The 238,400-nt window shown below is 43.4% G+C and overlaps 1 protein-coding gene across 2 annotated transcripts; it reads left to right on the top strand.

The window, feature by feature from the left end:
• The first annotated feature begins 301 nt into the window (after positions 1-301).
• TMEM178B (transmembrane protein 178B) lies at positions 302-234,229 on the top strand. 2 transcript variants are annotated; one of them, XR_010069044.1, is made up of 5 exons: positions 302-2,519; positions 62,177-62,290; positions 202,247-202,384; positions 220,806-222,651; positions 229,105-234,229. XR_010069044.1 is itself a non-coding variant. In XM_063319888.1 (4 exons), the coding sequence occupies exons 1-4, from the start codon at positions 2,138-2,140 to the stop codon at positions 221,054-221,056; spliced, it is 885 nt and encodes a 294-aa protein (XP_063175958.1). In that variant the 5' UTR covers positions 302-2,137; the 3' UTR covers positions 221,057-234,229. The 2 variants fall into 2 exon arrangements, 1 of the variants encoding a protein (XP_063175958.1); XM_063319888.1 differs by having other exon boundaries at positions 220,806-234,229.
• Positions 234,230-238,400: the final 4,171 nt, after the last annotated feature.

The raw sequence follows: 238,400 nt of genomic DNA, 5'->3' as shown, positions 1-238,400 counted from the left end.
GATCCCAGATGCTTTTTGATGCAAGATCCCTTTCTTTTTGATGCAAGGGAAATGGCTGTGCTTATTTCCTTTTTAAATAGTGCAGTTCAGAGTCTGGAGGCCTCAGTTTTCTGAATCGCACAGGTCTTGAATCCAGGGTTTTTTCCAAGCTCATGCTCTGTGTTACATAGGAGGTTGGGATTTTTTTTGGTGCAGTAAGAAACAGCTCTGCTTGTCTTGGATTTGGTTGACACAATGTAAGGGCTTGTGACCAAGATTGAGGAGGATCCAGTTAAATCCAGGTTTTACATTTTCCCCTCTTAAGAAAGTAAGGCTTCGACATTTCCTGCCTGGGAAGTGGTGCAGTTTATCTTTAAGGAGGCTAGAGAAATAAGAAATGAGTCTCACGTTGCATGGGTGACATCACTGGCTTTTGGCTCAGCGCTCTGTATTCTCTGTCTGTAGGCTTTAGCCAAGGCTGCAGGGCTCGGTGTTTGAACAAGGAAAGATTCCCAGGTGTACAGAAGATTGGATTCGCTCTTATTTGGGTTAAAAACGGTGAAATGAGATTTCTAAAGCTTGGGGACTCCAGCTCGCCTTCTGTTGCACTTGATCTCTACAAAATGGGTGAGTTATTCCCATTAGAGAGAAAGGGAGTGGAAATTTAAGGAGAAAGAAAAATATGTCTGAATATATAACTGCTGATGCTGGGGATACGATTCGTATGAAGCTGCTGAGCTAAAAATCTCAGCTCCGACGTGGAGATCGGCCCATATGGCAGAGAAATGGTGCAGACCGAAAGCTGTTGACAACTGTTAGGGGCTGCTTTCCTCTCCCCGCGTAAGGTGTGTGTAACCTCCCCCCCACCCCCATCCTCATCCCCACCCCCCGGTTTGTTTTGGTTTGATTTACCCCGACCTCCCTCCCCTCCCCATTCCTTAGCTTCCTTTCAGCCAGCCGTAGCCCTGCCTGCCCGCCTTCATCTTGCAGATGGCTAACGTGCCGCCGTGTTAGGCAAACTGTGCACAACACATCCCAGCGCCGGGGACGAAGGAAGCCTTTTTTCATATACCAGCGGAAAGGGGGTGGTGGTGGTGGTGGAAAAAAACCCCACGATGCCGGGGCCGAGGACTGCTTCCAGTGCTGCCTAGCGGGAGGCGGGCGGTCGCGGCAGGTCCCCCCGCCGCCTCTCCCGGCCCGGGAGCGGGGAGGGTCGGCGCCGCGCTCGCCGGGAGGGAGGAGAACCGAGGCGCTGCCGGGGCGCTCCGGGGAAGGGGCCGTGGCGTTAACGCTGCCTGGATGACAGCGCAGACGACAAAAGCAGGCGAGTGAATGGCAAGGCTGGCAGAGAGAAGCCGAGGTGTTTCCGAAGCCAAGATGTCAGTGACTGTCAGCGAAGACTGCTAAGCGAGAGAGAGACCTGTGCATGCCTGCGGTTCCAGATCCAGCCGAGGAGGTTGTGTTTTAGCCACGATTTAAAACAGCAGCGGCAGCAGCAACAACAGATTGCTCCCCCCTCCTGCTCCCTCCCCTTCGACCCCGCTTTAAACCCAAGCAAACGACCGACCGTCCAGACGATGATGCTCTCGCTGAGCCGCTGACAAAAGAAAAGGCAAGTCACTCGTTCCTGCAACCCGGATACCCGGCTGCTTGCAAGCGGGAGATCTCTAGCTGTTGAACTTTTCTGTCCTGTGATGATGCTGTGGTGAGCCTGCTGATCTGAAAGCCATCTCTTCTGGGTTTCCGAGCTGGCCAGATTGAAAGAGATTAATGGACTGATCAAACAGCTGTAGCTTTCAGCTTCAGGGGGGATATAACCCATCAGCCCTTGTCGCTCGGTGCTCGTGGTGGAGGGGAGCAGGACATCTTTAGTAGGTGGGTTGCTGGCTTCGAGGTGGAAGGCTGTGTTTCTCCTCGCCAGGTCTCTTCCACAGAGGAGCAGAGGCAGATGAGACTCCAGGACTGCCTCCAGGGCAGAACTTTGTAGCGCTCTCAGCATCCCTCTGCAGCGTGGATGTGAGCCACGGGAGTTGGGATGTTTGAGGCAGTCTCTGCCAAGTGACACCTAGCAGCTGCTCCGGAGGTTTTTTGCGTGGTCTCACGCTCAAGGGCTTTGCCTGTTGTGAAGATGTCCATGGTGTTTCTGTGAAGCTGAGGTATGGCTGCTGGAAGGTTACTGTTGTATGCTGGCCTCTCTTTAGCTCTCTGTGCCCTGGGCATGCTGGCTGTGGCAATCTGCTCTGACCATTGGTACGAAACTGATGCCAGGAAGCACAGAGAGAGGTGCAAGAGCATCACCACTAAGAGAAATGATCCTGGCTTCATTTATAATTCCAACAACAACCTGCCTCTCAGGGCCAGCAGGTCTAGGTTGGACCGCTGGGAAGGGAAACTCCTCTTGGCAAGAAACAGGAGGCAGATCTTTGCTATGAGCGCAGTCGATGAGTGCAACAGACAGTACAACTCGACCAACATGGGGCTCTGGAGGAAATGCCACCGACAAGGATTTGACCAAGAGCTGGAGGAGCTGATTGCCAAAGGTAAGGGCTGTTTTTTACCATGTAAATGTGCCAGGCCCTCCTGAGCTGAGCAGAGGCTGAGCAGAGCCATTTGGGCTCACAGATGGGAGCTGGCATCTCTAGCCAAGTACCTCTCCTTGCAATGGGTGAACTGGCCTGGCTGGGCATCGCTTCCTGAAGTACTGCCAGGGCAGTTTCCCATGGGGTCTCTACTGAGGCGTGGGGTTTGGGAGCAAGAAAGGCAGTGGGGGTGAGAGCAGACACACCCCAGAATGTCTCTCATATCTCTGTCTCTCAAAGCTTAATATAGTCTGCCCATCACCATGGTATCAGATTAGTTTCCACATACAAATAAAAAGTATTAATAAAGCAGGTGCTGTTTTTTTTTTTTTAAATTTTGTTTGACCCTGTTGACTCAAGCAAAGTACATACTATTTTATTGGAGGTTACATATGTCTGTATTTCATCATTCCCCTACCAAATACACCATCAGTCCTGAAATACACCATTTGCAGTGCTCACATGTAGGCTTTTTCTATCCTCAAATGGAGAGTAAACAAAGAGAAATGCTAAAGAGCAGCAGGAAGCCCAGCTTGCTGTTTACACTGAGCTATGTTTTGGAATATTTTCAATATCTACAAAACATTACATGAATTTATTAAGAGTGTTAGAAAGGCATAATTTTCTCTTGGGGTGCAGATGCATCTGTTTGCCTGTAGCATTTTTGTGCTATGTATTTTCTTGTCTTTTGGTCCTTCTTCTTTATTTCCCCCCAAGGTACAAGGTTCAAGGTGATGGTCAGTTTGCCTTGAATTTTTCTTTGATCCAAAGTATAGGAAGGGGAGATATGCATACAACCCAGCCTAAACATCTGGTCTACCAAAGATGTATGTTTTTGCAGGATGGTGAGGGTTTCAGTAAAGGATGACAGCATCTTTGCTATCCACAGCATGGTTATTCCATACAACAAAATAACATTTCCCTGCCATGGTTCTTCTGTTGCATTCAGATGATTCCCCAGTGGTTTATTTCCGTCACGGTGAAATCATTGTCTCTTACACCGTGCAATCTTTAAAAATATTTGTTTTCTAAGTGTGTTCTCTGTCCCAAACTCCCTTGATAGCCTGCGTTAATTCCCTCTTCAGACATTGCAAACAGAATTATTGCTTAAAGCTAATTATTCATGAGGGATATACTCTCACATGTGTTTGCCAATGTATACATTTTGTTCTGGATGTTTTCAAAGTGAGCAGGAGAGGTGAGTAGCACAGTATAGCCTTGCACTGAGACAGTAAAAACAGGTGGTGTAGCAGGGAACCTTGATCACTAGTTGGGATCCTGTCTGTGTTGTTAGTGACCCTTAATGCCTAGTTGCTGTTTAACGACCTATATGAAATTAATTGGTTGCTTCAGTTCCACTTTTAATGGACAAGTCAACATGTCTAAAGCCTGTCAGCATCCCAGCACCCTGCTGCTGCCTTCAGTGCTGAAGGAGGGAATCCTCTTCATCTGGGTGAGGGCATGGATGTGCTGGGCTGGCTGGGGATGGCTGGATTGCTCTGCCACGTGTGCTTGCTGTGCTTGGGGCATAAACAAAGAAATTCAACCTTGACAGCGGACAAACATGTCACCAGAGCTCACCTTTGGCAAATGGAGTTTAAGTTATTAGAGAGCTTTTTCATGTTGAAATAAGTGAGACTCGTCCCTCTTTCACCGCCTGCCTTGTCCTGGGCTCAGGAACATCTGTTTCTTCTGCCAGAAACTGCTGAAATTGTCTGGCACTGGGTTATGTGTAAGGGCAGCTCTGCTGATTGTTAACCGTAGAGAAAGTGTGGCAACTCAAGCTGAGGTGGTTAAATGCAGGAGAAGATAGTCTTTGAAAGATCCGGCTGTAATTTATGTGTGACCGTGTGTGTGTATGAGTGTGTGAATGAGTATGAGTGTGGTGAACTAACTCTAAATATACAGCGTTCAGCTGGTAGCAAGGGATTCCCGGGCTCAGGTACAGCGTGCGTTCCAGCACACATATTCCTGGACATATGTGTCTGCAGATGGCCAGATAGCCACTTCGCAGAGTCGCTGCCACAAGGTCAGAAGTGCAAATTGTGCACATAAGGGAGGTATGTGCAAATATCAGTGTGTGTCATCCTTGCCTTCTTTAAAGGCTTTTGGTACACATTTAACAAACTTCATTGTACATCGAGAGAAATGTTAAAGGAGGGAGACTTGTATTACTGAATACCAATGTTATAGTTCATTTTATGGTCTTTTTGGAGTGAGGATCGTCTTATACTATAACCCTCAGCCATGGTGAAGAGTCATACACGTTAGCACTAATGCTATAGAGGTGTGTTCCTTTGGCACCTCCAGATCAAAACATAGAAAAGCAAGTATAATGGCAATTTGATAAAATAAAGTGTTTGACTTGCTCAGAGATAAAACTGGAGATATTATAGGATTGCTTGTCCACTTTATGTTTTGTTAGATCAAAAAGAACTAATGGATTTAACTCTCCCCTTACCAAAAAGTAATGTAAAATACTCATCTATCAAAAACCGTTGTATGCTGGAATCACTGAATTAGAAGGAGCCAGCTTTACATGGATAGTCAACTAGTGTCCCTGTTGCCACCGAAAGACAGCTGCTAGACTTGTTTCTTTACAATCCTCAGCTATATTATGAAAGTGGCATAAGTATGTTTGCTATTGCTATCTGATGTTGAGAACAGCTATGAGTTCAAAATCATGCAGGTGTTCTAGGTTCATCCCGCCAGCACCACCTTGCTTTTCTAGTTTTTCTTCCGTGGCAGACACTCATCTGGAGTTAGAGGTTGCAGGGGTGGGTGCCTGGGCAAAGCATGCCCTGTGCAGATGTAAAGAGCTGCAGAAGTTCTCTACCTGTAGTAATTAAATACCCTGATTTGGGGACATATTCCTGCACAGACGAAATCTCTCTCTGTATAAAATGAGAGCTCCAGGGCAAATACCATATAAAAGAGGATGTTATTGGTACATAGGCCTTTTACTCTCCTTCCTCTGCCAGCTGTTAATTTAATCTAACACACCTCTTCCGGAGCTGGATAAACTAATGTAGGTTCTGGCCCCAAATATTGCGTGTAATGCTATATGTAATTGAATGTAAATGCTATTAAGGGTTGGTGGTTGGTGCTTTATTTTTTCCTTTTTTTTTTCAGCTGGACAGGATCTAAGTGATCCATTTATTTTGAGACAGATCCTACATCTTTCCCTAGGCAAAAATTCCAGTATTGAGAATGGTAGGTTTGTCTGTCAAAGGATAACAAAAAATAGTCATTAAGAGCCTAACTAGCTTTGCAAATACCCTCCAGTTATTCTGCTTATGAACTCTGCTGAAATTAATACAAGCCGTAAGCAATTGGCTTGTGGCAGGATCAGGCCCTGTGGTACTTGGCAGTGGTGTGATGACAGTGGTTTTAAAAAACAGGTCTGTTTCTGAAGAAGCTGGGTCACTTCTGTGCTTCTATTCTGTATTTATTAGTTTTACTTTCTGGCAAATAAATCAAAACCTTTTTGTTGGATTTTGATAGAAAAACTGGAGAACTGTTACTTCAGATTTCTCATGAATAGATATAATAGACACTAATACATATATAAATTAGTTGGACCTATTTATATTTCTTCTATTCCTTTTTTTATATTCCCATAGAATCCAGGTGCATATTTCAAAATAATACAATTAGATAAATTGGCAATAAATTAAAACAGATTTTCACAAGTTAGCATACTCAGGGAGAGCCAGGCAGACATGAGACCAAAGACCTGAAGAATATTCTAAAACTGCATCAAAATTAGGCAATTAATTTTTTCTTTTTGTCATAATGAATGAAAAAAAATAAAACCAGAAACAACATAAATTACAGTCAATAAAGAAATTATTGGAGTTGAACATACCCAGTCTTGCTAACTTTTACTCGCCTGAATAATCTTTTTTCTTGTGAATGGGCTACGTAGAGTCAGGGCACTCTTGTAAAGAAGGACCAGCCAAAAAGAAGGCTTGCAAAGCTGGTCCTCTGATTCTGCTTTTGCATCTGATCAAGTCTTTTAGCATCTTGGGACCAGAGTTTCACGCCTGATCCCTAAAGCCTTGCACAGTCAGGAGACGCTGGCTCTGGGTTTGTTCAGCACAATACTCTAAGCTTCTTCTGATTGTCATGTGTCTGTTCAGCCTCCTCAGCGAATTAGACCCGCTGCTTAATACCCTGTTAAATGTAGCGTTCCCTGTATCCTGTTAGATCCACTGTTTGCTGGTTTACCACTGAGTTTCTAGCAAAAGCAGCATGCCCTCACCCAACCAAAAAATCCCAGTGAACTAACCACCTCCACTACTAAAATGCTTAAGCAGAGATTTGAAATGCAGGTAAGTGTCCATTCATGGCCAGGAGAAGGCAGAGTTTCTGTCCTGCTTTGGCAACCACCTGCTCGCAACTCCTTGTGTATGACTTGTAGTGATCCTGAAAAAAACTGGAAGCCACAAAGTCTGTCTGCATCCTATGGCAGCGTTGCTCAGATGCTTTCCTGCACTAGTCGGGAAGAAAGCAAGAAAGGGAAAAAAAGGAATTACATCATTTAATTATAAAGGTACAATAAAGTAGATGAAGAAGTTGCACAATAACCAGAGACTGTTCCATTTAGACAATTACTACTCGGAGGACCTTTCATCTCGCTTTTGGAAGGCTGCCAGTTAAACCTGTCTGGATGGGTCTCTGCTGCCTGCTGTTGGAATCCAATTGTATTTAAAAAAAATAATCACAATGACCTTGTTATTTCAGTACCCTTTTTACCTTCCCTCTTCCCCCAAGATCTGTGGAAGTCATAGTAAATCCTATTTTTAAAACATTTTATTGCGAGTATACTTAGCCCATTGAAAAAAAAAAAGGCAAGTAATTCCTGTGCAGCCTACCTCCGCCCCAAATAATATGCAAGATTTCTGGGATGAAAGCGTTCTCTGTTTTGGTTTGTCAGATGCACAGTACAACTGAGGAAGAAAGGCTTAACAGGACTACTCCAGCCGTCACTAGGGATTATTTATACACAGTTGGAAAAGCCTGAAGAGAGGCTATTTGCAGCTATCTCTAGGAGTAGAAAGATTTATTCCCGTAAAAGGACTTGCAATACCTTTCGTTGCTGTAGATTTTACTTCTAAAATGCAATGGTTTTGCCAGGTTTTTGCTATGGTTTTGCCAGGACAGCCGTTTTTTTCATGTATCCTTCATACATTAAAGAATCCAAATGCTTTGTTTAAAATGTGTTTGAAATCCCAACTGTTCTCCATTATAAAAAGGACTTTATTGAAGTCTCAATTCTGATCCTAGTGAAGTCAATAGTAATGTTTTATTGAACGTGGTGATGCAGCAAGTTCAGGCCTTTAGTATTTCCTTTGAGGTTAAAATTGTCCCTGGATAGAAAGGCCAATGCGAGGTCTGTGCTCCCTTCTGTCACAGCAGAGTTCTGCTGGAGATCTCCAGTGAAATTTAAGCAGTAGACAGGCTTTCAGTTGAATCTTAGGCTAACAAGGTATTTAGCCTTCACCGTTTTCGATGCCATAATTATCTGTCGATGTAGATTGGAAGTCAAATAACTGCATGTTTCGAAGATACAGCAAAGACATCCTCTCGTTCAGACATTTTCCAGTCATTCGATGGATGAAATCACTGGTGTTCCATGCATGTGAGTTCCAGGAGGATTTGGCCCATCATATTTTAAATAAGCAATTTTAATATTTTAATTGCATTAAACTTAAATAGCAGTTCATTAAAGAGTATCTTTACCACGAGTAATGAGAATCTGACACGTTCCTCTGACACATCTGAGATAATTAGTTTGATAATATATATCTGCTAAAAATACTAAGAACATATATGTAATTTAACAGAGCTGCAACTGGTTTTAATCATGCTGTTTTAAAGGGCAAATTTCAATCAAGCTGTTGGCTTTCAAGCAAAATTGCCGTTGAAGACAAATGGAAATTTTGCCTGAGTCAAAATGACGGGATCATGCCCTTCGCAAGAGAAACTGATATTTGCAGAGCTGCCTGCAGGACTGCATGTTTAATTCCTGTTCATTTAATTGAGCATCCAAATCCTTTTGAGAAATCTCAGCATTTTTATCCTTTCTGCCTATGGCCGAAAAACTTTTTTAAAAGTGAGGAGGAAAGATTTAATATGAGTGCAGATGTGTTCTGTTTACTGTAAAAAATATGAAGGATTATTTCACTTAAATAGAGGTGAAATGATCTGAACTATTTTGTCATCTCCAGCAATAAAAATCCATATTAATATTGCTTTTTCTCATTGAAGAAGTCTTTCTGTGCACTCAGAATAACATCGAGAGTGGAATGAGTTCATTAACTATTGCAGAGCCAGTAAATGAGGAAGAAGAATTTATGTTCTGTAGGTTCTGCAAAAATAATGACAATCATTTATATTGTAAGTTACTTAATGGCTCATTGCTAACAAAATGTTGCTGGAACCCTTGAGTACGTATTCACCTCTTTAAGATCAAAAGAAAGAAATGAGATGGTGTTTCTTAGTTTTTAAAGATATAAATAAATAAAGAATGTGGATTCTGGAATCCAGAATCCACTTAAAAGAAAAGAATATAAACTAAACTAACATATTTTCTCTGCAGGAGAGAAATCAGACTATAAAATGGAAATTTCCCCATTTTCTTTCTCATAAAGCCTAATTCTTCCACAAATAAATATTCAGAACTGCCCAGATGAGCCTGCTGAAATCATAATCCTTTGTAGATAATTACCAAAATAGATGGAAGAAAGGTAGCGCTGCAGTTAGGGCAGGGCTTACAAAGCCAGAATTCAGTCCAAGGTCTGCCATAGTCTTTCTTCATGACCTGAGGCAAGTGACTTAATCCCTTGTACCTCAGCTCAGTAGCAGTATAATAGGGATTTCGTTCATTATTATTAATATCAGTTAGAGTTCTACCGTAGGATTTATGAGCCTTAATCATGGATCAGAAATCATGGATCAGAAAAATGTCCCTGTCCTTTTGACATGTTGCTGCACTTTAAATGTTGGAGAGTAATGCAGCCTTATGAGAGAGTACAAGGTGACGACAAAGTAATTATGTTCAGCGTGACTGATAGTGGTTTTAAAACACCAACAGGCTCACGACATTGCTGTAAGCACCACGAAATGCGGGATTCCTAAAAGAGTTGTAAAGAAAGGTAATGAATAAGAGGTGCAGATGTTTACAAGACGGTCTTCCAAATATTGAGGGATAGCACCAGAAGAATCATGGGTCATGTCAGCTTGAAAAATTAATAAGTAGGTGATGGGGATCGACCTCTTTGGTTGACTGCAGGAGGAAGTTGACATTTCCTTAATGAAGACAAGTAGATTACAATAATGAGATAGATATTGGGACAGCAGTCTAGAGCTGCTAAGAGAAATGACGTGGTCAGAGTGATGTGTTAGGAAAATTATATTTCTAGCAGCATCCTGAATGGATACACGGAGGGCAGGATCACATTTGTAAAGGTCAGAAAAAGAAATATTGTAGTAATAAAGGCATGAGATAATGAGCGCCTGGATGGAGAAAGAATATGCAAACCTTAGACAATCCCCGGCTTCTGTGGATGTAGTGAGAGACATGAGATGAAGGTGTTGCTCCAGTTGTTGACCAGAACAACAAGGAAAGTAATAGTGTTTGCTGTGATGAGCAAGAGAGGAATCACTGAAGGATGCAAATAGTAAAGACAGGAGAAGAACATTAGGAACTTTGTTTTAGTTATGGTAAGCCCTATGTATGTCTATGAAGGAGTATCAGAGACTGTGGGTGTGGAGCTAGGGAGACAAGTTTGTTTGAGAGGAGTGAATCCACAGATTGCTGCATGGAGATGGTAGTGGGATCTATGTTTGTGACGGAAATTACCAAGGAGTAAAATACAGAAAGAGAAAAGCCCTATGAATTTATGTCAGAGCTGGGAGAAGAAAAATGTCTTCTGGAGGGCGTGCAAAAGGAGCAGATTCAAAGGTGGTGCAAGAGAAGTGAGTAATGTCACGGTAGCTGAAGAAAGACACTATTTCAGGTTAAAACAGCACAGGAGACTACTGAAGGTAGCTGACATGCTGCAGCAGATGAGAACAGAGTAGTCACACTGTGCTGAAATTTGCCTAGTACGTTAAGTAAAGAATTTTGCAGCTGCAGTTGCAAGGGAGAGGAAGCTGCACTGAACCGGTAGGGGGGACTCCAGGTGGCATTTGTACCTGGCGTATTCAGAGAGGTTGATGATGAAAGGGAGGAGAAAAAAAAGACACAGTATTTAGAGAGGAAAATAAATGTTTTAAGATGAAAGAATGTTTTAAGATGAGAGTATTTTAAGAGAAAAGAGCTTGAATGGTACTTGCATTATGAGAGTAAAGAGACAGAGGGGCGTGAGAGGTCAAGGAGAAGAGAGAATGAGAGGACAAGGACAGCCATAAGGAAGGTCAGGATATAGGGTAAGACTGGCTTGGCAACAAATGGAAGCAATGAAGGAAGAGAGCTGCATAGGACTTTTTCATCTGTGGGAGAAGAATGAGGAAGGAGTTGTAGGAGGGGAAGAGGAAACAGAAGGCAAAGCTACTGGAAGAGGAAGATCATAGTTTGTCATTTTTCTCATGGAAGAACTGGGTAAAATCCTGTGTAACGGCTTAAGTGGGGGCTGGAGGAGGTGGGAGGGTCTGAAGAATAAGCCAAATGTGGCAAAGAGGTGACTATGACTGAATCTGAGATTTAACTGAGCTGAGCTGGAGTAGTAAGTCTAGGAAATGAGCAGAACTGAATGGAGGAACAATGCGTTTACAGTGGAGAAAGTCAGCCAGACAGTGGGATTCCGGTCAGAGATGCTCTGCTGTGTGAGACATAGCAGAGTGCAACTGCTATGGGTCTGTTGGGATTTGGGATGGCAGGGCAGGAGCAGGTAGGGAAATGCAGGGGAAAAGGTCTATGAATGAAAGAGTGCAGCATGGATAACATCAGCATGCAGAGAAAGGAACGAAATGATGAAGACAGTGATAAAGGACTGACAGCTCACAAGAAGTCCTTAATACTGATGATCTGAGGTGACAGAAAGGCCAAGCAAGTTTAGCACGAAGGTGGTGGCTGATGGTTGTTGCAGAAAGAGACCAGGGGATGGTCCAAGCAGTGGAACAGGAGGATGGGGGGAGAGTGCAGTATGAAGTTCTGTCTTTTCGGTGACTGACAGTGTCAAACGGGGTTGTAAACTGAATGGAGGAGACACTAAAACATAAAGCTTAAGGGGCAGAGAGGTCACTACCCCAGATTCTCTTCTGTAATTTGCTTAGGTGGTTCCCCTTGAGATAGTATCTGAATACTGTACTTCTTGATCTTTAACCATAAAGGACTTCTGAAGAGTGGAATTATCCCGGTTTTACACAGAGGACAGTTGCCCAACAATGCAAACATCGTTCAGGACAAACGTTCACGTTGGAAAGAAATTTCTCATTGTTAGTCCCTAATTGCATGAGCTGGTGTTTTGTGTTAAATTTCATCCCTTTTCTATTCACCAGTCCTCAAGATTACCCAGTTCTGCTCATATGATATTCCATAATGGTTAAAGAGAGAGGGAGGAATGTTATAGTGATCAGAGAGACAAAGGAGCCAGCTAACAGGAACAGGGCAAATGGAAAAACTCAAATAGCTTAATGGGCTCAAATTGGGAAGTTGGATAATTTCCATCTCAGACTTCTGAATTACGTGGTATGTGACATTGCTAGTCCAGTAAAAAGGATTTTCAATAAATCTATCTTAATTAGGATGGTACATTAGGAATGAAAAGTAGCAAATCTATATTTAAAGAAAAGAGAAAAAGTTGTCTGGGCCACAGCGGACCTTTTAGCTTGATCATAATAATACCAAGCAGAGTTTGAAGTAAGTTCTAAAGGAAAGATTAATTAAATGCACGGGGGGAAATGAAATAAACATTCAATGTATGTTTTTCTTTTTGAAGTGTGCCAAACTACCCTGGTATATTTTGCTAGGAAGCTAAATGGGTTTTGACACAAGGAAATGCCTTAAACGTAAGTTATCGGGATTTTGGTAAAGGATTTTATATTCCGTCCCTAAGGAAATGGTTTGTTACAACATTAAGGTAATTAGTACACAATTCACAGTGTGTTTAAGGAACTGGCCAAGGGAAGGCAACAAGTGCTGAGAGAGGGTGTATCAAGATGAAGGTCAGCAGTAGAGTTCCTGAAGCAGGGGACCAACCTTATTTAATAATGATGTCATTAATGATATTGTCTGTAAGGGGAGATGGTAGCTCTCATTGAGCTGGGCACAAAGCAGTGAACTTAAGACATTTGCTGCTGCCACAATGATGAGGCATTGCCAAGAGAAAGGCGGCCTGCAATATTATATATGAAGAACTGGGTAATGTTGAGAACTGGGTGATAGGAAAGATGTGAAATTTCTTTTCAATGTGAACGTTTGGTCCTGGAGGACATGTTTACATTGTTGGGCAAATAAATACCCTCTGTGTTTCACGCTGGAAATCTGGTCCCCCAGACATCCAAGCTGTGGGAAGGTTGGGGCTCAGATGGCTTCCTCCATGTCCAGGTACTGCGGCAAGTTCCCTTTCAAGGTTGGAAAGGTGCATACCTGAATTTCACCCTACGTGCAGTCGGGATGTGATCACAGAGTGCACCTCAGTGGGGACAAGGACAAAGGGGCTCATGAGGGTGCACCTATCTTCAAGTGCAGGCAGAGAGTGGCAGAGCCACGACCAGGAGAAAGTCAGATGTGATTGAAGAACAGGGCTGGCCAGATATTTCAACTAGGGAAATGTTAAAGTTGTGGGCAAGGTATTAATCAAGGCTTCTCTGTTATAATCCTTGCTATTCTTGTCAGCCGCCTCTGAGAAAGATGAACTCAAGCTGAAGCAGGTCCAGGGTGGGGTTACAAGTGTGAGGAGACCAATGGAAAATCTATTTTATAAATATAATTGTTGTCCAGAGGAAATGGAGTTAGACACAGGAGAGAAGGAAGGTGTGTATAAGCTAAGGACAACATTATCAGGGAAAACTGTTTGTGTGAGGGCCATGAATATATGTAGGCTGGAAGCTGTGCTGAAGTGGGGCTCTGGAAAGAGTGATGAGGGCACAGCACTTCTAACAGGTTTTAAGGGTGAAGATGGATATATATAGGAAGAGGAGATTATATGATATACTTGCCTGCTATGCAAGAAAAATTAATACGGTCCTTTCTAGTGCTGTGTCCTTGTGAAACATGCCATAGGACTGTGAAGGATTAATTTATTATTACTATTAATTCCTCTTTTTTTTCTCCCAAGGAAGAGCATATTCAGCTCTGTATCAAGCAGGACCTGATGGAAGGAGTGTTTGTCACTGAGCTGCCTGATACCAGCCATGGGTGTCTGGTGAGAGGGAAGGGACCTAAGACAAATCCAGCTGCATCATCCCAGCTGCTTTCTCTCTTTCACCTAGATCTGAGCAGCATTTTGTTTCCTCCCTGTGACACCCCACACATCCAGGAAGGACTAGGGATGAGGACAGTGTCCACTTAACGCACATTTTGCATACCTTTCCTTTAGATAATGCAGTTAATAGGATCTTTGTTTCCTGGCTTCCTCATCTGCTTTCATTTCGTATTGCCTTAGCGTAACGACAGCAAAGGCCTGTTAAATTCTCAACTATTTGTATTCATAAGCCAGGAGAACGCAGAGCCTTCAACTTCTACATTAAAATAGTTTATATAAAATAAAAGAGAATTTCCATACTATATTTAAACATTTGGGATGGCTGGCAGCAACGGAATTAAACTCTTATTTGCACATATTTAAATTACTATGAGATGTGTATTTCAGTTCACAAAATGTTCAGCCATTTGGCTGGTGGTGCTGGGTGAGTTTCCTTATAGCGGGAAGGGTTTTGCTACAGGATCCACCAGCTTATGAGGGCTAAAGGCACCCACTCCTGGGCTTTGCTATGTGTGCAGCAGCAGACCACATTTCTCTCAAGAATTTTGGGGAAAGGTCTTACAGGGAACTGCAAGGCTCCACAGCAGTAAAGGCAGGAAAGCATCATCTGGCATAGCCTATTAGGCTATAATTCAGCTCCCAGAAAAGGTGGAAGTAGGGCTCCATCAATCAGTATGGAGCAAGATGAGCTGGGATGTTCTGTCTGTCTGGATGTTCGGGGTACCTTGCCTGAGACTCCAAGTACCAAAGCTGTCTTCTGGAAGAAGATTCCTGGAAGAAACTGTTACCCAGCTCTGCCCCTGAGCACCTGGAGAAAGAGGGTTGTATCTAAGGTGGATCAGAGAAGGCATTTTTGTTTTCTACTTTTGAGGAATGACCACAGCTGTAGGAAAAGCAGCCTCCGTTCTGCTCCGGGTGAACTGGAAAAGGCAGTGGCAGGGATCAAGAGAGGGAGACTGGAGGTTGTTGGTGCTTCTGTGAGCACGTCACATACATGGGAGCAGCTGGACGTGAGGTCCTCTGCCTGTGCACTGTGTGACTGCGAGACAGCTGCTTTGTAGGAGCTGTATATCTGTGGCAGAGGGATGCTATGCTAAGCCACTATGCCCTGCTAAGGGTTTGTGACAAAGGCAGAGATACATGGTTTTCTGTGCTCATTTATGTAGACTTGAGTCATCTGTCCTTTTTCTATGAAATAATCTTTCATATCAAAAAGAGGAATCCTTTCTACCTGGTGTCCTGAGGAGCCTCCAGTTTTCAAATGCTATTCCTTGTGATTCATTGATCCTAGTGGGAAACTGGGAGAGATAGCCACAGGCTCCCAGAGGTAACATCAGCTTTGTGGGGACAGGAGCATGACAACACTGTCTCACACTGACCATTCCATAAGGTCCTGTTCCCCAGTAATGAAGTGGCTGCAGAAGGGGCTTGTGCAGCATCTTGGCCTCTGGATTTTGAAACTTCTGCTTGGGGAAAGCATGGGGACTTGTTTCAAACATGGGAAGAGGTTTTTAAACAGGAGATTTCAGGGGACAAAGTGGGGCAACTTGTTTAAGTGCCTTTGAGGGAAGGAGGGAGAGACTACTTGAATGGTTGGAAGGAGGAGAGGTGTATGTCAGCATAAGCGATGGCACTATGGGGATGGCTTCTGCCTTCCACCCAGCCTTTCCCTCTTATCCCTGCAGTTAGGAACCCTGTCCCTGCATTCCGTGCCACACCACACCACCACCGCACATCTTTCCCCATCTTGTTCATCAGTTACTGTTAGCATCCCGCCTGTGACACAGCAACTAATTGCATTGTCAATGCCTTCCAATGAAGAAGAAGCAGCAGGAGCAGATGAACTCTTCAGCACCAAAGTCTTCTTTTCCTGTGCTTGTCTTTCAGTACAAAGAGAGAGGAAGGTGAGAGAAGCACGATTTCTCTTAGCAGAAAGTTGCTCGCAGTGCTGAGGCTTGGGCAAGTCTTCAGGCCCAAGTTCCGCTTTGCCTGCTGCCAGCCTTGCTTCAAACCAAGGGGTTGTGGCGTCCATTTGGTAGTGTTGCCGTACTTCAGCCAGGGTGTAGTTTTTGGCTGGTGGCATTAGGATGACTGGAAGGATGTGCCTTCTTTAAAGATTCTCCTCCCTTTGAATGTAGTTCATGGCATATTAGGAGGTCTTGGACCTGCATTTTGAGGTGACCTGCACTTGATCGTTGTGGTGAGATGGTACAATTGTATCTGTCATCTAGAAAATTAAGTTATTTGAATATTCATCTTGGGCACGTGAGTTAGGCATTCAAATACCTCTTCTGAGGACTAAGACTTTTCAGGCTGCTTGAGATAATGTTTCAGTGCTTGTCTTCAGCGTCCTTGTTTTGAAGTGAGATCCAACTGTCCAGCTCTCAAAGGGCACAAATTGTCCCATTTCTACCAGGTAGGGCTGGTAGGTCCTTTGTCCTAACATTTAAGGATCCAATACAAGCACTTCTCCATGCATTTCAACACTTTCTTTCCAGAGTTTCAGTCTGTGCTAATTGACCTGCGCCCCTCTTCCAGAGCAGGAGCACATAATTCTGCATAGCGCTGGAAGAGGCCACAGAAACTTTCTGGTAGATTTGGTGGAGCCTGGTTGGTGAACGGGTGGGAGTCCTTGAGCTCGTCTCACACATCTTGGACCCCGTCGATGTGACAGTGTATTAACCAAGGCCATCAGAGTCTGCAGACTGAGTTGCCTATATGGTGCAATTTCATAGCCGTAGCATTTATCACAGAACCTACCCCTTAAGGCAGGTCAGTGCTCCTGAGTTTAAGCTTTCATTTGAGAAAGTTTTGCTATCCATCACAGCGATGACAATGACCTTCAAAGTTGACACCACAGTTTTGGCATCTGGTGCACAGATACTTGAAGCAGAAAGTGGAGGGCACATGTAAAAAACTGGATGTGGATGGAGGAAATAGGCCAGGAGTCCTCTCTATAGTCATTAACAGTTTCTTTTACTGTTAGGCTGTTCCTTTTCAAAGGCTAATATCAATTATTTTTCCTTTGTTTCTAAGGGCCTGGGAGCTGAGAAGTGACTCCTCTGACATTTCAGTATATTGCTGTAAAGAATAAGGAGAAAGTTTTCACATGAAGCATATAAAAGCCAGAGTTTACCCATCGTAGATGCCAACCCGGTTTCAAGGGATTTAAGAAGGCATATTGTCTGCTATGCTGTTTGTTTGATATTTTTCTACTGATATATTGTCTTTGTAGCTTTTTCATCTGCTAATTGATGTATGGCTGTATACACTGGTCTTTCAGCTGTGCTTGAGTTTTATGTTAGACACAGTACTTTGTTTATTCATGATTGTTACGGTCCTATTTAAAGGTTTAGGAAGGTAAGACTGAGGCACGTTTGTAGCTCTCATGGTTTTAGAGGTAACTTTATTGAAATGAAAGAAGGGAAAGCAGAGATACAGTGAGTACCTGAGCACTCAGCCAGCCTGAAAAAAATGGCTTGGCAAGATGATCGCTGGACTCTGCCGTTCTTCTCACTGGAGCATTGTGTTTCAAGCCAGAAGATGACAATTGAAATTCAGTGATGAAGGGGAGGATGGTGTGGGAATGAAACCACTGAGACTGAAAGCTTTGAGCTGTGGAGAAAATAAAATGGAGACAAAATTAGAAGAGAATCACACAAAGAGTGAAGGGGAAGAGAGAAGGAGAATGGAAGCGCCAGTGAGCAGACAGCAGTGGCTACAAGGGGAGCAGGTCTTTTGTTGAGTATGAAGGCCAGGATTTGGTCTTGAACAAATATTGAAATGATAGCGGGTACATAAAGACCATTTTTTCCCTTTGACTATTAGCAAACTGTTGTACTGACAGTAGGTTGGTGGAAGGTGAGGGGAGACCCTGGACTCCGGTCATGCCTGTGAACCAGACTCGCTGTGAGATTTTTCTGCCAAGGATGCACTTTGGACCTTACTGTAGGATGGGCAGGACAACTGTGACCAACCATGTGAATCTTGAAAGGGTAGTTTCACCTGCCACTTACGTCTGTGCAGAGCCTCCCTGGGGGCAAGTCTTCCAGCAGAGCACTTTTGATCAAGTTTTCCTCCAGAAACTGAAGCAGGAGCCAGAGTCCTTTGGAAAGCCCTGCATATAAATATCTTGTTTAGTTAGTCTAATAAAGGTATTACTAACAGTGCTGCTTGGAGGATTTATTGGGGGATTTCACTAAGACAGTGTTAGCAGTGGAATTATAGTCATTCTCTGGTAAGACCTTGTCAATGCGAGAGAAAATAACGTTGATCCAATCAGAGATATTTTACAGGATCAATGTAATATTCCTTTGCATAATCACAACTGAAGGATTATGGGCCTGTGCTGGGAGTGACGAAGGATCACTTGACAGATCACAGCCTCATTTGTTCTCATTGTTTTAACTGGTGAAGTACAGACAGTTTTTAAAAGTGTGCATATATACCCCTGTATCTTAAATAAATCAGGGCTTCTTCAGGCCACAGGCATTATTTGCAGTCTATTACTTTTGAACAATATTTTGGGCTACATACATTTTTCATAGCTGAGCCATACTGAAGCATCTTGGTATGACCTTGAGACAATTCCCTCTGAAATCCAGGAAGGCAATGTACATGAAATGGGAGAGGAGGCCCCGAGGTGGGCAGGGAGGAGGAGAAGACAAATCCATATACAGTGCGAGCCTTATAACACTGTAAGGGACCCTGAGTAAGTTTGCGTAATTGAGCTTTTGGATAACGCAGCAATTCCTCCAAGGGAATATGAGCCTTGCAGATGACAGTGAATTCACAAGGCTCAAGAGCATACTGTGGTATGCTGGGAATAATTTATAATACAACAAGACCTCCTTATTGGTTACGCTACTGTCTTTGCATTTTTCAGGATCCCAGTACTGCTGTATTGCTTTAGTGACAGCTTTGTCACGTTTGTGGAGGCCCTAAATCCCTCCACTGGCTGCACTTACCTAGATACCCCCCCAGCTTTAGCGAGGCTTCTTCTGCCAAGGAAGAGGAGCAGTATGTTTGATGGCTTCACTGCATTTGACTGACTGGTTCCTTTGGGTTTGCGCGTACGTCTCAGTGAACGATGGAAAGGGAAAGCAGTGGCTGAGGCACCGAGCAATGGCTCGGCTCACTGATAATATCAAGGGCCATTCAAACTCCAATCTTGTGGTTTCAGATGACTTCAACTGCAGGGCTGCAAAAGGTATTTGGGGAAGAAAAACCAGCTATTACGAGTGACATTTAAAATTAGATGGGACACAGCTCTCGTGAAAATACAGCAGGCATCAGCTTGTTTCCATCAGGGGCGAGGACAGATAGCCGAACAGGCCCCTTCTGACATCATGGGCAGAGTACAGCCTGTATGAAAGCATACAGTTTGCTAGGAGGCTGTGACTAGCATGAGGCGTGTGTACAGAGGAGTATGTGAGAGGATGCAAGAGCCTGTTGGATTTAACCACTTCAAACAAGCTCAGTCTGGGAGCAAGATGTCCAGGAGATCGTGGTCCCCATGGCTTTCCCTTGCAGCAAGAAGCAAGGGAAGGTGGGGAGGAGGCAGAGCCAAGGTTACCTGAACTCTCAGAAATGCAGACAGGTCATAGCTTCCAGGCAGCATCAACGCCTGCCAAAGTCACTTGGTCTCCCTCGCCCTTGGAGGCCTCATGTTTGGCAATGCAGGTATTCTATAGCCATCGCTGTGGGACAATTTACTGGAGGAAGACTGGCTTGACGGGTCCCCTTTGCACTGCCCGATGCCTCCTGTGCTCCACGGCACGCGGACTGTGACCTCCTGCAATGCTGCGCCTGTGTGGGCTCTTGCTGCCCACGGGAGAACTGCTCCTGCTTTGCTGATGACCGTTTCCATAGGACCTGCGTAACCCTGCCTAGCGTGTAAGCCCTGGGACGTTACCCTGGGTCTGGTACTGTGAGTGGCACCAACACAATAGAATCATTAAGTGCCATGCCAGGATCATAAAGTCAGAGTAATCATGGTGCCTTTTTTTTTAGCTTGCTACCTGGAATAATCAGCGATGAGATTGCTTCTTCAAAATGCAGCGCTGAGAAGTAATCTGTTAGAGTAATCATTTACTGTATCAGCTCTGGCCACCACAGCCCTCAGACATATTTATATCCTTGCAATTCAGGGCTGCCTGGCAGTGGTTCTGTTGGTGAGTCTGTAGAAAATCCATATTAAAAAAAGGTTAGGCGTTCTGACTTAAACCGAGAAAAACATGAAAAATCAGAGTAAATCCATGCTGATAGCCTGTTCTTCATTGCATAAGTTCAGGATGGACCCTTGTCTGGGATTTTCAGTCTTTACTCTCAGCATCCTGGCTCTGGTGAGCCTCCTCAGATCGTGGATACTTCTGGACTGTGCATACTTCCATGTTACTGGATCCATAGGCATATGATGAGCATGCTGGTGTAATTTGCATTTTAAAGTAGCCTTAAATAAGCTCTCATGTCTGCAGCTGGGCTTTGAGAGGATCATGTTCCCTGGAGTTAGCCCAGGGCAATGTGCTGAAGATCACACATAGCTTTTACTCTGTTCTTGCTCGAGCAAAACTGCTTTTAAGTCCAGGGGAGCAAAGTCAGTCTTGCTGAAGTTGGAAGCAAGCATGTCTTTGACTTCAGTGGGACACAGATTTTGCCCAGCATTAATTTTTGCTTGTGAAAAGACTTGAGGAAAAAGTAGAGAAAGGCCTTCTAGAGCAAACCTCCCAGGGGCTTACTAATCACTCTGTCTTGCAGAGGTTCACTACCATGTGAGTCCCCTGAAATATTTCCTTGAGTTGAGCAAGAGTTTTGCCTAGAGAAAATGACCTACATACAAGGCAAGTGCCACGTTACACTTGCAGTTAACGTTTTATTTGTTGGTATAATAAAAGCATGTCAACAATTCAGTCTTGCCAAATTCCACTTGCCTATTTGGCTGGGATATGTATTTTTTCCTGAGGAGGGAATGAAATGATGTTCATTTGTTTCTTTACTAGGCTCCTGGCAAGGAGGAAGATTTTGTGCCAGGGCTGATAAATTTTCAAGTGAATTTTTAAGGTTGTTATTCTGAGCCACTGCCCAAAAAAGTCCAAGGAAAAATCATCTCAGACTTGATATATCAATTCATATAACTACCTTCACTAAAGAAAATGTTGGGCCTTTCCTTGAATAGTCCAATATACCTCTAACTTCGCTGTCTCTGCAGAACTCATTTCTTCTGTGAAAGCTGCAAATGTAAACGTTCCCTTTCAAACAGTGTCACCCACAAATAAATAACGCAGATCTTCCTTGATGCGCGTCGTGTCGACCAAATCATTTCCATCGCCTGATGCTTGTTACTTTTTCATTTTTCCCAGAGGGATTTGCAATCATTACGAGTCACTTTCCATTTTGACTTGTAGTCTAAGCAATTGAATACGAGTGCAAGGCTTCGGTATGAGAACCGCTCACTGCAGTTAAGTGCGACCCCCATTAATAAACAGGTAAAGTCAGGCCTTTTGATTGTAATCTCTTTGAGGGGCTGATCTGCCAGGCTGTTACACAGGCTGGAGAAGCGTACCATGATGTTCACGTCACTGAAATTTTTATACCATCCTGTCACGGTAGGGTCTAAACGTAGACGTGCACATCTCCACAAGGAAATACAGCTCAGAGACTGTCTGCAATAGATACACCATGTATTATTAATTGCCCAGTTGAAGTATCTATAGTAGTATTTGTACTGTATGTACAATGTAATGTATGCCCTCTGCAGCTCTATTACCCCCCTCCAACCCTTTCAAAAACTTCATTTGAATATTATTATTTATTTTAAGCTGCCTGGTGACGCCCAGGCTTGAGGAGCTGAATTTGTGCTGTAGACATGGAAAGTTCGACACTTCCGTGCACACGGTCCTTGCCATTATGCGGGCTTATTCAGCAGAATGGCCGATGCGGGCAGAAGATGTGTAAATCAGCAAGTGCTGCAAGAAGAGCACTTAATTGAAGCTTTATCAAGTGCCTGCAGAGCTGACCTCCGAGCAGTAGCTGAACCACAGTTGGGATGGGAGCGAGCCAGCAGCTTTCACTGATGACTAAGCCCGTGTGCTGGGAAAGGATTTGCTTACAAAACTCGCCTGCTTTACCCATGGGTGGCAGCGCACTGCATAGCTAGGGGTGACTTAAGTCATTCTGCTTAACTCACTTAAATTGTTCCTTTCAGCACAGATGCGTAGCTCTAAGTACACTTTAATGACTCTACAGTTGGGTATGGGGGTTTTAAGTTAAAGGCAGGCTGCTGACTGTCGGGGTCAGCGTGGGGCTAACAGCATGGGGGGGATGTCAGACCGTAGGGTGACACGATGGCACGTTCAGGCCTGTGAAGTTTTGTCTTGCTGGTCTGGCATTGGAAGAGTAGATTTGGACTGCTCCTATCCCTTCTGCATGAGCATCTCCCTGCCCTGCACGTCTGCAACCGCATATACAGAGAGAGTGTTTACTGAGAAACGGATCCCACCAAACGTACTGAAGAAGAAAAAGCCCTGAAGGTTGAAAGCAAAAGGAGAAAGAGCTGTGTAGCATTTCACAAAGCTGAAACTGATGAAGGACCAAATTAATTCAGAGATAAAATCTAAACAATCCTAACAGGTAATTGAGAATTTATTGGCAATGTTATACTACGTCTGCAAAAACCCATGGTGCTATATATGAGAAAGAAGACCATATTGTTAAAAACTACAATAACTTCACTATGAGGGGAAGCAGAAGTAGTAGGAAGTAAAAATTGTGAATGTGCCTGTTCATACATGCAGGAAGAAGAAAGGGCAACAGACTGAAATATCTGGAAATCAGAAACTAGGAATGGCAAAAACTAGATAGGAAAAGAAGTGCAACGCTATGACTAGCTGAGTTAATACGGGAAACAAAGCTATCAAAAAGCGGAAACTTCAAATAAATTATTATTATATACTCTGCAATAGCAAAGCATACTAACGATAGAAATGCTAACAATAGGATTTGTCTTCTGCCAAATGGAAATGATTAAAAAAAAAAGTGGAAATCAAGTCTATGTTTAATAATTATTTGTATTCTTCTTTGGGAAGAAAGCTAGATGAGTTATTCTTGCCATATGATGACAATAAAATACTTTCTTTTCCAGCAGTAATTTAGACTGGCAGAGCACAGTTAATAAAGTCAGTCATTTTAACTTAATAGATCTGAATAATTTGATACCAAGCATTTTAAAAGAGCTGGCTAAGGAAATTTCCAGACTTAATTCACATAAATGGTGATTTTTCAGAATTTGTCAGGATACTGGTGAAATATCAAAGATGGAGGAGAAAGCTGGTATTATTCAAACTCTTGAAAAGTGTAAATATAGCAATACTGGGAAAAGTAATGTAGCAGCTAATGTAATTAGTTAATAAATTAATAAAGAATCAAATGCAGATATGCTAACTAATGCTAATCAACATGAATTTATAACAATAGATGTCACTAAACTAATTTTTGTTGATAAAGGTGCTAGTGTTGATTGAATAGTCCTTCTCTTTTAGGCAGTTGACTCGGTATCAGATGACATTTTGATTAATAAGCTACAGAAACCAACATGATGCACATTCTACGGATTAAAAAGCTGTCTAAATTATAGACTTTAAAATGAAATTGTCTACAGACATAAAACAGATTTCACAGGATGTTAACAGTTAACAGCTTTTTGCATTAGGGTAGTTACCGTTTTTATTAAAGAACTAGAAAAAAAACCATGACAAAGTGATCCATAAGGTATGCTAACAATAGTTTGGGGAGTGATAAATAACAATGAAAACCAGGTAACCCTGTGGAAATGGTTTGGATCTCTTTGTGAGGTGGACAGAAACAACGTGTACTTTAGGTACATGCGTTTGGGACAGTGAAATGGCATATAGATATGGTTGATCTTGCCTAGCATCTGTACCAGAAGCAAATGATGTACCTTAGCTGTGCCTCAGACGAAGTCTTGGGATACAGTTGGCCCAGACATCATCCCTGCATAGCACCCCACGGGGCAACAAAGGCTTCGTAAGGCCAATGATATTGGTTTTACACCAATGTAAGTTCTGTGGCTTGTCCATTTTTGGCCCTCACACACAGGGTTGAGGTATCAGAGAGGGTTCAGGGCAGAAGTGACGGTGCCGTCGAGGAGGGCGCGCTGTGTAACGCAAGGCTTAAGGAGCTCAGTCAGCCAAGCTTAATGAAGAGAAGATTGAGGGGTGGCTTTATCATAGGCTGTAAAACCTGCGAATGGAAAGGCAACCTGCTCAGAGAGGACTCTGTATCTAGCAGGCAGATGCTGGGTTCAACGCAAGTGGAAGGCTGGGGTTAAACCAGCTGAATTCAAACAAGATATAAGGCCAAACATTTTAGCTGGGAAGGTATTAACCCCGTGAACAGCTTGCTCTCAGAGGTGGCAAATTCTCCATTGAAAACACTTTGAATACGTAGATTATATCTTCCGAACAGAAATGAATTCAGGACAGTCCCATGGCCTGTAGTCTACTGGATATCTGAGTGAATAATCACAGAGTTGCCTTCTGAGCTCGTAATTTGTGATTTAACATTACACAGAAGTTGCGGCACTGGAAAATGAGAGCCTGACACCAAGAACTCGTATTTTATGTGTCAGCCAAGGGGTTTTCTGGCTTTCCTGAATGTAGATCAAAACTTGTAGTATTTTATGTGTGTCAGTACGCAGAGCCATAAACACATCCACTTCAAAGCACACATCCTTGCCGCACTTTGGGTAACTGGGTGGATCTGGTGGCATAGCAATGCAATAACCCAGGAACATTCTTAACGTAGGGCCATATTCTGCTGCTCTTCCGAGATCAAGCCAAGAGGATTTTATCAAGTTCAGCAGCATTTTACTGTAGCGTAACTCAGACCTGAGTTTACCCTGGCAAGTCAGCGCTGTCAGTTGTCCCACAAGAAGGGATGTGGTGGGTGATGACAGGAGCAGGCAATAAAAGAGGGAGAGAATATATGGAAAAGATAGAGAGGAAGGACAGATGGAGGAAAACCGTCAGGAGCATGACAGAGGCTAGAAGGCAGAAAAATGGGAAGCTTCATTTTAAGCCATATTTTTGCGTACGTAAGAAAAAAAGGGGGAGAAGTATTTATTGCACAAAAAAAGGGAGATTTGGGAGGGGGAAACTAGAAGAGCAAGAGCATCTAAAGAAAGGGTGGGGAGAGAGAAAAGGAGAGGAAACAGAAACATGTTTGTTAGTCTTTGTGACCTTCCGTTACACTTACTGAATTATTTATTCTGATATTTGCTGGTATCTTCCTGCCAGCCATTTAGTGTCACGATATAAATAAGAGCAGAACCCCGTTACTGCTGTTCCTGGAGGGATTTTGATGTTGAACGGCAATGGTGCACCTCCCCCCACCACCCTGCCATTAGGCGATTATGAATTATATGCCGAGTGCCTCTAATAACTAAAGGGAAAGGGCTGCTCAGCACATTTGGAATGTAAATCTCATTTTTTTCTCTTTTGTAGGTCATGAAATGCAGCCCTCTTCTAAACCCCTGTGCTCAGATCACAAGCTCCCGCTGCACACAAATTCCTCTGCCTGTCCTCTGCAAGGGTGACATTTCACCCAAAGCTGAACCCCTCAGCATCCTGCGGGCTTGAGATAAGATTGTTATTATTATTATTTTAAACAGAGACATGCTGCATCATGTCACTTAAAAATTCCTACATAGATGTTATACCATATGGGAACGCAGGCTATTGAAAAAAACAGAGATCGATGCTGTATTTCAATTAAAAAGCAAGAACTTAATTTATGTTTTTCCCTAGCCTGCAGATAGTCACAGGATGCAATTTTCAGGGAATCAGCACTTACTAGCCAAAACTTCCGAAGTGGTCACTGCCCAGCCCCTCTCAACTAACTCATATAACTGCATTTTCAGAAGAAGCCCTTTTGGCCTCCTTGTTTAGTTCCTGAGTTCCTACATCTCCTGCCCTCGGCACCTCCTTGGCAGAAGCGGGTTCTGGGCAATTGCAGGAGGAGCTGATGGCCTCTGGAGAAGATGGCGTCATGGCTGTGCTCTGCTGCAAGAAGCGAAAGAAAGGGAAGAATCCCTTCATTTTAAAACATAGATGAGCTGAACTTTTTGCTTTATGCTTGGGGGCATTCAGTTATAATTCAGGTCATGGATGGTCAGTTTTTGTTTCTTAGTATACTGTCATTATGGGACACGTGGTTCAGACCTTGCTTAAGTTAAAATCACTTGGTGTTTGTTTTGCTTTTGGGATAGGCAGTTTCTGTCTCTGGGGAGAAATTCACTTTTTACACCACTTAAATGTCTCTGGAACCCTTAAAACAGAGCTCTGGGAGTGACATGGTGCTGAGGCCTTGGTGCTGGCCAATTTCACCTTATCATGTTCACTCAGAATATTTCCATCCCAGCAGAGTCACATTGCTGACAGCCCCGCACAAGCTCCTCGCTTGCAGATTAAGTTTTCTCGGCAAGCCACCCTGCTACTTCAGTTATCACCACTGGAGAACGGATGTCCTAAGGGACTCAGAACGGACTATGCCGTCTCTTACCCATGGGGTTTAATTTGACCTTGATCGCATCACCGGTGACCAAAAGTTATTACCATAAGTGGCTTACGTGAAATGTATTGGTCTCAGTCAATTATAAGCAGACAGTTGTCTGCATTACCAAACCACTATCACAAATGGTGCTTTTTTGGGAAGTCTTAAGCAGAGCCAGGGTCAGTACGGCTGGACTGAAACCTCAGCAAAAGTGCAAGGAGAACAGGCTTTAAGTTTTGTGCTTATTCACTTTCAAGAGAATGAAAATAACACAAGCCGTAAAATAGCCGTAAGAGGTACTTCAGGCCTGCATAAATTAGAGCAGTCTCTGGGGCTGCTCTGACTTACACATGGGACGGTCCCGCTCCCCAGACAGCCTCCATCTTCAGGAGATACAAAGGTGGCGGCATAAAGCCTTTCCGGCAGCTGAGGCAGGGCAGAGGCTGCCAGCCCAGGGTGTGCTCAGCACATGGTTTTTACCTAGCGTGCCGATGCGACAACGTGCTCAGCCTTGGTCTAGGCAGGGTATCACACTGTGGACAAACAGGGATGCTGTCTGCCAGATCTTTCTGAGCCACAGAGCACCATCAGATGTGATATGACTACCCAGAGGTACTTGGCTTTGTTGGGGTACAGATGGGGTGAGATGCCGAGCCAGAGCCGTGGCCCAGGAGGAGGGAGAGCAGTTGGGCCGTTTTGCTTGAAGCTACAGGCAGCAGATTTCCAAGCTGGGGAAGGCTTGCAAGAACTGATCTGGAAAGTCAAAATAGCGCATTTTTTCTCAGAACCAAACCACCAAAAGTAGACATTCAGTTTGAATCAGCTGAAAGCCCCTGCTTTATTAACTGAGATATTTCATTTTGATTTTTCTTTATTTATTCATTTATCTTGGTAAGCACGTGTTGTCCGCTGCCTGCTGCTAAATCCTCAAAGCCTCCCCTCTTCCACCACTCTCCTTTCCCCAAGCCCTGCCAGTTGTACTGGGCTTGAAATGTCTCTGTGCACAGCTATAGGAAAGTGCCTTCTTGGAGCCGGACCCGTTGCCGTTAGTTAATCATGTCTTTATAGCTCTCCTTACAGTGGGGGAAAGCTTTGCTCCATGCCCGCACCCTGGTTGCTTCTGCAGCTGGGCGTAGTCCTGCCGGTCGAGGGTACGAATTGGATGCTGACGTCTGGTAACCCCTGTAGAAATGCCTCCTGCCCAATGCCCTGAATGCTCTTCATTGGGGTGATCTGGGGTGCAAAATGCCTCGCGTGTCTCCTTGTGCAGGAATGCCGACCAGAGGCCAACGGGGCTCTGCTGCTTTTGCTAACTGGGTTTTCACAGTGAGCCCGTCTTTGTCGTAGCTGAACATGGGTTGCACGGAGGTGTTTGTGTCCCCTGACCGGGGGACTGTGCAGCAAGGGAGGTGATAGGAGGTAGTGAGGCTTACTCAAAGGGATTCCCCAAAACAAGCAGGAAACGTGGGCAGGAGTATCTTGACAGACCTCAGTGGAGCTGCAGCACGGCATAGGTATATCGGGGGAGCCTGCAGGAGCCGCAGCCCTCTGTTAGCATCTCCTGATGCAGCATGTGGCCTGCGTGGCGCTGGCGTGAGGTGCCAGGTGGGAACTGTCAAGGTGCAGCTCATCCAGGCAGACGGGGCTTGAGAGAGCTGAAGCAGACGGTGCTTCCAATAAATAGGAAGGGCACCACCAACCTGGAGGAGTACAGGTTGCCAGGGACGGTGCTGCCAGCTTACAGTAAGCTCTGCTGATGGGGAAAATACGCAGCTTCCCCCTACCAAAAAGCAGAACCAAACCCACAACAAATTCACCTCAAAAGCGTTGAAGTTGAGCTTCAGCATGAGATTTCTACCAAGGGTCCCAACAGAAGGCCTAGTTCCCAGTTAAGGAGTATGTATCTAATTTTGGGTTGACTAATGCGGTAAGGAAAAAGACTGCCTCAAAGCGTAAAATCTAAACAGCGAAAGAATTATTGAAATATTCTGTTTTCCTTCTTTTTCCGAGAAACTCAGGATGCCTTGTCCACAATTGCACAAAAATCTGAGCTGTAGCTGGAAATGTGTCCAAATATCTTGACTCCTAGTATTATGCCTTAGCTATAAAAGCATCCTTCCTTCCTAAATAGCTCAAGTAATAGTCTACCCAGGGAATGCAGAGAAATGTAGACTCTTGTCTCCAGTATTATAAATCTGAGTAGAGCCTCAGGTCAATGTAATCAGACACATGAAAAAAAAAAAGGTGACGTCTCTGTGACGTGGTTGAATTACTGGCATTGCAGAGCTGGTCAAACATTTTTTTTGTTAAGAGGTAAGCTTAGCAATTTGAGGGACTATCAAAGGCTCTTGTGAATTTTTGTCAAGTGTAGTGACAAAATAGTCACTATGGTGTTAGAAGGTAAGGACGGGTCGAGGGAAACAAAGAGCAGAAAAAGCATTTTTTTTTCAGGACAAAAAATATCGTTGGGGAAATAATGACAATTTTTAGTATTCTTAAAATAGACTTTCATTTTTTAGGGATATTTCTCAAGGAAAATTGATCTAGCTAAAAGTATTAGGAGTCAGAGCATTTCATTATGGTTTGACCGAAACATTCTGGGTTGACCTAAAATGAAATTTTTTGTCTTAACATTTCACTGAAAAGCTTTAAAAATTTTATTCGGCTTGATTCAAATTTAATTTTTCCTGATTTTTCCATTTAGCCAACTGTATCTGATGGATCATTCTTTACTAAAAGAGCATCTTTACTTTTGCTAGCTTGATCTTGCACACCTAATTTGACATTTAATATTTTCTTGGTTGACAGTTTCTAGTTTATATTTTTGAATGTGAAAAAGGCAAGAATGATTTGAAAATTAAATGCATAAAATTTTCATAATGTGTAACTTTATTATGGGCCTGTAAATATTTCATCCTTCTCTGGTTCCTCTGAAACATCCTCCAGCCCATTGACTGTAGCCATGGGTCAGGTAAACATCTTGACCTCTATTTACTCAACTTAAAAACCCTATAAATAACCTTTATTGGTTTTTGTCATCTGCAGCTATACGGAGTGTCACAGCTAAGAATGTCATTGCACAAACCTGACAATTATCTTTTTTTTTCTTTTGCTTTCTTTTTTTCTTACATAGTTTATAAAGTGCAAAGACAAGAAAAGTCAAAAGGAAGGTCTTCATTCAAATAAAGGTAAAATCCTGCTGCAGACAGAAAAGTGACTTTGGAGAAAAATGACATCACCAGACTCCGTATTTATTCTCTTCAGTGGCATCCAGATCAAATTTACTTGGTTTTCAAGGTGATGTTTCTAACCAGCCAGCCCTTAGACTCAAATTGGGATCTGAAAGTCAAGCTGTGTCCTTTCTGACTCATGCATAATCATCCTTAATAAAGTTTCTACAGACAGGATTTAGCTGTCAAGTTGGTGTTTATCATGCACAAGACAAAAAAAGATTAATCCAAGCCATTCATCCATAGCTAGGCTTACTCTTCATCATTAATTGGTTAAATGCATGCTATCTGTAAAGCAAGCCAGAACAGGATGATATAAAGAGCAGATCTGATGGAGTTGTTTTTATGTAGTGCTTTCCTCCACCACAAATGCACTTCATTTTAGACAAATATTTCCCAGACAGACCCACTTAGCATCACGCCTGTGATACTAAGCCTGGGAGAAATCCCTTTTGCCTTTCTCCCCCCACCTTTGTGCCCCTGTGCCAGCTTCCAAAGCAAAATGGGTTTGTGGGATCAAAGGAGGGGGGAAAGAGAGGAATTTGTGGGACTCTGCTCTGCAAAGTGATCAGCTGGCAAACCAAAGATGCGGTCAGATTTTGGGGTTTCTGGCCCCGGAGCTTTCCTTGTTGAGCATAGGTACTACATGGGTTCAGTACATGACACTGAACGCCCTCCTGAGCTCCTTGACATTTTTGTATTTAATGTACGCGTGTGACAGCCTGACATGGGCTGTGACAGAAACTGCCAGCGATCTGTGCAGCACGCTGCCATCTTCCATCTCTTCAGGGTGAGGTAAGGACGCAGTTTGAGCTTGCTTTGAGATCTCACCTCTTTTTAATGAGTGTTAAGTCTTGTTATTTTAATCCACTTGCCACATACTTAGCATGCTGAGCAGTCAGGCGAGGAGGAGGGAGCCAGGCTGATGCAGGGTAAGCGGGGTATCTCTCTGCTTGGGAGGGCTCTGGTCCTTCCCGTTAACCATACCTACTTTCCTCATTTCTGATGATGAATGTTAAAGGGAAGAGTGGATGTCACCTGGCTTTTATCCTGTCACCAGGGTAACCGTAAGAAAGCGGAGGAAGCGTATTCTTCAGTTTGAAGGAGAAGTGATCCCCATTAGGTAGAGAGGGGAGCAGATCACACTTACAGGAAGCATTGCTTTGCTTTGCTTTGCAATAGCACACTAGAGCAGGACAGTGGTGGCTGGTCTCTATTCCCTGATATGCTGCTGGACCACTTTAGGAAGCAACTTCACCCTCCTGAGCGCCTCAGCCTACTCATGTGTTATCGGTGAGGGAGATGAGATACCTCCTTTGCACAGCACTTTGAAATCTGTTAGTAGAGAGTGCAGTATTAAAGGAAGGAGTATTACTGCCACGACGCTGTTAGAGTTACTCAGTTTCTCTCTGGAGAAAGATGAGATTTTGTTGGCTTCTCAAACAGACATGTGGCTGGGTTTTATCTCAGTAGAAATAGCTGGTGGCTGTTGCCTTCAAACACCTACTCACCTACTAGCCGCTCAGTCTGGGGCTCCTCCATGTTGCGTCAGTAGCGTTTGAAATGCAGAGGGTGTCCCTTTGGAAGCTGCCAGGGCTTCCTTTGGATCATGTTTGTGAGTGACACAAGATCGTGCTCCTAATGGCCTGACGCAGTCTGACGCCCTGCGGCGTGACAGTCTGGGGCTCAGCAGCCTTTCTTCTCTGCCTCCATGCTGCTATTCTTTCTGTGCCTTTGATCCAGCTCTTCTCTGCTCCCTTCCTTTCTGTCCTTTTCCCTAGTCCCTTTTTGTTATTTTTATGCTTGTCCTTTTAAGTTAGCTTGTTATTTAACCCAGCCTTCATCCCCTGCCCTCTGCATTGACCCCGTGCCTTCCCATGCAAATTATACAGTGTAACTCATAAGATTCCCTATCTTTGAAGAGCCAGAGATGGCCAGCACATGGCAGTCCTGGCCTCCCACAGCAGGAGCACACAGGTCACTGGTTTCTCAGGGGGCCTTAGGACAGTCAGTGGCCAGCAGTCGGTCCAGGGTCAGAGAGGAGACTTACACCTCACCAAGGCAAGGTTAGGAGGGTTTTAAACAGGGCTGGGGTGATTGTTTGTCCCATGTATGACTTGGGTGATCTTTGAGTCCCCCGATCCAGTGCTGTTTCCTCACTGTCTTCTGAATCCGTCCATCTGTGTGCAAGACTTTGTAGCTGTGATCCTGTGACTGGAGGATCAGCAGCTTCCTTCACTGTGGGAATGCAGCTATACACAATCCGAGGCCGTATAGGTTGTATATAGTGATGGATGCTGGTCCACAGTGGTCTCAGGACTGTGTGACTGTGGGATTTGGTGGTCCTTTGCCGTCCCAGGAGTAATGTCTGTGCACACAGAAACTAGACAAGGATTTAGCCAAAACAAGTTTTTCTTTGGGGCCAAAATGCCACGGGGACTTTGGAAAATGTGCTGAAGCCTTCTTTTCTGATTATTATTGTGTATTCTGATGATCCTCCAGTTGAGACTTTCTGAGCCTCTCAGCTCTGTATCTGTCTACTAATGGAAAAAGCAAGATATGAAAATAACCTGGAACTCATGTCACTTCAGAAAGAAGCAGAAGCCTGGAGATCACTCTGAGACTTGGGATAGGATATTACATGTTAATTTGCAAAGCAGCATGTTTGCAGAAAAGCGACGATATGGTTTTGCACTGCATATATGGAAGCACTGTATTGCAGCTCAAGGTGGTAATAGATTTACTCTATACAGTTCTGATGTGTTCACACCTAAAACCATCACATCCAGCTTTGCACAAAACTCTACTGGCAGCATCTCAACAAATTGAAAGGAGTTCAAAGAAGAACAACAAAAATTATCAGGATGGCTTCAGGACTGATTTAGGTGGAAAGATTAGAAGTGCTAAATGTGGCTAAGAGATGAAGGTGGGGATGTGCTAACAGACTACAAATATTTGGGGGGTGTTAATGCTAAAAGGAGAATTACTTTGTGTGATTCAAAGGGGTATATCATGAGAAATGACACACAATGAAGTGACAAATTAGTCTGAAAACTACCATGAACTTTCTGCTGTTGAAATTTCTAGTACTAGCTTTCTGTTTGGGTTTTCTTGGCAGTGAAGGGTCAACAAAGGTAGGTAACAGGCGCTGGAGGCCAAATATCGGAGGCTATACTGCATGGCGTCAGCCTCCCCAGAAGAGAGGTGAACTGGACATTACCCGTTCACCTGGCTGAGGCAACTTCCATCTATCACACATTTTGTCTCTTCTGCACTGTCGGTTTCTCTTCCATATATTCTGCCACACACAAAAAGGCCAAAGTACAGGTTGACTATAGAGATGGATCAATACTAGATACTTTTACAAGAATGAACTTTATGGAAAGTTATAGAAGCAATACTAATCTGCTTCATTAGTACGACCAAAGGAGCGCTCTAATGACACAAACCATGTAGGGGCTTGTCATCCCTTTCACATTTGTGAACTCTTGGCTTGATAGAACAAGATGATCAAGAAATATTAAAAATATCATCTTTGGGAATGCACCATTCATTCAACCTGTCCTCTTATAACCCAACACAACTAATTTGCATATTACATTATTGCTACATGGTTATGACTTCCATATTATGTTCCCAGTGAGCATGCACATTTCGGGAATCTTGTTAATGTAACCCAATATTGCAAATGTTTTATCTAAATATCTAGTCTAAACACATTACAATCTGGTGAGTTAACCCATCGTGTTCCTTGGCACACAATTAAGGACAAGGGTCTTCCTCCTTCTTAAAGGTGAAACTCTTCCATTGTGCCACTTCACAAATCTCTTCATTGCCTGAGGCCCAGCTCCTCTCTACCTGCAGGGCAGCCTCCATCAACAGTGCCCAGGCGCTCAGGGGCGAGAGCTGCCCATCCCAGCACCCAAGCGTGCCTGCCATCGTGCCCCTTGCAGCTCTGCTTCCTAAACCCCCCATCCTGCTTCCTCAACCCTACATCCCGCTTCCTAAACCCCACATCCTGCTTCCTGAACCCCGCATCCCCCGGGCTTCTGTTTCATCATGGAGAAGGGCTGAAACATCTGCCTTGTCTGATGTCTTAATAAAAGCTCCTTTCAATTTAGGTTTCTTCCCTAAGTAAACTTCACATGGCTTTCATTTTGTTCATCTGAAGCAGCATGGCAGACTGTTTACATCTGAAGACAGCAGGTCTGGATCAGATCTTTGGTCCTTGCTTCCTAAATATTTCTGGACTCCAGATGACCGGAGGGTGCTTTCAGTGGGCATGAAACATGCCTGGGCGCTGCGGCAGGGCTGTGGATTCGGGCAAGGAGAAGAAGTCGAGGACATGAGCAGGAGGATGCCTCAGCTGGCTGCGGGTGCCGTGGTTTCTGGAGAAGGGAGGCAAGAGAGAGACAGAAGCATTGCTGCAGGGGTGGAAGTTTTGGGTGCTTTTCTCTTGCTCTCTGCTTGACAATTCATTTATTTCAGCGGCTGTTTACTATTGGAGGAGGAAGATACATAAGGCCCCTAGATGTTAATTGCTTCTGCCAAGCAAACGTTGTAAATAATCCTGAGAAAATTTATGGGAGGATTTGTTTGCCTTTTATCAGTTTGAAGTTTTCTTGAGGGAAAAGGAAACACCACATTTCACTCAAGCCCTACCATCGCAGGGCCGGATTCTGACTGCTGGATGCCAGCGGTGCCGTTTGCAGTGGCTGCCATCCCTCAGCCCAGTGACCCCTGCTGTGGGCAGCCACCGAGGCAGTGGGGGGAAGCACCGCTCTGGATACAGCTCCTCCACATCTCTGTGGGGAGAACAGGCCCCACACAGCACATGGGGCTAATGGTGGTGCTGGCCTAGGGCACTAACAGGCCTTAACAGCCCTAACTGGCCCCACCTGGGGCCTCTCTGTCCCCACACCTGGGGGCCATTTCAGCTCTGCCCTTTGCTGAGCTCTGTTGGGTGGTGGTCTCCCGTCTTCTCTCTGGGGGTGTTTCTCTTGTTCTGGCTTATTTCTTGTTGTGCTGATAGAACTTGCTACCAGGTCCCCCATGTTCAGCCTGGTAGGGCTGTGCCTCTCACGAGTTTTTGCCTGCCATTTGAACAAGGTGTGTGCTGGGCTGGGCCCTGTGGTGCATGTAGGGCCTGTTTTTGTGCACCTGGCTTCCCCTGTGGCTGCTGGGGGCTGGTGCTGGGCTGTCTCTGTGGGCTGAGGACCAGGGTGCTGTGGTCCCCACAGGCTGAACCAACAGTGCAGGTTTCAGCGATGTCCTGGACTGGGCACAGGTCTCCTTGCGGGCAGGTTCTGTGAAGGCAAGCAGCAGCTGGCTGAGACCCCGTGGTGGTGAGGGGAGAGCGAGGCAGGAGCACGAGAGGCCATGCTGCTTGTTTGCTCTGGAGCGTGGCTCTGTGGGTGCAGATGTGGCACCTCCCTCAGGTGGGGATCTCCCCTGGTCTGGGAGGTGGCATGGGACCTGCAGGTGCTGCAGGGATCTCCCTGGTGTCTGCTTGGCTTGTGCAGCTCTCGGCTGTGCAGCCTGAGAAAATGAAAACACCATGTTAGCTTGGGGATGACATGGCATCTCTTTCTCCCCTTGGCCTGGGGAGACTTTGCAATTATTTTGTGGCATCGCCCCTTAAGAGAAGCTGTGGGGGTTTCTCAGGTGAGCCACCTAATGTGGTGACGCCCACATGAGAGGTGCTGGCTGATGCACTAGCGCAGGCTTGGCTTGTAAAGCAGCTGTGTGTGATCCCGGTAAGGAAAATGGCTGCCTGTGAGGGAGGCACCACACTGACCCCCTGCCTGGTGGGTGCCTGAGGCTGGGCAGGGACGGCAGAGGGGTTGTCCTCAGGCAGGCTGCCTCTTAAACTTTTTTATTCTCAGTCTGGGGAGGCTATAGCATGGGGCCTCCATCTGCCCGACTGCCCCCACTGAAGCTGGCCCAGCGCTGGCAGGCCATGGTGGCTCCAAGCTTGTGGGCCTGGGGGGACCAGGGCCCAGCATAGCTAGGCCAGTGGAGCTGCTAAACGAGCAGTGTGGGGAACATGCTTCATGTTCGTCTGGTCTACGTTTACTTATAAGTAACTGGAAACAGATTTAAACAAGGAAGGACTTTATCAACGCTTTCCCAAGAAAGGTCTTTGTTCAGGGGCCAAATGGACTGGGAAAAGTGGCTTCAATTGAATTAATGGGACTAATCGTGTTCTTTAGGTATGTGTTGTTTTTCCAGTTCGGGTGTTTTGAATGCGAGGTGGGCTGGTGGGGAGTTAAAAGTTCTCTGCATCCTTGTTTAGGTCTTTAACCCAGCATATACTTCTGTGTGCAATTTAACACCTTTGCGTAGTTTCCTTTACCACACTGACACTGCTTGCTGGGGCAGCTGCTCGCGCAGGTACCTGTACACCAGCACAGAGCCTAGGACTGGCCAGTCACAGGAGTGACTGCTTTGCTGCAATATGTGTAATTATTCAGCTCGTGACTCGGTCAGCAGTATTGTATGTGTCAGCATGCAATTCTTCGCTGCCCTGAAGTAATAGTCTTCGACCAATGGTCCAGGGACTATTTCTAAGGGTTTGTGAAAGGTAATGAGAAAAGCGAGGCTATTGTCATTAGGCTTAAATTCATTATCCGGGGATCCATACCTCTATTTGAGATGCTTTATAGGCCCATGAGTTTAAATAGGTGGAAAACCATGGCTCTAACAGCTTTCTTACCTTCTGATGGTTCTTATATAGTGCAATAGCAACACTTTTTTTTCCCCCAGAGTAACAAATAGCAAGAGGACTAGGTCACACATCTGTGGAGCAAACTATCGCTAGGAAGCTATAATGGTAGCTGCCTAATTGAATTGACATTTTATGCATTGTAAGTGAAAATATTAAATGAACCCTATTATAATATGTATCGCATTGTGGGAGATTTTGGGGGATAACTGCTGCTTTGTGCCAAATATTGCTGAGAGGAATATTCTAAATGGGACAGGTATTAGAAAGGCCATCTCTTAAATGCAGGATTTATGGTTAAGGTCTATGTTTTAATGCTTTTGTTCATATCTCTGAATTTTATTCTGTGCATTACTTGACATCATCGACTTCAAATGTGCAAAAAAGTCAATCTATCTCTAAAAAAAAATAATTGAGATTTAAAACCAATACATGGCTGACAATTATTGGCTTAATTTTTATTTTCTTCTCGTTATTGATCAATAACCAGATATTCAGGGTGTGTTTTCGGCTGTCCTCCCTGAGTACAACTGCTAGCTTCCTGGAGGTGAGCCTTTTAAAAGTCAAAATATTATGGGAAGTAGTGGTAAAATATAAAAGGCTGGCTACTGCTTTGCAGTTGGAGCATAATACAGAATTTGATGCTACTCTTTGTAAGTGCTATAGTCTTGCCAAAAAAGATCGTTTTGCCTGGGATATGCTGTTGAAGTTGAGGTTGGTGGGACCGTCATCCACCTTATGTGAGGTTTTTTCAGAAAAGGATCTAATTGTTTACTCTGAAGAATTGGAATAACCTGCTTTTACAGTTAATATTTGTGTAATAATCTTGCATATCCAGAACATACGAGGCCTGGGCACCTTTTCAGCTTTATTTTGGGTGTTTATCTTAAATGGTATATAGGCCCTGTGATGGCAGATTGCACAGGGGTATTTTTATTAGGAAAATGCAGTAATTTGAATAGCTGTAAAATTTGTCTAGACAGAAGGAGAGAGAGACTAAAATAGCACAGTGGAACATGGGCAGGAAGGAACAAAAGGCAAGTGTGTGTGTTGGGGGGAGTACACGTGGCTGCTTGTACATTCAGGGCAAATCATCAGGAACGTGTTACCACTGGTAAAGGAAAGTCTTGAGAACAGACGGAGTCCCAGGGGTGAGAGCTGTCTGAAAAATGAGAAGACAGTTGTGGAAAGATAGTCTCAGTCTTTTTAGGTAGTACACAGTAGGCTCATTTTCTTTTGTCTTTCCTCTATGGCATTTCAGTGACATCTTCATGTAATCTTTAAAGTAAATTTTCAATGAGGTTTCCATAGAAGTATATAGCCATGGAAGGTAGCAGAAAAAAAACCACCAAAACAACACGCAAAACCATGGAAGACTTAAATGATTTGGTGAAGAAAGGTGTTTTTTCTTGAAGGCAATGATCCCAGGGTCTGATTCACCACTGCCCTACGCTTGTTGGCAAGAGGTGCTTCACAGATGTAATGCCAGAGTCCTCATGGGGGGCCCCTTGCTCTTTCAAGCCCGGGCTCTGTAAAGCTCTTATTGCTGGTGGGCAGAGTCCTGTCTGGGAATAGTTCCTTTCAGTGAAAAATACAAACCTGTGGGAGAACGGATATTAAACTGACAGGGTTTTAAAATTGTAGTGTAGAAGAGGGCAAAGCATCAGAGTACCCCAGAACTGTTGATAGTTACTGTCTGGCTGCACAAATATTTCACTCTGCTATCAGAATAATACTGGGTGGTAATCAAAGAACAGTAAAAACTGGGACACTGGGATGATTGGTTTAGGAGTTAAACTATTTTCAAAGTTAAATCAGTAGGGCCAGATTTCAGAGCTTCTATTCATGTTCAGTAGTAGCCCCATTAAAGTCACCTTCTTTCTCCTGACTTTACACACAATTAAAAGGGTTACTTCTGAGAGCCAGATTAATGGCTTGTACCTTGGCACAAAAAATGGAGGGAAAGACATCATCAAGCTCTCCATGGCTCTAATAAGAGGAAAGTTTAGAGAAACACATAGAGGAAATGTTAATAATGAACTGGAATGTAAAATTTTAGTTCAATACAAGACAGAATCAAGTGTGCTGATAAGCTGTGGAATTGGATTCTGAGATAAATGGTAAACCCTGGTTGCCTGAAGCTCTTAATTTGTCTGAGAAACTGCTTAAAGCTGTCTTCTGTAATGTAATTTCATGTATTTATCTCAAGCTCCTGAAGTGAGTGCAGCATCAAGAAGGGAGCAGAGGAGCACATGGCCCGTGTTAGTGTAACGCCAACGCCTGATGCAGAGTTTCTGCACGCTTTGTGATATTGGAAAAAAGGCAACAGCTTCCTGGTAAATGTGCATTTTTCGAATCTTGGCGTTCTCTAGAGAAGATGAACTAAATTGCCATCTTCTAAATTTCAGAAAATCATGCTTAAATTGGAAGGTTTTTTAATATTACTACTAGAGCAGAAGGATATGTGGAAAACTCATTTATAGCTTGAAGGCTTGCATACTTCATTGGGTGTGGGCAAAGAAAGGGAGTTTCAAAGCACATCCTCAAGTGAGAGATTCTGTGTTTGCAACCCTAAATCACATGGCATCGTTTGTTTCCTGGGAGGGTGATTCCTGTAACCACCCAACTGTTAGCTGCAAGTGTGCAATTAAAAATGTATGCTGTGTTTGTCAGCTGTTTAAACTGTTCAAGCTGGTTACATAAGGTGAGGAAATTCATTACATAAGTTACACCATGAATTGCAAATTGTTTACTTAGTTGTGACAGTCATAGCTTAAGATATTTGTAGGCCAAGAGTTAGTCAGTGAAGACATTTATGAATCACTGTGAATAATGAATAAATTTCAGATTTTTTTTTTTTGCAGCCTGCTAACAGACAATTAACAAAGGAAAAAAGGACAAAACTTGTCAAAGTTGTATTTAAATTATTCAGTCTGCTCAGGATTAATGACTTAAACTGGGTAGCAGGGTTTGTACTACTGACTAAATTTGGCAGTTTGTATCTTGTTGTCGAACTCCTGAGTCATCTAGACTTTTGAATGGTTTTCTGTATAACTGTATAATTATAGTGAGAAAAAGAGTAAGTACATTAATAAGGCTTAATGAAAACATGTTTATGCATATGTACTCGTGTATACAAATGCAAGTACCAAAACTTCTATGCTCTCCTGGTTGAGCATCAGAGACAGCAGTACTCTGCAGTGCAAATTATCTGTAAACTTTGTTTCAAGTCTTTTTTTTCTACATTGGTACAACATTTCAAACTTGGTGATGTGTTAGCAATTGTTCTGAGAAATAAGCAAAAAAACCTGTTGGTGTCTGAATTTTCTTAGTTAACCTCCAAGCTTTCCAATAGAATAGCTTGTTCCAGTTGTGGAACAAAACCGAGCTACATTAGCACTGGGTGGTTTGCCTGTAACACTGGAATTTCTGCTGGTATGATTTTTTCAGAAGAAATCTTGCCTGTATTGCAATAATAATGTCAAAACTTTATTTAAATACAGACTACCCCTTGAGTCTGTGTTCTAGGGGATTTTGTTAATTCCAGTGAAGTCTTACGCTACGGGCTGAGAAGCTTTTGTCAGGTGTGGGTGGTGGGAGCCACCTGCTACAATGGCAAGGGTCTCTGTCCTTTTTTCCTGAGATGTGGGTGACTTGGCTAGCTAAACCGTAATTCTGTGATCCTGTGGGGAAAATGTGGCGTCTCGCTCTGTCCTTCCTTCCCCTCCATCCTGGCCCATGAGAACTCATTAGAGGTGGCTGAAGGTCACTTAGTGCTGACAGCCTGTGGTCTGGCTCAGCTGCTGAGTTAGTTGAAGGTTATCAGTTCATGGATGCCCGGATCTTCCCTCTCTTCTCTTGGCTGAAGCTTTTGGGATGATTGACAAAGGCAGGGGTGCTGTTGGCCAAAGTATGTTTTCTTACAAGAAAAGTAACTCTTCTGGGGCTGGAATGGCTCACAGCAAGTTGGCTGTTTGTCAGCAGAGCAGCATGAAGTTGTCTTAATATAAAATGGCCTCTAGCTCTGTCTCTGATCACCTGTTTGATGTAGTTTTCAAGTAGTTTGGTACCTTACAGGTTCTTTGCGGTGATTAACGAATGTTTATCATTCTGGAGATCTTCCAGGGGAAAACATCTAATAAGTACACAGGAGTGTTATTGAAATGCACTTCACTGCATAGTAGGAAAAGATGTTTTTAATTGTTTCTATAATTGCTGGGCATCTTTTCAGGAATGTGAGTTGCATGTGCACCACACACAGAGCATCTAAGTTTTTAACTGCTCTTCACGTTTAACTGAGATTGCTGGTGACTGGCTACCCAGCCTCGTAGGGGAATGTCTTCAGAACCTGCGCCATGTAAAAACTTCTGGTGTTGGCGTGTGTGTGACCCATACCTGCTTTGAAAGGTGGAAGTGGCCGGTGCTTCATTCTGCATTCAGAGCCAATGAACAAAGGCAATGGAAATATTGAGAAAGGTCTACATGGGAGAAATGAGTGTGGGGGCAAAAAAAAAAAAGAAAGAGGTTGGCTTTAATGATCAAGGTGTGTGAATCCTGCTTCCTAAGATGATATAGTCATTCAGAGACTAAGTATAAACCCGAGCAGCTCCTATCCTGCTAAATACCTGTTGCTTGCCAGGGAAATAAAGCAGATCTGCACAGAACTCAGATCTTGACTGTTACCTGGGGTGCTTTGGGCATGGAGAGGACATAGTCTGAGTCAGGTCCTTAGTGTTACCCAGATTTCACCTGTGCTATCCACCTATCAAACACAAGGAAGTAATTTTAAACACAACTGTTTCCACTCCAAAAGTCAGTCCTTACTCTAGTGTTACCTTACTAGAAGTACCTATGTTAAATGTAAGGGGGAAGGGAACATTTAACTAGTGAAATATATTGATTTTTTTTTTTTACCCTGGTACTTTCTAATCATACCAATGAATTCAGTTCCCCTCAAAATAAAATAGTTTGCAGGTTTTCTGTTTCCACTGAGATTGTTCCCACCAATCTTGACTAACCTTTTTTTTTTTTTTTTTTAGAAAGGTAAGAGAAAACTCAGTTTCCCCTAATATTGGCATTCCTTCTCTCCTGCTTTGTAGTATTTTGTCTAGCTTTCATCATGATAGAAACAAATCTGTAAAACAAAACAACAACAAAATTAAACTAAGGCAGATACATGAAGCAGGAATCACTGTTCCAGATCTATAGTAGAGTGAAAGAAGATGCAGTTTGTTAGCAGTCAAACTAATTTCAGAATCACTTTTTACAAGTAGAGAGTTCTTCAAATAATGTAGTGTTGTCATAGCGTCAGAATACACAGTAGAGTATTAAAATGTTTAGATACTCATGTGTGTTTTCCCTCTTCACTTCCAAGAAATCAAGATCATTCCTGCTGTCGTCTTCTGACATCTCCGTGTAGGACTAGAGAGAGTTGCTGAATCGGAGTAGTCCTCTGCTATTGCAAGCAACTGCTCTGTATAATCCCAGCCATAGACATCTTAAGCTACATGTGAAAAAGTAGAATTCCTGCCCTTCCTTCGTGGCTCACACCAAACCATAGCACTGCACCTATGTGGGTTTTTTTGCTTTGGCCTCATTCTTAACCTTCTGTCTCTTCATAGTTGATAGTCTTGCCCTATTGATGTGAGTCTTCTCCTTTGCGGCTCTTGCCATCGGAATCTGCTTTTTCTGCCTCGTTGGCTTTCTACCTCCTCTCAAAACACATCAGAAAATGTACCCTTTGTCTGTCCCTTAACACCTTTCTGTACCTGCCGTTACTTATTTGCCTCTACAAAAGGGTATTTTGGGCTTTAGCACGGAGAGCATGCTATAGCCAAGTGAAGTCATGTTTTGCTGCAGCTGCTGGAGTTGTGCTGCCTTTGCCCTTAAAGAGCAGCAATGGATGCATTTTAGGTATTAAGTGGTCCAGTCCTTTCAGGCATAACTCCTGTGCTAATTAAGATGCTATATTAACAAATCTCATGAACCTGTTTCCTGTGTCTGTAGTTGATGCACTTGTTGACATCCCATATTTGGATTGCGTTGTAGTGACATTGACTACTTTGAAATCAGGGTAGACCACTTTTTTTGACTTTGGTTACCACAGTGGGACTTGCAGCCAGTACGGAGAAATTCCGGTGGTGGCAATCCTGTGTACCTGACCTAACATGTGTGAGTCAAAGGCAAAATACACAGATGATGTCTGGGCACAAGTCACAAAGGCTAGAATAGTTCCTGAACTGTTTACCCAGACACTAGCTTCAGTTTAGACTACTGATTTGAGTGTTTTGAGAGACCTGAGAGAATTTGCATGAGAGTCTCTGGGGCAGTCAGAATTCTCTCATATGTAATTTTCTCCTTCTTGATGCTCCTTCACTGTTGTCACAACTAGCTCACTGCTTAACTGCCCCCAGCTGCAGCCCACTGGCATGGATCAAAAAACTGGGTTATTTATAAGCTGAGAAAAATATAAGCATCACTCTATCTCAAATTGATATTTGACAAGGAAGCGAGCTGAAAAAGACCCAATAGTGCTGCTTGTAAACGTATGAAAGAAATAGGCAGCCACCTTGACAAGAGATTTGACTTCTTGCCAGGGAGACACAGGGAAAGAAACCAGGACAAGCTGCGTCCACTTACCTGAACATCACTCATCCATGGTTAGTTGTGTGATAGTGTTGTAATATAACATTTCGGTTGCCCGTGGTCTGTGAGCTGTCCTATTCGGAGCTTTAATGCTCAGAGGATGGGATTTTTGTTTTGCCTTTATAGTTGGTGGTTACTTAAATACAGAGAGTTCTGCTTGGGAAAGAATGCTAGTTGTGCCAGAGACTATCTATTGGAAATGGAGTGTAATGCAGAAGGGGGAACCCGTAGTGGTACTGTATTTTTCCGCTCTCCTTAGAACAAAACCCTTTGATCTGCAGATGAAGCAACTAGCACAATAGTTCGTGTTGATTGATATCGCTCAATCATCAAACAATCCACTCGGCTTCTGCAAAGAATATTAGTTCAGCAGCACTGGCAGAGTGTCGATGGAAGTTAATTTTAATGGTAATTTGGAGCCTGGCTTATTTCTCTTCTTTTTAAAAGGCTTTTATACATGAAATAAATTTTTATTGCTAATTCATTTCATAATCATCTGGTGTGGGTTCATGCTAAATAGTGCCATTCACACTAAACTTCCTTTTCTGGACTAGGGAGAAGCTATTGCCCTCACCTAAATACTCATGGCTTGTGATTGATTGTAGTTCAGAGAGATGAACTGCAGGGCTAAGGAACCAAAGGTTAAACCGATGAAGGGGATATTTGTTTTTAATCTTGCAACAAGCTGCACTTCCTCTGGTTGGGTAATTTGTGACAGGAGACTGGGTTTGCTGACCAAGACACACTATGGAGTCTCTGGCAGGACAATACGCAAACTTTTCCTAGTTCTTTCCTTCTGACTGATGAGAGCAGCATAGCCCTAACCCTAATGAAAGATACTCTCAAAACCTGCCGTTGTGCTGTCTTTTATGTGATGTGGCAGAGCAGTACAGCTCATGTGTGAATATCTCCTCTCCCTGCCTAGGGAGGTTGCATCCCTGATGCAACACAGCTGTTGCAGGAATCTCACCATTCCTGCAAGTATGAGGGTATCCATTTTTTACAAGGCACTCTAGTGATTTTTCCCTGTCCTTTCTAACAGTAGGCTGAGGATCCAGCAGGCACCAACATTCTCTAGATAGAAAGAAGTAACAGACTATATCTAGCATAGATTAAAAAAAAAATATAAATTTCTCCTTCTAAAAAAATCTTCTGTTAAGAGTATCTGTGGTGACAGGAGTCTGCTCTTTTCCTATTAGCTGAAAGATGCCAGTCTCACTTCTATCGTGCACAAAGGCCACGTGGCATTACTCAAATTCATTTTATGGTATTAGGAGTAATAGTTGAGAGGAAATGATGCTCAGCTTGATGCCTGGGGCGGCATATTTAGGTCTCCAGTACTGCAGCGTCAGTGGTGAGAAGTTGCAGAGCCATCTACTGCTGAAATGCTTCAAGTGTTATGCTACTACCATGGGTCATGTGCAATCATTCGCAGTAACCTCCCTTAGTGATTTTGTACTTCATGGCATGCAATCAGGCCTATGGAATGATCAAAACCTCAGACTTCATTTATCTTAATCAGACAAAAGGCATCTGATGTCAGTTTTAAGATTAAATCAGAGGTGCATGTTGGGGCTTAAGGAACACTGCAGAGGCAATTTGCAGCTTACATGACCATTTACTACTTCCCCATTTCTTACTTCCTCTTGGGGTACAGGATCCCGAGTCTTCTAAACAACCGGGGCTATTTCAAACTCTGTTTTCTGCCCTGGTATAATATGAATAGTAAAATTACAGGCATGTCCTCAAGGAAGAACTCTTGTGGGTGGGTGAGATGTATAGTTGAGCATAATGAGGCCACGTGGGTAGGTGAGATGTATGGTTGAGCACAATGAGACTGTTCCACCTGGTTATGTCTTTTCTTGGACCTTGAATATTAGTAATACAAATAGCTATTTTCTTTCACTGATTTTTAAGTACGTCTCCCCACCCCAGTACAAAATCAGCTTATTAGATGTGGCACTGGAAACATTCAGAAGCACTGCAGAGCGCCTGGCCTCATGGGGACCTGATCCAAGACTGAGGCTCCTAGGCATTGCCACAGCACTGCTGAAATATGGCAAATGTCACCAAGTCTGTAGGAAACCTAAACAGACAACAAAAGTATTTTCTCTTGCTCCCTCCTTTTGATGACAACCTCAGTGTTCTTAAATATTATAGTCTATTTGACATGGGGTGCTGCATATTTTTCTTTAAAGTCACTTCTTGTCATGCAATTTCATCGCCAAATCTATCTTCCATAGCAGAAAGGCTGTGGAGGAATGGGTGAATACTGTTATTTCTCACTCCTTAAGGTAACTTGGTTATTTTCCTGTAGAAAAGACGTTTGCTGGAAGGTGGGAAACACTACCTAGAAATTTCTGTTTTCTACCTGCTGAGGGATTCTCTGCTGCTGGGCCACTCGCTCACTCATTTTGGACAGATAATTATTAAACCTCTGGGATTCTGTATTGCTGAGGTGTCTTTTCTTTAATGTAATTCATTATGAAGTGCTGACATCCAGTCTCACCACTGTGCATGCTCCTGGCAAAGGCTTGTCTTTTGTGTGGATGAAGTCACGTTCATGTAAGTTCAAGCTGTTCATTTTCTGGTATCCCAGGACTGGAGTATTTTACCAAAACTGTGTCCCTGTACTGAGAATGGTTACCCCTGTATCCTGCATCTGCTGTGGATATCTTTAGAAAAGCTGTTTAATCCTTAAGGTGTAAAATCCACCACGCTTGCAAATGAGTTATACAAAGATGTAGGATGATGTAGGATTTCAGAAATTGGGCTATTTTGTCCTTTATTCCTCTCCCCTTTTCTTCTAGAGCTCTGAGCTGCTAGCTCTTTTTTATTTTTTTTTCCTGTTGCACCATTGCGTAGCTACAAACAAAGTGCTGTAACCCACCCTGTTAACTAGGTAAGCTTGGGTGCTCTGTTCTCTAGGCATGATCATGCTAATCAGTTGCCAGAGGAGATGATGCTAGTGTTTGTTTCTTTAGCTGATTCCAGCAAGGAAAAACAAGTCTATTGTATGACAATTCGGGGCATTGACTGTTCTGCCAGTGAGTCTGGCCCTTGTCTACCCTCACTGCGTTTGTACTGCAGTATGGGACTAGCTTTTTGCTTCTCCTTCCTAAATCCCCTTGTCCTGGGAGTGCTTCCCTGAATCTCAGCCATGTACCTGCCACCTTAATCTCTTGTTCCCTTTGAGGTAGGCTGTACTTAGAAATATTTTTGCTGAAAGTGATTTGAATGTAGTTTGCTCACTGAGCCTGTGTTGCAGTCTCTTCCTAGTGCTGCATTTGGCTCTTACCCTGATGGGTGGAATCTCTGGGCAAGATCAGCTTGCAGCTATATCTCTTCACTGTGATTTTTGTCACAACTGTTGTAATTAAACCTGATATTGAAGAACCCTAGGGGATAAGAATAAAGCTAATGGCATATTTTCTTAAAGGTTTGGATGTTTTCCAAAGAATGTATTTTCCATTAAGTTGACATGTTCTCTTCATACTCTTCATCAGAGTGGTTGATGGTCCAGTGGAGGCATGTTAAGAATCACCCTGGATCTTCTTCACCTGATCCTGCAGTCAGTGAACTGAAGCCTCATGCTTTTGGAGGCTGAGAGGCTGAACAGAGTGCCTAACAAAATAAGGGGAAAGAAAATTAGGGGGGTAGGTTAGCATCTGCCCAATCCTTCTCCTAAACCATGTTGTAATTTAATGTAGGAAGAATTCCATATTGTAATAAGATATTGGTCCCTAACTTGGGACAACCAGTGATTACCTGTTATCCATGTTTTTATTGCCTTAATTTTTAATTGGGATGTGGGGGGGCATGCAATAGAGATCTGTCTCTTAAATAACTTAATTTATAGTTAATAGAATGATGGATTAAAGTCTGCATTTAGACCTATTGCAAAGGGGATTGGTTGTACTGTCCACAAGTTAATGTACAAAGGTAGGAAACAGAAGGCCTGACATTTTTGGGGGGATAGTATGTAACTTAATGCTGGTCAGCAGTACTGTCTTTATTAAATGCTTTTAGATATTATTAAGAAATATACTGTGCAAGGTATTGTTAGAGGAGTAATTAGGATAGAAAGCAAAGCATTAATAGAATGTAAAGGTCTATAATAATACTTGGATTTAGAATTAATTGTACAGATAAAAATACGAGTCCAGAAGCACATAGGGTTCTGAATCATAGAGTTGTTAATTTCTAAAACCAAGCATTATAATTCAAGACTTATCTTTACATTTTAAACAAAATAAGCAACTAGATGGGGAGGGAAGATACAAAACAGGAACAGCAGAAGTCTTCCAGGGCACAGATTCGATTCACTGTATTTGTACATCTTTCTGCCTCAAGAGCTCTGTCCCATTGGGTGTTATAAATGCTACCGAGACACAGGCATTTATTACAGCTCGGTCTAGGAGTAAAGAGTAAAAGAATATAAATCCTGAGCTGACAGTGTCTGAGTAAATGCCTGTTTCCATAGTTCCTTCCCTCTAAATGTGACGCAATGATTAAAACTGGTGAAATTCCAATGTGGAATTAAAGGGCTATTCTGTACCTTGTAAGTGGTACTGGAAGTGCTTTCTTCTCTGGTCTCATGTATGGTGATGGGTCTTTTGCGATATGGTTGACCCCTTCTCTGTCAGAATGAAGATCATAAAGCAGGTTCTTGAATTGTAAAGGGCTGAATAACACTTAGGGCTATAAGCCCCAGTGGGATTCTGCTGGCCTTTCAGGCATAGGGGTGCTGGGACAGGATGGCTAGTGACAAATCTCTTCAGAGCTGTGACACTTACTTTTTAGGTAATGGTTGTTGCTGCTGTCAATATTTTTATTAACTAATGGCACTCCGTACGTTTTGAGTCATGTCTTTCAAGCTACAAATCCTTCTTGACAAGCAGCAGAAATATTTAGTCCAGCTTGCCTTGGCTAGAACATCTTACATTGCAGTGAGTGGGAAATTTTCATGCTGTGACCCTCTAATTTGATTTGACATTTCAGACAGGAAGATGCAAGAAGTGCTAGATTAGTTTTACCAAATGACAAGAGGATGTTATAGGCAAGAAAACATCATGCCACAACACCCTCCAAAAGCAAAGCAACATCTACCTCTCCCTGCAAAAAACCCCAAACCCAACAGCAGCAGCAAAAGCCCAGTCTGCACTTGACCCAGCAGTAGACATGTGTCTACTGGATGAGAAATTCTCATCCCACAACAGTCTTTCTGCATTTAAATATGCACCAGCTCTGTGTCTAAGCTAGGGTCGCATGGTTTTACAACCTGTAACTTTCTTTGGCATGTAAAAAAGTAATAGATGCTATTAGGGCTACTTAGTCTTCTCTACTCTGTTTTGCTGCCTTGTTACATAAACTGGGCTGGCTTCTGCCATTTTTTTATTTCTGCATTAAATGGCACATCTTATACATGTCTTGAAAGAAAAGGAATGACATGAATCTTGGCTAATGTGCTTGGAGACTGCATGCCGTTGGGATTTGGCTAGAGCAATTTAATTCCCAGTTGAAGACCATGCTGGGAATAGGTATGCTCATTTACTAACATTCCTGTAGCTGGCAGCTGTTGGTGTACCCCGGTCCTCCCAGTTTTTTATTGGGAATAAGCAAAGGAAAGGTTGTGGCTGGAGATAAGTTGGTCCCTTCTCAGGTTCTGGCCCCCTGTATCCTCATATAAGGGCATTTATCCTTTCAATATTTTCAGCCACTCTAAAAGACGTGTTGCTCATTTGGTGCAGAGTGCCTGCAGTGATGTTGAGATTCTTGCCCTAATTTGTTGACTTAAGTACATTTGAGTACAGCCAGAACTTGATGCTAGCACCAAAAGATGAATTATTGTAGCATTTGAGAAGAGGTACTCAATGTCTAAGCCTTCTGGACACAAGAGCGTATGATGGTATTGCAAAACTCATCACTGGATAAGTAACAGCACAGTCCAGTCAATTGGAAAAATATTTTTTGATCACATCCGCCAACCTCTACTATTTCAAATACATCTTCAAGAATCATTTCCTTCTGTAAGGGAGAAACCACTTATGATTTCAGACAGCTGCAGAGAGATTAACAATATCTGTGGTTCATAGGTTTTAGAATGACCAAATTGTGCTTTAGCTCATCTCAGATTTCACAGTACAGTTGTCTGATCTTCTTACCACCTTCTTTATCTTCTTCTCCCTTTCCCTCTAGTTCTGTCTTTCAATTTGTTTGACTATTCAAGGACTACTTTTTAAATATCTACGCAACATTTAATTTCTTAAGCCCTTTATTTGATTCAGGCCTTCATGTATGATAGTAAGTCCAGTTACAAAAGTGCAGCAAATGGCCTTGCAAGGAAAGGGCAGTCAGCTGTGAAATCTTTTGTCCCTCTGAATGCATACTCCTTTACAAAGGAAGATAGAGCATCCTTGTAATTTAGTGATGGCAACTCACCAGTTAATGAATAACTTGAACAAGGACAATCCAGGGAATGACTTTACAGGGAAAGAGCATGGTCAAACATGAAACTACTTACTTTGGAGAGCCATTATACATACTATCTTTACAATTTAGTGGTTTCTACTTGCCTGTAAACAGTCCCAAGGTTTATTTCAAGGTAGTTTTAGTAGCTTTTGTCCATCGGGCTGTGTGATCTGAGTTGGTAGAGTTTCAGTTGGTAGAGTTTATGGGGCAAGAGATATTATGAACTTGCAGGAGAAACTCTGCTCACTTAGGGATGATCTTGTCTGTTAGCTTTACACCGCACATACATTTAATAACAGCAGCATACCTTTATCTGGGAAATACTTCTTTGTGTATGAAGCGATGTCTTGAAAATGCCTTTCTTCCAACCACACTACCCTAACGCTTATTTGAAATAACTAGAATGGGGACAGCATAAAAAAAGGCTAGTGAATCTTAGGGAATCTAGAAGATAAGGATGTACTTATTAAGAAAAGAATCTTTCCTCCGAAGAGAGAATAAGTCCAAAGTCTTCTGTTTACATAGTTTTGAAGTCTCAATAGAGTCCTTGGTGGATGGCAATAGTCTGTCTTATCAGCAAAGGAGGTTACGGGCTCAGTGCACAGTAGATTGAGAGAACAGTTTATGGGCATAGCAGGGTGCACCCTTTCTGGTCTATCTATGCTATAGTCTTCTCATGGCAAAAAAAAACCAAAACCCCAGCCTTGCTGACAAGCTGATGCTGAATTCCTTCCTCACTTATTTCTTTGGTAGGCAAGTTGCCTGCTGGCAGTTTTTTTTGGAACTGTAATCCTTTCAAATCCTGTGGTATCTCACAGTTACTTTTTGTTTAAAGTGTGCAAAAAGGATCCATGCTAATGGTGTTTTACTTGCCAAAACGTAAGGCAAGCCAGTTGACCTCTCACATGTAACCCATGTGAGTTAAGAAACCACATCTTAACTTCATCATATAAGCAAAATGCTTTTTGACTGTGTGCCAGCCCTTAAGATAGGGGAAAAAAATAGTTATTCTTCTAAAAATTGGTCTCCTTACTTTGATTCCTGTGAATCCCTAATCTATGACCCCTGCCAAGAACTTAATCCTTCTCTCTCCTTTTTCCTCACAACAACTTATGTTCAAGTGAAAGTTGTGAAACTCTTGTGTCCCCCCCCTTTCCCCCTGCCCCAAGTTCAGTTGAGGGGCAAAACCTACATGAAAGTAGCGTCATATAGATATGTTGCATAGCCCACATAACATCACTTAAATGAAAGGACTTAAGAGACTGCTGTAGGTGCTGGGTGAGGCTGAGCCTGTAAGTGGGACCTTCGGGGACGTGAGTCTGTGTTAGGTCTCAGCTTAAGTTCCTTAATGTGGGATGCAAAGCATCGGAATGATTCTCTGTCATGTTGTGATTTCTGCTGTTTAAACACGAGGTTGAAGTGCTACCAGAACTTGAAGTGCTACAAGAAAGCTAAGTGCTTTCTCCAGCTCAGCAATTTGTGGAGCTCGCTGTAAACTAACAGTATGGAGACGTGGAGGAGGGCTTATGTTCCTCTCACTTTAAGAAGTAAAGAGGAGTAAATGTGTATAGAAAGGCACATTTACATTGTAAAGCAGCATATAAAATAGTTTTCAAATGTACAGAGACAGGTATTCTTAGACTTCACTTCATGCGATTACAGATCCTCTGAGGAATTAGTGATATCGATGGACCCATCCTTATTTTCTTGGCAATCTGGGACCCTGCTTCCCAGACATCTCTTTGAAATAGATTTCAAAGCTGCTTCAATAAATACCAAGCTTCATGGGAATATTTTACTATGAGAATAAGAAGATATAAGTTCATATAAAATAAACCTGTCCATGGCACAGCCTTTGCTGTGCCTCTTTCTTTGGCTTGACAGCAGTGCTGAGATAATGCTTTGTTCCATGAGCTATTGGGTCATCAGTGAGTTTTTACTGGTAATTGCTGTCTCAGTGACTTTTTATTGATCATTTAATTTCTGCCTCCAAACAAGTAGGAGCAAATATTTTTCAGCCCTTTTAACCTCCTTAACTTTTCATTCGTGCTCTGTTTCCCCCTCCCCTGTGGCCAGCCCAATGCAAATAGGTGGACAAAAAGATTAATAGAAGCAAGGAGATGCCTTCCTCCTCTCAAGTGCCCTGTGGCTTGGAGACTGTTATTAATAGCTGAAGTAAAAATGTGTTTCATAACCATCTTCTTGCTCCAGCTTCCTTGCCAGCCCCCTTTCCTTGGTCCCTGGAGCGAAAGTGTGAGCTCATCGCTTTCCAATGCAAATTCAGCTTTTGGTCTCATACTTGGATTCTTTTCTTACCATGGGTGGAATATTTATCTTCTGCCAGCTGGTCGCTTTAAGCAAGCTGCTATTTGCTGGGATATCCAGAGAGCATGTGGGAAACAGGCCTGGCAAAAGCTGTTCAGCCACTTTCATTTCTCCTCTACTCTGAAAATGTTGCTGTCTGCTCAGTGCATGCACACGTCTGCACCTCTATCTTTACTCTCACAGGAGTTGAAAAGGAAACTTAGGTATTTCGGTGTAGAAACAGACGTTAAAATTGAAATGTAGGCGTTTTGGTCTGAAATACTTGGAAGTCCCTGTGTGGAATGTGGTCACCATACAGCCCACAGATGACAAAGCTGTTGTGTGCATCTGGAGATCCATAAGCTGCATGGATTGTTTCCATTTCATGTGCACTTTGTATCTGATTTTCTTCCATATCCTTAGAGGCCTAATGGATCAGCACTGAAAGTGAGCTGGCAGGTTTTCATCCCAGATGACCTGGGAAGAATGGGAATGGCATACTGTCATCTATTACTCCATTTCTGTATGGATAGTACAGTATAGTACAGTATGTGGATCCTTTCAGCCATCCCCCCTGCTATGTTTTCACTGGGTTTTTACAAGACTTCTTCACCAGCTGAGCATTGTCTAACAAGTTTTACTAAGCTATAGAGGCTCTGAGAGAACCTTTATTTGGAAATCAAGTGAGATGAACTGTAAAAGAAAAATGGGAGGAAAAAAGAGCTGGAAGGTTCTGCTTGTCAGTCTGAAAAAACCTTTGCTTACTTTCCTAATGAAAATCTTTAAGCTGTATGTTCTGTTAATGTATTTGCTGGGTATGTGCCATTTCAGGGATGAAGTAATATTTATCTTATGAATGCCTCATCCTTTCAGTGTCTGCCAACTTGGGGAATACAAGCAAGCTTCAGGTAAAACAGAGAATGCTGTTATCTTCTGAGTGTTTTGCTGAAGTTCTGTGTTCATTATATCTTCTGGTGGTCAGTAAAGGCATCTACATGTAAAGAGTAAAATTAGGTGATATTGTAGATTTCTGGCTGTTGAAATATCCCTTTGCCACTGGCAGCCTCTCAGGTTTTCTACATTTTAACCAGCAGGGAATATCTAGGTGCCTAGTGTGCTTATAAGTACATCTATAGTTAAGTACAGTTAGCAAATTGTTATTTATTTTCAGGCAGAAAATTGGTGCTGAAGCAAAGAGCTTGCGAGGGAGCAGAACCACTTGTGAAACTTGATTCAATATGACTGATGGTTTCAGTTGGAAAAAACACTATGAAATTAAGAAAAATATCAGTGCTTTAGAATTTTCAGAATACATTTTTTCAGACTTTCAATTGAAATACATTTTTAAAAATTTTCTTTAAAGGTGTATAAATAAGTTACAGATGAATAAAGGTTTGTGGCTGTATAAAACTTCTCAGTTCTTCTGAAATTCTGCTTTGTTTATTTTTTTTTTTCTTGGTTGTGTCAGTGTCATCGTGTTGTTTGTGGGCCCCCCCCCGATTTTTCAAGTTGATCTTTGAACCCAAAACACAGACTATTTGCCCAGCTGTATTTGAGCGTTGCTGGTGTGAGTGTATCAGTGATGACTGCAGCTCTGCACCTCGGACCTGACTGCAGACTTGTGTTTGTGCTGTGGTGGCTGCTCCATATGCTTCTCTAGTCTTGGAGGTCAACCATCTAGGTAGATAAGGCATCCTTCCAGGTGGCCTTCCTAGACCTGTGGGCACCCGGAGCTGAATTTTCTTTGGCAGCCCTTACTAGGATGATTCTAACAGCAGAGATGCAGCATAGGTTAGATCTACATTTGTGAAGTGTGGTACAATGGTGGTGGATTTGTAAGAAACAATTGGTGCTTAGGACCGAATGTTCACTTTGTGTGTGTTTTCAGGGAGGGGATATTACTTCAGACTGGCTCTGCTCTTGCACCATTAGTTGAATTTCCATTAGCTCATCTTCCAATTTAGTTTTATTTATGAAGAATCTAGTTGGCATAGTCTTCCAGCACACTGTGTTATGAATCAAAGCATGGAAACTAGAGATGATCAGGAGGTCATTTTCAAAAGTGCACTCCTGATACATGCTAAGTGTTACCTCTGAGACACATTCATTGTCTCTCCCAATATGTGACCCTTGGGTCTGTCTGTGAATGGGGAAGGGGACTGTATCACATCCCTCTCTCTGACTTTTACACGAACCTGCAAATGGTGAATAGAAGCTGATAGTGCACCTCTCACCACTTGTAGAGGTAGCAGCTAGGGGCTAGCAACTTAGTCTTAAACCCAAAAGACTCAAACACCAACCTCTCAACTGAAAGGGCGGCATCAAACTAATTTCCTCGCAGCCCACAGCCAGCAACAACCAGTACCAGAAGTTGTTTCACTTTATCTAGGACAAATATCAACAAGTCCGACTGGCAGCCCAAGCTGAACCTCAGTTGAGGATGATGCCAGAGCCAGCCAGGAACAAATATGATCTCCTGTTCTAAAAATTTGGCCCATGCTGTGTCTGAAAATCTATCTTGAGCTTCACTAATTAGAACATTGGCTTCTATTTATGCATATAAGTTAATGAATATTCAGCAGACATGTTGATTAAGGTGATGTTATTTGCATATTCTTCTTGGACTTTTTTTTTTAAAGCCTTTACCCTTAGGTATTCTAGTATTCAAGATATTCATGTAGCACCAAGGGAAATTCTGATTAGGTATTAGGGGAAAAAAATTCATCATGAAGGTGGTCAAACGTTGGAACAGGTGCTCAAAAATGTTGTGCACCTCCGTTCTTGGAGGTATTTAAAATTTGACTGGACAAGGCCCTGAGCAATGTGAACTATCTTTGAATTTAAGTTTGAAGCTGTTCCCCCTTTAAGCAGGGGATTGGGCCAGTTGACATCTAGAGGTCCCTTCTAACATAAATGATTCTACAGTTAATGCACAAGAATAATGTTCCTTCATTTTTGGCATTAATGTATTTATAGATGGGCACAAATATGTAACCAGTACTTTCATGGTTAGTATTACTCCAGAGGTAATGAAATAATCCAGTTAAGTGTGTTGCAATACTTTCTAATACAGTCTTTGCCTTCATTAAGAAGATAGTTACTCATCATGAGTTCATTAACTAATCAGCATATCTGATTGCAATTCTGTCATAGCAGCTGGTCAAGGCAGAGCCTAATTTCTCCTCCTACCTTCCTCCAGGATTTAGTTTGACCAGTTAATGCATGCTGAAACTGCAACAACAACCTTGCCTATATTAAGGTACCTCCAGATGAGCTCTGATGATTCATGAGAGATGAATTGAGAGACTGAGGGTAGCACATACAGCTGAAAGCAATAATTCTTGAGTCCAGCCTGGTTTGGAGGCTGCATAAAATGCCAGCACAACAGTGAACTTTTCCAAGGGAGACAAGACTTCTAAGACATTAACAGATATATATGCCACATGCAATTGCTTTGTGTAACCTGATTCTAGCCCTAACTATGATTTTAGCCTCTGGAAACCTTACTTATGCTAACAAAAAATTGTAAACTTTCTATGCTCTGCAGATTTTCTGAAGGTAATGTGAGACAATTAGAGGCTAAATGACCAGTCTACATCTTCTTTCTGCTTGGTATGGATATAGTTACCCAATGAGGGAACAGTAACCAAACCATGGGATTAAGGCAATCTCTCCTATAGAAGGCAGTTTCTCATAATGAATAGCAAATATATGTTGCGAGTGCAGTTTGCAAGCCAGAGGCTAAGATTCCTTTTACTAGGAAATGTTTGTGTAGTAATTCTCAAATAGATTTGTAAAAATTAGAGCTAGCACAAAGGGTGAATTTTGTGGAATAAATTGCTTGCTATGAACAGTTCATCCAGAGGTATCTAAAACACGGAAGAATGAAAAGCTGCCTGGAGGTAGCAAAGGCTTAGAACATCCACGTCAGTCTTTTCAGGGAAGCTCATCATATCAAAAGCCTTGGCAGGAAATGTAATAAAACAAATACTAGCTGTACAGCTGGATCCTTCTTAGATACTACAGTAGAAGAATGGGTACCACCTGGTTTCAGATCTCTGCATATTCCAGAAAGCAAGGCGACTGTCATGTCGGTGCTAGCTTGCTGTGAACTCTGTGATGGCCATGCCACAGTTCATCCAGAGCAAGTGAGCTGCTAGTTCCCTGCATCTGTCTGAGATTCCTGATTGTTCTTACCCAAGGATTGCTGCAAAGAGTCTTACAGTGGGAGAAATTCTTATGCGTAGTTGTGAGCTCTCCAGCTACCAAAGGTAACTTGTTCACAGGCATTGGGCTAATCTGTACTTGAACCTTAAGGATGGTTCCACAACCTGCAGTCCTGAAAGTTGTGGTGGAGGGAAAATGTGAAATCTTGTAGCCCTCATTGGCAGAAGAGGAGTATAGTCAGATAACCTGTGCAAGTAACTCCCCTGTGTACCATCTTGGGCTGGATCTGAAGTGACATTACTGACGTTTACCTGACTGCTCTCACAGATTACCAGTTTCATGAACCACCACCTGAAGGACTACTTCCTGTTGCCAGTTGTCAGATGAGTTGGTCTGTATTATGCAGAAGACTAAACTATATGATCACAGTGACAGTGTAAGTAAGTTCTTGAAACTTGACAACCACCTTTGCAGAAGTCAAGCTGACCTCACAGGGCAAATGCTGCTGGGCACTTCAGAGATCCACGTTTTAGGACTAATGCGACCAATACCCTGGTGGCATTTTGAATTTTCCTTCTATTTCTTAAATTAACCATGGGTAAAGACTGTTTCTTGGAGTGGTTTGAAAGTTTGAAATATTATGATGTTTCAAAGGTGGAGGGAGGGGTTTGATGATGAAGAAAGACACTGGCCCCAAAGTTCTGAAAGAAGTTGTCTGTTTACCCACCAGACAAATGCAGTATGACCTTCCTTTTAATTTATCTCAACACTGTTCAGCCTAGAGGCGGGAGAACGGTTCAGATACCAAACACCCTGGGGCTTCCACTAGGGTAGTATTTACAGCCCTAGTAATGCAGTGGGAGCCAAGTTTCACTAGCAGCTGAACTAACATCAGTTTATTGGGATAGTTTTGAAAATTGAATAGAAAAGGATCGCACAATGTTTCAGGTGATACTCCTGCTGTAGCACAGTTTAAGGATTTTGCTTGTAATAGAGAGAAGAGGAAATATTACATGATAATAAAGTAACATTATGGGGCGATGCTGAACAGATATGGGAGGGAACTGAGCAGGTAAGGGGATCAGTAAGAGGACTGGCGTATTTGATGCTGTGAATACTTAGCTGCTCTGGTTGAAGCTATCTCTAGTTTCCTTATCTCAATTCTATTTGGCATCTGAACTTTGCTGGAACCGGGGATTGCCAACCATAGAGTTACAGCTGCCAAATCCCCTCTGAGCATCTGTGCTTATGTGAGGATGGAATGGCAGAGTTTTCCTCTGCATGGTTCTAGCTGCCGCTTCCTGCTGATCCCTTTCCTAGCACTCTGTTTGGAGATGTCAGCCACTTTTCTTTAGGATTTTCAGCAAACATTTCCCCTTTGATTGGAGGAAGATGGGATGTACTGCATCTGTCAGTGGAGCAGCTTTGTGGTTGTTTTGTGTTTCTTGTGGCCAGCTATAACACTTGCTATGGCAGCTGTGTAGATGAAAAAACCCACTCACTGGTTTGCTCTATAAATAGTATTCCCAGTTATTTGAGCAAAGTGCAGAGCTCAGCTGCAGTTGCATTTGGTCTAAGTTAGTGTTGAAGGCTGGAGATGCTCCATAAATTGCAGTTATCCTATTGAGGGATGGAAAGGAAAGTGTTATATTTTTTTTTCTTTTTTATTCTTGCTTCCCCTCCCACCTGAAAGACTGGAGTAAGCATAGCTATTAATTCATCTGAAGGTAAGGATTTCTTATGGTTTTTCTGAGAGGACATTCCAGGAGAGCAGTACTTCTGATACTTGCTGCAGTCACTGTCTCTGTCTTCCCAGGGACCTCCAGGAACCGGATGTTTGGGGATCATGAGCCTAGTTCTCTTCCATATGGGACAAGTAGGGAGACATCAAGAAGTATGAAATTGTCACTGCTATAAACTCATCCTTTTCCTAATTTGTATTGGCAGGTCCAGGCAAATGAAAGCCTTTTTCTAAGTTTCAAAAGCTAGTTCTCACCTCTAGTTAGATATATGCTGATGCTATTGCATTAACTCAGCAGGGTCACTCTTCTGTACCTGTGAGAGCAAGTTTAGATAAATGGCTCATGTTTAAATGCCAAGCAATCACAAACTTTGTCAGTTTGGGATATGAAAAGCTAGATGTTCCCAGTAAGATTCCAACTGCCTCTCGTATCAGCAGTGGCCATGCAGATAAGGATGGCCACGTACTCTCTCCAGCGCTTGCTGCTGTTCTAGTGTCTGAAGTAATTGAAGTGCGGGAAGCTAGTAGAAGACAGCACTGAAACATTCTGAACTACATTCTCTTGAGTGTATTAAATTCAGCATTCACAGGAGAGTTTAATAGCCTAAAGCCAAAAGGGCCCATTAGCTCATGTGGGCTGACCTCTGGTATATCACAGACCATTACATTTCACCCATTTATCCCTTTATTGAGCCCAGTAACTTGGATTAGACTAAAGTATTTTGAGTCCTGTAACAAAAAATTAATTTGGCTTACCCATTCTAGCAGTGAAACTATACTTAATGCTTCAGAGATGGGTGAAAATCCAGGAGCAGCATACCTGTCTGTCTGACCTGGGGGTCTATTTCCCTGTTTAAGACAAGTAGTGGGGACAGTTTCCAGGTACAAGTGAAATCTCCGTACTCTGCTCAGCCCTGTTGAGCGCACACAGTGGCCAGCCCTGATATTTCATAGAGTCATAGAATCATTTAGGTTGGAAAAGACCCTTGGGGTCATAGAGTCCAACCATCAGCTCCGCTCTACAAAATTTTCCCTTACACCCTATCCCTTAACACCACATCTAAATGAGTCTTAAACACATTCGGGGATGGTGACTCCACCACCTCCCTGGGCAGCCTATTCCAGTGTCTAACCGCTCTTTCTGTGAAGAATTTTTTCCTAATGTCCAGCCTAAACCTACCCTGCTGCAGCGTGAACCCATTCCCTCTTGTTCTATCGCTGATTACCTGTGAGAAGAGACCAGCACCAGCCTCTCTACAATGTCCTTTCAAGTAGTTGTAGAGAGTGATGAGGTCTCCCCTCAGCCTCCTCTTCCTCAAACTAAACAGTCCCAGCTCCTTCAATCGCTCCTCATAAGATTTATTCTCCAGGCCCTTCACCAGCTTTGTTGCCCTCCTCTGCACTCGCTCCAGCACCTCGATATCTCTCTCATATTGAGGTGCCCAGAACTGGACACAATACTCAAGGTGTGGCCTCACCAGTGCTGAGTACAGGGGGACGATCACCTCCCTACTTCTGCTGGTCACACTATTTCTAATACAAGCCAGGATGCCATTGGCCCTCTTGGCCACCTGGGCACACTGCTGGCTCATGTTCAGCTGCTTGTCAATTAGAACCCCCAGGTCCTTTTCTGCCAGGCAGCTCTCCAGCCACACTGCCCCAAGCCTGTAGCGATGCATGGGGTTGTTTTGGCCCCAGTGCAGGACCCGGCACTTGGCCTTGTTGAAGCACATTCCATTAGTATTGGCCCATTGGTGCAATCTATCCAAGTCTCAGAGGCAAGCAGGGGAAAAGGAATATGTATCTCACCATGTACACTGAAGAGCACTTTACCTTCTGGTCCCTACAAACTCTTGTTTGGAGTCATGATGTTTATTGGCTAATAGCATGTTACTTAGAGGTGGGAACAGTGTTGAAATACATTGTGTGGCTGGAAAGGAGATCATCATGGAATTTACAATTAAAAATCTGCCAGTACTTCAGCTACCATTGAAACCATTGCCACTGCAGTTGTACTCTTAGTTCTAGACAGTCTTTAAACATGTACTTAAGTCTCATTAAAGCAATGAGGATGTAAGCATAAGCCCAAAATTATATATATGGTGAAGTGGTGACCTGAATTCAGACCATAATCTCTCTTTCTGCTTTAGGCTTTGGTGATATAAGATTGCGAACAGCTCACTGCATTACTATTAACAGTATTTGCAGTAAGAATAAAAAGTTTGATGGACCTTGCTAGTAATTAGCCTCTTTGATGTAAGAGGAGGCGCTTTCTACTGATTATTTTAAGAAGTTATAGCAAATGGAACAGGTTTTTTCTTCCTTCATTCTGAATGCTTTTATTTTGAATCTTGGCTCTGTGTCTTTGTCTGCTATTTTATATAAATCTTTTCTCTGGGCAGGTATCTGATACCTTAGAGATTATTTTCTGACAAATAAGCATTTCCCATTTTCTTGCTAATGCTTCTGATCCATGAAGGCAGCTGAAAAAAGGGGATAGAAAAGCCTGTAAGACAACAGGGTTGTGATTTGGGGCTTTTTTTAAAGCTCTTTGCACACTAGCTGTCTTTTTTTAAGTACTATTCTTGGTTTGAAACTTTAATTCTGGGCGTACATTTGGTGCCCAGATGGTGCAGACTCACACAGAAGCCCATCACGCTGTCAGGGCAGGCGGATACATATGTAAATATTTTGCCTTTTTCCCCTATAATATTTGGCTTTGTCTAATCTAATTGCTGTCAAAGGCAGAATGTGAAGAATGCTTAAGAGGAGCAAACAATGAGGACCTCAAATGTTTGTATTGCGCTAACTTTGGAAGATGCTAGTAGACTGTGATGTAACTAATAATTTTGTTTCATGGGGTTTTTTATTCATGCTGTGAATTCATGGTGTATCATCTAAGTTCATGCCAAGTAATATTTTACAACCTGAGGTAGAAAATTGTATTTCTAGTGGCATAAAAGCATATTTAACCCCTTATAGCTGTAGATATAAGGCTAATGGCTCTGGCTTTTCAGTTCAGGCTGATAGTAAGTGTTCTCTACCTGCCTCTTGGTGTATAGCACTCGTTCTTATTTATATAATTCATTGCTTCATTTAATTTATTCTATTGAGTGCCTGTCTTAATGTATTTTTAATACATAAAAGCATTTCCAGCATAGCTGCTTCTCTCACCAGTGGTAGCTAGTAGCAAACAGTGTGGCCAACCACATAAAGGATGCTTATTTAGTTATTAAAGGCCTGATCCAAAATACCATAATATTAATAGAAAAATGACTTTCATGGGCTTTGAATCTGACTGCTTAGCGAGAAGGTCTAATAAAGCCAGTGTTAGCTGAGGATGCTGGCAAAAGGGATGTTGGAAACTTTACTGTTATTCATCAATGCAAGAATGGTTGCACTATCACAGGTTTCTTCTGATCAGATGCAAAATTTGGCTAGGCTATAATTCATGGAAAGCATCAGGCTATGCCAGACCGGTTCCTCTAAGGACACTAACTATGCAAAGGGATCCCAGGAGATCAAGGCCTGGAGGTGTGCTGATTGTAGAGGAAGGAAAGTTGGCCGTTAAAGGAGAATGTAGTAATGTAACCAGAAGACAAACAGAAGCAGCACGTGGTGCTTTTTTCCATGGAACATAGATGAGATCCTACCTACAGGGGAAAAAAATGGCTCATTTCAGCCATTTGCGTTGCCATCTGAGGCTCATTATTCAGGGGTGCCAATAAATTTTTTTTCTGAGCCTGCTATGAAAGTGTCTGGGTACCTTCAAGGGACATACCATAGCCTGTCACGTATCCTTCTACTTGTCTTGCTTTTTGGCTGTGAGGTGGAAGGGGCTCAGGAAAACTGTTCACTGGGTCTATATATATTATTTTTCCTGTGCTGTTTTTATTACTGAAGGAAAGATCAAAGATGTTTCCTTTGTGTATCTCCTGGAGTATGGGAGATATGTTACTGCATGATAAGCTAAGATGTGAATTTACAGTTTCTACACAGTAAGTGCTGGTATGCCTGCTTCTAGCTCATGGTTCAGAGAAAAGAAATGAAAGAAGGGATGATTTGCCACATATATATCTGATGGTGAAGGCAGATACTCTGGCAGCTACTGCAGGGCCTTTGGTGTATCGTAAGTTTGGATGCGAGCTTACTCTACAGGTAGCTTGTGCCTGTCATGGGCTAAAGATAGCATTGGTTGTCACAGTAGACTGATGGTACAGATTGCTTTGCTCCTAGCCTTTGCTTTTTGTTGTCAAGCCCATCTAGCCTACAGCTGGGAGGACGCGTGGCATTCATTTAACAGCACTTTCTCTTCTGTATTTTGCCCTTCCCAGGAGCAATTGAGCGGTGCACGTACATCAAGTACCACTACTCCTCAGCGACCATTCCCAAGAACCTCACCTACAACATCACGAAGACAATCCGTCAGGATGAGTGGCATGCCTTGCGTAAGTGTTGCTGGCTTTCTTCTACGTTGTCCTCATGTGTGGACTAAGTGTACTTCACTGATAACAGAGAACGAGAACGAAGGCTCTGACTGACAAGCCGCTCAGAGCCCTCTTCTCACATACAGTTTGCCTTTGCAGCAGGCTGATCGATTTATGCTTAAGACCTACATCTCTGTTTGCTGCTGACTAGAAATTCTGCTGAGGCATGAAAAAGTGGCAGTGGGGAAGAGGCATTCATATGCAGAAATTAATATTGAGTTAAATACAAAAATTAATACCAAAATCAATGCCCTATTTTTTAATTCAGTAGAATGTTTATACGTGAGCATATTCTCATGCAGTTCATGCTGCTGCTGAGTTTCCTGCTTCCAGCAGAATTCATTGCTGGCTTTTATTGTAGAATACGTCCTGCTGCCTGCAGCTCCTGGGTGAGTGTGGCATCACTCTCCTTTGAAGATCTCGAAAGAGAAATGCTGCACCCTTTAAGGCACAGGGAAGGAGCTTAGCCCTTAGTGATAATTGTAGCCAGTGGTCACTAACTTGTAATATTTGCTGAAGCAACAAGATCTGACAGGGATGGAATTGCCTTGAGATGTATTGGCTGGCCTTAAAGCTTTTCTCCTTCTCATCTTGGAGATGGAAAAGGGGTTTCACTGATAAAATGGAAGAGGTAGGATTTCACAAGGAAGGATGCCACCGCAAGTTGCTCTTGTTACTATACAGTCATGGGGACTGATGAATGTTTGGAGCTCCTCTGTCTCAGACAGAGGAGCTATTAACAGGAAGCTGTTAACAGCTCCTTGAAGATGGCAGGGGTTGAGGGATGCTGATTCTGATTGAAAACCTTGAAAAGTGGTAGTGAGCAGCTACTGTCCAGCCTGTGTCAGTTTGAGAATTGCATAAGACCTCTGGTGTTGCAAAGGTGCCTCAGTCCCTGTTTCACTCCTCCTTATGTGACTATTGCTTTGGGAGGGTCCTTTAAAGCTCTGGGGAGGAGAAAGTGTAATGCTATAGTCTATTTCCTGCATTGGTAAGATCAGGCCTGGTTTGAGACTCATTGGTGCTTATAGATCTGCCTTGTCAAATCTGGTAAAGCATTAAGAAAGTTCTACAGGGTCTTGCTAAACTCCTAGGTTTTTTGGTTTTGGCTTTTTTTTTTTTTTTATGAAATGTGTCTGGATAAATACATATTTTTATTGTGACATGAAGAAAAGGAATATTGAACTTATGCCTCTCAGAAGGTTGTAAAAGGCTGGATTTGCAGAATACTGTGGTGTGCTCATTTGTTCCTGTAATCAGAAGATCAGGCAGTTCGGTTTCCTTCAGGTTTTCTGCTACCACCTGTCATTTCTGCTGGTGCCAGTTCTATGTTAATGTTGTTTATCTGGCCAAAAAGAAGTGCACCCACCACCCAAGACATCTTCTGTTAGGGTTCATAGGGCAGTAGGAAGGGTCTTTGGTGTATGCTTTTGACTGTGTATGTATGCTTTTGCCACTGCTGCGAGCAACAATGACTTTTCTGCATCTATCCACTGGGAATCTCACTAATTAATGTAGGAGTCGTTGTCTTAAAGAAGTTCATCTTTATTTTAGGAATGGCTCAGGTAAAGGGTTATTTGTAAGCTGTATTTGTATTTTTTTCAGCTTAAATATAATTACTAACATGGCTGGCCATGTTAGTCCCTCGGTGTGTGCATCCTTTGGTGGGATCAGCAAGTTCCTGAGCTTGGTGTGTTGGCAGCTGACAGGAGCCTTCAGAAAGGCATTCATCAGTCTCCAAAGTGTCAGTCTAGACAAGCTGTACTCACACATCTACATATCTGATTTGGTCCAAGGCACTTTCAGGGCGAGGCTGTTTGTTCCCTCCCTGGGGAGGGTACACCAAGTGTGTGGGTGTGCATGCATATTTCTGACCCAGATTTTCTTGCTAGTTCATGAGTCAGGTAAGTGTAGGTAGATGTAGATAGAGCTGAAACTTGAATCTCCCTATCTAAAGACAGGAAAGGAAATAAATAGTTTGATGAATCTCTCTCTTCTCCAGAGCAGTTAGGTGCAATGGTGAGTGGTTGATACATGTGAGTTAGCCACTGGAGGATCTGGAGGTCACTGCATTTAAGAAGGAACTGAACCTATATGACTATTTTCTGTGTAGGAACAGCGACCTTGCTGTAAAACATCTGTTTTAAAAAAACAAGGGCAATAGTAATCTCTTCAAATCATGTTTTGGTTGTGAGAGATGTTCTCCCTTTAGAAAACATTTGCAATGGAGTAATCAAAAAGTGGGTAAGACTCTAAGTCCCTTCAGAAAGTCTCTGTAATTTTAGTCTCAGCCTTAGCAGTTGGCTTGGTTCTGTAGTTCTGGACTAGCTTCATCCAAGGCACAGTTACTTCAGCCTGCCACTGCTCATCCTGAAGCAGAACAGCATTTCCAATTCAACCTGGCCATTATTTTCCTCTGAACAATTCTCTATACAGAATTTCCCTTTCACTGAGTGTTATGGCAAACAGTGAAAGAGCAGGGCGCAGGCCTATTGTTCCTTATGCTCTTGTCATGGGTAATTGCTCAGTTCTGTAGCATAAGATGGAAGAAAGAAAAAAAAAAACCATTATGTCCTGATGAAACACTGAGGCAAAATGTCATCCTGGACAATTTCAGAGGAACTAGAAAGGTGAAGCCAGGCTGTCTGATCACCCTAGTAAAGAAAATGCCGTTTCCAGGCTGAAGCCACTGCTGTGCTTTGACATATCTGTATTTCAGTGGTGGTTATTTTCCTTCCCTGGTGCATGGGCGGCAAACTGTGGGCCTGGTGAGGAAGTCTGTTGCTTTGCCTGCATACGGGGTTGGGGGAGCAGAAGAGAGAGGGCTCCAGCTGTGCCCAGCAGACTGGTGGGCAGGACTGATGCTCCAGCAGTTTCTCTTGAATTGCAGGAGTGGATGAGGGGCAATTAATTTGAGGCTGAGGACCCCATGGCACCAGTCAGCACAGAAAGCAGATATTCCTCTAGCTGCACTGTCGGTGATGTTAGAGGAACCCAAGGGAGCAGGTGGACTTGGAGGAATGGTTGGAGCTGACTTTATAAGTTTTGATTTTATCTTTTTTTTTATTCTGTTTGACATTTTCAAGATGGAACCTTTGCTCCAAATTGATTGCCTATGGCAGCATGAGCTGGGGAAATTAGGACTTCACTTCCCTGCAATCACTTCCTCTCAACTATCTCTGGTTAAATGGGGATGGAGGGGAGGGAGGGAAAGATGACTGTAGTATTGCCAGCTCTCACCTGTCAGGAGATAAATGTTCATCTGATTAGACAAAACGAGTACCTATATGAGCTGGGAGGGGAAGGGAGAAGGGAAGGAAAGCTGTGTCAAACAACTTTGAGCATGAGTAACTGGCTCTTTATGGAAGATGCCAGTGTAATGTGATGTGATTGAGTCAGTATTAGGCATTTGTTATGTTGCATTTTGGCCCCAGTCTTGGGCACAGAAACTTGGTCCATATTTCTGGCTTCTGAAATACTCTAGCACCATCGCTGATGCTTTTAGAAATGGAGGTATATACTAGAACAAAAATAAAAAAAAATCTGAACAGTTCTGTATTTATTCACATATTCAGTTCCATGAGTTTCATGCTATTCTCATAGGTTCACTTTCAGTGTGCTACAAATTTGTGTTCACAAAACATGGGGAAAATTATCATGGCAGGGGTTTGAGCTGTGGAATACGGTACAGGGCATTATGAGGGGTAAGAGGCATTTTCAGGTAATGGAATGAGCACTTTAACTGGACACTTGTACTTTAAGAAAGTTGTCCATAAAAAGGAGGTTGTGTTGGTGCTAAACTTTTTTTTTGCTCTTGTCCTAAAAACTTCAGGACACCATTATCTGGTATATTATGGCAAAGAAGGTGAAAGGCTGTGTTTGCTTTGAAAATGGTAGTACCACCAAGGCAATGAGGGGATGTGATATATTCAGTTTGGCATCTTCCAGGAACCAACAGTGCTGTTCTCTAAAGCCAATATGAGGGGTAAAGCACTGAAAGTCCTGGGAGTATTTAGTCTACTGGCTTACTCCCGGAGCAAACTAGAAACCTGTTGGGTTGATTTATACCATTAGAAGGACTGTAGGAAAATCATTCCATTGTTGTTTATTTGCTGTTTGTTTTCAAATAGGCTATAGACAACCCAGGCTCTAAATTGATCTTCTGCTTCAGTCTAAGAAACAACTGTTTTGTGAAAAAGGGTAACCACAGCATAGAAGATGGATGCAGAGAGAAATGTCTAAGTATGCTTAAACCAGCTATCTGCATGTCATTGTCTTGCTGGGAGAGTTAGGATTAGAAATTTATTTTGAGGAAGCCAAATAGTGCAAAAGAGGGAGGAAGATGCAGATAAGATGAGAGGGGATTGTCTTCATTCTTTCTTAGAGCCAGTCTAGCATGATGATGTTTTATTTTTGCCTCTAGCTGCTTTTGTTTAGACCTTATGCTTCCTTGCTCATTTTTACCTTTGAACATACTTGTATTTGCCAAGGGACTTCTTTGTGTATCCATTTGTTGAATGATTTCAACAAGAACAACTGTGTAGGTATTATGGGATTGTGGGTTAGCCTGCTGTGGGCTTAGGCCTGCCTGGAACCCCACAGGGCTAACGCCTGTGGGTCACTCTGCAGTCTTCCTTGCTGAGGTCTTGGCAAGGGAAAGGTTAGAGGGGGCTTTTCCAGGGCCACCTTCCCTCCAGGGCAGGGGAAGAAAGTATTGTGGCTTTAAAGCACTGCAGACAAGCAAATTGCTGATGTGTTTTCTTGAAGCGTGAGGCTTCTTTTTCTCTCAGAATAAGTTAAACCACTGCCTCTTCCCTTTTTCCTACCTTGGTAGCTGAAATGGGACAAATGCTGCATGGCGCCCAGAGCCTTTGTATGGCAGAGCTCCCAGTGCCTTGTGTTGTATCGCATGAAAGTGTCTGCATCAGAAAAGAGATGAAAAATTCTTCCTTCTCTCCAAAAGCTTTTATTTTGCTGACTCACAGAGCCTATCATGCGAGGTAGATAGCTAGGTCTTTCAGTCTGTTATTTTTTTCCTTCCTCCCTATATATCACAAACCTGAATTTGTACTTTGGATTAAATGCGGCCACAAAAGAGGGCATTTCTGTTTGTCTGTTCTTCTCCAGCTTGCCATTGCCGCCTAGGCCTGTCTTCCACAGAAGCCGTGTTTTGTGTCCAGGAACATGGAGAGTGCTGCATCTGGGCAGAAAGTGGCTGGAATTGCTATGGAAACTGATCTCTTCCTGCACGGCTTAGAAATTGTGTCACCAGACTGCTTTAGAGAGAACCAGTTCACAAATAGGTAGCTGATGCTTCCTGAGAAGTGTTTAGAATTTCCTGCTTTTTTTTGGAAATGCTCCTTGTCTGGCCCTGTGGGATCTCCTTTGCCTGTCTCCTACACCCCCACTTCTGCTGCAGGACCACAGGATATGGGCTATGAATTTAGAGCATTGGCATGGGGAGCTGCATTGTCAGGAGAAAAGGAACCATAATGCTTTGTGTTAATTGGAATGATAACGTTTGTCTGTGCTGTTGAAAATTGCAATAATCCTGTGTTTGTGGTGGTCTGAAACCCATTTGCGTAAAAAATGAATTGTAAAGTCAAAAGTAATAGCCTGGCACATTCTAAGAGGAGCAAGTATTGGAGGAAATGAAGGATTTGTACAGGATGTGGAAAGTGGTTATATTTTTATTCATATAGCATCTATGCTGAAAGCTGAGTGGATTTTATCAGCCTTAATGGTCCAAACTTTACAGGAGATTGAGGCTTCCTTGTTTAGGCCTACAAAGCACTCAAATATCTCCTTATAACCAGTAAAACTACGGGGGGGAGCTGGAAAAAATCTTTTGTGGAGGTCAGTTATGGTTCTGATGGCAGTGGCAACAATTAGCACTCTGGAAAAGACTTTCTACAGGCTTCCCAAGCCTTATCACTCTATGGAACAAGATGTTGAGACTTTCATAGAAGCTCTGTTGATAGCTTGGCAATGCATTAGTAACACTAGTAGGCTCACGGGCTTGACCCCGTCTGCTTTTATACACAACAATAAATATTTCATTGTTGTATCTGTATTAAGTGCTGACCCGAGAGAATTTTTGGTCTTGGTTTTTTTTCCTGGGTGCTACTGAAAGCAATGTTTGAAATAAGCAGGCAGCAACCCACTTTTCTTGCTCCTTTCTTCCACTCTCTCTCCCCCATACTCCCTCGGGTTTCCTTCCCTTCTTATCTTCCTCTACAAGGAAATGCTGTTTCATTTTTAATTAGCTACCTTGACCCCCAGATGGAGGTACACCCTGAAGTATGACACTGTCCTGCTGGTCAGTGCCATTTGGCTGACAATATGATGTCATTTCTTAAAGCATTGGTTATTAAAGCAGACGGGGCAGGCAACCTGGAGGTTAGTCAGGCAGCAGGTGCTCACATGCCTGGAGGTCTAGTTGTTGGATATCCATCATATTCATCACTCCTATAGCTAATGACCAGGTGGTAGTGACAGACCTGCTCATTTCCCTCTCTCTCTGCTGTAGGGTTTTCTTCGTATCCTGCTATTTCAAGCTAAGATATAAAAATGTGGGTTTTTTGGCATAAAAATATAAGACCTATTTTGAAATCTGTAACGGATTTTATTTTGCTAGGCTTCATCTTAGGATGTGCTAATATAGCTGTGACCTTAATTACCTACACTAGTGAATAGCTTTCCCAACTGCATACTACTACTTATTTCCCATAGTACCTTTGCTTGTTAGACAGAAGAGCAGGGCAGTAGTAAGGGAGGATGTCAGCAGACCTCCCAGTCCTGAGCTAACAAGGGGTGTCTGAGTAGGAAACATGGTCAAGATTTGGGAAAGAAGGAAATGAGGACAGAGAAAGGAGTGAAACTTTGTGCTGGTGAGTTGGGAGAGGTAAAACGAGGGATTATTGGACACTGAGACTGGGATAATGGCTGGAGTGGTCAACTGGAACAACTTGGAAGGGAAGGTGCAAAAATGGCCAAGCGCTCTGTTTTTGTGTGTTGGAGAAGGGCAGGGAACAAACAGGGAAGGATCCCCTCCAAAGCCCTGTTCAAAGTGCACAAGTCAGGAGTCTTACTGTACATCTACCACTAACACACCTGTGAAACACTGGCGGAGGGGAGGCATCATCCTGCTCCCTCAGCTGGCAGCTTCTTCTACCAGCTCACATAACAGGGGGCTCAGAGGTGAATCAGAAGGGTTCTGCTGACGAACCACTTGCCACCCTTCTGAATTGGTAAGAAACCCCACAGTGGAATTCCTGCTTTTGCAGTTTGTTGTTTGTTTTAAAGTTAAGAACTTTAAATAAAATCAGATGAGCATTTTTAAGGTTGCAAACACAAGCATGTAAAGTTAGGAGATGACGCAGTTCAGGCTGCATACTTGGCCTTAATTTATCTCCTTCGAGCACACTCATTATCAAGTCTTTAATTACTGTAATCATATACTGTGTTTTCCACAGGACTCCTGCCTTGTGCCACACATTTGGGATATTCTGTTTCCATTCAATGATGTCTTCAATGTTTGGTTTCTTTTTCATTGCTTAATGTATGGTTGCTGGCCTCTTTATTGCAGAACACACAGCTCCTGATCCAAAGACGGAGTTAGCTGCTTCATGAGCTTTGTCACATTTCTAATTACTGTACTGACGCATGTAAAGATAAATATGTTAATATCTAATAACCTTTTGAGGTGGGCTGTAACTTCCATTTTAGGCCTGGCAATCAAAGTTAACTGTTTTGGGTTTTTTGGGGTGTCCAGTTGGAGATGATGAAGACTTGGGTTTTACAGTACTTAGCATTAAATACCCTTTGTATGTTCAGAGCACAGCTCTCATTGACTTTCAGAGCAACTATAAGTGCTTCACACCCTGTGAATCAGACTTCAAATGGTCACCCAACTCTCATTGGGTCAGAGTAAATGAGGAAAACATGGCTAGGGACCACCTCTAAAGAGATTTCTTAGACTAATTGACTTAACACCAAGGACTTCTGGGGTACATGTAGAAGGCAGCGCTTGTGTGAGCGGGAGGAGGAAGGTATATGTCAACTGACTGATCTCAGCACTTACTGCTCTTAGCAGCTTAGTGTTGCATGTGTTCTCACCTTTCACACTGACCCTTTCAAAGGGTCACATTCTTGTATTTCTGAACTTTGTTATGCTTGACTCGGCAGCCTTCATAATGTTTTGATATTTTTTTTGGTTTGCTTTTGGTTTTTTGTTATATTTATTAGTGCAGGGACTTGCATTCACCTTGGCTTAGGCAATGTTTTACGTTGTTTCTTACTGTTATATTGGAAAAAAGAAGACATGTTTTTATCTTCATAATTAAAAAGAATTTTAGGTATTTACAGGGCTGTTCTAAGTGCAGAAAAATTGAGAGCAAATCCCCTCCAGCCTTACTGGTGATTTTTTGCAAAGGAGTTTTAAAGACATTTTGCCTGTTGCAGTGTGAAGATGTTGACAGGTAAAACATACCATTGCTAATCATTTCCAGTCATTCAGCCAGTCAAAATATAGCTTTATTAATATGCATACGGAGCTCTCTGTTTCCCTTCTCTCCCTCTTGAGAGACACAGAGGGGGAGAGATGGGCGTTTTTCTATGTCTCTTGGCTAATCAAGAATGATGCCTTGTGCATTCTTAAGGTGAGAACACAGGAAAGAACAAACAGGATGATCTAATGGGTCTCTTCCATCTGACTTCTGTAATTTTTGATTTATATACCAATTTAATGCCTGGTTTATGATGATTTATATCCCAGTTTATTTATACCCCAATCCGATGCCCCACCCCACACTGTTAGCAAGATGAAAGCCATGCAGTTAAATATTTCAAGGTGATTACATGCCACACACAGGGTTAGTAATGAGAAGTAAGTGCTTCCTTGCTTCAGTGCAAGAAGAAAGACTTAAGTGGAACATTTTGGAAATGAAATTATTGTGATTTGTTCACAAAGCCATGCACCATCCACAAGGGAACATCACAGCAGCCAGCATGAGATAGATGCCAAGAAACTTTGAATCAAACAGCCTGGCTTTGACCCTGACAGAAGCTGCAGGCTGAAACATGTGGGTGATTTTTATATGTTGATAGCTACTAGGCAGTGGTTGCCATTTTAATTACTGTTTAGCGGTGATGCTCTTTTTACATTGAATTACAGAATAAACCTGATCGTCATGTACAACCAGGACATCCTCCTACTTGCTCCTCTGAAAAGGTCTAAAATGTGTGAATATTAATGTGTGAAAACTATAATACAGCTTTACATCCCCAGATTTTTATATTGTTAACTGGGCCGTGATGGTTTTGGCCATGTTGTCCCATCTGAATGTATCCATCCAGTTCTTGCCCCGGAAGACTGGATGAAGCTGAAGGATTTGTCTTAAGGCCCATCCCAAGACTCCTTAATTGGCTGGGTGAATCACAGTTTAGCTGTTCAATTATTCCCTGCCCACCTCCAGGAACTGATTGCACAGTTGGTGAGGGAATAGGAAATCAGGAATATAAATCAACTGCGGGTATCTCCTGTGGGACTTCAGAGTTCAGTCTTGCAAATCTCATCTGGCTGCTCTGGATGTAGGTTATATTTAATGGAGCTAGGGCCTGCGTGTCCCTCTGCATCACTGGAATTATGACAGCTAATTTGAGTCTATCTGCTGCTGGTCTGTGCAACTGATCAATATCTCTTTCATAAATACAAACTCTTTCTCATCTGTGCCTCCATCAGCTTTGTCTTTTCTGGCTTGCCCTTTGCATCCCTGTTTCTTTTGGATTTTTTAACCCCAAATTTGATTCTCAACTAGATATTCCGAGAGAAGGAAATCAATGGAAGAATATCACTTACTGACCTAAGAGGGCTTCTTTGCCATACACAACTAAGGCTGTAAATAATTCAGTAGGGTCCCTGTCTTTTCTTTCCTCCCATAAGATTGGGTTTATTAAAATTTTATGGGAGGGGACGTGGAGGTGGCTGAGTTACTGGTTTTATCTGATACAATCTTTAGCTTGGTACTAGCTGCTCTTCATTAATCACGATAGGCACATACTAAATCAGTCTTCCTTGTAGAATCCATTCTGCAGCATGTTATAATTTTTGAGCATGATGTAATGCCATTCCTTATAACTCACTCTCATGCCTGATTGTGTTGCCGTGGGAAGAAAAGTGTTAAATGCCAAGGCAAGGCTTAATATTTTTTTTCTAGTATCAGGAGGAAGTCAGTAGTGGCATGAATCCATATACACAATGATCCTAATCAGAAGGGACCAATAGGCTGGGACTAAGAGTTTAGTTCTGCTTATATTTATACCAGAATAATAATTCTACTGAAACAAGAGTAGATGTTCTAAGACAAAAATAATGTGAAATCAGCATCTGGATGCAAAATCCTCAATAGATTTCAGGAAAAGAAAAGTGTTCCTTGAGATTTCAGATTTTTTGACATTTTAAAGAAAATGAACAGATTCCACAATTACACTTTCCTGTTAATGCTGCTGCTGACAGTGGGCAGTGCACCTTCCATCCTAGTGTCTTGAAACACTTGGCCGATGGTTTTCACTCAATATCCTTCTGACTTAAACAGGGTGCCAAAGGAGGAATACAACCCAAGCACACCCATTTCACATGCAGAAAAAGAGTTACAGAGAAGTTAATTGACCTGCTAAATGTCTCACAGAGAGTGAGTGAAAGAGCCAGAAAGAGAACTCAGGTCTTTGGATTCTCACTGCTGTAAGTGCTAGACAATGCTGCCTCCTGTAGTGCCAGAGATTAGGCAGCATATCTCCCGAAAAGACCATTGCAAAACCCTATATCAAGGATAATGGGTTTTCTAAAGATATTAAAAAAAAAAAAAAAAAAAAAATTTTCAAGTGAAAGCTAACTGGCCAAACCCAGGATCCATTATATACATTAGTGGTGATTTTCTCTTAGAAATAATGGCAAAAGAACCTTAAAAGGCTGGTAGTGAATTAAGGGATACAAAGTAGGGATTCCTCAGCACCTGATGAAAACCAGGTCCTCAGAGACATCTGAGGGTGAGCAACTAGAATCAATAATAGTTTCAAAAATTATCTCCATTAGAGTATGTGTAGGTGCTGTGGATTTTCTGCCACATATGAATTGGACTCTAAACCAGTGTCCTCACTGATTGTCATGACAACTGATACGCACGGCAAGAATGACATACTGGTACTCAGAGTTTTACCTGCAAGTAATCTTAACTGTCATCTTATTTGAAAAGTGATCAAATGAGTACATTTTGAGAGAGAATAATTATCAGCCCTATTACAGAGCCAAAAAATCATCTGGAAGAAGACACGCACACCAAGTGGAAAACTATAGGCAAATAATTTTGAAATGGCCTTCCCGATGTGATCTGGGGGGAACCTGTGCTGTATGATGAATGCCCCTTGGCCAGCAGAGTGGCCACAGCCAGCTCTGCAACTCATCCTAAAATGGCATGGGTGAGGAACTGATTAATTGACAGCTATAGTCCTGCACCATGATTACTAGCTGTCAGCCATCCGCTGCCAGGGTATAGTAAAGCTACCTGTGATTTGTTCCAACATAAACCTAGGTTGAACTGGTCTTTGGCTCATTTCAGGAATATCTTCATCCCTCATGGAACTTGGCATATCAGGACCTATGTGTTGACTATTTCTGATGTATTTTATTGCTGTTTAGGTCTTTGCATGAAAGCAGGATTTTTATTCAGTAAATAAGCCTTGTCTCTGACACTTAACCCTTTACTGGAGCACTAGCTGTCTGTACTGACTTCAGTTGAAGAAGTGGAAAAGTCTGTGGTGACATCATTTCCAGGGAGGATCAGATTTTTCATGTGGAAGGAGCTGAGAATTTTTTTTTAAAGAATCAGACAATTCACACAAAAGCCTTTTGTAACAAGGAACAGGGCAGAGAAATGCAAAAACTACTTGGTATGCCAATAAAGTTAGCTTTTCAGAGTAGTCCTCCCAAAGATTTCTAGGAGGAGTCAGTGGCTCTCTGAAGAGCTGAATTGACAGCTCTGCTAGGTGAAGCTTTTTGAGGGACCAAGGATAGTACAGGCAGGAGCACTTTGAAAATCTGTGATACATGGATGGTTTAGATCACTTGATGTATCTCTCTGGCTGCTAGTTCATTGGATTCTCTGATTAACGGTTCTGGCTTTGGCTTTCCATGGGAATGCATCCCCTACACAAGTAAGAGAGCAGAGTTCCAGAAGTAAATGAATCCCCATTTTATGGCAGTCAGATGACACCAAGTGCAATTTAAGGATATTCTTTTTTTTATCACTGTTGGGGGAGATTCAGTATTTTACTAGCCAGAAAAGAGAGGCCATTTGTCATCAGTTTGTTGGATTAATGATGAGTGTTTTGCTGTCCTTTTCTCACAGAGCAGAAGAGTTGATCTGTTGCTGTACAAAATCAATGCTTAGAGAAGGCATAGTAGATACTGTTGTAGGGGCTAAGACCCTGTAGTAAGGTCTGGGAGGCCCTAAACCTGGTGGTGTAGTCCCCAGGAGAGGTCCATTAGCTGAAAGGGTTCCACCTGAGTGGGGGAGCAGGCAGCAATGGCCTATAATAATTGCAAACTTGTCTATGAAGTTGGCAGAAGGAGCTTCAGTCAAAGAGGATATAGGTAGGATGCTGGCACGGCCCCAAGTTATCCGCAGAGGGCTCTTGGTGGAGCTGGGGGGAAAGTAATTTGGAGTAGAAAGCCACCTGCTTTGCAGCTACCTTCATTTTGATGTTGATAGAAAGGGAAAGACATCTAATGGGTGAGTGTTCAGGGGCGTGGTTGGCAGCTGGAAGAACTTTGCTGCTTTCCAAGTCTTTTATTCCTTCATTGTAGGCGGGAGCAGAGAAAACACTCCCAGGTACAGCAGCAGGACTCTTACAGCCTTGGAGGGTGCTGAATGAGAAGAACTCTTTGTATGACTGGTACGCTGTGGTTGTGTGTTTGTATTTTTTTTTTTTTCTTCTGAGGACACAGTTGGATGAGCTTTTAGTGGTGCCTTTAAGAATATGAATAAGCAAGCCAAGGTGATGTAAACCTTGGGGGTTTACAGATGTAAATACCTGGGGAGAAGCTAAAAGAGAGAACAGAGAATAATGGAAAAGCTGCTGGGGGAAATAAAAAATGTGATGCCTAGATGCTCTTCTGCTTATAGAGAGAACCTCTCTGTTTATTATGCATCAGTATGGATGCATTAGATTCACGTGAAAATCAAACAAATTCCTGACATCGCTGGCACTGCTGAGACAATAACCAGAAGCTGTTGATTTTCCTTTTGCAGCAAAGTCTGATAGTGAATGGAACTGGCATGAGTTTGCCATCACTCACTCATTACTTTTTAAAATTTACTTCTCATTCTGTATGTGTCAAGCTCTTGGCACAACCCTGATAAGCAACAGAAAGGTTAAGCAAACAAAGCGAGCCTTTCCACAGATCGATATAGATCAATCTCTTCATTTTGACTGAATGACAAAACGAAAACAGCAATTAAAAGTATGTTTGACGCCGATAGCGTGGGCAGCTCCCAAAACCAAAGTACCAAGGGACACACAGGCAAACTCTTGCCTGCATGTTATTTATACTGACCCCATCAGAAGGATGATGTTACAGAATCACAGAATGGTAGGGGTTGGAAGGGACCTCTGGAGATCATCTAGTCCAACCCCCTGCCAGAGCAGGGTCACCTAGAGCAGGTTGCACAAGAACGCGTCCAGGCGGGTTTTGAATGTCTCCAGAGAAGGAGACTCCACCACCTCTCTGGGCAGCCTTTTCCAGTGCTCTGCCACCCTCAGGGTAAAGTTGTTCCTCCTCATGTTTAAGTGGAACTTCCTATGCTCAAGTTGGTGCCCGTTACCTCTTGTCCTGTCCCTGGGCACCACTGAAAAGAGCCTGGCCCCATCCTCCTGACACCCACCCTTTAAGTATTTATAAGTGTTGATAAGGTCCCCCCTCAGTCGTCTTTTTTCCAGACTGGAGAGACCCAAATCCTTCAGCCTTTCTTCATAAGAGAGGTGTTCCAGTCCCCTAATCATCTTGGTAGCCCTTTGCTGTACCCTCTCCAGCAGTTCCCTGTCCTTCTTGAACCGGGGAGCCCAGAACTGGACACAGTACTCCAGGTGCGGCCTCACCAAGGCAGAGTAGAGGGGGAGGATGACCTCCCTGGACCTGCTTGCCACACTCTTCTTGTTAGCACAGGTATGAGGATCACACAGCAGGTAGATACGCTTTAAGGCATGTACATGGAGGACCCTGGCCAAAGTATTTCACTAGGGCTAGATTTGTTATTTTCCTGTTTACCAGTGGTCCACAACACTGGCTGCAGTGCCATACAGCTTTGGGCATATGTATTTCCTAGACCACAGCATCCAGGGCAGAGCTGCAGGTGACACGAGGGTGGGACTATACTTTGGTGTTAGTCGGTATCTGTAGTGTCAGTTGGTACCAGATCACATGTACCTGTTGGAGCAAGTCCAGAGAAGGGCCATGAAGATGATGAGAGGGCTGGAGCAGCTCTCCTATGAAGACAGGCTGAGAGAGTTGGGGTTCTTCAGCCTGGAGAAGAGAAGGGTCTGGGGAGACCTTATAGCAGCCTTCCACTACCTAAAGGGGGCCTACAGGAAAGATGGGGAGGGACTCTTTATCAGGGAGTGGAGTGGTAGAATGAGAGGTAATGGTTTTAAACTGAAGGAGGGGAGATTGAGATTAGATATTGGGAAGAAATTCTTTACTGTCAGGATGGTGAGGCACTGGAACAGGTTGCCCAGAAAAGCTGTGGATGCCCCATGCCTGGAAGTGTTCAAGGCCAGGTTGGATGTGGCTTTGAGCAACCTGGTCTAGTGGGAGGTGTCCCTGCCCATGGCAGGGGGGTTGGAACTAGATGATCTTTAAGGTCTCTTCCAACCCAAACCGTTCTATGATCACATGTAGCTGTCCAGTAATACAACACATCTGGTGCACTGACTTCCATAAAAGTCTCAAAGTGGGATGATTAGCTCATTTAGGTGTCATTTGATCATTCAATCAGCCATGTGGGGCATAGCCATGCCAGTGCACTGAACCCCAACAAACCTTACACGTATAGCTCAAAGGCAGCATGACTAGACAGTGTGTGAGATTCACTGGACTCTGTTTCCTGACCGAATGCTGCATACTGAAAGGCTTGCTCACTGTTGCATTCAAGTATCAAAACATAGGTTTTGGTGAAGTAGTTTTAAAAGGTCTATCAGTACACAGTATGGTCAAGAAAATAGTTGTACTGATAGGATCACTGGCTACTTAGAGCACCAAGTTATAAAAACACTATTGTAGGTACTAGTCCGTGGAGCTGGTGTGTATACCCATCTTATACCACCTGTATGTGAATGTCTAGGATGGATAAACAACAGGCGGCACAGGAGAGTAAACAGCGTAAGTGGAATATTACTGCTAGAAAATAGCAGTAGCTGATGCTTGACTCTTCCTTTTATGAAGGAGTGGAAAACTGATTTTTCAGTTGTCCTGAACTCAATGTGTTGTTTTGTTTTTCTTGCTGCAATGCTACCATCATAAATAAAAGTGAATGAGATGCAGTTGGATGTGACCGTTCTGGTGGGCCTCTGGTGTGAATGAACAGACAGCAGGAACAGAACATTGGCTCCTGTGTTAAGATGAGTTTTCTCTTTATTTGGGGTTATGTGCATGTGTGTGAAGGCTGAAATAATGTATTGCTTGTGAAAGCAAGAGACTTGACAGCACCGGCTAAGCCCAGGCATACTGCAGGCAAGTACTGGGCACTTTTCCCAGTTACAGCCACACCGGTGTGCTTAATCACAGTGTATAAAGTGTTGTTCTAGCAAGAGTTAATCCCTTGTTGGTGTGGTGCACTCTCTTGTCTTCAGACAGCTTTGCTGCTGTGTATCGAGCCTTCCCTTGCAGTGTTGCCCTGCTTTTCCCAAAACGTAGCACTATCGCAGCAGCAGCCATGCAGCCCTGCTCCTGGGGCTGCCACTCGCGTCAGAACATGTGTTGCTTCAGTGTCGTGCTCTCCTGGAGGAAGTTAGAACCTCTAGACTTGTACCTATTTGTAGGGTTCAACTCATGGCCCCAGTCTTCAGTCCTGTTTGGCTTTACCTAGCTGCTAGTTTTGGGGCAGGCAGCCTGTGTATGCTGATTATACAGCTATCTAGGAAGCACTTTGGCCCCTGATGCAAGTGTGTCTTAACTGGGCCTGACAGACATGGCCCCGAGAACTTGTTGCACCAGTAAATTTCACACCCTCTGGTCATCTCTTATTCAGCTGTGAAGTGGGAGAAACAGCGTTAAGCATGGAATCAGTGATTTTGGGCTTTCTGTAAGCTGAAGGTGCTCAAGATGCCTGAGGAGTCGGTGAAGGTGCTGCTGTGTCACAACCGAAGTGGTGCAGAGAGGGGCCATGGGCCTGTCGGCAGCCCCTGGGAGGGGAAGGCTGAGCCTCAAGAGCATCCCTGCACTCCCCTTTTCCCTGGCGGTGCCCCCGCATGGGTCCTTCTCGGGGTTGTACCAAGCCAAAAGCCTGTGCCAGGGAGATGTACTGCTGCTGAGGGGAGTAGAACAAAAGAGCTGTGAAAAGGGAGGTCTAAAAGCTTATGGAGCAACATCACGTGGAAACCACAGGAGGTGGAAATTTTTCACTGTAGCATTAAGTGAGACAAAATTCCAGCACCTCATGTAAACAATAACAAGCCCTGAGTTGATGAAGCCGCCCTCCTGTGAAGCCTTAGCCATCGCAGCTGTCCTGCTCTGCCAGAGCTGCTTCGTGGCTGCTCAGAAACAATTACCTCTTCTCCCTCTTTAGGGAAATGACAAGGGCTGGGCTGGGGGAAAAGCGCCAGCAAGCACTGAAGGGAAGAGAGAATAGAGAAAATTTAATGTTGAATGTATTCATCACTATCTATTCTAAGGTCAGTTGTTGTCGCTTTTTTTTGTATTAAACGAGGTGTTATTTTTAGATTTCCAAATCCATACATGGAAATTATTCTCAAGTGTTCCAGCTTTCATCCTGTATAAAAAAAAAAAAAAAAAAAACAAACAAAAAACCAAACCCAAAACAACCAAACACCCAACAACCCAATCTCTACTTGATAGCACATTTATTACATTATTTTTGTGTTATTTCTTTTATCCTTTATTCCTGCTCCAAAAAAATTGTCCCTTCTTGCTCCCCTGCCTTGGCTGATATTACTGGAGATGCAGCAAGAGAGAGCTATTTAATGTTTTCACTTGTTGATTTACTGTTCTGTTAGAGTTATGGGGGAAGTGCTGGTGGGTTAAGAAGGGGGCTTAGCTGGCAGCCCACCCACTTTCTTGTGGTTTTTCGTCAAAGAAGGGTCTGACAAAGAGGAGTTCTTCCGTTGCAGATTTGCTGAGTTCAAAGCAAGTGCCCTACAGATACGACTCTGTGATTAATCCTCAGAACTGGCACATAAACCTTATGCTATGCCACTGCTACTAATGTTAATGGGAGTCAGGCAGCTTACTCCTAGTGCACTGCTTTAAAGAGTAATAATTTACCTAGAAAAGTCCTGAGGCAAGAGAAGTGATAGACATTTATTAATGCTTTTGTAAATCCTTTTGTCTAGGGTCCTGGTATTGCTTTCCATCCATTTCTAAGCCACGACACTTTGGTTAGCCCTGGGCCTTGAAATGGGAAGGCAGGATGGTCTTTTTTCCATGTGCTTGAACTCTTTGGTGCTAAGAACAGGTGCGTATGCTAGAATTCCAGGCTATGTTTACAAAGGAGAGGCAAAAACCTCATAAGCATGTTTTACACCCACTGTCACACAAGCAAAATTAGTGGCTGTAGACAAAAATGTGACCTTTAGGCAGCCGTGGGAAAGCACGTGGAGAAAGCTGCCCTGTTAGCTGTGACAGAAAGCAGTCCTTTATCTGGATCATGATTTTCACATCAATGAGATATTTACTTATAAAAGCATGTGCTTTTTCAGAAGGACATGAACTGGGGTACCTTATTTTGAGATGTCTGACATGAAGTATGCTTGAAGGTGCCTGATGGTCAGTGGGAAAGGGCTCGGCATTCCTCATAACCTGAATAAGATTGTCAGTATCTGTCTATGGTTATGTGCATCAGTACCTCCTAGTATAGGCAGTTGCCCAACAAGGGTGTCCCTTTGGCACATTTGGTTGTATTTGTTATTTCTGCGTGCGTTAGACCTGAGATTTCCAGTGATGATGATGCTTTCTCACTGGAGGAGCAAACTTTGTCTAGGAACCAAGTCATGGAGAAAAGGCTGTGTGCAAAATTGTGCCATGGTACTGGTGCTACGTCTGAAGTTTCCTCTGCACATACAGTGGATGTTGGTGTTCCAAAACCAGGAGAACTATAATTCTGGGACAAATTACCATACTGTGTTGATTTCTAAAAGCACTTGGACCGCTTGGGATCCCAAATAACCCTGAAAGTCACAGGCAAATCTTGAAAATCCCATATTTTGTTCCTAGAGTAGATGAAGCAGCACAAAGACTGATGGATGCAAACTGTCTTGGTGATCCTAGTATGAATTGGCTTTGGGAGACACGTGGCAAATAGCAGCTGAAGTTAAAGGACCTCCTGAATACCAGGTTTCTCTCATGAGATGAGTAGTCATAATTACCGCTACATCTGTAGCTTGTATTGCAAAACTTGGGATTCCTTCAGACATGCTATTTGAAATAATGATCTCAGCATGAGCTTGAGTATTGATCTGGGGGAGTGGGTCATTCATTAGGCAGAATTCCCTTTACCTCCCACCTTCCAATAAACATGTTGAATTATGTTTCTTTTCCTTTCCTGTTTTTTTTTCTTCCTTCCCAAATGCATCCGTTTTATTATCTTTCTCACTTTAAATTATCTAGTATCCATAGGCATATCCCTGTTGTTTCTGTATGTAACCACGAGGTGATTTCCCAGATGATTTCTCTCTTTGCCTGATGTGGTTTTTTTTTGTTTGTGTTTTTTTGTTTTTTTGTTTTTTTTTTTGTAGCAATGAGGCTGGTTCCAGGTACCCTGTGATAAGAGAATTTTTAGTTATTTGAACAATGGTTTCTCAGATATTTGGGTTCATTTCCCTGCCTCTGCCTGTGGTGACAGTCAAAGGACAGAGCAGAGATTGAGTTTCCTTTGATCTGAGAGAGGTGAGTAGTGGCAAGCTGACTTCTTGCCAGGATGAGTGGGTGAAGAGCTCTAGATAATTCTCAGTACGAACCATTTAAAGTACCATCTAGAGCTGGGCAAGCAACGTTCTACTACAAGCACATCATCTCTTCTTCATTTGCTTGCTGACATAGCTCACAGAGGGATATGGGGGACAACCTGGAGTATGGTAGGGGCCATTAGTGGAGCTGGCAGAGGGCTTGGGAGCAACATTTGGTGGCAGCAGTTGCCGCTGGAGTGTGTGGCTGCTACTCCAGGTAAGAGCCTGCCTGGTATCAGCGCTTAGCGAATGTAGAACTAACAGACCTTAATATTTCCTACTGGGCTATGCAATATACTTTTGTTCTCTTTCCCCATTTTCATTCCTGAAACAGCCTCTTTCAGACCACCATGATTACTGGCCCAGCCCTGTTTCAGATTTTTAAGTGGGTTAGTAATGTGAAACTCTGGTTTAGCTCCAAAAGGAACATGATTATACTGCTGGCAAAGTCTCCCGTTCAGGCAACATAGGCTTTAGTGTCTTGTTGAGTTCACATGGATGTTTTGCATGCCCTTGCAAGATGTTTGATAGTGTCATCATCAAGTCACACCTAGTTTCATTTTTATGAGAGCACATTCGAGAAATCTCAGATAATCCAGAATTTTTAGAAAAAAATGATTGCTTATTTTCAGAACTCCCTGTAGACCGAACATAGGAAAAACAACTTGTCTTTCAAGAGAAGACTGAGGATTGTAATTACATAAAATAGCATATACTTGCAATGAGTTAAACTTTCAAATTTATGTGTTTAAAAAGAAACCATACTCATACGTTGTCCTGTCTCCAAACTGTAGCGTGAACTCAGAGTTTGAATTTTTCCATTATTGGCTTCTAATCCATAGCAATTAAAGAAACAAACCAATTCCTCTATAACTCCCTAATGGGATTTAGAAGTTGCCATGCAAAAGTTGCAACAGCCAGATTGTAAAATACTTCCTTTAAAAAGTCATTGTGAATCCTTCCTATAATAGTCAATATGGTTATTAAATTCTCATACTGCTTCCGTCAGCCCTGTTTCTGTGCTTTCATTGGCTTCGTCATCTCTCTGACGTTCGCATGTTGGATATTTATTCATTGCATATGGGTATTTTTTTTACTGAACGTGTTGCCCTAAGGGAGACAGAGTCAGCAATTTGCTACTGTTATGTGGATGAAACATGTCTGTATGTTTCATCTTTACTCTGTTTCCTTTATGACCTCTCTCCATGTACGTTTCCTCTGTAGAAGGTCAGACTAGCACCTTGCTAATAAGACTTGCAGCATGCGGGTTGGGGTGTTTTCCAGGAGACGCTGCCAGTGCATTTGTCCAGCGTGAGCCCCTGATGTCTCTGGGACGCAGCAGGAGCTACATGGTGGTGGCCATGGCTGGGCAGGAAGGGACTTGTCCGCGCCTGAATTGAGAGGTGACTTGGGCTTCTGCTTTCTTACCAGCCAAGCTCCAGAGTGCACCTGTGACAGGTTTGTTCTTCAACAGTTTGATTACAAGATAGGTTTTTGAGCAAGATCTAACGTTGCACACAACATAATGTCAGCATCCTGCCCCTGTCCCCATACGTTCAGCCTCAGGATCCTGCAGGCAGCAGTTACTCTGCACGTGCCTCCTGCCCGGGGCGGCCCAGGTCCTTCACGTGCTGCTTTGGCAGCTCTCAGGCTCTGACTGCACGGCTCTATCTTTAGAGCTGCAGAAAGTCCAGTACCGCAGTGTCACAACATCCTAGGGAGCGGGTGGTAGAGCAAGCCGTGATTTGAATTTGAATTTCTTGCAAATTATTTCTTGGGTAGGAAAATTTGTCTGAGTTCGTGAACCTCAGTTTTAGAGGCCCATTAACTGTAGAGAGAGCTTTTGACACGTGCAAAGTCTAACAATGAGGAGGTTATCTGCACGATGGAATTGCTCTTTATAATTTTTTGATGTCATTTCCTTAACCTTGTGCTAGTTTTATCACAGGGATACCTTTTGTTACATTCTAGTTACAAAAGAGAAGAAAATAACTAGTTATTATTCTAGTTGAATCACTTACAGAATAAAATTCAGACGCAGCTGTCACACAGTTCTAGTATCTGAGGAAAATCAGCATTACGAACTGAATGTTATTAGCATATTTATTATTAACAGTGCACAGAATTTATTTATTAACAGTAATGCACAGATAATTTATTCTTTATGTGGTTGCACTTCTGTCTTGATGTAGTTAATATTGAAAAAAGCTTGTATTTTTCAGTTTACGTTAAAAATATTGATGATAAAGATTGAGTTAGTTTGCTGTTACTGTGTGTCACCTCACACTCCCTTAGGGACAAATTTAAGGCTTCCCTTTCTTAATATCCTTTAAGTATGTGGCAAGGTGGATGTTCTCAGATAGTATTGATAATTGCTGTTTATTATTGCAAATTTCAAAATTGCTGCAGTAAATGTTTGATGTAAAATTTAAATCAACTTGTAAATGCTGAGATCAACAAATAACTTTTCACCTTCATATTTTCAGTGACAAACATACACTCCCTACTGCAAAACAAATAGCATGCACTGCTCTTTATAAATTTACATCACAAAAGCAAATTATTTTCATGATCACTGTGGATTTTATTCACTGCTGGGATTAAGACATAATGGCACAAGGCACACAAATACCTTGGGTTCCAGCTGTGGCCGCTCACAAATAAACAAGACTATTTCAGGCAGTAGCAGAACCAAACTTGATGGGTGAACGTGCTGATGCAGTATGTCTTTGGGAAGCCCTCAGCAGCAGCGAGCCAATGGACCTCTGGTTGGAAAAAAAATCCACGTGTTTCTCTCTCTGGGGAAAGAAGCAGCTGCCGCCCTCCTCTGGGATTGCATCCTGCTCGGTCCTAAATATTCTGATAGGTTTGGCTGGCATTGCGGATGCTCAGGATGTGGCATGATTCCCTTAATCATTGATTAAGAATATCTTGGTGGCGTCGTTCAGCAAATGCTGCACTGGGCTTTTCTCATGTGATTTCTTGCAAATTATTTCTTGGGCAGGATCATTTGTCTGAGTTTGTGAACCTCAGTTTTAGAGGCCCATTAACTGTAGAGAGAGCTTTTGACACGTGCAAAGTCTAACAATGAGGAGGTTATCTGCATGACGGAGTTACTTTTTATAATCTTTTGATGTCATTTCCTTAACTCTCTTGATGTGACTCTCTAGAAAGCTTTGTTTCCCAACTTATGGCCCCCCTTCAAGAGGAATCAGAACAAGACACATCATGCATCATCCAAAGGGTGCAAGAGAGATTTCTGTGGCTGATCTAACTTTGTGGTTTATTCCCCACTCTGCAGTCTTAACTGACTTTTTAACATCTGGAAAGAGGAGGAATGCTCTCTGCTCTGTTAGAAAGAACATTGACCATTTGAGAGAGGCTGTCTCTGTCCCAGAGATTTCATTCACGGGGGATGGTGAAAAGAAAGCCCACGTCAGGGAGTCAGGAGGATTTTGAGAGCCGTTCTCAGTCCTCTGCTGAGCTCATGTGTAAGTTCTAGTTTTCTGGGACCACAGTGTATTTGGATCTTTTAAAACATGCTTTTAAGTCTCTCTTTCTAATCATTTGCTGCAGTTGTCATAGTAGACATTCAGCCTTGGAGAATGCAGGAAAACCAGAAGTGAGTTGGCCCATTTTATGTAAAGTCACATTTGCCACAGGGAGCTGGAGTTATGCTGTGGATGGAAGGAGAGATGGGGCAGTACATGTACACATTTGTGCCTGTTAGCTACAGCCCTGCAGGGGACAGCTGGAAGTTTTCTTGGCTGGTCCATTATGCTGGAGGAGGAAAGGAATTGATATTTACTAGACTTTGCACTGGGGAGCTTCTCAGCTGATTGCTGTTAATTTAATTATTGGAATTTTTGTTAACCCTTTGGTAAATGAAGACAGATCTTGTTTTATGTTAAAAATCCATGAAGAATACATAAGCATAAGAAACAACAACTCTTAGCCAGGGAGTGCCCAAGGGATTAATCTGTAGTCAGGGGTTTCTTCAGGACACTTGATTTAAACAGACTGCTTGCACAAAATATCAAAGGTGTTTTATTTGGAATTAGTTAAGTGGCTGGAGATAAATTTAGCAGTATAGCTCAGTTCAAGTTCAGAAGTGTGTGTGTGGGTTGTGTGTTCTTAAAAGCAGTCTGGCTGAGGCACTTATGTTCAGGCAGAAATTTTTAGCTATAGTCTCAGTGGTTCTGGGTAGAGAGTGATGCTGCCTCTGTCCCCGTGACAGAATGACAGGAATCTTATTGTGTCTGAATAAACTCTTCTGCAGTTTCCAGCGATCTCCTTACGTTGTAGTTGTCTAGCTTTTCCTATTCTATAAATATTCTACAGGACTACTTCCCCGTTTCTTTTTTTTTTTTTTTTTTTTTGTTCATTCTTCAATAGACCCTTTTCATCCTACAGGTATTTGGATATGATTTCTCACAGGGCAGTAAAAGCAGAACTGTACTGACATCTAAGGATGTTCTCTTGGGTTTTTCTCCTCACAGTTCACATCCCATTTCATCTCCAGAGGAGAGTTTTTTGTCTTTCCCACTGAACTTACCTAAACTAGTCCATGCAGAAAGAGGCTGCCTTTCCTCATGCATTTCTGCTCTATTGTGTCCTCTTGAGTCCTAAATATCCTCTAGTTTGAGAGTTAACTGTCATACCAACAAGATTCTTGGTGTTTGGTATTTTCTTGTTTCAAGCAAGAACTTAAATGCTCCAACAACTTTCCCTTCCACATGATGTGATCGCCTGAGTTGAAGCGTAGCTAATAAATTTGCCCTCCGAAGAGCACTGAAGTCTTCAGTTTTCATTCCTTGATAGAATTTGTCTCTCTTCAGTTATTCTTGCAAACTGTCTCCCGTGTATCTGTAGCACACACATACACATGCTATATATGTATGGGACTGAGCGCAAACCCATCATGTTGTCTAGATGTCCCAGTTGTGCAAGAGGTGAATATAAATAAACATTTGGTTGTTATGCAGTTACTAATGCTAAGTTTGGGTACTGTTGTCTGCACTGAAAAACTGTGGAAGTCAATACAACTGGATATTCTGAGAGTTTGACAGTATCTGTAACTTTTGTCACATGTATGTTGACATCTTGCACATATTCTCTATGCCTTCTCAAGGTTTAGTGCCCTTAAACGAGTGTCTTAACATTGATATACAAATGCTGTCAGTGAGAATACAACATCCCTGAGTTACTGTGTGCTCAGACAGAAAGAGCAAGGGCCTCAGTGTTGAGAGACAGGTGCTCTCCCTTCTCATTCCGTGAGCTCCCCAGCCATTTCACACAGCTACCTATGCAGTGGGTACCTCGTAGCAGTCTCAGAAGAGAGGCCAAGGGCTGAATCAGTCAAGAGACTGTGCTGGTCTCAGTCTGGCAGGTAAGCTCCCTCCTGGTCACAGCTGAGACGAGTTCTTGTTCTTTTTAACTGCGCTTGCAAGCTGCCACTCCGAGCTGTTTCTGCTGTGTGAATAAACTGAGGATTTCAGTACGGCAAATTTTCACCCACGCTAAACTTCACAAACATCAGTTACTCAACAATGTTCTTTGGCATCATCCTGTACGTTTTGCAGGTATTTATGCTGCTAGAAGAGGTTATCTTCTTTTAGCTGGCTCATCGATGAATATATAGTATATTACTTATAAGGAGAGAGAGGCACCGGGCTTTGGATAACTTTGCTTGAGATCAACCCCTGAAACAGGATTCCGAAGAGGGTTCCTGAGCCTTCTCCTGAAATGCCGAGAGCAGGCTTGAGCTGAACTTGGATATATATAATTTTGAGGTTTTGCCCTCTTTATCAGCAGATTGCAGGAGGGAAGAGTGGCTTTTCTTTACACAGTGTTTTTGAGCAACTTGGGAAATAGAACTAGTAATAAAACTGTGTCACCTGAGTGGCATATATGAGGCACCCCTCATATATGTGTATATGAAAGATGTCTTGTGAAAATCAGATTTTATTTTTTTTTTTCACATACCTTGTTTTTTTAATCCTCTTAAAATACAGTTTGGCTGGTGAAAACAGGCTTGGGCATGTGTACGCCATGCGTATTGGATTTGGCCTGTGAGTACTTGTACGTAGGATACTAAAAGGGCTGCAGTTTTTGAGTCCTTTAAATTATGAGGAGTCAGCAGTACTGAAGGAACTACTTAAGAGGTAAAAGTGTCGTGGCATGAAGCCGTCATCCATCTTCTCACTTGTTTGTAACTAGAAAGCATCTTATCTATCTGAAAGTGTTCTGGTTAGTACTGTTAAAAAAGACGTGCAAGGGACTACATTAAAAAAGATAATTATGCGTCTCCTTCAAGCCTATTCATTGTAAACTGTTTCTGGGCCTTTATAATAACATGAGACGCCCTTCTGGCTTTTCACCAGTCTCTGAAAACTGACACAGCTCACCAAACGTGGGGAGGAGGAGAGCAGCACGGTGCGGTCTCGTGCTGCTCTGTAATCCCTACCTCACTCCCTGCGAGCTTGCTGAGGCCCAGGTTGTCTCGCGGGAGGTAGGAAGTTGCCTTGCGTTTTCGTCGTTGTACAGATGAGGATGTTTGTTACTGACGTGATCTTTGTAAAGAAGGTGCCTCAATTTTTGACACACATACTCTTTGATGGAGGATGCCAGTTTCTGGTATGCGAACACTTCTCTTTTAGTTTCTTTATTGCCAGGGGATTTTATTTTATTTTTTTGCCAGATAGGCTTTTTTGAATACAGAGATAAATTCTTTCCCACTGCGACTTTAATGCTTCCTGCTGTGATTTCACAGACAAACCTAATTTACAGTTGTTGAATGTCAGTACGTACTTATAAAAGATACACAGAGAAAGAATGAGTGTGGAAATTATAGATGAGCAGAGTGGTATTTTTGTGTTGAACCAGATGTGTTTTGAGGATTGATGGCAGTGAATGTCTTCTAATGAAAGCTTGTCTCTGTTGTCAACTGCAAACTAAGGATGCTAGTAATGTCTGGGAATTCTGGATCCTAGATGACCATACTATTTCTTCTGGGTTTTTTAAGGTGTGTACACCAGAAATAGCAGTAGGATGTCTTCTTGTTTTGTATGTACACCTGTATTGTACAAAAAAGCCCAACAACTCAGAAACTACAGACAGGTTTGGAATTAAATGGGATGGGTGGAAGACTGGTACTTCTCCCATCTTCCTGGTGGGGGTTGAGCCTCAAGATACATCATCAGCTCATAAATTAATGAAAAGCTTTTACAATGTGGTGCCTCTTTAAAGATTTGACATGCAAATATAGTTCACAGGAATGAGATGTCCATTGCACAGTTAATCAGAGCAAATACCTTTGCTAGCAGCTGAGCACAGAAAACTGGCATCACTGAATCTGCACAAACTACAGTGCCTTCTTGGCTGAGGTGAGTGTGGGGAAGTATTTGCTTCAATGACTGTTTTTGACCTATTTGGGGAGTAAATAGGACTTATGCCTCTAGAGCTTTCAATCTGGCAACTTTCAGTAGCGCTACATTAACAAGGAGAAGAAAATAATAATAAACAAATAGACTTGAATAGAAAAACTCTTACGCCATAGCTTTAAAAATGCCATATTTAGGCTGATTTTGTGGGAAATGCACCTCTGAGATTACCTTTTTTTAATCAAACTCTTACTATTCATAAAAATATGATACCAGGTTTTTGTTCCTCCATTCCACACAGGTCATTGGCAATGAGATAGGGTATGAAGAGCTGTAAAGAGGGAATCTGTAGACAGAAAAGTATCCGTGGAAAGAACATCAGCGTTCCTTACCTGCTCTGGTTTTCCTATTGAATTTACTTAATATTTTACTTAATAATCCAACTGCAAAAATGTTTAAACCCAACCTTTGTTCTGAAATACAAGGTGGGTGGTTTTTGCTTTTTGCAAAATGACACGAAGGAGAGTTACCAGAAAGAGATTAGCTAATAGTTACTTTGATGTGCAAGGCAGAATACTGTTCAGTTTACTCATTTTTGTGTTAGCATAGTAGAAAAAAAGCTTGTTTGCATGAATAAAACAAGTGGGTAGTATAACACCATGTACAAGAGAAAACATGAACTGGAGCTACTTGTTTAAATGAATCAAGTTATCACTGCTCCAAGTATGATTAATAAGCGTGATTGGAGAATGTTTTTTCATTATAGGTCCTGACAAAAAAAAATTAATGCTTGTTTTGAGAGGAGAATGCTGGCATTTCCCAACAATTCTTTTATAGCGTACAGGCAAAAACTTTTTGGGTCTTGATCTTTTGTAACTACTAACTGCCAAAACCTCCCAAACTGCAGACAAATGCTGAGAAGTCTTTAGTATTTATTTTTCCAAGAAAAACTGTTTTTTTCTTTTTTTTTTTTTTCCCAAGGAAAGTGAATGCTTCCACATCGCTTTTTGTCAAAATCTAATTATCTATTTAAAAAGATGTTTCAACAGAAAAATTTTGACAACCTCTGATGAGTAATGTTAAGTTAAAAGGCTCCCATTTTAAAACATAATAATTTTTGACAGTACTTTCCAGCAAGCTGTACTGGCACGTATAAACAACCAGATGCTTTACCAAGCTAAGAGAGGCTGCATGGATTTTGTTTAGGACTAGTATTTTTATCTTTTCCTGAGATTTGGTTTTAAGGTGGTCCAGATAATCCAACACCAGTTTGAATCCTGTGTACGTTGTGTGATGGGGCATGGTGCAGGATCCCCCAAGCAATACCAATGTGACTTAATTGTGTGTGGTACAGCACTGTGAAAATCCCAGTGGATGCATCTTCTTGCACCTTGAAGCAGCAGAACTGTCTCCCAGTGGCACCGTGCATGCACTAAAGAGCCCGCTAACCACCCAGACCTGAGATAGCCTGTGTCCCGCTGCCTTCGATATCTCTGTGGGATGCTCCTCAGCATTTCTGTTTCTGGGTTTAATGTGGAGATTCCACTGGGGTCTCTCCCTCCCTGGGATGGATTTACCCTTGTCTTCTCCTTCTGTTAGGCTGCTTCTAGATTGCCATATATGAGGCCTGTCAGAGCCCTTAGATCCCTCTTCTAGGACACCTCCTTGCCTTTCCCCAGGGGAATATAGCAAGCTATACCTCCCACTGAGCTTTCCTACACATATGCTAATAAGACGCTATTAGTGACACTACCTTCCCCAGAGAATTGGATGAAATAACGGTTTTGGGAAGCAGGGGCTCCTGGCTTCTCCCCGGGCGCTGACATTGCTCTTCCAGTGGCTCACCAGCTCAGTTGCTATCTCTGACTGAGTTGTCTGTAATGTTAAAATTGAAATGATAACATCTCCCTACCTGACAGTCTGGAAGTGAGAAGTGGTTGTAAGGATTAGTTACCTAAGGGCTATAGCGTGCCAAAACATTATTAATAATGCAAAGCAAGAAATGTTCTGAAACAGAAATAAAATTCTTGATTTTTGCTTCAAATGAGAGATTTACCAGAATGCTGTAAAGACCCTGCTTTCCAGTCAGGCGGATTAGCAGACGTCTTGTGGTATTACAGAAGTACATGAAATAGGGGGAGAGTGGCAGGCCTTGAAGCGTCTCCTGTGTCTAGGTCACTCGGCACTGTTCAGCACATTAGTGAACTGAGAGAAGATGACTCCTGCCCATCAGATGCACCTGCCAAAAGCTTCCCAGGTTGTTTTCTTAATTTAGCATGTCAAGGTTTGGCTCAGATAATTACTTATATCCTCCACTTCTCCTAGAAGAGCCAGTGGAACCATGAGAGAGGAAAAGACTTGTCTCTCTGTGTTGGTATAGGGGTGAGCAGAGATAAGAGGAGGGAAGGACGGCAAAGGACAGAAGAAGGCAATGAGTATGTGGAGTGAGAGAGAGGGGAAAGGAGAGTGCAAAAAAGAGAGACGGAAAGACAGAGTCAGTAGCACAAGCTAAAAATAATCAGTGAAGAGAGTGAAAATTGGTTGCTAAGGATGGAATGTCAAAGTGCAGAAGAAGGCAAGGGAGAGTGAGTCAGGAAATAAAGAGGAGAGGAAGAAAATTAGTTTATTATCTTTTTTATCTGACAGTACTGAAAGTGGTGTAAAACTTGCCTGATAGAGAGCTAGCAATTACCCTGTTCCATGCAAGCCTCTGCTTAAAAAGTGGTAAGGAAATGAATCTGATTTTTGATCAAAGAGAGACAGCCCTCTGCTCTGCCATCGCTTGTGTACTGGAGCAGTTCCTGCTTCTCTGCTGGTTCTCCACTCTCCAAGCTGAGGTGCTAGCATGGCCATCCTCTAAATGCTAGTATTATGCAATGCCTAGGGGGGCGTCTCATCCATGCTGAAAGGGGTGATGTGGCAAGCACCGGAAACAGTCCTAGGAAGCACCTAGGAGTGGGCTGCTTGATGAATTGTTTTTATTCGTTAACAAAGCCCAAAACCCTACATGCTGCACATCACATCTCTGTTTACACAGCGTCTGTGAGGCTTAAGGGATTGGGTTCATGCCTCTAAGCTACTTCTTCACTGTAGGACAGTGACACCTGTGGAGGCTTGGGGGATTTCTCTGGACAAAATCTCATTTTACTCTGATGCTCTGCTACAGTCCCATTCCCTTTCACACTCATTAACACTCTCTGCAAGAGGTAACATGCACTTCCATGTCCCTGCTGTAGGTATTGCAGTCACCTGTGGTCCTTGTGTTTGCTGCTGCTGTAAGCAGGTGATGCAGTGCCAGGGACCAGCTCCCCTCCTAACAAAGCCCCTTGTGGATTGGAACAGTGCCACACACAAACTTCAACCAGGAAAAAACAGAGAAGATGAGTTTGTAGTCTGACAGGGTTTAGGGTAGCCTTAGAAGCTGCTCTGGGGTTATTGGATCTCTTTCACCCCAGAAGCCACTTCCACTGGAGCTCATTGTTTCCCTGGCACGTTCCTTACAATGGCACTAGAAAAGGTTGGTTCCTCTGCCAATCTGTCATGGTTTAGGCTAGTCTGGCACTGGGGAGTTGGCCCTCGGCTCCTTCATTTCTCTGCCATGGCTCCAGCAAACCACTGCAGCAATCTGGGCGTTCCAGAAGAGGGTCCCTCTTCCTCATTTTTCAGTGGGATAGGTTTTGACCTTTGACGACTGGAGATAGTGGTGTGGTAGAAACACAAGGTCAGCTGCTGATTCCATCTTTTTATTTCATTTTCAAGGATGAAGAACTTTCATCTCTAAATCTTGAGTTTACGTCCAGCCCAGAGGTAATGGGTGTCAATCACTACGGCTTGATAATCTGGACAGATATCGTTGCTATCAGATCCACTGCATTTTAAACAATGCTGATAACGTACCTTGCTGACATTCAGGATAGAAACTAGGGAACCAGGAGCATAAAAAAGAACAACCTTCGTAGAAATAAGCAGGAAGGAGAGGCAGTGTGCAGGCTTGATTTAGTCTCGAGTTCCAGATTTCGTCACTGATGCCTGATGAGGTGGCTGTGTATAAGCCATGTAACTGCAGCATTTCAGCTGTTATCTGTAAAACTGGGATAAATATTGCTTCCCTGACTGATGTTATAAATTATAAGGTGCTTAAACACTATGTAAATGAACGTCCTGTAAATAATGCAGATGTGTAGATGAGCATAACTGGGGGAAGATGAGTAGAATGAAAACAAGTTCAACCTGAAGCAGAATTCCAGTCGGCTGAGTGGATATATATGGGATTCCATAAACTGTACTTATTTTCTGAGTAGAGCAGTCAGTTCGACATAAATCTCTAACACTAAATAATTTTAAGTATTTATCTAGTTGGTTCAGTTTAATTTTCTGATGTTTGAGTTATTATTTAGGAAATATGTCTCTAAGATTATGCCTTAGGTTCAAAACCTATATTTTGATCTAGGCCTGCCTCTAAATTGTAGGGACTAAATTCTGCTGTCAGGCACATAAGCACAGATCTCTGGGATGCTGGTGAGAACTGGTGCCGCAGAGCTAAATTTTCTACTTAGTATATTTTTCATAGCAGCAGACTTTTAAAAATAACATTTAAAAAGACTGTTGTTTTTTTGTTGAATATAAACAGTACTCAGTGATAATGCACTCATTTCTGCTGAGTGAACTCAAAGAGTGAAGAACTTGAATACTCCATAGTTTTCAGGACTGCACCGACTTGAAGCTACAGCTCTGCTTGTGAAGTGCATGTGTGGTGTGACGAGCCTTGTCCTGTGTTGAAGGGGGAGCTGTATGATCTCAAAGCCTGACAGGACTTGGCAAAAAAGCTGCAGTTGTTCAACGTCTTACAGCAGAGAGAACCTGCTGTAAGCCTGCGAGAGATAAACATGGTCTATCATGTAGATGCAGTACATGAAGTGTGACAGTGGGGAGCATGCTCTGTGAAAGCTTCCAGTGGTACACTGACATCCAAGTTTTGCTGCTTTCAGGTTTCACTGCAGGACTTGCCATTTCATTGAAAACTTCCCTAAAGGGAAGCTGGAAAAATCTAGCTATGAGTATAAAAGCAGAAGCAAATGTTTAACCATAGGCAGTCCTATATGAATGTGGTCTGACTATAATCTACGAACCACACCCAAATAGTCTTGATAGTGTTGGTTTAGGTATGATGGTCTCAGGATATAATTGCATCAAGTCTTGTAGGAAGAGGTAATGTTTACCCCTTGGAGAACGGGTTGCGTGTCTGACTGCATCTTGGTTTTTCCATTTCTATCAGTTGCTTTGACAAAAAACCTTTTCCATTAAAATTTCCATTGCTCTTCTACTGCCAGAGGCACTTCAGGAAGACCAAGGAACAGCAAGGATCAGTAATACTTATGTATGGACATAGCAGAAACCAAACTGGAATTATGTTGGCATCTAAGGCTTTGGAAGAACAGGGAAATAGCGCTGTGCTTGCCAACTGTTCAAAGGAAAAAAAAACAACAAACCAAGCAATAGAGGCAGGAGCACTGCTTTTTTTCCCTGCAAGCAATGCAATCTTGAAAGAACAAAAATAAAAGAGTCAGTTTAATCCCAGTGGTAAATTGCTAGCATATTCTTCAGTCTGATTTCTTACATATATTGGTATAATATGCAGTGGTGGTAAAAATTTCAGCACTTCAGACTGAATTTTGGATTATGGCTGGACAGCCGGAGAGAAAAGCTCTAAATAGCGGCTTTATGGGCACTAGTGAAATTCTGGCTCTTGAGTGTAAAAGGAGCTTTGAAACACCTGTATAACTAACTGAAATAGCTAATATGAAGTGGAGTCAGATTTTTTGGCATGAAAATTAAGATTTCACTTTGCTTTTTATTTTTGGATTTGTGTATTTTCTCATATTTGTGAAACTTTCTCAAGGGACATAAGTAATGTTTCCATCCTTTGCCGTTATGCCGCAGGGTATGGGTGGGATAGTTATGCATTATATGAGCATATAAGTTTTTTCCATAGTTCTTTGTTTCCAATAGGTGTAAAATTAACCTGGCTTTAGCGCATTATTGAAACACCTGCACAGTGTTGGATAACGTTTTCTCTGCCCTGGGAATTGTTTTTGGTGGTTTGTTTTTTTTTTTTTTCAGTTAGCAGATGCTCCATTTGCTTATTTTGAATCTGTAAAACACAACACGAGGTAGGACCTACATAAACAGAGAAAATTACTCTTTCAATGTTTCTTGGCAGCAGTTGTGGATTAGATACACATGGACATCCCCTCACAGATGCAGAGGTGATATTAAACTGAGAAGTCATGTGATCCAATTAAACACGTATGTCAACTGGCTTCTGTTCAGTAATTTATTTTTCTGATTGTATTCCAGTATTTTTAAAAAAATAAATCTGACACTAAATAAGAAAAAAAAATTAGCCTGGCCAGAGTAGTGTTTCCTCTCTTACAATGAGCTTATATATATATTTTTTCCCCTTCAGGGTTACTAACATGGCCTAAAATGGTCAATGCGTGGTCTTTGATCCTTTGGACATAACGATATGAAATGGTGCAAGTCAGATAACTTGCAGCCGTGCACAGCTTGAGGCAAGAGTTTTGTGCCACTGGGAAGGGAAGTCACCCTCTTTTCCCAGTGGGACAAACTCTCTCCTACAGCTTTCAAAAGGTCTGAGATAAGAGTTAACATATTTTTAGATATAGGAAAGCTATTTTTAAGTTTTTTTTTTTTTTTGCAGTTTTAATGGCTCCCTCTGAGCCCTCTGTGGTTGGGGTTGTCGTAACTAAGGCACCTGGTGCTTAAGCTGAAAAAATGAGTAACACAGTCCTAGCAGCACTTTAAAAATCTCTTTGTATTGTTCCAGAAAGACCTTTTTAACATGTAACATATAGGGAATATATGTTAGTATAAAGTTTTGGAAGTAGGCTATGAAGTCTACTTGATACAGTAAAGAGACACTGTGCAGTTCGTGGTTTTGTCACTTGAGAAGTGCTGTGATGTGCGTATTTCTACTAGTAGTGTGCTGTCTCCTGTCTACTTGTTTCTACCTCTCTACCATCTCCTTAGTGGTGCCAGTGCAAAACTGTTGGTGTCTGTAGAGTGGACTAGATCAGGATGCTGATCCCCTTTCATAATGCTTATTTTTCTTCTGAATCAGTTTCCCAGCCCAGATTATTACAGAGGCCCGCAGCCCATGGGATGTGCAATGGGGCAGTGGTGTGAGACCAGGGGGAAGTGGCTTTGCAACATCAAGGCAGGGCTGCTTGTGCACGCTGGCCTCTGAATCAGTATAGTTCTGCCATATCTGAATGCTGTTTTTCACTGGGATAGATAATGAGATGAACAAGGGAGAAGGTATAAAGACCCATACAGAATGTGACAGTTTTAAATTAAATGAAATTTTGAGCCCACATGATGGAACCACTTTCAGTAAAGGATTACAGCCACTTATTCCCACTGAACCACTACATTTACTTTCATCCCTACTGGCCAGTAGGACACAAAAAAATTCAGTTTAGCCTTCTGTGTACCCTCTGCTAGGCAAACAATAAATTCATTTAATCTTTTCCTTGAGGCTATGTCTGTTCCACACTTTTCTTTGTGTCTGTTCAAGATGAAGGGACATATGTACTTGAGGTGTTTTACAGTCCATATCCTCCAACCTTCACAAGGGCCAAAGTCACAAAGCCTGCTAGGGCACGGCACTACCCTCACTCCTCATGTCCTTTCTCTGTGACATGAGTGAAAGGCTGGTTAAGGCTGCAAAAGAGGAACACCATCCTGTAGGTCTCCCACATGGCCAGGTTGTTGGTAGCTAATTTGTGTCTTGCGGGTCACCAGGAGACTTGGTCTGTGAGTCTGAGCTGTGTTTAGGGCAAACTTCTCGCAAAACCTGTAGATATTCCATACTGGTTGTTTTCTGTAGGGAGTCATCTGAACTATTTTTCTCTGGTGAGGGGCACTGAAATAAGCTTCACCTGACTTAACTTCACAGTGTTCTCACAGTGAAAAGTACAGTGCAGTCTATACGACCTTTTGTAGAGTCAAGTAGGCTCACTCTTCCCATCCCTAAAGCTTGCTTGGAGCCATGTTTGTGCTGAGCATGGACCAAAAAAAAGAAGCAGCTTCTTAGGAAAGATTATGTAGGCATATGCAAGAAGAGGAGGAAATGTGGGGACATAGTTCATGTTCTTTGTCGTTTTCTGGAGAATCAGTAGCCTAGTCCCAGATAACTGAAGAAAACTTTTTCTGTTTTTCAGGCTTTGCCATCTACCTTCACTGATCACAGAACTTCAGTTAATGTTACCTTCACTCTCCTGCAGGGAGGTCTGCTGATCCACAAAGGAGATGAGGCTAGAAGGGCTAGTGCTGAAGGGGAAGATGTATTTTCTCAGAAGCAGAAATAGACATCGTGCAGGCAGTAAAGGTCTGTGAGGCTCTCATCTTAGGCGCAGCAATGAGCTCTATTTGCTAGTTGTGAGATCCGGAATGCAGGTTTCTGTATGAAGGTGAAATGGAATCTCTAGGGACATGTTAATTTGGGATTTAGTACCATTTTAGTTAGCTTAAAACAACAGAGCATAACGAAAGCATATGTGCAAGCTTGGTTCCTGTGCACCCATTCATCCAGCGTTGAGCTTGAAGAGGAAAAGTAGTTCTAGAAAATCTTTGGATCTCCACTGTATCCTAAGAATACCTTTTGCTGAATGAAATTTAATAAGATGTAGAAGGCTGCCTCCTTATGCTTTTGCATAGCTCCCTTTCTGTGTACTGATGAGACATTTATAGGCAAAGTCTTTGTTCCCTATTTGCTGCTGGTTTATATTAACTCTCTGGATCTTCAGAATCTCAGATAAGGAAGGTGCTGGTCTTAAAAAGTTTCTGCACAGTATGGGTGCAGTTCTAGGGCTTTGGATTTTGCACGTGCTCCTGGGCTGTAATCAAAGAAGATTAGAGATGGCTTTAATGCAGTGCCACACTGCAGTACAAAGTCCATTTTATGGTAGATGGGCAGTGAGCAGAGCGTTGCTTACTTTCTGGGGTAAATACTGCCTTCCCTATGCTGCCGGGTATTTCCGCCTCATGTTCCTACCTGAATTTGTGTCACTGGACCTGGTCTGTCTGGGATCTCTGTGTGAGCTGGAAGGCTACATTTGTTTGGGTGTATGCCTGATGAGCTGTCTGAATACGGGGGACGAGACCTTTTTGAAACCAGCCATCTCCACAGCCTGGTGCCACTGCTTATGGCAATGTCAGTGGGTTCACCCACACTGGCATTTTGCTCAAGGTCCTTGGTATTACTTCTTAGGCCCCAGCACAACTGCAATGGGATGAGCTCCATTTTGACGTTTGTTTATTAAGCTTTAGACTGGCATTTTATCTAGCGTGAGTCATCCAAAAGTACCACGAGATGGCACTGCACTAGCTCTGCTGCAGGCAATGAGAAAAAACCACGCTGTGCTGGCTAGAGAGAAGGTGCTCCCTTCCCCTAGCACTTTATTTCTTCTAAGGCTGCCCCAACAACTTACAGGCAGTGTCTTCTCAACAGATGTTTTGTCTTGGAAAATTGTTTGCAGTCCCCTTTTGAAGGGGCTTTGTGCTCTTTTCTTCATGTGCGTGTGACCCTTTAATGATGACTTGTGTTGTTCTCTCCTTCCCTGCCCCTTTTTACCTGGCATCTTTAATTGTTCCCTGTCTTTTCCAGTTTCACACAGAATCACAGAATGGTTAGGATTGGAAGGGACCTTAAAGATCATCTATTTCCAACTCCCTGCCATGGGCAGGGACACCTCCCACTAGACCAGGCTGCTGAAAGCCTCGTCCAGCCCGGCCTTGAACACTTCCAGGGATGGGGCATTGACAACTTCCCTGGGCAACCTGTTCCAGTGCCTCACCACTCTTAAAGAATTTCTTCCTGATATCCAATTTAAATCTACCCTCTTTCAGTTTGAGGCCGTTACCCTGTGTCCTGTCATGACACTCCCTGACAAAGAGTCCCTCCCCATCTTTCCTGTAGGCCCCCTTTAGGTGCTGGGAGGCCGCTATAAGTTCTCTGCGGAGCCTTCTCTTCTTCAGGCTGAGCAACCCCAACTCTCTCAGCCTGTCCTCATAGCATAGCTGCTCCAGCCCTCTCATCATCTTCGTGGCCCTCCGCTGGACTCGTTCCAGCAGGTCCATGTCCTTCTTGTGATGAGGGCTCCAGAGCTGGACTCAGTACTCCAGGTGGGGTCTCACGAGAGCAGAGTAGGGGGGCAGAATCGCCTCCCTCGACCTGCTCGCCAATTGATTTCACTTTACAGTCCCCTTAGCAGGAACAATAACAAGGAGTCCCAAAGTGGTTTTTGAGATGTGTTCCTTTGCTTGACAGCACAGGGATTCAGTCTTTGCTCTATTCCCAGGCAAAGCTGACTTTGCCAGTGGAACAAACTGGGGACAATGCCCATTGCTGAATACAACTTTGGAGCACTGCAAGTGTAACAGCAGAGCAGGGAGATGACCAAGTGGTACCTGCCTGCTCTGCCATGTGTGTGTCCTGCCATGCCATCTGTTAGCATTACCCAGGGCTAATCTGTTAAATTTTCAGGCCATCTCATGGTATGACTGTATTGGTTCTGGGAAATGTAGGTCTCTTGATTTTTAGTATAGGTCAACTTATTTTTGCTGTTCTGAAACAAGTTTAAAGCCGAGAACTGACCTCCTGGTTCCTAAGGAACAAAAAGTTGAATTTGAGCTCGCTATACCCCTTTGTGAGATTAACTGGATTTTCTTCATTTCCTGCAAAGGATGCAAAGGTTGGGGTGCAAATATTAGATGCTCAGGGGCATCCAGAAAACTAGTACTGAAACTGTGAATCCTGTTTGGTCTTGTGCTCAATCCTGTAAGAGAAGTATCCCTTTAAGGGGTATGCCACCCATATTAAAAAATGACCTGCACACACTCCACAGATATTCACTGGTAAATGCACTGACACAGGGAGTAGGACTGCCACACTCATACTCTAAATTCAGTTGATAAGTCCCCTTCTCTGTTCTCCCCTTTTTCCGTCTCTCCGTCTCTTTATGGTTCTTTTGTCTTTCCACACTGTTTTAAGTCTTCTTGCTTCTTCTTTGGTTTTCTTCTCCTCTTTCACTACTTTTTTCTCCCTTCCTGGAGATGGTCCCCCCTGGGCTGTGAGCAGTGGGAGCATCTCCCAAACTGGCTCACTCTGCAAGCAGCTGCTTTCTCTCATTTTTCCACCCCTTTTCCCATTTTGGGGAATAGCAGCATGGACAGAAATCCGCACCTTCAGCTGGGGGTAGCAGACAGGGCTGAAGCTGTCATGTGTATGCGCTAGAGGAGAGCCAGGTGGAACAGGCTGCGGTGAAAGGGAAGGTACAGATGTCATTTTTCACCACTGATCTTTTGCTTCAAGGAAGGGAAGGAAGAGAGTTAAATCCCTTCTTCTTCACTTAACCTCTCTCTACTCACCCAACTTTGGGCAGGCAGGTTCCAGGTAACTGAGCTCGTACATTGTTAATAGTCACCGTGTCCACAGGCCGCAACCCCAGCCTGTGCTTTTGTTTCCTGTACTGTGATTTTTATTTTTTTTAAGCCACTGCATTGTGCTTCCCTTTGGGGACCAACAGAGTGTTTCTGTTGCACTTTGTGACCTGGGGTTATGATCTCCTGGCCATAGGAGGTCTTTTTCTTTCTCAGTGGAGCCAACTGCAGGAAACAGGCACATGAACTGATTGGGAAAGGGTTTTGCTGGCTTAGAAATGGGTTGTGGGCCCTCCCAAGCATGTACCTTCCAGACCTGCTGAGAGCCTTCTAAACCCATTGCACTCCTCTTCCAACTTCTATCTGTTTTAAATAAAGGTAGGGGAAAGTAGGAACTTCTTCCAGTTTATATGAACTCCTAGAATTAAATTGGGTATTTTTTATTTGTTTTCCAGGCATTCCAGGCACTCCAAGGAGTGTGGATTTTGCAGAGTAGCAGTGTAGCTGACCTTGTAATCTTTCTCTTGGATTTTTCACCCACTGTGCCTTTGCACCGTCAAGTTGGCCTCTGCATCCCTTAGCAAAACAATGTGTGGCAAAGAAGCCCTGATAACAGCTCATTGTGCTGGAAAAAGAAGTGCAACCTTCCTAAGATTAGTGGCTTTAGCTGAGGAGAGAATGGCCTGCCAAACAGTGAAGGAAAATTTGAGATGAACATACTACATGGTTCTCTTTGCCTGATTCCGTAGATGTAATTTCACCATCAATGCGAATGTTTTTCTCTTGGGTACATGAGAGTAGCGATAGTTAGCACTTATGTTGCCAAGGCAGTTTGCAAACATTAATTAAAAAGTCCCAATGAGGAAGAGAAGCAAAAACTGTCTTTTGGAGCTAAGGAAACTGAGTCACATATAGTTCAGACATTTTGCACAATCTCGTAAAACAGATCAATTGTAGAGCTAGGAGAAGCAGCGATTAAAAGCTAATGTGACTGCAGGGCTGATGCCAGCTCCTCTGTGACCATGACAAGATGAGAGTTGATACCTAGCTCCCAGCTCTGGAGTATGGCACTTGGTATTTTCTCTCTTGCAACACAAAAAACTTGGAGGAGCTTCTGGAAAAGCTGGCTATCTTTCTGCCCCTTCTTGTTTTTTTTCATTTCTCACAGCAAGCTCTGTCTGCCTACATATTTGTTTCTCAAGGAGGGATTGCTTCACAGCACTATTTGGCCAGGCTTGATCAGAGCAGCTAATAGCTGTTTTCTAATAGGTTCCTTGTAGTCCAGCTGCAGTTTATTGGCATTATTCTGTTTTAGTATGTTGCCCATTTATCTCCTGCACTCTGTAGTCCCCATGGTGGAGATGCCTCCTGTTTGGCACTATTTCATGATTTGTTACTTCTTGAGCCCAGTGGTTGGAGTGTACGTGATGATCTGTGCTTGGCGTCAGTCCCACCGGGCACCATGGGGTACTTTGCAGAAGCAGCGCTTCCCTCAAAACTAGAGTGTTATGAAATCCATATTGAACTGGGCTGTCCAGAGTCAGCCTGTCCAGAGCTGACCCAGGGCAGAGGACAAGTAGGCAGCTGTGAGATGGCAGCTAGCTTGGTTTTCTGGAGAAATGGCGAGGAGCTCTTCCATCCAGCCCTTGCCTCTGCTTTGCAATGCCTTTTAGGAGCTCCTCCTGGCCCTGCATTTCCAGTGACAGCTCCTAGCCCTCTCTGTCACCAGGCTGGTCCCCTCCTCCTGGCAGTCTGCTCCACCAGCCCCAAAGCAGAGCAGCCTCTTTGCTCCAAGAAGCCACCCTGCAAGCAGGGTCCAGGCTGCCAGGGAAGGGACAGGGGGAGTTGGGAGGGCATGACAACTGCTGTGAGATGTCACATCTCCTAATTGCAAAAAATCACAACCCCCATCTCTGCTCCTGCCCCACTCCTGGCGTGGGGGGAGCAGAAATCCTTGCTCTGTGGGGACCCTGCCCCTCCTGATCTTGCCCTTTCTCTGCCCTGTATCATGCAAGAGTGGAACTGATGGCAGCGCTGCCCTTCCCTCCTCTTAAGCCCTTTGTAGCAGCTGGCAAAGGTGGTGGTGGGGGGAGAGTTGGAGGAGGAGACTTGATTGCAGAAGTAGGTTGGAAGTGACAGTTTAGGGGTCTCAGATTAGACTACGGGAAATGCTGTATCTCAGAGGACTGGGGATAGGAGGAGAGGGCCAAAGAGGAAGAGCAGACCGTGTACGAATAAAGAGGTTCCCTAAAGCTCCTTTCTTCTCTCTTGGCCCCTGCCTAGATCCACCATCTCCTGAGAGCCTTCAACTCACTGCCAGGCCTCTTCGTCCCTCTGGCATCCACTGCTTCTCACTCCCCAAAGGAGCAGAACCTGCTTTGTTGCTGCTCAAAATTTTAATTTTACCTACAAAGCCAAGAACCTTTGAACAAGCTCTGGCCTGATGTATATCCAACCATTGTTCTTTCTATTCTGTGTTGTGCATCCATGGTTCATATCACAGAGCTGCAGTTTTTAGACAGTTGTACTCATGGATTTGCTTCCTCTTCTAACTTCTGAGCCATGTGTAAGGTCTCTGGTAGGGAAAGCAAGGTCATTAGCAAACTGCTGTTTAGAAAAGATAAAGTTTATTTAAACCTCCGCCTTGCAAGTGCCTAAGGTTGTAATGCCAGGTATGCATAACAGGTTGAAACCAAAAAGCTTCCTTCAATTGGTTGAGGTCTGAGAAAGTGTGTTTCCTCCATCACAGACAAAATGCAGGCATTCAGAAGGAAACAAATATTAAAAATTTGAAAAGTAGTAATGGCTGAAATCCCATTCATTGGCATAGATACTCCCTGTTGGTCAAATTTTGCAGCAGAAAATGTAGTATCTGTTGTCTTTGGTGATACTAGCTTTTTGGCTTCTCTCTGTCTGATTTTTCCTGATGCCGGCAATTTTGAGGTAAAGAGTCAATGGATGATACCATCTCTTTCCTGTGCAGTGCTACTTTTTCACTATCATACTAACCTTTTGGGACAACTGGCAATTCACGTAAATTAGAAGAGTGTTCAAGCTGTGATAGTTTGGAGCGGTTGTTAAAAATATGAGAAATGTAAGTTCTGATCTTCTCTAAGGACACAGGTGCGTGTGCAGAGTTCAGCCTGTATCAGGACCAAGTACGTGATCTGGTGGGCCAGCAGCATATTAGCTGCTTTATATAACTGAAAGGAGAATGATGCAGAATCTTTAAAAATGGCTTGATTTCCTTCAAATGCTATATAACTCTGGTATTAGAAAGTACGTTAATAAGCAAGCAACCTCCTTCGCACATCTGAATCCAAATATAACCAGAAACGCCCAAATCCCCAAACTTTTAAATAGCCTGACTAAAATCCCTTCCACTAATCACTCCTTCAATTTTCCTGGCTTTAGACTTGTGATAAATAATATTTCAGTTTCTCAAGACAGTATAACATCTTCCAGAAAATATAAAGACTTCACATATAAGACACCAGCAGGAAGGTACCTTGTAAAATGCAAATGCCTAAAAAAAAAAATAATCTTCTCGTAGTTCATAGAGCAATAAAAAAAAGCTCAAACCCAAGCTGGTTGTCCCTTTACAGGTCACTTTCAGGGTTGCTGGGCTGTGATGAAAGGTATTTCTTCCCACTTGATAAGAATAATGTGTTTATTGCATGGGCAGAATGCAATTTATGAGCTCCTTAGCTATTTATTTCCTGGGGCTTGAATTGGGTTGTAGGAGATCAGTGACCTGGCTATCATCTTGTTCTCTGGTTTCACACCCTTGTTTTTTTTTTTTTTTTAAAATGAAGTCACTGAACTTCCTGGCTGTGAAGAAAATTATGAAAATGAGTTAGCAGCGTCCACCTGAGTCTGCAGGCAGCCTGAAACCATAGCTTGTGGACATGTTGGGAGCTGTCTTGGTAGCATGCAAGTCTGGTGCCTGGCTAGTATAATTTCAGTGGTAACATCACGAATTGCAGCACTGCTGATCAGCTTCTGGTGCGGTAAAGGGATGAACATATTACAAACAGATGCTTTTTTGTCATTGTCATTTTTTTCCTCTGCGATGAGGAGTAGAAGTTGTTTATTTCAACTGGCGTATCAGGATCACCTGGCACCTCAGGGAGGAATTTTCCTACACCCAGGCCAGTTTTAAATATTCCTTAATTTTGGTCCCATCTGTGGAACTCTCCCAAGAGAAGCCTGGCAGAACATGTATGAAAGCAGTTTCAACAACTGCAGGATTTGTGGCTGACGTTTTGCTTTGTCGTCTCAAGTACATTAGTACTTAGTCCCAAGTTAGATTAGTATTGTACTTTGTGAGTGAACTTTAGAAAATATCACTGCTTGTATGTCCCAAGTTCCGCCCTTGATATCCATGTTTTATAGATGAATAAATACTTGTCTTTTAGCAATGTTAACTGTTGCTTAAGTCAAAATATCTTTGTTGTATGATTTTCCAAGATTTTAAATATTTTATAAAGCGTTTAGTTTATTTTTTTGTTGGTACGTAAATAAAGAGACAGTGGTGCTTTAAAAAAATATTAAATAGTAACTCGATTTAAGAAACGAGTCTTTCAGTCTAAACTGGTAATTTTTGGAAGTGACTTTGATGTACCTGTAATGGCTTTGAAATTTTCACAAGAAAAAATCTGTTAGTGAAAGCGTATTTTATAAAAGATCCATTAGTCCAGCATCTTTCTCTTGGTCAAAAGAAAGGATTTGCTGGTGATAATGGCTCTCAAAAATATATGCCTTGTCTTTCTTACATCAGGTTCTGTTTTAGAGAATTATGTTAGGTTTTCAGATACTGGCAATTTCCTGAATGTTTTGCTGTTCCTCATCCTTGAAAAGTGCCTGTTACACTAGAAAGTGTCAGAATCCATAGATTCTATTTATTGCCTTTTATAAAGTGCTTATCACTGTGATATTTGGGGACTGTACATGGATTAAAAAACAGCAAGGAAACTATCTTGGAGGAGTTGGTGTGACTTGTTATGCTGGGCATGTTATAATGTAAAGCCCTGCATACCTGGGATGAGGAATGGACACAGGTAATCCAAAAAATTATTTGGAGGAAGATGTAAAATATAGCTACTTAAATGAGCAACCGAGGACCGTGACCAAACCAGAGCTAGGGTGATATCCATGCTGTGACTTGTAGCTGTACCCTCACGTCTTAATTCCCTCTGCGCCCACTTCAGATGTCCCTGGCGGGTATCCCCACCCGTTTCGTAGAGGTGGGCACAGCAATGCTGGATCCTCTTCCCTGCTGTGACACTTCTCCTTCGAGTGAAGGAAGTACCAGTATCGTCTGCAACATGGAGAAAAAGGGTTTGTTTTATTGTTTAGGGGAGTAACTGCCTGGTTGGCCCAGGCTGTGCCACGTTTCTTCTACTGTATGCTGGCCAATGCTGTCCATGGGATGCCCAGAGCTGAGAGCAGTGGTAGTTGCACACCTTCAAGCTGGTGGCTATTCTAGGTGGCTATCGCTCACCTCAACTTGGGGTATGGTTTCAGTGGTTTCTTTGCAGGTTTGGAGGCTGTAGCATTTTCTGTTTCTAATAAGCAGAAGTGTACCTTCTGCTGCGTGAAGTTCAACAAGACCAGGTGCAAGGTCCTCCATCTGGGTTGGGGCAATCCCAAGCACCGATACAGGCTGGGCAGCAACTGGCTTGAGAGGAGCCCTGAAGAAAAGGACTTGGGGGTGCTGGTGGACGAGAGGCTCAACATGAGTCGTCAGTGTGCACTAGCAGCCCAGAAAGCCAATCGTATCCTGGGCTGTATTGGGAGAAGCGTGTCCAGCAGGTTGAGGGAGGTGATTCTCCCCCTCTACTCCACTCTCGTGAGACCCCACCTGGAGTACTGTGTCCAGTTCTGGAGTCCCTACTACAAGAATAATATGGACATGCTGGAACATGTCCAGAGAAGGGCCTTGAGGATGATCAGAGGGCTGGAGCACCTCTCCTATGAGGACAGGCTGAGAGAGTTGGGGTTGTTCAGTCTGGAGAAAAGAAGGCTCCAAGGAGACCTTATAGTGGCCTACCAGTATCTTAAGGGGGCCTACAAGAAAGCTGGTGAGGGACTTTTTAGGATGTTGGGTAATGGTAGGACTAGAGGGAATGGATTAAAACTAGAGATGGGTCGATTCAGATTGGACGTTAGGAAGAAGTTCTTCACCATGAGGGTGGTGAGACACTGGCACAGGTTGCCCAGAGAGATGGTGGAAGCCCCATCCCTGGAATTTTTTCAGGCCAGGCTGGATGGGGCTCTGAGCAACCTGATCTAGTGGGAGGTGTCCCTGCCCATGGCAGGGGGTTGGAACTAGATGATCTTTAAGGTCCCTTCCAACCCTAACAATTCTATGATTCTGTGAATCAGGAGAGGATGTCCTGGGGAATAGGTGGGCAGTGGTTACACTGGTGATCATCTCCCCATGTGGCCCCTTCACTGAGATGAAGTCCCAGTGCTGGGACGTGGTGCAGAGTTGGAAGGTCTGCAGCCCACGCCAGGACTGGAGCACAGGGTCAGCAGCCCAAGGCACAACTTCAGCTTTTGAACCCAGAGCAAGGTACTCCCCTCTGCTGGCTGGCTCATGCAAAGGCTTTATGGACAGGCACTGGCTTTCCAGTCACGAAAACTGCCCATGCCACAGCACCCTGCAGTCTTTTATGGGCATTTGACTGTTAGCTTTTTTTTTGGGGGGGGGGGAAATGATCAAAAGATGGCCAAGTGAGCAAAATAAGTTTAATAGCTTCATATATGAATGGAAATTCCTGATTTTTTTTTTTCATTTTTTTTCATTTTCGTTCACTTTATAAATTCAAAGTTTTTCTTTTTCCCCAAGAAATCTTGAAGAAAACTTCACTCCTAAATGAAAAGTTAATTTTAAAATTTCGTTTACGTCTACTTTTGGAATGACTTCAAATGTTGATGTTATAGTTACCATTAGAATTAAAATGTTAACTTCACCTAGTTTTAACAAAAAAACCTTGCTTTGGTGTACATTTGCAACTTTGTAATGTGGGGGTGTCACATGTTTACCCTTCATAGAGCTGAATCTAGCACTTGAAATTCCTTCCAGTTTAATATCTCTGAGATGAAAATAGTGATGGCACTGAAGTTATCTGGATGGATAGTTAAGATCCTAAATATTAGATCTCTTTAGTTCACACTGTCCTATTTTATTCCCACTGTAGAACAGTAGCCCAGCATGCTGTAGAAATACCAGCAGTGAAACAGTTAAGAAAAAAAATAATCTAGTACAGTGGAAGGGTTCCCTGAAATAATGTCTACTTGACATAGTTTCTGACCTTATGCCTTTGCTTTCCCTCTTTCCACCCCCGTCCTCCTCCTTGGTCCAGTTTTTCATTAAAATGTAGGAAGTGGATCAATGGACTGAGGGCAGGAGGCTGCGTAGGTCCCATGGTCCTGGGTGGAATTGACTGTGATGATGAAGTGGACGCTCATTTTGTATTAAAGGCTGATGCTAATCCCTCTTCCCCATTAAGAAACTGCCACCAAAGAGCAAACTTATTTCCTTGTGTTTTGACAGAAGATGAACAATTGCATTTGCAGAAGCAATTTGGGAGAGCGTAAAAGCTGTCAGCATAACTAGAGGTGTCTTTCAGTGTGCGTGTTTGCACGTGTAAGCTTTGTGTTTTGAAGGTAGCAGCTTTTTCCTGGCCATGTATGTCCATGTGGTCTGCTGTACGTGAAAGGATGGGCACGTACAGGGCTGCAGGAGCGCCTGCAAGTTGCTAGCCAGACTCCCTTTTTTGGTGGTTCTAGATGTGAGAGGTTTCTCACTGGCTGACAGCACATTCATCTTCTTCAGGGAAAACAGCTCGGGGATAGACTCTGATCCTTTGCTGCCTTGTGCCACATGTGGTCATCTGCATCACTGCAAGAGACTTCAAAGTGCCACCATTTTGATCTGGTAGCGTGCTGCAGTCACCGCGTGCCCATGCGAACGGCTGCGCACAGTGCCGGGAGACAGTCTGGTTTTCTTTTTAAACAAACTGCTTTAGCATTTTGTTATACAAGAAAAAGCTCCACAAGACTCCATGAGAAATCATACATGAAAAAGAGAGTTGGGACATGGCTCCAGTGGTAAGCGTTGCTCTGCAGCCTACAGAGCTGCTGAGTAATGCAGATTACTCCACCCCGCCACCCCCCTGCTTCAACAGTCAATAAGAGCTACTGTGGGCTGGGGCCAGCGGTTCAACTTGGTCTCCCTTTTGTCGCATGGTCCTTGCAGTGGTACAGGGCTTCTTTGTTGTGTGGTCTGAGAGGCCAGAGGTGGTCCTTTCTCCATGTCATTGCTGCTGTTGTTGTAGTTGTTTCGTGCATTCACTTGTCATAGGGAAGTTCTCAGCGAGTGGTTGTGCACAAGGGAAGGCACACGTGTGCTTGCACGATACGTAAAGGCATATGGGGAACTGCAGGCATGTTTTGAGGTGCCTGAGTGTCCAAGGCAAGCTTGGACTGGAGCTGGCATATTTGTTGGCAGCAGACAGGGCTAGGGGGTACGATTGCTCAGGGCTAAACAAGTGGAAGACGAAGGATGCAGTCCTGTTATGCAGCTCTGGGAGTCAGGGGACTTGGATTCCAACTCCTAATCCTGCCACCATCCTCTGCGACTGTAACTCGGTAACACAACATCTTTGTGCCTCAGTTGTCATGTTGATAAAAAGGGACTGCAGCTTTTTGCTGTATCGTGCTTAGAGGGCAAATTCTTCTTACTGTTTGCAAATGATTTTGGAATCGCAGGCTGAAAGCTATTATGTAAATAAGAAATATATTATTATGTTTTGTTGCAAAAGAAAAAAATTGTTTTTAATTGTGCATTGTTTGAGCAATCGGTTTCTTGCAGGAATACAAATAAAGATCACAGCTTTCCACAATATTTGAAAGAGGCAGTTGGTAGCAGCATGACAGAAAAATATCGTAGAAAATTCAAGCACAGTCATCTCCACAGAAAATACTTCAGGTTTTGCCCTTTTACCTTTCCTTTTCAATGCTGAGATTCTTCCCCACATGCCCTACAGATAGTGTCCCTATGATGCTGTTGTCTGCAGCCACACCTGCCTGGAGAGATGCCTGCCTTCCCAATACCCAAATCTTCATTTCCTCACATCAGTGGCTGTATATTAAGGAGTGGGTGGTAGGGGAAAGGATATTATTTGACAGCTAATACTGTAAATGCTGTCTAATATGGTTTGTATATGGGAACAGTAATAGCTACTGCTTCTGTGGTTTTGTTGCTGCGGGGAAAATGCAATAAATAGGAATTTCAGAGGAAGATCTGGCGATGAAGAAAGGTCCTGGGATTTCATTTGTTCCTATTGTGCTACCACTGTTAAATCTCCCTTCTCCTCTTACTGGAATAAAATATAGACCTAAACAGATCCTGCCATGCTATAGATGTACTACACAAAGGCAGTATACATACCTGTTCCCATTAAAATTCATCTGTATGATCCTCTGTGGAAAACAATGATGATGTGTTTCATAATAACTTGCATTTCAAGATCTCAAAGCACTCTCCAAAGACTAATTGCTCATCTTCATGGTGCCCTGTGGTAAGTTAGCATTATTGTTCTCCTTTAATAGGTAAAGAAGGTGGGGTGCTCCATAACCACGTCATAAGCAAGTGGCAGAGCTGGGAAGAATACACACTTCTGACCTTGCTTGTTTTATCCACTAGGCTGTACTTTTTCCTTGCAACCTCAGCAGTGCCTGCCACTGCACATCATTTATTGGCTCCCTTCCTCAAAGCTCCATGTTTCCCTCCTTTGCTCTTCCCTTTTGTCAAGGCATCCAAGCATGTCAAAGACTGCAGAGCACGTATTAAGGAACAAGACTGTAAGAGAATAAGATGTAGCTTCTTAAAATAAAGGAATGCGTTTAATGCGTGCCCTGGCAGGTAGAAGAACAAAACAATATAGTACTTTCCTTCCTCTGCATCTGTAGGCTGTGTTCCTAGAGACCCTTGGAGGAAGCTGCTGCCTGACTTCCTGAACTGTTCAGATGCAGTATGTGGTAACAGGATGTAAACCAAGTATTTTATTATAACTCCTCTTCCAGAATCACTGAGGAATATTTGATTAGCCAGAAACTTGTATGATGTGGCCTGGAGATGTCGTGGGTGCACTCATAAACTGGTCAGTTGCCTTTTCTCTGCCTGTCCATTGCTGCATGTCTAAAGGTAGGCGGAAAGGACAAGTGGTGTTTCTCAGCTGGTTAAGAGCACTGTGTGCTTATCATGCACTGTCTCATTTTCCCCAGGGATACTTGTGTTTTTGGGCAGTGTCAAGATGCTTCTACATACTTTTCAGTGAAGCATTTTTGAAGAGGGAAGGTGAGGAAGCAAAGGGCTGTTCCTTAAGCACTGTTCTGAGTCAGGCAGGGCTTAAGAGGCATTTTTCTTAGGTGAGACTGTCATGGGTTGGCCTGTTACTACCGGAGTGAACTGTGGTATTTGCACATTTAAGGACAGTTCACATCACAAATCAGACTCTGTAAGGTTTTCTGCCAGAACATAATCTTCCTCTTCTCAGTCCTGAATGTTACCTATCTACTCTTTAGTCTCTTAACATGATTTACATCATATCCTCAATCCTGAGTCTCTGCATAATCTGGTAAGCACAACATCTCTCTGATTGCCTTCTCCACTTTTTTAATTCAGCCAGCCATTCTGAAAATCTAACAAACATTTCAGTTTGATCAAATGCATGCGTTTTAATGAACAATCTTTCCCTTTAGCTGAGGTTTTCCTGAAGACCACCTGCATTACCTGGGTGATGGTATCCTGCTCCTTCTATGGCTAGCTGAAGTTTGGCCCTTTAGGATTCTATTCCTAGTAGGATGGAAAGCCAGTAGAGTAAATAAGAGGAGTCTTGGAATAACCTAGTTTCTCTTTAAGATAACTAAACCAAATTCTGTTTCTCTGACTAAAATGAAACAAATTACAGTAGGAGTTTTTGAAGCTTATCAGAAGTCCCCACAGTCCCCCTTCTGATGAGCTCCATGTCCAAGGAGGCCCATCCACTGCCTCCACTCAGGGTTTCTCTTGTGAGGGCTTCTGCTGCTTTCTGTCTTCAGTACACCATCTGCACACTAGGTCATCCTCTGACTTGCAACATTTGAACCTGGGAAACCTTTCAGTAGAGACAGCTGTGATCTGGCCAGTCTCCTGCTCTTGCTGATGCAGTCCCTTCTGTTGTTTCTTGGTTTAATTTCATTCTATGAAAAGGCTTGACTGCCTCTGCTGACAAGTCTGAAAGATTGCAACCATTGCTTTTCGCATTGTGGATGATCATTTTCAGACTGCACCCGCTCCACCCTTGGATCATTTTCTCCTTCCCATGGTTGAACTGGAGAGTGTCTAATTCAGCCCAGCAGCGCTGAGTCCACCTGCATAAGGCTCTGCAGCTGCATCCCTTATGCCTACTCCAAATTTTTGTTCATCCTACTGCATAACTTATCTCAGTGAATGACTATAGACTATAGATGCAGAAGGGTTAATAAGATGCAGTCTTAGTCTGTGCATACATGAGACACTGAGGCCCAGATGGTGTGCTTAATTACTCTGGTCAGCTCTGGCACCATCCTGCTCCAGAGGGAATTAAATGAGGAATGGTGTGTCAGAGACTGTTCCTTTCCAATCTCCCCAGAGCACTTCAGTGGTACAAGCTCCACAACACATTAGGCCTAGTTTAAAAATCCCCAAAACAAAGTGTCTTTGGGGTGGTGGCTACCCTTGAGGTCCCCAGCTGGGCTTTTACATATTCCGCATGCCATCGGGGCTGCACTGGGAGTACCTCATTACAAGTGACTCCAGGACACTGTTTTCTTTGCAGAAGCGGTCAAATTCTGATCATGAGCATGGCTATAAAGCTTGCAGCTCGTAGAGCCTCAAATGCATGATGAGAGCTTGCTCTAAGAGTTTTATTGTTAATCCAGTGCCCCCACTACTTGCTATCACATGCATGGAAACACACTATCTTGGTGGCTTGCTTTGCAACGTACCTGCACCCAGACAGAACTTAACAGGGCTGATCCCCTTTTGCTGTCAGGAGGGAAAGCCCAAACCACATCTAGGGGATGTGCAGTCTCTATTTTGGCTTCTTGTGTGTGTCTCTGCAGAGCAAGGTTGAACATCAGAGGAATGCAGATGGCCCCATGGCAGGGACGTGAGCTGACCCCAGATGGTGCAGCTCAGCCTTTCCCAAGGAGTTATGTCCTGGCCGCAGTGTTTGAGTCCCCAGTTGGACCCGATCTTGCCTGCAGCGCCAGGTCTGGTAACCAGCTATTAGGAGGAAGCTGGCTGTTCTTGTTCACTTAGCAGAGCGGTGGCCGACACGCATATGCCTTGATGTACTTGCCACGTTCTCTCTTCTCATAACCACCAGCAGTTTTAAGTGATAGAAAGACTAGGGAATGAACATTTTTAGCAGGGACCGATGCAGTTAGAGTTGCGCTTAAGGCTATCAAGGTGCTTTAAATTTTAAAGTTCTGTTTTCAGACTGGGAGGCATTCTGCATTTGGCAAAGACTTGTCATACTCAGTTTCTGGTCTGAAATAAAGCTTTTTCATTTCTCTTTTTTTTTTTTTTTTTTCTGTTCCATCTTTTCAAATAAGAGCAAAGTTAATTTAGTTATTCCTAAGAAAAATAAATAGGGGAGGAATGTCTTTTAGGTGGTGGTGGTGGTTTTCTGAAGCTGTTTTTCAGCAGTAATGGCACGTGTTTGAAAGTTGTGATTTAGGGTGGAAATGTTCCTCACTGAAGAGTGATGTGTGGCCTTTTTCCAAAGGAAATTGGGTTTGATTTGACCACACTATTAGCACTGAAAATCACATACTGAGCCTGCACTGTAAAGTGTTTTTGCTGGGCTTAAGTGTGCATGTCAGGAACGAGGTACTGTTCGTGAGTGAATAATTTCACTCTGCAGTCAACTGGGTAGGCCTCAAAAGGGCTTTAAAAGCCCAGGCTGATTTTCACATGGCTTGAAAAACTTAAGGTAAGAAAAGCGTGTCCTATAGTGCCTGCTACTCCACCAGTCAAAATGCCTCTGTTGCCTGGGGAAATGCACTCAGCTCTAGAAGTTGAGAGGGCATGAATCCTATTTCGAGGTCTGTGCTTCATAATTTTCTGTGCTTCACAACTCCTATTTAGTGTGTCTGGCTGGGGCCGAGCCGGCTGGAATTTGAGAGCTGTGGTTCGTTATGGAAATAGTTGCCACTGGGGAACAGCCTATGGCTCTGATCCAACAGCGAATGATTTTTATTTGACCAGTTTAAGGGGTTTTGAAAATCCCACGCTGAAGGTGTGTAGCAGAGGTTTTAGTAGGCACATTAACATAGCCCCTGAGGATGGCTGTGCTCCACAAAAGTGGAGTGACTGAGGTCAGGTGCAGACTGAAGTCCCCGATCTCCTTGGAAGTGCCACTAACGAGCCTGCACACACTTTTCAAACAAAATTTCATGAGAGAGAGCACCTTTCTGGTGGTGTTTAGCAAATTAGTTTCTGTATTTTTGGGAGCTCTGTATCCCTGTGGATTTAACATTATCTCGTTTGATAGTCTCCTTTCTTACATAGCAAGCAGATAAAAACACTGTAAGAAAGTAAATGGAAAAGCATGTATTGCATTTGAGTTTTAATGTGTAAGTCATCTTGAGTCATGCACATGATCGTACCTCTGGTTTGAGTGCTGCTGCTTGGCAGTGGGCACACACCGCCCTGGGGGTGTCACGGTTTGCTACGAGGACATGAGAGGGAGATGCTTTTCAACGGGATTGCATGAGTTGTTTGGCACTGGACCTTGGGCAAGTAGCAGGGAAGGGGGACACATGTATTGCTTCAGGCACGGGTTTCTGGCTTTGTCCTCTGCAGGTTAGTCAGCTGGATCCACCCGCACCCTGAGCGGAACAGGCAGTGTGGCCTCGAGAGGCACGTAGAAGCGGACAGCCTCCTTCCCCGGCAGACGGAGCCTGGGGGCACTTTGCAGGCAGCCCTGGAAGGCGATAATCATGAGAGGGATAATGGCTTGTTTCGGGTTAATAGATCCTGACAGCCTAATTTCCCCTGGTGAAAATAAAAGGGAATAAATCTTACAAATACTGTAAAATCAATAGCTAACAGTGAAGGGGCTGACAACAAGACCCTATATCCACAGCACATTTTTTTTGGCGAATTGTTCATTTCACATTTCAAGCGGATGGGTTCCCTGTGACTTTGCAAGAGCCAGGTAATCCTCCATTCTCCTTTCTGTCATACCCATCTCTTCAGTGCTTGTGTTTTACTCGCTTGCCTTTGAGTAAGGAGTCCGAAGCCTTGAGCCTGTTGGAGGAGAATGCTGCCTTACCCAGGGAAGACGCACAGCGCTCTTGCTTCTCAGGGGACCTTGGAGCCTGCTTTTACCTCTTCTCATTGGCATGCATGGCTAACCTGGTTGCAGGTCTTCATCTGTAAACAGTTAGATAACTGTATCCTGACCCTCCTAAATAACCCAGCCACAGGAGCCTTTGCTCACCACTCTGTGGCTGTGTTCCCCAGAGGAAGACTGCAACCTCTGTTGTGTTAGTGACCTGAAATATTGACAGAGTTACCAGTGCACTACTTTGCCTTGCCAAGGTCAGAGTTTAAGATTCGTGCACTGAGCAACCAGAAGCTTCCCCAGATAAATCTCCGAGTCCACTGAGAACAGCCTGCAGTAAGTGTGGATTGGCAGCATTACAGAAATAGAAGATCAGGAAATAGGAAGTAGTTTAATGCTTATTACATATGCCTAAATTAATGCCAAGGAGAGCACTGCTGTGCTGGCACTCAGCTGCGAGTTGTTGGACAGGGGTGAAGCAGGGAATGGGATTCTCCTGTTGATACACTCAGTGAGTGGTGGGAGCTTGCTGAGAAGGGCTGCTGGATCCTTGCTGACACACACTTTGCAGACAGAGGCACAAAGTCCTCCTACACAGAGTAAGCTTGAGGGGGGACCTCAAGCTCCAGGCTTGAAGAGCTCCTGGCTCCTTGAGCCAGCGTGAGCATGGACTGAGTAGTCCCACCAAAAGAATGTGCATGCAAGCCTAAGGAAGAAGGCTTGGGCTGGAGTGTTTTCTTGCCATTGGTTTCCCTGTGAATGAAGGTCAGTGAGAGGAATGGTCTTTCTTCAGTACTCTTGTGGACCCCATTTTAAAGCCAGGGTGGAAGAACTACATGTTTCACAGTTTTTAAATACCAAAGATTATTTAGGCTGGGAAAAACTGTGGTAAAAAGCTACTGTCCTCTCAGAGAAAAGAATAACACAACCAGGATTTCAGAGAAGCCTGTGTGAGTGGTTTGTCCCACCTCTCAGATATAGGGCTTTGGCTTTTTTCTGTCAAGGTATTTACCTTTGAGCTTTTGCTTAAAGTAATGTCCTTCACTGAAAGGAAAGAGAATTCCTACTTTCTTTGTTTCCTGGATGCGGCATTCTTGAACAGAGGCAAGTGAACTTTATTCCTCAGCCTGTCCCAGCTTCCCACTTATTCCTCCCTGCTGAGGGACACTCGGGAGACAAGCTGCGTTTCCTATGTCAGGGCACCGTCCAGGTGAGGGCACGCTCCTGGGTCTCAAACTCCTACCTCTGAAACAGGCTTCCGCTGTGATGTTCAACTTGTTATCTCTTGGCCACGATTTTTCTTCTGTCAAATGGCTCCTTCCTTCTGGTTCCCTTTTCTGTCTCTTCGTCATGTAGTTTTCAGGCTCACTCTCCTCACCCTCTGTGTGTAAGCACGGTGCCCGTTCAGTGATGTCCTTTCCTTTGCTGGCAGTTTAGTTATTACATGTAGAGCAAAAGTGGTGCTCAGAGAAGTCTATGAGGGTTTCTTCACTGCTGATTGAGGTTCCCTTTGAGATTTTCTCCCCATCCCCTGAGGCATGTTCTGTTATCCCCTTTCTCCCTCTGTGCATTTGCCATTTATAGTGCTGATGACCTGGTGCAACACCTTTTCCTCTCTTCTGTTACTATCCAGGGGCTGTGGGGAGACACTTTGTATAAAGTAACTTAAACTGAAGTGTGTTTTTAAGAAGCAGACATCTTACTCCTGTTACTATATCATGCAAGAAGTGGCTAAAATTTCTTGCAGAAAGGTCTGGTCATCCTGCTGCTTGATGTGGGCTCTTTCTCCCCTCAAAACGAGTGAGAATCTCCATCCTCTCACACAGAATTCTGTTCATTTCAAGCAATACCAAATGCAGAACAACATCAATGAATGTATGCACGGAAGCCTAATTTAAATCATACAGGTAGTTATGTTTCCTTGTAACACCTTTTTGTGGAAAAATCATCAAACTCATGCATTAGAGTTCTAACTCTCCATTGTGAAAGGTAAACAAAAATCAACATGCTGCAGGCAGTCCACGTTTACAGAGAACAGGCTGATACCAGGCTGGGCAGAGAATCCCCTAGTGACTCCTATTCATAGTACATATTTTCTTCTGCCAGAGTAACTAATGAAATAATCATAATATTTAACAATAATGATGATAATAGCTGGTTCACGTGTAGTTTTTTTCAGTCAAAGATTACATTGCTCCCCTCTTACGGTGGTATTTGCATTTGGATGACAGAGATAAGCCCAGGACAGTAAAATACTTTTCAAAATCATCCAGCAAATAATTAATGCTAACCCTGGGAAAAGGGATCACTAGTGGTGTACTTCAGTGGTTGCAGAGATGGTTTCATAGAGGAAGGGTCTACTGGATGGGAAAATGAATCTATGGTCACGAAGGCAGAGAAGGACTCGGGGTCCTCAGGAGAGCTGGAGCCTCTTTGTGCCACGCAGGCCATGGGAAATTTATCCTTGTGCCAAGCAATTTTTAATGTCAGTGGAAGTAGTAGAAGGAAAAATAGAGGCCTGCAAATGGAAGTGCACTTGACTTCCCATGTTGCTGTGAGATACATGCATGTGAACACTGGGTGTGCAGCTGGTGTAGTCCATGGGTTGTGTCCCACGAAGGAAGCCTTCATGGACACATCAGGCCCTGAGAAATGGAGAGACAACTGAGGTAGGTGCTTTTGGAAAATGTGTCTTGTAGCACTGAACTCTCCCTCCTGCTTTGGGACCCTGTACCCCAGACACAGCAGGCTGGCATGTCAGGAGGGGGCTGGTAAATTGCAGCTTGTATAAGGGATCACGAGGCAGAAGAGAGACCATGACTACGCTGCAAACGTATGGGATGCAGGTGCTGTGAGGGGACAGCTTAGCGGGGGGGAATGGGAGAGTGCGAGTCTCTCACTTGCTGTGTGAAACTTGGCAGATGCATTGAAGTCATTTGTCTTGAGTCACTCGGTGGGTCAGTTGCACAGCCAGAAATAGAATCCAGGTCTCCTAAATGCCGGGGCCACCACCATATCTCCAAAACCATGTTGCCTCTACAAAGTTATTTCATAAGGTTGCAAAGTGCCAAGGGATCTTGCGCTTGTCTACCCAGCCAGCTTTTCAACGTGGCCAGGCAGGTGCTCTTTGATCATGCATAGTCAAAATCTGTGACAAGTCAATTTTGCACAAGAGTTAAAAATGAGTTTCTCATATGGTGAGGATCTTTTGCTACTGTAGGCAGAGGCAGGACTATGATGCTAGAGATAAAGTGAGTTAGCTCTTTACACTGCAGCTTTCAAGGTGACCTTCACATTAAAAAAAAACCCACCTTGAATGTAAATCAGGAAGTCTTACGTATTTACTTGTTTATGATTTAGGAAATGCAGTTTAAATATGTGGTTCTTTGCAGACACCTAAGAGAAAACCTCTAGGCAGCTTCTGCATGCATTCTGGCTCATACACTATGCCGCATAACGATGTAAAACCATGCAGACCTGGCTGGTGTGGAAATCAAGCCTGGGAGGATTTGTAAAACAAGCTCCTGAGCCAAAGTCCTCTGAAGTAAATCCTCTGAAGTTTCAATCAGACCCTGCATGTATTTTTCCCTCTCCTCACTCCAGCATTGGGTTATAACTGCAGCTGTGACTGGAGTCTCACCATGGATCTCCAATGATTTATTCAGGCTACCTGCTAACCATATTCCTCATCCAACATAGAAGAGCTTTTCTCTGGCATGACACTTTTGTGTACAGTATCTTTCCTTTTTAGGCCTTCCATACATTCTCAAGGAAACCTAATGCAGCCAAGTGCTGGGTATGGCATGAATAATCATGGTTGCAATTTAAAGGGTCTTGTAGCTTTGCCATATCAATAAGAGTGCAACAGTGAAGAGTGGGCACCATGGTACCTTGAACTCAGCAGGCAGAGCAATATGGAAAGTGCTGAATTTTCTTTCAGCAGTGAAAATTGTGCTCAGCAACCTTTCCACATCAGCTGTGGGTTTTCAGTGATGCTTGGTGTCGACCACATCCTTTGCAAGGTGGCAGAGACTGAGCACAGCCTGCAGGCAAGCTGCAGTGTCTGAACTCTCCTGTCATGCCACAGCCACATCTGGAGCTGATAGTGACAGGGCAAAAGGTGGCCTTTTCAATGCTGCCCTGCTGCATCGTGTGCACCAATGAAATACTAGTCATTCAAAGATTTTGAATTGGGATGACTTATATGCTATTTCTAAACTCCCCCAGGACCTGAGAGGGGGGAGTGAAATGCATTTTGTATGTGGGCAATTCTGTTATTTTTTTTCTAAAAGAAGGATAAACTTGACGCTGCAATCAAAACAAAAAACATAAAGAAATCCTAAAGTGCCAAGAGAAGCTGAAACAATGCTTCTGGGATGGGACATTTGTTCTGGTGCTGTCAGGCCAGCGCACTCCCCTGAGTGGGAGCTCATGTATCATTGGCTTTTGCTGACTTGAAACGTTTTTTACATTTTAAATGAATATTTGTCTCTATTTGGCATGTATTGACTATTTAATACTTAAACATGCTTAATAAATCCTGACATGAACCACTGTCATATGAATGTGGGACTTCCCCTAGTCTCAGCAAGGGCAGGCATCAGCAGTAAAAAGATAAAAAACCCAAAGTACGGATGGTGTCAGTATAAAAAATGGCATTCCCTGTCTCAGTAAACATGTCACGGGTTTGTCTCCGCACTGGCAGCAGCAGGGCAAAGGCTCCTCTGGGAATGCAGTGCTGCGCTGAGCTCTGGTGTCAGAGGGCTGGTTACAGCCCGACGCCATCCTCTTGACTACAGCAGTGAGGAGGGCCAGGCAGCGACGGACCCCTCTCCCTTGGTCCCTCTCTCTGTGGATGTAGGGTGCCGTCTCTGCCGGGGCAGTGCCTCCTCTGCAGGGATGTGGTAGAAGGTGCCCATGATACGGCCCCTGGCATGGCAGTTTTCATCACTTCACAGTTAGTGTCCTCACAGATTTCACTTCTTGGCCTGACACTCTCAGTGGTTCCTTCAGACTATCTCTGAGCTGTTATTTAACCCTTGCTGTCAGGAGCTGGCTGTCTGCTCTGGCTCTGTTTGGGTAGAGCTCTTTCTGAAGACAAATTCCTCGAGGCCTCGTGTCCCTGCTGCTGCAGCTGCAGATTCTGCTGGTGCAGATGCTTCCAGCATGAATTTCCTAGCCTCTCACTTACCCTGCAAACACGGGCTGTCCTGGGAACTGTTTTTTTGCAGAAGATCCCTCTCAGTACAGATCCACTAGATGCCCTGAGAAGATCCCTACAGCTTTTCTCCTGCTGTCTGCTGGTGTTTGTCCGAGTGCTCACACTGGCAATAAATGGAAATTCAGTTCAACAGCTGCATGATCTAAAAAAAAATGTGCTTCTGTGCTAAAGCAGTCCTGAGAAGGATTAATGGTAATCAAACAAAAACATATTCTGTAGGAGCATTCTGCATTTAATAAGTTATTTCTGTATCATGCAAATTTACTCATTGGGGCATGAAAGATTCTCAAATTTAGTGAACGTACCAGAAAACTCCTCTTTATGAATCAAGACAATGAAATAGCTTTATATCAGGAAACATCTCTGAGTTGTACAGCCACAGTGTATCCTAATGCCCGCTCATCACCTTTGTTCTCCACCTGTGCTTTCCAATGTACTCAGTGGATTCAAGTGTTTAGTTGTGCTTCTTAGCAGTCAAGATGTGCAGTTGGTGGTTTGGAATGGCCACTTTCAGGCCTCTGGAGTGCAGACAAAAACTCAATATAAAAGGAACAAGATTTGATCCCATACATCTAAAATTGGGGTTGGGAACTCTTCATAGTGGTTTGCAGTGGCTGCTTTGGCAGTGTTAAAACTGTCTGGTAGAGCGTAAGCAGATGTCAATTCCCAACTTGTTCCTGTTTCCTTTGGGAGTAAACTTGGGCAGATGGGAATGACAAGGCTGCAGTGATTTCCTCACTTAGGTGGACCACAGGACTTTGGGGTGTGCTGCAAAATACACCTTCCCTGCAGTGACATTGAAGCCAAAGAAAACTAATTCAGATGAAGTTTTCTACCTTTTTTTTTTTTTCTACTAGGAAGTATTTTAGGAGCAATATGTGTCCTTGCTCAAATCCAGTGATGAGTATTTTCCACCTGGTGAATGTTTTCACTTATGAAATCTATTGCTCCTCTTGGCTATTCGGTGGAGCCTAATGAGCCCTATCCTGAGAGCTATTTAGCTATGTTCTGACGCTGGGAACACCGACAGTCGGACTAGAGACCGTGCATTTCTGCATGCTGAGCCATGTGCTAAAGCACTGTGCTGCAAAATATACATCATGTCTTCTGTGCAGATACACAGTGAGCATACATAAAAGAGAAGGTGGGGAGAAGCCCACAGGATAATAATCAAGTGTTTATCAGCCAAAACTGAAGAAGCCTTGAGGATTACCTAAGAGCAGGGAGTGAGAGACTGCTCCCTGCTATGGGAGAAACTGCAGTAGCGATAATGAAAGTGTTATTGGTTGCTAATGTTTCAGACTATTCGGAGTGACAAGGAAACTTCTACCAGTTTTGAAGTCCATATGCCTGAATACAAACCTAAAATCTCAAAGTCCTTGGAGGCTTTGGAGGAAAAGTTTAGATTATGAATTTGAAGTTACATTTTACAGATTCAAATCCCTGTGGATTTGGAAGAGTCTGAAACTTGGACTGAAACTTCTGGCTTTGAAGCTTCCTTACACATTTGCAAAGCTTTTTTCATTTTTTTTTTTTTTTCCCTCCTACCCTCCCCATGATCCATCAGTAGTTCCTTTTCTTTCCTATGTTTCTCCAGCAGGTTTTGCTGCATGCTTTGCACTATATTTGGTGTAAATCAGAATAGCATCCTGGACTACGATAGGTTTGAGAAGAGCTATGGAGAAGTACTTGACTTTTTAAAAGTATGTTAAGAAGGAGCTTATAAGACCGTTTCCTTACTGTGTAGCTACAGGGGGAAAACAGAAGTTATGAAGGTAATTGACAGTGGTACTGGCTAGCTCCAACGCTTAGTCAGAATCACTATTATTACAGCCCAGATGAAGTATTGTGGCAAAATATACTTGTGACGATGCGTGTATGTGAATTAAAGGTAAAGGAGCACTGATACTGGACGGTGGGAACAAACGGTGTATAGGTCCATCTTCATTCTTTACTGAGATCTATTTCAATATGTGAATTTGACCTAAGTGTGTTAGAAGGCTCTGACACAAATTCATACAACACATGAACTTTGATCATGTGCAGAAGCCAGTATAGATGTCTTTTTACCCCCATTCCACACCACAGCTTATTATTTGGTTTGCCACAGCTATTACCATCTTCTGAAGCGTCAGGCAGCAGCAGGGTTCAAGACTCAAAGACCCAGTGACCTGACCAGAGATGTCTTTCATTCCTGTGCTAATAACTGAGAACAGAGTGATAGCTTGATTTTATTTATCACAGGTCTTAATTTTCCTGATTGTTCCTACTTCTGTCAGTAATTTTCTTTTCACATGCTATCTTTGGTTCATCGTTTTTTCTACAGTCTTGAACCCTGGTTGAAAGACCGCAATACCTGGGAGGATGCTGTTTAACGCCTTGCTATTCAAATGGCTGTTTTGGCTGACTGTTATGGAGATTTGTTATAACCTAAAATGTCAGGAATCGAAACATGCCATGTTTTGATAATATTCAGACTCTAAAATGCTCGTTCCTTAAATACACACTGCATGTGGTTATGGTACTTTTTAAGGATACTCTTAAAAATACTTCGTTATTTTTTGAATTGGTCTGGGAATTGTACTACTACTGATTTATGAGCAGAAGTAGTTGAGTGGTAGCAAAAAGTATTCAGAAATAATTTGTCAAATTTTATTTTGGTTCATATTTATTCCTCTTCCATGTGTTACACGGTCCTTTTTTCCTTGTAAGTATGACTTTGCTACCTGTTGACAATTTTTTTTTTATGTTGAAAGACAATGCAATCTGTCAGTAGACAGACTTGTAGAATGAGAGACTTCTTACTCTCTTCAGTCACTGTCTTTAAAACACTTCTTGGTTATTCTTAATGATTACGTTCACCTCATTCAAAGAACTGAGGCCGCTTCATGGGAATAAAGTGATCAAATAAACATAACAATTGTCCAGGAAAGGCATTTAATAGGTCAGATTTGTTGGCACTAAACCTTCACTCATCAGTATTGACTAGGAAACATATTTTTAGGAGTTTGTTCACAACAAAACAAAAAAAAACCTACAACAGAGTATCAACCTCTACATAAAGTATTTACTTTCAGTAATTCACATAACTCTACAAGAGTCTAATCCAGCATCCATTGGAGGTAATATGAATTTCTAGTGACGTGAGAGGTCATTGCTTAACGCTGTTAGTGATTTCAGTGGGGTTTTTTTGGTATTTTTCTCCTATTTGAGCTTTCTGAAAAACCTGTTCTGGACTCTCTGTGTCTTGTATTAAATAGGTGATAGACCAGTTGTGGTGCTTTTTGTTATATTGACAGACTTTGTAAGCCCTAGTAGTCTTATAAAGAATAGAATTTTATATTTTTAGCTTGTGCCATAAAAAATTGCCTTTTTTTTGCTAAAGGTGCTGATCTCTCCATCTGTCTGATAGGTGATAACTGAGATATCTGGGTAGCCACATACTGAAGTTGTAATGTCATGTGGGCTGCAATTGCCACACAGCTGGTTTTCAACTCAAACCTGCCAGGAATGGGGAACCTTTGGTGTGCACGCTGATGGGCGACTCACATGCCAAGTGTCTGGCAGGGAAGGGCTGCACGTGTACACAGAGGTAAAAATGGCAAAAGATGGGTTTTTACTGTTCTTCCTCACTTGGACTTTGTGGTGGCCTCTTTCATGGTTGAACATGTGGTGTGCTAAAACAAAACCAACACTCCTCCCCGGCGGACATGTGGGGCTGTGCAGTGGCCAGCAGACCACCGTTTCCCGAGCAGGGGTTTCAGCCCTGAATTGAAGGCTCCCCAGATGTCCAGTGTTGTTCATGTCAGGGACTGGTGCTGAGTGAGGGAGGAGGTGAAGGGATTGGTAGCAACAGCTTCAGCAACATCAGCAAACGTAGTGAGGTGGGAGGGCTCTGCAAAGCTTAACTGCTAAATTAGTGCGAGTTGGTTGTTTTTACAGGCCCGAGTCTTAACGGTCTGTCCCACCTGCCTTTGCTCAGTTTCCACAGGCTGAGCTGATGTGATTTTAAATGCTTTCCTCTGCATAGATTTCTGTACTGTCCCTTTCTTTGACTCCTCTGGCCCATATCAATTCCAAGTCTCCTAGGCCTTCAGGGCCAGTTCTGGTCCTCACAAAATATACCATGTAAACCCATCTTTTCCCGAATCTTCAGCTTTATGATTGCTTCAGCTGATGGCTTATTGCTCTGGGACATTTGAAATACTTAATATGCTGTCTGAGGGCTTCCAAGTCAGTTACCCTTCAGCTCACACATCACAAGGCATGTGACAAAATCAATAAAATACTAAAAACATTTCTCTGCTTCAGTTTTCTCATTCCTTTGGCATGTTCCTTGTGATGTCGAAACCTCTACAACTGCAACTCTGTAAATCACTTGGGTAAACAGTTTTTGACAAAACAATGAGATAGAAGGAACAAACAGACCTAAAACCAAGAACCAGAAACTTCAGAGGGCTGATCGACCAAGAAACTTGGCTATACCACATGAATCAGCTAAAAATACGCTCTTTAGGTGAACCTGAGTAATTATAATATGAAAACCACCCCTCTAGAAGTTAGGATACCTGCCTCTGCTTGAGGGCACTCACCCACTGAGTTATGCAGTAAAATTAAGAGACACTGTACCATTAAATGAAGACAAAGACATTTTACACCAATCAGCCTCAAGATAAGGAATTGTGAGCACCAATAAAAAGTTGATAAACAATGAATATGTTAATTATGCAAATTTACAATGTATAAAGGAATGAGTATTTCAGTGCTGTGTGTGCTAGCTTTGAGGAAATACCCTCTAACACCGAAATCTGCACAGAACTGCTAATAAACAGCTAATACTGTTTATAGTGTTATTGGCTTGCACACTGGGTAAACGATCCCACGAGTTTTGGGACAACATTTGTGTTTTGGATTCTCCTGTAAGACCAGGATCCTTTCTTATTTTCTCTTCATGGCCACTCCTCTGCTGTGGAGTATCTGTGGCATCTTCTGTTTTTCTTTTAAGTAGGTGATGAGCAAAATTTGCCTTTAAAACTTGCTGTCCCACTTGACAATAACATCTTGGCCAGCATGGTTGACTGATCATATTGCCTCATCAGCTTGCTTGCTGTTTAATTACCAGCTTATCAAAGTGGATGTTTTTTCCTGATCTGACTGTCGTTTTGGCTTAAAAGTGTTTCTTCTAGCAGAAAATTATCAAGGTTTAATGGTTCTTTTTCAGTCCAATCCTGCCAGCCTTACAATTTTGTTTAAAGACAGAGATCTAAGAATAAAAGAGGTAAGCAAGCCTCTTGCACAAAAGCTGTTTGCAGTTTGAAAGCCAGTCTCCAATATCAAGCAGAGCTCTGAGACAGAGGAAGCAGATCGTTGCTGTTGCTGTTAATAAAATAAGGAAACAATTCAGAGAGGCCATACCAGTCTGAATGGGTCTGGAGGCCTAGGCGAAGTGGTATGTGAGAGATTTGCTTCCTTTTCTATTTTATGGTCAACTACAGGGTTTGGGTTTTTTTTAGGATAGTGACATATCAGTATGCCTTCCAGCATTATTCTCCTGCCCTGTTTTATTGGAATTTTAGTTGGTCATCACTAATGGAATTAAGCACTGGTCCTTTGGAGTAATCCAACTGGGCATGCAGTGCTTAATGTGAAGGCATGTAACAGGAGAAATAAATTGCCTAATTGCAGCTGATGGCTGCCAGAGTGCTTCAAGTACCCCAAGCCCAGTGTGTGTTCATGTGCATCTCTCCTTTCTTCGGGGAGAGCTGGCTTCATTCATCACCTCCTTTGTATCTGATGAAAGGAAGAGATTCTCAAAGAACAAACACCTCAAACAGGCCATGAGATTTGAGGCAATATTATTGCTTCAAGGCCTTCTTTGGGCCATGAGGAGTCAAAAAATAACAGTGAGCAGGGTTAGTAGAACAGCTAACCTTTGTTCTACATTTTCAGGAGCAAAAAGAAGGTCATTGCCCTTAGCCGTATCTTCTATTCCTAGCCAGTGTTTTTGTTAACTCTTAACGTTTTCAGTGTGCATTTGCCACAGCAGCAGTGTCCTCTCAATGCTTTTTTTTTTTTTTTTGAATCCAGTGAAATAAAAAGGAGAGAAAAAAGATGTTTTAATTTCTAGCCAGAGGGGAAAGTGTTATCTCTAAGATGAGCTTGGAGAAAGTAAAAATGTGAAATGAGCTAGCTTTGTAGGGGTGCTGGCTACTTATAAATTACTCTTTTTGCGTCTGGTGCTCTCTGACACATAAAGAGCTTTACCCTAGAAGTGTGCACGTCCATCTAGTAGCGAGAGAATACTAAGCTGCCAGGAGCTGATGTTAAAGGGAAGCGTCCTCTGCTCCTCCTTGGGCTGCGACTGTGTAAGGAGTAAACAGAGAATCTCTCTTTCTGGTACCCTACATTCCCTTCATCTCTTCCCCTCTTTTGTGGTGGCTTTAGTGTGGGCTTCACATCCCCAGACAGAGTCCTGTGTTTGTCTTCAGAATGAGGACAGAACAGGCAACAGAAATGCACATTTCCGCCTCCCACTAGAGCACCTCTATTCTTAACTAGAAGGTAAAAGATGAGAAGCTAGTTTGGTGTTCAGACCTGATTTCATTATTGGGTGGTAGAATCGACACCAGTTGACTGCACCGTTTTCTGTTTGCGTACTTTACTTATTTATTTGCTGTGACATGGAGCTCAATCTGTTGTGAAACTAACTCCTTTCTCACAGTTGACCAAAAAGTCATTAAAATGGAACAACTTTCATTTTGCTTTCATTTTGTGTTGAGATGATTTGGATTCTTTCTGGTGACCTCAGATGAAAGGCTTACTGTCCCATTAGCACTCACCTGACCTGCGCAGTCACTCTTTCTTACGTCATCTTCGTGGCTAAAGGTTTTCTTCTTGTGAGGTCATGATGTGGACGGTTACAGGGAAAATGTCTGCTGTGTACAACAGAGAAAAAAAGCAAGTAAAAAAAATGGAAAGATTAGAAACTGAAAAAAATGGGCGTGAACAGGAAAGCCTGGGAGCAGGTTTCAGGTATTCCAGATCCTTGTGTGACTTAAAACAGGGTTTTGCTATGGACTTCTCATTGTAAGAATAAGCATCAATATTCAAATGTCTTCAAAAATAAAGGGCTTAATAGTCACAAAGGACATGTATTTTGAGTTCCAGGGACTGAATTCTTTACACTTTACCTTGCAGGACACTTTCATACCTATTAAGTTCAGGGAAATGTGTGTATAAAATGCTCTTAAATCAGCATTCCCTGTTCCTCCACTGCAGGCATTTTACACCTGCTTGATACTCACAATGTGTGGGTGCAAATCACTATACAAGGCAATCAAGCCCTGTACCGCTTGAGAATTACTTCAGTAATTCACAGTTTATTTCAGTTGCATTCATGGAAGTGTACAGATTTTTACTTAACACCTTAAGATCCTCTAATCAGAGTGTGCAACTCCCTGGATGAATTGTCTGACTTTAACCTCTAGAAGCTGTGAGTTCACATCCTTCTTTGGGGTTGTCTTTCAGTCAGAATATGCCACAAAGTCGGTTTTCCTCTGTGTGAAATGAAGGACTAAATCCCCCCCCCCACTGTTATTCTTATCAGCCCAAAACATGCTGCATAGGACTACAGCATTTCAATGGCTCTTTGTACTGAGGAAGAAAAACTTATGAAGTCAAGTCTGATTTTCCAGAAATGGTGCATGCATGAAGAGAGCTTTACTCCGTTTGAAGGAAGGGGACATACTTTGAACTCTCTATCCCTTTGCTTGCAGAGCACTCATCCCCTCGTATTGCTGTCCCCCTATGCTTCTGTGCAGACCGTTTAAGCAGCTGTTGTGCTGAACTCCATGAAATGAGAGTATTTGCCAGCATATCTGCAGCAGCCCAGGAGATGCTGAGCAGCAGCGTGTGTCTAGCGTGCAATTGGCAGAAAGGAAGCAGTTAATTAGCCTTTTTTTATGCCAATGTCAATATGTTTCTATTACAATCATGGGTCCGTGTTGGTACCCTCGGGTGGCTAATTTACATGAAATTTCTTGTGTGCGTTGAGCTTTAAACAACATCCTGGGTAGCCTAGTGAAAAAGGTTGTCGATGGCTTTTATACAAAAGATTGGAAATTCAGCCCCTGTTGGGACTTTGCTTTCAGCAACAGCACAAAAATATTAATACCTGTCTTTCTCTCCCTGTTAATAAACAAATCCTTATCGCTGTTTTTCCCCCCTAAACAAAAGAAATGGTCCAAAGCATTCCAGACATACAAAGCCAAGATGTGCTATTTATAAAAAAAGCCAAGGCAGATAAAGAATGATTTATGATACTCATAGAGTACCTTTCAGGCGGCTAGGTCACATGACATTTTGCAAGCTGATTGTATACACTGTGTGTGTTGTGAGATAAATGAAAATTGTAACTTTTTCCAGAAGTAAGTAAAAGTAAGGCACATTACCACACCAAAAGTTTAACAAATCCGCACACTAATTTCAAGGAGGCAGGGAACAACTGAACATCAGGAAAGATAAATGTTCTGTAGTTGCGTGGGTCTTGAAGCAGCACTAAAGCCTTTACTCCAGTGAGCAGTGGTATGTTATGTTAGTAATGACGAATGTCTCGCACTTTGGGTGTACCCTGTGCTGAGCTTTGGCTACCCAGAAGTCAGGGGATCTGCACCGATTTATGCTGACCCGAGCATCTGGTCAATTCTGCATTAAGTTTATTCAGACTAAATGAATTCCTGAAAAAACACAACCTATAGCTGTTTTGGTAGGACTGGGAAAGTTTTCTTGGAGAGGATTCCCTTGCTATCCTTACTGCTCTTCCTGTTTATTACACAACTTTCCTAGAAATGAATGACACTACTTTAACCCTTTCCTGTGGTGCCTCACCTCACTGATCTTCCTGTCAAGATGTGATCCCAGCTGAAAGAAGCAGCAGTTCCTGTTGTAAGGAAAATTGTCATTGAATGTTTCCACTTGAAACACGGTAAGCCTCTTTCACTGTGGGCCCTCCACTCTGAATGTGGTGGTTAGAAATCCAAAGATGATGGATGGACCTGCCATCACTTCTCCATGTTTCAGTTTTCTTCTGGCATTGGAGAAGTGCCAGCCTCTGCCCTGACTGCTCTTCTTTCACTGTGAATTAAGGATCTCATATCACTGGTTGTGTTACAGCTCCTGCTGCTCTGCACCCCCGCCCTTTGCAGATCCTCCTGTTTCCTGACCCTGTGAGCTTCCCCAGAGCATGACTTGCCTTTGGAAAGGTGTCTTCAAATTGTGCCTCTGCTTCTGCATCACTGTGTTGCTGTTCTCCAGGACCAGGACCTTTTATAGCCACAGAAGACTGTAGGATCTTCAACATTTCTGTCCAAGGGTAATCCATAAGCAGCATGTAGGGGGTGCATCCTCCCTCTGTGCCTACTTTGTGTGAGATGACAGTATAGGAAGCCTCTTATCTTCCTGAAATCGGACGGATTAAAGTCATCAGTGCTTGCAGGACCCTTGTTCAGTTCCTGCTGTGAGCCAGACATGAGGTTTTCACATGCAGGTTGCTGCATCCTGCATTTCATTGATGCTGGTTAGCAATGCCTGCTGTGCACAGTGTGACTTAACCCACCCATTCTTCACGCTTGGACACAGTAAGGCTGGATGGTTTTTTTCCAAAGATGCATGGCAGTCAATTGCAGAAAGAAAAGAAGGACCTGAGAATCCAGACTCTGTTCCTGCAATTGCTGGACTGACTGATGGTTGGTGAGATGTGAGGTAGTTCAGGGAGCATCAATGTTTGATGGTTGGTTTCTGGTCAAGTAACCCAGCTAAAGAACTTAGTTTACCACATGAGCTACAATAAAAAGCAATGAGACATGAGTTGAGCATCTTTCACAGACCTTAAGTGTGCTTCATTCAAATCCTTGGTGTTCTAGTGAACAATGTGAATGCATCTATTTCCATACAGTAACTGAATGTGCTGCTAGAAATGATGAAGATGCAAAAGACAAGTAGAGGCTTATAAGGATCCTGTGATCATTAATATTCACTTAGTCCAGAGAAACAGCTGATATGTCTGCTTTTTTTGTAAGGTATTTGAAAGATGTGTCTTTCTTTTGTCTTAAGATATGTAATCCTGAAAGAATTAAAGGTGACAGATGATCAGTTGAGCTATTGATCTGTTGATTGATCAAGCTATCACGTGAATGCTTATATGACCTCATAAATAAAGTGTATGAACTTCTGCTAAAGTATTACAAGTGAAATAATATTAATAATCTTTGTTCCCATTCCACAGACTGTGCATGTACATGCATATGTATCTTGTAGTATATTTGAGTATATTGCAGCAGCTAAACACATGAATTGCAATTCTGTAGAGAGTAGGGCAGTTACACACGTGTGTTTTGTGTTCAGGTCTGAACATGGGGAGACCTGCATTTTTAACAAATATGTGAGTGATGGCTATAGTGTGTAAAAGTTGTATCTCTGAGTCTTCTCCTGCTAGTCAGTGGTCTAATTGCCCAGGTGCAGTGCAGTTATCTTGGAGGTTACAGGGGGTTCCCTTCAGTTGCTACTGTCAGTAGCATGGAAAAAAACCCCAAACTTGAGCAGAGGATAGAAAAGTTGAAATGGCCTCAAACTTAACGAGGAGTCTTTGATGTGTACAATGACCTGATATAGCTAATAATAAATAAGCAGGTTCATTTTACATGCGCTTAAGCTTCTTCTAATTATGTGGCTGGATAACTATGCACAACTAGTCGTCACAGTCAAATGTTGACATCATGGATACCTGAACTTTAATAGCCAGATATGTCTGATGAGATGGGATGTAATCCTTATAGCGGCAAAAGGATGTAGGCTACGTTTTTCCTGATTTCATTACTTTGGTATTCAGTTGACCCTAAGATATACAAAATTTTAAAATCCAGATTGGTTCTCAATCTTGTCCCCTGCCAGCAAGGAGAGGGCAGTGAAGAGGACGAATGGCTGGGAGACAGGAAGGCAAAGCTGCCTGTTGCGGAGGTGGACTGCAAGATCGTGTGGGTTTAATATGTTGGTAGAAGACTTGCAGTGTTAGAGGAAGAAAGGTCTTTGATGTGTTTTCTTCCTTCTGCAAGCCTATGTTGAAAAACCTGGGAAAAATGCTATTTATTTTAGTTATAAAGAAGATAATACACCTTAGAGGAATCCGCATTTCATGCTGTATGGTTTTATCACTACTACCAGCAGCCTGGGTAGGAGGAATGGACCCAAAGGGGCTGTGGAGGTGGAAGAAAAAATTAACCATAGTGACCATCTGTCTTTGATCTGAGAGGAAGGACCCAGGGCCACTTTGGAGTGGTTAAAATAAGCAGTGGTAGGATCTCTGTAGTCATGATTGTCTAAAACACGTAAGTGAGGCAAGTTTTATAGGGAGAGAACATCTTTTATTAGATCAACTGGTATAGCTGGAAAAAACCAAACAGTTTTTTCAGGCTGAAAGCTTGTCTCTCTGTTTCTTCCAGCTATATCAGTTGGTCTAACAAAAGATATTATCTCTCTCCGTAAACCTTGCTTCAAGAATGGCCCTGTACACTCCTGCAACCTCTCACAGGGCAACATGACCTTGATGAACGAGGTGCACTTCGCCTCCCTTTCATCCCACAGTGCAGCAAGTCCTGTCCTCAGACTGTGCGTTGGTCCGAAGGTGACCAAACAGCATCGAGCGCCCTGACACAAGTCTGGGTTTGTGCCAGGTTCTCAACAGACTTGCTTTGAAAAGGGAGGCTAGTGGCTTGACAGGTCGCTAGTGTGGCGTATGGTTTCTGTAGTACCCAGTTGCCTAATGGTTAATACGAGATTCTTCAGTTGTGAAACCAGGTATCCATCATCTCTGTTGGGAGAGACCTGGAATACGTTCTCCATTTCTGTCCAGCTAGTAGGAGAAATCACAGACGGTGACCGTAGTTAGCCTGTCTCCTCTGGATTAGTCCATGAAGCCCTCCCGGGTGTTGTGGCCCTCTCCATGAAGTATGATGATGACTTGCAATGGCACTTCCCAGCTTCTGGAGCTGAAAGGTGGCAGCCCAGGTTTATGAAAGGGTTTATGAACAACAAGTTAAGTAGGGAAAAGCTTCTCCTGCACTTTTGTGTAGATGTCACAGACTTTCTAAAGGAGCTAATAGGAACAGTCTCTGATAAAGTAAAGTAGTTCTCAAAGGAAATTCAGTCATCTGTTTGGGGAGTGCCTTTGATACATCATCTAGTAAGCTCTGGCAGAAACTTTTGACCTTAGATTTCTCACAGTCAGTTTCTGGATCTCCAAATAGTTTATTTCTTGAACTATGTCTTAGACCGAATCCCACAAAAACGTCGTACAATTTCAGGCTAAATAGCAGCTGACTGCTCTCAAAATGAGGGCAGAATTTCCCTGCAAACAGGGGAGTTAAAAGGGTTTGATCACAGTAAAAATCATGGGGCTGCTAGTACACCATAGAGCTGTTCCAGCAAATAATTTGTCTCTGTATTTAAAGGTAATAATAAAACAAATGTACTTACTTTATTACTTAAAATAACCTTAGAAGATTTAAATTGAAGATTAAAATAATAGTTTTCATTCGTCAGTATTCATATGGTTTGACCACAATGCAGTTTTTTCCGTTAATGAGGTGATAGTGATTTTCATTTTTGCCTATATAGTCATTTTCTACTCAGTTTCAATTTTAGGTTTTATGCAGCATCACAGAGATGCAATCGCCAGAGCAGATTGTTAGTTTATATTTAAAATGCCTTCCACTGTTATGTTTCTTTTTTTAATTAACATATAACCCCATGGAAACAATTCTTTTGGGCTTGAGCATTGTAAAAGTCCTTCAGAAATGAAATTGCAGAAGTGTGACTTCCAGTATTCTATTAATTTGGGAAATCATTTGTTTCCTAATAAGTTCCAGAACTGTCAGTAGATAAAACCCAACAGTCATGATGCTGCAAGTCAAAAGGAAACCTTAAGGTTTTTATAGAAGAAAAAAAACCTTAAGGTTTCCTTTTTACATTGAAAATTTACAAAGCATCCATTTGAATTTACTTAACAAAACATTTTACTTTTCTTAAATGCATTAAAAATGTTCTGTGTAGTTTTGAGCCAATTGCACAAATACTTGAGAAGCCACTGCTGCTTGCAACTAAGCATCACTGGGAGCAGACTGGAATTAATGGTCCAATTTGAGAGCTTAGAAGTGACTAATAACCTTCACCTTTGTTTGACCCCAAATATTTCTAGCCATTGGGAACACAACTTTATGGATGAACTCTAGGCCACATGTATATATTTCAGAATTCATTAGTGACTTATATACATATTGTGGTATTGAGTGTAGCATAACAGACGTGTACTGCTGACGCCCAAACTATCCCAATTTATACTGAGGCACAGGTTGTTGCTTATTCCTCTCATCTAGGGAAAAAGTTGCATGTTAGACAAATAAGTGATATAATCTGATGATCAGGATTGAATTGGCTTTCAGGAGTGGTGAATATGTGGAAGAAATGTCTCTTGTGTATAGTAATAAGTGCAGGATGAAAACCTAGTTGCCTTTTCTCTTCTATTGGAATAAATTAAAAAATAGCTGCATGAAAATCACGGGAGCCTCACGCTTATTATGTTAATGCAAGATGAAGATAAAATTCATCGTTTTGTGCAAAGAAATTTACATTTAGCCAATATGATGTACTAAAAGGAGTTTTAAAGAAAGAAGGACCATTTTTCTGCTGCAAGAAGGACAATTTTGGTTCTACCATACATGATCCTGTGGGATTTTTGAGGGTAAACATCTTGCTGAGGCATTTCAGTTTTAATGGCAGGCGGCTAAAATGACATAGACCTGCTGATCCATGTTCAAATTTAAAATAGCCGTTAACTGTCTACTTTTTGCTAGAAATCTCCAGAATTAATGTGTTTTACATGTGCAGATAAAGACCTGAGGTCAAGACGCTGTTAAAAGGACCAGGTACATTTATGAAAAAGTATAGGCATTGATAATTTGGGAACAATCAAGGCTGAACGATTTACAAACAGGAGGTGTGAACAGTCAGGTATATGGCTGTGGATGATGAAATCTGCTTGAGAAAAGCTGCCCTAGCAGCAAAAAATGCTAGAAAGGTATACCAATTTATCCCTGTGTGAAAGAGGTGCCAAAAACGTTCATCTGTTGCACAAAATTTTGGATGGGACTGGGTAAAAAAGGGCTTGCTTTGATGGCAAATTCTATTTTGGTCTAAACCATGGTCATTTGGTTTTTGTCTCCAGAAAATACGTACTTTCTTACAAGAACATATCTATGTTTACAAATCATTAGACAAAATCAAGAATACATAGACAAGCATTTAATTCAAAAATAAAATATCTTAAGTTTTATTTTTTCATGAAAGTTTGCATTACTAATAGAAGTTTTTGATGAAAAGAATGTATTTTTTTTTGCAATTAAAAGTGTTCATAGGAAAAAACCCAAGCAAACCATGTTCCAGCCTTCTGCAGTGTTGTAGTGCTTGGGGGCTTAAGAACTCAGTGAGGAGCTTTGCCTTGATCTGAGCGAATGTGCCTATGGGACACCACGGTTTTGGGAGCTTTTGGAGGCTTGGTGTATGGGGGGGCTGCCAGGCTGTGTCAGTAGACTGAGTGCATATGGTGCTGAGCTATGAAAAAGTTAACATCTTGTCAGGATGCCATTTCAAACTTTCTGCATCGCTGACACTCTAGTCTAGGCAGCGCTGTCTGGGGAAATGAGCATAAATCTGTTGATTCCCACCTGGATTTCAGCATGGTAACCAAGACACTGAAATAACAAAGAGATGAGATGCTATGCTCTTTGTCTCTTTTTCTGTCTTCCTCCTTAGTTTTCTTCATAGAAGAGAGTTGGTAGGACTAACTAACAGTGTCAGGTCAGGATGTGGGGATTTTATATGGTCGCTGCAACCATCTCGCTATCAAGGGGCTTGGTTTGAAGCCTTCCTGTCTCAGCTCATCCACAAGGTTAAAAGTCTGGAATCAGACCCAACTAACAGACTTATTTTCAAAGCTCAAGATACAGAGGCTGTTGGTACTGACAGTGAATGTTCTGTGTTTGGTCCTTGGAGTCCTCAAGGATGTGGCTGGATATATGGAGCTCATGTTCCCCTCTTCCTCCCACAGGTGTTCAGGATCAAGACTGTGAAAGGACTGCTTGGGAGGCAGAGAAGGGCTGGTTGGAAGACCAGGCTTCATTTCCCAAGGTCTTGGGGTTGAACTTCAGCCAAGGGAATGTTCTCTGTATCAATTAGATTGTTAAGATTACTGGTTATGAATATTATCCCTTGAGTTTGTGCAAAAATTTTGCCATTCCTTTGTTGAGCTTGCAGTCGAGACCAGTAGGGAGGACAAGGTGCACATTACAGATGCAATCATGACAAATCTCTTTGTGCTACGGTTGGAATTTAGATACGTTTCTGTGTCTTGTAGGGGTGCACGGAGTATGTTTTCTGCATGTACGCTTGTCTGACGGTCTGCAGCATGCCTGCAAGAGATGCAGCGTGAGTCTTGCAGACCTGGGAAGAAACTCAGAGTTTCATGCCTGATTTGATGTGTTTCCAGTTTCTGCCAGCACTCTGTTGTGAACTATGACAGTGCTGTGCAGAAACCCCATCACACGTTGGGCCTGTCCACTCCTATACCCACCACTTTCTGCCTTTCAGCATGCTGATGGCTGCCTGGCACACTACCTAGGTAAAGGGAGTCCTCCTGTAACCTGTGACATTCGTACCAAGTTTAGAAATTCCAACTGTAGACTTGCTTGCTGGTGTGAGCCTACTTCTTAAACAAAGTAGGTTGATATGGTTACAGGCAACTCCAACCTGCTGAGAGTAGTAAGTCATTGCTATTTATAGGCAGATGTAATAAGGGTTGGTAGGCCTGGATCTTACTAAGTTTTTACATGCCTATAGACATTTAGGTCCATTCCCCTCAGTTCTCTCACCAGAACCATTAAGGAGCAACCAGGGCTGACGAGGAATTACCCTTCTATTAGAAGTCAGCCATGCTGACCAAGGGCATGGACACAAGCCACGTTGGTAAAGCCTTCCCAGACTACCTTTGGTTTGAGGATGAAGGAAGTAGCCTTGCAAACTGCTGAACATCTCTGCAGAGAGGCTCAGCACTCTCATCTTCCATTCGTGGCTCTGAGAAGACTCAAGTGTTTTCAGGCGGTACTCAGCAGCTCGCAGAATTAGGCACCAAAGAGGGCTGTCTGTCAATCTGGTCCTGTCCTCAAGAAACAAAATTGTTTAAAAAGAATACAGTGTGTCTGATTCTTCTTGTTTCCATTTGTAGATATAAATACATATATGTTCCAATGATTTTATGAGCCTGATTGTGAGTGGCAGCTGAGAAACACTCAAATGCCTGGATTGTAATGCAGTTACCTCATCAGGAGAGTGGAAGATGAAGTAATGAAGCCTGTTAAAAGGGAATATCTCTGCTGCTTGTTTTGCTTCATAAATATTCATGAACACCCCCCCTCTCCTTTCTTTGCCCTTTGACTGGTTCTATTAACTGGGAGCCATTAGCCGTGGATGAGGCTTGAACCTCATAAAACATTTTGTGGTCATCAGATGCATTATTGGAGGAATTTTCAGACACAGATACTCTTGACATTCACATCTGTTCCATCTAATTATTCCCAAATTGAAATTGTAAGCCCCTCTTTGTGACAATGCAGTATATTTCTGTGGAGTTGATTGCGTTACCAGAAGCAGGGGTTTGCAACTTCAGCCAGGGAACAAGTGAGACACTGATGAAATATCAGTTTTTCTTTGCAGGATTCCTAGTGATGTCAAATCAATTTGAGAGAGCATATATGATGTATGTACGAGCCTATGTAATGTATAAAAAGACATTATTTTTATGTGACTATTTCACTGAGGAGGTCAGAAGGCAGTAGTAGAGAGCTTATTCATTGCTTTGAATAAGGGATGAATACCCCTTAGTCATTCATTTGGGTAGTAGGAAGTATTCCTCTGTCAGGAGCGAGTATGCCATGGGGCAGGTCTAGGTTTTGAAGTTGCTTCGTGCTTGGAGGTGTGCCAGGCAGTGCACTCTTCACTCCCTTCGTGCAGCCGGGGAGCTGTGTCAGAGGAGACTGCACCAGTGTTCAGGTCTCCATGTTTTGGGTGGCCAGGCAGTCGTGAGTAAAATGGGGACACAGGCATAAGCAGTTTAGCTGTTTGGATCTTAAGTGGAAAAAGCAGTCGTTTGGATCACAAGTTCTGTTTTTTCCCTTTTCTCCTCTGTCCCACTATCTCCCGCCTCCCCGCTTCGGTATTTTTTTTAGCTCCTTTTTTATTTTGGCGTGTCTCCATGGCTTGATAAGTAATACCTGCTGTAAAGATTGCGTTTGTGAGGTAAATACCTGTCCAGCATGAACCAGATGAAATCAGCAGCTCGTTTCACAAAGTATGCTAGGTGTCTAGTAAATGCTAACAAATTTGATCTGCTCTTGACTAAAGAAGAAATGCTAAACCGGAGGTGAATGTTTTCTTAAATGGCAGGTTATTTTATTGTGCTCTTACTTTCTCTGCATCCATTCTTTGCTTTACCCACAGACTGTGGGACAGATCACCAAAATGTATCCCATAATGGTGAGAATAGGTGGAAACTGATGTTGTTCTTTGTTATAGCAGATTGGCTTTGGGGATTTAAGGATGAAGCAATAAAATGACCAGCTGCTTGCCTGAAAGGAAGATCCAGCCCATGTCTCATTAAAAAAAATAATAATAAAATAGTTTGTTTATTTATTGCAATTATTTACAGACTGCTGATTCACTGCCACATTTTAATTTTTATTCTCCACGCGCACACATGCACACACACACCACTGCAAATATGTTGCAGAAAAGCTGCAAATTACAGGATGCCTAATTAGAAAGCTTTGAGGAAAAAATGACAAAGAATCTTTCACCATGGAGACAGAAGTTGCTTGCTGGTTTATAGCCAGCTAAACAATGCCGGAGACTCTGATAAGTTATTCCTGGGGAGAGTAGGAGTTAGCCTGTACAAAAAGCAGGGAGCTGGTATGCAGTGGGTCACGGAGGAGCAGAGCTCTCTTCTCTTAGAGAGTAACCAGAGACAAGGATACGTGAATACAGAGTGGTAAATACACTGGCTAGATCTTAGATTTGTTTTATAATCTAATATAGTGCCTGATTCAGACCTCTGAAGACAGCAGAAGACCACGCTTTGCTTTCAGTAACTGTTGTTAGGTCACAAGAGAAACCAATCTGTGGTTTCTCTGTAGACCTGGTCATCAGAGATTATCTGGAGACACCAGATCTGAATCTAGATTACAACAGTACTAGATTTTTACAGTGCTTAGGAGGATTTTTTTAACCTCAGCTGCAAATTCCAAATGTTTGTTCTCAATCTGTTTTCTCTCAGCCCCGTGGAACTGGCCAGAAAAAGGATATTTGGTTCAGGGCTATTTTTACATGCGAGATGTTTGTCACTAGCAGAAAATTTAGCGTGATAGGCAGCCTCTGCGTAAGACAGTCTGGAGACAAGAATAGTAGAAAACGCTGCAGATGAAGACTGAGGTACATTGACAGTGATCTATTATTGCGTGTAGAAAAATTGCACGGTGCATGACTGGATAGAGCATGTAACATAAGCTTCTGCATCCGTTCCGGAGATATGCCATTCTGAAGGTTTCAGACTTCTGCTTTTAGCAGAAGGGGTTCCAAATTCTTCCACATTTCTTGCATTTCAAGAGCTACTTAGCGACTCCTGTTCACAGCTTTGTGAGCTGTAGGCATGCATGTTGCCGTCACCATGGGATGTCACGCGTGACAACATTGCACCCAACGCAGCATCACAGCAGCGCTGCACACAAGGTGTCAGATCCGCCACAGTACTGTGCGAGACACTCTGCTTTCCTCAGAGACAAGGGAGGGAGGGAGACTTTTACTAACATTTTGATTTTGACTGTGTTCAAGCTAGGGACAAATCTGATCAACCAAGACCTGCCTTGCTGCAAAAATCCCTAAAGCAACCTAACCAAAAAAATCAAATGTTGCTGAGAACCTACCTGAATTACCAAGAAAGGGAGTAAATTTGTCAGGTCTGAAAACCTGACAAAACCCCTACTGGGAAAACATTTGGGGTCTAAATTTATACTTTCCTGCTCAGAGTACACATCCGCCTCTTTAGAAGTAGGTTTTGATTTGCATTTGGAAGTGATCATCAAGCTTTAACTGAGTGAGACCAGAAGTAACTGAGGGTTAGGTAAAAGGGTTCTTATGAGAACTAGATGAAATTTAGGTTCTGTTTCAAAGAGGGGACGTGTATCAGGTTAGCTGAAGGAATAGGTTGACTGTCTTTTCCAAAGAACTGAAACAGTCCAGGATATTTTGCCATTCTGAATTGCTGAACAAGCATCATTAACATACAAAAGAACAGCTTTGATAATACCTACACTCACTTTTCACTTCAAGCACTTGTACCCCTGGATTGCTTGACCCTAGCAACTGTAGAGAAAATTTTACTCAGTATATCAATAAGCCTCAGAGAAATATTTTGTCATTAAAAGAGCCACAAATATTTTAGCTGATGTAAGTGAAAACTAGGGCAGTGATGTTCCTTGATCACTGGGACCTCCTCATGAAAATGTGAGACAAACATGGTAGAACTGGGATACACATATTTGCTGACATGTGTCATGCAGGGAAGAAAAGGCACCTTCTTCCAACATACCTAGACTAAGCTTCAGTTGACTTTGGTTCTGGCTTTTGGTGCAGAGCTGCCATTTTGTCTGGTCATCAAAGGGAAACAGTTGGCAGAATTAGCTCAGAACTTCTCAGCAGCATATGCAAAATGGGATGTTTTCATTCCCAGAAATCTGAAATTATATCTGTGTGCACTAGTGAGTTTTCCTAAGTTTTGGAGCTTTTGGATGTTCAAAAGTTGAAGTCTGTACAAAGCTGTGTGAAGTGTACTGGCTGAGACTCCTAGGAGCGTCCTTGCATTCATGTGCCACCGTCATTTCATATACCTGTATTCAGTGGTCCATACCTGGTTCCTAGCACACCTTTCACTGACTTTATACATCTTGGAGCAGGCAGCATGGAATAAGTGATCAAAAACCTTGACCTTGGAATGAAAACTCCCCAGCTAGGGGACTAAGAAAGGCTAAATAAACCAAAGCCCCAGTTAGTGGTGGTGGTCTCTAGGATGGCATCCTAAGCACAGGAGGGGATGCATTGCATTTGGCAAGGATGCCACATTAGACAAAGGGCAGCATGTACATGCTGAGATGGAAGATAAAAACAAAGGGTAAATGGGGGTTTAGATACCAAAAATTTTCAAATATAACTACAGTCTAAAAGTTGTGAGGAAAAATTGGTGGACTGCTCCTGTGTAATTAGGCTGCCCTATGAACAGCGGTCCTGAACACCCATATTTACAAAACAGTAGTGGGTGACAGAGCTCTGCTAGTGCTGTTTGGTCAAGAAGTCCCTCTGGGATAAGTGGTCCAACCATTCAAAGCAATGGCAACAGCGATCTGCCAAGGTGATTATGATACGGGCTTTCTTTTCGGCAGCCTTTCCTTTCCCGATAAACCCTTCAGGTGCTGGTAAGACAAAGACAGAACCTATTCCAGCTGTGTGGGCAAGAGGCTGCTCCCTCCTAGGGTCAAACCCAAGCTCACCCTAGGAATGGGAGGACATTGTCAGAGGAGAGTCTCTAGGCTGAAATTTGTTCCCCTCCAAGGTCCCAACAGATTAAAAATCTGCTGTGTGTTTGTCCACGTTCCTGGCTGGGCATGCAGTATTCTGTAGCAGGAAAGCACTTGAGCCAGGTAATTAAACATGTCAGCTCTTTATCCAGGAGAGTATTATATTAAATTATGTACAGTAAATATTTTTGGAAGGTGGAATTCTAAAGAGAACTTATTGATTTATGGCAAAGGGCCAAGCTGCTGATGGGTTTGGCAGACGTGTTCAGCATCCAGGGCGAGCCATGGTACGGTGTGTGCTTGGGAGGCACAGGGGGGAGTCTGCTCTGTGCTCTGCGACTCTCCCTCCTTTGTGCAAGTGCACAGAAAAATTGTGAGCGCCCCTCGGCTTTTCATACGCCTGTTGAATCGATAATGGCGTTGCAGAAATGCTTGATCAGCGCTACTGTCTCAGCTGTTCTTGTAAATGGCAACATTAGCAGGACTACCCGGCCATAGCAAGCAAGGGTGGCAGTGAGGGGAGGGTGGAGAAAAATGTCAGCAATATGGATGGCCTTGCCAATGCTGTCAAGGGCTGGAGGCGATAAACGGGCAGGTGGAGATGTCATTTCAGCTCCCCAGGGAGACCAGGGTCAGACGTTCATAATATCTCTTTATTCCGGGGAGAAACGCTGTATAGAAGACAGAGGTGGTATACTTCTGTATGTTGCTCTCTGTCAGGGCTGATGGGCGCACCTGGCCTTTTGACGTTTGTGGGTTCCCAGTCCTCCTCAGAGGTGCTTTGCATCTCTGTGTATGGTCGGATGAGCCTGTCGGTCATCTACGATATAAGTAGGAAGTAATCTAGAAGAAGTCATGCTGCACTAGCTGAGAATGGGTTAGATAATCTGAAGAGATTTCTTATTTGTAATACCCTTCTTTTACTCCCTGGGGATTGTTTGCATGTGTATGTTTTAGCAAAAGGCACAGAATTCTTGCATGGCATTGTAGGAATGCCATGTATGCCTGCATGTGGCTGTGGTGCACGCAGCATAATGGTGCTAACTCACCTTACAGCTGTGTGATCACAACAGGGTGTACTACAGATGTGTGTGTGTGGAGGGGTTAGGCAGGAGCGCAGAGGTATTATTGTATAAGCATGTGGAACATTTACCGTATTTACTGGCTGTTAGGGTAGGATATATGGATGTGATTCGTGCATGTGAGGATATGTCCAAGCCTGCGCTTGTAGATGTTTGAGTTATAAGTAAGAATTTAGCTTGTAATATATACATATGTACACTATGCATTGCATACATGTGGGTCTTCCTGCGTTCCTATACTTTTCAAAGATAAACGCTTAGGTGGGGTAACCTGACATATATTGTGGAGTTGAAAAAATATTACTATGCATACAGGTGCATTTATGTTGTAAAATATAGAGACATTTGGGAATATTTTCCTAAGATTGTTAGGACTGATGGGAAGTTCTTAATGTTTGTGATAGTTTCTCAAAGGAAGAGAAAAATCCAGTGTAGTACAGTGTATGGCATTATGTTATCCACAGGGAGCCATCAGTTTGTTATTTAAAGATGGCTCTTCATTTTGCAGCGGAAGGTCATTTCACGTCTAAATGATGGAAGCCCATTTCACCTATAAAGATTTTAATCTAAAGTGCCCAGTGCTTCTCCTCAGCTGGAAAAGAGCTATCATTGGATCTTTCTGTGGCTATCATAAGAAAAAAATGAACCAGGGCAAACGGAGGGCCTTCTATGCTTTGTGGATATCATGTGTATCCAAGGGGACTCTTTTCCACTTTGAAATGTTCAGAGACTTGGTGCAAAGAAATGTCCAGGTGTTTTGGGGACATTTTTTAATTTTTCCAAAACTAAGGCGAAGTTTCACAAAGACACTTTTGAAGAGATTTGTCAATGTTTCCTGCTTGCGTTTGAAAAAATAAGCAACATCAGACAAGGCTGGAAAGGTAATGCATGCAAATTTGGAACATGTTTTCACTTACTTAAACAAATGGTGTCTGAATAGGCAATTCATCCAAAGTTGGATGCTCAAATACCAGTTTGCAGCAGCAAAGGAACATGCATGAAAATGCTGCAGTTTGGGGCATAACAGGAAATTTTCATCTCATGAAGTTTGAGCCGTTGCCTTGAAAAGCATGTCCCTTCCTCCCATCTCATAGCATAATAATGTATGGTTTACCGAGTATCTTTTCCCAAAATAATTGCTGAAATACTTTCTGCAGTTTGACTGAACATTCTTGGACACTGCCAAACAACCCAGATAAGATTTGCTTTTCCACTCTTCCTCTTCCATAGCACAGTAGGCGAGTGAGTCTCGAGGTCGTATTTAATCTGCTGACTTTACTGGAGTTGTGCCACGTTAGGCCAGCTGTGAAAATTTGGCCCTGGGTCACTAATGAGAGCTCTGTCACTGGAGCTCCAACCTTGCAGTGGTCTTATTGACACTGCTGGCACTTCTCTAATGCAAAAAAAAGCGTAAGAAAAATTTTGGTTATGATGCAGTTAAACTCTCTTTAATTTGGAAGTGATTATAATCAGTGGAGAAAATCCTGTTAATTAGGCAATTATATACTCCACTTCTCTTCCAGCCTCCCTCTTTCTTCATTCTCCACCTTGTTTTCTACTTTGGAAATCAGAGGAACAGACATATTAATCTTGGCTTCTAATTCTAAATTCATCTCCTGGGTCAACTTCATTTCAGTCAGCTCACCTCTCCCTTCAACAGGAGGATGATTTAAAACCTCCACCATACCATTGTGATTATTTAAAAGCGAAAGGTGACACTGTGTGTGTTTGTGTGTGTTCCTGTCTTTCAGTACACCCTCTCAGGACATCTCAAGTGTCTTTTACAATAAAACCTGCCGAGATGAGTTGACATCTGTTTCTATTGCAGCTTGAGGATGGCTATGAGTGAAGGCTTTACTGACCAAACATCCAAGGCTTTCCTGTTCTTGAGGTTATTAACTGGTATGCTAGATGTCAGTCAAAATTCACACACATGAAAAGGCATACCTCAGTGTAGCATACACACACGTAGCTGTATAGTGGGGGAGTAAGATCCTGTCAGCTTGTCACAATCCTTCTTATCCTTCATGTCCCCTTTCACCCCACCTTGTTTTTGTTTGATATTGGTTATCTTAGGAAACAAAGCTGTTTTACTTTCTCTAGGAGCATCACTGCCCTTACCAAAACCTGAAAATGCATGCAAGCTCTGGGGTCATCTTGTCTTTAATGCTGTAAAGGTATCCCTGGGGCTTCATGCAGTGACCTCTGGCATAAGGAAATACTGTCTATTTTAAAGCTTTTCAAAAATGTTCTCGCAGTCTCTGCCGTGATGGTTGCTTGTGAAGCAGAGACCAGACGGGTAATCAAAATCAGTAGTTATGCATGCTTGTTAGAGAAACAGGCCATCAAGACAGTACTTAAGGGGAGATTAAAGTATATCATCAATATAAATAGATATGTGCAAGGTTGGAAAGGGAGAAGGGAGGGGAGTGAGGAGAGTCTGCAATAGCTCAGCATTAAGGTTGTCAACCCTTTCCCATGCCAGAAGTGGGATGACGCACAGAAGTGGAACAGGAGTGGGTCGGCTGAGTGGAGACGGAGAGGAAGCAAGGGGGAGGCAGGTGGAAGCTAAGGAAGACTACGTGGGACCTGTGGAAGTGGAGTGGGAGTGGTTTTGACATGTGAAAACAAGTTTTGGAGCGGGTGTAACGAGTGGGAACAGAGCAAGAGTGGGTAGGGCCCACAGACGCTTAAAGACCACATTTGTATTTCTGACAGCTTTCCTCTCTTTTTGGTGTGGGAGAGCAGTGCCCTCTCTGGAGCACATCTGGAGGATGGGGAGAAGCAGCTGGCGGCATCTCCCAGCCTGGAAAGGGAAGAAGACAGGAGACATTTCAGAAACATTTAAATACTTTGCTCTCCAGCAAAGAACCAGACACCGGGATGCCATCAGCTACCACGCTTCTTGGCAGCAGAGCCTCACAGCATCATGTGTGGTGACAGCATTAAAAATGTTTGTTTCGCAATTTTTAGTCTCCTGCTGCCTGGAGGTGGTTCCCTGTCATGTGGACGGGTGACTGTGAGTTGGCCCGAGGCTCTCCTGACTCCCAGCGGCAGCTTCTGTTGCCCACCCCAGCAAGGGAAGCAAGGATCAATGGCGGGACAGAAAACAGCTCATCCTTGGAGCCAGGGCAGACCTAGCTATATCTTCTGACTCCAGCCTTCTCCATAGCACCAGCTGAAAATTGGCAAGAGACTTTGGTAAGGACTAAGAGGGCTGGTGAGTTTATAAAAGGCAAAGTGGAAATGCGCGGGAAGGGGCAGAGGAGCAAAGGCGCAATTTAGCCACCACCTTCTTGCCCAGGACTCTTAGGTAAAGCAAGATGTTGAACAGCACAGAGTGATGTGTTTTGGATGTAGGACTCCTGTTGTTCCCTTATATTTATATTCATGGGTGCCCTGTGGTGACAGAGGTCTTCAGAAAACACTGAGCTGTTTGTCTGTTTATCTTTATGTATCTATAAGTAAAGCTTGTTGTCAAACCCACAGAAATCAGAAAAAGAACTGGGACAATTTTTAGCTCCAGATAAAATATTCAGTGAACACGGGTCATTTCTGTTTGCAAACTGATTCTGATTATGGCGAATGCATTCTTTCTGAGTGTTATCCAAGCAGTGGGTGACTTTTCGCTCAGTGAAGGTTGTGGCTATCTGCTGCATGACTGACTCGTCTCTGGAATAGGTTTTCCAGTAGCGCTTTTGCTCTTTGACCAGATGTCTGAAATATTTTCAGTAGAAGAAATGCAACGGGAGAATAGAGAATAATAAATTTCTATTGTCAATTTGGACAATGCCCGTTAAGCCTTTAATGTCCAATAAGAGATATTTAAATAACAAGACAACAAAGAACAATGCAGCACTTATAAATGGCTCGGCGGTGCGCCCTCTGCTTTCATTCATAAATCCAGTGCGGGTGCTGCTTGGGCAGCCCTTCCACAGTGTATCGCAAGGCACGCGTGTCCCGGCAGCCACGCTGGAGCCTGATGTCCCGACCTGGGTTTCTCTTGGCGTGCCTCTCACAAACATCCCGACTTGCATGCAATATGGCCGATCGGGCTGTCGGGAGAGACACATGAAAATAAAACAGATTTCTCTCTGCTGTTTTATGAAGAAAAACAAGTGTGATAGGTTAGCCCCCGCCCAAATGCACCAAAAATAATAATAAAAAAAAAATGGAAAAGAGGATGGCAGTGGAAAGGGAGGGGAAGGAAGACAGCACGTTTTCTTGCTTTCCAGAAAGCACGGGCTAATTTTGACCCCTGGTTGAATTCGTCTGTGCTGGAGCCCACAAGAGAAGAATGCTTTTGCTGGCCTGCTGTTGCCATGGAGACCAGCAGAGACAAGAGAGGCAAACGACTGCCGGAGTCGACAACTTCTGAATTAAAAACAGGGTATTCCTGCCCTTCACACTCCTATAACCCAATTGCTGGTTTCTGCTCTTCACAGGCTGTAGGTGTAGTAGCTTTGATGGAAAGGGGGAGGCTGCTCTTTCCTTATCCCGTGGAATGATTATTTCCACACCTTTCACAACCCAACAAAACAAATACAGCTTTTTTTGTCTCACACTTGGTCCAAAAAAAAAAAAAAAGGAAAAAAGACAGAAAAAAAGACAGTGTGAAATTGTTCTTCCCACCCCCAAAACTCTCCACCCCCCTGGAGACTAAAAGGAAGTATCATCGGTTTAATTCAAACTATCACTTTCAGCTCCAGTGGGTGTGTGGAGGTGGGTGAAAGCTGAATTTCTAATTTCTGTCTCTGCCATCAAAAATGAGCGTGTGGATCAGGAGCTGACAAAGTCTGTTACCTGCCTCTTCCTGTCGGGTGAGCTTGGGGGAAGAGGAGAGAGGGAGGCGGAACACTCTGGAGACATTCAAAACCTGCCCGGACGCGTTCCTGTGCAACCTGCTCTAAGATGACCCTGCTCTGGCAGGGGGGTTGGACTAGATGATCTCCAGAGGTCCCTTCCAACCCTATGATTCTATGATTCTATCCTTTATATCTTCCTCAACTTCATTCTATATTTCCAATTATTCTAGAGAAGTTCTTGATGTTCAGTTTGTTTTGTTCTTTTTAAAACCACATGTATTTTACATGTATGCCTCTCTTGCCTTGTGCTTTTAGGGTTAGGAGGAACTAGGAGTTGCGAAAACAACAGGCAAAAGGACAAAGTGACCTTTCAGTGGCCTGTAAAAATGATGCTTTCTTTTTCCATTTAGGTTTCTATACTGTTAGACCTTTCCATAGTTACTCTTTTGCTACAGGATATCCCAGGTTGGTCCTTGGGATATCCTTGAATGGCAGGGCTGGGGACTGAGACTCAGTTACTGACTTGTGACCAGGCTCCCCCCGCACATCGTGCTTTGACATCATTTCATCGGCATGCAGCATCCCTTCGGAAAGACTTTTTAGTCTCAGCCTTCCTGAAGCTGTGCTCTGCCGAGAACCAGGCTGAGACTTCCCCCCTAAAACTTCAGCCAAATGCTCACCTCCAAACCCTGCTTCTCCTGTTTTGATCCCCACACCTACACATCTCTGAATGGGTATTTCAGGTAGCTGATTGGTAGCATACAGAGTAAATGCTGCATTAATACACATCATTTTAATCACCCTGTAGGCCCTGGCTCTAAAAGACCAAGAAGACAAGAAAATTGTTGTGAAAGGAAGTGAAATATAGAAGGTCAGAAACAGAAATCTTCAAAGTTTTGTTTTGTCCTGTTTTCCCAGGTCCTCAAATGGCTTTAATTTTCCTCTTTCACTGTTTCTGATGGGACTAGCTCCAGTCCTATCAAAATACCACATTTGGGTTCTGGAAAGATTTCCCTAATCTGTTTGAGATCTTTGCTTTTACATTCCCTAGCCCGCTTTTTCCTATCCACCCCCAGGAATCCCAATCCTAACTTTCCCTCTGTGGGAGTCGTTGGTGGGGAGATAATCAGGACTGGTGACATTTGGTGTCTAATCCTCCCCAAGGCCTTCCTCTGAGCTTCACTGTCCGGTAGCGGTTGAGAACATTTGTTATCCCCCAGGCTTGGGGCCCAAGCAGGAAATAAGTATTTTTAAGAGACAGAGATGCGTTTGTTATTGACATCTGTTCTTGTTTTAATGAGAATTAGAAAGAAGGAGGATGGGTTTCAGATGGAATTAAGCTTCCCTTTTCTCCAGCAGGAGACTCCATTACAAGTCCTTCCAAAGATGTTGCTGAGTCTTCAGTAAAGGAGAAGGAAATCATTTACACACTGACGAAAATCCCAAGAGCAGTTAAGCACTGCTCCCCTCGCCACCCTGCTCTCCTGCCTCCCCTTCTGCCCAGGTTGGCAGAGTGAAATGAACAGTTTTCTTTTCTGGTGAATCATAGCTATAATTTCCCCACCTTGACTCACCCATTGCTTTGAAATGCAGATCTTTCTCTGGCTTCTTCACAGAGGTCCTTCTATAACTGTTTCTCTGTAATAAAGTCTGACTGAGGAGCAAGATTGATGTCCAACGTGATAATTCAATCACCGGCCTTTGATGATCTATTAAATCAGGCTGTGATGTCTTCTGATCTGCCTTTTGCTGGAAAGAGCCCTTGCAGCAGTGGAATTGCTTGCTGCCTCCATTAGTTTGTAAATAACCTGGACATTTGGAGGTCAGTTTGGCGTGACGCTCTCTGGCTCAGCAGGTGGCCCGCACCATTGAGCCCATTTGATTTTTGATTTTTGAAGGCTTTAAGTCAGGAAGAATAATCGATAGAAGATTTAAAAAAAAAAAAAAAAAAAAAAAAAGTAAAAAGTTGCCCCTTCATTTGCCTCCCGTGCTCTGTTGCTCCTGTTCCTTTCCTTCCCTTCCCTTCACATCTCTGCTCTCACCTTTTGCGAGGATAGGGTGTGTTTTTTTAAAAAAACTGTCATCCGAAGATAGGCTACTAGCTTGTACTCATAACTGTGAGATAAATGCCTTTGGGTAGCATTTTTGGAACAGATACCTTCCCAGTGCTGATGAGCTTGACAGCAAGGAACGCACTGTGCTGATTTTTCCACTTCCCGAGAGATAAATTCCACCTTTACTTCAGCGTCATTTCTGCTTCTCTCTTCCACTTCTGAGAGAAGTTTGGGCTTTGCATGTTGGCGGGTGTTTTTTTGGGGTCTGTCAGCATGGATGGAGCAGTCTGGGAAGGCTCCTGTTGCCCCTTGTGAATTCAGTGACTGGGAGAGCCCAGTCTTGCCTCTGTTGCTGCAAGGTGCGGGGTGAACATGTAGAAAGATGTTTCCTGGCTTGCTGGTTATCCATGGTTTGGAAGTTAGAGGCAGCCTGAACCCAGAAAGGTTATTACGTGAGGCACAGTGCTGTGTGCGTGAAGCTGCGTTACATCCAGGGCCATAGCACCTCCTCTAAGAGTGCAATCGCTTGGATGTCTCTGGGTTGCTCTTGGACTTGGGGGAAGTGGGGAAGGGAGTGACGGCAGGGGGGCAATCCTGCACGGAGCTGTTGTGGATCCAGCTGGTTTTAGAAGCTCCAGCCGCCCCAGCCCCACCTGGGCTCTACATGCAGCTGATGCTGGAGGCATGGAGAAGTTCCATCCTCTACCTGGTTCAAAGATTCTGGGCACTGGGAATGCTATGAACCATGATGGACATACACCCCACCCCAGAGGCTCTGTGGCAAGCAATCTAGTCCAGGAGGGTTAACCTTCATCTGGAGTTAATAAACCTATTTGGACTTAAGCTGGGTCCATACAGAGACCCCAGGACGTTTCTGTATCACATTCCTCACTGGTTTAGCAAGACTAATTTTGTGTTATCTGGGATAACCCAACCTCTCTCCCCTATTACTCCTGATAGCGGAACATTGACTGTAGTTCAGCTTGCATGAGGGATCGTAGAGGTGGAATGGCCTCGTCACCAATTAGGGATGAAAGGTGTCTCTTCTTTGGCAAGTACATCACGACAGTGTTTAGTTCTCATTCAATTAGCTAGAGAACAGAGGTGATATCACTGATATCCTACCGTGTGGTAGACAGATGAAAGACCCCATTGCAAATATAATAAATCTGCCAGGCAATTTCACTTGCAGTAACTGCTTCTGTGCTCCACTCCTAGGTCTTGAGGAGAAGTTGCCATTCATATTGGGTAAGGATGTGTGTTTGTGAGAAGTATTTGATGTTCTTTTGGGATGAGAATGAAATTATCAAACTCACGGTGCTCAGTTAAAGTGTGAATTCAGGTTCCCAGAGGACAGTGTCCTGACTCACAGGGCCATCTCTTTTCTGTAAAATAGCTGTTCACAAAAATTCCCCACTAAAATCTTTCAGTCTTCAAAGAAATATAGTTCTCAACTTGTATTGAAACATTTAACTTGTCAAGTAAATAGGTTGTATTGAATGGAAAATAGTTTGATGCTGTTTTTTAGTGGTTGTGTTGTGCCATGAGAAATAGCTTCCTTTCTAGTAGTGACGCCTCCTGCAATACTACTAAAAATATGGAAACCCCCATGATATTAATCCTGAAGGTCTGAAAGTGGCTGCACTGTAAAAGGAAAATGGCAAGCTTGTAGGATTCTACACGTGGTCTGAAAAGCCTTTTGCCTATACAATATGGGGTTTATTTAATCTTTTTGAACAAAACACTGATAAGATGAATTTCTTTAAAACTAAGCATTTTGGATTTGCATCAGTGTAAATAGGACAGAATTTGCTCTGCTATTTCTACCCCCCTCTGTCTTTAGCTATGTTGCCGATTAGGGCTAATTACAAGGGACTGACTCACCACTCCATTACAGCTCAGGTTTATGCCACTGTAGCTACCATTTAAATGAATCAGGCTGTGTGGCTGCATCAGCCCTGCCCTTGTTCTCCTCCCTCCTACCTGGCTCCTTTTTTCTTCATTTTCAGACTCCACGTGCCCTCCTTCACTCTTTCCACACAACTCACGTGCCCCATTCAGGTCTCTACCCAGGGTCTTCCCTGTTTGGCTGCCTTTTGCGAAGGCCTTTTCCCTGCTAGCGCTGCCTACCACACTTTGCAGGAATTTAGCATTTCGCTGCTTCGTCTGGGTTGCAGTCGTTTTTCATTTGACATTATTTTTGCAGGGCTATCATAAAGATCATTTGTCAGACTCTAGGAGAGAGCTGTGCAGGCAATAGGGTGGAAATTACCCAGCTTGGGTCAGTCCCTACCGAGCCCCTGTCGCAGGGCAAGAGAGAGAGGTTTCACAGTGGGAAGTTGAAAACCTTTTTTATTTCACACGCAGTCCTTCCGCATATTTTCAAAGAGCCTTGCCTTGCATAGCATACTCTCATGTTTCCTTTTGATATTCTCACTTCCCGCCTCATATTTTATTCTACCTTCACATCAAGGCCGTATGTGGTGCCAGCTCATTCTGAGCTGTCATTATGGTAGCTGGAGAGCTGACACCACAGGCCAGTATTTGTTGTTTTGATCATGGATTTTGGGTTACAGAGGTACGTTAGCAGTATTGGGTGCTAGGTCTGCTGCTAGTCTGTGAGATGTGGTTTCTTAAGGAAGCTTCTCAGGCGTGCTCAGGCTGTCTTCAGGACAGCTGAAGAAAGGGGCAGGACATACTGCCTCTTTACCTCCTTGTCTCTTTGGGGCTAATTTTTAGGGCTGCAAGATGCATGTGCAAACTGGGGCTGCTCATGGTTGCTTTGGCAATGTCAGAACAGGAAAATACTATATTTCAGCTACATAAATGAAAGGCAGGAGAAGAGCAGGGACATGCAGCATAAAAGTGACTTTGTGTCACCTATCTACCAGCTTAGAAAGCACACAGTATGATGTTCTCATCCAAACACTCAAATTGGAGTGGAAATGGTACTTAGCCTCGTGTGAAACATGTTCTGTTGTGGTCCTCTGGAGCTGGACTACAGCAGGACTTGTTATTCATCTTGGACTATGTGTAATTCATAACATGGACCACTTCTCGGCTACTGTACTACAGGTCTTCTCAGTCTGCTTCACAACTGTAAACTACATTATAATGTAAAGAGAGCGGCTTGTGGACTCCTCCTTCCAATTTGCCATCTTGCACAAGCTCCCCAATTGCTGAAGAGCACATTATTTCCTTGTGAGAGCAGCAGCAGCAGCAACTGCCTACCAAAGAAAAAAGTAATTTTAAGGGAGAATGCAATGCATTCTTAGGTGGGGGGTATGAGCACTCTGAACAGGCAGGCCTTTGCAAACAAAGAGCTGATGCTCAGCAAGACACGCACGGTTTGTGGCACGTCTCTGGGGAACCTGTGTGCTGGAGTTTGCCACCCAGTACAGTAGTGTCACAGCTGGAATTCAGTCTTTTTGGGAGACTTACTCAAAAGCCAGGAATAGAAGCGATATTCACTCTAGCACTGAGAAGTGGAGCACTGCCGTAGAAAGGGAGTCCCCAGGCCAGAGATAGAAATGCTGCGGCTGCTATTCTTAACCACTTGAACTCAGCAAGATCCAAGGGCCAGGCTTCAAGAGAAATCTCTACATCGAAGGGCCTGATTCTCTTTTGAATAGGTCTGGCCTGCAAAAGAACTAACTGTTTTGAAGTGGATACAGCTAAAATAGTCAGGGGAACAGTACTGAAAGCTTAGTCTACTAATTGCACCAATGTATCTATGCTAACTGTATACCGAAAACTCCCCGATATCTTGTTTAGCATGAATTCCAGGTACGGAAAGCCACAGACCATATTACAGTTTTCACTCGCAAAAGCGAACCAGCTCTAGACCCAGCTTGGGTGTCTGTGGCCAAGCTTGTTGGTCTGTCCTGCTCAGTACCTGCTACCCAGGATGAGACAGTGCTTAGAGATGCACAGACCCAGCGAAACAGGAAGCTTGTTGGTGGATATCCCACCCCTGGGCAGAACTTCCCAGAGCAGCCAGGCTGGAAGAGTTGCCTAAAAAGAGCATAGCGAGTCTTGCTAAGGCAGTTAGGACTGGCCTTGTCCTGCAGGGTGAGCTTCTGTGCCTAAAGGTTTCTTGGCTGATCCACCAGCAGAGACATGTTCTACAACGAAAGAAGGATTTTCTACTCAACTAACAGGGCAATTAAAACCTTGTTTTGAGCTATGCATGTAACAAATGGGTGCTGAGCACACACACAGATTCAGCTTTGCTCTGGATGCAGAACAGTGTGTTTGCACGATGGTTACCCCTCCTGGTAAGCTAGTTGGATCTATATAGAGCTAGACAGAGCCAACCCGTGTTTCTGCGCCATTGTCCAGTATGTTTACAAGCCAAGTGGTCTACTTGCAAGTAATTAAGTGGAGCATGTCTTTCTAATGCTTTGTCACTAGAAAGGACTGGAGCTGGAACTCCTTCCCAGTTATATGGCCTAGTTAGGGCATTTCCATAGGGTTGGACCCTCTTGTAAGCAGGAAGCTCTCAGTCTCACTGTGTAGAGGGGAACCTCACATTCATGCATTCAGAGGAGGGAATTCCTGTTCTTTGCAAAAAAAATAACTATGGCATGTATATGCATCATATATATCTATTTAGCAACTGAAAAATTGCTGATTTGGAGCTTAGTCTCTTGCAGTTGTGTACAAGAATAATTTCAGTTCGCATTTTAGGCAGTTTACAAAGTTGAGGACCAACCACTTATACACTGGCTTTTTGCCTGCTGCAAGTCGCTGTAACTAACGAGATTATCATTTTGTGGTAGAATGTATTTACAGAACTGGAAAACAAAGGTAGTTGTAAATGAGTTAACGTTTTAAGAGAGCTAGGACATGCTGGATCTTTTCAGTATTATCTAAAGAAAATCACAAATTTGGTCTTGTGGAGTTTGGTTCACCCTAATAGGACACAGCAGGATAACTTAAATGAGACTTCTGAGAGCAGTTTCACAATCAGAGGCTTCCATCTCTGAAGACCTAAACTGGAACGATAAAAGCAGTTGTTTTAATGCCCCCACAGGGTGTGATGCCGTTATGCTAATTTGCACCACAATGCCAAAGACTCTGCTTTAATAACAATAATGTCTTAGTTAGACCAGTGGCTTAGTAACTGCCTTTTAAGATGCAGTGGATGAATCAGGGATTTGGGAGCAAGTAAAGCAAATTAACTTTGTCAGCTTATCCTTGAGTGGAGAGTGCCACTTCTCTTTGCACTCACAGACAACTTCAGAGGTGGAGGAACTTGGAAGACGAGAAATAGTCAAAATGGAAAATTGAGTGCTACTTACATGTGCTTTACAGACTCCTCTTGTCATGCCTGTCAGTGACAGGACTGATTTATTCCCTCCTCTGTTTAACTCCAGGCAAAATAATCATCACTGTAGTCATGATGTGTCAATGCCATCGTCTTTATTTTTCATCATTCTTGGCAAAGAGACCATTGTCACTGACACCAACATCTTTCTGTTTTCCTCCTGCTTCTCCCAACACATTGTGGTCAGAAGGCAGAACATGGTGTCTGGGAGACAGAGGAATTTAAGCCAAAGGTCGCGGAGGCTATTCCTACCACTCTGCTTCCAAGAGCACCGAGTCCCAGTGGCAATCACAGCAGGGATGATGGTGGCACTGGTAAAAATAAAGGCATTTTTTACTTTGTTGAGGCTGATGGTAACATTTCTGGTGTCAAATGTAACAAATTGCTTTTTTGTGTGTTGTCATCAGTTTTTTTCCCATTATACACTCCACAAGACATGGGTAGGTGTACCCAGTATTTCCACTGCCAACCACTGTTCCTCCAGCTGCAAGTGATCACTAAAGTCTCTCCAAATACTTCTGAAGAGGAAAGGGGCCAGCAAGTCTTTGTAACCAAGCAGCTGGGATAAAGTTGAGTTGCTGGCTTGCTTACACCTCATATTTTAGGCACAAGGGACATAACCAAAAGGGAAGGCCACCAAGCGCAGTTTAGAGCTATAAGGAGTTGCCCTGATTATGTTAAAGCTGTAGACACATTCAGAGAAGTTCTTGGCAAGTCTCTCCCTCAGCTGTGCACAGCCATTTTGTTGGGCCAAACTGTGGATTGAATGCCCCTGGAGTCCAGTTGTCCTTTAACACTCCCTGGTTGCGTCATGAGCCTTTCCTTTCCTGTCTGGTTTGTTTCAGGCTTTTTGTAATGATCACTTGTCATATTGTGCATCAGTTGATCTCAGTTCTTTTGCAAATAGGCAGATGCCAACAACACTAAAGTGCAAATTGCATGGGCTAGCATTTCTGCCGGTACTTTTAGCAATGTGACCACGGACTGAATGGTATGGACAGGGAGATAGCCCATAAACTTCGGTGTTGGCATCTCCAGTTGAGGGTACAAGCACATTGGCAAGGCAAAGGTTATAATGATGGTATCTGAGAGTCACAGGAAAAAGGCCTGGATCAGATCTCTGCTGGCCAGGCAAGCCATCGCTCTGCACGGAGGCAGGACCAGCCACACTCACACCCGCTCTGCCAGGTGTTTGCATGACTTGCTCTGCCCCGGGAGCCCTGCAGTCAGCCTAGATGGTCTGTTTCCATGGTAAGCCCCAACTGGAGACCGTTTCACTAAGGTCTAACCCGCATCTTGCTCACCACAATCAATTCAAACTTATTTCTTGTCCTGTTCCCTATGAACAAGGAGGTTTATTGCCTGCCTTTCTGCAGTCACCTTTCCCGTGTCTGAAGACTGCTGTATCTCCTTTCAGCTTTCTGGAGACTAAACACTCTGAATTCCCTTCAAACTCTGACCCCTTTGGTCATGTTTTCCAGACGTTTGATCACTGCTGTTGCTTTCCTGTGTTACCTGTGATGTGCAGATGGTGGACTTTTATCTCTGAGACTGTCAGCATAGCACTTTTCACCAGCATTATCTCATTTGAAATAAAAAACACGAGTAAAGCACCACTCTGACCCACAGCATCTGTACGCTTCTGTTGAAGGAGTGAGGGTCATTACTGTCACCTAATGAATATTGGTTTTAACCCAGATTGCATCAGTCCTTCCTTGCTATGCATTGCTCACCGTTTTAATCATCAGAACTGGAGATAAACAAGGTCTCAAGTGAATAAGCTTCTTGGCTCTGTTCTTATGGACTCCTGGGAGATGATGATTTATCTTCCATATGATATTGAGGACTGGCATCTGTGAAAGATGAAATGACATGAACAACAAAAGGACAGATTTGTCATTGCATAGTTACCTCTTCCTATGTAAGTGCATTCGGGAATACTGAGCCGGGTGGTTGAAATTAAAGAAAGGAGATTAATCTTAGTAGTAGGACTACTAGGTGTATAAAGCTAGTCAGTTAAAAAAAGGGCATGAAGGCTTTGAAACCATAATCCAGACTAAAACACTGAGGATTCAGACTTCAGCTAGGCTGCTGGTCTTGTCTTTTGCCTCCTTGGCAAATGTTTCCTGTTATTTGAGGTTGTGACCCCATAGTTTAATGCAAACAGCAGTGTTAATAAAAGGTTCTCAAATGTTTCTTTGCAGAGAGTAAGCCTTTGCTGGAATTTGTCTGAGTGTGACCTATGGCTGGCAGTCCCTTGTCAGCCATATGGTACAGTTAGGAACTGTTGTTATTTTGGAACTACCTAGAGAAAAGCTACATGAAAGCTACATGTTTTAGGACAAGAGAGTAGCGTTAGGGTAAATGCTGCAGTAGGAATTCACTTAGAATTCGGGCTGCTTTCACAAAATGTTGCTTTTATGCAAAAGCGTGCTGTGCCGTGCTGTGTGCATGTGTGGAACCAGGGAGCAGGAGCTTGACTCATGGAGAGACAGAAACAGAGGAGGAAATGAGGGAATCGGCACTCGGTGCCAGTTGTATTTTTGCTGCAACCTTCTGTTTTACAGTCAGAGGATTTTACACTAGGTGGGAAGGTGGTTGACACAGGCACAAAATAGCCACCGATGGGGAGAAAAAGAGAAGCTGAAAGGAAGAGAGAAAAGAAGAAAGATTGTTGTTTCCCATTGTGGAAAGGGGGAATGATAAACTTACTTTCTTACAAAAGGGATTCAGTCTGTGAAACTGTTCAGTTGCAGGACAGATTTTATTCCTTACATGCATGGATGGTTTCTGTCCTCTCATTAACCCGGTCCAAATGTTCCAGATGGCCATAGTCAGCGCCCCATATTTCGGTTCCTTCACTACATCCAGAGGCAGCTGAGGGTTAACATTTCCTCTAGAAAATAATGCCCTTTTCCTACGTCCGCTCTTTGTCTCTCAAAAGGCTCTGAATGACAAGTTCTGCAGAGTGGTCCCATGCCAGCAGAGAGCTCAGCAGTACTGGGATTTGCAGGTAATGAAAGTGCGTCAGAGAGAAAGCACCACGACAAACAGGAGTCAGGTTAAAGTACCTGAATGCTTCTGGCCTTCCTTCAGTCGTCCAGTGTTAGTGCCACCGACATGCCAGTACTGTACTATAGCCGTACTTGGCTCTTCACAGAGGTACCAGAAAAGCCCCTGCTCTGAGGGGTGTGCAGCCTGAGCCCCATGGCAGTGTCTCTGAGGTCGAGTGCCCGTTGGAGGTTGCATGGAGGAGACAAAGCCACCAGGTGAAACAGTGCATGTCCTGGAGCTCCTCTTTGTGTCACATTGCTGTGTTCACCCATGATCTGAGGAGGGGGAGGAGGAGGAGTCCAAGAAGGAATGAGGGACAGCGGTGTTGTTGTAGGAGTCCTCTCCATCCTGTCTTGACCTCAGCAGCCTTTGGCTCTCCCATTGCAATTCCCTCCAGTGCTTCTGGTGATGGGAGGTCACGCAGCCCAGGGTAATAAACTGGTGTGCTTGTCTCAGCCTCTCACCATTTTACAGCCAGTAATGCATTTGTAATGAAGTGCCAGTAGGTTCCACTAACTACTGCAGAGAGGCGAAACTGCTTATCTGCGGTTTTGTAGGTCTCGCTCAGCGAGAGCTTCTATGGCTCAGTTTGCGAGGGGCTGCTCTTCTGGGATCAGAAGGGCCTGGGCTCTGTCCTCAGTGACTTTTTGCAGTTTTGTGTGGCCGGTATGTGTAGTGTTGGTGATTACGGTGACATCCCAGGAAGCTATAGGTTGTTTGGAAGGGGTACTCTGTGCTCACACAGCGTTTTTTACAGCCTGTAAACGTCCTCCTTATCTGACGTAAACTCAGCGCTTGTTCTCGTGGGTTCAGCTGCGGTTTGTGAAGAGGTGAGATCTGTGAACGTCCCAGTTCAAAAGGCACTACAGCAGCAAGCGCAGGAGTCACATGCTGCGAGCCCAGCCATAGTATCTGTGTTGTTGCTCTGACAAGTTTGCTTACCTTGTCTGCCGGTCTGGGAGCAAACAGAAGTGGCTTAGAGGCGGAGTCCCCTGGGTGAGCTGCCTAGTTTCAATCTGGTCATTTTTTATGTTTGGAAGAGCCAGCGGATCAATGCAGGGTACGTGAGGTCAGGCTTCTCCATCATGGGGAGTCTGAGGACCTCTGGTTTCCTGGATTTGCACACCCATATGTCGTAGCTGTCTCCCCTGACCTTCACCTTCCAAGAAAAACTTTTATTCTCGTCCTGACAGATGCCAGGATGGGAAAAACATTATTCTCTCTAATTTTATTTCTATTTTCTTTATCTCTTTCACCCCTTCTCTTCCCCCAGGTTAAAAAGAGAAAAGACATTTGAGACATCTAGTAACTAATTTGCGTGGGGCGTTCTGTTTTTTAACATCCCTCCCTATTTCCTGCCTTGATTATGTATTACTCAAGTGGTGTTTTCTGTTACTTAATAGCTATGTCTTGAAAGACCTCACAGAAGCCTTACTCATTTCTTTAACTGGGAAATAAATTTAAGTAACCCACCAAATTATTTTTGAAACAAATAACATGATATTTTAGAATAAAATGTTTACTAGCTCTTTCTCTCTTGTGTCTTCTCTCTCCTCTGCAGTTTATAAATTCCTGATACAATCTCTTCTTTCCTAACTTTTTGCAGGCACGTAAGAGAGCCCCAACTACCCAGTGTTTCACTTTCATTTGAAGGCATCTATAAAATTGCATGTTACAATATATGGTGTTGCTCTTGTGTAACAGTTTATAATCTGTTTTATGGACCTTAACGCCATCCAGTCCTCTTATTCCCTTAAGACAGGTGTTGAAATTAAATTGCCTGCAAAGGCTTCTTTATTTTTGCAGCTGTTTTAGGGAGAACTTGCTTATTCTTTGCATTTGCTTAATTTTTCTTTTGCTATTTCTTTTCCTTCATGTTCAGATGGTGTAAACCAATTTCTGTGTTCCTCCAGATTTCCAGCTTTCAGTCCCATGGAGGGGAAAGTGGGACAGAGGTGGACAGCAGGATGAAGCCAGGGAGAGTGTATGTTTCTTGCTTTGCTTTTACAGCAAGGTTTCGTCTGTGAGAAGTCAGTAGCCATCTACTCACCGGGAATGATGTGCAACCTTTTCACTGCATGAAACAGCTCGTATCATCCTGTTCAGCGGGCACTAAACAACACAGTGTGGGCTCCATCTCGTGTCGTACGCTGCCAGCTAAACAAAAGGCCTCCGGGTCCCAACTATGCTAGAGATGTATCTATAATGACTTTTTAAGGATGTACAATGAATGGGAATGAAATCTGCTTAACTCCTTAGCTTCTGGGCAGCCCCCTACTCCTGCTGTTTTCTGCTCCTGTCTTTTGAACTAGCTCTCAGCATGAAGGTCTTGAACTGCTGCTGTGATTCTTGCTCAGGCTAGGAAACTGTTCCTACTTTATTGCAGTCTAGATAGGAGGCAACATCTTCGAAGTGCTCTAAGAATGTACTCCTTTTCTTCTTTGGCTCCCTAATTAGATATGAGAAGTTACGATGTTTTTAACTAGGTTTTTCTTTCCTCAAATAGCTCTGCAGGTGGGCTTGCAGATTTTTCTTTAAAAAAAGGAGGATTTTTGCTGAATTCCATGTTTAGACAAGAGCATGTTTTTTGGTTGAGACACTGGACTGAGAGTAAGACAGTTGGATTTTACTTTAGACTTTGCCCACGCTTTGTTCTTAAGTGCCTCATTTGCCCTTTTTATAGGCACAGTTCATCCCTGCAGTATGTAACAGGAATATAACTGTGTTGAAAACGCACTTATACTGTGGCCAGGTTTAGTGCTGCCTTGTAATTTTCTGATCTGCCAGCTAGGGATAAGAGTACTTGCCCATTAATGGAGAAATGTTCCAATTTACCAGCCCAAGAATTAGAAATCAGAAGCCAGTGCTGCAATAAGAAAATTGACTTAAGAAGCAAGACTTTTTTTTTTTTTCAAGTGGAAACTGTTTTTCAATTAACTTCAGGTTTTTGAATCATAAGACTTGATTTTCACCAACCCCTGCCCAATGCTACGGATCTTGCATATCAGTTGACTTCTGAGAATTAGGGCTTCACACAAAACAAACTAGAACAAGCAAAGTGGTGAGACTTAAGAGAAAATCAAGAGAGATGATAATACTGATCTTGTAGAGACAGGGCTTCATTTGTTAGTATTTGTAAATTGTTTTGTAAGCCTTGTATAGCATGAGCTATAGAAAGAAGCATTACTGTGCCATGTGCATCACCAAATGATGCACCACATGTCTCTTCAAAGCGCGTGTGAAGTGAGAGCGTGGGGCAATGAAGTATTTCCATCTCCATTCACTAATGATTGCTGAGCAGGTGCTCATCTCGTAGGCTGCCTGCACACAGACTGCTTTGTTCCAGGCTAACTCTGTGTTCTGCTGTTGTGTTTCTAATTTAGTAACTCCACAAGATGTAAGATTTCTCAAAAAAGAAGGAATATGACTAAGATAAATAGTCCTTGTTGCTTTTTCAAGTATTATATTCACATTTAAATCCAAGATGTGTAACAGTGATTTTCAGTATTGTAGCACTCTAAAAGTGCAGATAGTAACCCGGGATGTGTCTCCCCAGCTTCCACTACCACCAGTGAGATTTACAGAGTGAAAACTGAGTGTCCATTGACCTGTAAGAGCTGAATCTTCTTTGCACTCGAAGTGACACTAATTCCTGTAATTCCCAATGTGGAAAACCTTGAGGTGTTTTTCCCATTTCATGACTGAAGGATTTATGAGCCCACAGCTCCTGTATGTGAATTTTGTGAGCGTCAGGGGGAAGCCTGTCTGTTGTCTTCTGAGCAAAGGGATATGTGAAGAGCAATGAACAATAGGCTTCAAAAGACTTGGGGTCAGGCATTTTTTCTAGACTGACACTGCTGTAGTTTATACAGATGTGGCCACACTAGCTTAAAATAGCCTGATAGAGTCTTCCTAGCATGGTATCTGCCTGGACATCAGTGTGAGCTGCAAAGCCTACCCAAGAGGCTGCGTAAACATTTTTCAGTTAACCCGTATTGAGCTACTGTAGATAGGTCCTAGCAATCCCCAAGTTAAGTTAGATATGTCTACACAAATGCAGATATACCAGGCTCTTAGGGGAGGAAATTGGCTCGTGTAAATGTGCACAGGTGGCTTCTGATAATTCCATATATGACTGTACATTGGAATATGGTATCAGCAGAGAAGAAAAACCTCTTTTCCTCTTTTCTTTTAAATGGAGAGATTCAGGCAGTTCCCCCTCCCCTCTAGTACTCTCCTCCTCTGTTCATTTTCATGCCAGGTCACTTCTTGCCAAAAATCCCATCTGCTCATCAGTGGCATTCCAGAGCAGGAGGTGCTCTGGGGACTTGATGCTGATTAGTCGCCTCAACATCATTCACAAGCCTGTGTGTGAAAGCAGGAGGACAGGGAGATGGTGCAAAACAGAGCTGAACTATCAAGATCTAGGAGGTTCCTTTCTAAGAGCCAGTGATACTGCATGTCCTTTCCCTAGGTAACGCATGTTTCACAATTGTTTCCTCAAATACAGTCTTCACTCTAGTTTAAATGTCCATATGGAAGCAAGGGAGCTTCTGCTTGGGTCAGAGGCAGGCTTCAAAGTCAGAACAGCTTCCATGGAGATCTCGCTGGTTTTTATTATGCTCATTTTCATCCCATTGTTCCTAGATATTTGCTTAAGTGCACATGGTAGAAAAAAATCAGGCAGATAGATGTGCACCCGCTTGTGTCCATCTGGGGAATTTCTTTTATACATCACCACCCATTGCTTGCCTTTTGCACTCCCTATGTGCTTTTTAGGTGGGCACCTTGTGTGTAGAGAATTTTGAGGTCTGTGTCTCACGATATTGCACAGTGGGCTTTCAGGTACCTGACTAACATCCTCTGTGATGCTGCTCTGAGAAAGATACCTTATGCCCATACCTTTTTGATTTTCCTTATTTAACCATCCTATTTAGCTTTTTCAATTTTCCCTATTAAATAAATTAGGCTAGGTAATAGTCCTTCTCTTTCCTTAATCATTCTATTGAACAGCCCCAAATTACCTACTTTCCTGAGAATGAAGTGCTCTATACCTGAGTATAATAGCTTTGTCACTCTATCATCCTGTTTTCCATCTTTGTCTTTCTCCCATCTCTGCCCCATTTTCTGTGTCACCTCTTCCCTTTCCGTCTCCTCGCATTCCTCCCCCTGATCTGAGTGAGGGGTGGGGAGAGGTCTTGTTCAGCCAGGTCAGAACATCTGTGGCAAGAGACTTGAGAGCTTGATCCAGAACCAGTAGTTTTAATTGGAAGGAAAGGCACAGAGGGAAGTAGAACCAAAGGGGTTTCAGTCCCCTCAGGCTCTCCAGGTAAATCCATGCCTGCCTTCCATTGTGTTTTCCCTGAATGCTACCCGCAAGTGTTGCTTTCTGTGTTTTCTCTCTATTTTCATTCTTTTGCCCATCAGTTTTGTCTCCGTTAGCCGTGCTTTCCCCCTGCTTTTCATTCTTTTTATCCTGCCTCTATTCTTTCTTCTTTCCCCTTGGGGTCAGCTGCTCAGCTTCCCCCTCTCCTATGTGCTCTTACTCCACCCCTACTTTTACCACCACCACCACCACCTTTTTACTTTCTGTCAGCCTTCAAAAAGTACCTGCCCTTCTGGGTTCTTTGTTCTGTAACAATTTCATTTTCTATTTGCTCCAGGAAAAATATAATCGGGTATAATGCAGGGAAGTTTGAGGGGACAGAATCTTACCTATATTTATAGTAGGACATGCATATACAACATGGATGAGGAAGAAAGAAAATATGTTAATAGTCTCTTCTGCTGCTGAAACACCTCTCTGAAGCTATAAATCAGGAAAAAGATCACATTGCTTGGAACAGTAGATCCCTACTGCCTTTTCATTGGGGTTGACTGGGATGAGTTGGAGGACAGGACTTGGCAAGTTCTGAGTTGAGTCATGTTGTTCTTAAAGGTTGCAGCGGAGGTGTGTTTTAATCAGCAGATCAGTACAGATTATGCATTATTAATTAATTAACGTGCCCCTTGATATGGTAGAAGTAAGTCGTCCCCATCAGCTGGAACTGGCTGGTGAGCACAGGGGTGATGACACAGGGTGAAGGCAGTTGCTGGCTGTGTGGGTGCTTACCTGTCTCTCCGACTGCTGGCAACACCTTTTGCTGTCATCATAGCTGCTAGAGCATGCGTCACCCCTCACCTTAAAATGGAGAGAGAAAAGGTAAAATGGGGAAAAAAATCCCACGAAACACTAAATTATCTACACATATACATTGGTTTGGCTGCTTTCACTCAGCAAGGTGATCCAGCCCAAACACTGTCTCTTTTTTCCTCATCCCTCTCATACTTGCTCATTGTTGGTGCCAATTTTTTTCAGAAAGGTACATTTAATAAAGAAATCACCGCTATTGTTTGTATTCACCACTTCCTCTGAAATACAAATTAAACTTAGAATGGATGTCTTGCAAGTCTTATGAGGAGCAGCTGAGGGAATGGGGTTTGTTCAGCCCGGAGAAAAGGAGGTCCAGGAGAGACCTTACCACTCTCTACAACTACCTGAAAGGAGGTTGTATCAAGGTGGGTGTTGGTCTCTTCTCCCGAGTAACAGGGGATAGGACAAGAGGAGATAGCCTCAAGTGGAGCCAGCGGAGGTTAAGATTGGATATTAGGAAAAATTTCTTCACAGAAAGGGTTGTCAAGCATTGGAACAGGCTGCCCAGGGAGGTGGTTGAGTCACCATCCCTGGAGGTATTTAAAAGACATGTAGATGTGGTGCTGAGGAGCATGGTTTAGTGGTGAACTTGGCAGTGTTCGGTTTACGGTGGGACTCACTGATCTTAAAGGTATTTTCCAACCTAAACGATTCTATGATTTTATGTGTCTCAGGGCTTGTGCACATGCGTGCTTCTGCACTGGCCCGCTGCTTGTGAGGCAAATGTTTACTGTCCAACCCTCGTTCCTTCTTTTGAGATATTTTCCAGCCACTGCATTTCCTTCAAACACTGGTTCTTCTTAACCAAGGCTAACATTTCCTGTAAAAACTTATTAACACTGAATTAAAAGAAAGAGAAGTCATACTAGTGTTCCAAATTAGTTACATGTTAACTTAATAGATTGCATATGACCACAGAGTAGTTAGATGCATCCATGACTCTCAAATAGTTTCATTTTATTGTTTTGTTTTCTAAAGTATCTCCAATGCAATCTCTTTATGGCAGAAAACCCATGAGAACATAATAAAGTCACAAGCAGGGATTAATATGCAATTACAGAAAAGTAACTTGTTTTTAATCAATAAGGCTATGGTAGGAATAGCACAGTTATACGCACCAGCTACTATTAGAAAATGGAAATGACCTTCTCATTATGCTAAAATCATATTTCCAGAATTCCTTATAAATCATGTAAATGAATGCTGATCAAATTCAGGTTGGGCAGGGCCAAGAAAGAAGATGAGCTTCAGGGTTGAGGGTCTGTTGTTGGGATGCCCTCTGCCAGTATCCCCAATTATGTCCTAAAGAAATCACCTCAAAAGTCCTGGTGTTCTCACTTGACAGAGACCAGTGAAAAGGCAGCGTCGCTCAGATGCAAGGCACAGGAACCAAACCAAAAGCATCTCTGGGCAAAGGGCTATATTGATTTACTAGCCCACAGGCTATTTTGAAGCTGCTTTACACAAGGGAAATAATAATAAAGTAAAAAGCCAGAAACCACACTATACTGATTCTCTTTTGCATTTTATATCCCCTTTTCTTCATGAAAACATTCAGTCTGGAAATTGCTTGTCCTTTCTTTCTGTAGATACATTTTATACTTCACAAGAGGTTTGACACCACAAGTACTGCGCTGCAAATACTCTGTCGACCAAAAGAGCTGGCGAGGGTATCTCTGTTGAGCTCTTCTCCCAGCCATCCACAAGCCAGGATCTGGAGGTTTGGAGGCTGTAGGCCCCAAACTTTTTGTGCGTATTGAGAAGGCTTGATACAGTCAGCATGTAGGCATGCTGTTTCTAAGTCAGAGTCAACATTTTTAACACTGGGTTACTCTCACTGCCTTTGTTTCCTCACTGCCAAAAAACAAGTGAAAATCATTCCTATGCACTACTTTTGGTCTAAGCCATTTATAAAGCCCACCTATTTTGCAATGGTTTGGGATGTGTTGCACATAGAAAGCCTCGATTATTCACAGAACTGTTGGTAGTGTATACTGTAGGTTTATGTTCGCCTCCTCCTTCCTTAATTTCATTGAAATGTCCATCTCCTGCCTGTCACCCTGTCTCCTACGTGCTTCTCATGTACCCTGCCTGATAGAGAACCCTTGAATATGAACCTGTGCAGACTGTACCACTGGCTAAGCAGCACTGCACTCAGCTTCGCTCCATGTTTGATGATTTAAATCCTGTGTCTTCATACGCAGTGGATAAACACACGGAGATGCCAAATCCCGCCAGCTGCAGAAGGCAGCGCTGAGGCCCCCCCAGAAAAGGACGCTGCGCTTCCCAGTTTTGGCAAGAGACAATTTGCAGTATACATCTCTGTAGAGCTAAATCGCTGACGCTTCAGCAGCCAGACGTGCAAGCATGTGTGTGTGCCCATGCACTCCCTTACGGGACTTGACAGTCCGTGCTGTCAGGAGATGAAATTATACTAGTGGAAAATGGTGTGAGGGAAATAGCCTGAGACAGATTTCTCAGATATTGACCAGTTTCTTGAGACCCCGTAGTGTTAATTCTCTGTTCTTTCACTCCAATGTTTTCCTCGGTAGCAGCTAGGTGCAAAATGTAATGAAGTCAGCATTTTGGGGGTGACATGTCCAGAGCATTAGCCGTGAAAGGCAAGTCTCTTAGATTAGTTCCCAGCTCCGGAGAGGTGTTAGGGTTCTGGCTTCTAGAAATGCTGAGCAGTCCGAAACGCAGGAGAAATCAATGGGAGCTGTGGGGCTTCAACTTGTCTGCAGCTCTGGCCCTCGATGTAGTGCTGATTTAGCAAAGATTTTTTTTGGTCTGTACACTAGTAAATGAGGTATCTCTCCCGTCTTTCTTGCTTTTCTTCCAGTTTCTGCCGGTTTTCTGCCCTCATTCAGACTTCCCCTTCTATTTTTTCTTCTTAGATGTTCCATGTTACCTAGGTTTTACTGTCTGAAAGTTAGCCTATTAATTTAAGCTGGTTTTGAGGCTATCTTGACAGCCACCCCATCTGAGTGCGTTTATTTATTATGGGATTTATTGAGTTATTTATTGAGTTATTTATTATGGAATAATTCATTCTTTGGAAGTGCCTCCCCTGTCATCCCATTGACTATAGCACAAACATACAGCAGGGTTAGATAAGACACCTACCCTAAAGTCACCTGAATTTAGCAGCAATGAATCCTGCCCAATCTCTTCTCTGCACATCCATTTCTGAAGCCTGGAGTGCTGTGTAGCTCTGGTCAGATTCTTGCATTGGGGCCCCAAAGATGTTGAACACCCAGTGCCAGAGGGTGCTGGTTTTTATTCCGGTTCCCATATGGCTGTGGGAGCTGAAATTACTGGCCTGCAGAATAACGTGCGACACTGGAGTCTCCATAGGACTGGCTGGGTGGGTTTCTAAATAGGCTGGCTGGCTCCCCTTATGGCTTGGTAACTACAGAAATACTTTGAATGTTATTCTTATGCATCTCTCTGGGTGCAGGTTGTGGGGAATGGATTGAGTGGGACAGGAGATGTAGCAGGCAAAAATGGCAAAAAGAAGAATAAGGAAAAAGTCAAAGAAAGAAAGTACAGAATAGGAAAAAAGGGGGAAAGAGGCAGGATGGAGGAAGAAAAAGAATGAAGGTAGGAATAAGAAAGATGGAAGTGGGATACAGAGATCAAGGAAGAGGACGAGGAAGGCAGATGGAGGGAGTATATGAGGGAAACTGAAGAAGAGAGAAAATGGGAACCTGACAGAGTACAGGAGGAATGCTTATTAAGAGTTAATTTTCTTCCCAGTGGAATAGTCCTGTTAGGGAAAAACAGTCATCTAACAGACAGCATGTCAGCTTGAAATAACACACAAAAATTAATATTACACTGCGTATGATTTGCTAAATTCCATCCCCTGGGGGACATCTTGTGGTGGAAACAAACTTTGGGCTTGTCAGAATGAGGCTTTCTCTTTGAAGGTAAATTGTTCTGCCGTTGTGTCGCGTACCTGGCAGTGATTCTTAAGCTGACAAAAGCTCACGCTGGGGAGAGGTAGAGGTGAGAGGTCTTTCCTCTTATCACGGCTGTGTGCTGGGGTGGGAGGGAAGCGGAGAAGCAGGGGCATAGTGAGGGAATCTGTGCAGATTAATGCTTCTAAAGAGAAATATCTATGAGGGACTGGTAAGAATATAAGGAAAGGTATGAGAGAGAACAAAAGATATGAGACGTAATGAAGTTATACCAGTGAGCAACAAGGGAAAGATGTCCTCTTCCCTTCCTATCTTTTCATCGATGAATTCCTTTCTGGTGTTTGTTGTTTTACTTCTCTGGCTTCCCTGGCATTTCTTTATATTCAGCTCCTTCTGTACTTCCCTTTTGCCTCTGTTTTCCCATGTTCTGCTACAGCCAAAAGCCCATTTCCAACCCCCTTTCCCTTACATATCCTTCCTGCCTTTCCACAGGCTCTCTGCACATAACCAGCATCTCCCTTTCTCCCTTACTCACTTGTCCTCTGGCTCTCTCACTTTCTTACCCACTTGTGCTCTTTTCCTGGACTTGTCTTCATTGTCCAGCTATTAGAGGTTCTTGCTTTGGTGTTCCCCATTGCTAGTTCCCCACTGTTATACATATACATGTATTTATTTATATGTACATACAGGTAGATATAATGTATATAAATATGTATATCATAATAATATTATATATATAAAAATATTCTTCCAAACCAGAGCTAAGTAGTCTGTCCTGGGTGCTGTCGTTACTGTAGCTGATGAGCTGCCTGCTTTAATGTGAAGATTCAGGCTCAAAGCCATGATTAAGTTTCTCCAGTGCCTTCTCACAATATTCCTTTCATGCCCAGAAACTGCCTGTGACTTGGCAGGATTCAGTCATGGGAATCATAGAATCATAGAATCATAGAATTGTTGAGGTTGGAAGGGACCTTTAAGATCATCGAGTCCAACCTTTAGCCTACCCTGACAAAAGCCACTTCTAAACCATGTCCCTCAGTGCCCCATCTACCCTTTTTTTAAACACCTCCAGAGATGGTGAATCCACCACCTCCCTGGGCAGCCTATTCCAATGTTTAATAACCCTTTCAGTGAAAAAATGTCTCCTAGTATCTAATCTAAACCTCCCCTGACGTAACTTCAACCTGTTTCCCCTCGTCCTATCACTTGTCACCAGGGAGAAGAGGTCAGCCCCCATCTCTCTACAACCTCCTTTCAGGTAGTTGTAGAGGGTGATAAGGTCTCCCCTCAGCCTCCTCTTCTCCAGGCTAAACAACCCCAGCTCCCTCAGTTGTTATGGCTTGGTTTACTTCACTTTCCAGGCTTCCATTCACCCATTTTTCCATAGTTGTGCTTATCCACAGTGAATCTTAATCTTCTTCAAGGTCCCTGCTTTCCTAGTTGCAGTCTCTTGCTTTGTAGATGTGGTCTGTGTTACTTGGTCTTTGATAAATTGGCTAAATTAAAATATATTCAGTTTGAACAGGTATAATTTAGAAGCGATCCACTTTATATGATACATTTTACATGTCTGCTCCTCTACCAGTCTCTGCAAACTTCACCTCAAATATTTTGCATTTATTTCCACATCAGTGATGAGATGTAAAATCATGTTCTGTTTACTCATGATCTCTGCAGAACCTCACACCAAATCCTCCTACTGAATGATGATTCTCTGTTCATTATTCCCTTTGAGATTCCTCAGTCTTCAACCCATTGAATAGGTACTTTATTGTTAATGTGTAATGCAATTTAAATCACAACGATATGAAGTAGTAAGTCACAAGCTCTACAGAAGCCAAGATTTTTGTAGGCATTCATTTGCCTTTGTCAACTGAGTTTATAATTTAATTAGAGTATGAAAACATACTGCTTTAAAAAGACTTTGTCCCCATAATCTTATGTTGCCTGGCATGAATTTTATTGATATCCATTAATTCTTTAAGCATTTAATCCTGATTCGGCATTTCTGTGATCTTTACTGGGAGTATTGTCAGGCTGAGAACTCTTCGTACTTCCCCTGCCCTTTTTGACTATTGACTCAACATTTGGAGTCTCCTGGTCATACTGAGTTCCTTGATATCCTGTAATGTATTAAAAATTAACATCAGGAGGCCACGCATGTCCGTAAGCCAGCTTTTTAAGAAGTGTGGGAAGAGGCTGTCTAGCCTGCAGAACTTGTCCCTGTCCCCCAATATATTAATTATTTACTAATGGAATTAATTATTGCCAACTCAGAAGAGGTATATTAAATAGCTACAGCAACGGTTATATGACATTTTTCTACCTCAGCATTAACAATTTTACCACTTTTAACTTGTACCACACTTTCACTTTTCTTCAGGTTTCTTTTGTTCCCAGAGTATCTTCAGACACCTACATTTTGTCATTCCTAACTCTGTCAGACAGGCATTTTCCCCTAATGTCTTCAGTTTCCCTTATCAGTCACTTACGCCCCATAACTTTCATTTATGTTGACTGCTACCTGTAACTGCTGCCTTACATTTTGCCATATGTTGCTTTTATTTCTAATTGCTGCTTTATTTGCCATCAAACCAATCGTTGTTTTCTTATCCAAGTTTGTAAGCTTTCTTGACTGTGAGACTAGCATTTTGACTAGTTAATTAACTCTTCTTTATAAAGTGCTTCCACTTTTCAGTCATGTTACCTGTCTAATTTTTGGTCCCTATCAGTTTCACTCAGATTTTCTTCAAATACCTTCTCTTGAAGCCTTAAGAGTATTTGTTGGTATTTGTGTACTCTGTGTGGGTATGTATAGCTAAGTATTACTTGTAGGTGCTGACCTTTGTTGCCTTTATTGAATGTAATCTGGTCATTATAGTGGGTTTCCAGGCAACTGTCATTTTTCAACCCAGTGATTAATGTATCTTTTTGTCATAGGAAGAAGAGAGAGAAATATGATCACTTAATTTAACTTTTCTTTGCCCTTTCTTGTTTTCATGCCATTCTCTCCTCCAGGATGGGTTTTGTTCTTCTGAACAGACTCAGTCTTTAAAATTTATTTTTTCCCTCAGTGTTTCCAATCTTCTAACAATTGCTCTTTCTGAAGCTGACACACCCTCCCGCCCCCATTTTTTTCTTCTGGTCATACCCTTAAGAATTTTTTTACTAAATTCTTCCCCGTGCATGGATTTTTACGGATTACTATAATGAAATTATAATATATCACGCGTTCTTCTTTGTTCTTTTCTTCATGCATCTTGATATTTAATTCAACCTGAAGATTGCCTTTGTTGCACACTGAACTGTCCGTGGAGTTCATAGATAATTTAGAAGCTAGTAATGTGGGTGATGAGTTCAGATGATTCCTTCTGGTTCCTCACATTTGTCAGCACTGAGTTTCATTTCTCATCTGTGCTCATTCACATACCTTCACCAGGTACAGCTGAAAGTCTTTATCATCTTCTTCATTCTTGATGAAACTGAATAAATGGCATCGTTTGGAGGTTTAATCACCTCCCTCTTCACTCCTTTTCGTAGATCCCTACTAAACATGTTGATGTAAAGTAATAAACAAATAGCACAAATCTCAGATCTTTTGCCATGCAGTGTTCCTACTACTTCAAAGATGGAAAAGAAAACTTTTGAGATTCAAAAATGTATTTTGGAGCAGTGTAAACTCTGTTTTAAAATTTGGAGTTAGGAACCATTCTGCTGACCTGTTGTTCACTGGCTGGGTAGTGTTGAAATCCCCTTCTCCTCAGTCACTAAAAGCCTCTGTCTTTTTCACTTCTTTTTCTCTTTGGAGAGATGCCCTCCTTTCTCCTAACAGTTAATTTCAGAGGAGGTTTGATAACAATGAGATAAACAGTGTCAGATCAACCAAGAGCACTTTCCTGTTAATAAACTGAATAGACATTCTCACAGGAGGTCATCAAATATCGATTTGTCATTATGGACTATATGGACCAAATTCAGCGCTCAGTTACCTGACTTCAGCAAAGCCCTATTAAGATAATGGGAGTAGAATTTAGCGAAAGGTGCAGTTTTTATGTTCGCATGTGGCTGCCTTCAGCTAAGTAAGGAGCCTGAGTGAGAGAGTCCTGATTATCCATGGTGTTGAGCACTCTTCCCTGCCCTGCCTTCCCCTTCCCACCATGGCTGCAGCGATGGGCTAAGTGGTGCTAGAGTGATGGATGTCATCCTTTGCCAGGAGTCTGAATTGTCATTCAGGCAGGAAAGCACTTGCTTTTAGTCTGCATTCTTTCCTTGCTTGGATTTATGCGGGCAATTGTCAGCAGGACACTTTTTGGATCTGAAATTGGGTCTGCAGAGGGCTTTCTCTGCTGAAAGCCGTGATGGGTGTTCAATCACTGTTCTAAACAAAGGACATCAATATAAGCTAGGCTTCACAGCCTGGTATAGTTGACATTAAAAGGAATTTTTTAAATGTTTAATTTGAGAGGAGTGGGCTGTTTATGAGACTGAAGCCTATGTGCAAATAAATAGTCTGGAATATCGCTGCTGTTTGCTCCCCATACAGGATGGAGAAAGATAAGGAAAGTGAGAAAACTACCCCCTGGCTCATCTCTGCTAGCTTTCAATTGCAGTCAGCCAGTAAGTCCACGCATGCTTCAGTTCTGATGAGCTGATAAACAAATCTATCAAATTTGCCAAATCTGTAGGAATCCCAGGCTGTCTAATGGTAGATGGAGGTAGGGGTTACAGCAGGATGGAATTTACTATAGCTGGGAGCTGAAATACAATAATAATATAGTAATAAATATGTTGCTGCTCCAGCAGAGAGAGCAGAGCTACTGAGGCTGCATGAAATTTGGGTATAAAAGGGGCAGCAGTGGGAGACCTGGAGGATATTTAGCATAAGGCAGCAGGAGATATCCAGGAGCTTAGGAGATGTGGCGAATGGAGGAGGTCGCAGTCTGTGAAGCACAGTAGTCCAAAACTCAGACCATACATTATATTTAAAACGAAAATAGTACGTCTTTTGGATAATGTTATAATTTTGTCATGTTGTTTAGTAACCGGATGAAATATTTGGCCTCTCTGTGGAGTAATACCGTCTTTAATTTACCATCTGCTGAACATGCAAGCATGTACACACATGTTGTACCAACCATTCTCTTTGTGCTTTCAAGGGTAATTAATTTTGAGTCAGGGACATTTTAGGTGATGTTATGTCACCTTAACATTTTTGTAGGATGTGTTTTAGGTTATGAATTGTCTGTGCACCCAGTCTGCGTAATGTAGCAAAGCCTGAACCAACATGTGGGAACTGAAATCACACCAGAGGCCACTGTGAGGGTCTTCAATTCAAGAGCATTTGGCATGGAGGTTGTTTCGACCTTCTCTCTAAATACGTATTAACTTAAACACAGGCGTAAACAGCCAAGGAGAGATGCGACGTGAGCGTTCAACGCTTGGTAAGTCTGACAGGAAGGATCAGCAGCGGCTCCTGCACGCACAGAATTGCAGAGACAATTTCACTGATATGAGCAAACTCATGTTGATGATTCGGGTGAGAAGACAGAGAAAGAGGGAAGCAGGCAATGTGACATTTCAATTACATCAGTGTTTAAAAAAAATATTTAAGGAAGTAGATGGAAAAGGATAGGAAAACAAAAACAAAACCAAAAAAAAGTGCCCAGGAGCTCAACGGCGTTAATCTAACCTTCAGTATGACTGAAAACTGCACAGGCAGGTGAGCAGAATTATTGATGTTTGAAGTAATTACTTCAGCAGGCACTGCTATCAAAATTCATAGTGATTGATTTCCCACTAGTCAGCTTATCTCTCCGAGAACAAGTTCACTGGAAAGCAGCTTATAACCCTTTCCTAATAAGCCATGGCACATCACTGGAGAAAATGGCGTCAGGCTCGTTTTGTTTTGCATTCACTGCTGTTAAATGTTCAATCATTCAAAATTTTAAGCTGCCAGGCTGTTTTCTTCTCCAGACGGACTAGGAATACAGAGATCTACACTCCCCAGGCAAGCTACGCTTGCCCTCCCAGGTACAGTGTGAACTGAAGGAGACTTTCAAGCTGAATTTCTTTCAGCAACAATAGGAAAAAGTCATATCTTTATTCTTTAAGGTGACTCTCAAATATGGAATATTTTCTGCAGGCTGAATGGGAGCTGGTTAAATCAGGACACTGGCGGGTATTATTGAGGTGCCTACGCTTGGGCCACACCGCTGCTGCTGCTGTATGTGCACTGAGCAGCATCAGCTTAAATCGCTGTTGCCACAAGCTGTGGATCCAGATTTGAATCTGGACTGAATTCTTTAAGGTGAGGTCGGATGAGGAGACAGGCTCTGCTGGGGCTGTTTTCACCAGAAGGTCGAGAAGACATGACCCAAGCCATCACAGTTAGCTGTAGCAAAGGATCGCAGTGTTGTGATGAGAGCGTGATTTAACATCTCTCATGTCCCAGATGTCCTGACTGATGTTAGGGAACAAGGAATTACTACTGTCCATGACATTGCAACAAATATCGAGGCAAACTCAGCCTCCATCCCAGCTCTGGATGTCGGTGCATGACTTACAGAGAAGGCCTGTTAACTTGGAGTGGTAAGGGTGCTGCTCTCTTTTCCCCGATCCATCTTTGAAAACAACTGTGGACTGGAAAACAGCAGCAAAGACATGGAGCTGTAGCACTAGTTCAGCGTCCAGAAGAGCTCAGGCCTTTACATTTGCTTCTGCTCTAGCCTCTATTGATTGGCAGTCCTCTACTCCCACAGATCAAAGCACAGGAAAAAATTAAATGAGGGACAAGTGCAAAGAGGCTGAACTACCAGTCTCCTGGATTTTCATCAGTTTGTGTCAGGAGGCACATCATCTGAAAGTGGTTTTCCTTTTCCTTTGGCTCATTTCCTATGCATAGAGGGCCAGAATGCTTCCTTGTGCAGATAGTGGTTTCACTCTGCCATCTGGCAGGGTGCACGCACACGGGAGGCAAATGGTGCTATTTGTCAGGAAGCAAAAGGATTATTTGCCGGATCAATTTTATGGAGGAAAAGAAAGGGAAGAAGAAGGTACAGGAAAGCCATTCTGTACCATTGGCAGGAACAGGAGTTGGGTGAGATCATTTCTTAGTGCAGAGGTGAGCTGCTCTTTCCAGCACCCGGCGAATGTCTGCTTATAAGCTGTGTGAGAGGGATAGGTGAAGGCAGGAGGGGAGTTAGGAGCAGAACCTTCACAGAGAATTTAAATGACAACTTTTTTAGAGTTTTGGGAAGATTTGGGCTAGTTTTTGCTTTCATTATTTGCCCATTTCATGAGCACTTTTGTTTCCTGGTCTTTGGTGGCTAATACATATGCAACACGTGTGGGTGGCTGACTCCCTGTGGGTATATCACTTTCCCTGACATACCTGTGCGTTCCCAGCCTGGAGCCTTTCTGTTTGCACTGACAAGACTGACAGGGTGACGTCACAATGGCATTATGCTTCCAGAGGTACGTGGTATCCCACAGTACCCGTTAGGAACCACCAGTACAACTACACCTCTGCTGTATGAACAGGGCTAATCTTGTGCCCTGCTCTGTGCCACATTTTGGGGCACAGCTCGATCCTACTCGGTGCAGAGTGACCTGGACAGGTCCCTGCCCATCCTCCCAGAACTGAGGCAGCTGCTCAGCAGCAGCCATTAGGATGAGCTGGTGGCGAGTCTTTCTTCTGCTCCCTCAGCAAAAATCAGTTGTGCCTTGTGCTTGAGGTCTCTGTGTCCAGGAAGGCAGTGGAGGAGGCAGGGAGGAGACAGCAAGGTCTCCCAGGGCCAGGCTCTGGCCTCTTGGCCTGCAAAGAGGGAGTTAATAATGGGAGAGAGCTCTTCACCTAGAGCTCCTCAAAATCCATCTGGCTCCTCATCCAAAATATTTAAGTGTGTCACTATACATAAACACATTGCAGTTCTTCTCTGGCAGCAGCAGTGTCCAGGGCTCCTTCTGCTGCTCCTCTGCACTCTCTGAGCAACCAGGAGGAGATGGAAAGGTCTGTACGCTCCTACCTGCATGTGGCAGTCCTAGTAGGGGAGCTCCAGGTTGTGTGATCAACACATCCTGGCAGCCCCAGGTGGCCTGTGACTCTTCAGACACTTTGACAGAGCTGTTTCAAGGCAACCCTTTCTTCTCTCAACCGTATCCAGCAGCCTCTGGGAGACATCAGAGGCTTCGCCAGTTCCCACATGTGCCTTTATTCCATGGGTTTCATCACCTGCATTCTTGTGAGCTACAGGGGCCTCAGGCACTGTTGATATGTGTCACTACACACACCTCTGATCTTCTGTGGGCCTTGTACCATGGTCTGCAAACCAATATGGCAACCCTGGGTTTTGGCCCATTTTCCCAGCAGGCTTCTGTGCTCTTTTTATCCTTCTGGGTTTCCAGTGCAGTGGGCTACAGCAGAGACCAAATTCCCGCATCGCCCTTCTGGCTTGTAACGTTGTGCTTCTATTTCAGGGCCTGGCTCCCTGGTCAGTGTACGGTGATCCTCATGGTCCACAGGAGCTTGGCAGGGTAGGGCAGCAGATGGTCACAATAGCACAATGAGGTTATACGAAAACTGCCTCTGATGGGGGCACGTTTTTCTTGGATACACAGAAGACTGCATCTTGCAACAGCTAAAGAGGAATCTAGCTGACGATCCAACTGGTTTCCCTTGCAGGAATCTCCCCCTTCAGCCCCCCAAAACTTCAACATCTTGCCTGTGTGTCTGTATCTTTTTCCATTTGTCTCTCTGGATGGGTGCTGGGGAGGCTCGACTCTCCGATTCCCACAGAGGTGGGAGGTGAAGCGCAGAATGCAGACCGGATGGTTCCCCCGTGGGGCTGGAAAGCCTCTCTCTTTCTGTAATTGTTTCTGACGTTTCACCTGTCACATCCTGAGCTGCTTCTGGGGGGTGATAAAATGTTTGGATCTCTGCATGTGTAGCCAGTACGCTGTGTTCCCTGTCGACAAGAGATCAAAGATGTCAGGGCTCTGGAAAAGACAAAAAAGAGATTGAAAAGAAAAATAAATATATATAAAAAAAGAGAGACATGGAGAAGGGGAACAAAGTCAAGTAGAAATAAGAACAATTGCCTAGAGACAGGTGGAAAGATGCCTAGCAAACCAGATAGACAGACGGCTGTGGCAGAAAGACAGCATGCTCCTTGCTGTTCTTGGGCTGTAATTATCAGCTATTTAGGCAGTAAGCCCAGGCAACCCAGTTATTATCAGTATTCAACAGCTCTGAGGTGAAGCCCAAAGCAATTAATGCCCTTTGAGAACTGGGGACTAACTACAATGAGTACTGATTTTAAGTAGAGTGTTTGTGGGGAGGGATGGATTAGGACTTTTTCATTGTATAAGGAAGAGGAGGGGGAATCTACTGTAGAGGAGATCCCTGTGGATGAGCAAACCAGGTATGAACTCCAGCAGAGCTAGAAGCTGCGAGCAGGGAATGACTGCTGATCACATCTTTACAAGCAGCCCCTTTTATTTACAGGAGAAATTGCTGTCTGAACTGATAGAGTTCTTCTGAGAAGGCAGAAGCACTCAGAAATACATATCCACAAGAGCAGAAAAAAACATGGTCTGTGAAGGGGCAGAGCACCTAATTCCTGTTTTTTGTTGGTTTTGGTTGGGTTTTTTTTATCTGGTGTAACTGTAGCATCTGAAAAGGAGACAAGCCTTATACTATGGGGTGGAGGGAAGGAGAGAAGAAGGTATGGATGGACAGAAGGAAAAAAGTGCACTTTCCTGGATGGAGGGCTGAAGTCCAGGAGCAGGCCTCACTCCTCCCAAGTATTCATTCCTTGCCTTAACTAGAAAACCATACTCCTGCTGATCTGGTCCTATAGTGATGGAGGGCATTTGGCATGGCATTACAAGATTCTGGCCATTTAGGTTTTTCAGGGAAATACAGAAAAGTATCCCAAAGGAAACCTTTCAAAGAAATTTCTGAAAGACTGCGTAGTCTGCAGTCTCATATTTCAGCGTTAATATGTGCACGGTTGCCACATACACATACACAGGCACACAGATCTAGCTATATGTCATGAATCTGATGCTCGAGTGCTGTAAAGCACTCCAGCTCCGCTGAGTCAGTGGAGCCGTGCTGATCTTACTCCTGGTCTAACCACTCATGGTGTTAGTAACCAGCCACGTGCAGCATCCTGGCTTGTGTGATGGCTCAGAAGTTGGTGCTGGGTGCTCCTGAGTCAGAAACCTGGCAACAATGTGAAGTCCCAGGCACGGGGAATTCTGTCTGTCAAGGCAGCCTGAAATTCAGATTTCCTCCTGACCCTGAGCGGCCACCCACTGCTCTTTGGCTTGGAAAATAAATTGTGAGCAACTCGGATGAGAACTTGGTGGGATTGTTACGTTGGGATACTTTCTTCTAGATCTCAAATGTGCTTGGGGGTGAACAGCAGAGCCAGCAGTTTATGACTGAAGATACACAAATTAATAGTGTATTTTGGTGTTTTTAATTAGCCCCTCAAGCACAGCACAGAACCTGCTTGGAAAACTCGAGCTTGTGAATTGCTGCTTTGCTGTGAAGCCTGTTCTGATAGTGAGAACAAAAGTGTTCTGAAGAAGCCACGTATGTGAAATGGCTGTTAATCCTCCTTAAAAACCCCACATTTTTTGTTATAATCTCCTGGAAAACACATTCCTTTATACTTTGAGCTGTATGTTTTATATAAATTTTCTCTTCAAAATTTTAGAGCGCAGGATCAGCCTGCGTGCAATAACAGTGGCAGGGGAGAAAGAAAAGAGGCAAGAGAGAAAATGCATTTCCCTGAGATGTGAAAAGATTGAGAAGTGAGAAGGTGGTTGAGTGGATGGGAGCTGGCGGCCACAGCTGCAGTGAAGGAGGCTCTTTTATCCCATGGCAGTGAAGCTGTGCAGAGAGGGACCTGGTGATAGCTGATGATGTGGGGAAAAAAGCACTGAGGAAAATATTTCTTTCACCCATGCAAGCTTCACAAGTTCTTCCACTGGTGTGAGCAAAGCACCTGTGCCCAGGAGGCCCACTTCTGATTTGGGAAAGCCTTCACTAGGCTCAAGAACTGGGTATGTGCAGCCACTGCATAGCTAACCATACCTTACTAAATAAATCGGGTGACTGACACTTACTGAATGGGGCATGAAGGGAGACACCCACATGTTGAAATAGGGTAATTATGGTAAATGTTTGAGTTCTGCGACCCTCTTATTTATTTGTTCAACCTGCAGCTTTTCTCAAGAGCTACACAGTCCCAAAGCAGAGCTTTAAAGCTGACTCAGTGAATGATGCTGAGATTTATTTTCCTTTTAGATCTAGCAACATCAGTAAGAACCAAGCAAACTGGGGAGCAGTGGAGGCACCATTTTGCTTACGCCACTGGCTTGGGTCAGAGCTGCACTCTGTGCTGCGCAGCCACTTGTCAGAAACCCTTCAGCTTTTTGCTACACAAACTGTTGGAGATGCTTCAGAATGGAGTGTTTTCCCACGCTGGTTTCGTCTTTCTTTTTACTTTATTATTTTTATTTTATCACATCCCTTGCTTTCCTCCAGATTCTTTGAACGCAGCTGGAAATTCATAGGGCTTGATTGCTTATTTTATCTTTTACTTTAAATCTTGGCATGGCATCACTACACCAGTTGTGATTTATTAGGTCCATGCTGTTGCCTGACCAGTGAAACAGCCCAGTGTGTTTGCTTGGGACTATTCCTCCGTTAAATGATGTCCTGCCCTGCACAGCAGGTGCATATGGATGTTTTATTTCTTCCTTTGAAGCACTTGCTTTAGACACTTTTGAGGAAGATGGCATGGCAAGGTGACAGCTGGCTTTTTTCTGATATAATAGTTTCTGTAATCATTACGTTGGGTTTTAGTCGGGCAATGAGAGAGCTTTTTAAAAAATACACATTTAAATGTTAGAGAAGATCTGTGTAAGACGGTTGGAAATGTGATGTCCTCTGGATGCCCCACCAGACCTTCAGAAACCAAGCTAAGGCTGTCCTGGGTTAATCCCGCAGAGCTTCGTGAGGAGATGGGATTTGGGAAGTTTATGGAGTGCTGTGGGGATTGCTCATGTGGTACAGACTTGATAAATGAAGATGGTAGATTGTGTCTCTTCTGTCAACTTTGTGTCTTGATTTACAGAGCTTTCAGTGGTTTAGGACCCCACAGCATTATAATTCCAGATTGTGCAGAATTTGCCTACTTTGGGATTTGATCCAAAGCTCTTCCTATGTACACTGAAAAGCTCGGTATCTTTCAGAACAGCTAGTTTGAAGCATTTAGTATTGATGCAACAAAACAGAGGGAAATAGGTTGTGTTGCTGTCAAAAAAAAAATAAAATAAAAGAGGAAATGTTTGGAGATAGCCACCTTGCTTTTTGGATCTCCAGGCTTCTTAGAAAATCAGGTTCAGAGCAGAAATAGCAGGTGCCTTTGTCTAGTCTGTGACGAATAAGGCATGAGGGTGGGAAAACAGGATTTAGAAAAGTAACCATTTGCCCCCAAATTCTGCTAAGCACTTTTAAAATAATTTTGAAGAGCAAATTAGGAATGTGTCTTTATTCAGTAGGCTGGGTAATGATTTTAGATGGTGACTCTGCTGACAGTTTGGCACCTTTTTTCCTCCAGCCTGCCCTGCTCTAGCTTTGTTTGGAGGGAAGGAATGGAGGCTCCCAGTAGCATCACTTGGTGCTCTGCTCCGCTCTCCCTCCCTCCTCCCTTCCACCTCCTCCCCTCTCGCTCTGCCTCTTTGTGCCGCATGTTCCCTTTTCAAAAAGTAATTTCATGGCTCATGCACTTAAGATTCCATCAGAAAGTCGAGCCTTTGATCAGGCAGACAGACGCCCTGCTGGGATTTCATTGGCAAATCACAATTCCCTTAATTAAGACTATGTGTCTTTATATCACTAAACTGATTCCAGCTGGGTCCCTGCTCGTTTTACATCCAGATTTACCTAGACTATGGATTCTCACCCCCTGTGACACCGGAGGAACAAAAACCATTTAAAGACTTTCGTTCCCAGCTTTTCCCCCCAGCTGCTTCTCCCCACCGGTGCAGCAGTTGGTGTGGGCTGGGAACTAAATCTCTCCCTCAGTCTTGTTTGCACTCTCCTCTGAATCAGGAGGTACAGTCGTGCGAGGGATTTGCTCTGTTTCTCTCCAGCGCTTGGAAGCTGTGAATCAGTAGCACAAAGGGAGTTGAATTTGCCTGATGGTTTTTTTTTTCTTTTCAGAAGCCATGTTTTTACTGAGAGTCAAGAAGACGCAAAAATTCAGCATAGTTTTCTCCTCCTTCACAGCTTTCTTTAGCTATCAATTAAAGATGAAGCAGGTTAAGAGTGCTCGCTTATGGTAATCACAGGTCCTGTGTGGGAGGGACTTTGGTGACATTTCTGCTGTGCTGCGTTTGCTTGTTGTATTAGTCATGCCAAGGCGAACATTTCTCTGGAGACAAAATACACAGTCAATGAGTCCTGACTTTAAAGTGTGTGGTCTGCTGTGGCCAAGGAGATAATGCTCTGGGGGGAGTTTCAACAGGCAATGTTGTTTTTCCTTCAGTCATCTGCATTTTCCCTTCCTCCTCCTTAATTTCCTCATCTCCTCTGAGCAGTGCCCCGACACCTTCTCCAGGGAGGGGAAACTTCCACAGCAACCCACTAACGCGACTAATTACAGGGATGGCAGCTAGCATGGCTGCCACAAGGCAGCACCCAGCCTCTGACCCGAGAGCCCAGCCATTCCTCTCTATCGCGATGCCTTTCTCGGGGCGGGGAGGTGCAGGAGGTTCAGGGTTTGGGCTTCCCAGCGTCACAACCCCAGCAGTATGGATGTGTTTGCCATCAGCCAGAGAGAGAAGTTGAGAGGCATCCACTGGTGCAAATCCTCCAGGCATTTTCAAAACCATCTGTGGGGAGATGGCAGGGGCTAACAAACTTGCTCACGGTTTGAGAGATGTCCCCGGAAATGTAACTGCAGGTGGGAGCAGTCAGACACTGCCCTACATGTAGGCAATGGCTGTCCCTGCGTGGGGCCCATGGAATGCCACCCCCAGGCTCTGAGCATCGCTCCAAGTGACAGCTCTGCAGCCGGGAAACCTGGCTGCTGGCTGAACAGCGGCACATAGTGCTACAGCACATGGGAGGCTGTTGGCTGCTTCTGCAGCCATGCTTAAAATTAATAAATAGCCAGCAAACAGGGCAGCTTTAATGGCTAGCAAACCCTGACCCGGCATTTCCTGAAGCCAAGCTGCCCGCTTAATAAGTGAATCCAAAGTCTCGACTCAGGACACATCCTCTTCCACGGACGGATTCGTCTTCAGATTTATCATATGGAATTCTTCGCTTGAAAATGCTTACTTAATTATGTGCTAGCAGAGCTTCAAACCCTGTCTCAGGGATGCGGTGACTTTGTAATGGGCCATAGCGGAGCTTAACTTTAAAGGGGCTTCGTTTTAAGGGTCTGGCATATTTCCAGCTGTTCCTCCCAGCAAGAAGAGGTTTGGTTCAGTCAGACAGGCTACAGCCTGAGCTAAACCTTATTTAGCTCTTCTCATGCTAATAAAAATGTTCACTGAAAGTCCTAATAGGACTTTGCACTTAGACGGGTCTTTGATTTGAGGATTCCAAAGCTCTTTCTAATAAGAATTGCTGATTAACACTCCATGGTAAAACCAGATTAGATCAAAAGGGGTTCAGGATCTCTATTTTTTTGAGAGACAGAACAAACCTATCCCAAATATACAGAAAGTACATTCTGTGACTAGAAAATGAATTTTACAAGCCTTTATAAATAACTTGATAATTAATTTTTCCATTAAAATTAATTAAAAATCTCATCCTTTACAGAATGTTAACATCTATGTTTATCTTTGTCTTGTCCCAAATCATTGTAATGGAATGATAGAGATGTATCAAACGTATATATAGTTACAGTTAATTGAAATCTTGCTCATAGGCTCTACATGAAGAAATTAGGATGTAATTAAGCTAAGTTGTCAATGGTTGCTGTGTCTAGATGGTGTGGTTATCAGCATCTGCGCCAGACTCGGGTCACTTGGAGGTGCAGACAATGGAGTCCAAGCAGTCACCACATTTCCTCTGTGGCTTATTGAACACAGCAAGACGGTGGGCTGCGGAGACTCCGTGGCACTGGGGATGTCCCTCCCCTGAAGGAAGAGGTCGCAGTTGGCAGGGGTATGCCAGGGCTCAGAAACCCACCGTGGATGGGGGATGGCACCCCTGTGGCTGGGGCACAGTCACTGCGAGAATGGAGCCTGGAGCACAGGGACACTGAGACTCCCCGTCACCCCTCGCTGTAGCGGTAGGCTCATTTATAGAGCTTCTAGATGAAAATGTTGATCAAAGGTGAGAAGCCAAAGTCACTAGTGTGCTTTGGGCGTGTGACACCACAGCAAAACAGTGAATATGTCCTAAAAAAGGTTAAATTAGGAGCAGTGATGTAAAGGTGTTACTTCAGGTCATCCAGCCATTAAAAATATCAGAAGGCAGGATTCTCTTTGGTTTTCCTATATATCTCATTACATGTGATTTAAAAAAAAAAAAAAAATTAAAATAAGCACAGTAAGAAAATAGCTAAGCAAAACATCAAGTGGTATTACAGTTAAGAGTATCAGTAACTTATGGGTAAAAATAGTAGAGGACAATATCAAACAGCAGAAATCCAGGATATTCATAGCTGAGTTTATGCATAAGAGAAGGCAACTACATTAAGGTGAGAAATGCAGAGATAAGGCACCCAAGGTCTCTTACCTCAGCTCTGGAGAGATACCACAAAGGGAGATAGTGGAAAATCAATGATGTTGCATTTTACCAACAATTTAAATCTCATCTGGGACCATAAAGACTGGTGTCACTCTTGTCCACACTGAACCATAATCATTGCATCTGGCCACTGACTTCCCTAATATTTTCTTTTGACCTCGTAAGGAAACCGATACCTAACTGCAGCTTTTCAGATGTCTGAAATGTCACTGGGAGGGTGTTAAGATGTGTCAACCTAGAAAGAGAGAGAGAAAGGAGATGGGAGGAAATTATAGGGGAAAGTCAGAAAGGAAAAGGAGGTGTGCGTTAAGAAAGGAGGAGCAAAAAAGACAGTGAAAAACCAGAGTGCCATGAGGCAGAGAAGAGCAGGTAGAAAAAAGGAGGGGAAGTTGCACCAGAGATGGGGTAGAGGGAAAGATAGGAGGAAAGGTGGGGAGATAGCTGAAGGGAGCAGGTTGGCAGCTGTAAGGGGAAGGGTGATATATTTTCTTAAAATACATGCATTGGACATGTGCCTCATCTCTCTAGCTGGACAGGCCTCAGTTAAAGAAAAGAAGAATGGGAACCTGAACCCTGATAGAACGTGTCGCACATTTTGGTGACGGAGCATTTGGCGGGATAGGCTCATTTAAGGGGCATATCATTGTCATCGTCAGGATAGCTGTCTGCCTTCTGCTCTGCTGCTAGTAACTAAGGGAAAAAGGGAGATAAATGATGCCCATGGTCTAGCGGAGTGCAGCAGAAGTGAATCCTGGCCCCAGTGTCCATCACTTCCTGATACACTGCAAGTTTTCGGGATTTTTTTCCTTATTGCACATGCATGAGCACTACACGCCCGGGAAGAAAGCTGTTCTTTCCCAATCAAAAGATGCTTTTTCCATCTATCACAAGTGTATTTACTGTATCTGTCTCCTGCTTTCTACCAGGCTGAGGCATGTGTTTTGATATGCAAACGTAGCAGACCTGCCTGCAATCTTTTCATTACCTTTCGATATTTCATACTGCATGAGGAGATCAAAGAGGTTAACTGAATTAGGAATCTCCTAACCACAGCTTTTCGGAACGGTGCGACTGTTAGCAATGCACAGTGGGCTTTTCCCTCCATTTGTTCCCCCTCCTTCGCGTATGTACCCATCACAGCTTCAAACACTGCATCAGATCTGGAGAGACCCATTAGGAAGTGAGCAAACCAGCCAATACAGGCAAACTGAAAAGCTTCTTAAAAGTGAGAAAATGTGCTACATGGTTTTCAGATCCCAAATCAATTGAATCACTCGTGGGTAGGCACAAAAAAATGAAACCATATGTCATCTCCGAAACAAAATATTTGGGAACGAATTGCTTTTTTACTCACCTGTCAAAGCATGGCTTCCAAGTTTAGCCTTCTCATTCTTGCCAGTGATATTATTAGCCCTCTGCCACCGCTCAGGGGCTGCACTGATGGACAGAGCTGTGGAAATAAAGGGCTTTCTGGCTGGAAAGGCAAAGTGAATAAAACAGCATGGTGGAAGGGCTGCAGGTGGCTTTTAGAAGTTTTTCAGCAAAATGAACAACAATTTATTTTGGAGCAGCCAAAAGAATTTTGGCTGAATTGAGATGCTTTGATTGTCTTATTTAACCCTTTTGAATCCTTTCTCCTTTTTCTTTTTAATGTAAGTGCAATTTAAAAAAAAAAAAAAGCTGATTTGAAATGAAAATTCAGAAGTTTTATTCTAAGAAAATGCCTATACGAGACATTTTGGTATTTTTATATGGAGCATATCAACATTTTTTAAGCGATACTTAAATTTCCCCCTCTTTTAACATCTCAAAAACAGTAGAAAACCAGAATTGACCAGATGACTACACAGACATTTTGTTGCACTGCTTTTGGGATGCTCAGTTGCCAGGGAGCAGTGGGGGCCAGCTGCCTCTTGGGGAGGCCAGCATCCAGGCAGACTTGCGGTGGCCAGGCAGGTCTGACGGCCAACTGGGAAGTCAGTCTCGGGGCAGGGTCCTGATTGAGATGTGGGGTGTCCCTGGCCAGGCCCAGGCCTGGCTATGACATGGCGAGACCATAGCAGTCATGGGGCAGGGGCTGTCACCCTGGCTGGAAGCAGCTCCCAAGGGCAGGGCATCAGCCTGGCAGGTGTCTCCCCACTCCCCACCGCTACCAACCACACTGTTCCTGATCTGAGTGTGTAGATTTAAGATAGGACCTTGTCTTCTTTTAGTTCTTAAAGAAGTTTTTGTACTAAGGGGCAGGGGATGGTATATCTGGTCAAATGGAGAATTTGGCCTCAGCTGGTCCTGACGTGCGTGCTCCAGTCCTGGGGCCATGGCTGAGCCCTGCATAACGGGAGCAGCCTCAAGACTGCTCTGGTACCATGCAAGGGGGAATGGACCACCTACAGCAGCACAGCATGTATGTTCATGTCTCCACATACAGCACCACAACACCCGGGCGGTGTGAGGAAAATGAAAAGTGAGAAGTTTTATTCAAAGAAAATGCCCATATGAGACATTCCGGTATTTTTATATGGAGCGTATCAACTTTTTTTAAGCAATACTTAAGTTTCCCTCTCTTTTAACATCTCAAAACCAGTAGAAAACCAGAGCAGATAACTACACAGACATTTTGTTGCACTGCTTTTGAGGAAGCAGTGGGGGCAAGTCAAGGCAGTCAGATTCCAACTTGCATTATAAACATCTCTGAACTACCTCTGTATCACAGACTCAGCCTTTGAAGTGAACAAGTAATGAAAGCCATGGAGTATGGTGAAAATTCCGATTTCTGAGTTCAGCTACTGGACCACCACTCAGTGAGAGAAACAGGATAGCGGTCCCTTCCGCAGAGAGTCCCTTGGGTGCAGATGTTACAACTCCATGCATCCTATATCAGTATTTATAGGCTTGGAAGTTTACTAGACCTCTCTTCTGGGGCACAGAATCAAGTACGTGTTTTATGGAGCAGGTTTTGATCGCTTGGCTATCTGGTCATTTCAATCTGCTGGTGAGTAATTAAACTTTATATGTGCTCATTAGAGTTGCTCTAGATTTCCACTAAGTAAAGAACCTGACTAAGTACAGGGATATTTCCTTTTTTTTCAGTAAAACTAGAGAGTCTGTTTCACGGCAAGTTCTTCTAGATCACTGAGTGGTTTTGTGAAACTGCTGTCGAACACGGTATTTATTAGGGTTGTGCACAAATACCTAATGTTGTGAACACACTGCATACATATATTAATGTCACATTCAGGTTGCAAAACATTTATAACTGTCAGCTCTTTCCCCATGTCTCTTTTTGCACGTCCACAAACAACATAACCAGCCCTACTCCTGGCTGATGGATGAGGTAGGTAGGATAAAGTCAGATAGCACCCTTTGTCCTCACATTGCTGTGCAGTCTGCAGACTTCAGAGACTCCGTGCACAGGGACTTCTGGGTTGGTGGGTATACAGCAGCGACAATCATCCAGTTTGGAATGGCAGCTGAAAAACGCATGGTATAAAGCAACAGCACCAGGGTATGTTGGTGGTGTTGGGGGAGTTGTTTGTTGGTTTTAGGTAGTCTTAAATAATCTTATAGAAAGTACAGGGCCCTTCTGTCCTGTTTACCATGCAAGCATCAGTCCCTTCAGAGACCTCCAGCTGCATCTCATGGCCTCACGCCACTCTGCATCACCCTGGAGCTGTAGGCAGAGTATTGCTTGCACGACTCTACTGCATGAGCAGCGCTCACTGTTTTCCTTAGCAAAGATCGAGGGGTGCTCTTCGTGAAAAGGTAACAGGTCCTATGAGACCACATACAGCTGCAAGATTTTTCATCCTCCTACCCTGCCAGTCAGCGTGCGGAGGCTGTTTAAACTGGCCAACTTCCACTAATGTGCGGTCATTTCTCAGAAAATCTCCCACAGTTGCACCGGTTTGGTGTAGGCTTTTGTAATGATAGCAGCAGCAGGAGTGCTAACGCTGCTGTAGAAAAATCTGCCACTAACCGGTGCTTCCACTGCGGCTGCCATCAGGGGAGCCTGCGCAAAGATAGGTCTTTCCTGAAAAAGGGCGAATAGCAGCACAGCTCGTTAGCGGCTTGGGAAGACAAAGAAGCAAATAAGGTCTTCTGGAGGGTGGGAATGGGGTGCTGGGCCTGAGACACCCTCTACAAGGCTGGGAATGAGCTGACTTGAGGAGAAAGCTTTAGATGATGGGCTTTCTGTGTCATCAGCATTGCTAAAACAAGGCAGGGCTCTCTCTGTCTTGTGCCATATGTGGAAACCCTATCTGCTTGCAGAGTTGAAGTCAAATAATAAGTCCTACTATTTTGTCCAATGAGACCAGGTAGTCACACATGCCAAGTTGGATCCTACCGGTTATTTTAGATGAAGCAATGTGTTGCCAGAAGCGGTCAGAGCTAAACATGGTATACTGGCTTTGGAAGCAACTTCATGCTGTTTCCTGAATTCTGACAGGTGAATGGCTTCAGATCAAGCATGCCATGGTGAAATCCAGTGTGCTCTCTGTCACAGCTGCTGGACACCCTGCACTTCTGACCCCCATCATCCTCCCAGTCCCATCAAGCATAACCCCTTACAAATGTCATGCTTGTAGCAGTCATCTGTATCCTGCAATCGCATGAAACACCCACGCCTGGTCCAGCCTTGGCAGCAGTCCCCTGCCTATCAAGTGACATTACTTCATAAAGGTCTTGGGCTTCACACTCCCCACAAGTGTGGTTAATACAGCGATCCAGCAGCTACCCTACTATTATTTCTTCATCACAAAAAACACTTCAGGGAAAATGTCTGAAAAATAGTAAATCTGACTTTTTCATCAGGCTAACTGTTCGCCGCTGGTGCAAAGACCCAGCTCTCTGAGGCTGTACTTTCAGCGTCAGTCCACCTCTACCAGCAGCTGCTGGCCAGTGGCTCCCACTACCCTTGCTTAGGGAGCATTTTGGCATTTGTTAGAGCTCTTTTGAGCTCCACATTTGGCTCTGTGCTTCTGGAGATGGGAAGGGCATGCCCCATTGCCTCTCAGTTGCAAGCTGGGGTATGCTTATCTGGACCCTTGTTCTTCCTGTCTGGTCTGCCCAGAAGACCCACATTGTCATAAGGAAAATTCTAATAAACCATTATATTTAAATAGTAATTTTGCATCTTTGGTTAGCCGCGTACAACAGCTATGCCATTACCACACATGACTATTTACAAATGCTTATACGGCGACTCCACCTCCACAATTTCCACCGAGGCATCAGTAAGCCATGGTAAAAACCAGAGTCCTCCGATTTCAGCAAAAAAAGTTATTTCGGTGTTGCTGGAACAGGGATCAGAAAGAACGGGAGTGATCACAGCACCGCTTAACTCACCGTGTGGCAATAAGTGTGCCTGGAAGCAGAAACCGGACATATCCAAATGAAAGAACAGGATTGTTTTTCTAACAGTGGGTGTTAATTCATCACATGAGCAAGCCACTAAGTGCAACATTTTTCTGACCTTCATCTTGTCGCCTGACGATCAGGCCCCTTTCTGGAAGTTAGTTTTCAGACAAATATTATAGGACTCAATAGAAATGTAATTTGGGGAAGATGTACGGCGTGTGATATGTGCGCCGAGTAGCAGAGCCAATCTGTGAACTGTCAGTGGTGTTTTGTGCAGAGGTACCTTGAGAAGTAAATTCAAAGACACACCACAAAACAGTGTTAGAAAATAGTTGTTTCCCTACGGCTGATCACATTGGTGGAAATCTTGACGATTCCTTGTTAGAGCAACCGCCGAGTCCTGTGACATCTGATGTTAACGGGATAGTTTGCACAGATTGAGTGCCGTGTCCCATTTCCCTTCTGCTAGGAAAAACTCCCTAAGTTTGCCACGTGAGGAGAATCTGTTGGGAGGCATCTCAAGCTTAATGGGTGCCTAAGGCTTTTTTTCGGAGCACATATTTGCTGGGGTACATCCAGCTGTGGATGCGCTTTTCTTTTTTTGCTGTGTGTAACATCTGTGCAGTGGGCTTTTGTTTGGCTGCTTGGCGGTTTTCTCCTCCTTCCCCCAAGCTGCTTTGGCTGCTCACCCAGCTTTTTACCAAATTGCAAATTTATATTCCTTCTGCTTTCAGCAGGCCCATATGTGGAACTGTCAAAATGTCACTGGCATCAATTGTGAAAGGTTAGTGCCACATTATAGTCAGCGAGCTTATTAACAGGGAAATGATTGGGTTTTGGAGAGGGGGAGGGAAGGACAAATGGGAATCCATTTTCCAGGCACCTGCTTCTACTAAACATTTCTTCTTGTCACATATATGTTTTCAGAAAGTGGTTGCCATCTGCAGAGGAAAAAAAATAGCTAGAGACCCCAGGAAGAAGGAGGCTGTTCCTTGTGAGATCCTGGCAAGCTGTGAGGCAATGAGAGCAAGTTGGCCAAATTCACTGGGGTCTTGAGCATCAGCAGACATTCGTCTTCACTGACCCAGTGACTAGAGACAGGATCATGCTGCAAAACCCAGTGTCAATCTGGGAGTCTGGGGGTCTTGGTTCCATCGTTTCAGGTTGGCTCAAGAAATAGTCACGATGTTCAGTTGCTCTCCCCAAGTTGACAGGTGCCTGTATACAGATGAGAGCTACCATTTTGCTTATTTTCATCTCTGTGCTTTTTCAGATTTAATCAGATTGTCCTCAAGGTCACCAATGACAAAAATTCCCATCTCCTACTGCAAAGTTTTTATCTGTTCAAGGCATTTTTAGGGCTTCTGGTACCATCGTTGCAGAGAATCTATCTCACAGTCTTTAATATATTAATCCTCAAAACAACCCGGTGAGATGAGATTATCCCAGTTTACGAGAACCAAGGCACAGAAAGCCTGTCTGTTTTGCCGTGCAGGTCTGTGAGACAGCGGAGAGTAGTATCTGCATCTTTATAGACTCTCAGCTAGTATCTGGATCACTGAACCATCCTTCTCATGCCTCATTTTTTTCTTTGGCTTTTCCACCTTGTTTTTTTAAAGTCAACCTAATGTCCAGCTGGAAGCACTGGAGCCATCCATTAGAGAGGCGAGAGGAGGAGGGGGAGAAGTGCCCAGACCCTACCAAAAAGTTAAATCAGTGTTGTGTTGTTACTCTCTAAAAAGAGATAAAGCACAGTGTAGGTGCTTGTCCTTTAGGTTTGTATGGAGCTTCTGTTTCACAGGAACCACTGCCCAGCTTTTGGTCTGTAGATCGCAGCCATCATAAGCCTGACCTAGATTCAGACCAATGACCTGAAGGTGAAACCTACCAGAGTCCATGGGTCCTGAGCCTCTCAGGCACCAACGCTCCTTCACTCCTGATTATTCCCGTTTTGACATGGCAGAAAAGGCCCTCGAGGTGGCCGATAATGCATTGCTGGGGGGTAGTACGTGTCTGACCTTTTCTGTAGGAATGAGCTTGAAAATGAGGCGGAGATAAAAAGGAATGAATATTAATAATTGGATTGTCCCAGGGATTCTTCACTGGCAATGAATCCCATTGTGCCCTGGAATTAGAGTGAGTGCTATGCACAGGTGGCTCTTTGTTGTTCCCTGAATGCTGCTGGTAGTGAAATTACATTTCACCACTCACGACAAAAAAACAAGAAATGGGGATTCTACAGCAGACACAGCCAGTGAGAGGCCCCTCTCTCACAAGGCAGGAACGTCCCTACTCCCCTCCATGCTCCTGCCCGTCCCTCTGTATGCAAGCCGATGGCCAACATCCAGGTTGCGGGGCACTGGCATGTGGCAAGGCTGAGCCTCAGAGTGGTCACTTCAGACTGAGAGGAGGCAGGGACAAGCAGGTGAGGGCAGGAGGTAGAGAGAACTTGCATGCAACATGGGGATATTACCTTTATTCATTTCCAGCTTTCCACCTGCATTGAGTGCATTGGGGATTTCAGCTTTCCCCTGCTCAGGAACCTCCTCTTGCTTTTGTTGTTGCTGCTTTTGCTGCAGGAAAGGAGGTAGCACTGTGCAGAACACCAGATCCAAACCTCATATGAGGTTTCTGGGTTTGTGATGGGCTGTGCAAAGCCTTGGGTGCCAGCACACAAGATGAGTGTGATGTGAAATGTGGATCAACATATGGAGATCTCTTCTTGTCCCAAGACTTCTCTCCAAACCCTCTGAACACAGCCTGCTCAAACCCCACTGGCTCCTTGGCTGTGAGCTCTCCTCCTGTGGCACCCCAGTTAACAACATTCATAACAGCTGTGCTTAGGTGGCTTCTGGGGAGGTGCATGGCCCTGCTTTCTAGATGGTTCCCTGAAGGTACAGAGGTGTCTAACAAAACTGCAGAAGGTCTGATTCTCCAGCTGGGACTGGGGACGCTGGTGACATCCCCAGCGAGGTAGGCATTTCAGTGGGAGTGTGCAGCCCCTTGGGCATGAACACCATGGCACCAGGACCAGACCGGAGAGGACTCACTTGGTCCCCTCTGTGGCAGCAGGCTGGACCTCCTCCTGCAGGCTCCAGAGGCCCTCCTGCAGAATATCTGAGCTTAAAACCTGGGTTTTGGGCAATTAAGCAGCCATTCCCCTGCCTCCTTCTTGTGCCAAGCAGAATTTTAATGTACTTCCAATTTCTCTTTTTAGCACACACAAAGAAAAAAGAAAAAAAAAATTAATAATCATCTATAAGTGAAGTTCTTTTCAGACAAATGGGGAAGCATTCAAAGCTGATATATGTTTTTCCCCACTTTTAAATGGTATCTATTTAAATGCAGATTTTCTGGTTTCCTATGTGGAGCTTGGAAGAAACGCCTTTCAATTTAAATGTTAATAGAAGAGTAAACTTCAAAATCAAAATTTCTCCATAAGGGAGAGTGTTTTCTCACAGCTTTAAATGTCTTTCTATACTTCCTCCCTCCTTCTCCCTGATCGTCCTTCTTCTCTTCCCAGCCCCCAGCCCAGCCTCACTTGCATTAAACGGTCTTTTTTAAAAACAAGAATACACCTTTCAGAGTTCCTGAATTAAAATGTTTAATGCTGGGGTACGTGGAATGAGTGTGTTTGAGCAGAGTGCTGGGGCACTGATAAAGCAGAGATACCATCCCTCCACCTCCAGCCTTTTTCATCCCAGCCATTTATCAAACGTGCTGCTCTGAATGCTTTATGATTGGATTATTCTCAGGCTTGTGCGGCATAATATTGCACCAGTGGTTGGGGCAGGAGCTGAAAGGGAAGAAAAACCTTTAGGATAATGTTGTAGTCACTTCTGAATGTGAGCAAGGCTTTGGCGCTAGGCTGGGATGGGCAGCAGGGGAGGGAAGTCAAATGCAGAGGGAAGAAGGTAAAACAGGGGAGGCATTACCGAGTCTCTCTCTTTCTGTATTCCCCCTCCTGCTCCTTCTGTGTTCTGTTCTTGCATACTTCCAACTCCATTTATCTTCAGGAGGAGCTTAGGGTAAATCTGCGTTTTACAAAAGACCCTTAACACTGCCTGATACTGGGGTTTTACATACATTTATGTTTCTTGCTTCCTGTCACACTCCATTTGTCATCTTTAATACAAACTTTACTTTAATTTTTCTCATCACTCTCTTCCATTCTCCATCTGTTTTTGTCCTCTCTTCTCTCCTCACTGAAAGAAAAAGGGAGGAAAAAAATTGTTTCTGTTTTTTCTTCTGCTTCCTTTTGGCCCTGGTGAGCCCTGGCCACCTTTGCAAGACGTGGTTCAAGAGACACTAAACAAACATTAGATTTTAGTATACTGGATTTGTAGATACTGCAATGGTGGCTGGCATAGAAAAGGCAGAGTGTAACAGGGCAGAGTGTGCTCCCTGTGGAAGCAGACTTTTGTAAACTATATATAATAGGATATAGGGCTTTCTGTACCCGGATTATTTTTACACAACTGTTACTGTACTCTGTACATCATTATTATCTGAATACCTCTGAAAAAAAAAAGTGGTGAATTGGCTTCCACAGCACCCCTGGGATATTGGAAAAAGCCTGATTTTCAGAGGAAAGCTTCAGAGCACCCAGCCCTCCCAGTGATTTCAGGGAAAGCAGAGCTCACTGAGCTCTTCACTCTAGATTAGATGCTCAGTCCCTCGAAGGCAGGGGTGCTGGAGAGACCACTTGCCCCCAAGGCGTCTCTAGATGCCCGTGACACTCTGGCAGAGGTGCAGGATGAAGCTTGCTCTGATGCCCTGCTTTGCATTTCCTCCTGTGCACTGTGCCTAGTGTGTGAGGGGGGGAATAAATGGAGTAATTCAGTCTCCAGTGGTGTCAGAGCAGCACTTCTCACCAGCACTGAAAGCACTTTACAATGAAGGGTGTCGTCTTTGCCCTGAACCCCAGAGCCCATCGCAGCTTTCTTCCAGAACACTGGAGAAGGCAGGAAAGCTTTCATTTAGAAAGCTGGGCTTTCCACCTGGCCTCTCTCACTGCTGCCGGGCTGGAGGTGCTTGGCGCAGGGAGATGGTGCCTCACATCCTCCAGGAATGATCTCTCTGGCCAGGCTAACGTGGTGCTGAGGGACTGTGTTGTTCTTCCTCCCCAGCAAGATCGTACTTGTGGTGTCGTGGCTCAAAGGAGAGGTCACTTAATGTAAGAGGTGACCAGCATGAAGAAGTGTGTACTCCCTGAGTTCTTCAAGGGAACAGGAAGGAAGAAAAATGAAAACAAGCACAGCTCTGATCTGATAAAGTCCCAAAGTTCAAACTGAAATTGAGCAGAAGCCATTTTATTATATCTGCCTCAAATTCTTCAGCACCTGCATAATCCGTGAAAGCTGTGTAATGAAAAGCCTCTTGGCATGGCTACAACTGGGAAATGTTTGCTTTGTGTGGCCTCACCTAGCAGAAGCAGGAAGGATTAAAGTTATGAATATGAAGAAGGATGGCCAAAAATGCGGGTGCCTCAGACTTTCTTCCCCGTTTCTAGGGAACGACAGAGGGAGAGGAGGGATGAAAGGGTTGACTGGGCAAATTACAAGTGTACTCTGCTGGGACAGAAGCTTGGAAATGTTCCTAGATGATCGTATATTGCAGTGCTAAAAGCCCGGATAGTAAATCTGGAGAGAGAAAGACTCTTCAAGATCAGTTCTGGAACATCACTGAATAAGTAGAAATGATCAGCTTCAGGTACTTTCTGAGAAAAAAGGTCTCCTCACCAGAATTAGAAAAGAGGGGGGAATGGCTTGGAGTAGGGTAGGGTAGGGTAGGGTAGAGTAGAGTAGGGTAGAGTAGGGTAGAGTAAAGTAGAGTAGAGTGGGATAATGCTTTGGCATAGGCTCAGCTACTCTGGCCCACTACATCACCTGTTGTAAGGGCAAAGCTTTTGTTTTCTTCCTAGCCTGCTGTCACTCAGAGCTGAGCAGCAACACAGCAGGTAATAAAAAATCCTTTTTCTTCCCTGGCCAAAGTTTCTTTTTCAGCAGAAAGGGAAGTAGAATTGGAGCAAAAGGATGTGGGATGGTATTTACAGCCATCTTTCTCCCAAGACCTAACATAAGTTTTCTGCCTTCTACAGTAGCACTGCATCTGATGTGTTAAATTTCTGCTGTGCTATTGCCTCCTTTATGCATTGACCTCTCTAATATCTATATCATAAAGTCTCTTGAAGACAAATCCATCTTTTCAGCCGCACGAGACACTTTTTCTCGCCTTTTCCCCCATGCACTTAAACAAGCTTTGTTTCCTTTCTTCTCTTCTGCCTCCTTAAATCTCTGCCTTATTATCTAGGGATTGTCTTTTGTCTTCTCTCTGCTATACACAAGCAAAAGGCAAGAATAAAATGAGGACTTGATATTTGTCATGGTTTGGGCTGGCCTGGCCACTAAAACGAACAACAGATGCTCTCTAACTTGTCTCCCAAGTGAGAGAAAAATGAGAAAGGAAAAATAATATTAATAAGAAAATAATGAAATATATACAATATATACAAAACCAATATCGAGCTCACAGGGTGATGATCATGTCACCAGCAGACGCTGGGAAAGTGCAAGGCTGGACTCGGCAATGGATGGGGCTGAACTGAGGAACTGGATTCAGTAACACATGGATCAGGATCAAAGGCAGACAAGTAGTCAGAGTCCTCCTCAGATGACAGCGATTGAAGAAAGAGACACTGGTCCCTTTGGTTGCTCAGCTTTTATACTGAGCATGATGCAGATGGGATGGAATAACCCATTGGTCAGTTTTGGGTCACCTGTCCTGTCCACTTCTCTCCGTAGGTGTGAGACCTCTACACTCTTCCACTTCTGACCCTCCAAGTTGGTACATAACAAAGTTATCTGACCTTAGTCAGATAATAAGCAATAAGCAGAAGCAGAAGCCTCTCTGCATTCCATTCCTTGGTATTCGCTATAAATATCAGACCTTATCTCTCTGGAAGCGGACACTGTATGAAAAACATGCCGTTAATTTCAGAGAGTGCAGTTAAGTTAGAAGAGACTTAACTTGAAAGTAAAATCACTGAACAGAAAATTGGTTCTGTTTTACCTCAAGCCAGGACAATATTCAAGCTCCAGATGGTGCTTTCAGCCACTGCAGAATTTCGTAGGCCCCTGGAATTTTCCCAAATACTGGAGGAGTTGCTTTCAGACAGTAACACACCAGTGTGTGACCTGGTCTGGGATGCCCCCTCCCTCTCTGGGGCTTTATGAGAAGGTTCACCGGAGGCAAGAAATTGCAGTGTCACTTGGAGTTTGCCGATTGTCAGCATGAACCTCTAAAGACAGGACTTCATTCCTCCTCTGATGAACTGCTCACCTGACTCTAAAGTTGTGGGATTTCTTATGAAGGAAAGCAGGCTAAAATGCCAGCAGTGCACAGCTGTCACCTTCCTTTTGTGATTGTTTCTGTTTTAATTACCTGTAAGAACACTTAAGAACTCTGACGGAGGAAAACCAGATAGATGGTCTGTCCTGACAAGAATAAATCATATAGATGTTCATTCTACACCCAGTCCTGAGGGACTTGTAGGCTAGCACAGACCACAGCCAGTTTGTGAAGCTTCCTAGCAGCATTTCCACGTAGGCAAGTTCATACGTGCTGGCAACCAAACACTTAACACTTCATCACACAGCCAACAAACTCTAGTCAAGAGAAGGTGATGAAATTTTCTGGTTTAGGAGAAGTTATCTGTGTATCTTACAAACGCCATTGCACCTCTTATGATATGAAGGCTTACCTACATCCTTTAGAGTGCCTGTTTCTTTCTGTGAGGGCTTTCTGCTGCTCTTTGTCTCAGCTTTGAGAGGGTTATGTTCTAGTGTATGTGTTTGTGACGTGTATTTCCGAGTCGCTGTCTGGTGTAGAGTACTAACATATAAATATAATCCAATCCACTGTTAATTTTGTTGAAGTGGGTTGTACTCATTGTGATTGTGTTAGAGTAATCTTTAAACTGAAGACTGGGTTGACACATGATCCAGTAAAAGGCACTCAGAGATTTTAGCTGAGTCTCAGGTAGACTAATACATATTTCTGTTCTTATCTCTCCATACCTGAAGCGTAAAGAAAGATTAAAACCTTACCCTCTACTTGCCAACCTCATCCAAAATACAGTCTTAAGCTGTGCAGAGAGAATCGTGACAGCCAGAAGATGCCACTCAAAATCACCTGCATTAATACTCATTTGTTCGTTGTAGCTGGGAGGTGCTTGGGCTGGCATTCAGTAAAAGACACATCTGCCCAATTTTAGATCTTGTCCCACCCTGTAGTTTTGAGGCAAGGTAAGAGAAGGGGTGATGACAGAGAAGGGTACGTCTATGCTGCTGATTCTTTGTAAGAAGTCATTTAAAGAAAGCTTAGTGAAATCTGGTAAATTGTGTGCTTGGGCTGTGTGCAGTTCTTGAACAATTTCCAATACCTACATTTGTTTGGAAAAAGATGAAAAGGGAGTGATTTAGACTCTTTTCAAGTACAAATGTTTTTAGTCCCACACTGGTAAAGACAAATGAGAATGAATCTAGTACAGGAGGGTATAGATCAAAGTCACCTGCAATGAAGGATTATGCTAAAGAAATATGCTATCCCAGTCTATTTCTGCTCATGGTGATACTATATTATGACATTTGGTCCTAGGTGGGCACAGAAATACATTTGTGATTTCCTTTTCACTTTCCCCTTTCGTTGGGACACCTCAGGAAAGAACAGTGCTATACCCAGAATGTCTTCCAAGCTGTTCTAGATATTCTGGATACAGACTTCAGGGTCCTTAGTCCTTGTGGACCTTTCTCTATTAGGAGAAGAAAGGAGGCGATGTAGGATGGACTATCTGACACACTATTTGCAGCAGTATTGCAATTTCTGATGGTCTGACTACAGGCACTGCAGTTTGATCTGGTAACAAATGGTTGACAACAAGCAGTTGTGAAAGCACAAGCGGTGCTGTGCGGTTAAAGGGCAGAAAGGCAGAAAGCCCAATAATATAGATTCAATTATACACTCCTCCACAAACTTTTCTCGTAGCCATGGGCGGGCTGACTATTCTCATCTTGTCTTCGTTTCCCCATCTTTCACAAGAGGCTCGTATTTTCCTTCCTGTATGTGTTGTGAGGAAAGTAATCTCTAATATTTTTGAAGTATTATTAAACCCCTCTGTGGAAAGGAAGATAGATATCAACAGGAGGACTGAGCCTTGCTTTAGAAAGATGACTTGCAATTTCAAGGAAGAGGACAGGACATCAGAAGTCAAAAAGGCATACTGAAATTTTCAAGAAGCAACGCTGATTCAGAACATGTTATGTTTGCAGCTGCTGAGGTGTGAAACTTCTTCCACGATGTGACAACCAGCATGAATTACTTTATTGCTCACAACAAATACAGATGGACAGATATCAGGGTGAAATGAAGGGCAGGGGCATTTGCAAACTAACAGAGACAACCTTCTACCACATGCTGCTTGGAAATAAATAGATCTTAATCAGCTCTTCTGCCTTTCTTTATCTTCAGAAAACCTTTAGAGTTAATATTCTCCAGCGGAAGACTAAAATGCTTTTAGGAAGTGCGTGCTGTTTTATGAGAATCTGTCCCTATTTTAAGAAGGTTGTCTAAAATGCTAATGTTTCTCTTTTCATCACGATTCACAAAGCTTGTGGCTTTCAAATTTACCATTTAGTTTCAGCCATGGGAATTGGATTACTTCATTCCCTGTCCCTTCTCCAATGTTATCAGTCAAGAAATTTGTTGTTTCCAGCCTACATGAACATGCTGCCTGTATTCCGTGCCTGATGATCCACGTTGCTTTTGAGTCAGGATTGCATTCCCTGCCTATTACATGCAGCAGCACCTGTAGCAGTGATAGGCATGGAAAGTACTCCCAAGGGGAAGATATTCACACATAGCTTTTAGTCTGTTAATATAAAAAAGAAAATGGGATGACTGAAACATGAGTGGAAAGATAATATTGCACTTTCACCCACAAGTGACGGTGGCATCTAAGTCCACGTAGTAAATCATTGAAACTACTGGTCACACAGGCAAGGCATTGAAAATCAACTTCTGTATTATAGCTCTTACAGAACAAGCAACGTAATACCTTCCTTACTTGCATCCTTTAGCTACATTTTTAAAGGTTTGGGTTATTAGATGGTGAAGGGGGATTTGTTGTACCCCCGCAATCTGTGCACTTTGCTACAGTGTGAGGGTGGGTATCCAGGAGAGGATCAGCTGTAAAACCAGCTAAACAGTGCACAGAAGTGAGCTCAGGTGAGGTGTGTTCGCTGTTGCAGCTTCTGTTTGGCTGCATAAGATTCAACAGTGCATTTTGCTGGCATAGTCACTCTTTCTGTTGATTGGGATTGTCATGCCGTGATCCTGAGATGCTGTAGTTACTCAGAGAGGTTTTTCAAAGAAAGAAAGAGTGTAAAGAACCGTTCATTTCATAGTCTAAAAATAAATAAAAGCAATTTCAGAAAAATAAAAAACCAAACCCAGGATGTGCTCAAATGTCATAAAGTGGTGTTACATGACAAAGCATGACCCTTTTACCTTTGCAGGATGTATTCAGGAAAGGTCTTATCAGTGCCAATCAAACTCAGACAAAACGCCATCAATTTATACTGATGAGCTATTGTTTATTTATATGTCAACCCCTGCTCCTAAATGAGCAGAAGGAATTTATATATTGCCTCAAGTACACAGTGCAAATCTTTGCTTTTCTGCTGTCCTTTCCATGTCAAGCACCACACCAACAGAACAGTAATCATAAAAAGTACCACTGATAGAGGTTTGTGTTCGGAGAATATAGGCTCCTGTTCCCTGGCTTCCTCCTCACTAAATAGCCTGAGGGTAATGATTCGATTACATACATTAAGTACTCTCCCACTAAAGAATCACTTTGAATAGACTTGTTTCCAGCACTGACCTCAGCTTCATGTGGCCTCTGACAGGTGAGGAGCACCTGGAAGATGATCTTGGACAAGTGCAGGCTGTTTATGAAACCAACTTTGCAACCCCCTTTCCCAGCTGTCATTTGCAAGGTCTGCCCTTGAGGAAGGTTATGGCAGGACAAAAGCCAAGATGGTTTTGAACAGAAAAGAAAGTTTATATTTTATTTATTTCAGATAAGCCCTAATGGATGGGCTTGTGAGGAGCAGATTTGCAAGTGGCCTAAGCAGTGGCAATCTTAAACTAAGCCCACTGAACTTGCAAGAACTAAGATTTCATAAAGAATTTCAATTTTGAATTTTTTTGCATGTGGTATTAAGTGTCTGTCAGAGGTTAGCTTTCTGGCTGTTTTTTTTCAAGAGATAATGTAAGCCCAGAGTTAAGATGATGATGGATTTTGCTGTGTTGTTAGAAAGGGAATTTCAGGTTCCATCAGGAAGAGAGGTCAAGTGAAACAAACCTCAAAATTGAGCCTAGAAATCTTGGTCCTGATACTTTAACTCTTCTATTCAATGGCAAAACTCACACTGATTTTAGTGGGGTAAAAAACATTCCTTAGTTTGGTATATAGGATGTGGGGATGCTTGTGATCTCCCCTGGGACCTATGAAAACTGGCTGCATCAGCTAGTCATTGGGCTAGGTCTGAGTAGTTACTGACAACTTGCGGAGGAATAAAGCTATTTAAATTCAGCTCATTAAAAGCAGGTTGTTAGGGTATGTTTCCATTAGGACAAGCAAGTGCTGTTACCCAGAGTCAGCAGTCGCCAGTTAAAATGGAAGGGTTTTGTAGAGCTGACACAGACAGCTGTGCAGCGCTTCTGAGAGACGTGTTGTGCTGTTATTAAAGATGACACAGGAAAGAGTAAACGTTTTATGTTTTTATCTGTCTTTCAAATTGAGCCCAGGCCTTCACGGACTGAAAAGTAGGAAGACGCATAAAAGATGCTTACCAACATTCACCGATTGTTTTAGAAAGCACTCAGAAATTCCCAAGGAACAGGGATTAGGGTTGCCTGTGGGAAGTACAATTTTCTGGAGGAACTATGTTGGTTTTTTCTGCACCAGACCTCCTTGAACATATTCAAATGCTTTGTGGGGAGCTTGTATTTAGTTTTTTGGTGGGACAGCCACAAAACCTAAGATAAAAGTCTGAATTTTAAGATGTGTATCTTGTTAAAAGGACCCGGGTCATTGGTGGGCTGAAGGCCTGGTAATCTTTATGTTGTCAGAGGAATTCCTTGCAAAAAACAGTGACAACGTACAGGAACCGGTTATAGTTTCAAGGGAGAGGTTGTGTTCTGCAACTCGATCTTGCATAAGTATTGCTATAATGAACACAGCCCTGAGTAAACTGCCTTCCACTGAATCAAACCATTCTGTCCCAGGACACTTGGAGACCTTGTGGACACTTAGCATTTTGGATAAGAACTTTTATAAATCTCTGATGATGTTAATTTATCACTGTTCATAAATTTCAGTGAATGTGCACTGCTGGTATTGGGGGTCCTTTTGATCCACTGTGGGAAAAGGGTGAAAAATAACAGAAATTGAGAAACAGTCAAAGGCTAGCCAAGGAGAGAAGCTGCCACAGAGGCTGGTGGATGATTCACAGTTTTCAAATCTTCCTCTCCCTGTCATAAGCATTCTGTTTCTTGAAAGAAAGTTAAATCATTGCTAAGCAAAAAAAAAAAAAAAATGTTTCAAGAAGGAAACAAATGTTCAGAGACCTGACTTGGCTGGAATTTTCCCTGCATGTATACTCTTGACAAATCAGATCTTAAGCTTTCTATACGTGCATGAGGGGAGACAGGGAACAATCAAATGTTAGTGAAGATGCCCCCATCTGTTCCATTATTTGAGGGTGTAAAGATGGTCTTCACTCTCATAGTACTTGCTATTTTGGTTGCCAGGTGGTCTTCCTGCACAGATTTTACATCATAAACAGCTGTGAAGACTTTTTTTCCCCAGCACATGCAGGAGGAGGGATCCCAGTAGTCCCATCGTTTTTGCAGAAGGCAAATATGCAATACAGTCAGTTCTTCATTTAAGGGTTCCTTACATTAGGTCTCAGGAATCTTTTTCCTTTATTTATGAAACAAATACAGGTCAAACATACACACGTACCAGATTTAGTACTCAGTCCCCGCTTGTAGAGCTTCCCTCCAGCCCCCTGCTCTCCTCCTACTCTCAGTGCTCCCTAGAGTACTTAAAAAAGTCCTCACCAAAAATCATCGGACAAGGTCACCGTCTAGATACAAGAGAGGGCAATAAAGTGTCCTATGCCCCAGCTGTGTACCTGCAGTGCATTTATTATCACTGATACCAGAACATCTGGGTGTCTCACCATCCTGGAGGTACCGACTTTCACACACACCATCACTGGACAGCAAGGCACTATGGCCCAACTTACACATGGGAAGCCATGTCTCAGAGGGATTCGGTGACCTGCCCAAGATCACACAGGGGGTCAGAACTGAGGTAAATCCCCCGTCGTGTCTGTGCTGAAACAAAGCATAGAGACTGCTTTGCCATACCAGTTTGAGCAGGTACATCCACTGGATGCAGTGGAGTAAAAGATGCAGACAAGAAGGCAGGTTCTAAACCCACGCTGTACTAGTACACAGAGTCTAGAGCTATTAGGCACAGCATTGCACTGAGGCCATTTTACAAATTCTAATTCCTGAGCAAGTTGTCACAAGTCACTTGGGTGCATATGCACTGAGCTTCATTGTGTGGTGAAATGGTCACCTCCACCCTCTCCCCGGCCCAAGCTAGTACCTTAATTTATGGATTGTCCTCCCTCTGAACCCTTCTTACTCAAATCATCCAGTGCCAACACACACTGAAGACCTTGCAGATCGGCAACATTTTGGATTAAGACTGTTTTGAACCTCCGATGATGATAATTTATCACTGTTCATGAGCATGCTGTTTTTCTGTCTTCTCCACTGCAGATCTGCGCAGGATGACAGCTGGCTTCATGGGCATGGCTGTGGCCATCATCCTCTTTGGATGGATTATCGGGGTGCTGGGGTGCTGTTGGGATCGAGGCCTTATGCAGTATGTGGCAGGGCTTCTCTTCCTCATGGGAGGTAAGGATGTTGGTGTTTGAAGAAATGTGTTCTTTTCCTTCTTGTTTTTGTGTTCCCTCTTTCCACATGTCCCTCCTTTTCTAAGTCACTGAAAACATGTTTTCAGAGTTGTTTTCGGTGGTCTGTACTGTTTCGTTCCAAGCTCCTTCTGGCGTACATCAAGGATAACCCAACCATAGTGACATGTTCTATCACAAAACAGTATCTGTAAGTCATAGGATTGGAAATGGCCTTCTGAGTTGTTTAATCCAGTGCTCTATTGTTGCAAGTAACACTATCACCCATAAACTTAGTAGTAAAAATCTGAAGATTATGCAAATGTTATTCCCACCACTATCCTATTTCGTAGCAGGACACTTTGATAAGTGGATAACTGTGCTCAAAATTTTAACCTATATTTATTCCTCATCAGTTGTTCTGGAGTCAAATACAACCTTTAGTTTATGTGTCTCTTTCTTTCTCTGATGTACTTATGAAGAGCAACAGTATCCTCTGTTTTCCCACTCTACATACGCTATTTCTTGTTGACTTTTCTCTGTAAGACCAGTTATCAGTCCAGCAGTCCTTTCTGTTCTTGTTTGTACTCACCTTTGTCAAATACGAATGAGAAGGACTGTTCCCAAACAAGGTCTGATCAATGCCTCGTATAGTGATGTGTCAGTTCTCTTTCTCTGCTGGAAATCCCTTGCCTGAAGTATTTTGTGGTTGTATTTGCCTTTTTCATGCTGCGTCACACTGGAGACCCGCAGTCATCCTTCAATTGGATAAAACATCCAGGCCTTTCTCCTCCTTTGTAATTTCCTACTGATGATCTCCCAATTTACAGCAGAGGTTCTGTTTATTACTCCCCAGGTACATGCCCTGGTACTCTGTGCTTTTGAGCTTCTTCCCACTTCTACTACACCAGCCCTCAAGGTCACCCAACATTTCCCATGTAATGTTTCAGCCTTTCTCACTACAGATGTCATCCAGCTTTCTGTCGTCGGCCGGTTTCATGGCACACAGTTACTTGAAATGAAGGGTGTGAGAGTCAAGTCCCAAACACAGCGCTGAATGAATGTCTCAAAGTGAACAGCACTACTTCTGTTCTCTCCTCTTTCCTCTGCTGGTGGTTTTTGTTTGGCTGGGTTTTTGCCCCCCAGGCAGATCATCACTTCAGTGCATTTGGTTGTCTGTTCATCTGTGCTGTGGTGTGACACAGCTAAGAGTGTGAAATACAGGAAAGCTTCTGTAGTCCCAGGAGAGGAGTTAAGTGCTCAAGTAACATATATTTATGTCCCAGTGCTGTTGGTGCTGGTGAGATATACATTAGCTCTCTCGGTGCTCAGAAACACATTTGAAGTCTGCTAGTACCTTGTGCAAGCACACACTGGTCTATGTGTGGATGTCAGTAAATGGTTTGTTGTGGGTGTCAGTACTTCGTGGGCAATGGGTCTGCCAAGTTAGCTTGGTATTTCTTATGTAATTAAAAGCCTGGTTTGCACTGTGGCTATCTTACTGTAATATGCTCAGATATCTGTGTGGTATTTAACTTACTACAGCATGACATTCTGATTAAAACATTAGGACTATACTAAATAAATGCAGAAAACTTCAATTTCTTAGAAACTATGTAAGTCTTGCTTACTAATTGGAAATTATCCGTATATATCGTAGAGTTTGTAGTGTAGCTGCAGCGATTACTTATTGGTTTAATGTTATTTGTCAGTGATTTGAAAGATGGCTGATAAAAGTTTTCAGGTGAAATAAGACTCGGTGTAACCATACATAATAGGATGGGTCACTCACAGCTTACAAAGCCATCTTTTGGTATGCTCAAACAATACGCGTTTCAACGGAGACAGATCCAAGGTCATGCAACTGGGAACAAAAAGTGCCAGTCATTCTCGCAGAATGAGAGGCTGCCTCTCGGAAAGCAGTGGCTCTGAAAAGGTCTCCGGGATCACGGTTGCTGGGATCATCCAGCTGCACAGGAGCTCTCAGCTGCTAAATGTGCCAGTTTTGATGGCAATATGCAATAAGAGCATGAGGTGGGGTTATCTCTGGGCAAAGCAAAGCTATTTCTGGACGTCCTCATCTGGTGTCCATACTAAGGAAGGATGCGGAAAGATTGGGAGAGGTTTGTGGAAGAGCTGCAAAAATGACTCAAGGTCTGAAAAACAAGAAAACCAGCATGCCATGAAAAGCCAATTGCTTGAAACTGTTTAACGGGTTTATAATTGACTTGAACACAGTGTGGAAGTACCTATGCAAGGAGAAGCCATCTGATAGTAGCAAGCTTTTTGACTGAATAGACAAAATAATAACAAGATCCAGCAGCTGGAATCTGAAACTAATTGAAATGAGAGGCACCAGATTATTTTATCTGCCAAATTCTGTCAAGATGTGTGATATTATTAATAAAGATGTGTTGGGAGGAGATCAAATTTATTTTCTGCTCCAGCATAGACAGGTGGATCAGGGCTACAAAAGGTTACTCTTCTCCTTGTTTTGCACAAGTCAGTGCAACTGCTGTACCTTTCCTGATTTCTTTTAACAGCAAATGTGCATAAAGTAACATCTACAAACTGAAGTAGTCAGTAAATAAAAAACACAACAAAAGCCTTCTAATCTAAATGTCAGTAGCTATCAGCGTTTTCAGACTGTGTCATACGTTACATAGCTATTCCTTCTACAGTTTGACCCTTTTTATCGCTGGACAGTGTTTGAAGACAAACTCGTTATTTCTGTCATGGCATAAATGCTGTCAAGATATCATCCTACGTGTCCTCAAAATGCATGGAGTCGTAGTGGCTCTTAGTTTTCCTTAGCTTTTTCTCGGGTCCAATAACAGGAAAAATGCTTTGGGAGGCTTATCACATCTGACCTCATTGCAGATGAGAGGAGACTGTGTTAAATTGGTAGATATATAATCAGCCTGAAATCTAACTTTCCCTTCCATTTGCAATGCTGCTTGTCTTGGCTACGTTTGTACCATTTGCTCCGTTTTAGTTTCTAGACAAATAGCTCTTCTGCAATAATTAAACATTCCTGGCTTACCATATGTATGGGTTTTGTCCGTTATTGCCCATAATTTTTGAACGGCAAATCTCAATGGAGCACTGAGAAATGTGCTGTGATAATCTAACAGGACCGGACGTGGTTTCCTTGGACCTCTGGTAAACAGTCTTCTTGCTGGCCTATGTGGCAGTGCCTAATAAGGACTTACTTTAGTGTACTTGATCTAATTTCTCAGACAAATTGCTGAAATAAGTCATTTGTGAAATGCAGGCCGTTATCTGGTATTAGCTCATCTGGAATCCAGGACATGTAAACTGTGATTTCGAGTGTGTTTTACACTGTTATTCAGTATGTTTTGTAACAAGTTAAAAATTATTAATAATTTATCTTTCCTGTTTAGTTCAAATGTATCTGTATCAACAGCAATCCCAGGTCTCTTATGGCTTCCAAGGTCTTTTGCATAATTTTCTGTATTTATTGTAGAATTTGTACTTGGATGCCTTATCTTGAACAACAGCATTTGTCTGACCACAGTAGGATTTTTTTTCAGTCCCTCATCTTGTATGGACCCAGATGGATACTGCAAATTCTGTTCAGTATTTTGGACTTCATTTTGCATGATGGTACCTATTGCATAGCGTCCTGTACCCAGAGTTGCACTATCTGCAGTAGTTTCATTTCAGTTTTGTCAGTATGATTTTTATCCTGCAAGGTGGGAGAGTTTCTCTTTTGGAGAGTTATTCTGTTTGGAATTGTGCTCTTTAGTTTTACTAAGACTGGTTCATTTTATGCATCTTATTTGAGACTATTTAATTCTATTACAGAAGTGGGTCATACTCAAATTATACATGACTCCAAGCACATCCTCTTGCAGCTTCTTGCATTTTCTCTACGTGCAAATTATGAAAATCTGTGCACCGGTAAAAGCTCCATACTGGGCATGTCATTCAGTAATTTTGCAATTTTATAATAATTTCTGGAACCTTAGAAGCAGCTGTAACACTACTTCCAAATGTCAGAGTCCTGTGGCAAAACTGATGCTTTCATGCACATCAAGTACTTAGTATCAGTCAAAAAGGAATTCAGTTTAAAATCTACTTGAAGAAATGCATGTTGGGTATTTTATATATTGTGATTTGACCAAAGTATATTTACTTGCACCAAAACCATGCCTTTGCTTTTTGAAGTTCAGTTCCCAGGAAGTAGCGCACCCATTTTCTGGCTTTCAGAAGTTCTTTTGAATATGTCCAAATACTTGACTTGTTTGGTTTTATTATCGTGGCAAACCTGTCAATTCATTTGGTTTGTGTCTTTACTCCCTCAACAGCAGGTAATATTATTGCCAGCTCAAGGTCAAATTTCAGTTTTACTTCCAGCCTTGAAGAGTTGGGATGCTATGAATTGGCACACTGGCAACACTACCAAGGCAAATTCCTGTATCTTCAGGAACCCCTCCTTTCAGTTCTTCATCAAGTTGTTTATTTCCTGTATCATGATAAGCAGACAAGCTATATATCCATCTAACTATTGGCTTTGCCACCTGCTCGCCAGTGCATTCATTTTCTTGTTTCAGCATCTCGGATTCTGCTAAGTTGATTGTCCTTCCACAACCACGCAAACCCAACCTCACCACACCTTCCGTTCTTGTACTTGCTTTATAATATCAGCTTTTAAAGACAATCTCTGATAGCCTGCTGTTTTCCTAGTTCATCTCTGATTTGATTTCAGTCAGCTGTTTTGAAACATCACGTGGCCTTCCTTTATTTCTAGTTTTGAGGGCAGGGCTGACTTTGTACCTAAATGCTCCAGAACCCGTTTCCCCCTCATCAAGTGCCTGCCACGGGGAAGGTGGGTGGCAGGGCTGCCCCATGGTGTCACCCTACAGCATTTCGGCAGTGGTTCATCCTCCCCTTCTCTACCTGGTGCACCCGCATCCCTGCTGAACTGCTGTCCCTTGTCCCAGCTGGAAATATAAAATGGCACTTCCAATATCTTGTTCCTGTACTTTCTTCAGCACAAAATTATCCCTGGCCAAAATTACATCCCTGGCCGAAGCTACATCCCTTGCCTTTGTAAATGAATTAAAAGACCCACAAAGAATGGCATTTTATCATCCTTATCAGAGCTCTGTCCTTCAGCTGCACATTCATGTATTTTCCTTTCGTGAGTCTGTAATTTGTATTGAGAACACATTTCAGTGAAATAGTTAGGGGTTTTACTGCATGCCTAACAAGGAAGCCCTTCAGGGAGAGAATTCTGTGTTGTCTCATTTTGTTCCAAATTTACTGCAAATAAATGCAGTAAATCATCTCTGCACTTGTTTACTGTTTTACCTGTTCTCTTCACTCTTATCTGGTCTCTGCCAGTTTTGTCTTGTGACATGCACTTCAGGATCACTTTAGGGTTTTTTCCCTGTTTGCTAACAGTTTCCTTAGAGAAGCATATAATTTTACTAGCCTTGCAAATATTCATTATTCTTTGCAAAGTCAAGTGTGTTTCTTACTGTAACCTTGCTTTGAGCCAATTATAAATTTTACCATTAATAATTCAGTCTCTAATTAGTCTATTTGGAAATTATTCCAGCTGCTAAATGCCCTTATTCATGTGATTTAGCTTCACCATGCAGATCTATAATAAAATGATCTGTAGTCTCATATAGCAGCTCATTTCTTGTCTTTGTCTGGCAACATTTTTGCATGACCTACTGGGCTTGGGGCTTTGCTTGGGAGTCTGAAATTCTCTTTTTTGCTGGCACTGAAAGGCCTGAAAGCCTTGCTGTACACATACAGCCGTGCTATGGAGTTTTCCCTCTCTGATTTTCTGTCCTAGCATTTGCTTTCAGAAACATCAGGAATTTCTTTCATCCTCTCCTCTTCCCTCCTCTCCGGTGATCATCTGCCAATACGGGGGATTCAAGCACCATTTGCTAGCTCCTCTTCTCCCGCAGATTTGAGTTTCTTCTGACCCACCTAAGAGTGCTGGGGAGACATTGCTCTTTGCAGCCCATCCGTACTCACAGGGCTTATGTCAGGGTTACAAAAGCTTCAAACCTTTTCCCACAGCAGAGGTGAACACCACCTATTCTCTCCAGGGCTGGCTGCTGCGGCAGAGATAAGCAGGCAGGAAGGATGTGTGAGAGGGAAGAAAAAATAAAGTTATGCAGGTGTGCTGGCACAGTGTAACGCTTTATTTCAGATACGCAGAAAGGATGTTTATTAAAGAAATAAAGAACAACCCACTTAGGAATGTATGAGTGCATTCTGCTTTTGTATTCTAATCCAGGGAGAAACAACCTTTTATAAATCATTTCCATCCTCCTCCCTTCTCAGAAATATTTCCCAAGTATTCCTTCCCTCATTCCAGGGGTAGGTCAACAAACTGCTTTATTATCCCCACAGCCGGAGGGACGGGCTGACCGTTTTTCACTGCGTCACCTTCTCTTGCCCCAGCCATGCCACGCTTCATGCGGGTCTGTCGCCAGGTGCCGGGGGGACAAGGACACACTCAGAGGTTTGTGCCAACGTGTGTGCTAGAGCCCAGCAGCCACCAGAGCACTACTTGCTGTGTCCGGGAGCTGACGACCAGGCTGATACTGAGGGACGCAAACCCCATCAGAAAGGGGGACTTCAAAACAGGGCTTGGGAGCCCGTGCGGCACAGTTGTCGGTACAGATGTGCTGCACACGTCTGTATCCTCCTTCGCTCCTCGCCTCCATGGAGAGTCTCGTCTCCAAAATCCTCAAGCCTGTGTGCTGTGCTTCCTTCGCCCGCGCTGTGCATATGTTAGTAGATGACAACTGAGGCATCTGTGTGTTTGCAGCCATGGATCGTTACCAGCTGTTGAGTCATTTGAGTCCCAAATTTAACTCACTGTACTTTGAAAATAGCACATAGCGGTAGAAAATAAGAGTGTTTATTCTACACAACTGTGGTCCTGCCATCTCAAAATAATCATTCCGCTGATGAATAATTTAAGAAACAAAACCGGAGCAATTTAATACAGCAAGTGTAAGGCAAAGCTCTGTGATTGACATCTCCTAGGCAGTTACGAAGTACCTTCATAGCAGCTGCCAAGAGGAGGCAAAGAAAAAGATAAACAAAAAGAGAAACTAAAAGACATTCTTCGGAGTTCATGTGGAAATATGTTGGGTCTCACAGGGCACCTAGGATTTCTGTTTCTCACTAATGATCAAGGTCTCTACCCATTCTTCAGTAGTGACATGATCAATCACAACACTGAAGACTGAAGATATTTTCTGTGACCATGTTTACTTTTTTTCTTTTCCACAACATTATTCTTTGAAAATCCAATGTCTTGTGCTTCTTTCCTCAAAAAATAGCGTTAGATAGCTTACATAAAATCTTTTTTTACATATGGAAAGGCAAGTGAAATGCACATGTATGTGCAGAAGTGTATGCATACAGATCTTAAGCAACAGCATGTGACCTTTACAAAAACTGCGGTCTACAATAAGTGGCTGTAATGTGAGCTGTGAAGCTTGGCATAAATGCAGTTTTCACCAGGGCATAATACCTTTTGCCAGTTTGAAAAGTATTTATAATTCAAAAAAAGTTGGATCACTGGGAAAAATGAGGTGCTGATCGTGTTTTAATCCTGCAAGAGATACTAAATTAGTGATGACTGCAGAGAATTTAAGAATTCAGCAAAACTCCTTGCAGACCATTGTAAGAACTTATTTATGTGGATTGACCTCCAGATGGAGACAAAGGCTGGTTTGTATCAAGAGATGCCATAAATTGGTTATGAAAGTCTTTGAAACAAACCCCAGCACGACAAGGTCAGTCCCCGCTCTGCCATGCCTCCCGCACCGCAGACTAGGCTCTTGTTCCTACTTGTGCTTTTGGTTAAATTTTGCATTATGCTCTAAAGTGATTTAAGGCCTCGAATTGGAATGAACTTGAGTTAATGTACAGTGCTAATAGGTTTTAAATGTTTAAGCCTCTCTAAGGCTCTTGATTGTTTAAAACCGTCAAACACATTACAAGGGTGTTGGGAAAGGCAGAAAAGGAGTTGATGAAGGTCTTTATGGACCTGTGATGAGATCCTGAACCCGGAGCAGCCATGCAGGCTTTGTGCCTCAGTACCCATCAGGCAGTAAAGTAACGAGGCTGAGCGCTGCATATTAATATAATAAGAGTTAGCCTGGTTTTAAAAATAGACTTTTCCCTCACTTTCAGGATTTGTCATTCCCTCTTTTCAAACAGCTCTCTCCTACACAGCTTCTGGTACCCCTCACAGATGGGGCTGCAGGTCATGTTCTTTGGTCCGGTTTTAGGCTATGTCTCTGGGGCCTAAAGAGTGGCTCTTCTTTTCTTATGTATTTCAAAACCTGGACACTGATGGATACATGTCCACATACATATATATATATATATATGGATATAGGTCCACCGGACATATACATATCCAGCCCATATACATGGATAGGACCGGAGGTGCTTCTTCATCCTGACCAACTAAACGTTAGTAGTCACCCTTTACAAATTAGTATCACTTTCCTTTTGGATGTTATCTAATTTCCTATTTTTACTCCAAAAATAGACATTGACATACATCCCCCTCACCATCTTTTGAGGCTTTAATATGATGTCAAGGTGGCCTGTTTAGCGTTTCCAAGCTAGCAAACAGTTGCTCAGCGGACTGCACAAGGCTCACCACACATTATGCTTAAAAGGCAGAGCTGGGGTAGCGTGTTAAGTCTTTACTTCTAGTACTTCTCTATGTTTAGTGGTGCACTGAGAACACATTTTACATTTATTTATTAATGCTGGCACCCATTTTGAAAACAAAATAGCAAACTCTCTGGAAATATGAAAGATCACCTACTTTCACTGTACAGGCTTCTGTGCGTCACTGTGTACCTGCCACTGAAATGTTCTTTTAAAATTTTGTGTTGCAATACTCTTCAAGGGGAATCATAATACCCATCTTTGCATCCCCTACAGCATAAGTTCAAAAGCAGAGTTATGTCCTTCTTCTCACAGAATATTATTTTCATGAGATGCTATTTTTTTGCAATACCTGAGGAATTTAGCTGATTCTTTAGGTCAATACCATCAGACCTAGCTCTGAAAAGCCGGAACCTAGGAGTTAACACCTCCATAAGAGAATGGGGGTGGGGTGGGATATAGAAATTTTTTTTTTTTTCAAATCAGTAACACAGCTGTACTGCAGTGTGTAGTCATTTAGAGGTCTTTTTTTTTTTTCTTTTTTTTTTCCTGGAAGGAAAGGCACAGTGAGAGAATTCATTGTCAACTGCATAGCATTTGATCTCCATGGAAACATTATCAGCTGACTTCAAAGTCAACCTTCAAATAAGTTGGATTTTTTTTTTCCTGTGGCTCGTTTCTGATGCTCCTAGACGTGCATTTGCACACTGGGGGAGAAATACCAACACAACCAATTCCTGCAACCTTGTAGCTGGTCACAGAAGAGCACTGGCATTTAGGAGAAAGAGAGGAAAGGCTTCGTGATGAGGTGCAGAGATCTCATAGTCTGGAGGAGTCTGGAGGAAAAGACAGGGCAAGTAGTGTATGTGTACCTATAAACTCATTGTTTTTCAGTCTTCACTCAAATCAGTCTCCCTGAACCGAGCATACAGTAAATTAAGGAGTCAGCTCACTCGGGCTTTTCAGCAAAAAGAAATCTTCATATTCCTGTGTGTGTTCATTTTAAGTCAGCTATACTGGCTTGTAATTTCTCCCGCACCAGGATGGGATGTACTGACAGAAGCACCAGTACCTTCTAGAGTTACGAGAGAAGGTACGAGAAAACCTAGTATAGTCTATGAAGGGCATGCAATCTACTTTGCTTCTCAGGGATGTCAGTAGGTCTTTGGGAGGCTGACAGAAGGTGAATTAAAGTAGAAGCAAAGTAGGGGAGACAGATACAATAGAAATACAAAAGGCTTTCCCATGCACAGCCCTGGGAAACAAGTTATGTATATTTTAAAATTCTGTGGTTGTTCCTTATCCCTTAATAATGTCACCAGGTCTTTGATCAGTTGCTGGCTTCTGAATTCCAATGGCAAGATGTATTAAGGCCAAAGGAAGACAATGAAAACAAAACTGGCATTTATTATTGGGTTTGTTTTTTGGAAAAAACAAAAAAGACGTTTGCTTTGTTGTTTGCATGCCTGGCATCAAAAAGGAAAGAACACTGTTGCACATGCAACAGAAGGAAGAGTAATACTGGCATGATTTGCTAGGCAGGAAGAATTCTTTACAGAGAGAAAGGGGAGTAAATTTCTGTGTGTGGCAGATCTTGTTAAATGGAGAGACTGAAGCAAGGTTTAGATTCACCTTTTTGTCTCCTCAGGTTGTCAACTTAGAAAAACAACATTCCCCTTGGACAAATCACTGCTACGCTTGCTTGGTCTAAGCTGCCTGGAAAAAGTCCAACCGGCCACTGGAAATTCCACAGAAAAAGATCTGGACCTGGCAAAAACTAGATGAGCGGGGCCTTCTTTGTTTCTGCCCAACCTGGCTCTTTCAGGGGTTACAGAGATGAGTCGTGCTAATGTGCTTGTGTGGGCTGCAGAGGTATTTAATCTGCAACAGGATAGGAGATTTCAGCATGTGACCCTTTAAGGGAGTAATGAAGGGGTCAGGGTAGTTTATTGCTTGCAAGCAACATGAATGATGTAGATTTCACAGGGGTGGGCTGCATCTAGTGGTCCTTGTTGGCAAGACAATTACATCTTATTTTGATTTCTGGCTATTATATCTCAATAACTTATATCTCAATAAAGAATTCTTCCTGTCCAGCAAATCATGCCAGTATTACCCTTTCTTCTGTTAAATGTGCAACAGTCTTTCCTTTTTGATGCCAGGCATGCAAACAACTTAGCACATACAGAAAGGATTTTTTTGTTCCTGGCAGGTCAGCTCAGGGAAAGAGTAATAGGGCCTGGAGCCTTTTGCAGCAAAGATCCTTAGTTCACATCATTCAGTACAAACAACAAAAAGTTGGACAACCGGAGTCCTTTGGTCACTTGAAAAAATGAACGGATAGGCTTCTCTCCAACACCTGAAGGGGGAAATATCCGAATCAGGTAGCCACCACCATCACCCAGGGCTCCCAATGTCTTCTTTAATAGTGCCTTCAGCAAAGAAAAGGATTAAAAAGGCATGCGAGTAACTCTACCCTTTCAGCCCTGAAAGAATTCCCTCTAAGAATATTTTTAGTGGCACACACTAGGCAGCGTGGAAGAAGGCTGCACTGAAGTTGTTTGTGCTGTGTCTGTTCTCCAGTCTCACTTGTCTTGAAGAACATCTGTGTGAAGACTTTTCAGCAATTTAAGTTTTCCTACAAAAGAAAGATTACACAAACCCTCTGAGGCTCCTTCTGAAATTCCGTCTGAGAGAGGTTCAGTTTTTTGACTGGAAGAAAAAGTCCTTACTTGGAGAGAGGCAAAATGACCTGGTTGTTAAAAGACCAAATGCAATATGGTGAATGGATTCCTCATGCTATGGGAGATGTCGTGTGCAAGGCAAACCTAACCTGGCCCCGTAAGTTTCTCTTCAGCTCTGTCAAGTGCTAGGCTGGGAAGCACCTGCCTGAGGTACAGTTTGATACTAAACTTCTGTGTCTTGTCATCTGGAAAATCTAAGATGTGATGGAGTCCCTCAAGTTTGCTCAGACCTCCAGTGCCCCTTTCCATTTAATCTTTTAGCCTCTGCCTGGGCCATCCTGGGAGGTCCCTACTGCAGGGGATGAAAGAAACCTGCCGGCAGCCTTTGCATGTTGCCAAGCAAGGTTCTTGCCAGCACAGCGATGGGATAATTTCACTAACCTTTGATTACGATGTTTCTTCATTTTGACATTAAGAGATCTTCTTCCTTTCTTTCCCTTCTGCTCCCAGTAAAATACCGAACCACATCGCACTACTACAACTGGCAAAATTTTTGCAGCTTCCTCTGTTGTGGCTGCAAGTTCACGAGCTGTTATGTTTGCTTAATGGCTGTAGTCAAGTCACTTTATTATTGCTAGGTTATTTTGGGGGGGTCATAGGAATCACCATTGCTAAAGTAATCAGGGGGCTATTCAACTCGGGCTTTGATCAACTCCCCTATTTCTCCCTAGTCCATTTTATCAAAACAAAGTGCCTTTAGCTAAGTCGTATTGCCTTTGCCTTCCGTGCCAACCCCTATCATCAGAGAGTGCTTGCTCATAGCTGGTGCTCGCTGGCTGCTGTAGTGCACAGCATGGGGATCCACTCCTGGTGCAGTCCCATGCGCTGTGGGATGTGGCAGCAGAAATGTCACCATGTGCAAATCTGCGGGGTGCTATAACGTGCAATATAGATTGACTGTCAATTGTACCAGCACGGCAAACTGGAGATCAGCCCTTGACTGCTGTAATATTGTTCCATATACTATATTGATTTATATGAGCCTAAGGATGGTACCCATTAAGTATTTGCAGTTGTGACAGAGGATACATGGTCCTCTGATGCCATAACATATTACGGCTTGTGCAGCGGCAGTTCAATAGACAGGCACCGCTGCTGAAGGAACACGCAGCAGATGTCCAGCTCTGGTGGGGTATGGATGCTGTTGGTACATTTTGAGGTAGGAGGCCAAAGGCCAAATGCAAACCGCATTCTGACAGTGGCTATAATGCAATAGCATAGCACCGCTATAGACCCCACAGTTTACGCCGGTTCTTAGTATAAAATAAAAATGTATTAAGTTCCAACCCAGGTGGGTTTATCGCCTCACAAGGACACCGCACTAAATCTCCATCACCCAGTCAGACTTCTCTTTCCATCTCAGCTTTTTTTATAAGGGCAATTTTCCAGTAAACCCCTTCCTATTCTGCAACCTATTGGTGATGCTGCAAGCTGCTTCTGCTGGAACAGTACATAATTAAGCAATAATTTATATTCTATGCGTGTATGCACAGAGCAATAAAGTGTTCTCAAGAGCTGCGTGCTGCTGAGGCGTTTAATCCGTGCACAGAAGGAGTTTACTGCAAAGCTACTCCCTTCAAAAGGCTTTTGTCATCACTGCGTTGGGAGGGAATTCGGTTTATTCTTTAATAATTTCATTTGATTGTAATATAATTTAAATAGCTAATGGTACACACTCCACCTTAGGATCAGACCTCATTTTATTTGTTTGTTTGATGTACCTTGAAAATAGTAAAAACTAGTAGGGCAAAGAGAAAGTAAAGATAATGTTGTTTCACTTGTGAGACTTTTTTCCCCATAACCCTATAATAAAGAAGTGACGATAATTAAATAAACAGCACTCCTTCCGAAGACATTAGTGGCCACAAATTGCCATCAATCGCAGCTACTAGAAATACTTTAAAGGGTGGAGATTCACATTTATTTGAAAACTGCTTGGTTTCAGAGGACATCTTAAAATCCATACCTTTGTGTTTCTCTTTTTATCTACTAGTGGTTATAAGTAATACTTGACATTTTTATCTCTGCAAAAAAAGCAGAAAGGAAGAAGAATCAGGGTTTTTTTGTTTGTTTACATCTGACAGCACGGTTAGTTTGTGAGTCATTTCTGCCTGTTGCGGGGGGAAGGGAGAGAACAAGCATTGTTCCATCAGACGTGGAAGAAATGTTTTCCAAATAATGAGAAAAATGATTTGTAGAGAGGAGGGTCTCAGAGGTGGGCTTGGTCACCAGATCATTGTAACTGCTGGCTTTCTGCATTTCCCTTGACTTCAAATTGGTGACGTCTCCTTGAGTCAGACACCTCACCCCTAATACTGGGGAGGAGGATGTTTAGATGAAGGTCCTGTAGCGAGGCCTGTTTACACACCAGCACCATGAAGGCTCACCTTCGTTTGCAGTGTATCTAAGAAAGGCAGCAGTTCTTGTCTCACAAAACACCACAGACCCTGTGAAATCCCTCAAGCTCTATAGCTCCCGAAGCCAAGCCAGGTCTGTGGGCGAAGGACGTGGTTCAGGGGGGCACTAGCGTGAGGCAAAATTCAAACATATTTGGTACGGATGGTTTGAGCCTGCTTGTGTTTAAAGCGGTTCACTCACAAGCGGTTCTGCTCTCCCCTGGAGGTGAAGTTTGAAAACTGCGGACGGAGGCATTGCAGCCCCTTGCACAGCCAGAATAATTGGAAAGAAAAGGAACATTTACTGGGAAAAAAAAATAATAAAAAAATTCCTAGCAGCAGAGGCCCACAGCTTTGCTTGATAAAATCATGCTTAAAATAGCTACACCAAAGGGCTCTGACTCATAATCCACACCGAATTAGGCTTTGACCGACAATGATATTACCTTTCCCAGCCATCCCTTTCCTGACCACATCTGCCCCTTGCAGCAAGGATGGCAGGACCCCAATCTTGTACACATATATAGCGAATAAGTTCATCTTTGTCCTAAACAAACTTCCAGTCTAAATGGAAGAGACATTCAGTACAATGTTTAATATTCTTCTTCCATAAGATATAGGAAGGAAAAGCGCAAGATAGCCATGAGGTATTTGATAGCTGAGGTGATCAAACCACTGTTGATCATCAGTCCGCTAGCAGGACAGGCACTGTAAAAACCAGCCCGAGAGGAAGGGCGGCTGTCTGATGAGGAGTCCAGGGTGGAGGTTTGACTACACGTCAAACAGCAGTTTCCGTGGTGCAGACATGGCCTTACATGAAGTTTCATCTCCCACCTGACTGAAGCGTTTTGCAATGACACGTGAATTTCCTTTGTCAAAACCACCGCTGTTGCCCTGTCTCATTCATTAGTGTTTCGCTCAGGATGATACCATGTAAATCCCAGCACAAAGAACTTAGCACGTTCTGCTCTCCCCAGCTGCTGAAGGCGATGGTCTTTATCTCCCCTGTCCAGCTCGCATATCAGCACATCCCTGGTGAGCTCTTATTACCGTCTGTCATTCACATTCTGTGTGTCAGTGCCGCGGCAGAAGTGCCGAGCCTGGGACCACCAGCCTTCAGGTCTGGTCGTCTGCTTGGGCCAGAGTTATGGCAAGTGTTTTTCACAAAGAAAGAAAAGTCTGTGTTGCTGCGGCTGCCCAGGGATCCGGGGCTTTAGTGCACATGTAGGGCAAGAACTGGCATCTCACTGATGGCAAGAACCTGCCAGGAAAATGAAACGGGGTTTAGTTTATTTTCTGGGGAGAGAAAGAATCTCAGGGTTGGCGATGCTCATGACTTGCTGCAATCCTGGTGTCTCTGAAGCGCCGTGTCCATAGTGCAGGCAGTGTCATGGGCAGGAGTGACAGCCTCCCAGCTCCTGCCATCCCAGCTCTGTGTCTTACCCAGACTAGCAGAGGCTGCATTTCCAAGGGTATGCTCAGTCGCTGCATCCCTTCCACCCGTGACTCTTTCACTATGATGGCCCACAATCGTGCAATTTGCAAGGATGATTCCTTGTGTTATGATTGCCAATTCATGAGGAAAAGCTACCGAACAGTCCTAAGGTAGTAACCATATTCAGTTTTCATCAGTAACCCTCCTGGTGAGAGGCCAGATTAACTACAAGTGGGAACTTCCTTGCTTGGCTGAATACAAACAACACACAGGACTCGTATAATGGCCATAAAGATTCCTCTAGGTGGGATAAAATGGCATTTTTTGTGTCTGTAATGAATAGCACTAGGGAGGCTGATAAACCTGTGCCGTACAAGACATCCTGCAGAAGCACTGGGGGGTAGCTGGCTGAGGACTGTGCTATGCATCCTCTGACGTTGTGCATGGCAATCGTTATTTATTGTCATGGGATTGGCACATTCTTCAGCGAAGGGGCAGGATGGGGACAGCCTTTTTTTAAAGAAGTCTCATGCTCATGATTTGCTTTATTCTCTACTGTTGTTACTTGTTCTTCCTCATTTTTTGTTTGTTATGGGGCAGAATACCCCCAGCAAGGTGGAGAGCCGATATATTGGGCACTGTTCAAATACAAAGAGTAAGCAACGCTCGTTGCACTGAGGAGCTTGTAATCAAAATAGCCAAGACAAAGCGTGAAAGCACAGGGAGTATTTGAAATCCAAAGTTATTTCCTTCCCTTTTTTACTTAGCAAATGCACCTTCAGTCTGGCCGCACAGATTTTCCCACCCACCTCTCTTAACAATCTTATATTTTGAGAGCGCTGAAATTATCATGTTCTTGCTAGCAAAGAAAGGCCTTTCATGTCATTTTCTAACCACAGCCATTTGAAATGAGCCACGGAGCTTGGTTCAGAGCTCAGTGGCTCGGATGGATCCCTTTCCCCCCGATCCTACAATGTCATGTTGACATGTCACACAGGGAACAACTGCATTCTTGCCAGACACCTTCAAGTTACTGGATAACCTAAGTGACGTGGTAAAATACAGAAGGCGGGTGTGGCTTCTAATCAAACTACCTGATTTTTGAGTAAGGGATTCTGGGAGGGAGACCTCCCCATTTATCCTGTTCTGTGTGTTGAAGCGGTGTAGGACATCTCTGAAGACAGCTCCAGGGCCTGGTGTGTCACAAGGCTTTTGTAAAAGTCCGGAACACTGATTGTAGACTAATTGGGTGCTGCTGTGAGGCAGGAAGGCAGTCTTTATTTAATTAGCCATAGTACCTACCATAGCAGCTCGTGTACTAGTCCGGACAGTGCCTGTGGCTCTATCATAATACAAGTATTTATGAATAACCTGGGCCATCTGGGAGCTGTATATAGCATTAGAGGAGGCACCCAGATTTCCCATATTCCCTGACCTTTACAACAGAGAGTATCTACAAGTGGGACTCCAAAACACATTGGAGAAAAGGCAGTGCAAATAGAGAAGGCAGTGATCAGAAGAGACAACAGAGAGGGATATGACAGTGGTCTCTCAGCAGGTTTGTGACAGAGATTTGCCAACAGATTTTAGACCTCTATGATATGCCTACTAATTAAAGGACCTGAGTATGGTGGGAAGTCCACACATTTTTGGTGGTGTATTTCCTAGAAACGCCCTCAGTTTCTGAGCCTGATTCCAGTGACTTTGCCATGTAATCTTGCCTGTGTCTTCAGAGTGGGGAGCGTAAAATCCATTTCTTCAAAGCAATTGCAACTAAAATAGCAAAGCAATGGAGAAACAACAGGAAAAGTGTCGCAGGAGAGAAGCAGGAGCAGGAAGGAGTAGAAGGATGCAAGGGCACCAGAAGAAAAGAACATGACACTAAACCCAGGCTGGCAATGACTGCTTTGTGGGATTGTGCTGTTTTAGGGATGAGACCAGGAAGAACAGGAGATTCCTCGCCAGCAGCTGCTAGTGAAAAGATGCAGGACGTGCTGCACAGGTAGCAGAGGTAGCACAGGTAGCACGCTACTGATTTGTGCATGAACAGCAGGATGACACACGGGACTGGCCACCCGTGTTACTATAGCACACATCCTGCAATATGCCTTCTGTGCCCAGGGCTCTCCAGGCAATTCAGAGAGGCCCACACAGGGAGGAATTAGAGAGGAAAAATAAGCTACCATCTTTATGTTGACTTTAGTTGTTATCTCTTGAGACAGGCGCATAGCGTCTGTAGCCATCCATTATTTGGTGTGTGGGTGGCAACTGTGACATTTCAGGAACTCAGAGTTTAGCTTTGATGAAGCTAGAGGCCAAAGATCAAAATTAGACTCATCCGGGTGGGCTAAGGTTCAGCCTCATCTGAAATGTTTGACTTTCCATAACACTTACCACCTGACAGAGTTATGAAGCCTGTCCTCGCAGTGTTCTCATGAAGAAAGGAAATATTGCTGCAGAGATCGAAAACAAGAACAGGATATTTTGAAGATTTCCCCAACACTGCAGAGGGCATCTAGATTGGGACTGCAGTCATGCAGAGGGTAGAATCCGAATTTTGTGAGGGATTTTATGATTTTGACAGTGATATTTAAAAGGGGGGTGTATAATTAAAGATTTTAGATTTTTATATAAGAGAAGTCTGGAAAAAAAAGCTCTCCAAGTAATTTCAAATGTATGTTTCAACACAGCCAGAACATATCAAGTATTTTCTAATACTTTCTTTTATAAGATCCATCACTGAAAAATTGAAATTAAACAAAAAAATTCAAGGGTTTTCCCCCCTAAAATATTGAAACATAATGATTCACTCCGTATTTGTCTAAAGCAAAATTTCAGAAAAATCAGTGGTTTTGTGAAGCATTCTGGTCCCCAAGGGAGTGCTCCTAATGAAAAAACTGTTCCTGTTAAAGTTTCTCCATAGAGCTCTGTTCAGTGTCAGATCGATATGCAAGGCTCTGCTGGCACTCGGTTCACTCCCTGTGGAGCCGCCAGAGTAAGCCACTTTCTATATGAACATCTTCCCTTAGGTATTTCCTTACTGCTTGCACCAGTTCTTCTCAGGCGGCTCGGGAGGTGGTGGGTCTATCACTCTTCTAACTTCTCGTTGTTTTTTTCCTCTCTCCTCCTCCTCCTCCCCTTCCCCCTCTCCTCCAGGAACCTTCTGCATCATTTCACTGTGCACGTGCGTGGCTGGAATCAACTTTGAGCTCTCCCGCTACCCCCGCTACCTGTACGGACTTCCCGACGACATCAGCCATGGCTATGGCTGGTCCATGTTCTGTGCGTGGGGGGGCCTGGGCCTCACTCTTATCTCTGGCTTCTTCTGCACCCTGGCCCCTTCTGTCCAACCTGTCCCCAGGACCAACTGCCCCAAATCTAGACCTGAGAATGGGACAGTGTGCTAAAACAAATAGCAAACAAATGCACACACACATACATATATATATATATATATATATATGTCTATGTATACCTATACATGCATATATATGTATATATAATTATATATATATATATACTCAAATTAATGCCAGTGCCAAGGTAGAGCTGAGTCCGACACGGCACTCACATCTCCACTGGACTCTGTGTTGCTTCGTTCTTTCTCACAACGATGGGAAAGCTTTTCTCTCACATGGCTCTTCCATCCAACTCTTAACTTCAGCATCATACCTTAGAGGTCAAATGAACATACAGTTGCACCTACTTACTGCCGTTTGGGAAGGGGAACAAGGGGTCCATGGGGGGGATCTGGAATCAGAATCTGTACGAGACATGGAGGATGGGGTGGGTGGGACAAAAAGCCTGACCATTGCAGCCAGAAGGGAGAATGCAAACAGCAAGCAAAGGAACAATTCAAGCATTTGAGCCACCTCTACAACGTACCTCCTCAAGGCCATCAGAAACCCACACACTTTCTTTTTCTTTCTTAAAACAAAATGACAGAAGCCTGCCCTGTCATTGGTTTGGGGGTTTTTTTTTGGTTTTTTTGGTTTTTTTTACTTAAAACATAGAAAACAAAGTGGACAGAACGTGTGGGGAAAAGCAGAAAAGCATTTTCTCTTTGCCTGCCAAACTTTAGAAAGAAGCAAACAAGTGAAAATAATAATACTAGTAACAAAAGGATCTAACAAAATAAAAACAGAAAACAACAAAAAAAAACTCCATGAGGACATCTCAGCGGACTTTCCAACAATGCAGTTTTAATCTTCCAGCTGCCTTACATCCAGGCTTACAACTGAGGCTGAACTGCTAACGTAAATGCAGCAGAAGGCCTTTTGAAAATGCTGTGATACATGTGTGTATAACTTTTTCTTCCCTCCTTTTTTTTTTTTAAAGAAAAAGAAAAATTTAAAACATTGCAATGTGATTGTCCAATAAACCATCCATGCTGTGTTTGTGGCCCAAAACTGAGGCACTGCAACTGCAGAAGCGTGAGGAAACCCATCAGGTCTGAGACAGCGTGTCTCCTCTGGTGGATTTCAGGATGGTTTTTTGTTTTCATGGAGCATCTGAGAGTTCAGGATGGTGGATCCAAGGGAAGACTGACCAGGAAGAAGGGAGGTGGGGGGAGCCCTGGCAGTTGTTCTTCCCAGGTACTTACTGGAGTGGGATTTCATCAAGTTTCCATTTTGGATGTTTGAGACAACTGGGCAAAAGCCATTGCCGAGGAGAAAAGGGGAGCTGATTTTTGTAAGGGAGAAGTCAGAGACGCCTCTTGTTGTGTTCATGTATGCCAAATAAGACCTTCCCACATCTTTGGAAACTGCCCCGGTTCACTGGACATCTCCACTCTTCAGCTGGGAGAACTGCGTACAGATGGAAGCGAAAGGGTCAGATGCAGAAAACAAGAGACCCATTTCCCATGAGCTCAAGCGTTGTATAATGTAATTGTGAATCTGCAAATGGGACTCTCTCTTTTTTTGGTCTTTCTCTTTTTCCTGCTACTCCTCTTCCCGTTGTCTCCTTTTTCCTTCACTCTGCTTTTCCCATCATTCAGGTGGTAGGTACCAGAAGAGCTAAAGGAACAGCTAAGTCTGGAGAGGCGGGTGAATGCCCTTAGGGGAAGCAAAGCATTTTGGCTGTGAGGGCAGCGGGCCCTTTAGGGGAACAGTGGCTGAGGGGAAGGTGGGGAGAAAGGGCCAAGGGTGTAACCAAAGGGAGTCTGAAGAGGTGATGACTGAATGGCCGTATGCGGGAGTGAGGGTACCACTGACAAACATACAGGCAAAGGGAGACAGGGCAAAGAAAAAAGGCCTCCTGAAAACCAACTCAACCCAACCCAACATGCTCTTAATTCAGGGATAGTACCAGCAATCCTTTCTTACATGATGGCTGCATGCTGTCAGTCCTCATTAGTCAACAAAAGTCATCCTCTGCATCTACAAAAACTCACCAGGAGAAGGAGGCAACCTGTTGAAACTGCCTACTGCACATAAATGAAGGCATTAATTTCCAGGTCATGCCATTCACACAGCTGGCAAGGAACAGTATTTTGCTCGGTTAAAAAAAAATCCAACCAACAAATAATTCTTCTGCAATACAATTGCATAGCCAGCCATTCCCCTTCCAGCCCTACTTCCCCTCCTCATTACACCTTATGTGATGATGTTGCTTTATTAACAGTGCCCAAAGAAAGGACGTTTCTGGAGGGTGTTTTGGAGTAGGGTAGATTTGAGTTGCTTTCATTCTTTCTCAACTACCTAGCTTTTACTTTCTCTGGTCTACAAATTCCCCAAACATGCCAACGCCAGCTGCCAAGCCAGTGTGTTGCCATTGAAGTGCCATCCCTGGCAACTGAAGTTTTGTCATTTCATTCTCCATTAGATCTGACTGGAGAATGTATTTATTTATTCATGTTGAAAATGCCTTTTGAAGAAACCTCCTTTTTAAGTAGATCGGTTTATTGCTTTTTTTCTGGCAAGGTTTTCAAATAGAGTGGTTTTGAAAAGCTTTGAAACCGTTTAACTGTGCAAGTGCCTACTAGGTGAGGAGGCTGATGAATGACTATTGGAGTGAAGAAGGAAATTAAAAATAAAATCAGCTCTTGGAAAGCTAAATGAAAACTAAAAGCAGAAAGTCAATAACTGAAAACCAAGAGAGACCTATAAACATTTCACGAACTTTTTCAAAATATGAAAAATTTTGAGAAAAACCATCTCTCATTAAGAGATTAATGCTTTAGAAAAATGGTAATTGTTTTATTAAAACAGCGTTGAACGCAAACTTCCTTCCTCCTCTGCAGTGCTGAGCGCAATAGGGAAGGTGTTTCATGTGAACACAGATACCTGGAGTGAGCCAGGTAAACAAAATGGCACGGAGGTGTCTAGCTGGAGCCCACCATCATGTCCTGTGGCATGGAAAGCAGTATGACAGCTCCTGTGATGATGTACAGTCTTGTGTGGTCCGTGACAATCCACAGGGTGTATTCTTTTGCAGATCCAGTTTTGAAAGAGGTATAGCGGTAAGATTTAAAGAACTTTAAAGTATTTTGCTGTTTTGTGGGTTCTCAAAGCTTTCCTTTCTTTCTGCGGCTGGCATGAAAATAGTTCTGCCTTGATGAATTATTCTCTGACAGTGTTGGTTTACAAGCTGTGTATGAGCCTGTGTGTTTGTCTGTGTGTAGCGATGGTGGAAGAGGGTTAGGATTATTTTTATTTACAAGAGACAAGTGTTAACCCTGGACCTTTAGACCAGTTCTGTGATGTTCCACGTGCTATAGCATGGGCTCTGTAAGGCCTGTGTGGCTATGAAACATCTAAAAAACTAAGGGAGTAAGTGTCTGAAGCAGTAAATGATCTTATAACCTTAATCTCAAACCGGATCCCCAAAGGGACCATTTGTCCAAACACCAGTTCTCTTGTCTTTGCCTCAAATAAAGGCAACCCCCCTTGGGATATTGTGAATTTTCCTCTGTTACTTGCAGAACCAGGACGAGCCCCATGTGCTTTGATACCCTTGAAGGGGGCTCACAGCCCCACCACGCATTCTGTTGGCTCAGACTCATCTTTAGAGCAGGGTTGACTCAAAATACATCCGGATCCAAATTTACAATGGTTAGTGTCTCTGTCTGTCCTGAGCCAAAGCACACTGCCATCTAGTCTGAGTTTCTGCATTTTTGGGATGCTTTGAAATATCTTTTCTGCACAGAGATTCAAGCTTTTTGACTAGCGTCTGGTTTTCAAGTTGAAGGAGTAGTTAATTAGAAATCTGTTAGCTGTGATCCCGGCATTAAGGGGCTTGACCTCATCCTTCAGATCTGCTCTGGTGAAGTGCCTAAGCATGTGTTTGCTGGGAGCATGTGACTAATCCCCTTAATTTTGGTTGACTATTCATATGCTTAAAGTTAAGAATGTGTTTTCCTGGATGATGTTCAGCTTCCTGCAGAGTCCAGCCCCCGCTTTTCTTTTCCTATCCCACCCTTGTAGATAAAGTGACACTCTTGTCCTAGCCTGATGTACCAGCGGTTGTTTGGTCTCCCTTTCCGTGAGGTGGTAACGTGGGGCCTGTAGCTGGCAGGCTCTCTCCCTCACGTGGCCTTTCATATTGCACTGCTGAGACAACACGTCTCTATGCCCCAGAGACCACGGAGGAACTTGACTGCAATGAACGCAGATGTCATGAAATGCCAGTCCTAGGGACGCAGGATGAACTGGCTCAACCCACTGCGATCTGCAGGCTGAGGTTTTATGTGTAGGGACCCTCAGTTATTGTACAGTGAAGTTGTCCTGTGACCGCAGCGAGTTACCTACAGGGGGTCCTGCTGTCCATCCCTGCTGGGGGCACTGTACACATGAGGGGGCTACATGGCAGGAGTCCATGTGCTCTGTATCTTATGTACTGTATAGAACACCTTCTTCTTCAAGCTAAAGCTGTTTGGTGTTAAAATTCCTGACTCACATTGGCCACCTGTATATATCATCTCTCCCTTCTCCCTCTCTGCAAACACACAACTGATCTTCCCTGATCTAAATATTACAGTCCCTCCAGTTATTTTTTTTCTTTCATTCTACTCGAGGGACAGTCGCAAGTGGATCACAAACCACCAGTGACCAGAACAATTTCTTTGAAATACTGCTTTTGAAAAATTGCCGTTACTTTTTAAAATGTTATTCCAGCTGCAGTAACAAATGAAAGGAAAAAAAAAAACCACCCCTCAGAGTCCTCTAAACAGCGGATCCTCATCCTCCCAGGAGCATGCAGGTATTCGGCTTTCCTGTAGCTGCGAGTCATTTGGGACCACTTTTAGCTATGGCATGTTAGCTGTGCAGCTCACTGGATAGTGAATAAAAGAACATCGGTGAGAGAGAGGATTGATAAGCAGGGTGTATCTCAAGTTCCCAAGCATTCCTGGAAGACTGTGTCTCCATGGCTGTCCATTTACCTACCATGCAGCGCCTCCGAATCAGGCTCATCCTTGAAGCCCCACTGATAAGCAGAGCTCAGAAGAAAATCACTATAATCTGTCCTTAATTCTTGAGTGCCAAGCTAACTGCCAGCAGTGAAATGGAGAGGAAATAATATGTTACCAAGTATAGCTTAAATAAAGACATACATTATTCGGGCTCTTTCTTCTGTGTGTCTCTACATAGGCCTAGGAGGGCTACAGGAGTGCTCAGGCACATTCACACAAACCAACGCTGCATTTCCTTGCCCCCAGGTTTTGCACTCTTTCATGGCCCATGCTGCTGTGCTCATCTATCCAGCAAGTGAGGACTCAAGATGAAAAACTGAGACAGCTCTGAACAATTGCCAGGCACCGCTGAGAGACAAAGAGTAAAAAGTGTGCATGAAGCACAAATGGCATGTAAAGATTAGCAATGGGTGAATTTCCAAGGTCAGGAGCTGAGTTTCAAACACGCCTGAGGTTTGATTGCAAACTCCAGGCCATATCCATAAGCTCTTGAGTCTGCCAGTCTGAGCTGAAAAACTCATAAAAACGGGGCTTAGCGCAAAACTTATAGCCCCACTCTTTCCAGTAATAGCAAGAAATATAATGCATCTGTTCCATAATCTGTTGAAGTCCATAGAAAGCTTCCACTTGGCTCCAGTGAGTTTTGGATCAGGTACCTCAGAAAATAATTTTACTGCTGGTCCTGGCTAACACTGAAAATGAAATGTGTGCTTACACACTCACAACATCTACTCTTTGGTCATCGAATGTTATGTTTTTCTTTTTTTCTCCCTGATTTAGGTTTTCCATCCTGTCTGCCCCACTAATAACCCAATCTTACAGCCTTCTTCAGAGCCATAGTTAGACATTACAACACTTTTTAAAACAAATGACCTACTGCTGGTGTGAGGGGGGTCTGATAAGTTCCCTGTTGACATCAGCGGGAGAACTGGAGCCTGATACAATGCTGTCGATTTAATTGCAGTATGCCTTGCACGTGTTTAGGATTTAACTTGGAGAAAGAGGCTAGGCGACTGACTGCCTCAATATAGGCCGCAAGAGGGAAATGAAATGCTGGTCACCTCTAGTAAAGCACTCCAGAATCACAAATCAGTTGTCCTTCCTTGCTCAGGGAAGACTTGCAATGAAAATAACTGAGGCTCAGAGAGGTTATCTGTAGGGGAAGGTGGGGGAGTGAAAAAAAGGAAACCAAACGGCAGTTGCTATAGGTCAGAATTGACGGGCATTGATAGAGTTAACGTGAGGACAATCCAACGTTGCCCACAGCATCAGCAGCAGGAATTGTCAGTCCCTTCCAGGACTGCATTTTTATATTTTTCCGTCACTGATTGACACTCCCGCAGAGTGGCGGAAAGCGCCTTCAGAAGTTTTCTTGCATAGGGTGTATACGCATGGACACCCTCACTCCACTCCTTCCTTAGACACACACACACGCATACCCAACATGACGTGGGTGCTAGTAACCTGTAAATATGTGTACTATAGAGAGAGAAAATACGTGGCAAAATGCAGCATAATAGTTTGTTTTCTATTCTTTTGTACTTAACTCAGGAGTTGCAATGCAATTCAGATGCCATCGGCGTCCGTGTTAGGTTGTGCGTGCACAACTTGGAAACTATCTGCTGAAGAGACGTGGGGAAACACAATACAACTGGGATGAATTGGGTATTCACCACCAAAATGTATTTAGATATTTAAGAAATAGTTGCTGATGTTCTTCTGATCCCAGAGATGCAGGGAAAGGAAGCAGCTGAGACACAAAAACATGTTTCTTTCTGTCTGTTTTGCCTTTGGGCAGATACGTCCAGCAAAAAGGGAGGCAGGGAGCAGCTCAGGGCAGAAACATCCTGAAACACTGCAGCAAGACTTTCCAGGGCTGACCATCAGTGCTCTTCAATACAGGGTTTCTACAGACCTCCTTCTGATCCAGACAGTCCTGAGCTAGCCATTCTACCTCCAAAAATGCAGTTGTGTCCGCAAGTCCTTCCTACCTTCTAGTGGCACAGGCCTTGGTACTAACCACTCATGTGCGATACGTACACGTGTCACTTTCTGAGTGCAAAAAGCTAAGGGGAAAAACCTGAGGTCCCATCAGAAGGACAGCCTTGGTGTTCACAAGACTGGTTCTTGCAGCCCTCTGTTGCAAGGGGCGTCTCAACGCAGATGGCCATAGTCACAAGAGAAAAAAATTGCACCATATCACCTCTAAATCAAAAGAGTTTATGATCCCCTAGTGTAAAAATCCCACTGTGCCGAGAGGCAATGCCATGGCAGGACACCTATTTCTATCCTCTGCAGAGGGCTTGTGCGGGCTGTTGGCAGCACCAAGACCACGGTTGATGCCTCTCGGCAAAGCAGGGAGCTTCACATCCCCATGGCTCTGAGCCCTATCTGTGGCAGCGGGGCACAGGAGTATCTCTGTAAAGGCAGTTCCTTTCAAGTGGCCTTGTTATTTTTGCCAGCTGGTCAGAAATACCCAAACAGCGACAGCAATTCTGCGGCAGATGAGATAAAGAGTCAAGTCTTCAAAAAGCTGCGTGACCTGCGGGTTTTGCCCCAGTTTCAGTGATGTAGACACCAAGGAGCGTGAATCAGATACGGCTCAGCCTCCTGGGGCCAGCTACAAAAAAGAGCCTCAGCATCCAGTTCCTCTTTAGATGGTGAATAGGAGGAAAACACTAAATGCCTTTGGTGTCTGCATGATTTTAAAAAGAAAAACATATATGCTCCTAATTTGCTTAAGCTCTTGTGACATTTTAGCTCGAGCATAGTTTTCATCTGACTGCAGAGCATAAGGCTGCATTTTTTTATGAAGGGTTATTCATTAACAGTATAGATCATAAGAAAAAGGTTCAAGTAATCAGAACAATAAAATAAAAGTGCAGCCTTAGACTATTCAGTTAGAGTGTACTGAATTATTTATAACTCCTGGGCACCCACAACAATCACAGACATCTAATTTAAACTGTTACTATTTTTACTCAGCAATTTCCATCACTTAGAATGTTTATATTCATGTATTTGTTGTTTGATCTTTTGCAGGACAAATTTTCCCCTACTTACGCAGAAAAGCATATTTGGGGACTTTTGAAGATATTCTTCTGCAGCAACTTCACTTATTTTAAAGCATTTTGAGGCCTAGTATGACAGATATTACAACTTTCAAAGCTGTAAACTGTACCTAACATGGGCTTGAACTTTCCATACTTTCTCAAATAAAATTCCCTTTGATTACAGGTCTTTGGAATCAATGGGAAATTTGCTTCATTAACAACTGTAAGACTGGGTCCTGTTTATATGACTTACATGTCAGCCCACTTAAGGATCTTTTGCATAGACACAGGAACAGTCACTGCTAAGTCACTCCAACTTTATGCCAATCTCTTTTTGTAAAAAACAACCATTATACTTGTGTGTGGCTGGAATAACGCAGGGTAAAGCTAGCCCATAGGCTGACACACATGTACATGTATATATGTATATATATGTATATATATTTGTAAATTTATGAAAAATGTCCATAGCTTCATGATTGCCTGAAATAACCTGAGGTTGATGTACAGAATTTCAGGCAAAGGACTGTTTCTTTTTCACAATCCTCATGTATCTCAGATTTAAATCAAAACAAGTTAAAAATCATTGTTTCCCAGGAAAATCCTCATTCTGCCATTGCGCCAGTCGAGGAGGGGTACCACACTAAAATCAGCAGCACGCACACCCACACACGTATACCCAGTTACAGGACTGGGTCTCAAGGGCTTTTCTAAGGAAAAGACACGGACTGAAAAAGCCTTGGCGGAATTTCTGTTCCACGTTAGCACTCTCAGTAGACTCACTTATCTTTTATTAAGAAGCTCTTTGTACAGATGCTGTTCTTCTGCACTAGGTTTGAGGGGCACCTCTGTGGGTGAAGTCAAGCTACACAAAGGCCTGGATTTTTTGAACCTGAATTCATCCCCATTAACCTTAAGCACTTAACCGAGCTCCTTATGTTAATGGGCTTGTCTCCCTTGGTTTCTTGTATAGTTAATGAAAAGACAGTTGCTTCTAGATGGTGAACCAGTAAAACTGACATCTAAGTCAGCTTTAGGATCTCCCTCTCACTCCATAGGGTGACAACTCACCTATCTTGGGTGGTCCCAAGATCTTAAAAGATCTTAAATCCTGGTGAGATGAATCAGGGACCTAATGGAGAAGAGCATCCGTATGGAGATCAGTTGTGCCGTGTGCTTCAGGTGCATGGCCTGGCTCACCATGCAAAACGCACGTGTTAATTGTGGAAGACTGTTGGAGCAAAAGGAGATGTTCACAGCAGCCTTCCCCTCCCTAACTGCAAAATGTCTGCAAAGGATAGGGCTTGCCCCAACCCCTAGAAATTACATTTGAGGTGAGTTCCTGGTGGTGGTCTCTGGGCACAGACTACTGGGTGGTCCCGGTGCTGGCGGTCAGAGATCTTTGTTTTGAACTCTTCACCTTTCTCTGTCAGTCCTCGTTGTTGCTGAAGCAGTTCAGAGAGTGAATTTACATCCTAAAAGTTTGAATATCTAAGCTGTTCAAAGGTTACTTTCTCACTCTGTCCCCAAACCGGCGCGAAAAAGGTCATCTAGCTGGCAGTGATAATCAGAAAATTTCCCTCCAAGGTACAGTTTGGGTAGTTTCCTGGTTTTTTTTCAATGTTAATAACTGCTTTACAAACAGCTTACATGGAGATTAAAGAGACTGCAATTTCATTCCTTATTGTTGGGATTATCGTTGTCCTCAGAAAAACTAAACTGGGGACTCAATAAGAGAATGAAGTGTGACTGGATTATTCAGAAAGCTGCTCTGACAAGGCTGAACATACGTCTCCATCTGATGGTGAGAGTATCTCAGAGCCAAAATTTGCGTAGCAAGTCTGTCTGGAAGGACCAGCAATATAACCCAGTATAAGAACTTTGGAGCTCTTGTATATTCCCATATTTTACCTGAACAAAACAAACACAGTCAGAGGAGTGGGACAATTAACCTGATTTCTGGAAACTCCAGGGCTGAGTGAACTTTGGATGGTGTGCCAATGTATGGTCACTACTGTTTATTTCTACAGCTAAATTTAAGTCAGTGACTTGACAATTCTTTACCCATCTCTCAGAACAACTTTAGTTTTGAAAATACTGTGAAGGTTATGGCAAGAGGGACTTCAGCTGGCCTGCGGGGACCTGTGAAGTAAAGATTCAATACTGTGTACCAGTACCTAGGGAAATACTTTAGCTAGAAAGTGAAAGATAAAGCTGAGTTCCAGGGATCAAAAGTTATTTTTCAGCATGGTACCACCTTGACCAAGCCATACTGTTTCATCCTGACATTCCTCTCCTCTTCTCCCTTTCCTTTTTTGAGGAGTCAGATATGTATCTCTCTCTCCCTCTCATCCTTTTCCTCCCTCTGTGTGACAATATAGAGATGCGTCCTGTAAAGGTGTTTTTTCTAAATCCCATTCCATACCAACTCTTGCATATGTGACTTTTGTTATTTGAGATGTCTGTGAAAAAGAAATAAAGGCTTTAAGAGTGAACTCTGGAAATGAGGAGGAGCTTGAGAATAAATCAAATTTAAGGATGCAGCACCATTTTCTGCAAGACTTTTCAGAATATTCCTAAATTCTCATCATTGCCCTTCTGCCATCCCTCTCTGTGAGAGGGATAGGGACGGTCCTGGGATGTGGGACTCTTAAAGGTCACTCTTTTAGCTGTTGACTCGCTATGTCTCAGGAGGGTTTTGCAGAGTTTTCAGAGTTGTACTGTCAAAGGAAACCTCCATTTAAAAGGTGATAAAGTCAATGTGCAACATCACGTGGGAGGAGGCTCTAAAGGGCGACTCCATCCCAGTTTATCTTACTTTCCCATTCCTTACAACAGCCCTGCATCTCCAACCTGCTGGACTCACTTTGCCGAGGGTGTAGCTTACCAAGAGGGGCCTGCCTGACCCCTCATCCCCATATTATCTTCTTGGATAATTTTCCACTTTCTCTTAAAAAACCCTGTCTCTCCTCCTAATGAAAGCCATAACCACTCCTGTGACCCTGCAGCAGGGAGGGAACGCACAGCCTCCCGTGGGACAGCAGCGACGCCTGGGCGCCGGGGCGATCCGAGGGGGTAGGCAGGAGGATGGGTGCGGTACCCGTGGCTGTCTCACATCACAGACCTGAAGCATCAGGTCTTTGCTGAGCTCCCACGGTGCTGCTCATGAGCCACTCGGCCAGTTCAGAGCTGTGGGTCTGACTCGTCGCTGTCTTGTGCCATCACACACTCCTATGGCAAATTCGTGCAGGCATGGCAAAACCCGCCTGTGTGAAGGCACTAGTGTTTTTGCACAACGGTCAGTGATAAATCAGGCTCACCGGACTCTCCTCCATCCACAGTAGGTGCATCTCATGCAGATATCTGCTCTTTAGGATTTCTTCTGCCACAAGTAATGTTCGCCCTAGCCACAAGCTACCACACTGGCCAAAAGTTTTTGGAGGGTTCACCTTCCTTAACTCCCTCATTGGTCCTTTTTTCCTTAAGAAAAAGCATCTTTTTGCTCAGAAGAAATTAAAAAACTCCCATAACCATCTTCTGGTGATGACAAAAGTTGCAATCGCCACTGTTTCTAATTGACACTTTGGAAGGCTTTGGATAATAATTCACTTAAATGCTTGCGAATTGAAGTATGTCAGCATTTTTCTAGGACATTCCCAAGTAAAATAATATGACTGGTACAAGACATTTGTCATGCAGATGCATCTTGGCCAGATGTTTATGTTTCCTCTAAGTGCAGCACAACACGTATCAAAGCTGCATTAGAAAAGACCTAGAATGCCACAATACTCAGGCATGTTCAGAGAAATGCATTGATACACTGCATTTATCTGGCACGTTTTCTCTTCAGAAAATTTTACAAGTATGAGTCACATCAGACCTGTCTGAGGCAGGTAGGTATTACAGCCATTTTAGAGACAGGAAGCCAAAAGCCGGGAAAAAGACCTGATGTTTAGTGGTTTGATGCCCCCTTGCAACTTCGACTAGCTGCAGGTGGAGCCTTGTGTTTTCCACCCTTTTGAAAATCCAGACCGTAGCTGGTTTATCCGAATCTGCAGTGGTTGTAAATGTGAAAGCCAGGATTAGGACACTCAGGATCCTGACTCCATCAGAGCACTGCTACGATGCTTTGATCCCACAAAGCACATAAGCACTTGCCTAATTTCAAGCATGAACGTCCCATTAATGATGCTATTGCCATGCTTAAAGCTAGGCACATGCCTAATTGCTTTGCTAGATTGGGAATTACTTTAAAATATATTAACGTTTAGCATATTTTGAAAATCCAAAAATGTGTCCATTTCTGATTATGTTTCGGGCATTGTCAAGGATATCTGGACTGTGTATGCAGCCGCTCAACCCAGTGGAGCACTTTTTAGCCAATCCAGGCAGAGTTTAATGAGTTTTGGGTAGTACCATCCCGTTGTCAGATGTAATCGAGGGTGACACGTCCTGCGAGGTTCTGACTTCTGTGCTGCTGCAAGAGGCAAAGTGGCTCCTTGTGGCCGTCGGTGCTAACAACACATCACCAACAACTGACTGTGGCGTTAGGTCGCGCTGGTAAGATGTGAGCGCGGTGGCTAATTTCTGAAGTAAAGCGACATCTTATCCATCAAGTGCGTTGTACTTTCCATTTCTTCCTGTAATCTGTTGCAGAAGAGGTGAACAGAAGTCGTTTAAATGTGAAACAGACCCAAACTTCTTGTTCCGTTACTCCAAGGTGCTAATCTGCAGACACACGGGTGTTTATGGAGGTGCGTCGGTGTTTGCAGGACCGTGGTCCTGAAGGATCATTTCAGTGGCAGGGTTGAGATCAGGGATCTAACAGGGAGAATGAACAAACCCCTGTCATTTGGAAAGACAAAAGTGGCAGAAAGCATCACAGGACTTTGCCGACAAACTGGCTACATCTTACAATTTTCCTTCTGTTTTGATTTTTTTTTTTTGTTTTATCCAGTTTGGCACAGAATACTGTATTTCCATCGATTAAAATCTTGTCTGGTAACTAACTAAACAACTTGTTCATGGAAAATTAAAAAATAAATAAGTAAACTGTCAATTGTGGAATGTAAACTGATTAAACAAATAAAAAAAAATCATGTTGTGTGTTTTAAGCGGCTGTGTCTGCTTGCGTCAGGAGCGGGGCTGGACACCTCTCACCACCCCCATCCCCATCTGAAGGATGAAGGACAAAGGGCAGAACTGGAAGGCGGGCAGCCTCTGAGCTACGGGGTATTCAAAACACTCTTTAAAAAACACTACTAATAATGATTAGATGGCTTCTGTTCAGAAACACTGTACAAAACATTACAAACACAACCAGTATCTCAACCTGACTATTCATGAGGAGTTTCTTCTGCCTGTCGTAGGAGGGATTGATTCCTGCTGGAGCCTTGGGAACTGCATATACTCTAACACCGTTAATCCCTTTTGGAGCCACTTAATTCGTAGAAGTCCACGACGTGATTAAAACGTATAGAGACACCGCAGTAGTTTAGCCCTCACCCTGCCCCAGTAAACAAACAAACAGAACGGAATATGAAATACAGTCATTTGAGTTTTCGGTGCTCAGCTGCAAAGGCAGGCGCGATGCGGCGCTGCTATTAGTGCTTCCTCACTGCACTTGTATCCTCAGGCCAACAACAACGAATCAGACAGACATTCGCTACACAGCTTCGAGTGGGCAACTAGAGTTGGGCTGCGGGTGCCCCAGGTTGAACACCCAAAGATCAGAGTATTCGTAACGAATGTAAAGGTACAAAAACTACCCCAGATGTATAAAAAGAAATTAAGAGGAACGGACAAAAGTGCTTTCAGCTGTCCTAGCAAAGGAAAACTGAAAGAGTAGATCACAGAGAAAACCACAAGTTTTTAATTGTTTAATTAATGAGTTTTAAATTAATTAACCTAGAACTAAACTATTACAGAAAACGCAGGCAAGTTGTTTTTAAATTTTGTTGGGTATGGTGTTAAATATTAAAATTGTCTGTGTTGGCTGTTTTTACCTGATTTAGCAGTTGTGCCTATCAAGATCTCGCCGTCAAATATAAGGAGGCACCTAAAACTTCCTGCCAGGTGGCACATTTTTCTACCTGATGGTTCTTCCTGAGCTGAATGTTTTTCAGCAAGAGACTTGGGGTTGTAGTGACAAAAAACAATCTCCTGCTCAGGATGGAGTCCTTCCTGCCCCCAAGGATGTGCTGTCTAAAATACCAACTGCAGTAAGGAGCTAAATGAAGGGTCTGAATAGAGGAGCATAAAAGGGAATTCTCCGTCAAAAACCTCATCAATACTACCATAAATTCCTGGAACTCTTCCCTGTCACTAATGTCCAAGTAAGTGAGAAATCTTGGTGAGACCCTCAGAATTCGGAGGATGTGCCTGGTTTTGCCACATTTTGAGTGCAATCGCTTGCATTACCAGTGTTTGTGACCCACCTGCTCCCGCACATAAAGTCTGTGGAGCGAAGCAGAGAACAGGAGGGGGAAAGACCTGGCCGGGGGGTAGAGAAGCTGGCAACCTCCCCAGGGCAGGTGAAGGGAGCAAAGGTTGTACAGTGGCATGTTCGGCACCATGAGGGATTAAAACCTTTTCAATTAAAAGTCTCTTCTTGCCTACTCCTGCCCATGCTGCCAGGCACTGCCGCCCACCCAGCCATCCACATCTGCTTAGTGAAACCTCTCTGGTTAGCAGCAAATGCTGGTGGCAGGGGCTGCTCAGGTCTTTGCTCTCTGCCACCAGCAGAGGCAACGTGATTCATCGGTGCTAAAAATGGAAGTCTGCAGAGCTCGCTCTGTGGCGGGGGAGAAAGCAGGTGCCCTCTCTCATGGCGGCGACGGCAGAGAAAGCCCTGGGAGCACGGACGCAGGGCAGAGGGCTCAGCCGCTCAGCGCTTGTACAGGGAAGGGGGAAGAAGAACGTGAACCAAGGGAGCCGGCTGTTCCTTGAAGGTTGAGCTAGAGATGCCACCGTGGAAGGGCCTGCACTGCACAGAGATTGGTCTGACTTCGGGAAAGATTTGTGCGTAAAACAAAACTTAGCCACCCGAGGGCTGAGTTTTAATCCCACAGTGCCCTGGGTTCCTGCGGTGCCTGGGCCACTCAGCCCTGCTGCTGCCGGCTCCATGCTGCTTTGCGGGGTGCTGCTCACTTCTTGGGGTCCTGCTCTCTGGCACAAGGGGACACACCAGGCAGCACCACAGCACCGCGCAGGAGCCTGCAATCCAGCTAGACAAAGCAGACAGCGAGCAAGAGAAGGGAGGACTCGTTAACGGTAGTTCACCACAGAGGAAACAGAGAACAGAGGGATTTAAATAACCCAGTATCACACAAGCCGCCCATGGTGGAGCAAGGGGCTTGCGGTGCCCGTGTTAGGCTGTCTCAGTCGGGAAGGCAAGGGCTGAGGCTGCCTTACACGGACTCTGCCTCCCCGCCACGCCGGGCACCCACGCTCGGCAGCTCACGGAAGTGTAGCAGAAGCGTTCATCTCTCATGGTTCAACTCCCGCTTCGAATTAGTGCCGTCACCTTCAAAGATACCTCTGTCTATTCAAGACTCCACCTGGTCGTGAAGGGAAGTAACTACTGACTTAGGAAGGGAAGTAGCAAATATTTTGAGAATTAGGTTTAGGAGAGAGAAATCTACTCGTTGGTTTCCTCTGCAACGTAGTGGGGCCTCAGCAGGTCGAAAGGAGGGACGGGGGCAACAACTCCAGTTCTTCAGAGCAGTGAAATCCCTTGCTCTGTCCCTGAGCAGCACCCCAAAGCGCAGCTTTCCCTTTGCTTTGGGGTATCTGCTAATGCTTTGAGCCCACACAGAAGCGAGGACCCTCTCACTGAAAAAACAGAGCAGCCGCTCTGTTTCAGAGGCAGGATAATCTCACGGTGACCTTTCTTGTCAGCAGCACATGATAACTGCAGCGGACTGGGGCTGCATGGGGTGAGGATGCTGGTAATGAAATGCTTTCATAGCTCGACACTCATTATTCCATTACATTATCGGGCTCTTCCCCAGGGGCCCTCTAAAGAGTCACGGCTGAGCTCTTTTCCTGCAGAGACCAAAACCAGACCACCTAACAAGCTACATTTACTAAAATTTTCGCTCCCTCCCTGCTCAGGGGGAGTGTGGTCTTGTTCATTTGCATCAGACAGAAGTGGAAGAACTACGCCAGCTCAGCTATGATTTTATCAGCCTGCTAACCCACGCCAAACTGAGCAGTCAGCCTGTCCCCAGCCAGGAGCGGCAGAGGCTGCTGCCACCCCAGAGCTCACTGCGCAGGGCCCGTGCTTGCCCCAGGGTCCCCAGCGTGCCTCAACCACCCTCTCTCTGCTACCCTGCATCTGCCGTTGACTTGCAAAGGCTGACCGCCGACCGCTTCTTTATAAGAAACTGCACTTTCCCTTTGACTGCTTAATTCCCTGCCATTTCTTCCCATCCTCAGATAAAGCCTTGGTCTTCTCAGTTCCAAAATTCAAAGTGTCCGTCACCAGCAGCGAGGACCTCACCTGGAGCTGGCTGCTCAGAGTGAAGCCCGCGTTGGCCGTGACAGCAAAGCCCTCTGACAGAGCTCAGCGCTTTACCAGGAAATGAGCTGGTGGCCCAAGGGCATGCCCAGCAGCGTGAGGGCTGTACTGCCAGCAGATAGAGTTGGAGAGAGGTCACAGAGACCAAGCTTTGGGCCATCACCTCCCCCCACTCAACCCCCTGGAGACAGCCCTTTCTGTCAAAGGTGGTGGTGGGTATTTCGGGAGGTATTAAACAGGAGAGCTGGAGGCACCAGGGATATTGCTTTGGCTTTTCCTAACTGTACTCACAGCAATACTCAAAATGCATGCCAGGAACATAAAGGGAGAAATAAACCCTGCCATAAGGAGCATGAGATTTGGAAAAGCAGAGGCAGCCAAAGGGTGAGAGAAGGGAATAAAATGCCAGGCGAAGCCTTCATAGCAACAGTAGGCACTTGGAGTTGGCCATACACATTTGAAACCACCATGCACAGAAAGCTGCTTAGTACTTCGATGCCTTCTGATGGCTAAATAAACTTTAAGTGAGCAGACACAGGCATGAACACATGCAGACACATGGGCACCCTCAACTTGTTAGGTAAAACACGAAACAAAACCGAACATCCATCTTCACGGCAAGGCAGATTTCCTCCCTTTCTGTTATGTTTTCTTACAAGCTTCCTGCAAACCTGTCAGAGGAAAGGAGGCTGAGAGGCAAGCAAGTTGCTCTGTGAATTGAACAAAGCCTCGACTTTTCAGTTTCACATTTGGGGCGTCTCTGA

The sequence above is a fragment of the Chroicocephalus ridibundus genome, chromosome 1, assembly GCF_963924245.1.
Source record: "Chroicocephalus ridibundus chromosome 1, bChrRid1.1, whole genome shotgun sequence".
Classification (NCBI taxonomy): Eukaryota; Metazoa; Chordata; class Aves; order Charadriiformes; family Laridae; genus Chroicocephalus; species Chroicocephalus ridibundus.
Note: the sequence above shows the minus strand (reverse complement) of the source record. Positions and strands in the feature narration are given on the sequence as shown.

Bases quoted from the DNA above. Each gene is read 5' to 3' on its own strand.
- TMEM178B (XM_063319888.1), top strand. From the start codon at position 2,138: ATGGCTGCTGGAAGGTTACTGTTGTATGCTGGCCTCTCTTTAGCTCTC. The intron at 2,520-62,176 runs GTAAGGGCTGTT...TGCCCTTCCCAG, and splicing joins GGAGGAGCTGATTGCCAAAG to GAGCAATTGAGCGGTGCACG. The intron at 202,385-220,805 runs GTAAGGATGTTG...CCTCTCCTCCAG, and splicing joins GCTTCTCTTCCTCATGGGAG to GAACCTTCTGCATCATTTCA.